This window comes from Melozone crissalis, unplaced genomic scaffold, assembly GCF_028551555.1.
Source record: "Melozone crissalis strain CALT ecotype California unplaced genomic scaffold, PUWL_Pcris_2 ptg000016l_1, whole genome shotgun sequence".
Classification (NCBI taxonomy): domain Eukaryota; kingdom Metazoa; phylum Chordata; class Aves; order Passeriformes; family Passerellidae; genus Melozone; species Melozone crissalis.
The window spans coordinates 5,842,088-6,130,445 of NW_026535794.1; the positions used below are offsets into that span (position 1 = coordinate 5,842,088).

Sequence of the window (288,358 nt, forward strand, 5' to 3'; positions counted from 1 at the left end):
CAGGGCTTGTTTCTAACTACAGGTTTCAGGTGTTTGAAACCAATCAATCAACCAGCTTACTCTGACCCTGTCAGAGATGCTTTTAGTTCTGGTGTTCTGTTAGGTGGAAGGGGTAAAAAGATTTTTGTGTCTTGAAGTCATGCTTTTTGGCACCAAAAAGAGGGAATAAATTTGGACTTTACACCTTGCAAAGGCTCAGAGTGTAACATCCCCTTTTAGGAGGCCTTATCTGATGTAGGAAAAGGGGGTGCTTGGATATCTTTGCTTCCTCCAAAAAGCACAGAAAGCTTTTCTGGAAACTGAAGCTAATCAGGAAACCCCATGTAAATGCTTTTCCCCTCTCAGTGAAGCTGTGTTCCTCTGCTCTCTGAACTGCCTAATAACCAAATAATTGTGCTGGCCACAGGTGGCAAAAGTATGGTAATGGGTCATAATTCAGCCCAGCCCAACATAACCTTCTTTCACCTATAAATTAAAATGTAGCTGTCTTCTGGTTAGACATGAAGTGACCTAATTTTGGAGGGATTGAGAGGTGAGCCATTTCAGGGAGAGGAAAATTAATTTTACTTTAATGATGTGAGCTGTTATGTCTATCAGAGCATCGAATGCTTTCTTTACACTTGGACACAGTCGTTGACAGAGGCGCTGCCAGCCTGTAAATTTTTTTTCTCCCCCATTAAATTAGATAAGCTCACTGTAGGGCTCTATCTTTGAGTCTGATTGAACAAATGTAGGAATTTATCCAGGCGTTACAGGATTTCCCCGTGGATGCTTGATGAGAGCTGCTCCACGAGGATGATACACTTAATTAAAAGGCAGAAGCTGAAGACTGATACAGATGTATCCTGACACAGCAGCTGGGTTTGTGTCAGGGTCTCTTTGCTTATTGCAAGTGAAGTGGGGGGGATGAGGAGGAATCAGGGCTCTCATTAGAGGGAGGAATAAACCCAGATCCCAGAGTGTGTTATACAATGAAGTTTTAACATCATTCCCTGCTGTGATTCAGTGTGAGATCCACACAGGGTGTTTGGCAGAGTGGGTTGACCTTGTTTATTCCTTAGAATGGTGTGGTGGGGTCCCAGCCCTGCTGGTTTGCTTATTCCCTCTCAGTGAGGCTGGAAAACAATCAGTGAAGGGAATTTGTGGGCATCCTCCTTGAGCGGAAATCAATATGGGGTGTCCAAACCTCTTTTGCTTGGGTAATAAAAGAGCGATGTATTGGTGATTGCCCTTTTTTCATCCCACATGCCCCCAAATCTCCCATCTTTGGGCAGGAAAACCCCTTCACACCCTCTCCCTTTATTTCGAAGGGAATTAAATGACAGTATTTTTCTTTCCCAGTAGAGGGAAGTGTTGGCTAAACAGAATTTTATGCACTACAGCCTCATGGCACCTCGTGCTAAAGGAGCTTCTCTCAGCACTTATCCCAGGTAGTAAAAGGGTTTATAAAAAGTCAAAGTCTGTGGAAAGCAAGGAAAGCAAAAGCACTTCACTGAGTGCTAGCAAGGTGGGAGGGCATGGAGAAACCTTTCAAATTGTAAAGGAAAACACTACTTTTTTTTTTTTCCAAATTGAATTTTGCAAGAAAAAAACACTTAACCTTTTTTTTTTTTTACTTGTTTCAATAAAAAAAATACACAATACATTTTAAACTAAAACTTTTTCCCAAGCTCAGGTTTTCATGGAACTGCATATTTGTCAGAGTCTTTATTTCCCTAAAAAAGGCAGTTACAAATGTCACTGGGATAAAAGAAAGTTTCTATGAGCATCTTTGTGAGAACAATGGATTTTTGCAACAAGCACTGCTGTCTATAACCCCTTTAAGAATGCAGTGCTCACTTTGTGGGGAAAAAGGCTATTTTTTAAGGGAGAAGTGAAGAGAAAGATGACACCAACTGATCTCCCATAGTATTTTTTTTGCTGCTGGTACTTACTCCCACCTGACATGCACATTTATTAGGTTTCTGCTAACTTGCCTGTACTTTTTCAGACATTCAGTAAGCCAGCATTACCTGACTGTTTCTTGCAGAGGGGAAGATTTTGGCAAGGCAGCACAGGTTTAATAATTTTTTTTCTCTCTGATTAGCCTATGGGGCTCCAATTAGCATGGCTATTTCATGGTTAGTGTTTGCACTTGGAGGTCTCCTGTGCCAAGGGTGTTCCCCCATTTGCTGTTGGATTTGGAGATGCTGATTTCATTGTGGGCTCCTGGCTTACATTTCTGGGTCTTCTGAAGGGAGGCAATTTAAAAAGAGGAAGCCAAAAAGCACATAAATTCTTGAAGAGTGGGGGAAAGGATTATTTTTTAGGGGGTAGAAAACGGGGGAACCACAGCAGTCCTGCTCCTGCAGGGAAGAAATTTCAAAGGTGGCTTTCCTTCTTTTGTACTTCTTCCTACCTTTTATTAATCTAATTTATTCCCTTTGTAAATATTGCTGTTTTTTTCTATAAGCTGAGTTCAGACTGAGCTGATTTCATTATCACAGGATTGAGGATTTTCTAGTATTATGAGTAATTTCTGTATTTGTAAAGACACATGAAACAGATGGGTCATCCTGGTGGTTCAATGAGGTTTTAATAGTGTTTCGTCCCTCTGTAAAAAAAGCAGTAGAGTTAAAAATTTACAGAAGAATTCTCTTATAGACTGCAAAAGAAAGTCAAGAAATTATTCAGGACCAGTGTATTGGACATTAGGTGGAATTTTGTGGCTTTTCCCTCCTTTCCTTGGCTGTGCTACTAAATCTGTGACAGTAAGATGTTGCCTGCTCTTCACCTTGAGATCACTGCTATTGCAGCTCTGAAAGAACAAGGGAGGACAGAGGGTTTACGTTCATAAATTCTGACTAGAGTAAGAATGGGATGGAAAAGAATACAAAAAATATTTTCATATATAGTAGTATAAAATGCATTTAATATAAAATATAAAAATGTTCTACATAAAATATAAATACATTTTAATATATAATATTAAGTATATAATACTAAATATACATATATTTAATATTATATATTTAATGTTATATGTGAAAACATATTTATATATTTTAATATCCATATATTTATTTTTTCATATAAAATAAAAATTCCCTCAAATTTTTTATTCAGCCCCAAAAACGCACCAACACGTGTTGTGTCATCAGCACAGAGCATTGTGCTGCAGTCTGTGAATCACAGAATCACTGAGGCTGGAAAAGACCTCCAAGATCATTGAGTCCAACCATTAAATTTACTCCTCCTTCACAGGAAGCAGCTGTAGGTTCATGTGTCTTCTCTCTGTATAAGCCTAACTACCTCACAATAATATTTTTTAGCTGTTTGGGGCAAGAAATTCCATTTTTTGATGTCATGGCTCTGTGACAGGAGTTTCTGAAGGTCTGAATACCCCTGGGAGTGTTTCTGGGTGCAGAGAGCACTGTTAGGGTGGGACCATACTGTGACCATCCCAGTGTGGAGGATTTCCAGCAGAGCTCTGCAGCTGGGATGAGCAGAGTGACCCCAGCAGCCATCCTTGCACAGCTTTCTCACTCTGGTGTGAATTCTGGTTTTGGTTGAATTTAAATAAGATATTGGAAATCCACTAAATATCACTGAAGAGATGTTGTTGCTCTTGTAATTTAGAGGTGTCCTGCAGAGATGTGTTGGCACAGTGGCTGAGATGCCAAGGACTCACCATTTGCCTTTATGGGGTTGAAGATGTGCCCACCCCATGATCTCTTTGGGTCCTCATGAGAACCTGCTTCCCTTTGAGCAGCCACTCTTCAGCCTCATGTTGAGAGGTTAACATTTGAGGATTTCTCTTCCTTTGTCTTCTGCCTCTTACATCTTCCAGTGGTGATCTAAGATTTCATAGGCTCTGTTCCCCAGATTCATCTTTTTCTGCCTTTTCTTGGTCTTCATTCCCCTCCATCTCCTGTTGATTGTTATCTTTTTCCAGTCTCTGACTTCCACTCTCTCTTCTCACTTCCTTCTCTCTTCTTCCTCACCCAGCTCTTCCCTATGATGCACTCCATCATTTCCTGCATTTCCAGAATCTTTGCACATTTTGAACCCCTCAGTCAATAATTCCCTTGAGCATGAGCGTGTCCTTGAGCAGACACCTGCTCTTCCTCAGCTGTCCACTCTTCTTGAGTGAACAACTGCCTTCCCAGAGCCACTGCAGCCCCTCAGGTTTTTCTCTCAATGGAAAAAATGCTCTTTTCCCAGCACCTTTCCCCAACCTGAGCTGCTGTCACCTGAGTAATGGTACAGCTCCACACTCTCTCCAGAGTGGCAGCAGACACTTCCCAATACATCACTGAGGCAATAAAGCAATCCCAGCCTCCTGTTTGTCCAGTTTTACCTCAGTAATTTGAAGGGTTTTTCAGAAGTTTCTTTCTTTTACTACCTTGAATACTTCACGTGGCTGGAAAATCCTACTACTCTCTTCACCTATGTCTATCCATCCATGATCTTCCCAGTCACTGCTGGGCTGCCTATTTTGGGTGAAAGCTGCTGTTCTCACTCACTGGAATCACTGTGCTGTAACCATGATCTAGGGAGCTGTGCCTTGAGGCGAGGAGCTCTGGGTCAGGCAGCTGCAGGTGCTCACTCCCACCTGATGTGCACATTTATTAGGTTTTGGGAGGATTGGGGTTTGGTTGCGGTTTATCAGAGTGTCCAGCTTTGGCACTGTTCACACCTCCCTGTGTGTGCTGAGGGATCCCTTGCTGTGTCCTGCTGCCAGAGCCTCTCCTCCATCCCCTTAGCCCTGATTAAACCCTCTCTGTCTCCAAGGTCCCCATGGCACCCCCCACTTCCACTGCAGCTTCCCCCATCCTTCCCCATCCCACCTTTCCTCTCCCCAGTCATGTTCATTGCGCCTCACTCCTTAGACCATGGCACCAGATGTGACACTTGGGGACAGGGCTTAGTGGCAGATTTGGCCATGCTGGTTTCAGAGTTGAACTTGATGCTCTTGGAGGTATTTTTGACTCTGACAATATCGCTCCCTCACACATTTCCCACTGCAAAACTAGACAAGCCTATGACTCTAGCAGTCTATCATCCCGTTTTACTGGGCCATTTTTCATCCCTTTCTTCTCAGCCCTTCTCATCCTTCTTTCCTCCCCACTTTTCTGTCAAAATTTCTCCTTCCCTGCCTGTCCCTCCGCCTCGCTCCGCTGCCGGCCTGCTGCTGCCGCCGCCTCCCCGCCATTTCCCCTCACGCCGTGCCCCACCGGCGGCAGGGGGCGCTGCGGGCCCGCCCCGGCCGCGCTCGGCGGGGCGGGCGGCGCCTCCCCTCCCTCCGTCCCTCCATCCCTCCCTCCTTCCTTCCCTCTATCCCTCCCTCCATCCCTCCCCACTCCCCCCCGCCGCCCGCCCGCCCGGCCGGGGCTGCGCTGGCTCCGCTCCGCTCCCGCGGCAGCCGCACAGACGGCGCGGCGGCTCCGAGCCATGCGCGCTCGGCGGCGGGCGGGCAGCGCGCTCCGCGCACGGCAGCCGGGCCCTTGCTCCCCGCGGGACGGGACCGCTCGCGGACTAAAACTCTGTGGATACAATGAAGTGGCTCTGGGACTCTTGGTGGTTTAGCAGGAAAAATTAAATAAACCAATGTAAGTTTCTCTCTTTTTTATTTTGTTCCGTTTGTTGGTTTGCTTGGTAATAAAATGATAATAAAAAAAAAAAAAGGAAAGAAACGGAAAGGATGCCCGGTTCAGAGCGTGTCGCGGAGGAGGAATGAGCAGTGCTGGGGTTTTCCCTTCCCAAAGTTTCCCTGGAGGCGGCACGGGCACCGCGACCGTCCCGTCCGAGCAGGGTGCGGAGAGGGACCGGGGGCTGGAACGGAGGGAAGTTGGGACAGCAAAGCTTGTGCTGGGCTGTAGAAGCAGAGGATATAGAATTTATATAGATAGAAATGCATATTGCTGTTTAAAGGTAATTCTGGCAGAGATTCGCTTTAGTTTCCATCTTGCTTCCGCACCCAGAAGTGCCGGGAAGAGCCAGCAAGGCAGAAAATACTCTGCAATTGTTCAGTTGATGTTATCCGGTGTCAGATATGTGTGAGTGGAAATGTAGTGGCAGGTGTTGAAGGGAAGAAATGAACTGGAATGGTCATTTCTGTGGCGGCAGGGGAAATGTATCGTTCTTCTGTATGGCAAGGGTGTTACTGGTATTACTTGTTATAAGAACTGGCATATTTTAAGTGTGTTTATTAATGGCACCAAGCAACTCAAAGCTGTTTGTAAAACACCTTGGCTTAAAAATTTTGGCGTCACAAATTAAAAACTTGACTTGGCTCATGTAAATAAAAGCAAATCGGGGAGAGCTGCGCTGCACTCCAGCAAGGTGATAATGATTTTATCAAGGCAGCCCTGAGGGGAACAGTGACATACTGGGAGCACCGTGAGACAGAACAAAAGCTAAATTAAAACAAAACTTATGCAACCGAAGCGTGGCTGCAATGGGAATAAATCAGACCTTTCAATTCTGTTTGTCTTGGAGATTTGGGTGAGGAGGTGGGGATGAGCTTCCAAAAAGTGAATAAGCACACGAGCCAGGCACATCTATGGCAACAGGTCCCGTTTGGCCATGCAAAGGGTGAGCTGAGCCTTGGGAGTGCTTGAGCCGAGCTTTTCCAGTCCCAGCCGGGGCAGAGGCTGCTCCTGCAGACGAGCCTTGGATCCGGAGTTGGTGGCCCCGATTTCTGCCCCTGCCGGGCTGGAGAGCAGCTCTCCCCAAAACACAGGGTGGATGGTGGAATAAACACGGTGATTCAAAGAGGATTTGTCAATACTAAAAATAAACAGGCCCGCAGATGTGTCCTAGAGGGTCACGTCCAGGCACGGCATTTTCGGGGCCAATGAGCCGATTTCGGCGATTTTCCTTCTGTGTGTCCTGTCCAAGGTGCTGAAGTTCATTTTGCTGCAATTTCCCAGGATTTCGGGGTTTGGCAGAAGTGGTCTTGGAGGCTTTCCGTTGTCTTAAACGGGAGAGGGGGTTCCCCCCCGGGTGGCATGAAGAAAAAGCAGGGATGTGTTTCCAGACACGTATATTTGATCCGTGCTTTTGGCGTGGGGAAGCAGACCAGGTGGAGACGCAGATGGATCCGGCAGATCCCATAAGCTTGTGGTGGCAGAGAATTGGAAAGGTCAGAGCTGTGAGGCAGTGAGGAGTTAAACCCTCTGATTCGAATGGACCAAGAAAGTGGTGGTTTTGGATGTGTTACTTCTGCTGGTTTGGGTGCATTGCCTTGATGAGACGCTGTTCCAAAAAAGTTCAGGGGAGCCCAGCGTCAGGATGGGATGGGAATGATACAGCTGGATTTGGAGTGATGTCCATTGGTTTTGTTAGTGTTTTTTTAATCTTGTGTAGCCTTTTCAGGTGGCAAATGTGGTTGACAAAAAGCTTCAGTGACAGAGGTCCTTAATAAAAAATATTGTGTCTTTTTGGGGCAAATGTCTCAACATGTAAGCAATGGAAGTTGTGGTATTTTTAGATTAATGTGCCAAGAGCTCTCAGCCTTGAATAGTGGAGTTTATGTAACTTTGGTAGGGGGGCAGATCACAATATTGCCAGGAATAATCACAGATTAATATTTTCCTGAACTTGCTCATGACTGGAGTTGGGTGTTGTAACGTGGTTTTTCTCAGCTCTTGCCGCTCGCTCTGAATCATCCACAGCTCAGCTTTGCTCTTCTGTCTGAGGCTCTGAGGGCTTTACAGGCAGGAAGGGTCAGCTTCTAAAGCTAGAGCTCTCACACAGAAGTGGTTTGTGCTGCAAGGAGCCCTGCAGATTTAAAGCATGCCAGGGCTCTGTACAGTGTGGCAGAACGGATCCTGTTTCATGCCCTCAATCATTCGTCAGAGGTCACAAAGGTATTCAGTTGCATCATTGGGTATGTAGCCCAAATGCCTTGACCATGAAGGGGGTATGTAGACCACGAGACTTTGTGACTCTGAATGACAGCTCATGGGTACGGACTTTAAAACTGCAACAGAGTTGAGAGCATTTTATTCCTGGCTTGAACCAGAAAGTGGCCTCGGTTCTCGCTGTGATGGACTAACACCTGTGGCACCAACTACTGCCCCCCAGGATCTTTACTTGTGACAGGAAAAGGTTGAGTAGTTACTGTGTTCTTGATCTAAACACGTTGTCAAAATTATGTTTAAAAATTTACTGATGGGAAATGTCATCCTGACTGGGGGATTAATGAAATATAGCTACTATAAATTTCTTGAAATATCCTATTTATGTTGGATAGGGCTTAATTTAACTTATTACCTTTTTCTGTTTAGTGTCTTGAAGGTGTATGGGAGTAAAGAACATTTTGGGTTGCATATTAAACCATGTTGGTGGTCATTTGGAAATCCTAGTCCTGCTTTGCAGAATAAACTTGTTGGCATCTGTTATCACCTTTAGTGCCTTAGTTTGTGAAAGCTCAACTTGAAAAGCATGGAAGGGATCTGTTGTTTTGAGAGGGTGGGTGCTCAGTTCGTCCTGAAATTTGCTACCTCAGGAGTTGTCTCTGATGATTTACTCTGGAAAATTATAGCCCTGATTGTTAAAAGATGACAACAACTAATTTCTCAGTTCTCTGAAATAGAACTTTGGTAACTCAGAAGCAGTATCACTCTTAAATATCCACTTGAATTTCTGTTTTGTGTTCACACATTGTCTCGAGGTAGGGCCTTAATCATGGTATAAAGCAATTTATAGTTGGAGTTCTGTCATCACTTTTCCCTCCTTTCACCATCCAACCTGGAGCAAAATACATGAACTCTGTTGGGTATATTTCTGTTTGCTTGTAGTGAATATCGCTTCCATGATGTCATGGATGACTGCAATCAGTTCAGATAAACATGTGTTTATTTATCCTTTAAAAAGGATCATCCTTATGAACACCTACCAAAAGGAAACCCTGGCAATGTTTCTATTGATCTTGGTTTATTATTTACTCTGCAGACCAAACTGAGGAGCCCACTTTGACCTGGCTCCGTCTCTTTGGGTTTCTCTTGCAAAGTGACAGTTTCTAAATCAGGAAGGAAATCAGGTCACATTTCTGGCTCTACAGGATTTATCTCATTGCTCTTCTTTCAAAGTAATTAGAGTTGCTAATAATGAGGAAAAGAAAACTTTTCCAGAACTGGAATGTCCCTAACTCCTCTCTCCTTCTGGCAGTTTTTGTGTCACTGAAGAGACCCAGGTAGTTCAGAAACTTTGTTGTGTAGGATCCTTCTGCTCTGTTGCATACACGGTGTCTTCCTTTCAATGCAGCTGCAGGTGATCTGCTCACCTTTATAAATGTATCTTCTTTCCCTTAGAATTGTGTTTCCTTATTTATTTCCCAATTATTCTGGAGCTGGTGGTACTAGCTCCAAGCTGTCCCTTTGTAGTGAGTGAGATCCCAGATTTCAGCTTTGGAGAAGAAAAATAACACATTTATTACAGTTATCCCCTGTCCCAGTCCCTCAGCTGGCTCAGGACAGAGTGATTTTGTTCAATTCATGCAGTACCAGCTGTCACAACCACTGTTTGTGCCCCTCTCTTTCTGGTTTCTAACCAGTCTGAGTTCACAGAGGCAAATTCCCATGAAAGATGGCAAAAGAACCACAAAAATTCCCTCTCTCCTCACACTCCCACCTTTGAGGAGGTGTAGCTTGGCCTCCCACCAGGAGGTCACCTTGTGAGTCATTAAAGTGCAAATTTTTGTCTAAAGATCCCTTATCTTTCATGGCAAAAACATGCCTCACTGCTCTTTGTATGGAACAAAGCCTTTGTTAATCACTGTTCTGCATAACAAGAATGGCCTGAGTTTTATTTTTATCATCATATTGCAAGAGCTTTTTGAATGTAGAGATTTGACACATCAAATAATACTGTTGTACCAAAACAGGCAGAAAAAATTAAAAATTCTGCTAAGCTCCAAGTTTTCCCTTTAACCTTTTTTATTTAATTGTAAAATTAGAAGTTTACTTTTATGTCGTGGAAAAAATAAGTCCATACTTCATTGAATTATTTGTTTCATCTCTCATCTTGAATTGAGTTTTCCCAGTTTGCTAAACTTTTGCTTTTACTGCAATGCTGAGAACCCTGCCAACAGGTTGTAGATTCTTTTTAAAGCTTTCTGGATCCCTTAGGCACTAAAACTGCTCTGCATTCAAGTTATTGTTTAAAAGATATCTGCAACTTGTACTTTATTAGTTTTTAATCCAACTCTAGTATTAAATATCTAAAACAGTTTTACTGATTTTATTTGCAAGTGTGTATAAAAGTTAGGTGGCTGAAAGCAGACCATGGGCGTAATTAAGGTGTGTTGGAAGAAATTAGTCATTTTCAATATTCGTGGCACTTGAAGGCTGACTGTGAACTCTAAGCCAGGTTTTAGGGTTTTCAAGGTGTCTTGGGAAGTGGGAGTTGTGCCTGAGGTTTTTTTTTCCTGCTGATGTTAAGTCTTTAGAGAAAACAAAAAAATCTGTGTCATACAAAGTCGTGGAAAAACTTGTTCATGGGCAAATTTTTAAGACCCATTAGCTAAAGATAGATTAGAGACTAACTTTTTAAGTCAAAATCCATTCTTAAAGACTGTATTAGTTCTAAAATGATTTTTCTATGTTTCTTTTCCTTATCATAATGAAATGGTAACTTTTACCCCCTAAAAGGTACAGTTTTGTTAGAGGCTGAATACTCCACTGGTGTTCCTGGCTGGCTTGCAGCAAGTTGGGTCTAACAAGCTTTGCTTCAGGTTTAACAGAACTTTGGGCTTGGGAAACCAAAACAGGACAGCACAGAGGGATAATTTCTGGTAATTTCCAGGGAAAAAAATCCCCCCCTGTAGGAGCCAGCTCAGATTTTGTGCCCCACTGCCAGCCCTATTCCAGCCCTCCAAGGAGCGTCCCTGCTGCAAGGTAAGACACTGCCCTGGGAAATGAACTTTAAAGAAAGAGATGATAAGGAAAAAAAATAAAAGCCCCCTCCCCATGGTGTAAAGCTCATAAAGAGGAGCAACGCATTCAAAAAGTTTTGGTTTTCACCTGTCGTGCAGCCACCAGAAGTGGGCAGAGGTTTAGGGAGAGCAATGTTAGAGGGAGGCTTTTGGGGAGAGGAGAAAGGAGCATCATTAAAGCGTTACAGCCTGACCTGTAGACAGGCACTTAGTGTTGTCTGAGGCCTGACACGCTGCTAGCACGTTACATAATGCACAATTATAAAATCACACTAAAGCCTCTTTAAAATACCTGCCTGATTATAACAGGGTAATTATGCCGCGTTTAATAGAGCTGAGTGCTGCGGGGAAGGGACCCCCCCTGCACCAAACTTGCTCCTGTGCCTTCCACCCCGGTGCCATCCCCTTTGGAAGCCCCAGACCCTCCCCAAGCCCCCCGGGTGTGTGCCCGTGCCCCGTTTCGCTCTCGTGTTACAGGGCTCGTCCTTTCCTTCCGGACGCGTTTCTGCCTGTCGCTGCTCCCCATATTAGTCCAGCCGGCGCGGCGTGACGCGGCCGCCCTCTCTCCCTCCCCGGGGCCGAGCACATCGCCTCCGGTGCATTGCCCAGCCCTGTCCCCAGCCTCGGGCACGGCACATCGCCTCGGCTGCGTGCCCAGCCCGGTCCCCAGCCCTGTGCCCCGGCTCCGGCACCGCGCATCGCCCCCGGCGCGTCCCCAGCTCCGGCGCCGCGCTGTGCCCCCGTGTGCTGCCCAGCCGTGTCTGCAGAGAGAGGGTCTGCAAAGCACTGCAAGTATCTCAACGACTTTTTAATTTATTGATTTCTTTCCCCCCCTCCATCTCTTCATCTCTTTTCAACAGCGTCTCACGTCGGGAGGGCCGGTCCGGCTCGATGCGCGCGTGTAGTTCCCATTCAGCCGCTCCGTGGTCCCTTGGGAGATCGCCCCAAGTTCCCCCGGTTTGCCGAGGTTTCCCGCAGCTCTTCCCTTCCCCTCGTCCGTCAGACGGAGGCATGAGTCCTCTCCTCGGCTCTGCCGGCGTAAATCCAGATCGATTTGTTCGACTTCAGCAGAGCTAATCCAGATTTACGCAGCCCTTTCCCCGAGGACTTCCCCCGTTTTGCGCTCTGGGTGACCGTCAGTGGGCCAATGTCAAAATGCATCTGATCCAGGCAGATTCCCTGTCTACAGATATTAATTATTCCCTGGCAAAAGTTTCTGAGGAAGAGCAGTTGGGTTTGAAAATAATATACAAATTGTGTGGCTAATTTTAGAAAGTAAGGGGGATTTTTCCCCCTCCTGTTGAAACTAAATATAATTTGAAAGATAATGTACAAAGACTTAAATATAGCCTGCAATTATACATGGCATATGAATAGTTTCTCTTGGTTTTAACATGTTTGGTTTATTTTTCCATCTTTCTCAGCAGACAGCTGTTAGATAAAGGGAGAAAAGTAAATAGTTCTTATGAAACCATACGTCATAGCTACAAGGAATAATTAAGAAAAAGGAATTATCATAATTATAAGGGAAGATAAAGACTAAACAAATCCTTTCTGTGCTCTATCCCATTGTCCCATCATTTTATAACACCTCTGTAGTAGTATTTTAGCTTAAGAAGTACTTAAGTGCTTCTAGAACAAATTTCCTGTAGGTCCATCATGTTCCTGTTCCTGCTGGATTCAGGCAGTTTTGAACTGAGTCTCTGGATCCTTCATGGGAAGATAAAATTGGGGTAGAAACTTTCCTAGGAAAATCCCTGGGTTCTTGACTTCCCTCGCCCTTGGTGGAAATTTTACTTGAGTTATACTGAGTTTGCTTTTCTAAGAATTTGCTCCACTTGACAACCTCCAAAAGTTTTGTTGCTTCCGCACGGTGCCTGAGCAAGCACCTGGAAGGTGTACAGATGTCCTGGCGTGAACAACTTGCTTTTTCTGGCAGTTGTGGAACACAGTTCTGCTCCTCAAGTGCTATTACACCTGGAAAAAATTGTTCTTTTTGGTTAAAAGTTTCTTGGGGTTTTCCCTGCGTTATGAAACCTGATCAGTGCTGGGCTGGCGAGTCTTGCTGTGAGTGTTGTGTGCTCAATAGTCAGCACCAAGTAAAGCATTTTAGCTGCTTCTAAGGACAGGCCAGAAAGAACCTGGGAACACTGCACTGGGTCACACATTGCCTTTTTTTACTCAGGTATGGATAATGGCATAAAAGACCCTCAAAAATAATAATAACAACAATACTAAAAAGAAACCCCAAAATGATGGCTGTAGACTCCTGGGAACAAGGCGAGTGGCTGCCTATGAGGCTGTGATCCAAAAACATTGAAACATTCTGGGCTGTGGTTTTCTTTTATTAATTAGTCTAAGTGATGTTCAGAACTGAAACCAAGGCTTTTAGACACATCTCTGGTGCCTAATTCTGCTCAGTGTCTCATAACAGGGTGAATCAGGAGACTGTTTATTGAAGTCAGTGATGCAGTGTCGATGTAAAAGCGACAGAAGGGAGATGGAGGATTTGTTTACGAGCAGAAAAGTCCCCTGGACAGTTTAACACTAACAGAGAAAATTACTGAATAGCTGTAAAGCACAGAGCTTAAATGTAGCTGAAATAAGTCTTCTGGAGCATTTCCAGAACTGTTTTAAGGGCCTGATCCAGAGCCTGATGAAGCCAAAGGTAAAGCTCTTTTTGACTTCTTCAGATCCAACATTATATTTCAAAACATCATTGCGTCTCTGGAATTCTCTAAGGCTGTGTCCTAGGTGGTTTTTAATTAACTGTTATGCCAGATGTAATGTCTTTTGTATCCCTTTAGTACTTAGATTTGTTAGGTATAAGAAATAATAGCATAATGCCTTTGTTGCACAGGAAATTCTGATTTTCTGTGTAGTCATTAGTTGCATAAACCATTGAAACTCATCTTTTGTTGCTTGGCTTGTCCATTGGTTTACCGGTGTGCATCTGTCTTATTCTGTAGCTTTTGAACCCACTGGACAACTTGATTCAGAGGTTCAGGACTAAGGGAGGTTTGGCATTTGCAAGTGCTGTTAAAGGATGTTGCTGGGTTGAGAGTAGAGAGGCTCAAAAGAGCATCATATGTAAGAAAGGGCCTGTGTGGTGACCCAGCCACATACATTACAGAATTTTTATTGTGTTATTCCATATTATTGTCTATTTTATGTTTAGTGTCCCATTGTTAGGCCAGTGACTGCTTCACCTCCATCACCCAGGTCCGTGAGATCAGGTAATACCAGGTGTTGGTTGTAATTGCATTGTTTTAAAGAGAGCTTGCAAACAAAGCCCTGGGGTCTGAGTGCATTTTGAAATGATCTGAAAAGGCTCCATCATGTGGATTCAGCACTGGATCCAAGCCTGCTGAGGACCCTCATTGTCTTCAGGAGGTTTGTGTCTGAGGAGGAGTGGGTGTCAGGGGTTGGGTACCCAGGGTGCCTTGAGCTGTGAGGGAGCCTGATCCTGTTGAAAGGCTGGAGGAGGTGACAGAGGGACAAAGACGATGTCCCCTCCTTCTTTAATCCTGCAGCTGAGTCTCCCTCTGTGCAGGGGGGATGTTTGACTGTACTGGCACTGCTGCCCACTTATGTGCATCAGATAGGGATTTATAACTATATGTAAAGGACAACTTCTATTTGTCTTTTATATTATAAAAAACATAATATAAAATTATGTATTTATTTAAAAAATCAGGAATAAAGCAAGGATATTGAAAATGCAATTTACAGGTCCATTTTGGTGGGAGCTGGCCTGTCTGTTGTGGTGTCAGACGGGACATGTGTGCCCAGCTATTGCAAGAAGCTGGTGCCAACCAGGCTGAGAGGCAGCAGGGACCATGCTGAGGATCCCCTGCCTGGTGTGCACCCTTGCAGCGAGGCTGTGGCTGCTTCTCCCCCAGCCCAGCCCTGCCCATGGCTGCGAGGAAGGGAAAATGGAGGGTGTCCCTGACCCCGGTAATCTCCAGCTGCCACCGAGCCTCCCGGGAGGCACCCGTGGCCAGCACAGATTAACACAGCCCACAGCAGGGACTGGCCCGCAGCCAGCATGGCCCTGGGATCAAAGGAGCATGGAGGTGGCTGGGAGCCACCTTGGGGCCCCTCCTCCTCGCCTCGCTCTGCTGCAGCCTTTGCCTTCCCTGCTGGATCAAACCCACCCTCTGCAGACCAAAGTGCTGCTTCCCCTGTGCCTTGAGCAGGATGTTGGTGTCCAAGGTGTGCTTCCAGAGCTGACAACTGGATAAAGTCTTCTTATGGAGTGAAGGTGACAGTTGGTTATTGTTTTTGATACTAGGAAATATAGAGGGAGGTTAATTGAAAGTGTATTGATGACAAATGATTTGGATAATGTAGGGATGTATGGTTTAATTCTTTGATAAAAAAAAAATAAATGTCAAGATAAAAAAAAATGAATGCGTAAAATTCAGCATCTTGCTTGGGGAGTGACATGGATGTGTGCTGGCTGCCTTTTTTCTTTCTTGATGGGCAGAAACAGGGTGTTGTGACCCCAAAGGATAGAGGATGGTGGTGCAAAGCTGGGAACATCATGACGATGTCACAGGCAGAGCCAGTGCAGAGGCTGGGAACCATCTCTCAGGGTCTCTGCTGCTCAGAGTGACTCTGAGACACGTACAAGCTTCTTTTTCCCAGCCTGGCAGTCGAAGAAGGAGTTAGGACTTTTCTTTTCTCACTCTCGAGGTTGTTTATTGTTTCTTATTTATAAAATTCTGTCTCTGACTTGCTGAGGTCTGTCTGGCAGGTCAGATTGAGGCACACTGGCTGCCCCCAGGGCAGTGTCATCTTTTTATACTAAAACCTATGTGTACACTAATTACAATAACTTCCCAATACCTATCACCTATGTTAGACAGTGAGCTTCTACTTTAAACTAATCTAAAAGCACCAACATCACAGAAGACGGAGGCTAAGAAGAAGGAGAAAGGCTGGACGTGCCTAGATTCTTCTAGCTTGCTTCTTGAACTCTCATTCTAAAAACCTCAAAAATCTTTTTTTTTTTTTTACTTTGTGACAAACTAATTATTATTCTACTTAAACTTTTGTGGCTTGCAAATTTTCATATAAGGTTGGTTATTGTTTTTTCTAAGGGCTAAATCAAAGGCACAGGGCTCTTGGGCTCTGTGCCAAGGTCTCTGAGCCCCCTGGACAAGGACTTGAGTCTTCCAGGGCAGCCAGAGGAATTTCTTGGGTTCTGACATCCATCATGAGGATGTCACAGGCAGACTCAGTGCAAGGCACACCATGAGCTGTGCCCAGTTCTCTACAGTGTCCCTGCCAGTCCAGCCACCTCTAGGAGGAAAGGAGCAGGAGGGAACTTTTGTAGCATTATTTTAGAGTTTCAAAGGTCACAAGGAATCAGAAAAAGCACAGAAATTGGCGTCACAGCACTGAAAATGGGGTATTTGAGTGGCAAGCTGGTGCCTTGATTTGGTTTGCAGTGGGTGGTCTAAGAAGCTTTATTTCTGTTAGAAAAGTTCTTTTTGAGGGCTGTTTGTTTGTCAGGATCAGGAGGAAGGTGGTTTAAAACTTATTTTGGGGAGATTATCAGTGTTGTCCCCATCAGTTCCAGCAGCCCTCATGCCTCAAATCACAGAGCCCTTTCAGGGAGGTCCCTCATCCCATGCACTCCCTTTGGACACCTTGATTTTCAGCTTCTCATCCCTGGGCTGATAGCAGCTCTGTGCTGAGCAGCACTGCACAGCCACACAGCTGCCAACAACCAGCCCTGGGCTTGAGAGGTTTGTTTTCCAAGGTGGGGCTGGTGCCAGCTGCTCTGTTTCTATGGTGTGATGGTCCCTGGGGGTGGCCAGGGATCAACCCTGCCTTAACTTCTGTGCACCTGTTGTGTTACCCCTTCCCAAAGTCCTGCTCAGGCAGGAAACAACATGAGCAGCAACCTGGAGGAATGGCTTTGCAAGGGAATTTTCTCATCTCACTTCTGTGGTCCAGAGTCCCACTGTGAATGCAGAGCATGATCACTTCATGCTCATTTTAAATTGTGCCAGCTGAACATGCATGCTAGTTTACAGGACTGTGTAGCAGGACTCAAAAAGCAGCATCTCACACATTTGTGTCTGTGGGATGTCAAATATGTTGAATATTTTTTCCCAATGCCAGTTTGAAAGTTGGTTTTATAGTCACAGCTAGCATTGCAAATGTCTGAGTGGTTCCCTGGTACATGATTTCTTCCAGGAGGCTCCTACAACTTTAATGAATGTGAAAGTTGTGATTTGCATGGGAGATCATTGCTTATAGCAATACACAATGTATTAGGCTACCCATCAGTCTTGCTGTTAGAGCACTCTGCAGAATTCAATAAGCAATGTTATTTACTCAGTTGTTTTTAGGAGCTTGAAAAACTTCCCAAAATGTCTTATAATCCAGGAAAAAGCTTTCCTGCAAAGCAAGTTTGCTTCATTGATTGCATTTCTTCACTTTGGTTACTGAATGGCAGGCTAAAAATAAATTTTAAAAAAACCAAACCAGTATTGAGATCAATCGCTAATTGATTTTGACTTGTCATATCCAGTTAAAAGCAGAACCAATGCTTTCTGAAATGTTACTGATGTTCTGGAGCTTTGTAAAGCTGCATATGAGGGAATGCATCAATAGCAGAGTGTAAGATCTCTTAATTTGGGCTTCATATGGAGTTTTAGGCACGTAAATGTCAGACTAAAGTTCAAGGGTTCATCAGAGTCCTGGGAGGATCTCCAATGCCAATGAAATTCCTATTAAAAACTGTCCTGTGAGGCTTTGCTGCCTGCAAATGCTGGTTTCTTGAAACAAATGTTGCATGGATGGTTGAAGAAAAGGCCTTCACAGGGTAAAGGGGTGGCTGAAGAGAGTTCCTGGGCAGGAAACAATGAAGGAGCTGCTGTGGGGTATGCCACAAGAGCCAAGCTCAGCTGCTTTGCTCGTGCAGTGCCATCATCCTGGAGGGCAGGGACAGTCTGTGTGGCTCTGTCCCCACACCTCCAGTGGCACCAGGGGCTTGGGTTGCATCCCCAGTGCTGGAGGCGCTGGGAATCACTCTTTCCCAGAAGCAGGAGGGCAGGCAGGCACCAACCCCTCTGTGCTGTGCTTGGCATCACCCCCACAGCTCCCCATCCTCACCTCGCTCTCCAAAAGCGCCTCTCGGCTGGCTCTGCTGGGGCTGATGCTCTTCCGGATGGTTTTCCCTGGACTGCCAGCCTTGTGCCTTGGAGGGGGGATGGAGGGAGGGGAGAGCCAAAACAGAGCACAGCCTATTTTTAGGCTGCCTATCTCCCACTCCCTGGAAGGCTGGGTGCCAATTAGGTGGTGTGGCGGGGTGACGCTCGCCTGTCTGTAACGCAGCATGCCAGCAGAAAGGGAGCAGGGCTTGGAGACATCTTCCTGCACCAAGGGCCCCCGAGCCTGTCTAGGTTTTTATTTTGTGCTGTTGCATCTGCTCATTTTTATCTGGGTGGCTTCCTCCTCCCTCCCATCGCAGTTTATAACAGGGCTCTGTGCACACTGTGTTGTGAAGCCCAAGTACGTGAATTTGGCTTGTGCTTTCTGTTCCTTTTGTAGTGGGATAAGAAAGAAAAGACTGGAAAATTTAGCCTCAACTCCATAATTTAGAGGTTATAAAGCCATGAAATAAAACTGTGATCATCTACTCTGTCTCCAGAATAGCAGAGGGTTCCTCATAATTAGTATTTTTTCAGCTACAGCATGTACTGTCAAGAAAAGAGGAATTGAGCAGGATGGATTTTTCATCCTTCAGTCTTTAGTAGGTTATTAGTCTCTGGTAAAGCATGGTTAAATGATTTTCTTTAAAGTGTGCACATTATGCCTAATTAATATTTCTTTTGTTCCAGTTCTTGACCACTGGATTTCTCCTATATTATTCTGGCAGAGTGCAAAGTACTCTGTAATAAGAAGTAGTATTGTTTTACTGTGTTTGTCCAAGGGTGCTGGTACTGTGATTAATTAATCCCTTTCCATTTCCTTTGGTGTGATCAAGCTCTTTGCAGCGTTTACTATGAGCCTGATTTCCAGCCCATAATTGTCTTTAATGATACTTCCCTAAACCTTTCTAATTTATCAGCACAACCCTTGTGCTTTGGACATCAGAACCAAAGTGGGGTAATGTTCCCATCAGTTTCTATCACTGTCCCCTGAGCCCTGATTAACCAAACCCTGCATCAGCTCTTCTGCTCTTTCCTCCAGAAAGCAGAAATGTTTTCAGTCCCTCACATCTTTCTGTTTATCCGCATAAAACACTGCCACAATTGTGGTTTTCTTCTGGCGCTTCACCACGGTGTCCCAGTACTCTGGAAAGCAGCACTGACATTCTGCGTACATGTTGGCCAAATCTGTAGCAACTCTTGGGTTCAATTATCATAACTTGTTGATATAGAAAGTCTAACTAAAGAAACCAGGATATTTTAGACTTCTTTTGTACATCTTTACAGCTCTTAAATGTGAAATGTCATTCTCAGCATATTCTTGCTCCATTGCATGGATTTTTCCCCAGTACAGAACAGAAATAGGTATTGAACATTCCTGCCCTTTCTGTGCTGTTGTGTCTGACGGTACTTAAAGGATACATTTTGTTCCTTATGGGTTTGAAAAGTTCCTTTTTGCCCTTAAAAAGGCCAGCAATTCCTCTGGCTGCAGTTTTGTCACTGATTCTTTCTATTCTAACACAAGCACCTGTGTTATGTGTAATCATGTTATTCTTGACTTCCTTTCTTTTTATTTATTTTAAGAAAGCATTTTGCACTCCAGAGTGTGTGCAGCATTTTGTTTGTCATAGAAGAGGAGGTAAAAACTTTTTTGATCTCTTTCAGGGGCCAAGAAAAGTGACTGCAGAGGCTCTGCACAACTTGGCCAACACTAGATTGGAAGGATAAGCTGATATTTGAAGAGAATTGGGGAAATAGGAAAGGGAAAATTCTCCCACATCTCATTAAGGGTGAAATTCTTTCTCTGCAGAAAACCTCAGCAAAACAGATCTGCTTCACATCACCAAAGCTCACAGCATTCTTTATATTGAGGGACAGGCTAAGGGGGTTATAAGCCTCCAAATATTGATACATGACACTCTGGTACAAGTTCCCACATCGTGTCATGTGATGGCAAAAACAAATTCCCTTTTTTCCCCCCACAAAATATGGTTATGATATCATGCCACCTTCTGTGTTTCTGCTGGCAGCCCACACATAACTGGGGCTTAGAAAAGTGACACCAGGGTTGAAATCAGAATCTTCATCCTACTGCCCCTGTCCTTCTGCAGCTGAGCAGTGAAGTGCTCCTCTTTGACTTCATCCTTGGCTGGAGACTGCAAAACACCCAGCACCATTGGTACACTCTGTCCTGAGCACACTCTTGCTGGGCTGAAACACTCAGGAATTTGGGAGAAGTTCTCTGCTCTGTGGGAAAACCCAGGCTGGGAGGTGAGCTGCAGCCCTGGATCCCTGAGCTGAGCACAAGGGTCTGTGAGGAGGAAGGATTCCCAAATCACAGCTGAATCCCTGTAGAACAGTGAGGTTTTCTTTAATTTGTTGGAAGTACCAGAATTCAGCCTTTCAGACCTCCTGATGCTGGGGTCCATTAGCAAGACACACAAGTCTTGGCTGTGACTGAACATGAACTCTGGGCTGATGCATATTTATTTATTAATATTTTCTATTTTATGCTGCTGATTGTCCCAGATGCAGAGGAGGGAAATGACTTTCAAATGAGAAGATTTTTCTTAAGCCTAGAGCATAGCTGTACTTGGAATGCAAACTTTAATCAGTTGCTTGATGGAGAAATATGTAATAAAAGTGCAATCTCTGCTGGGTTCCCTTTCATCCCAGTATCAGCTGTAGGGTTATGTCCCTTGAAAGAAATATGGGTTGTGTGCAAAATAATTTAGACTCTTTTTAACAATCTTGTTGCAGAGACCATCTACCTTTCTTGTGTGCTTATTTATCTTCTTTATCACAGCAGTGATAAATATTAATAATAGTCATAAATGTGGCTTGTTGGGGAAGATGTGCTTCACTGACTTTTTTTGGGGAAGCTGAGTATTTATAATTTGGAGATTTTCTAAGTCTTACTCTTGCATTCAAGTGTCTGCTTCTTCAGTTCAGCAGCAGTTCAGGGCTCTCAGACACAGGAGTGCCCTTAACCCCAGGGAGGCATCACTTCTTCCAGCAGCCCAAATCAAGGTACCCATGCACCTTGAAGGCAACACAACCCAAGCATGAGGAAACTCCACTCCAGAGCAGCAATATCTCTCTGTGGCTGATTTCATGAGCTGTTGAGGGCCCACATCTTCCTTCCCAAGGGGCAGCCCAAACCCTGAGAGCTTTTGCTGTGCACCTGAAAAAGAATCCTGGGTGCTGCTGTAAATGGTTGCAGCAAAGAGCTTCTGGAGGAGGCTAATTTTTTTTGTTCAGGGCAAAACCAGAGAGGCTACTTAGCATAGTTTTACATGCTGCTAATGTGGTTTTATTGCTTCTAGGACCTGACCTACTATCGTTATGTGCTGCTGTGGATGCTTTTACTCATTTGGAGCTGGTCCAGGGATCTCTAATGGGGCTGTGCACTGCATGACCTAGGTGTGCTCAGCATGACCCCATCCCCTGCACTGGGAGAGCTGGTTTATCACGCTGCTGAGGACTGGGAGGACTGGGAAATTGGGCCAGCAGCATGCTCTGCCTTGTGCTGGAGTCTGGATGCTGTGGAGTGCTGGGAGATGGAGGCAGGGACACCCCTGTTGTCCCCAACATGGGTTGGGTTTCTTAATGCCATGGGTTTCTTAATGCTCTGCTGTGGACTTGCTCTGTGCACACAGAGCACTTCAGTCCAAGCACTGGGATGTGGTGAGCTGTGAATCATCCCCCACTGCTCTTAATGAGAAATCCAACAGATTCCAAATTAGAAATGGACAAAGAATGGCTTTTGGGATTCACCTTTCCCTGCACTGCTGAGCCTGGGAGTCTTGCAGCCAAAATAATGAGTCTCAACATTATCCCCTTAGCCCTATAAGCATTTCCCTCAGTGGTATATTTAGCAACATAAATTATGTTTTGTGTGTGTTTGGTGCTCCTAGTTTTGGCCTTCCTTCCCACTCTACAACCTCAGATTGCTGAAGTGATTTTGTGCTGTTTGTTGTGCTTTACAAGGTTTCCTGACAGCTATCAGCATTTTACATTTGATACAGCATTCTACTTTTTTTTTCACCTCCATGTATATAATGCTGATCCAGGCAATAACATCTTGGCTGCAAGGCCACTTTCTTTCTGAAATGCTTAAATACAGACTGAGTAAACCTTATTTTGATGAGCAGTGACTTCTATGCCTGAATAACTCATAGGGACCTCGTCTGTATTTTGAAAATCTGAATGTCTCTCCTTTGTTGCCGAAGTAGCAATTTTTTATTGGAATTGGCAAAAAAAATTGTATCACAGAGCTGAAATCTTTGGTTGACAGTGTGATTCTACTGCTGGGTGCTGTGACCAACAGCACATGTCCTTAGATGTAAGCTAAAGGAGAGGATCACACCTTGTGTCACTTGCCATGATTTTTAAATGTTATTTTTTAGGGGCAGGGCGTTGATTGTCCAGACACTGCTCCTGGGTTTTATTGTCTGCGAGTCCTCACTTGTTTCTCCAGGAGAAAGGAATGGGTGAAGCCACAGCAGAGTGATCCCAGGGCTGGAGTGAGGGTCAGACAGAGCTCCCTGGAGACTGATCCACTTGGACTGATCACTCTGCAGTTGCTCCCAGTTCAGCCAGCCTTGAGGAAGCTTGGCTGGCCTGAGATAACCTCCAAAGGAAGAGCTGCAGCAGCCGAGGCAAAGGGAATTATAATTTTGGAGGAGAGGAATAGCAATACAGGGAGGAGAGCCTGTGTGTTTCTGAGAATGGGAGATGAGCCTGAGAGTTGTGTTTGCCTTGGGTTCTCTTGAGTTGTCTGAGTGAGGCACTTGGGCTTTTGATGACGCTGGGCTGGAAAAACGAGGCACTGGATTTCAAAGAGAAAATGAGAAAGCTGGAAAGAGAAAACCCAAACCAACCAAGCAAAACAAACAAACAAAAAAAGCTCACAAAAAGGTATTTAATTGGACAGAAATCATTTAAGCATCCTTTCACCACAAGGAGCACAGTTTTTCTTACTTTACAGAGATAAAACTGAGGGCAAATTGCTTGCCCAAAGTGTTGTAGGAATGACACAGCCTGATGGTAACCCCTACACCATATCCTAGTAAATAAATTTTTTTGTCCATTTCTTCAAACCTCCACAGAGAGCTCCTTCCAGTCCCAGAGACCCAGTGAAGGATCTTTCCACCGATATCTTTCCAGAACTTCTCTCTTCACCACCATTCATTTATTTTTCCCAAATCCTTCCCACTCCTGCCTGGATTCTGCTTAGGTGAACATTCCCCATTCCCATTGCCTTGCTTTTGCTTCCTTCCATGCAGAAGCACCTCCCACCCCAAGGGACAGCACTGGATTCAGTGTTTTCATGGTCAGGAGCAGTGTGAGCATTCCTTACATGGTTAATCAGGTGTAGAGAAAGAGCACAGTGTGTGTGGCCTTGTGTGACCCCAGACATTGCCAGGAGGTGCCTCTGCATTGGTGCTGTGTGAGCTTGGAGCATCTGTGCTCCCTCCATGTGCTTTGCCGAGGCAGGATGGCTAAAATGTGCTGCTTAGGTGATGAAATACAAAGAAACCTTTTGTCTTGCAAGGTCTGTGCTGCTCTCCAGCCCTCAGAAAGTGCCTCTCCTGGGGTCTGCCCAGTATTTTCTCTGCATGGAGTTTGCTGTGCACGTCAAGACTGTGTTGCAGGAACAGGAGAGCATTCAAAGCATGTTGGCATGAGTGGCTCTAACCGTGGTCCTACCCCCGTACAAGCTCTGAAAATGCACGCTCAGCAAAACTGCTGAAAATGTGCTGGAGAGCTTAGCCACCAGAGTGCATCTGTAAAATATTTAAAAAATAGTCAAAGAGGGGGAAAAGTGACGAGCAAATGGAGAAGAAAGTGTGCTGCTAGTTCAGCAGAAAAGACAATTGTACCTGCTGGTGGCAAGAACAAGTTCATCATCTGACGCATGGAACTCTTCCAGCTTGTCACAACCAATCCTGCACACCCAGGGCTGTTTGTTGCATTTGCAATGAACCAGGGAGTGCAGGGAGCTGCAGCCCCTCACCTGCCTGTGCAGGTGCTGCTGCTGCTTGCTGCTGCTGCTCTGCTTGGACAGGAGAGGAGAAGGTGAAGGTGTGAAATGCCATTGAGGTCATGCTGCGTTTCCCACCTCCTCTGAGCTGGGTGTTGATCAAGCACAAGTGCTAAGTCGAGCCTCAAGTGTTATCTGCTATTTTGTGAGATATCGGAATATTTACCAGTATAGCCAGACAGGACAGACCTGAGCTTGTTTGGCCCTTGCTGCTGAACCAAATAGCAGCAATTGTGGTGTTTTCACCCCAGAGACACCTTTTGGCTGGCTGGGTGCTCGGGGACAGCTCCAGGCATGCAGGGGCTCTGGTGCTCCTCAGGTTTACCTCTGATGGAGAAGCTTTAAGGTGATGGTGAAGGAAAGGAGTTGGTTCTGATGAAAGGTTTCAATCCAGAGCTTTATTCTGGCCCACAGGCCTCAGAATCCTGCAACAGCTCCAACAGAACCGCATGTTGCTGGCTCTTTTAACCCCGGGGAGAGGGGGAGGAAAGGGGTAGGAAGCCACCAACCAGGTATATCTTAAGGGACAAAGGACACCTGGATAGCCCAATGTCCCCCCAGAGGTAGAGGGCATCTTTTGAATTCTGCCAATCACTCAAAGCCCTTCTGGAATGCCAGGATTGACAGACAGTGCTCAGCAAGGGTCAGGGAGGGGAAAGGAGGGATGATTGGCACACCTGGCAGGGAATTATCAGGGAAGAACCCGAGGTATCTGAGGCAAACCATGACATCACACCATAACAGTGAGGAAAACTTAGAAGGCACCTATCACCCTACAGCTGAGGTTTGTTGTGCTGTGGCTAAGACAAGACCAGTTTTTGTTCTTTGGCAGGGGAGGACACAGGAGCAGCTGCCTCCAGATCCCAAATGGCAGCTGAAAAGTTGAGCTAAGGAGAAATCTGCATTCAGCTGTAAATGAATAGAAGGACATCAATTATCCTGCTCTGAATTCAGCCAAGATTGAGGGGAGATATTTTTCGCAGTATGTGTGAATTCCAGAGGCAGGGTCTGTCCTATGGACACAGCTCGCATCACAGAGAGCTGCATCAGTACTGGTAGAGCTGAGGCTAAAATCTTTCTTGGAGTTTGTTGCTAAGGGCTTTCCTGCTGAATGATGCACAGGAGTGAATCAGCAGTGAGATGTGTATTTCATGTGTAATGTGCTCAAGTGGTGTGATTTGTTCAGAAGGCAGATTGCCTCACTACATTCTTGACAAAAGAGTCTTGAAAGTTGGAGCTCTGTTGAGTGTGTTGCAAAAATGCAGCCTTGCAGTGCCAGAGATCTGAATGAACTTGGTGTGATCTCCATTTCATATCTTCTGTATACCTGAAAGAAAATCCTCTACAGGCAGAAATAATCCTCCAGGTCACAGCTGACCCTCAGGACATATGCCAGATTAGAAGCCCAAAACAAAGAAAAAAGCCCACAAAACTTTTTTTTTAAATCACATGGAGGTAGCTCTGTGCTGGATTTCAGTCTGCTTTATCTTATTGGAGGTAAAAGTCATCTGACTTTCCTCAAGGTTCCCATCAGTTCCAGGAGAGAAAAGCAAGCTGCACCTTCTGGAAAAGGATTGCAAAGTAGAGTCATTGACTTTCATGGTGGAACTGCATAAACAACCACATTGGACTTTGCCATCCAGATTTTTCTCAGCATCTTGACCTGAACAGATCTGTTCACAGGATGAAGGAATACAGAAGTGACAGTAATGAGGGAAGAGCAAATAGATGAACTCTCCTGTGGGGAAAAAAGTTTGTATTAACTTGCCTCCTGACAGCAGCCCTGGGGCTGCCTTCAAGACAAGACTTGCAGAAGATGCAGACAGTAAATCCTGAATCCTAGAGATGGGTGAGCATGTGTGGCATTGAAAATCACAAGCTGGTTAATAATTATGGAGGTTTTTTTTTATGGTGTATACAGGCTGCATGGGAAGTGCTCATGAGAGAGAAATAAAGCACAAGGTTCCTAGGGATCATGGAGACCTTTCACATCTGCACTGACCAACCCAGAAAAAGCAATCCCAAGTGTGATTTGGCCTTCCTGACACATGAAGCCTTGTCCTTCCAATTTTCAGAGCCAGCAGCTTGAGTTTGCCTGTCAGGTGCTGATTTTGAGGTGGGAGCTGCCTCCAGAGTCAGGGCTGACTGATGGGAAAGCAGCTTGGCTCTGGAGCAGGGAGATGATCTCCCATTGTGGGCATAATTGTTGCATTCCTTCACTGGGAGAGGCGTGGAGCAAGCCTGCCTCGGTAGGACTTAGATGGAAATGGCATTTTTAGGGGAATGTTTGAAATGCATCTTACAGGCACCCGGTTAAACACTCCTCTCACTCTGGCCACAGGCCAGTTTAGAGCCCTTTGAACTTCTTGCCCTCCAGGCAGAACCCAAAATTGAGTTTTCCTACCACTTCCAGGATGCCAGGTCATTGCTATCCCCAGTGGAGAGAGCCCAGCTGCCTCAAGTCTCACCCCCAGCTCTGTGTTTGTCTCCTTGGCCCTGATCGTGGTTTCTCAGGCTCATCCAAAGGCAGGCATTGTTTTCTCCTGTGGCACCGTGTCCACTGGCAGACCTCTGTTTTTAGCAGGGTTAGGAGTCAGACCACAGCTGGTAGCCAGGCAGTCTGCCAGTGTGCTGGGCACATCAGCCATTTCTCATGATATAGAGCAGCTGAGCTAGATTTTTTATTTTTTTTGGAGTGTGTGTGTAAGCTTTGAAACACGTTGGGCTTGCCATGTGGGAGAAAGTTCTGTTAGTCCCGTGCTTGCCTGCATCCAATTGTGACAAGGGCGCAAGAGTTTGGGAGCATATTTCTGCTCCTGGCTTAAAGCTTGCTCTCATCATATCGTGCCTGCATGCACGAAACCTCCTGGTGAGGCACCAAGGTCCTGTTTCTAGCTGCAGATCCTCAGTGTGTAGGCAGGGAAATAAAACTAAAAGTGTGTGTAAATTCAGAGGTTGCTTTTGCTTCTGCAGCTCTCGTGCACTGATTGTGGCAAGGGCACAAGAGTTTGGGAGCATACTTCTGATCCTGGCTTAAAACTTGCTCTCATCATATCGTGTCTGCATGCACAAAACCTGATGAGACACCCAGGTCTTGTTTCTAGCTGCAGATCCTCAGTGTGGTATGTGTAGGCAGGGAAGTAAAACTTCCCTTTACACACTTTTAGTGTGTGTAAATTCAGAGGCTGCTCCTGCAGCTCTCGTGCTCCAATTGTGGCAAGGGCACAAGAGTTTGGGAGCATAATTCTGATCCTGGCTTAAAACTTGCTCTCATATCGTGTCTGCATGCACAAAACCTCCTGGTGAGACAACCAGGTCTTGTTTCTAGCTGCAGATCCTCAGTGTGTAGGCAGGAAAATAAAGCTAAAAGTGTGTGTAAATTCAGAGGCTGCTTCTGCAGCTCTCGTGCACCATATGCTGCTCTCAGGAGAGCAGGGTTTCAGCCCGACCATCAGGCTCCTGTGGGAGTGTTTCAATGATGCTTTGCTGCCCTGGACAGAAGCTTTGCAGGAAGTTATTGCCCCTAAACCAAAAGCAGGGCTTTCATGGTCTTGTTATTCTGTATGACCCTGCTTTAAGGGATTGATTCATGTAATCAGTGTTGGTTTTCTCCTCTTCCTTCAGGAGCTAAGTTTTAGACTTTACTCTTTCAAGGCAGAAAAGGATGAAGGAGGAAGCCACAATATTAATACCTGCATAGACACACTGATTCTGCTTTTCTGAGGTTATTATCCTTAAACAGGAAAAATAAAGCTGCTGTTGCTTTGAGAGTGGCAAAACTAATTCAACATGATTTCCTATGGGTCTACTTAATTTACTTTTAACTCACTCTTCCAAGCCCATGGTTTCTTCCGGACCACTTGTGGGGCCAAATAGCAGTGTGTGCAATGGCTTTTGAAGATTCCTTTGCATCCCTAAACTATGGACATGCTGACTTCCAGCTCTCAGAATGGATAAGGGGTTGGAGGCACACTGCAGAGGAGGCACAAACTCCCACTAATTTATATTACTTAGCTCTCAATTTCTATATATGAATTTAGTATGTCTGAAATACCTACATCTGTCCCAAGTGTGGTTGAAATTGGCCAATGGATTCAAAAGTTATTAGAGGGGATTAAAAGACAGACAGCATGACCAGATAAGCCTTTTTTCCTCAGGAAACTAGGCTAAAAAGGGGGAAAAAAAACCAACTAGTGCAAGGACTCCTGTGATGTCCTCTCTTCATCCTGGCTTTTTTCACTGTCTGGGGTAGTTAATACTAAAAGCTCTGAGTATTTACAGAGGATTGGTGCAGCATAAAAAGAAATGGTGCTCTCCTTTCCTCTCACTGTTTATTTACATTACACCTGCAATACTGAATGTCATCAGCCCACTGATGTGAACCTTCCCAATGAGTCCCCTGTCTCAGCAGCTGAAATCTGGTGTGTGTGAGAAGTGGCTTGGAGTTAGCCACATCTGAACCCTCCCCTGCCCAAAACAGGATTGAACTACCAGGAGACACGCCCCATGGCTTTGTTCCTGTTTGTTGAGGGGCTCTGAGATTAACCAATTTTTATCCTTGAGCAGGTGATGAAGACTCTGCTGCTTCTTCTTGGTCAAGGTATGAACATGGAAATATTTTAGATGAGTGGGTAAAATAGGCTGTGCCTATCTCAGCCTCAAATACACCCTTGACTGGCACCTTTCACAAAGGACAATACTTTTCAGTCTAGAATCTGCCAGTGATTGCAGATCTTGGGAACTGGGGAAGCCCACAAGGTGTTTGGGCTCTGGGGAGGAGGATGCCACTCTGCATGCACAGCAAATCTGATCACCCTTTGATCCCTGTGCACATCTCAGAGCAAACTCAGCTGATTGTGATCCCATGATCCCAGAGAAGTGCTGGGGAAGGGTTGGATTTGATGGAGCCTTTCACCTGAGAGAAAAGGGCTGGGAAAATATTTAGCCTCAGTTGCAAGAAGAAAAAGAGTTAAAGCCCGAGCAGGTATTAAGACTTGGAATTTAATTTCAAGGTGAAGATAGGTATATTCCTGGAGATGGATCTTGAAATGTGAAGGAAAGGTATGAAGTTAGGATTTGGGATTCTGGTTATCTTGGCATTTCTAGCCCAATTGTCTGTGTTCCTGGTTATGTAGCACAGCTCTTCAAACAGACACAGAAATCCAGAAATAAAAGGAATAGCTGTCAGTGAACCTGCCACCCCCATACTCAAACCAGGAGGCAGCTGGGCTGCAATGTTCCTCCCTCCCTTCCTGCTCCTGTGACACCCCTGTTTTCCTGGGATGTCCTTCAAAGCATTGCTCGGGCCCACGAGGTGGCTTTGAAGAGCAGGATGGGGAATGACCTCCAGCTGGCAGCCTGGAGAGACTGTCCTGTCCCCTGCACCAGCAGGGCTGGGGTTCTGGTATTTTCTGAGCATTCTCAAGCTTTGATGGCTCAGAATCAGTGCTGTGAACTCTTATTCGGAGGAATCTGGATGAGGTGGTGGGTGAAGGGGTTGCTTGAGGTGATGGACACCAGATTAAGTTCACACCTGCCAAGGAGAAGGTTTCACCTGGTGCTGTTTGGGCTTTCAGACCTTCTGAAGCCCACCCCAGCTCAGCTGCACTTTATATATGGGGAGGCAGGAGATGATGGGTTGTAGGGAAAAGCTTTGGGAAGACGCGGTGCCTTCATCTTGCTGGTGGAAGAGGTAAATAACCTCACACTTTTCTGCCTTTTGTCAATCCACAGCGTGTTTTTCCAGTGCAAAATAATTTCATCTGGTGCTACTGTCAAAGAACAAAAAATAGCAACAGGAATTTTTGGGGCTGGGCTTCAATTTAGAGGCTCAAAATGTTTGTGCAGAGCTTTGGAAATCCTTCCTTGCCCTTCCCCCTCAGCTGGGCACTTAACATGGTGAAGGAATGCGTGATACCCTGCCTAGTCCTCGGGATTAGTAATTTACTTTGTTGTCTGTGTTAATCTAAAGCCTCTGACGATGCAGCCGAACTTCAGCCAAGTTCCTCCTTGGAGGAGTTTGGGAGGAGGGAATTTATGTGGTGTGTGAAACAAAGCTCTGTGTTAAACAGGGCCATTTTCTGTCACCAAGCTGCCCTTGCCCTGCTCCATCAGGCGTGCAGTGGAGGGGAGCTCCTGTCCCCCTGCAGCTCTGTGACAAAGAGCAGCTTCCCAGCTAAAACCTGGCATTCCCTCTGCTCATGGGGACTGCAGAGCTGCTGCCTTTTGGTGACTTGCTCTCCAGAGAGTGAGGAGAGAGACTTTCTGCCTGTGCTGGGCTGGTTTATGGTAGATGTGGGTGCATGCTCTGTGCTCCAGGCTCACTCCCCACGCCTGAAGATTCCAAGGTCCCTTACAAAGCATTACCTTTACCCAGGCCCTGATCCCTTGGCAATGTTTATTCAGTTCAAGGCTCCGCCAAGTTCTTCTCCCACCCCAACCCCCTGCTGGAACAAGCTCACACCCGTTGTTTTCCTGTGCTGCTCATTTGTGGTGGTTTATTCAAGAGGTACTGCCTGACATAACCTAACCCTGACAGACTCTTGATAGCAGCTCCCTCCCTCCCTCCTCATTCCCGTTCATCTTGTGGCTCATTTGGAAATTGCCATTATTTCATCCCTCTGGGGCACCAGCTAAGGCATCCCTGATGATGGATGCTGCCAGACCAGATGCATAAATATTAAGAAAGCGGAAAGAGCCAGACCTGCAATTTCTTTGTGCGGAGTGTAGTGATGAGGATGCTGTTCTTACAGCTGACCAGCACAACTGCTGAGCTCCACGTTAAGAAGGCTTTAGATGCTGGTTAAAACTTACAATTAAAAATTTTAAAAGATTTAACTGGGGATAACCAGCTTGTGGTCAGGCAGAGAAGCAAGTTATGCTGGAAAGTTTTACTGGACTGTTACTGGGTTTGTTCAGCACACTGGGGTGGTCTCTAAATATATATTGTACCTTGTCTGAATTCTGATGCTGGTAGTGCAAGACACTTTTGTGACTAGATGATTTTTTTCACAGTTTTCTGGATCTTGACGTGAAAATATCGGACCCTAGAAATGATTATTCTATCAGCCTGGTGTGTAATGCTTGTAGTGCAGTGTCACAACTCACTTGCCTGTGTGCCCCCCTTAATAAATCAGTATGGGTTTGCCTGGAATTGCCAAAGGCTTGGTGCTATCAGAAATATTCAGATACTGCAAGAAAAAAAATAAAAATCTTGATTAATGCTGAGTTAGCTGTCTCCCCTCTAATGCTGTTTCCAGTTCAATGGATGTCTTGATAATGGTGTTTGATCTGAAGGCCACAGACTTATTGATGGTCACAGATCAAAATACCATCCCTCCTAATAAATTATGCTTCTCTCTTTCTGCTAAGAAGCACAGCAAGGAACAGCATCTATAAAAGCAGGGGGGAAATCTGAGCAGTCCCAACAAAGGCTCATAGCAGCACTACTCAGGGTAAGAGCCAACACGATTGAGGTACATTTCCAGAGGGGAAATTTGGGAAATGCAAATTGGATGCTGGTGCTGCATCTTTATTTTAGACCCCACAGCACAGCAAGGTCCATGGTGTTTCTTTTCCTTCCTGTCCACATCCTTCTGCCCATCTGTCCCACCTTAGATCAGGTATAGCTTTGGGAATTTGAGGATATATAGCTCAGATATAATGTTGAAAAGACACAGGATATTATTTTTCTGGCTCAGGGCTGCAGCTAATAGTGCAGAGTTTTTGATTGACTAACATCAGCTTAATGCTCACAGTCTCTAAAACATCATCTCTTTGTTATTATCTATGAGCACTGACAGCAAGGGCTATTGGTGTGGTCACACAAAGATCTCAGCAATCCTGTACCAAATCCCGCCTGAGAAAACTGGCATTTTGCGAATGAGAAATAATCCTCATCTTGGTAGAGGTGATCTCTCAAGATTTGCATGGAGTATCCTGGTGATATTGCTGTGCTTATAAGGATCTCACTTTGCCACTTCTCAATATCATCAGGAAAAAAAAGAAGTTCATCAGTTTAACATTTTCCAGGATTATTAAATTTCACTTACAAAAAATGTGCAAATTACCTTCCTCTACTTAAAACTAGCAATCAGGACCCATTATATTCCCTGTAACAGGAAGATTGAAAGACATCACATTCCAGACCATACAGAAAAACCATCTGAAATTCCAAATTCCCTCACTTCAGTCTACACATACCACAAAATCCTAGCATCCAGCTGTTTGTAGAGCCCATGTGTTTCCTGAAGATGAAAACTTTTGCTTTGTGGCAACCTTTGAGCATCCATTAAAGCTCAGATGGTGGATGAGAGCAGATTGTGTGGTGCTGCCCATCTGCCCATCGGATGCCCGGGCTCACTTTTTAATAAGAGCAAGGAGCTGGTTGTAATGTCATGCAGTCATAATTCTTGGCAGTTGCTATAGTTCATATGTCTATTGGAAGCTGAAGCTTTGGAGCGTTTTTCAGATGTCTTTACACTTCCTGCTTCAGTGCTTGGGATTTTTTTTTTATCAGCTGAGCTCTCAGGGTCCCAAAGCTCTGTTTATTAGGGAAGGAACCATGTTCCAGTGGAGTTTTTCATGGAGGGAGTGACTATACTGAAAAAAGGGGAACAAGTCCAGGAGCACCTGCATGAGCAGTGAATGCTTGTAAACTTAGAGGGTTTTTAGATGTCTTGAAAAGGACGGGGAGATAGCTTTTCCTGTGAAAGAGCTGGGTATGGAGTTTTGGGGCTAATGTGAGAGATGATGGACTCTCAGTCAGTGGTGTCAGACTGACCCGGGAGAAGGCTGCATTTTCTGCTGTCTGAGGTGGACTGCAATTAAATAATCTCTCAGACATTTAGGGGTTGCACTGAGGCTTGGAAGCACAATTTGAAACAGAGCAAATTATAGGGCAGCTGCAGTCAGGGGAGATTTTCTAGCTGCTTCATCCACAACATTTCCTTGTACCACGTGCTGTCTCAGCCACATGGATACTTTAGGAGAAGGCTCCAGAAGTTCTGAAGAGAACAGTCCCTCTCCAGTCCTGTTCTCTACACCCTGTGCACCGAGTGTTCAGCACCCCTGCTCACCTAAGTCAGGCTGGCATGTGCTCCCAGCCATGGAATGAGGGCAGTGCTCCTTGCTGTGCAGTGATGAGGGAGAGGAGATGCTCTGGGGCTTCACAGCCCTTGGTGAGGGCTTTGGAACCTGCAGGGAGGATGATTTCCAGGCTTTTCTGGGGCAGCCCTGAAATGCAAGACACAATATACACAAGCTTCCCTCATTTCTTTTTTTTCCCCATTGCTTGCCTCTCAATTTAGGATGCAGGAGAGCAATCAGAGAGGATGCTTGGAATCCCCACTCTCAGAGCCCCTGAATAAGCAGAGTAACGCTGGAGTTTCCCCTCAGGAAGGTGACATGGTATAAAATTTCTTCTAGGACAAAATTCCTTCTCTTAATAAGACCCCCATTGAAATAACCAAAGTCCCAGAGCTGAGATGCAGCTGGCCCATGTGCCCAGGAGAGCATTTCAGAATACTTTTACCCAACAGTTGGTCTGAGATCAAACAGACTTGGCATCGTGCTGTTTCCTGGATAACACGCCGTCATTATTTATTCATCTGAATCAAAGTGCTTGATGTTTTCATGCCATCAGTTAGACAGAGCCATATCGTCTGCCTCCCCTCTTTTTTTTTATTAATTTGTTGTGTTTCAAGAAAGTTTTGAAGCTGTTGCAGTGGGAAATCCATAGCTTAAGTGGCAGCTTGCTCATCTTTTATTTATTTTTGTAATAATCCCGTTGTTACTCATTCAAAGCTCCAAGAGATCCTTGTCCTCAATCAAAAGTTTCATGTTTGGATGAGGCTGTAATGATGACTACTAGAAGAAAAGCATGTTTTCCTGGCTTTGAATAGGTACTGTCATTTTCTTTGCTTTGTGATTTAAAGAGATATCATGTGTTTGGTCAAAAGCAAATAATTTTAAAATTGGTTTTTACATTTGGATTAAGAAAACCATATAAACTTCCCAATTTTTTCATTTATTTTTAAAACACAAACACGGGAATGTCAAGTCAGTGGGAGAACCAGCAATGGGATGTGATTAGGGTGATTTTTGGCCTGTTTCCCATCATTCTTGGAGAGAAAGTGGTTTTTTCCCCCCTCTGAAAAATGGTGATTTTCTCTGATAAATCTGTTCCCTTTTCAGTTTGGAAGCTTCTTTGTTGCAGAAAGAAATTTGTAACTCAAAGTAGATGCTCTTTACTTAAATACTTCTCTATTGGAACAGCATTTTTCCATAGAAATAGAGTTTCAATAGGAAATTTGTAGTCAGCTGTTCCACACGACAGGCAATGCTGCTCCCCCTTCCCCTCCAAAGGGTGGTTTCATACAGAACCTGCACTTCTGCAGATCCATACCAGTGCTGTGGTTTTATAAGCACATTTCCCTATTTTGAAATGTTTTCCTGTCTCCTGTTTTTGTGTAAAACATCCTCACAAAGAGGGAGGATGATTAATTGGAAACTACAGAGGAAACTACAAAATCAATTGCACTCAAAGAACTGTCTAATGCAGAAACTAAACAAATAAAAACCCCCAGAGGATTATATGGCTTTTTTCTCTCTCCTTATTCAGGCTCTTATTTGTTACTTGGAAGATTCTTCTGACATTAAACTATAACCTTTTGTATTTCACCTTCTTGGTGCTCAGCTGCACATTATCTGTGAACACAACAAACAATATTACAAAAATAGCTGAAAGCTGTCTTGATGGACTGCAGAGTTACTGGGATTCTTTACACCAAAAGGAGTTCTGATCCCCAAACTCATTGTGCTTCTTTATAAAATTAATCCATAAGATTTTCTGCTCATAAATAACTGTGAAATGACTGAACTTTAAAACATAAGACATCTTATGTGCTAAACCTCATGGAAGAATAATCTCATGATAAATTTAGTTTTAAAGTAACGGAAGCATAGATGATTGCAATTCTATTTTCAGACATGCACGGTAAAACTTTTCTATTTTGTTTGTAGCAGTTTAAGCCAGGACCTCCAAATGAAGATGGAGGTGTGAGAACAGGCAGGGTTGGTGGGGTGAGCAGGCCTGGCCCTGGGTTTGGAGGGAGTTTTGTGAAGATGAACCCAGATTGTGTGAGATTAAATGTGAGATTTGCGCTGGTTGGTGCTGATGGCATCACCAGTCATGTCAGAAAGTCTGGAAGAGCAGGGCCTGTGTTTCTGCTCTCCATCTGAGCCACCAGAATCAGAGAACTCTGAAATCATCAGATCTGGGATCATTCTGTGTGCATTGAGGCAGTGATGTCTGTCCTATCCAGGCAATACCTAAATTACAGATACAAGTAGGCCAGGCACTGAGATGTGCTTTGGGTATGTAAGGAGAAAGGAGTTAAGATAAATCAGCAGAACTCTATTTTTTTAGCCACTGTGAGGCTAAATGTGAAGCATGTGGACTGGGATTTCCCTTTACTTTGTTAATGTGAGCATTCAATTTAATTTCGATTCATCTGGGAGAATCACAAATTGTAAGAATTGAGAGGATCAGTAATGCTTTTAATGGTCTGATCTTTCAGGCTTGATGTTCTTCTTGCTTGGGCCTCAGGGCTGGCTTGCAGGCTCTCCTGGGAGCTTTGTGATGGTGTTTTGCACAGCTCCCTTTGCCAGCAACGTCCCTTCAGGGGACAGAAAGGTGAGGCAGAAGTCAGAACTCAAGGACCTTAGGGGTCTTTTCTAGCCTAAATGATTCTGTGATTCTAAATCATGCTGAAGGCCAAGGCTGCAGTGCAAAGCTCCAATCTGCTCTGCTGTGACCGTGTCTTCCAGGACATCCTTCAGCTTCTTTGCAGCTCAGTGGCTTGGAGAAAAGGGAGAGGCACAGTTTCCATAAAGGATGGTGTGGATTAACCTTGTCTGGCAGCCAGGTGCCCACCAAGCTGCTCTCTAACTCATCCCCCTCAGACTGGATTAATACACCATAGATGGCTGTTAAGCAATCTAATACACAAAAGATGGTTAATTGGCCCTTGGAGAGTGTGAAGTTTATCCTGGAGACAGGGACAAGGGGAATCTGTGAAATGCCATCCAAATTTGCTTTTTTTCTTTCTTCCACTTCATTGCTCTCTCCTTTGTCTGACAGTAGAGATAGGCTGGAGAGAGCTGGGGTCTAAGACAGCTCTTCTGGAGCTAGAAATTTTGGGAATAATTTTGGAAAGAAAGTAGAGATAGGGAAGAGTATTTTGGAGCCAGGCTAAACATTTATGTGGGAGAGAGGAACAATGCCATCCCACTTGTTCTGCCTTTAAAATCATGATTTGCTTTGTTAAAATCTGCAAGACAAGTCCAGGACAGGAATAGGAAAGTGGCTGTGAGCTAGGACAGATGTGCACTTTCAGCTCTATTTTGGATTGTTTTGTCGTGATTCCTCAGGAGTCATGGGTGCCACTAGCTCACATTTCACTCTACTTTTTAAAATATTACCTCAAAACCACTTCTGCCCATGTAACTGTGCAATCCAGACCTCAAACACCCTGTTAATTTGTAGAAACACAATGTAAGGCATTAAATATTTTCTAGATTTGTGAGTCTGTGGTGAGTCTGAGATTATCAGGATAACCTGTGTGACCCCAATTCTGGGAACAACGTGGTTGTCATTGACTAATTAAATGTATCTCATTTGTTAAAATTGAAGATCTATATTGTGTTCTAAAGTAATTGTGTGCACTGGAAAGTTGTTGTAGAAGTGTTGGGGTTTGCCACACACTGGAATGGAACAGATCTTGGTCCATTTCTTTGCCATCATGGGGTTGGAGGTGGCTGGTCTCTATTTTTTAAAAGAGTCAAGGCAGAATTAAAACTACCACACCTCACACACTTTGCACCATATTCCACAGTGGTCTGAATTTTGGGGGGGGACATCTCTCAATCCAGATGTCCCTGCTGTGCCAGAGAGAAGCAAACAGGCAAATGTGGACACAGAGTTCCCAGGTACCTACAGGCACATATCAACACCAGAATTTTGGCGTCACAATAAATAAATTGAATCATCAGAAGCCTTGCAAGGGTCTAAAGCATAGTTTATCTCTCTGAAGTAGACATTGAAAACAAGAGAGATGACTCATGCCCTAGCAGTGCCTATTTCTCCCTGAATGTGTAACATCCAGCGCTTCTTTGGTTTGGCTAATCTATTCCAATCCATCAGAGAAGTTACATTTCAGTTGATTCATTCTATTCTGAGAATATGAGGCTATTTCACAAGAGTTGCATGTCCAATATATATATTTTTAGTCAATATTATCTAGAACACATTATTTACCCTGTCTAAGTTTAGGAACTACACTTTAGGATGGATAAAGATGGATGTGGAGAGGAGCAGGCAGTACTTGAATCATTAGACTCATACATGGCAGATTAAAAATTAACAAATCTGACCAAAATCTTCCATTGCCTTTTCAAATTTGTATTTTTAGTTGGAATTGTATTGAAAAAGCAAAAAGAAAATCTAAATGTTCAAGCAGTGCATTTTGCATCATTTTAGGACCCTGTTAGGATAGGTGATAACTCATAGACATAATGTCATCTGGGATCTCTTAACCCAAGTATTTATATGCATATAGGAAGAGGTTAGGTCAATATATTGGATGATCTCTCTCTGGAATTGCTGTTACAGCCTGTCTTCATAAGAGAAGTGCTTCGGTTCTCTGACCATCTTTGTGGCCTCCTTTGGACCTGCTCCAACAGGTCCAAGCTTTTCCTGTGTTGGGGTCCCAGATGTGGATGCAGCACTCCAGATGGGGTCTCACCAGAGCTGAACACCTTCTTCCACTTGCTGGTCATGCTTCTCATGATGCAGCCCAGGACATGGTTGGCTTTCTGGATCAATCAAGCAATGAAAAAAGTTATTTTTAGGAATAATGTTCTTTGGGTTGTTTTGGTTTTTTTTCTTACAGAAAGTGCAAGCAAGTTCCCAAAATATGGAGCTAGTGCATTTTCCATTTAGAAAACACCGAGCATTGATACCATCATTAGATATTTCCCTTTCACAGGCCACTTGGTGTATTATTTTCTGGTTTGCTCATTGACTATTTGGTCCCATAAGCTAAATTAAGCAAGGAGCCACGGCAGGGTTTGCAATGCTGGGCCTCTATTGTATCCTTCCAGTGCATTGTGCCTCAGGGCCAGCTGAGAATTACCAACCACTCGAGCATGCACCAGTGACACATAAATGCATGTTTGGATGTGGCCTGTTAGTAAATGCAATGTCCCCAGCAGTTTTGTTTGGGTGATTATATTATTGCTAATTAACAGAAAATGTCATGACTTTTGGAATAGAATTGTTTGTGCAATGAGTTATTTACTCTGAAAAATCCTCCCATGTGAAAAGATGAGGAAATTGTACAGGGGAGAATGGGAGGGATGCTTGGGATTGCCGTGGGGTTCTCGGAAGCGTGAGTCTCATTGGCATCAGTGGGACATAGCCAAAACCACTCCTGGTAATGTGACTCACTCGTCTACCTCTAAAATCATCCACATTTACCACTCTTTAAATGCTCCTCATCATTTGCTCAGATGCACTTCGGGTTTTAGTTAGTGTCAGGAGAAATAAAGTTTAATTCAGCTAACCTACCAGCAAAATGTAGTAGCTGGAAGGCGGCAATCTTGGTGATAAAATTAAAAGGCTACTAGATATTTAAAAAAAAAAACCCAATGAAAAATCCCTGGCTGCTCTCCCTCCATGTTTCTGTCAGACTAATTTACATAATGGTTTAGAACATTATGTAATTCAAATCAAATCACTGTCAGTCAGCACCAGCATCCGTTGCATCTTTTCCGTGGAGCTACGTTGAGTGGCTGAAGTAAACTTCTTTGAAAGGAACAGCAGAAGACCGATAACTCAATCTCTCCAACGCCAGGGGTCTGACCCACTGCCTGTTGCAGCCACACAAAATATTCCCCTTGACTGACACAAGCTGAGGATTGCACCCCCAGAACCCATGTAAGCTCTTAACTCTGATTCCCAAACTTGGCAAACAAACCCAGGCGGTTTTCAATCGCAAACAGGCAGAATATCCCTCCCCTCTGGACAGCAATAATCCCTCTCTGTCTCTCGGGGGGAGGAAGGGGGTCAAAATCTCTTCCATCAGAGTAGGAGAGCCACCAGCTTTAGCCAAATAGTATTGCCAAATTTACAGTGCACTTAATAATGAATCAAATCTTCAATATATTCCAGCAAGCATCAACTCCCTGATAGATTCCTCTATCCTTCCTGAGTCTCCATCACCATTACCTGAAAAGATAATTTTGCCAGTGCACTTCTAAATCTGTGCCTTTTTATTTTTTTCTCTTTTGTATTTTGTTGCCAAAGCAGTGAAAATATTTGCCAGTAGCTGGGGCTCCATTAAGAGCAAAAATTATCCAAAAACCACAGACAGAGACCCTGCATCCTTGTCCAGGGTCACCCACCATCATAGACAGAGATGCTTTGCATGGAACAAAGAGGAGAATAAAGTAGTAGTGACAAAATCTCACAGAACTGGTGTGAATGTCACTTGAGAGTTATTGCTGTGGGCAAGGACAGGTTTGTGAAAGGTTATGTTTGCCTGGAATAAAGCAGGTGGGAGGAGGAGAGAATTTTCTTGGCTGAGGCATAGGAAAAGGATGGAGGTAGAGAAGGATGAGAAGCTGGGTATGTTGGAGGTGTATGGTTAGGGTGGAGTTTAATGAAGGAAGTGATTTTGGAGCAAAGTGCTATTGCAGACTGGCAGGACCCGCTGTTTCACCTCATATCAGCCAGATGCAGGAGAGGGACCATCCTCCTATATATATATATATATATATATATAAATATATATTTGGGTCTGTCTCCCCCGCCTTTCACATCCAATTTTTTCTTGACTCTTCATCCTCAGCCTCTTTTTGTTGCTGTCCCTTGAAAGAAGGAAAGCCTAAATGGCTCTATTCGCTATTAAAAATGAAGTTTAGTTGTTATGTCATGTTTGTCTCTTAATTCAGTTCTACCATTGTGAAAGAGGCCCTGGCTTTGCTTACAGAGTTTCATCCATCTCTCTTAATGTAAACATGTCAGTTCTGATGATTGGCTTTTATGAGTCTGTTTGTTTTCTGCTGATGAAATGTGTCTCCATAACTTAGATGGGAGGGATCAGGAAAGCCTTACCTATAGCTGTGGTAATACATCAGACAGCTCTCCAGACGTGGCTCCTTCTTCCCTAGAAGCATGCAGCCAAGATTTTGCTGTCTAGCCTAAAGCTGCCTTCTCTCTCTGGCATAACCATCCCATAATGGCACCAGAATATATTTTAATAGCTGTTCTACAGCTTCCTTTATCCCTATTTATGTCTTTACAAAACACTCTGTGAATAAAATGGACCAGATTTGATATATTTTATTCATGTGAGCATTCAAAGCACCTAGTGGTGTGAGCACTGTGTATTATGTTTGGCACAACATGGAGTTTCCTTGCAGATTTCTAATTTCTTGTTCAAAAGCTAGTGACTGCATCCTGAGCTGAAAGCATCCCTCTTTCTTGGTAGCTCTTTCCAAGCTCTGTTGGTTCAGAGTAGCAAAGGAGAAGTCTTTCTGTGTAGTTTATAGTCAAATAACTCTGAGGCCAATTTCTAGTTAATTAAAATAGACATGAAAACCTATTGGGTGCAAAGGATTATAATTCTCAGCAAAATATAGAGATCTGCATTGGTAACTATAATGTGCTGTTTCCCTCTTGCTTATTTATGTCATTTGGTTGCAGAGTAATTTGAAATAAAGACACCTGCAAAGAAAGCAGAATATTTTTAGCTCACTAAAAATATTTATTTTATCATAAGAGAAGACTTAGTGCCAGCATTTAATTCTTGGCAAAAAAATTTATCATTCCCAAATACCTTTCCAATATCAGGATGAAATATTCTGAATTCATTTCCTTTAGCACATGTTGGCTTTCTGCAGACTTTATTTTTTCAGTAAGTCATTGGCAATGTCAGAATGCCATGATTCTGATGAGTGAGCAGCCAGCAAAACCCATTAAACTGGATTTGAAAGAAGACACTGCCTAGGCAGAGCTGGTCGTGACAAAACGCCTGTGGGTCTGTGACTCTGAAGTTTTGTTTTGGGAATTTTGTGCTGTTTTGGTTTGATTTTTCCCAACAATTTGAATGCAATGAGTTCTCTTACATATTTATTTCTGCCCCTGGTCAGCATCCACGGTGAGCAAGAGGGCTTGTTTTGGGAAATGTGTTATGCAATGTCACATCAACCTGCAGGTTGGCCTTTTGCATGGGCAGCAAGAGGAATCCTGGCTCACATCTCCTCCTGTGTCAGCTTGGACAGGTTTCAACACTGCTTTGCCTAGGAGAGCTCCAATGGCTGAACGTTTCAGCCATTTCCATCAGATTTTTGTGGAATTCCACAGTTTCCCCCTGCAGATCAGCCATGGGAGCCTGCCTGGTGCCCTTTTTGCACCTCCACCTTGGAGCTCACCCAACAAGATATTTCTGGTTGGACAAGCATTTGCAGATTGCCTTCACAGGGTGCAAAAAGCTCAGGGTTTTCCAGCTCCCTGCAAGCCTGGTTACCTTCTAGGCCATTAGTTTAATACCTCAATTACACACTATCTGGTGTTCATGCTCTGGTGTGAAGGTGCTCTTTTCAAAGGAAACATTTCTAGCCAAATATTCTGGGTCCTAAGAGATCGATTCCCCAGGTGTGACTTGCCTGGGCAGAGCTGTGCTGATTTATGTCAGCTGGAGATGTGGCTGATTATATGTGTTAAGAACTTGTGCTGCAAAAACAAGCATTGTTTGTGGTCTTGAAAAAAATTATGCCTGTTGGAGGAAAAAGAAACAAACCAAATATCAGCTTAAGCAGAAGTAACGAGTGTGCTGTGTAAATTTTTGAGGGCTGCCTTGATGTGAGCACACAGGCCCTCAAAGTGTGTGCTAACAGCAAGTGAAATTTTTCAGTTAAAAGAGAATTTCCCATGACACCTCCTCACTGTGGAATGTGAACTGTGGTGTAAATATAAGTGGATTAAGTCTCAAAAGGTTGTTTGTTTGTTCATTTGTTGTCAGTAAAATTATGAAGTGAGTCTCAGTCACCTAGACTCCTTTAGTTTCTGCATCTTTTTGCAAAACTTATTTGATTTGAATTAAAAACAGTTCTCCATGAAGTCATTACTTCATGGCTGGAATAAAACTTCCATGTCATCCCATATCAACTTGTAGTCTTTTTAAATCTGATTAGGTGTTTTTGTTTATGTGTAAATTTATGCCTATGAATTTATTAGTCTAGACCAGTGACATTAAATTAGATGTGTCATTGCTCTATTCTTTATTTCCATAGCCTACTATTCTCATGTTTTGCTGTGCTCTGCAGGTCAAAGAAAAATGCCAAAGAGATTATATGGAAAAGGAGTGTGTGGGGGGAAAAGATGACTGTGCTCCATGTAGTCTCTGACAGAAAGAAAACCCATCCACATGACTGTTCTTTTTACCACAGCAGTTAGCATGCAAAAATCATTATTTAATCACAAACATTTCTTCAACAAAAGGAGAATTTAGGGCTGGGATTAGTATTTTGTAAGAGTTTGGACTAGCAGAACTGCAGTGCAAACATCCCTCTCCCCAGCCCCTGGTCTGCAGTAGCCTCCTGAGTGGCATCTTGGAAATCAGAAATGAGGACAATCCTACTCAAAATGAGCATGTCTGTAAAAGACACTTTCACAACCTTGATCTTCCAGTTTGGTTTCTTTATTACCATTGCCAAGGGCCTGAAATATAAGCTCATGAGTCCTTGGTACAACAGAAGGAGTTGCAGGGCACACAGGTGATGTTCTGAGAACCTGAAAGATATCTTGAACTGGAGTGGCTGAATCCCATGACACTAAGGTTAAAACTGCAATGGAAAACGGCATTTATCTTTCTAAATAAATGCCTAATTTGTTTGCTCTCACTTCTGGCCACACCAAAGAAAGAATTCTTCTTGGGGCTTTGTTTTCATATGCACGTTTTGTTTACATAACCAGTGCATTTTATCAGCAACAGCCAATGCTAACTGACCAAGCAAGAGGGAAATTTTCATTCTGTGCCTGGTGATATCACAGAAACAATGTGTTTGAAGCCTTGTACTTCAAAAATATGCCTGTGAGGAATGGAAAAATCCAGGCTCATATTGTAAACACGTGAGTCACAACAGCTATTATCTCTTAAGAAATGGCACTCCAGCCCTTTGATTCAGTCATTGATGATTTCCCTTTTTAACTTGTGGTGCTTTCTTACCCTTTTAAGCAACATCTGGGCTAACCCTGGCTATTTGTAGAAATGTTTGCAATTCACAGATTAAAAGAAATTAGACATAGAAAAGACCCATGAAATTATCTTGTCCATTTCCTGAAAGCATATGAAATTGAAAAAGAATTGTGCTAAATATATATATATATAAAAATGTGGAACTTTAGCTTATGTATAATATGAAGACAAGACATGTCACCAATTTTCAATTGTAAGGGTGCTGAAACGTACTTTTTAAAAAAGAAAAATTAAATAGTAGACTAGAAAAAATGCTAATGAAGTTTGTGTAGGATTTTCCAGTTCTTTCTAAGCAGCTACCTTTCTGGAAATTGTCGATAAAAATGAAAAGATCTGGATTTGACCAGTTTGAATTTGATTCAGTTTTCTAATGAGAGAGAGCTTTAAGCAAAAATAATTCCCTTTAGAAAAAATAATTAAAACTTCTGATGCCGATTAGGTTTTTTGGGCTATTTTATCTCCCTCACCATCCCCTATCCGTTTGTTTCTCTTCTGAGGAAAAAATTAAGTAGTTCTGTTGCCAGAATGGCTTCTCCATTCTCATCTCCGGTTTAGAGACCTCCTCTCTGCCCTTCCAGCAGCCCTGATCAGCCACTGGCTTTTGTTGTCCCCCTTCAGCACTGAGACAGGTTTCATTCTGGAGAAACAAAAATGGAAAGGACAAAAAAAAAAAATCTCAGAGAATTCTCTGGCCACCTGTATTGATGTCATTTATAGAAAGTGAAATTCTATTTACTGAGTCACAAAGCGTTGGGCGTAGGAAACGCGATTTGTGGGAAAGCTTCTAATTTCCTGTTTTTCAGGAGGAAGGGGATAAAACAAATGGCATGGAGGGGAGAGGGGAAAGGAAGAAGGAAAATAAATCTAACAAAAGAAGAATCTCAGAATACCCCAAACTCCAGGAAGGATAATTCATTTTAGCCCTGCTTGCTCAAACCAGCTGTAATTCACAGCATAATGTACAAGCTTCAGTAAATCATTCCTGTGTGATAGACTGTGATCAATGACAATTTAATGAATTCATTTTAAAATGAAGTCAGAATACGAGAGACAGTAGTTATTTGAAAGCGTCCTTTACTCAGAGAAATTGAGTCAATAAATATGCTATTTGTCATGCAGAGTCCAGTTAGAGTCTTGTTTGCTAACAAAAATGCTGTCATCACAGAGCCTAATGGACGCAAACTATCTGGAACTATCCATTGTAAATAGACAAATTCCATCTGAAAGCAGAAAACAAACGTTGTGCCTGAACAAAGAGTGGGATCCTGCACACTTTGCTGAATGAAAGAGGGTAGCCCACCTCAAAATCTACTATTTTGTTTGTCACCAGGGTGTGTTCTGATGGAGTATGAATGGCCTGGTGGTGGCAAAAATACAAGGTCTGTGTTTCTTCTGTGAAATGAGTTTTAATTGTTGCGGAGTGAGGGCTTCTCTCGCTGGAAAAACATGCCTCTAAAGTGACTTTAAATTGCAAAATGCGGCTTCAGTGAACTTGGATGGATTTGTGCAGGCTGCTAGAACAGGGATAAGCTTCATCCTTTTTCAAACAGTAGTTTTACATTAATTTTCACAGCTATCCGTGTTGTTTAGTGCAGATACAAGAAGGCTTTTTGTTCGGCTGTGCTTTTCACGCTTGGTTTTATTCATGTAAGTTGAAGAGATGGGAAAATTCATATTTGTTTTCATTCAGGCAGAGACTGGAAGTGTTAACATTGAAGTACCATCAGGACAAGATGATTAAGCTTTACAGGTTTGGGTTAGAATCGTAGAATAAAAGAATATCCTGAGCTGGAAAGCACAAGGATCATCGAGTCCAACTCCAGGATATTCAAATTGGTCTTGGATTAAAGGAGCCTGGTGTTCAGATATGACAAGCTGGCAGCAGTGGCTGTTCAGCATCTTGGAAGCCTGGTGTGCTTTCATGAAGGTCCCAGAGCTTTTCCAGGCACATTTGAGCTTCCATCATCCTTCAGATTTCAGAGTGTGGAGGAAAAGAAAATGCTCAAAAGTCCTGAGGAGATATCTTGAAGATGCTATTTCCTATCCCAAAGGAAAATTAAAATTATGTTACAGAAGCCTAAGACAGAGATTATGAAGGGGTTTTTTATGGGATTTAAAAATCTAAACTTGACCCTTCACTCTTTAAATTTGGAATAGAACAGCTGGGGCATTTTTAGATTTTGCATCATGTGGCCAGACATCGGCTGATTTAGATCTGCCTTGCAGTCATCTTAGGAACATTGTTCATCCACTCCCAGAGCTGCATTTTCAAAAATGAGTTAGGAATCTGAATCTCTGTGGCTTTCAATGAAATTTAAGCTTGTGTGAATCTAAGTTACTTCTTAGTTTGGATTTAGGATCCCAAATGACTGAAGAACTGAAGAATATTCCACAGTCTATCTATAAAGTCTGTCTAGATTTGATAATGTGTGATTTCTTATTGAAATTACAATTTCAGTCATTTTTGTTTTCCTTGATGTTCTATTAACCACATAAAAACAGATGAAGATCTTCCTGATAATATATAACGAGTTACTTGGGAGTTGAGTTTGGTGGGTTTTTTTTTCATTCTGCTGGCTTTGCTCTTCTCGCTTTCCTTGCGCCGCTAACTTCTGATAACTTTTTTAATTCCAGCTGTTTCCACTACTAGGAGTAAAGACCAGTAAAGACAAAGCAGGATGAAAAGATGGCTGACTTCTTGTTACCACCGGGTACTAACAGCTTCCACCGGTTCACGCCCGAGTCCTTGGCTGCCATCGAGAAGCGAATTGCAGAGAAGCTGGCCAGGAATGCCAAGCAGGAATACAGAGAGCAGCTGGGCGAGGAAGAGAAGCCTCAGCCTCAGTTTGACTTGCAAGCTTGCAAGAAGCTGCCTGATATCTATGGGACTGTTTCTCCAGAGCTCATTGGGGAGCCCTTGGAGGACATCGACCCTTTCTACAGTGATCGCAAGGTGAGTGCCAACCTAAAGCTAAAGCATGACCTCTGCTTTGCATGCTCTGCTTGTTAGTTTTCTACAAAAAGTAAAAAAATACTTCTTTCCCAGATTAAGGATCAGAATGTTGGCATGAGCAGGGCTCCCAGAAAACATCTAAGCAGGAGGGCAGAGAGGGATAAAAAGCATAATTTAAACTTGTGTGTTTTCAGATAACCCTGGGAATGAATATACAATATCTGAAAGGAGCAGAGCAGGGGCTGAGTTAATTTAAGCCAGATATCTGCCCTATCTTGCCTTCTGCATGAGCTGTGGCTTCACAGGTCTGTTGTTTATCACTTAAGCCCCTTAATGTTAAGGGCTTCTGGGTGACTTGAGCCTTGTGCGAGCACTCTGCACAAGAGCAGGAGGCACCTCCACAACCGTTCCTGGAGAGCAGCAGCTCTGCTCCTGCTGAGGAAGAGCAAAACTCCATTTGAGATGACCAAAGCAGAGCAGGAGGGAGGTGTGAGCAGCATGTGCAGTGCTGGCACTTTGCAGAATGGTGAACTTTGTCCCAAAGCGAGCATCACCTGATGAGGGATCACGTGCAGGCTGGACCAGAGCCACAGCAGCGCAAACAGCTTCTGTCAAAAGGCTGTTGACAGCAGAGCTGGGCTGGTTGCTTACTACAGTTCATTCCCCTTTCCAAGCATTTCACAAAACAGAGGACAAAATAGAGCTTGGAAGCCCTTTGTTTTTTTAGGCACCTTCCAGTTTTTTTCAGGTACTGCTGTTCCTGAAAAGTGCTATTTCCTGTAAACAATGAATTAATGTGACCATAATGGTGCTTCTATTAAAACAGTGTAGAGATAGGTGTTAGAACTACAGAACAAAAGTTAAATGGATAAAGACAAACAGATTACTTCCCTGGAAGGGCCAGAATTAATTTACCTTCTAATTTGCCTACTATCCCTGGGCATAAGCAACAGGATATGGATTTGCAATTTTAGTGCCATGAAGTTTTTAGACTCAAGGTGTGTGAATTGCTTAGATTTTATATATTGGGTATCTCAGTTCTGTCTCTGAGAGAATATTAGTTTCCTCTATGCCTGGTGGGGCATCTTCAGAGCTCTGCAAATTGGGTCAGCATTCAATTCACTTTTGTTTTTGGTTTAAGATAACTCAGAGAATTATTTTTGTCTGGCCATATTCATCTGAGCACAATGAGAGTGCTTCAGTGCCAGATCCTAGTGTGGAACTGTGCCTCCTACGACTTTTTGCTTGGTGAGACAAAATTGAGAGCAATAAAGTGTTCAAAGTACAACATAGTGAGATCTGGAGCACCTGGGAAGAAGAGTATTACATAATTTCTTCCCCTACATTTCAGTCTCCAGGTAAGTTTTTATTTTTGAAGGTAATTCTGCTCTATTCCCAGCCCCATGGTAGAGGTGATGACACAGGACCCACTAAGGGTTGAAGAAAGAAAAAATACTTGGGATATTACAACAGGACAGTCAGTTCTGTAGGGAAGGCCTTGGACTAAACTTTTCACCAAGTGAGAAGGATTTGGGGGGTCTTGGGAGGGGGGAAAACTATGGGATGCTGGCAGGAATTTCCCAATGGGATGTGGGCTTGAAAAGCTGAGCATAAATGCAAATACTGAATGTTCTCATTTTCTGTTTTGTTTTCCAGACATTTATAGTACTGAACAAAGGGAAGACAATCTTTCGATTTAGTGCCACTCCTGCCTTGTACATACTTAGTCCTTTCCATCCAATCAGAAGAGCAGCAATTAAAATTTTGGTACATTCATATCCTTTCTGTTGATTTTCCTCCTCATGTATTTTATATGGGTTTTAAACACAGATGGATGGAAGTCAGAAACCATTTTATTTCATTAAGCTGTTTTAAATCTTCTGGCTGAATTTGCCTGCACAAGCAGAAATGCATTCGGATTTTCGGTTTGTTTCATTTTATATTGTTATGTGAGCTATAAAAATGACTGTATCACACTGCTGGCATCAGAGAATGTGAACTGCACTGGAGAGTCTGGTGAGTTTACTCAGGATTAAAAGATGGGAAGGGACTGATCATATTTACTGAAGAGAAAGTGGGTGTAGTACCTCAGAAAGGAAGGCAACCAGGGGAAATCTGCAGTGATGGAGAGCTTTGCTACCAAAGCCCTTCAGCAATCCCTCCCAGAGGTAAAACACTGTGACACTGTCTGGAGACAAAATTTAATTCTGAACTGCTTCAGATCTGATTTTTTTTTCTCCTGAAACAAAATATTTCAAAAATTGTTTTGTGGATTCTTTTCTAGTTTATTTATTTGGATATGTTATCCAAAAAAGAAAAAAGGCACAGGCTGTCCTGCTGGACCTTTCAATGGAAGGGCAATGCCTGATTTCCTGTAGCTCTGGTTCTGAAGTCATGCAAGACAGGCTGCAGTGGTTGGTTTTGGCCTGTTTTTTTCACACAACCCCAGAAGCATCATATTCTGACATAGTCACATCTCTCTGGAAGGCCAAACTGACCCAAATGTTCAGCTTTGTGTGAACATTACTAAAAACACACCTTTTTTCATGACTTGACTGCTTTCTCTGGGGTGCACATGGGAGACCAGGCAGTGATAATTCAAAGACTTCACATGCTGCTCTGATCATTCTCTGATGTTTTAGTGATGGAAGTCCCTCATCTGCAATGCTCATGTCCACCACAGAGAATAAATGAATACTAAATAGGTAGCATCTTAAAAAGATTGGTTAATTATCAAATTTCAGGGAAAACAAATAAGGAAATATATTAGATTCCCACTTCATACAGGGAGGAGGAAAAATAAAAAGGTGATACTATAGATATTCTATCAAAAGGAAAAACAGGTGAAGCTTCTGATTGCAATAATTCTATGCAAAAATGCATATGTGTTATCAGCCAAGATATTATTATGGTTACTAAGAATACACTGTAGAATTCTGCAGAGAGATGAGCTGGTGGATCAGATTATGTGTGCACACAATGCAGCACATGCTGCTGCATACCCAGAGCCCCACCAAGTTTTTTAGGCACAGTTCCCTCAGCACAGCCTTGCTGAAGTTAATCAAGGTCAATGCATTTACCCAGGTGTGGCTAAAGCAAGAATCTGAAAACGGAGCTGCTTAGAAACAAATTGAGAGTATTGCCTTCAGTTCTGGAGTTTGTTCTGTCTTCTCCTCCCTTTTTTTCTGCATTGTTTGGTGAAGCCAAGAACTCACAGGAATGTGTAGCACAGGAGCTACGTGCCATTGGTAGCAGTTGAACAGAGGATAAATAATTAAGAAATCCTTATCACATTACTTCCAAGGATAAAGACCACAGAGGAGAACATTTAAAATATCTGTCAGGAAAGGAATATGGTCATATAAGGAGTGTAAGATTTTGGGAGTGGCAGGTCTCAATGCAAACATGAGTTTAGCTCCATCCAGAAAGACAGAAATTATCACCTTGTGTTGATAATTTTGAGAGATCCAACAGCTCAGTCTTTGGCAGGCACAGGAAGGAGACAAAAACTCCAGTCCCAGTGAGACAAGCAAGATCCTGCATTAGGCACTGATTTGTTTTCTGTCAATAAAGACCTTTTGTATCAACCTGAAATACAAAGGCCAAGTGGCTGAGCAGGCAGTCGATATCCCAGGCAGAAAGGAGCCCGAACCCGCAGGTACTGAAGCAGATAATATCCCAGACATGGACCTGGGACCCAGAGCTATCCTCTTGCGTGACTGTAATCAAGCAATCTTCATTTTCCCCAGGGCAAAAGCCTAAAAGGAGCATTAGCAAATGCTGCCCTGTCACGTAAATATCTGCAGCAGCTTCTTTAGTGGATGCCATATTTCAATTCCCAGCCATTGAGTGCACCATGAAGGCCAACAGTGGAACAGAATAGAGAGGACAGAGTAAAATCACCCCATAAAGAAGCTGTGGGGGTCACAGTTCCTGGTTAAGTGGCTGTATGTGGAGTTCTTCCTCTGAGATGTCTGGCAGGATAGATGCTCTGTGTTCACTGCTCATCCAGCCAAAACTGAGCAATAAAGTCTTTCAAAAATACACCATTCCAAGGGGAAAAACTCCCACAGCCTCCCAGTAATGTTTATTACTATTAATAATGTGTGTTTAAACCCCTTCTAGGTATTTCTCCTCTTATTCAGGGTCTGTGAGGCCTCATGGATGGTCCAGGCCCACATGGCAGCCCAGAAGGTGGCCCTGCTCCATTCCTGTCCCAGAGGACATGGAGGATTTTATCCCCAATGGGATGAACATTTTCTGTCTTCTGCATCATTATTAGCTATTATTAACATCTTTATTAACTATCTCCACCTTCTAATGAGATTAAATTACTGGTAACATTTCCTTGATGCCCTGTGTTTTTAAGACTCCTTCCCTTCTTGCCTGCAAGCTAAGGCCCATTCTGTGGTGTCCTTGGTTTCTCCAAGCAGTTTGCTAGCCTGTAAAAAATCTGTAGCAATTATAATTGCTAGTTTTTCTAGGTTTTATAGCTAGTTTTTCTCACTTTACCACTGATCCAGGCTGGAGTTTTGGTAAAAATTACCTTCCTTGGTGTTAGAATTATGGATTCTGGTGCATCAGAAAAAGAAAAATAATCTTCTTACAGAATTTCCAATCTTTGTTCATATTTTCTGCTTGCATCTTTCCTCCCATCCTATTTTGCACACTTTCCATAAGGCAAAGTGAGATCGTGTGAAGCACCAATTATACATTCTATTCATTGGGACTAACCTTTGCTTGCACATATTATATGTAATTTGGCAATGATCACCTAAAGAGCCTCTAGTATTCAGTCTGCTAATTAACAATTATCCATCATAATGAAGTCTAGAATAGAAGCGTGCTGTGTTTGACTCGATATCTTTGTGCTAGGAGATAAAATTTATAACTTTTAGAATCGGTTTGTGCAAAGGCTATTCTGTAACCTCAAATTGGAAATAATAGGCTTAATTTATTGCAGAAAGGATCCTGATGAGTAGCTTAGTATATTTAGTTTGTAGGCTTTGGAAAATTTGATTTAATAGCAGTTCTAAGATAGGGAATGGACAATGCTGCTAATACAGCTTATCTCAGTTATATCTTCTTTGCTTTGTCCTTTCTGAGTAGATCATCATCATCATGGACTTTTTCTAATGCAAACAATTCCATTCGATTTCAGGTAGGAATGCTAATTTTCATTCTGTGGGGATTTCTGTTTTCTCTTTCTAATTTAACACAGACCACTAATTTTGGTGCATAACCAGCTGAAATGTTTCATTCTTTCGTGTTCTTCATAGTTTTCAGTTTGATGGTGAAACCCAGATTGAATTTGTAGTGTGTTTCTTGTCCCAGAGCTGACCCCTAGGTTTGCAACCTGTGTTCTCTGTTTTGTTCTCTTTGGTGCTTGAATAAGGAGATGATGACACCTGCCTGTAAGAAAGCATTTGGGAAACCTGTTAAATTCAGTTTGAATCACAAGGAAACAGGCATATAGAGATCAAACCAGTGACCCTAATTACCAATAGAGGAGTTTATTTTCTTGGAATTGATATATGCTATTTGTTTGACATGGTCTGAGGATAGCACTCTGCTTTCCTGTGCTTCATCCACAGCACTTCACCAGAGTTGAAAAAGTAATCTAGTGTTTTCTAGTCTAGCTGGAACTTGATAATTATGTTAACAAGAATGACAAAACTTACAGAAATATATCTGAAGCTGATGTGAGCAAATGTGAGCGGGTATCAGACATCCTTGGCAGCCCTTCAGTAGGAGGTGTTGGCCCAGAAGGGGAAGATGTTTGTGGGATGAGCAGTCCCTGTGAGTTCAATTACTGCCTTCTGCGGTGGCCCTGGGGAATCCTCAGGTTGGTTACTACCAATTTAACCTTGCAGTTGCTTATGTGGCCCATTGGAAAACGTTCCACTCTGTATTCATCAGAGATTTTTGGCTCTGCAAGAGGATAAATTTAATGCAAACATTTCAGGACGTAGGTTTGAAACGAAATCCTTCAATCACTATTCTCAAACAAAAAATAACACAAACAGGATCAACTACAGAGATGAAAAAAACCAAACCAAGCCTAACTTTTTTTTTTAATCTTTTCAAAAAAAGGCAAAAGAAATTTGGTTTTGGGTTTGACTTATATTCCCAGGGAAGGGTCCCTGCCTGTTGACTGGGTTGCAGGCTGTTTGCCTTATTTTCTGTGGTTAGATTTTCCTGGTTGCAGGAGACCAGTTGTTGATGCAGGAGAATCCCATCATATTTTGTAATTTTTTTACAGAAAGAGGCATGTGCTTTTAGGAGAGCCATCCAGTGAATTATGTTTTCAATTTCAGGAATTTGATTTAGGGTGCTTTTTATGTTTATGGTTTCAGCTTAGCAGCCAAGTGTGTGAACTGTGCGCTTGGGAGGCTTGTTTTAGCCTCCAAATAGGGAATCTGGTCCCTCAGCAGAGGCAGAGAGCCCTGCAGACCAAGGCTGCCTATTTGCCCAGCAGGTTTGCAGACCAAGCCTTAAAATCAGTGCTCTGAATCTCATACTTGCTTTTGGTGAAACTTATGCTGAAAGCGAGACCTCAAGCCCATTAAAGAGATTAGAAAGACCAGATTTGTAACTTTCCCCTACTGCCTGAGAAATGTTTCAGGATAAAAAATGAAGTGGGAATTTGCAGACACAGGTTTTTCTGTGGATACTTAAATGAGACTAATCCCTCTTTTCATACAAAGTTGTGCACCTATGCACATTGTCATCTGACCAGCACAGCTGTAAATTTGGGGTATTGTACTTTCAAAGGACTGCAGAGTCAGTACTTTTGTTTACTGTATAAAGTATGTTTAAAAGATATAGGAAAAGAAAAAAAAAAGCAGGGAAAGTTGTTTCATTTTTCTATGTTTATATAATTATTTGTCTCCCAATGCACTTGCAAACAAATCCTTATAGTTCTTGAAGCAACTTGCAAATTGTGATTGAGCTGTCACATCTTGTGTGAAAAGACAAAAATTTATGAAGCCTTGTATCAAATGCGTTGTTTTCCTTAATTTTACTCTTTACATTGTTCAGTATGTTTATTATGTGCACTATTTTAACTAATTGTGTGTTCATGGCACAATCAGAGACTCCGTCATGGAATAAATATGTTGAGTAAGTATTTCCTTTACAGCTGCCCCATCCTCACCTCAGCCTTCCTCTTCCTTTTGTTGTGTTCTTGTTTGCATCTTGTTTGCTATTGTCTAATTTCTTTCCAGCAGTATTGACTGTGGTGTCTGCCCTCACAAAATGTTTTTCCAGGTAGTTGTTTTAGCCTGTGAAAACTCCCTTAGTAAGCAAAGTAAATATTTTTGGTGTATGAATCTCATGCTTATTGCCAAAGGCGCCTTTCGTGCCACATCTGGATGAAATCACGTATTGAGGACAACCCTGTTTGAAACTTGTCAGCCTTCCACATGCAACAGATTTGATGGTTGGACGCATCAGAATAGGCTGATGGAGCTTAAGTTGAATTATTTCAGGGAATAGTTCCTGAGCTGACTTAGTTCTATCCTTGATCTGAAACTTAATGGAAGCAAAACTTCCTTTTGGACTGAGCACAGCATGAGAAGTGTTCCCCTGTAATCATTGGCAGGAATACTTTATGAGCATTAAATTATCTAGGAACACCTCTATGAGAATTCCTGTCTTTTTAGATTGACAAGCCTTCAGGAAAAATAGCAAAGGTGCTGCATGAAGGGGGTTATTTTTTGTTGTTGTGGGTTTTAAAATTAATTTTTAAAGAGGTTAAGGGACCTCAGTGAAATGAAAACCCATTTCATTTCTTTAAGTTGCTTAAAAATATTCCTTTTAGAAACAGATACCAGATGCACAAGCTAATCAACCTACAGTGCATTAAACAATTATTTTGGCTCATTGAACCAATCAGAACACACTTTTTATTTTTGACTGACATATGATAAATGCCATCTGCTGCTTCATAGCCTGGTGGTTGGTCTACCCAGGGCTGTAAGAAAAGACAGTAAAATGCCCTTATTTAGGTTCCACAAAATCATGCAGGGCACATCTTCTAGGCCATAAATTACTAATTATAGGCAGCACTGAACCAAATATTTCATCCCATCACAATAACATTTTAATCCCAGGGTGTGGTACCCTCAAGTGTGTCTGTGGCTGTCCTTCCCCCTTATGTTGTCCTTCTCCTATTGAAAAATTTCATAACCATTGCCACGATGTTTTCTGCTGAATCACAGACATCTCATCCACGTGATGATCTCATCAAAATTTGGCCAGTTGGTGTACAGCTGGGAATTCAAACATTCTGGAGGGAAATGCCATAAATGATAATATTGTGCCTTCTGCAAGCAGGAGAATTTGGATGATTTTATCAATGCATCAAGCAGAGCATGCAGAAAACATAGAGCAGAAATGCAGATGGACTCATACAGCATGGAGTGAATCCTTCCATGTTTCCTCTTCTCCTGTGTCCCCTCATATCTCTCAGCTTTTCCTCCTCAAGTACATGGAATAAAATCAAAGTCAAGTACTTTGGAGGAGCAAAATAACCCAATGAACTGTAATTCAAATTGATTAATATTGGATTTGGAGAAGATACATTTAATCCACTTTGTTCTGCTGTTTCAGAGACTCACAAGGGATAGAAGAATAACCTTGTGCAAATATTTGTCCTAGATCTTCCTTTAAAGCATTTTTCTTACCATTTTGAAAAAAAAAGGAATCAATTCAACTTTCCCCCATTAAAATTTTTTTAAGAACCCTGACTTTTGTTGTTAAAGAAGCTGTTCAGTTGCTGGAGGACTTTCCCCGATCCATTTAGAATTAGACGATGATTATACAATCAATTAAACCCATCTGACATGCTGAATAAATACAAGTGCTTTATCATTTTAATGAGCTTATGTACTGTTAAGTATTTTTTTTTTAGTTCTTTGCATGTGTTTTCTGTGTGTATTACTAAGTACACATGCTTGAAGAGACTGTCACATGGGTGACCTATATTCGAAATACCAGAGCAAAGCTAAATAGGAGCTGTGAAAAAATTGGGTACAAGATAATGCTCAGGTATATGGTCAAAGAGGAGCTGTGAGACACATTTAATGCCCACTGCTGTACCCAAACTGTCAGGCTAATCCCCATTTTAAGATGAAACACACTGAGATTTTATAACCTGTGAGTAGCTCTACAATGTGACATGATGGCAGGAGGGCATGATATCTGTGTATTTGACCAGTTGCAGTTCAGTGTAATAGAGCTAAATATATTTTATACATAATGCTCTTCCTTATATTGCCACTTTCAATTGCTCACACCTTTTTTCTACCAAACAGGAATCTGAACTGTTCCATTTTTTTTTTTTCATGTGTGATGGCACCAATTGATGTTTAGGCACTGAACAGAAAACACAAGCCAGTGCTTCCAGTGACAGCCCTTCACGTCATGACTTATGAGATTTGTGTTTTAGTGGACTTGAGGTGTTTGAGGTTTTTTAATAGGCTTTGGTATCATCTACATCTTCATTAGGAGAAAAGGGGTAGGGAATGCCCATGGTAGACACTAAACATTTATTTATTTTGTTAAGATATGACCTAGAATACCCAGTCCATTGGGCTAGGTGTCGTGGGCAGCAACATTAAAAAAGAGTTGTTGTATGCCCTGAACTCTATCTCTGATGGCAGGTAGAGCCCTGGGTGAGTGCAGATCTGAGGGCTATAAATCAGAGGCATTACTGTCCTCCACAGAGATTTGGCTAAATTTTATTACAAGTGTCATCTTTATTATGAAAGGTAAAATCTATGTTCTAGCCCAGATTGTCACAGTCAAGAGGCTGTTGGTAAAAACTTAATTTACTAGGGGGAAAAAAACTAGCCTTGCGTCTCCTTTACTGTCAGGCAGGTAAAAATTACTACATACAGTAGTCAGGTGGGAGTTTTTCAATTCTTTTTCAGTGAGGGCATTTTGTTGTTTAATTCTCAAGGCTGGTGGGATTTGGCAGGGATAGTGAAACACAAGGGAACTTGAAGGAGAATTACCCTTTCTAGCTGATAAAAACAAGTGGTGGCATTTTCTTAATCTCCAAAATGTCTTGGGCAGGAAGAGATGAGAAGTATGAATGGAACAACCACCCTCCTTACAATTGGAAAAACAAGGAGTGTGGCATAATGCTGCCCAGAGAGATTGTGGATTTCCCATCCCTGGCAGTGCTCAAGACCAGGTTGGATGGGTCTCTCATCAGCCTGGTCTAGTGGAAGGTTTCCTGCGCATGGCAAGGGGGTTGGAGGAGATGATTTTTAAGATCTCTTCCCATCCAAACCATTCCATGATTCCCTAATCCACTCTTGGTTCACTGGAGATGTCAGAGGTTCAGATGTCCCACAGCCCAGCTTTGCAGTGTCATGTCCATGCTTGACTTAATGAGTGAGGATTCATCAAGGGACACCCTGTGCTGGAAATTATCTTCATTCTGAGACTGTCCTGAGTATTTTGCTGTTCCTTACCTGTTCCTTGTTCCACACACAAGGCTGTTCATGCTCAGCCCAGTGCTGCAGCTGTGACTCACACGAGCAGCCCCAGAGTTGTGCCCTTGCAGTTTCAGCTGTCTGCTGCTTGCTAATTCTCTTTCTTCTTTGGCCACTCTGTTCCCCAGGTACACTTTCACTGGCATTTACACTTTTGAGTCATTGATAAAAATATTGGCAAGAGGATTTTGCATGACAGAATTCACCTTCCTTCGGGATCCATGGAACTGGCTGGATTTCAGTGTTATTGTTATGGCGTAAGTAGCTCTCCTTTATATTTTTCAAGAGAGTTATATGCAATAGAACTTTTTAAATTGTTGTCTGGCTGGGCTTTTTTTCTTCACTCAAATTTTACTGAAAATAAGAAAAGTCTGAAGTTTATTAGGAAGGAGGATTTTTATCCTGAGTGGTTTCAGAGGAAGAAGTCAGAGGAATTCTCAGTTCTGTTCTCTGAATTCACCACACAATTTTGGAGAAATTATTTACACTCTCTGTGCTCCACAGAGAGATCTGTTTGTAAAATATCTGTAATAATATCTGCCTATCTAATGTAGTTTTGGGAAGCTCCAGACCCCTGAATAGAAAGTGTTGTAAGTGTGACTGAATACCCACGTATTTAAATCCCTATTTATACTCTATCTATCCATCATATCATCAGGGCTGTTTTCACATCCCTGTTTTCACAAACCCTTTTCACCTGGAAAGTAATTACTATTTTACTACAGAGAATTAATTTGTAGTCCTCTGAAACTTGTTGTATATCTTGGAAATAGAAATTTGGCCTCCACCATTATATTCCCCTTCAGCTGTATGCTTCTGCCTAGATTGTTAGAGTTCATTGAGGACACGTGGTGTTCTGGTGCTGTGAAGAAGGTGATGGATTTGCAACATCCAGACAGCTAAAAATACACAGGGGTGGAGAAGCAGTCAGCCAGCACTCGCAGGGGACTCAGGGTCAGCCCAAGCTCTAGCCAAAGGCAGAGGTCTGACACTGTCAGTGCTCCAGCTACGAGAGAAATCCACATTTCTTCTTAGTCACAAAAGAGAAAATTGTGCAAAGAATGAGTGCCATCTTGAACTGAGAGCTGGTAGAGGTGCCTGAAAGGTTCCACTTCCTAAACACAGAAGGATCTGATCTGATCTCCCTGGCTTTTTTCTGCTTAATGATGCCTGTATTCAGTTCTGGGTTTAGGTTAGTTCTTGATGCTATCTTTAACCCCCATAATTCACAGCATTAAGTGAGATTCAAGTGTGTTAACACCAACATCTGAGCTGAACTCCAGGGGCTGTGAAATTTGAATGGAACCAAAATCAGGAGAGAATATTCAACCAAAATTAGCTAAAACACCAGTGAGGGCCACTGAAGTTGAAAGCACAACTCTATCAGGGCACAAGGATCAAGACCAGTATTCGAGGAGACACTGGATGATGCTCTTGGTCATCTGGTTTAGTTTTCGGTAGTCCAGTGAGGAGCAGGGAATTGCCCTCTTGATCCTTATAGGTCCCTTCCCATAGCTGGAGATATTTTATAATTCTGTGGTTCTTAGTAGCAGAACAGCTTGAAGGTGTGTAAATCCTAAGTGAGCTTCCTCAGGAGCACTCCCAGTTATTTCAGTAGGCTTTGGATCTAAGCCAGCCCTAGGCCAGGTCCTGGTATCTGTTGCTACATTCCTATGGATTTGGCTGAACTGACATCTGGCCACTATGATAAGCCTTTAAAAAAACAAATCAGTGCAGATGGGGAGAATCTTTTGGAGGTCAGCACACAGTTGGTATTTTTCGCAGCTAAACTTTTCCTCAAGCATTGCTAAGTGCAATTCTCCTGCAACTTTTAGTGGCAGGACAACACCACAGAGTCACCATCCTGCTCTCCTGTCCATCAGGCAGGTGGTAAAAGCAGGGCATAATCACCCATCTGTTTGTGAGTTAGGATGTGAGTTTATTTGTAGGTCTCAGAATTCAGCATTGTGTGGAGAATTTCTGTGCATGGGTTCTCACTTTCCTAGAAGGAAGGAGGTTTCTGACAGGAGGGTAGAAAGGAGCAGAGAAAAGGACAAGAGGAGCCACAGATTCCAGCTTTGATCATGCATCTGCTTCTCCTCATCTTGTCAGCTTGGGCAGAGGTTGAGGCATCTCCCCCAGCTCTGGGGGCATCTCAGACTGAAATTCAGGTCTGAACACTCAGTGGGGGACATGGTCTGAATACCCCTTAAATTGTCTCTACATCATCTCTGGGTGTTTGGGATATAGGGAGTAGGAAAAATGAGAATGTTTGCATAGACCTTGAGGTGGACAGTTACCTACAGGGGAATTGCTCACTCCCTCTTGGTAGGAACCAGGATTTGGTGCCCACAGGTTGTGGGTTTGCCCCTCTTTTTTTATTTTCTAATTCTACACTTGAATGGCCACTCAGTGCTCCAGCCCAAGGATCATAAAAAATCCTTGAATCCTTTTCTTATGAGAGGCTTGGGATTCTGTGCTTTCTCTCCTAACTTCTTTTGATTTTCTTTCCAAATGATATTTCACATCTTAGTTAGAACATCCCTATAACAAGGGGACCTACAGCTGTGAACAATCAGACTTCTTTAATTTCAAACTATTTTTCTTCAGAACCAGAATCCATTCCTATTGTTTCTTACTTTAAGACATATTATACCAAGCTTTTAAGAAGAGAAAAATAAATGGAATTCTGGCTTAAAAAAAGAAATGGAAAAGTGTTTCCTTGAGTCAATGGGCAGCAGTGAGAGAGTTAAAAGTGGCTGCAATATGATCTTCATATGTACAATGAAACCTCCTTCCCAAGAATGCAAGCAGCAGATAGTACAGAGACCTGGATAATGGAATCTATTCTGATACGATTTAGCCTTCATACAAATCCAATTTGCAAGTAATTTAAAGTAAGATGGATCACACAGGTAACTCTGGTGTTGTCTTTGCTTGTAGCCTGTGTGCTGCCAGAGGTATTTCTGTATCTGCAAACAAAGATGGGCTGGGAATTCAAAATGGAGGAGCCTGATAAGGGGGCCGTGAGATTCACATGGACCGAGGGTTTTGTGCTAACAGAAAATACAGTTATTTCACTGAAAAAATTGCTGCAGTGGGAAGGCCATCATTTGCTTTAGAGTTGTTGCAAAATAGCTTCTTGTCTTCTCTTTTGGGCAGAAACAGCACAGATTTGGCCACAGAGGGTTGTTTTAAACAGCACACTGGAGAATAAGATGATCTGCAGGTCTCCAGGGCTTTTCTCCTGTCCTGTGCCAGCAGACACAGCCATGGCTTGTGACCCTCTCTGGGGTCAGGGATGGGTTCAAAGGAAGTTATGAAACTGCCCTTGTTTAGATCCCTCTCTCCCAGACTAGTGCCTTCCTCTTTGCAGGACAGATGAGACAGAGGCAGCTCTGGGTTGGGAAGTGCCCTGTCAGAATCTTAAAGGCAGTAAATGATTCCCTGGCTAATGGGAAAATTCAGCATAGGAATTCCAGCTACTTCTCACTCCCTGGTACAGAAGAACTGGTCAGCAGCATTTTAAAGAAAATAAAAGTCCAAAATAAATCCTAATTGACTATGGGCAGCAGTATTATCTGCTTCATATGCTTGTTCACATATTAATAATGTGTCTTTACAAATCTCTGGTCAGCAAAACCATATTCCCATCCTAGTGCTTCTCCCCAAATTATTTTTTGCTCCACTTTTCATGCTGAAGAAGAATTTGGGAGAGAAGCACAGGGTAAAGCTGGGGAGGAAACAGGTAAATCATTGCCCAGACTCCCCTGTGAGATTATGAAGAGAAGCAATGTTGTTCTTCCGGGCTGTAATCTGGATTAGTAGATATGGAGAGGATGCTTTGTCCTCCCCAGGGGCCTTTGGACAAAGGCCACTTAAGCAGGCTTTTTAAAATAACCAGGTGAGGTTTTTTTGTAACATTTAGAAACAAAGGCCCCAGAGAAGTAGGGCAGTTGAATGAGATTTGGTAGAATTTTAGAAGAAAAATTCAAGGGTCCAAGATCTCTTTTTTTCTGAGGATACAGTGGTGACTATGGTTTCTCTGCATACAGACTGGGAGGAAATAATTTTGTACAACACTGATTAAATGAAGCTCATTCCATGACTGGAATGCTCCCTCCTGGGAGCATTTAGCTCGGATGTGATGAGTCCCCAGGATGACCAAGAGAGGCAAGGCAGGGAACAGCTGAGACTGGTATTTTAATAATAAAGAATTTTTAGTAGGATGGCAGTTATATGCATTTAGACTCCATCTTCCCACAGCCAAAGGGCATGAAATTGATATATAAAACAAAATACAATTTAAAGCATCTCTTGAAACCAAAATTTGCTTTACCACAGAACTACAGCATCTTAAACTAAATAACCCAGTAGAAATGTTTGAACTATTTTGCTATGTTGTCCTATATGTAGTTTTCAAAAGCTATTATGTGAAAATTGCTTGAGTATTTGAAGCAGCAAAATAACTCTTAATATTTCCAATAATGTAAAGAATTTTATTTTTTTGTTCAACTACATGATGGTAAAATCTTTAAAGTATTTGTGGCTGAACAGCACAATAACAGAGTTCACCCAGTAGTTTTAAAGGATGGATGCGTAATAAAAAAGTTTAATAGTTCAAGTGGCATTTGAAATGATGTGCACTAATAAAAACCTGGGGCAAATGGCATCAAAGAGCAGCCTGAAAAGTGGATGCACCTCTCACTTGGCTGCGTTCACTCCCACTGTGTATGAATGCTTTCTACATTCAGACAAGTCTCATACTCTATTGTATAATTCCAAATAACTGTGACTTAATTCTACAGGTATGTAGGAGAATTTGTGAATGTAGGCAGTGTTTCACCTCTTCGGACTTTCAGGGTATTGAGAGCTTTAAAAACTATTTCAGTAATCCCAGGTAAGACGCCCTGATCCTTACGTTTTGGCTCTCAGCTACAAGTGATTCTTTCTCTGTCTCTCTTTGTCCCTTTGATTGTTGTTTTTTTGGCTGGTGTTTTGTCATTGTCTGTGTGTGACTTTCCCTTGTTACAGATACATAACTGAATTTGTGGACCTGGGCAATGTCTCAGCCTTACGAACGTTCAGAGTGCTGCGGGCGCTGAAAACAATCTCAGTCATTTCAGGTGAAAATCAGGTTAAACACTCGGGCTGCAGTTAAAGCCTACATGCCATTTCCACTAATAAACACTGTAATTACCAAAGACTTAACCATAGATACTGATCAGGAAATGGAGGAATGTAGGGAATGTGACCTGTCAATAGAATACAGTATTTTTTACATGGTTTTCCAAAATGGTTTTTTCGGGCAGAAGGAATGAGAGTGCCTCCAAAATTGCAGAGCTCACAAGTGCTGCAGTAAGAACAGTGGCTCGTGAATCACACACATAAAGTGCTCATCTGTGAACCCCATGAAGATGGCAATGAAAATCTTTTAAAACCTTCGTATATTGATTTTTAGAAATGGAAGGTTAATGACCTCAGAATGCATATTCATGTTTAAGAGCACATCGATAGAGGAATCTAAATCCGTGCTATGAGCTGAGGTTTCAAGACTGCAGGCACAGATAGCCTAATTTGTCATGGTGTTTATCCATTTGCATGTGATATAAACACTGCTGAAATTTTGGGCCTTGAAGAGATTGGAAAGCATTTCAGTGTTTATTTAGGTAGGTTCGGCATTTCCTCAACTCATGTTTTCTCATATTGTCAAGGATATGATTTCTCCCTCTTCACAAAAAAAAAAAAAAAGAAGAAAAATCAGTTTTACTACATATATGGTACTGAAAGAAGACCTTTATATAATCTCTTACTATTAAAACAAAAATATTTTTATGTAATTTATGCAGAGTTGAGTCCACTGAGGACTAACCATGCAACAAAACTTTCTTGCTGAGCATTATCTATGGACAGGTCTCATTCAGCCTCAGTGTTTAACATCTCCAACCTGCATGACAAGGTAGAGAAGATAGCAAAAACCATGCATGGTAGATCCTATCTGTGATAATCCTGAACAGATGTTGGCAATTACATGTTAAAAATATTCAAAACATCGAGAGAACTGCTCAGATTCTCACTCACAGATCTTTAAGGTTAGAAAGGCTTTTCCACCCACTCTATTATACACTATAATATCAATCTAATAATAACAAATCTAAACAAATTATGTGGTAAACTTGCAGGGATATGTATTAAAACTCATCACCACATGGAGCTAGAAATGAGAATTCAGGAATGGAAGTGTTAAGAAAAAATATATATCTGGGTCTACAATTTGGTTCCTCGTTCCAATACCACAGTAATGGAAATCAGGGAAATTACTGGGAAAGAAAAGTACTTTTCATTGGAAGTGTGTGTCCAAATACAGAATTTAAAGAGATTCATTAGGTCCTTGAAACCAGTACCTGTCATAATTTTTGTCTTTACGTTTTAAAGAACAATCTATTAGCAGAGATTTGTGGGGATTTTTAAGTTTTCTCCAACAGGATTTCCATTGAGAAAGGATTTTTACTTTCCTGTGGAAACAGAGCTGAGCACAGCTTTACAGATGCTGTGAGATGACAGTGGCTGCTCAGAGAGAAAGGCGAGTTTGTTTCCTAGATTCCTCTGTAGCAATTTGAAGATTTAACTTGGAGGGACATCCATCTCCAGGGGCCACCTTTCACCTTTCATCTTGTCTCAGGCTTGAGCCTCTTCAGAGCAGAGCATGTCCATTTTTCTGAGTTATTAATATATATATATATATATAACAATTTTCTGCTGTCCTATATCAGAGGAGGAGCTGAAGCTTGTTTTACATCAAATGATGAGATATGACTTAGTGGGGGAAAAATTGAGTGCTGAGATTCAAAATATCCAGATTCAAATACACCAAAACCCTTCAGTGATATTAAACAGTGAGTTGTTCCATTTGTTAGTTAATAGGAAAAAAAGAAGTGTTATTTATTAAAGTAATGCATAATAATTCACATCCTCTTTTTTCATTCTGACTGAATATTTGATTAGTTTTTTTGATAACTGCATTTTTATGTACAAGTTCCTGAATTATTTGGTGACATAACTGCATGTAACATGCTAATAGAATATCTGGCCTTTGATTTTATCACCAAGATTACCTGTGCCCTGAGTATTAAATTACAAATGTGGAGAGCTACAAATTGCCATAGCTGCCAGTGAAAAACAGACAAGGTGGAGATTTTTTTTTAATATTAGCAGATAATTTCAGAGGAGTCAGTTCATCTTACAGTTAGGCATATATATTTTAAAAGATATATTGGACAAGATGCTGTGGTTTCTCTGGAGATCAGTCTGAGTTTTTAATGATAACATAGGCTTATGCTGAGGTGAAATATTTTCCCCCAGCAATCTTAAAAATGAAAAGATGATGATCATTAGCATCTTTCATGAGATTTTTGGGGTTAATTGCCATAGAGAGGAGAAGGTGGTTGTTATTTTTGCTTCCTCTTTCACGTCTCAGGTGAAAAAACACCAAGTTGTATTTTCCTTTGGAAACATCTGAGCTTTCCCTCAATAAAATTGATCACTTTTCCATCAGGCACTTCTATTTGCACAAACATGCTCGGACTCCGCGTGCTCAGTGAAATTGTTTACAGAAAGCCACGGGCCAAGTCCTGGTGGTGTGAGGCTTGTGTCCAGCAAAGCACTTAGAGGCTGCTTTTCAAAGGCATTCTGCTTCACTCGGAATCAATGAGTTTCTCTATTGACTCCAGGGGGAGTCAGTAAAGCTGACAATTAGTGCTTTTAAAAATCTCACCTGCCTTTAATGTCTGGCTCTAAGTGCTCAAGCAGGCACAGGGATCTTTAGAGGGACACGGGTTCTAAGGGCTGAAAAAGATCTCCTAAATTCAGAGTCCGTTCCCCTGGCCTAAGGCTGCCTTTAGCACAGCTCAAGCATGACTTGGTATTTATTGCCTGGCTTCTTTGAGAAGCCCTTCCAAGGTGGATGCCCCAGGGTCTCCCTGAGAAGGCCAGGAATTGTTCCAGTGACTCATTGTTTTTGTTATTAGAAGATTTGTCCCAGGTGGATGGTTCAGATCCAGACCCAACAACACAAACGTTGGCATCTACCAGCCAGCTTCCCTCCCACTGGAGAGCTGGGGCTCAGTTTGGGTGCCAGAATGCCAATATCTCCTGCTCCGAATGTGCATGGACCTGCAGGTCCTGTTGCTGGATGCAGCCTCCCTCTCTCTTGCTTCATCAGATCTCTCTTTTTTCCCCTGGAGCTGTGTAAGGCATCAGGTCAGTGCCTGATCTCCTGTGGCAGCCCTTAACATGCCAGAAGACCTCCATGGAACCCCTCAATTTTCCCTTTTCTGCACTGAGCACACCCATTTCTTCCTGTTTTCCAGTTGCCGGTGATATTGAGAGGAAAACAAGCTTTGTGCAGGTTCAGGTGCTTAGAAATAGGTAACATTTTCTCTATGGGAGCATTTTAAAACCCTTAACTCTCAGTGATTTGATTTACTAATTGGCGTCTTGCATGTTTCCCATGGCAACTGGATTCATTTGTTTTTCTAGCTAGATAGGAACCATGGTCAGCAGCAGAACAACCCACTGAAGCCATTCATTTGTCTCCCATTAGCATCCCATTACCAGAGCATCCAAATCCCAGTGGACTCAATAGGAACAACAACAGAGGGTCTTGAATCATATTTTACCCTCATGGAAATCACCGATGTTTTGATAAGTACTAATTGAGATAATATAAACCCTGAGGTACACTCTCTCCATCGAAAGGCCACAAAAAGCAGGCCATCATCATCATCATCATCATAATCCTCATGATCATCCCCAGGATTTTGAAAACTGCCTGAGTGCAGCTGTATCCAGAGAAGCTCCCCTGCTCTTTCTGGAGCAGGCGTGCACACCACGGACGCCTCACACGAAACGACAGGGTACCGGGGAAAGGTGACCTCATAGAAAATTGGGCCAAGGCACTTTGGGGCCTGATCCAGCTCCCATTTAAGTTAGTGTGAGACTAAAGGCTATAAATAGTGCTGTGAATGTTATCCAGTGCCTCTGTGATAGCCAGAACAGAGCTCGGAGAACAAGAATTAAGACTGTGTGGAGGAGACTGACCCCCGTTCACTGCACTGAAATCCTGCTGCAGGGAGATAAATGTCACCCTTTTGGTGGGTAAATCACTTAACTCAAGAAGTAGCTACCCCAGAGGTGAGAAACATATGGCATCTTTGTGTTTTCCTTGGAGACTGGCCTGTCAGTCACTTTTCCACGCTAAGCCAGCCTGCAGGAATGCTGACACCAATTCAAGTTTGCCAACAGGTCGTTAAACTCTCTGCTGCCCCAAGTCTCAGTAAGTAATGGCAAAATGCACTCCTCAAGGGTGAGCCCTTCTCTCCCTACATGCCTGTGACTCATGCAGACATTTACGGGACACAGGTGTATCCTCAGGGAAAGGAATGGGCTCGATGAGGACAACCCTGCTGCAAGTCACACTCTTTTTTTCCTTTTTTTTGGTGTTTTTTTATTTTTCTTCTTCTTCCCACTTGTTTCCAGATTGTGCATGAATGTGTCTGATGTTCTGTAGGTGATTGCCAACATCTGGTATGGATGTCATACTGAATTATGCTAATACTTCCTCACATCTCACATAAGGAATGGATGGTGTTTTGGGATCCTGCCATTTCTCATTGTTTGGTGTTGCTTGCATTTTCTATGGTTTCTGATTTGCATTTGAAAAATGATTATTTGATTAACCTCTGAATGTGATAATTTCTACCTGCCTTAACAGGAACATTTGGGCCAAATTCTTTTTGCTCTCTGCGGATGTCAGGCTGCCTACACAGCCCTCATTCCACTGATTTTGGATCTCATGGTTTTTTTCATGTCATGCAAGCAGGATTTGGCCCAGAGGTGTGGAAAGAAGTCAGTGATTCAGAAAAAGCCTGTTATTGATTTACTCCACAGGGAGTAATCTATAGACCCATTGTTATTAACAGCTGTAGATGTTACTCAGCTTTGGATCAGATCCTCGGGTTTTTTCCTGCATGCTGCCTGGTTTGATGTTTGACTTGCAAGAATTAAGTAAATGCCTTTAATGCCCCATAAATAATATCTTCTATTAAGCTATATTGCTGTGCTCTCATTGGCACTATTTCAAAGAAGGATTATTTCTCCAGAAGATTTAACCGTGCTCTAAATTTGAATACATCTAGCACTGCTTTTACAAAACATGGGATTGATTCAGAGAGATGCAGAGCACCTGCAAGAAGTCCTGAGTGTCCTTAATTCCCCTCAGCCCTTCTGTTTTAGAGGCACAGATAGTTTAAATTAGCAATTAATTAAATATTCTCCTTAGCCTTGGCACTTGGTTGTGTCAACCACCTTGATGGATGCTACTTAATTTTCTGAGAAAATTTTGGTTTTAAAGGGTGATAAAAAACAGTTCAGCTGTAAGTATAGCACTCTCCAAATGGTTTTCCTGGAAAGTTTTAACAAAGGTCCAGGAGGCAGAGTACAAGTTATTTTTAAATGGTCTTTAATTACAGAAATTGTATTACTAAAGAATCTTCTTAAATTGTTCAGAAGCTCATAAGCTATGAAAACAAAACAAAACAAAATTAAAAGGAAGTAAAGCAGAAAACCCTCTCATAAAGAAATTATTTGACACCTGCAAGGAATGAACTCATAAAACAGAGTATAGAATTGCTATTCTATTTAAAAGTCCAGTAAGTAATCTGGGAAAAACATGTTTCATTAAATGACCTTAAAATTGGCAATACTGAGGCCTGATTTTGAAAACAGAGTGTCTTTACTGGTTACTAGACTTTTGTAGGGTTTTTTCTCTAATATTATCCCTATTCATGTTAGGACTCAGATTGTCCTTGCCCATATGAGTAAGATTAATTAGTGCACTTAGATGGTACAAATACAGGCTCCAAGTTTGTGTTTGTATTACAAACAAATAAATGTTCTACAGGGATTTCACAGGGAGTATGGCAGTAAAATAATTCATAGTATTTTTTTCCTTAAGACTCACTTTGCATTTGGATTTCCCAAGTTTCACCAACTTCAGTGAAGCAACATCTGTGCATTCAAAGGACAACCAATGATAAGAATCACCAAAAATATTTCAAAATATTAGATTAAAAAAATTTAGAATTCTAGTTTATTTGCAAATTTTCCCTCCCCTCACTACTTGTGTAATACCTGACTGTCTCGAAGGTCTTATAATGCTGGGCAAGGGTGACATGCCAGAAGTCCTTTCAGAATTGGGTTACATCTAAAATTACTTTCCCTTCAGGTAAAAAATTTACTCAAGGCTAGATTAGCAGAAGAAGTTTTATTTTTATTTAGGCATGAAAACAGGCAGCCAAGCCTACAGATTGGTTCAAAAATTCAAATCAGCCTTTTTCTAAGTATCTGAGCGGAACTGACCTCATTTCTAAAACCTCTTTTTGGTGAGGAGGAGACGTAGCATGAAAATCCAGGTTTTGCCTGATGTTTGTCCTGCAAGAATTTATTCCTTATTTTTGAGCACAGCAGGGAGCTGTCTAACCTTACCCTCTTTACCATGCCACAAACTAATTTTGGAGAGGCAAACACAGAATTTAGGGGGAAGAGCAGGAACTGAGAGAACCAGAGGACGCAGTCTCAAGCTGCACCAAGGGAAGTTTAGGTTGGATATTAGGAAAAAGTTTTTCACAGAAAGAGTGATAAAGTTCTGGAATGGCTGCCTGGGGAGGTGGTGCAGTCCCCATCCCTGGGTGTGTTTAACAAAGCCTGGATGTGGCACTGGGTGCCAGGGTTTAGCTGAGCTGTTGGGGCTGGGTTGGACTCAATGATCTTGAAGCTCTCTTCCAACCTGGTCATTCTGGGAATTCTGTGAGCTCCCCACACATGGTGGATCAGTGCCTTTTGGTTAAATGGGCCATTTTACAGATGTTAATGTCATTCACAGATTAGCGATATCCCATGCAGGAGTGGAGTATTTTAGGCGGCTGGATGCAGGGGCTGCTGCACCTGTTGGCCATTCCAGCAGCTCATCCTCATCTGAGAAACCCTGGTTCCCCCTCACTCTAACCAGAGGTTTTTAATCAAAGCCAAAAGCTAATTTTGCTTTCCTATAAGTCCTGAAATGCTTTTTCACATTATTTCCAATTATGCAGCCCTAGCTCAGCCTTTGTGGCTGCCAAACTCTTGGGGTGGAATTCCAAGGAGCTGAGATTTAATGTGTGTTCATATTCAGTGAGCAAATCAATGTGCTTCTGAATATTGCCCAGGAGAATTCCTCCTGTTTCCTCTTTGCATTTTCCTTTTTTCTATTTAAATCAATTTTTCTTATTGCTGCCATACTGGTGACACAGATTATCAGAAGCACTTATTACTGCTTGCCAGTATTAATTAAATATAAATAGGAAAGAAATGACAAAATTGCCACCAATGTGCAGCTGATATTAATGTCCAGCTGCAGCACACCAGTTTAGAGGAGAAGGGTCTTTTTTTAAAAAGGAATGGGGTTTTCTGTTGTATTCAATCAGCTCAAACAGTGCTTATCTCCAGGAACACTTCAAAAGCAATAACTATCACTTGAGAAAACGGTATAATTATTTTTATCTGAATATTTATAAAAGAATAAAGTGAAGCTAGTGTTAAAGGGTGAAATAATAAAAGAGAAGCTAATTTGTGTGACCCAAGCCTTTGGTGTTATGCAATGGGATTATTTATCTACTTTGGCAGCATACTATAAAATGATTAACTTTGCCCAGGTAGTTTTGGAGCCTCAGGTTGTTTTACTCAAATAATTTCCACTGTATTTATTTGATTGCCTATATTTGGCTTTTTTTCTAATCCCAAATTCTTGTTGTCTTAAGCAAATGAATTGAAGGCAGAGGAATTATTCATATGAGGACAGCATGTTGGATTTGGCACTAAAATATGTAAAATAATCAGGGAATAAACAGCATTTCCATAACTCTTCATCTGTTTATGTGAGGGATAAAGTTATCAGAATCACCTGAGAGATTTAAAAGCAATTCACGTTCTCAAAATTCAATGGGATTTAGGCTTTACCACCTTTACTGCAGCTCCATGAAAATATAAAGCATTCCATATTTTCTTTATCCATGGATAGTTTCACGTCTCACTGTCCCTCCATCCAGTTCTTCCCCTCCATTTTTAAGCCAGTGTTTGTGCAATTACAGGACTTTTGTCCAAGACCAGGCCAAACCAGACATTCATAGTGATCACTTGTCTCTCGTTTCTGACGTCCAGTTGCAAACACACACTCACGGCCCTTCAGATTTCCCTTTCCATGGAGACTTTCATCATGAAAAGCAGCTGTCTGCAGACACACTTCAGTCTCTCAGTCTATAAACTCTCGGCTTTTATCTCCCTAGGGCTGAAGACCATTGTAGGGGCACTTATCCAGTCTGTTAAGAAACTTGCAGATGTGATGATCCTGACCGTTTTCTGCTTGAGTGTCTTTGCCCTCATAGGCCTCCAGCTCTTCATGGGCAACCTGAGACACAAATGTGTCAGGGATTACACCATGTTTAACTTCACCAATGGCTCCCTGTACTTGGATGGTAGGACATGGAACAACTCAGAGGAATTTCTTAGTGATCCAGGTAAGCTCCTCTTTGCCCTGTAACTGGTTTCTGATCATTTGAGGTTTTGGGATTTTTATTTGCTTGTTCTGGGCTCGTTTTTTTTGTTGTTGTGTTTTTTGGCGTTTTTGTTTGTTTGTTTGTTTGTTTGTTGGTTGTCATGTTTTTTTTTTTTTTAAATTAAATTATTTTGATGAAGATCTGTACCTGAATCAGCAAAATGTGACTCCTGACTCATCATGAAGTCAATGTGGTTTTGAAAGACCTAGGTACTTTTCTCTGAATCTCTATGGTGCCTTCACAGCTCATGCTGAAAATACTTCTGCTGCTTTCATGTGAAGTCCTAGTTGCCTCACTGATGATTTTCACAGTTTTAGGGGGTCTTATATATTTTTAAGGCTCTGTTTTCTGGAATTGAGCAATCACATGAAAATTTCAGCTCTGTGTGTGGGGTCTGGTTTGCATGTTCTTTCTCTGAAGACAATGTATAGCTCTTGCATTTTCTAGAAAAACTTCAACATTTGAGTTAATGGCCTTAAAAAATTCAAAAGGTAAAGCAAAGCAATTCAATCTTTATTAATCTGAAAAATCCCAAGAGAATTTTTTTAAGGAAAACTTTTGCTGTTTGGGCTTAACTCATTATTTGGGTTGGGCCATCCTGTACAAACTCATGAGCTTTTGTATTTTATTTATTTTAGGGAGAAAAATGAACCATATAATCAACCCATTAACTGGAGTTTTGGTTGAGAGGCAGTGTCATTCTGTCATGGGGTAGCTCTGCTCTGACTGTGGACCCTGCAGTTCTACATGTCCAGCCACCTGCACTATAAAACCCCCAAATCTGACTCGTGGGAGTTGCCTGGCTTGACCCAGGGCTCTGTTGAGCCAGGGATTTGTCCAAGGGCAGTCCCTCCATTCCCCACTGGTGACTTCTGGCATTTCTGATCAGTTCCTCTCCCTGTGGTCTGAGAACCCTGGGAGGAGTGGTGTTAAGAAGATTTCCTGTGGCACCAGGAATATTTCCGTGTCTGCTCTGGGGTGCCCTGGCCCCCAGGGAAGCACTGACTTTGACCCTCATTCATGGAGAAAGTTTCCTAAACTCCAAGATAGACTGGAATCCAGAAAAGTGTGAAATAGATTATAGAGAGCAGTGTAGGTGTGTCACTCGGTGGGAAATTGAGGTTTTGGGGTTTTCAGTGTGTTGTGGATGGAAGCAAGATGGAGGGCACAGGGTGTCATCCTGGGTTTCTTCTTCATGCTTCTTCTTCCTCCTTCTCCATGGGTTTGGGTGGCATTTTGTAATTGGGCAGAAAAGTCCCCATTGCAGCTCAGTGGGATCAGTTATTGGGTTAAAAGGGAAAATAATCTGCATGTCAGTTCTTAATTGGATAGTTTAGCTATAAAAGACCTTGGAACAAGAGATTGTTGGCCATTTTGTGGTGCTGTTCCAGTGCACTGAGCCTGGTGTGGACAGCGTGCAAAACTTTAGATAAGATAACAACAAACAAGAACCTGGAGACCAAAAAGATCCAGTGCATCTCTCTTTCCCGACACAAAACCACTCCAGGAGGGTCTCCCCTGACACGGGAGCCCCCTGGGAGGGCCCAGTCAGAGTCCCAGAAGTTGAGGAATCAACAACAGGAATCCCGACAGTTTCCTTCAAGGAATGGAAAGCTCACCATGGGTGTCTTTAGGGCATGATGTGTTGGATGCAGCATTAAGGAGGGACAGGTCACAAAGCTCTGGGGTTGTTTTAGGAACTGGCCCTGACCATCAGCTTATGTGTCCTCTCCATGTCCTGTATCAGAGCCTTATCAGCTGAAAGGGGAAAGAGCTCTTGGAATTCTGCTGGATGGTGTGGAACCTGCTGAAGTGTTATCCCATCCCTGCTTCCAGTGAGGAACTAGTAAAGATGTTTGTGCACCTGTGATGAATCAAGGCACTTCAGGGCTCCTCTACCCACAGATAACTGAGACCTGTATGAGGAGCAGCTTTCCCTCTCTCACAGAGGCATTGAGGGATAAAACAGTGATGGCTGGAAGCATAAAGCCCTGCAAGAAAGGTGAAAGGAAGAAATGAGGCTGTGAAGATAGTCTGGCTCTCTGGAAATGGAAATAGGGTAAATGTGATACAGGAAAGTCTGTTAAAATATACATAATGTCAGGGCCAGCTGCAGCATTGCTTTAAATGTGGGGAATGGTACAGCTGCTCCAACATACCATGAGCAAGTTTATTTATGTAGTCCTGATATGGGGAGGAGGGCAGACACTCCCAGAAATCCATCTAGGAAATACAGCAATGGTTAATAAGGTTATGAAAATATACTTGCTATCACTAGAGGAGATTTGCCTATTACAAAGATAACCAATTTGGTGAGATAATGGATTAAAGTGAATTAAATTTTCACCACGTTGTATTACTAGGAAGTAACAGTAATAATATTAATTAGTATTTTCATAGTGTCTGAAAATATAGTCATGATGCATTATGACAAACAGTTGTCACTTACTTTGGATAGACAGAAATTATTAAAATTATGAAAGTGTTGAGGCAATGAAGCAAGCCCCTGAAGACCTAGAAGAATAGCAGATTTATAAGAAAAAGTAGTAACCTCTGAATGAGAACAATGATGCCTTCCTCAAAACACTGAAGAAGGAGGCTTAGCTATTAGGCAAGAGAGAACAATATAAAGTAGGATTTTCATTTAACATCCCCTATTGCAGTAAAGTGATTCAAAAATGGAAGGACTGGCTCATTTTGTGACTAGATGGGATAGTGCTTTGTATTTCATTTTGCATAAGTATTATGGTGAAATGAAGTGACCATTTAAGGGAGAGGCACTGACGACAATTTAATAACAGTCCGAATTTCAAGTACTGCAGGGAATTAAGCAATACATACGGTTAGATTAAAGTGTAGGCAGACCAAATTAGATAAAAAGAGGAATATATTAAGAAACAGAATCATGTCAGTGTTTGTTCTGAAGAAGAACTAGAGAAGAAAATTGGCCAGCATGTTGAGATAGTAGAGTTCACTCAAAGGGAGCACAGAAAATTACAAGAGCTCTTTGGAGATTTCAAAACCAATGTGGCTGAGTCATTTAGTTTGGAACAAGGATACTAATCTAAAAAACCCAGAAAACAGAAACCTGAAGTGCTGTCAGAGATCCACATTAATACTTTATAGAAAAAGGGGGATGTAAAGATATAAAGGAGTTCAAACCACTGAAAATTAAATTGGAGAAATTCTTAGTTCTGTTCATCAGGACACCCAAATAGAGAATTAAAATGGGGTGATGTGACAGTTCTGCTCTTCTTGAAGAGCAAAAATTTGCTTTGGATTCTTTAAGAACATTTTAATATTTTAAAGGACAGCAGGGAGCCTCTGAAATGGCATCAGCCTCCTCCTGTGCCTTATAACCATTTTTTGCATGAATGAAAAAAACAGAAATCAGTAAAACCCCTTGAAAGGGTAATTGAGGGAAGAATTGTTTGGTGCTGCAGAGGAAATAGTTGAGAGATTTAGTCATGAGGTGTGAAGGAAGATAAGAACTTGGGTTTGAGTCTTTCAAAGCCCTTTCTAGTTTGAGATAATTGTGTGCTGTGGGCATTTGCTGCAGGGGACATTTTGGTTGTGTCTCTGGGATGGCCCAGGATAGCTCCAGGTCTGTTTTTTTATTCAAAACTTCATATCTAGACAAAGTTCTGTAATCTTTCCTTATCTGCTTTCAACCTCCAGGCAGGAAATTTTTTTCTCATCTGTTTTCTAGATCCTCTCATTTTGGTTTTATATACGGGGAAAAAAGTCAGTTTATAAACTTTGTGTCATCACTGGCTTAACCACAGTTATGTGGAAGATGTTGATTTTTGGTTTATCCCTGAGGAAATAACCACCACAACACCAGATTTCTGGAGCTCCTTCCCTTAACTCCATACTCAAGACCCATGGGTACTTTCCTGTTCCGCCAGTGTGTTCAAGAAAAGTCTTTTTTCTATAAATCTTGTAAATCCTGCATTGCAAGGTTTATAATGTTGTTGAGAATTGTTGGGTTTTCCCCTCCATCTGCCATGAGATGATCATACACTGAATCCCATAAAGAATTCCTTACACGCAACATTTTGCTTGTTCTTGCCATCATTTCAGTGGCTTCTGCAGTTGGAGGAAGTGCTAGGTAACTTGGGAAGAGACAGGCAAAATTGTAAGCATGGAGATCCAGTGGGAAAATTCAAACTAGCTCTTATTTAGGTTCACTAAACACTAGAATAAAAATTCCTAGAATATAAAAGCTTGAGCAAATATTCCTGATTAGACTATCAAGAAGAGAATTGTCCAGCCATTGTCATTAACAACTTAACTCTGTGGAAGAAACTTCTGCTAAGTTACTGTGGATGCTTCTGGTGTCTCAGCTTAATTACTGGGCACAGTAGTAATGGTAAGATGAGACAAATTTTTAGTCTTTCCTCCACTCACAGTGGAGATTCAAGTCTAAAATCTGCCTTTTGCTGGGCACCTCTCTTTGGGATGAGCAAGAGAACTTTTATATTCTTTCTACCCATTTAAATGGCTCAAAATTTAAACACAAACTTCTGTCATGGACATATTTTATAACAAACCCTTTTGTTAGGATCTTTTCTCCTGAGAAGCTGAGAGGCCTCAGAAACTAAATGTAAACAATAATTATCTGCTGCTGTGGAATGCAACAGGTGCATCTTCGATTGGTGTCAGGTGTTTGTTTTTAATTAATGGCCAATCACAGTCAGCTGGCTCAGACTCTCTGGTCAGTCACAAGATTTTATTATCGTTCCTTTCTTTTCTTAGCTAGCCTTCTGATGAAATCCTTTCTTCTATTCTTTTAGTATAGTTTTAATATATAATTTTCTTTTAATATAATATATAACATAAAATAATAAATCAGCCTTCTGAAACATGGAATCAAGATTCTCATCTCTTCCCTCATCCTGGGACCCCTGTGAACACCACCACAGAACTTCTAAGAGGAAGGCTTATCAGGAAAATTATTCCATTCTGGCTTTTTCTCCAATGAGTAATGCTTACCACTGCAAAGCTAGAGAGGGAGGAAAATGAAGATTAAGGGAGAAGTAGCTCATCAGGTCTCCCAGTTCCCTCTGTGCAACTACTCTTTGAATGAATGGATTGTGGGATGAGAGACAGCTGAGCATCAGATAAAATCAGGCTAAAAAATTCTTCATGTCAAGTGCCAGTGGTAAAATTACAATCATTCATCTGGGAAAATGGTGACTACTGATAGGTAATTATTTTCCTACCTGCAGTTCTAGATTTGGTAAGAGATAGCGATCAATAAGCCCAAGGAGGATTATTTTTAGACATTAATAATAACAAACCTGGAAGACTGGAGTTTTAGATGCAGCAGTGATTGTACATAAAAAAATGAAATAAAGGGAAAAAAAGGTTGAAAATAATGATAGCTTACATCCACAGCATTATGAAAATTATGAGATCAATAGATCAATGTCAAAGTCATTGTGCTGTTGGTTATCATTAGGAGAGTTAATAGTTTAGAAATACAAGCTGACTAAAAGAACTATAAAGCCTAATTTCAATACTTGTAAAGATTTCGAGGAAAGCAGCTCCAAATAACACCTGGAAAGCCTGTCTTGGGTTGTGGTGTTTAAATTAAAGACATTTTTGATGAAGTGAAGCTTCATGAACGTGCGAGTTAGGATGGATTAAAAGCTATGGCATGTCAGATGTGTCACTGGCTTAGAGAAGTACCAATGGACTGGGTGTAGTTGGTTCATGTAGCTGGTGATTTTAGAATCTTTAATGTCATTTATGTATTCCATTATGAAAATGGATTATTGACTAGTCAGTAAGTAGAAATCTGAGTCCTTTTGTTGAGCAGGGTTTAATGTAAGGGCTGAAAGCATAAGAAAAAAAGCTTTAGAGTAGAACCTTAAAACTATAATTAAATTATATAAAGTCACTTATGGAATGATAGTCTTAAACCCCAGCATTTTCTTTTTCTTTAGACTAAATACCCTGTTTAAGACACTCTGAAAGAGTCTTGTTTTCAAATTGTTCTATATACTTTTTCCTCTCAAAATCAGAATATTTTAAGGTGAAAAAGAGCAACCCTGTAATTTCCGTTAGTCTTGTCCAAGCAACTGACGTTAAAAAAAAATTAACAAGTAAAATAAATGAATGTTCAAGCTTTATAAGCCTTTAAATGGGAGGAATCAGCTACTATTTTTATAGCTTAAAACAGGCATTTCAGGATTGTTATTTTTTTCTTCTAGAGTAGTTTCTGGCATTCATTTCATGGCAGTGATTTTTCTCTTCTGGAGTCAGATTGTGTGGTTAACAGTGATTTGGGGGAAAAAAACCCCAACTTTTAAAAGGAAAAACTCAGATCAAGATTAATAACATATTGTTTGTCACCTCCAGTTAGACCTGGAAGATTTAGGGTTGCTTCAGGTTCTATATTTAGCAAGATGTATAGAGTATGTGAAGTTTTGGGGATACCCATCCAAATAATGGCATTGGGCATTTGAGAAGGGATCAAAGGCTTGTAAGGAATAGATGCTGAAGCATAAATGTGTGAATATATACAAATGTACATCTGCTTGTAGATGAGGCTGTGGGTATCCTCTCTAAGCTCTGTTCCTGATTGTTATCTCTGCCTGATGGAATAATTTCAGTTTCCAGAACCACTGAAATGGAGCTCTATGAACAGATACTCTGAATCTGTATCGGGACTGTAGAGAAAAGAATTTTGTCCAAGTCAGATAATAAATATGGCAAATTTTGGGAGAGCTGAAGTGTTTGAGGAGTTGTCTGAGGTGGTAATAGAAGACAGTGAGTGATGAATAATTATGGAGGTGGGAGGAAAGAGAGGAGCAATAAATCAAGTTGGGACTGGAATAGGTGTTTTTTTATGTATGATTGTGAATGAACCAGTGATTAAAACAAGGAACCTCTCTGGGCTTTCAGATGGTGCTTGTCAGCATGGAATCTATTGACATTACTCTAACTGTAAATATTGTGGCTTTGTTCAAGCACTGTGGGTCTTTTGATAAATAGCTTCATCAATGCTCAAAACTTAATGCTCTGGTGTGTCATTAACATGGTTATTGTACCTGTGCACTTTGATTTTTTTAGCTAAATAGAAAAAGAAACCCCCAACAGAAGTGCAAGGATCAGAAAAAAGTAGGAACTGATAATGCTGAATCCAATACAGTCTTTCCCTGACCATCCAGGAAGGTTTTTTTCAGCCTTGTGGTAAAAGATGATGTTCTTATATTGTAAATATTGGAAATATTTTGTGAAACAGGAGCATTTCTACCTCAGTTATACCTTTTGTTCTCATCACTGCTAATAGAGAGATCTACTTGAGTTAAGATCTGCCATGGAAAATTCAGACTAAACATTTTCAGTTTTCCTGCACCTTCAAATTGTTCATAAACTATGGAATTAAAGCACCACCTGGCTTGAACAGTGATGTCCATTTAAAAGGACTTCCTGTGTGCCCATTAAGGTCTGTCCATGCTCCAGGTTCAGCGATAAAGTGCATTGTAAAGGCAAGAGCATCTTCTGCTTTTACACTGAGCACACAGCCCAGGTGCACCCTGAGCACAGAATAACTTGCATTGCTGCTTGCTCTTATTGCACTGGTTTTAAGGAATAGGTAAAGATATATTTTCTCCTGATAATTTCCATCAGTGTTGAACACCCCCAAGCGTGGTAGAGATAAAATATGGGAATTCCCAGGCTCAACCTGGCCTTGGCATACCTAGAGCAGCATCTCTCAGTGCCACTGAACAGTCCCATTTGTTCCAGCAAATGATTAGTAGAGCTCAAAGTATAGATATTTTTCTCATTTTCTGTTAACAATAACTGTTGTAACTCAGGATATCCTTATCTACACAGGCAACAAATCTTGCTTTGAATGTTTTGTCCACAGGGGCAGCCTGCAGCAGCAACTTCTGCAGTTCAAATGGGAAATAGAGTGAAAAAATATTTCCTTTATCTTTAGTTTTGAAAATTCTTCTTTTCTTTTCCCCCTTCCATTTTCTTCGGGCAAAAAACATTGTTATCATGTTCTTGTCACTGGGAGCACACAAAGCTCCCTGTTCTCTTTTTCCAGAATACATGCTATTTTTTTTACTGTGATAGTCACCTTTTTTGCTAGGATAAAAGATGCCCATTTTTTCAATTGCTGCTCTTCCTAAATTTCCCCAGTCATCCTCATTACTTCTCAATAATTTCCAGTCTGGCAGGTACCCTATTGAAAGCATCGAAAGTGGTATTTCTTAAGATCATCAAGACCAACCATTCTTCCATCACTGCCAAGGTCACCAATAAACCCTGTCCCCAAGTGTCACATCCACACATCTTTTAAACACCTGCAGGGGTGGTGGCTCCACCACCTCCCTGGCATGATAACCTTTCCCATGAGGAAATATTTCATAATATCCAATCCAAACCTCCTCATGTGCAACCTGAGGAGGTTTGGATTGGATATTATGAAATATTTCTCGTTTCTCCCAATCCTGAGGTCATTTCTCCCAGTCCTCCTCCTCATCACTGCTTCCCTGGGAGAAGACCAAGCCTGACCTGGCTGCACCCTCCTGTCAGGGAGCTGTAGAGAGTGAGAAACCTTTCCTGTTTTCCAGATCAACATTCCCACCCAGCTTGGTGTCATCTGCAAATTGCCTGAGGCTGCATTCGATCCCCTTGTCCATATTGCTCCATCCTCGCCCTCCTGTGTATCAATATTACACTTTCCTCTGATCGCAGCTTTGCATTACATAAAAGTGTTGACTAAGAAACCCTACCAAAAAAAGAATCCATCTCTCTTATCTGAACTTTTACAGGAAATTTAAGGGCTGACAAGGTTATGAATAGGTGAGATTTTCTCCTTCTCTGCTTTAGTTCGCTTTCTGACAGCTTAATTTTCCATTTTGCATTTCTCTGCTGATTTGTTGTTTGTTTTTTTTTTTTTTTGTGGAGTAGGCGTCTATAGTGCTCCTTATTCAGTCCATGCCTCAGACTTTATTTACCTGGAAAATACTGTGTATAGGAGATGTTGTTACCTCTCTGCTCACCTTCTCTTTCCCTTGTTCTTGTAAATGTAACAAAGAAGTGCAGGTGCAGCCCTCTGCTAGCCCACAGAGCTCCTGCACACTGACTTTTCATCTTAACCCATGTTTTCTGTCTCCCAGCCATTTTTTGATCCAATTTATTTGTTTTCTTTATCACAGTAAGTGCAGAAGTTGGTGGTTTTTTTCTATTTTTCCATCATCTGCCTGTAATCACAAATGCATTTGACCTTTGTAGCAGCTTTTGATTTTAATTCTTTTGTGTGAAACATATGAAAAAAAATTCCACAAAACACAAAAACCTCTACAAAACTTCCAGAGAGCACACTTCAGCACTTTGCTGCCTATTCATGTGGAGCCTATGTCTAAACAAGTGGTACTAAATGTGCTTTTAGTTACTATGCACCCTACAGCCCTAAGAGTGGGGGTCTGAGTGACTGGTGAGGCACAGAGGCATAGAAGGAGATTATCTGAAGATGTTTAAAAGCCAGCATGTGCATTTATTGCTAGTCATTGTCTCCTGCCTTGTCTTCCTGGGGATGCTCCTGGGCTTGGCAAGCTCCCCAAGCCAATTTGAGAGCATCTGAATTCTCTGCTCTCCTCTAGTGCACACCTCCAAAAGCTCCTGATGTGCTTTTCCTCCCTTCCTGATGTGCTTTTTGTTCCCTCAGGCCATGTGAGCAGCACAAACCAGGTTCTGTGGATCTCTGAGGCTTTCAGAGCCTCTTCCCAGTGCACGGGAGCCATCTAGCTCAAGAGGGCTTGATTGATATTTTTAGTGGCTTTTCAACAAAAGGGGGAAAATCTGTGCTGTCAAAATTGGAGACATTTTCTGTGCTGTGGTGACTGCAGAGCCTGGCGGGGAAATTGTTTCTCTGACTTGTCTGGAGAGTGGAGAGAAGCACTAACAGAGAGACTCAAACTGAAGGAGACCACTTTCCTCTCACCACTTGGTTGTATGGGATTTTCTACAACCTCCTCCCAGCCCCTCCATATCTCCTGCAGGACAACTCATGCCCAAAATTCCAGGCTGTGTTTACCACAAAGTCATGCAGTTGCCAGTGCTGTACATAAAATTGTCCCCTTCATCTCTTCTCCTTCCACCCACCCAACCATCTTGGTTGTAACTCCTCCTATTCCTTTTTGAACTGAAGTTTCAAAAAGGAAACTCCCTTCAAAAAGGAGATGTCCTTTCATGTGGTTACAGGGTATGGAGGCATCAGAGAGATGGGCTAGAAGAGATTTCCCAGGGAAAGAGGGAGGATGGGAAGCAAGGAGAGGAGAGCACCCAAGAGCCTCTGAAACTCAGCAGAAGGGTCAGCAGCAGCAAATACCAGCAAAGAACACCCAGATCTCCTGTCAGGGGCTGAGCAACAGGAGAGCAACTGATTATTATAATTATTTACAACCCCTTTTAGCTGGGAAGACCTAACCAGCGGTTCCATTTTTCCCCGAGCATTCTCCCCTTAATAATACCCTTAATACAGCCTGTTCCATGGCTTTTGTGAGGCATGTTTTTCATCTTCAAACTCAATTTCATTTATTAGAGGCTTCTCCGTGTGCGACACAGTGTGCACACAGCAAGTGCAGCAAGGATTCGTTTTAATTACCGCGAATTACCGGGAGGCAGAGCACGTTTGCACCGGTGGGCGAAAGGGCAACGAGGGGCTGTTGTCTATTTCCTCTCCGTGCCACATATCACAGCTGTAAGGAGATGGAGCTTTTCTGAGCTGCATTTTAAATTTGGAATGGGCACGTTGGGTGGCTGGCAGTGCTCTGTGCCAGCCCCAGCGCTGGGGGAAAGTCTCCAACCAGCGAGTGCCCGTGTGGCTGCAATAAATAGTCTGAGATAACAAACACCTCTCTGAAGTTTTTGTTAGAAAGTCAGCCAGAGGACTCTTCTCTGGGCAGTGACTAATGATATTTGAATGTTGCTCTTTATGCAAGTGCGATAATATATAGGGTTGTTGTGGTGGTTTTATTTTTAATTGGAATTAATTTGTTGTAAGATGAGTCAAAATAACATTTCAGGAGGGCCTTCAAAGGAGGAGAAGAAACTAGAGGCAGAACATATATTTTCTAAGCTGACTCCAAACCTTTCTCAGTTTTCTGAATGAGAAGAATTTCCTTTCCTTCACACATTAATGAGGAAGATTTCTACCCTATATTCTATCCTGCAGTCTATGTACCCTACTGGCTTTCTTCTCAGTTGTGTGATAAAGGTGTGGAAAGCACAAGCTGGAGTATATTTTTAATTGGATTTTTTTTTTAAGGAAGTTTACTTTTTTATTTTTCTTTTTTTCCCCTGTTAATTTGACAAGTGGAGACACTGTGAATGTTTACTCTGTTAGAATCACCTAGTGTAGGAGGGAGCAATGCAGAAATCTGGAAGATATTGAGAAATCAGAAAAAGTGTTGAGAGAAACAGACAAAATTATGAGGAACTGACTTTGGAAGGAAGATAGACATGGAAAATTTGTGGTTTTACCCACTTGCATATAGTGACTTTAAAATTATGGCCATTGTTATTTGCTTTGAGAAGTGTAGGAGGCAGAACAAGGACTTGAAAGAGACCTTGTTATTCAAACCATTTTTACTTCTTTTAATGTGACCAGGTAGTTACCTTACTCTGGAAATTCCTGTAGAAAAATTCCTAAAAAGCAACATGTACCCTATGACTGTGCCACCAACGTTTTAGTAAAGCTGGTAAAAAAAAGAAATTAGCATTACTTTTGAAAAGAATGGCATGTTGCAGAAAGTTTATGTACACACACAGAGGTGCTACAAATATATATGGTTTTGGCTTAATTTCACTTCAAAAATTAAGAAAAAACCCATAAGGAAGCACCTAAAATAGAGGTTTTCAGTTTTATTTTCCGTACTTGTTTTCCTATTTTTCCCCCACTCACAAGCTGATATTTTTCAGTGAAAAACAAACCAAAAATTAATTGCAATCTTCCAAGGCAGTGGAAAGTCATTGTGTTTTCATGTGGCGTTGCTCAGTTTGAGCAGTTTTCAGAGAGAAAATCCTGCTCTGCATGAAAAAGGAGTTCCTAGTTCTCTGCCCAGGTTAGATGGGAAGCTGAGGCCATGGGTTAATGTGGTACCAAGGGTGTTCATTCTTTAAAGCAAGAGTGATGCCTGTTTGCCTCTTGCAGCTCTCTGATTGCCCAGCAGGCTTGATTGAAACCCAAACCAACGGGCTTTGAAGCAAAGATTGATTGTTGTGCACATTTTTGATAATACAGCAATTTGTCTCCTTGGGTGTAGAGCTCTAATCCCCCTTTCATTTATCAGTGGGGGATCAGGAGCTCGCCTCTTCCTCAGCCCCAGGTTTGTCACCGTGGCTGTGGCACTCCCTGCACAGACCCCATGGTGATGATGTGCCCTCTCAGCAGCACCTACTCACCAGTTCCTCAGCCTGCATCCCGTGGGGCTCTTTGGCACCTGCCTTGCTGCTTGGTTTAGAAATGTAAATGCTTAAGTCAAGAGCAGACAACAGAATTTTGCGTTTTTGAGATTTCAGATTTCTTGTTTGCACACAGAGAATTCTTGTCCTCCCTAATTCTGTGCCCACATTCTTTTCTTATCTTCTGATTTGGCTGACCAGGAGGTGTTGTTTTGGTTTTCAACCAACGCTGTGCTCCAGGATTTCAATCAAACCTGGAATCATAGAATGGTTTGTGTTGGATAGGACCTTAAAGACTCTTGGGTTGCTGTTGATAATTGCAGTCCCGAGATGTGCAGGGTGTCTCTGCTTCAGCCCATGCAGCTGAAGAACGAGTCTGGACTCTTCACTTTTCGGTCTTGAGGTTGTTTATTAATTCTTATCTATAAAATTTTCTTTCTGCCCAGCAGAGGTCTGCTCAGCAGGGCAGCCACAGGCACTCTGACCGCCCCCGGGACGGTGCTGTCCTTTTGTACTACAAACTACATATAACATATTTATACTTAATTCCCAATACCCATCACCTATGTTAGACAGTGCACTTCTACTCTAAACCAATCCCAAAGTGCCAGCATCACTGCAGAAAATGGAGAACAAGAAGAAGAAAGAAGAAGGACTAGACACGCCCTGATTCTTCCATCTTTTCCCTATAACCCCCATAACAAAAACCTTAAAATCTACATTTTCACCCTGTGAATGTTTTTATTATTACACTATTCAAACCTGTGTGACTTTCATGTCCTCACACAAAGCTGGTGACTTGCTCCAAGGGTCATAATCAAATCCCCAGGTGTTTGGGCAGCATGCCAGGGTCTCTGAGCCCTCCAGTGGGGTCCTGGCAACTCTGGACACCCGGAGGGATGTGCTGAGTTCCGACAAAAGACCATCTAGCTCAGAGAGAAAGTGGTCTGGTGTGTTTGTGTCACTGACTCTGTGCATCCCAAATAAGATGCCACCTGTCCTGAAAAAAGCACAAGTCCTTGCCCAGCAGAGCTGGAGGGTGAAAGGTGATGCAGATGTGGCATCTTTCCCTGTTTAGTGGTGATTGATCACCCATCCTCAACCATACCCAGTCCCACGTGCTGCTGTCACACCAGGTGTTTCTGTAGAAATCCCGTGTGACCAAAGTGGAAAAGCACCCAGTGTGAGCAGGATGTGTGCTCTGATAACTTGTGAACACCATCACGTGCCCCTGTAACCACAAGCTCCTGGGCAGTAATTCCCTCTTGGCATGCAGCAGAGCAGGGCTTTTCCACTGCTCGCAGCTTACTGAGAAAGCCACAGCACATCTGTTCAGTGCTTGAGCCACTGAGCATTCCCGGCATAGCCCGCCTGGATAAGCTGTCACTCTTGATTTTTAAAACAATTCACAGCAGAGGGTTGGCCTGGAATGGGGAAACTCTTGTGAGCAGCATCTGCAGAGGCCCCTCTGCTCACAGAGCCTCACCAGGCAAGGCTGCCACCATCATCCCTTGGCCAAGAGGGATCACGTCCTCTCTGCTGCAGCAAAGCACACCAGATTAGTTACCCCTCCTCAGTGAGCTGCACACCTCTGTTTTGCATTTCTTATGTTTCTAGAGCAATGCTTCTATCTGTTCTTCCCTGCCACCAGCCAGGTTTTAGAAATGCTCCTTATAACATCTTTTCTTCATGTTTCCTCCGGAACACTGACTTTGCTTATCCTTCTGAGAAGAAATTGGCCTCCTGTTCTCTTACTCTGCATGTTAGACTAGGTTGGCTGGGGAGAGAAGAAGAAGTGTGTATGCAAAGTCTCTCATTAGCCTGGAGATGCTAATTTCCTTACGCCTTATTGAGAGTCAACCTGGGAATGATGCACAGCGCTTAAATTTAGCTTGCTCTTCTGAGGCTGCCTTGAGAAGTTTCTGTCTCTCTCCATTGCCATGACAGATGACTACAGTGATAAATATCTGTCTTTGTAAATACTTCCTTGTTTGTTTGGTCTTTAACAGAGTGTATTTTTGTTTCTTTTGCTTTATACTGTGCATTTCCTATGCTGAGCAGAATCCACCAGGCTAAGGGAGTGGGCTGCTTTGTTAATATTGTTACATTCTGAGTTATAGCTGGTTACGTTTTTAACCTATGAGTCAGTAATTTCTGCCACAAACTTCAATTAACACGTGTCTCATCAGTGTAGAGACTAAAAGTTACAGGCTAGCATATGGTTTGGTTTCATTACATTTGCAGAATTTTGTAACAATGTTCTTGGTTTGAAGAGAGAGGCATGGCTGAATAGAATTTCCTAAAAACATTGCCCACAGCCCGTCATCATCTTATTCAACAGGTCTGATTTGGAACACAAACAGCAAATGCTTGCAGAGATTTGAAAACATATATTTATTTTTTCAATTCATAGAAGTTTTAAAGTAGCAAAACAAAGCAAAAGCATGCCATTCATCTCTCAGTTGCTGTCCCAATTGAATACGCTGGTTGGTGGATGATATTTTTGAATGTTATCATTCCCAGAATGTGTTTATTAAAAAGCCATTTCTCTATTTCTGTTGCAGTGAACTATTTCATAAAAAATGGTACAGAAGATGTGTTACTGTGTGGCAACAGCTCTGATGCTGGGTAAGTACTTAAAAAATATCTTCAATTCTGGTCTGGTTTTGTTGCCTTCATTATTATTATTATTATTATTACTACATTTTCCTCTAGTTCTGTCCACTTTTCACCAGCATGAAGTAGCTCTTTCAACTTCCTTAGGTCTAGGCATAATAGTAGAGAGTATAATGACAATATTGTGCATAGTAATACAATTTTCTCAACTGCAGGGAGGAGAAGTTTCTATGTGTCACTTACTCAGGTTTAAAATCTTTAGGGGCCTTATTACAGTTCTTTTTCAATACATTTGAATTTCTCAGTAAAAAATTGTGAAAACTAAGTAAAATTTTGGCTGAGTGGAGAGTATTTTAATGGAACTGAAACAGGACACCTGGAGGGATTGAAACTGATGATGAATTCCTGGCTTTTGGCAAAGCAAGATAAACAAATCAACAAATGCCCCAAAAATAGCCTGTTTTGGAAGTGGAAAGGTACTCAGGGTTGAATTGTGATCTATATTTGCACTTGATTTGATTATGGACTACATGTATTTTATTCTCGTTGTATAGACAGTGAAAAGATTCAGGGGTATACTAACATCCTCTGCATAAAGGACTTTATTCATATCCCTGCCATCTGTAGATGCCCTTGGTTCCTCCTGCATCCCATCCCCAGGGTCCAAGTGCACTGTCAGAGCTCGTGATTTTATCTGACAGCTTCTCATGATCTTGATGGAAGTGGAAGAGTTCAGACAGGATGGAAGGAGATGGGATCTTCTGTGGTCAGAGGAAATTATGAGCCATGCAAAGATTGCAGGCTGTTGGGAGTTGTATAAAGAGGAGGAAAATACCTTGGAGTAGTGGGACAGAGGAGCTTTTGAGCCAAATATGTGAGAGCATTTGAACCAGGGAGGTGGGTGTCTTAGGCCAAGGAAGGGGAGGAGGTGAGATGATCTGCTTCTGGAGGAAGATGTTCTGAGCTGGTAGAACCAAATGTGGAAGAATGCAAAAAAAAAATGAAAGGTTTCATTTAGGAGCAATTTAATGAGGAAAAAAAAAAAAGGCATGTGTGTGCAGGGAGATGAAGGGAAGATGAAATCTGAACTTGCTTGTGGACAAAAAGGCAAGAAAAGCCCTCAGGTGCTGGGGAGAGATGTTTTGCTTTCTGCTGCCACTGCCTGTATCTGTATTGACATGAGACAAAGGGAAAGCTCAAAGCTCAGTGTCAGCCTTCCCTCTGCAGGCCTGGTGTGTCTGATGTGTATTGCCAGCCTGAGTTGGACTCCAAGATGCTTGGGCAGAGCGCCATGCTTTCCCCTTTGTTTGTTCCTCGGGAGGTACAATGTCAGCATCCATTAATTAGGGCCTTTGTTGATTGTAATACATTGTGTTTATCCAGGCTCAGGCAGAACTCCAAGGCTATTGGGATGTTTCCCGGGAATCCCAGGATCTGGCAACCTCCATTGTGCTGGTGAACCTCAGCCTTTGCAAACCAATATTGGGAAACAACAAGTGCTCTGCACAGCAACAATATTTTGTGTGTGATGGAATAGTCATTGTTCTCACTGGTGACCTGAGCTGTGGTGGTGGGAAGCTGCTGCTCCTGGGCAGTGCTGAAAGGGTTGATTGCTACTGCTTTGGAATTGTTCAACTGGTGGGAAGTTAAATACCAATCCAATATCCATGGAGTATTTATATATTGGCAGCCTGTGTGGATTTAAGGGTTAGTTTGTAGCAAGGCAAATGAGCAAACCCACCCTCTTTCCTTCCTGTTAAAGTTAATAAATTTGGGTGTCAGCAAAATCCATGGTTGGAGAAAACCTCTGGTGGAGGCACTGTGCCCTCAAGAGAATTACAGCCTGAAACAGCCAGGGGAGAACTTGCAGTTCTTGGATATAAGAGAACAAAAATGACACCTTTAAACTGAGTGTTCTTGTACTTGTTTTGATAAATACATCAAAACTGTCAATGTTTGTGACATCAAGGGAAACCAACTCTCCCTTTACGCCTCATTTCTTTCTTCTTCAGCCTTTTGCTGTTTTAGTTAAGTATTTAATACCACTGGAAAAGGTTTAAATGCCTAAAAATGGGTAATAAATATTCCTACTTACACTGGGTTTTTTTAGCTCAGAATTACCAAGTGTTGTCTCATCTGCTACACATTGCACAGAGTTGCTGCCGGTCATCAGTGCTGTTGTTTAAAGGCAGGAAGATAATTAGAAAGATGATCCTCAGGCCCCAGGGGATGTGCAAAGTCATGTATTCCCACCTGTTGGGACAGGCAGAGCATCATTTACAGGCTGACGTACCTCAGGGGATTTGTTTTCTCTCACCCTTCAATGATTGAAGCCAAGAGCAAGAGTGGTCAACAGTAAACCAAAATCTGCATGCTTGGGACCTTCTGCACCACAGGAGCAAGGGAGGGGACTTCAGAGGAAGTTAGATGCATGAGGTTGTGGTTCCCTCATTTATTAGTAATGAAATTCATGACTCTTGGATTGGGAACCCACCAGGGCATCAGGAAGGTGTGGTAAGGAGAGAGAGCTGGCAATGCCATGTCCGAGTGTTCTCAGCATTTGTGGAGTGTGCTTTTGCTCACAGTTTGAATTCATCAGCCTCTGGGACACACTGAGGACCCAAAGGAAGTTCAGGGAAGGATTGTGTCATGTGTTCTCTCCTGGAAAGGTTTGTTGTTGGAGTGAGGGATATCTGTGTTGTGGCCAGGATATTAAATCTTGAGGTAATTGAAGAAGCCATTTCAGTGCATTTTTAAAAGCATGTTAATGACACTCTGAGGTTTGTCTGATTGCTGTTATTATGGAAGAGTTAAAAAAAAAATCCAAATAAATCTGCTCTGGCAATTGTTAGGTGATGAGGCTCAAGTGGTCTAATGTAGGAGTGTGTAGTGATGGAGACTGCAACCTGAGCTGGAGTAGCAAGCCAAAATCAGCAGGGAAATGATCATCAGTGGATTCTATATCACAGGCAATCTAATTATCTCCAAGGTGGGGGCTTTATTACATTACTGGGAGGGACTGTTTTCTGAACAAGCACCCAAGCTGCCAATAAAGCAGGAGGTAATGGATCTAGGTAATATTGATTCCAGTTCAGAAGGGATTTGAATAGATGTATGTCACTCAGCTGCAGCAAACATGTCTCTAGTACCTGACCTGGCAGAGAGGCAGGAAAAAAACCCCATTTATTTGCATTTCTAGATATGCTGAAGCAACCTCAAGAATCTACTTTAGAAACCATGCTGCAGAGACATGGTAGGAATGTCAGGGAGATAGCAAATTTCTTAGGTGCACGAGGGCTAGTCTGTCCGTGGGTTTTTTTCCCATGTGATGGCTCAGAAACCTTCTTGAAAACCGAAATCTGACTTTTCTTCCTTTAATCAAACAGAACTTTTTTGCTGCTTTTCATTTTGTTTATCCAACAGCTTTTCCCCCATTGATGTATTGCAAGAATTTGTTTTGTGCTTGCAAGGAACCAAGTACAATAGAAACAAGAAGTAACTTTTGGAGAAGAGAGAAAATCAAATGATTGTGATCAAAGATATTCTCTGGCTCAAAATGACACCTGCTTGGTGTTTCACAACAAGCACATTCAGAAAACTACACTGATAGAAAAATTATTTGCTCTGTGTGACAGATTGGTCAGACTGGGAGCAGCGCTAACAGTAAGGCTCTCTTAAAAAAACAAAACAAAACAAAAAAAAAAAAAAGTGGTCCATTTGCAGTTGTTGATGTTTTTAGGTGTGTTTGGAGGCTAAAATTGGTAGTTCATTTGGATGTTGCTGCACTGGGATATACACAAATTGTTTCTCTTTGCAATTTCAGCAACTTCTATTTTATTTGTTTAAAATAAATGCAGAAAGCTCAGATAGTCTGATTTTTAAAAAGGATTACAAATTCTATAAATTTGCTTTTCAATTTAATACCCAGTACATATCTTATCCAAGTTGAGCACCTTGTTTCAGCCTCAAGGAAGGTGCATTAAAGATCCGGTGCAATGGTCAAATAACTGGGAGATCTTAAGTGGGAGCAGAAGGTGAAAAATCCTGCTTTCCTTAGTGAAATCAAGTCCTGGCATCAAGTGGAGCATAACTTTTGAGGGCTGCAGAGCAGCAGGTAACAGTAGGTACCCCCACATGCTTCCTATTAAAAAAAAAAAAAAAAAAAAAAAAAAAATATATATATATATATATATATATATATATACACATCCTATATGTCTGCCCTCCTGGTCCCACCTCCAGATCCCAGGATGCATCCTGCTGGAGCACACCACCACCAGAGCAGGTTCTCAGTGTGGAGCACATCCCTGTCAGGCCACACCAACCCTCCCATGCAATTCCAGCTTTTATGGGAGCTGCAGCAGTGCAGAATTATCTGTCTGTGAGAAAGGAAGATGCATTTCAGCTCTAAAGCATTTTTTCACTTTCATCCTGCTGGAGTTTCACAGGGATGTTTGTCTGCTGTGCTTTGGCTGCTGTTTTTATTTCCCCTCCTGCCTGAAGGTTTGGTTGAGCAATAGAAGCAGCAAGGAAATTTGTCCATTAGGAGAGAGAAACAAGATGTTGTCAATGTACAAAGTAAACAAACAGACACAAAAGAGAAACTTAAATTCTTTCTTTTCACTTTTTCATTTGCAATTACAACAAGGAGCTAGTTTTACAAAAAAATGTGCATGTTTTAAGTCAGTTGTACCCTCTTTGGATCAGGCTGCTTAATTTTTTTCCCTTACACATGATATGTCCTGTGTATTCAGCTTATGGGCAGGAATAGTCTACAAAATCATCCTGACAATGAAAGCACATTTGCATCATGTCTGTACTGATATTACCAAAAAAACTAGTGAACAGGAAGGAAAAAGCAGCCAGTAAATCTACTTCAGGAACAACAAGAAAGCACCTTTGGCAACTGCATCCTAGTAATTGTTGCTATAGAAACTTTAGCTACCTTTATTCTTGTTATGACCTTGATTTTTCTTAACAGGATACATTAAAATAGTGTACACTGTGGGGCAAGATTCTCTGTGGTTTGGTGAATTCTGTCACTGAGCTCATTGCATATCAGGGATGAAGGAATGACCACGTGTTGTAGTGCTCCTGAAAGTGTTTGTGTCAGTCCTGACCCTTTCTAAGGCATTATCAGAAAAAAAAAATAACAACAAAACAAACATTTGTTTTCTACTGTGTTGTGGCATTTTACTAATGTAATTAATACCCCCATGTAAAATTGCAGCAGATGCCTGTTTTCATGGTCTCCATGAGCACAAAAAGCAGAGTTTTTGTGGCAGTTTCTCCCCATCACCCTCCTGTCAGCGTGCTCACTACACGTACAGTGATGCAGCACTTTGATCTCTCTGAGCTGTAGTAACATTCCTTTGCCTTTATGCATCCTCCAGGCAGTGATTTAAAGCCCCTTGTAAAGGCTTATCACACCCCTGAAGGGTAGAGAAGAAACATGCTCCGTGCTTGTTTCTTCTGCTATCGGCTGCTTCCACCAGTTCTGCTGCAGCTCTCACCCAGAACTTGGCAGGGGAGAGCCTGGAAAAATGTCAAAGAGCCAGAACATGTCAAACAGCATCCAGCAACACAGCCCCAGCTGCACCAGAAACTGGGGAGCTGCACCAGGGCAAGGTGCACACAGCTGCCTCTGTTATTCTGCTGCTGGCAATTGGGACCATTGCAGCTCTAAGATGACTTAACTCATATCTGTGTTGTTGTTATTATTATTATTGCTGTTGTTGTTATTATTTTCTACAAGAAAGTCCTAGATTCAGGCCACTTTGTGCTGGATTCTGGAAATATAGGGTGAGAAGAGCTCTCTTGGCTTGGAGGTTTGGCATTTCAGAGGTGCAGTCCATGGATGAGTGGGGCAGAGATGTTGCACATAGACACTCCTGGGGAGCAACAGCAATATCTGAAATTTGAATTTTCTTCATTTAATCAGACTGAATTTTTTTGTTGCTTTTCATTTTGTTTATTTGACTGCATTTTCCCCCTTGATATATGGCAAGAATTTGTTTTGTGCTTACAAGGAACAGAGTACAAAAGAAACAAGAAGCAACTTTTGGGGACGAGAGAAAATCTTCAGTCCAGGAGAAAGTCCTGTCTGGAAGTTATGTAGGACTACCCAACTTTGTCAGGCAGGTCATGGTCTCTCAGTGTTTTACTTGCTGCAGAATGGGTCCATTCTAGGAAATGGGATAGTGGGAGTTTTAGCGTGTGCCTGATGGGATTGGTGTGTGCATTACCCTCACCAAATGCAGCCTGATGTGGTACAGCTGGACTCACAGGTGGGAAAGGCTGTAAAGGCTGCTTGAGTGAACAAGGGAACACAATTTCCAAATATGTCCTCTTCCAAATGTCACCAAAGCAAGGGTATTTTGGCAATAACTGTGTTGCTTAAACTACTGGAGCTAGAAAGGTAATTACATCCCAGATTATCAAGCAATACTAGTGAATCTGTTTCAAACCTTGAGGCTATGCAGCACGCCTTAAATGTATTTACCTAGATCCTGATGTAAATCACATAAGCTTTTCCATTTACTCTGAGCTGGTTACAGTGACAGGAGAGTGAGGATGGTCTGCTCATGGTGAGAAAACCTCAACAAACAAAAAGCAAGTGTGACACCTCAAAAGTGCTACCATGGGCATGACTTGAGGAGAAATACAGGTTCAGGAACAATAACAACAGTCCCCATTCCTAGGGATCAGTGGTGTGTTTGGAAGATCATGTCTCTGGTCAAACAGCAGCAGTAGGGATTAAATCCAAATCCACTCAATTCTTAAGGAGGGGTAATATTACCTCTTAGTCAAAGCTGTAATAAGCTCATCAGCCACATGAGAGGAGCAGACTTACTAGAGGCTACAGCCTTCATTAGGCACTAATCCACTATTATGTTTATGATCATAAATTATTGCCCTACATTTTGTTTGGAGGGTTAGACAGAAGCTCCGCTGTCTGGCCACTGGATTGAGTCAGAAGAAATAGGATCTTGCTTGCCTGGCAGCAGTGTGGAGCCTGAGGAAGGCAGGAAGGCAGGAGAGAGAGTCGTGCCCCTCTGTGCTCGTGTGTCATGGGCTGAACCCAGGGCTTCTCCACCTGCCTGAGCCAGCAGCCAGTGGGACAGGCTGAAACTTTCCCTGGATTCCAGCCAGCAGCATGCGCAAGTCAGCTCTGAGCCAGTGAGCAAGCCTGATCATGGACACCTCCTTCTCTTTTCTGCTCCAGTTCCAACTCTTGGTTGATGTCGATCCTTACTCTGAGCATTTCTCTTCTTTGTCATCATCGCTTTTTTTCCTTTTTCTCTGCAGCATATAGTTCAATTTGCTTGCACTTCCATAATTTCAGACAGTTGGCACCCCTTCCCTTGCTTTTAAAAATGTCATTCAAATTCTCCCTGTCCATTTGGATGCTTGGAGTGAGGGCTGCTGAGAGCTCCTGGTTGGACCTATCCAAGACAAAGCATGGCACTTCAAGTCAGATTTTGGCTTTTAGATGGTAATTAGTGGGGAATTGTTAGTCAGACACTCTAATCATGATTTGTCTTTAATATTACAAAATAAGAAAGAGCAGGGGAAGGAGAAAAAACTGTGACTTTCAAGCACATCAAGCACCCACTGACATCAATGGCTTTGGCTGAAGTGCTGCTGGCTTTTGGCCCCTTTCTCCTACATGCCCAGTTACCCTTACAACATTCATTTTTTTTTAATATTTTCCTATTTTAGAATGGGTAGTTTCATTTTTTAGGGTAAGAGCAAATGTTATTTTAAAGATCTCTAATGATCTCTAAGCCACAGTATGATCTTCTATTTTGACTGCTGTCTCCTCCCTCAGGAAAAGGAGAAAATATGGAAAGTGCAGGGAAAAATACTCAGGTGTGTGGTCCAAAGGAAATCTAAGCCTCTCTTTTGTGATCTGTGGACTTTAGCAGGATGAGGCAGGTTGAGGAAGACTCTGCTGTGCACATCAACCAGCCATGGAGGCCATGGGCACTCTCTGTCCTTTAAAGGCTTTCAAACCCCACCTTGGGGTTTCCATTTTCAACCACCAGGGTGATTCCCATTCCCCAGGAATTATCTACATATGAAAGACATCAGCTGTAAACTTTTCAGCTTGATTTCTACATTCTTAGGCTTAAGGTATGACCTAAGAAGGGACACTAGAGGACTCTTATCAAAATAGGGGTTTGGTTTTTTAATTTTTGCTGTGTCTGTGGTATGTGCTTCACTGTTTCTGCAGTGAGCAAGCCAGAGTGTCCCTTTGCAACCTGAACCCAAGGAAAGTGCAGCCCCCACCTCAAAGATGTCACTGGTGCTGCCTCCTGGTAGCACATGGAAAACCCTCCCTGTATTTTCAGGCTCTGGATGTTACGATCCAGCGCACGGATGTTTTACAAATCTTCCTTTATTGCCCAGCCCTATTGGCCACTGTAGCCTGGATCAGCAGGTTGCTTGGCTTGCCTAGATTAAACTCTTGAGACAGAGCATTTTGTAATTATGCCCCTCAGCTACAGCTCTCTGGCATTCCCAGCCTGTGTTATTTAAACCAAAGCTGTTTCTTATGTCCTTTAATTTCCTGTACCAATGCCAGCTTGCAGTGGTGATTACAGCCTGATGGATAGGTAGGTAGGCTGCTGCTTTTAACTTTTCTGAATCAATGACACTAATTTTATTGTGATCAATTGAACAGCATCCTGTGACACTCCTGTGGAGGATGGTATATTTATGTATCTTGTTTTTGTTGCCCATCAGAGGAGAGTACAAACCTCTCAAATGCTTCCCTGAGGTAAAAGAAGCGGAAGAGTTTGCTAAAAAATTCAGAGGGGGTAAGCTTAATGTCATACATGGAGGAAGGTTCAGTAAAATCTTGAGGCTCCTTAAAAAAATCCTCAGAGGAAATGGTGTCAGTTGCAGAATAATATTCTCATGAGAGAGCCTTACACCTAAATTTCTGCAGTGTTTTTCTGGGAAGCAGCATTTTTTTTTCCTCTCAGTGTTTTTAACACGTTCCCATACCCTGTGGGTTATCTCTCTGTTGGCCACGAAAGAGGGTGAGGAGGAATAAGGAGTTGACAAGTAGGAAATTCTGTCTCAAGGGTCTGGTTGCCATAATAAGGGTGCAACCTAACATTAACAGCATTTTTGGGCTGGGGTTCATGCTTTTCATGCTGCTGTGCCTCATTTGAATGCTCTTAAAGCTGAAAAAAAATATTAGAGAAGTGTGTTTTCTAGGTTTCAGCTGGGATGGAGTTAATTTTCTTCCTCATGGCTGCTACAGCGCTGTGTTTTGGGTTTAGGATCAGAATGATGTTGGTAACGCGCTGGTGTTTTCAGTAGTTGCTAAGAAGTGCTTCTGCTAAGTGAAAGCCTTCTCAGCTCCTCATGCTCTGCCAGTGGGGAGGCTGGGGGGGCACAAGGAGCTGGGGGGGACACAGCCAGGACAGCAGAACCCAGCTGGGCAGAGGGACGTTCCAGACCCTACACTCAGTGTATAAACAGTGGGGGAAACCTGGCTGGGGGACACTGCTTGGGAACTGACAAGGGGTGAGCAGTTGCACTGAGCATCGCTTGTGTAGTTCAATGCTTTTATTATTGTAATTATTCATATTGCTGTTATTTTCTTCCTTTTCTGTTCTATTAAGCTGTCTTTATCTCAGCACATGAGATTTCTCACTGTTACTCATCCAATTTTGTCCCCCTTCCCAGTGGGGCTGGGGTGAGTGAGCAGCTCTGTGGGGTTTGGCTGCCAGCTGGGATTAAACCATTCACTATGGGGTCAGACAGTAGAAAATGACCCATAACGACAGAATAAAAAATGAAAAAATTGTATTATATGTGTGTGACCATGGTCACAGGTGTTTTCAGGATGAGAGAGACGAAAATGCTGACTCCATGATCAGAAGGCTTGATTTATTATTTTATTATATATATATTACATTATAACTATATTAAAAAGAATAGAAAGAAATGTTCTCATAAGGCTAGCTAAACTAAAAGTAGAATGAAAGAATAATAAAAAAGATCTGTGTCTTGGCAGAGAGCGAGAGCAGCCCTGCTGTGAGTGGTCAGTAAATCTAAACATCTACAAGAGACCAATCACAGATCCACCTGTTGCATTCCACAGCAGCAGATAACCATTGTTTACACTTTGTTGCTGAAACTTCTCAGCTTCAGCAGGAAAAATCCTAAGAAAGGATTTTAATGAAAAGATGATTGCGACATATGTGCATAATACTAATTGTATTATAAACATAAAATATTCCTCTGAGGTACCACTGCTCACTTTCACAGTCAGAGGTGTTACATCTCCATGTCCTACAGATTCCAAGGCAAAATGCTTTGAGAACTTGCTTGAAAGTTCTTCCTCAACAAAAGTTTCCCTAGAAAGCAGCATTGGCAGTGAACCTGAGTGACTTTTTATCCTCTAACACGTGCTCAGAAATTCCTATGAAAATTCATCCCAAGGTTCCTAATGTCCCCTTTCTCCCAGGCTCTTGTTCTAAAAGGTGAAGAGATTAAGAGGAAATTCTCCCTACTAATTGAGATTCAGAGGAAAATCTCACCCGTCTCAATAATTTATATTAATGGCAAAATTTCCATTTTGCCCAAGATTTTAGGCAACTTATTCTAGAAGAAGCCTGATTTCCTAATGACTGCCCTGCCTAGGCTAAACTCCACCTTTAAAGTAACCACCAGCAAAGTTTCTCTCAGCTGCATTGGGTTGTTTTGGCCATTAGTAATAATGTTAAAATAAGAACAATGAGACCAGATCAATGGAGCCACTCAGGATTTCTCTTTAGGGAGAAATTAAGGAAAGGATTCTGCACCTCTGGACATGATCCCAAAGTTTCCAACCACACCCAGTGTGTGAGAGAAGTCATTTTCCCATGGCAGAAATAATCAGCCTTACAGAAATGTTCATGTCTTGTGTAGACAGGATGTCTTGGAGCCAGCAAAGGGAATTTCCTCCTCAGGAGCCTGGAGAATCCATTTCTCAGAGCTCCTGAGCAGCTGAGTGGCACATCACGGGCAGCAAAGGCTCTTTGCTGCAGCAGATCAGAGGGAGAAATCTCACATCTCTGCAGCAGAGTGACAGCATAGGCTGCCTTTGGGAGAGAGGAGATTTAGTGAAAATTCTGCCTCAAAAAAGGACATGGGTATACAAGAGACATTCATTGTGCATCTGCATATTTTAGGGGGAAAAATACAAGATTTCTACATTTTATTATCTTCTAACTCAGTGATGTTACTGTATTTTTTATTGAAATGTGGCTCTTATTAGAAAAAAAATAGCTAGTTAAAGTAGGAAAGATCTAGAAGGAGGCATTTCTAGACTGGCAGGGAAAAAACTAGGAGTGACTATTTTTCTTTCTTTGTGAGATATAATTGTTATTATCTGAATTCTCAACTGGTATAAGCTAATTTGGCTCTACCCAAGGTGACAGAATCACTTATTATACCCCCACTTGTGTGTAACATTTAATTCACTAAACATCAGCTGTTCATTTTTTATTGCTTTTTCTGAAAACTACTGTAAACAAGGATCTGCACACATTTTGCAATGCTTCAGCACTCCTTTTATCAGTGTTCAAAGCAGACTTACTTTAAAATTTGTGATTCACTACTGATATTAAATTAAGATTCTCAAAGCGCTGTTGAATGCCTAATGGTGGTGGCAGACAACATAGATTTGTATTAAAACATATTCTCATTTTGACATGCAATAGAGGTTGTAATCCTGTGCTGTAAAATTTATTTTATATCTGTATAAAAATTGTAGTTTTTAAAGGAAAAGAAAACTGCTTTTCACACTGACACACACTCTGCTTTCTCAGATGTCAATTTTTTTCCTGGAATCCAAAAATTAGTTTGCTTTATTTGTGTTTCTGCTTTGCATTTCAATTTCTGTCAATATTCTGCTTTGGTTGAAAAGTAGCAGTGATTGAGCAACTCTAAGATATTTTTCTGGGAGAAAATGAAGCTTAAAGCTACACAATCTGCATGACTGGTGACATGTCCAAAATCTCTCATGTTCCAACCATCCCTAGCTGTGGCAGCTAGAATTTGCAGGGAATTGTACCAGGTTCATCTCTATCTGAAGTATTAGGAGAACAGGGAGAGCTGGTGTAACTGCACATTCTGCTGAGATCTCCTTTTCCAAATATTAGATGGTTCTCACCTAAAAATTCCCAAATGCCATAAGACTCCAGGGCACTTGATCTCATATTCTCTTCCTAGGATACATGCAGGAGAAAGCCTTTGCATATTTCTATGTCTTCAGTTTCTAATGGGTTATCCCTTATTTTTTGGAGAGTGGCTTCTGATGTGCAAGAGTTTTGGAGGTTTTTGATTAATGTCTTCTGAGAGAGAGGCTGGAACAACCCAGGATCTCTTCCACCTTGTGTTTCACTTGATGATGCAGTTCAGTGCTTACACGGTACCACTGAGAGCACTTTTTATCTCTTCTGGCATATGGGGCTAGAAAATTGCTTGTAAGGAGCCTCAAAGGTTAATGAGAGCCAGAGAAATTCATGCTATCTGCATGCCATTTAATACAGTAATCCGCAAGACACACAAGGAAAGCAGTTCCTGGCAGAAATAGAAAAGATGTCATGACCCCGGACTGTGGCGGTGAGTGGAACAAAGGGCTGGGTTTCTTAGATTAAACATTTAATCCTTTTGGGGTGACTGAGGTCAGGCAGAGGAAGCAATCAGGAAGGTGCTCTCATAGCACAGCCAGTGTCAGACTGTGTTACCAAAAGAGCAGGTTCACCATCACAGTGTTACCTGCTGCTGTAACAGGAGGCACCAGGCTTTTGATTCTTAATTAGGAATAAGTGCCAGGAGAAATCATATCTGAGCACCTAATTCCAGTGTATTCGAAATTTTTGAAATGCTAGGTGATTATTTGCCATTGCAGCTTGTGCTGTGGTTTTTATTTTGCTGTTTATCCTTTCGAAGAAAAAATAAAGTTGCCGAGACCTCGGATATTGTGAAGTAGCATCACCTGTTTAGTGAAAGAGTTTACCATGGATGACCTGTGCTCTTAACCAAGGGCACTGGATGTGTTTCCCTGGAAATCAGTTTCTCCATGTTAGAGCCATCTAAGATGCATCTCACAGATTCTATTTGATGTTTTGCAGCACGTGCCCTGAGGGATATATATGTCTGAAGGCTGGGGAAAATCCTGACCATGGTTACACAAGCTTTGATACTTTTGGCTGGGCCTTTCTCTCCTTGTTCCGTCTTATGACTCAAGATTACTGGGAACGTCTTTACCAACAGGTATGAGGTATTTTATTACTGTTAAAAATAAAAATAAAGACATCATCTTGTTACAGTGGCATATACAGCAGTTAAAGACAAGAAAGAATTGCTGGTTATTAGGTAAACTGTGCTTTGTGTATGTTCTAGAGAAGGATTATCAGATATTCTGGAGAAGGACAATCAGTTTTAATAATTAATAATTTTCTTAAGAAGAATAATGTCCAAAGACATTAGGCTGGGTGTTTGGGGAAATTGAGAAAAAGTGGTACTGAGTGAAAGACCCTAATTCACCTGAGTCTAAATGAAGTTCACCACTTAAGGAAGATCACCACATCACCACTTGGTGATTTTTTGTTGGATGGTGTAACACAAGTTAATATTCTGAGTCCAGCCCGAGAAAAGGCTAGAGAAGAACCTGTGTTCTTGTGATATCTGGTTTTGCAAGGTGTGTTGATGAACACAAATTCAGAAAATTGCAAAACTAGGTGATGCATTTTGGTTCTCTCTGCTGCAAGCTCTTCATCATGGACACTCAACTCACAGTCACATGCAAGGTGGTCTCTGAGTAAATGCTCATTTCAGCATGCATTTCCTGAAATGTGTACAAACCCCAAAGAACTACACATGCCACTGTGGTACTGAATTACATTCTCTGTCCGTGGAGCCACTGACAATTTGCTGCTGCATCTCAAACCTGACAAAACTGGAAGGTGATCATATGGAAATAGGGGATAACATTGACAGAACCACTCTGAAGGTACTGAGGTAAATATCACTGAAGATTTGGGGGATTTCAGCTTCACATACAGCCAGTTATGCAATTTCACTTCAGGAAAACGTAAAACAACAAAACTGAAGATTCTTTAAACAGCTGCATTCACTTACTTGGTAAAGACCTACGCGTACAACTCTGGAAGACAGAAACTGTCACGGCAAATAAGGATGAACATCACTCCATTTTATTATTTGACCTTATACTATCACACAGTGTTTTCTGTCAGCAGTATCATCTCTCTGAGCATGGGACATATCTGTTACACATAAGCTGTCCCCTGAATTCCAGTTATGCCAATAAATCTGGTGAAGAACCAGGGGATACATTCAACAGAGCCCAAGGTTTGGTTCTTCTCATCCTGACACAGATGTCTCAATGATATTTGGTTGAGTTGCACCCTAAGCATGTATTTTTCTCCCTGAAAAAGGACCTGGATTGTAGACATCTGAAGGGATCCAACATGAATCCCACTTGGATGGTTTCTACACACAAGATAAAACCAGATTGAACTGTGGGGGAATTTTTCACTGTAGCTGGCTCTAATATCTATTCTGAAAAAAAAAACCAGCAGAGATATCTGATACAGGAGGAAAGCATTGAAAGCATTTTTCTTTTAGAAATTAATTCACTGCAAAGCACACAATTTTTGATTAAGGTATAAAAATTTATTGGTGAGGAGATTATTTCCTTGTAGGTGGTTGTCATTTCTCATCAAAGGCTTTCTGTTTGAACTATTAACAAAGGCTGAACTCAATTATATTTTAAGTCTAATTTTAAAAGAAACCCCTTCTTTTCTTTATTTGTTTTTTCTTTTAAAAAACATGGTAAAGCAGTGTTAATTTTACTTTTGCACGTACAGACTCTCAGATCTGCTGGGAAGATCTACATGCTTTTTTTCATGCTGGTCATCTTCCTGGGCTCGTTCTACCTGATCAACCTGATTCTGGCTGTTGTGGCCATGGCATATGAGGAGCAGAACCAAGCCACTATTGCTGAAACAGAGGAGAAGGAGAGAAAGTTTCGGGAAGCCATGGAGATGTTGAAGAAAGAACAGGAGGTCAGTGAACTATGTGACATGATTAACCTTGGGTGACTTGAACAAATGTTACCTTGGGATTCACATCCTCTTTATTTCACATTTGTGTGATAACCAAAGTAAGAGTTTGCTTGAAAGCAGTTTAGTGTTTGTTGTACTGGACAAAGTTATTGCATTTTTTTTTTTTTTTTTTGGTGAATGAGAAATTATAGTTCTTCCTTTAGGAGTGGGGCCATTTGGGGTTTACACATCCAGAAGTGTACTGGTTTAACCATGCCACGTATGCCAGCAGAGAAAATTAATCTAGTTTGGTATGTGAGATGTTTTAATGATGGCAAAACCACATCTGCATTTGAGCACAACCCAGCTGTGCTGGTAGCTCAGCCAGAGCCCCAGCTGAGCCTCCTTCCGCCACCCCTTTAGCACACATTGTTTGCCTCACTGTCTTGCTCCACCTGCTGTAAATATCCAATTGTTTGAAAACGAAGGTAAAGGTGTAGATAAACCTCTTAAACCTCTTTGAAGCACACACAGCTTCATTCCTGGAAAAGTAAACAGGCAGACCTTGAGGTTAAGATCTGCAAATTATGCAAAGGGTATGGATTTAATGCTATGTCATAAATTTAAACAAACCAGGGAGGCCAAATGGTGGATGTAGCCTTATAGCCTTAATAACAGTATTTAATTTGCATGTGGTTTATGTGGGGTAGAAAGCTTTTATTAAACAGCAGAAGAGAACATTTTAGGTGCTGTGAACAAGAAGACAATAAGAAAATTAGTCTGAAATAACACGTAGCACTGTAGTTCAGAGAAATAAATCCTTGAAACACAATATAAACTAATATACATAATTTTCTTTAGGGTACATATGGCTTCAGGGCCTAATCCAAAGCCCATTTAAATCCTTGGAAAGAAAATAGAAAATGCAATTCACTCTTGACAAAGTGCTAGTAGTGGCTTATGAATCATTTAAGTCCTTTTAAAGATCCTCTTTGATAGTTTAAGTAATAGGTAAATGCAATTTAGTCCATATACAGCCACTTTGAACAGAGTAACTCTGCCATAACCTAAGGGAACAAGCTGAGCTCCAGCTCGTACCTATTTTGTACAAATTTTCATGTGTATTGACTCCAGCTGAGCTCCTCCTAATAACAGTCAACTTTAGTAGCCCCAGCTATAATTAAAGATATTTAAGAATTTCATTTTGAAGGCTTTGATTTCAATTAAGCCTGTGTGTACACAAAGAAAAGGAACATTAAGCCCAGAAAGCATAACGTGTCAAAAAACAGTCGCTCCCGAAAATGTGAATTTTTCCCATTTGTTTACATGCTTTGTAATAGAGTCTTTTCTTCAGCCAACAATTTCTCATCTTCCCTGCGCCCTGTTCAGTGCAAAGGGAGGACAGTACATGACTCGAGAGCAGCTCTTTGCTTTCTCATCATTTGTTGTGTTGCCTTAGGGCAGCTCGAGCAGACTTCCCAGCTCAGGCAGTCAAAGCCTGCTTGGAAGAGGAAGTGACTAATATCCTCCAAGGTTTTTCAGGGCCTCTTGCCGCTGCTCAGACTCCACGTGCTTCAAAAATGCTCCTTTGTATTTGCAATATTCCTGGAGTGTTATGTATTATCCTAGTTTTATGGGAAGGAAGTTCAGGAGCGGAGTGATTTTGGTCTGTGATGTTCACTAATGGAGTCCAATAATTCTGCAAATCAACTCCTGGCATCTCAAAGTAGACATTTGGAAGGAGAAACTCGGGAATGGGAACTGGGTGGCTGCTGGCTGCACCATGGAGCTTTCAAGTGTCCTGCTGAGATATCTCACCCCAGTCAGAGCTACGTGATTTTAATCTGGTTCTCCAAACCTCAATCAAGATTTTAGTTTTGACTTTCTCACTGTACCACTAAGTTCTTGCCCTCAAGAGCCTTCTTTTGCATAATTCTCATATCAGACCTCATGAACTAAGCTTTCCTTCAGCCATCACATCACATCTCCTTGCCAGGTATGCCTGGTCCCACACACCCTTCCTGCCCCTGGAGTTGTTGCAGTGAATTATTCCCTGCAGTGCCTGAGGAACAGGACAAGGTCCACCCACAGGAACCCAAACAGAACAGGTAGATAGGCAGGACATGGGGACATCCTCGTGCCCAGGCTGGACTGAGGAAACTGGCGAAGTGTCCCTGCCCATGGCAGGGGGGTTCGATGGACTCTAAGCTCCCTTCCAACACAAGCTGTACTGTGATTCTATGGTCCTCCAAGCCAGGAGGAACAATTCACTCTAAATCCTTTTTCAGTACCTGAGAAAGGTATTGAGCACAGAAACTATTCAAGTAATAGGTAAGAAAATTGTAAGAAACTAAAAATTAGCTTATTTTGCAGTATGAGTGCAGCATGCTTAGTAGCACAACCTGCAATATTTTCTAGATCAACAAAATATGACAGCAATCAAAAAGGAAGATCAGAACTGTTCAGGCCAGCTTTTATAATGTGCAGTATAAAGAGAAGAGAAATATAATTGATAGACCTGCTTGGGGACTATCAGTCAGTTTATACAATTGGTCTAACACATTCCTAAATCTGAGCTTTACACCAAAAGACTTGCCAAATCTTTATGAAGAGAAAGCACTTCAGCATAGCAATTAAATCAATTGACTCAAAAAAACCCCAAACAACAAACCAACCAAAACAACCTGGACCAGTGTCTGAGCCCTCCTCCTCTCTGCTCTAAGCAGCTTGCTTATGAAAGATATGTCCCACAGGAATTAAGTTTTGTTGTGCTCTCAGCTTGATAGAGCCACCGCTACTCCTTGAAATACATGATTGATTCTTTACACGGCTGTTAAGTGCCTTCACTTTCCTTGGACTGATGCCTGTGGGAGGAAGGGAGTATTTTGCAGTGGAGAGATGATTGCCTGTTTGATTCTAGTGGCTTACAGACAATAGCACTGAGGATTCATCTGTTTCTCCTGTTCTGGGGAAGCGGGAGAGGCGTTTTTTAGCAATTCGCTCTCTTCAGGTGTTTCAGCTGAGGGCTCTGCATTGGGCTGGTCTCCAGGCCACTGATGTGGTTCTCCAGCACCTCCAAACCTGATCTTTGTGCCCAGAGTCCCCTCATTCCTCCTGCCTGTGCTGGTGACAGAGCCCCAGCTCCCCCAGCTCCTATCGATCCTTCCTCCTGGCTGCTCATTTTCTCCCAGGGCTGTGGTTTTGATGCTCAGGCTTTGGAACTGGGCTTCTGCAGGGCTCCCAGCAGCTGGTGTGTTATCAGCCTGCTCCTGCAGAGATCCCAGCAGATAGCCAGCACAGCATGGAAGCACGTGCCGCAGCAAAGGCCACCTTATCTCGAGTCAAGCCCATGGCTCTTTCTTTGCATCTCTGGTCGCAGCTGCGATGGGGATAAGTGTTTACAGGAACGCGCCAGCTGAGCTGCCTGCTGCTCCTGGCATCCCTCTGTGCAGGCAGGGAGAATCCCAGCAGCCAGCTGGGCTGCCCTCCTGTCCAGCCCTTCGAGGGGCTGAGGGCCAGGGGAGCTTTGATCTGAGGTTCCCCAGCTTGAGATTTTTCTTTGCCTGGCACCAGAAGTGTTAGTCCAGAGATGTGTGCACACAGGCTGTTCCTTCATGATATGTCAAACAGTCTTAGCGTGGGAGCTCCACATAAAAACCATCCTTTTATGCAGCCACTCTTAAGTTTTATGATTCCTTATCTCCCAAAATTTTTAATATCTCTCCTATACAACCTTAAAATTTGAAGCGAAAAATAATTTCTGAGCTGTAGTAGTTTTCACTGAAATCCTGAAATAACAATATTTATAACTTCTGCAATCTTCTGATTTAGGCACTAGCAGCTAAAGGAATTGATTCAATGTCACTCAGCTCATTGGAACTGTCACCTAAAAGTGCAAAAGAAAGAAGAAATAAGAGGAAGAAAAAGAAATCTTTGGGGGGAGACGAGTATGGGGAGGACCAAAGGAATCCCAAGTGTGACTATGATGATGGTCAAAGGAGGATGGTAAGCCATGGTCTGAAACATCACTTGTTCCACACTGTACTTTCCTGGACAGGTCAGGCTCTGAGCAAGGCAATTTAAACTGAAACTTTTAGAAGAAACAGATATTTAATATCTTAACTGATATTAACAGAGCAGCCACAGTATACAGTCTGTGGTAGAACAGTGGAAGGAAACATATTACCACTTTATTTTTTAAATGAATTTAAAATGCCCATTAAACATTTTTATAAACCTGTTTTTTTCAATTTGTTTCTTTTTTTTTTTTTTTTGCCTCAAGATTACCCTCGATCTGGTTTATTTTCTTTCATTCATCTGATTATATCTATCCTATCCCTGCTAGCGATAAAAAAATATCTTAGTGGAAACCTACAAGGCTTAAAAATAAAAGAGAGGAGGAGAAAAGGAGGAAACTTGTCTCTGAGGGCTTTTTAAATATTATACAAAGACATTATTAACATTTTTATATTCTTTTGCTAGTTGCCTCCAAGTCAAAACTTTGTGGCACTTGTTCCTACTTTCTGTTGCAGGGAAGAAAAACAGAGTGACAGTGTTATTAAATAAGGTTTTATGTAAATGTTCCTGACATGCATGAATATGAATCTGCCCATGCTGTATGTATCAAGGGATCATAAATAGCTCCAGATAATTTGTCTTTGTTTAACTGAGGGCAAAGTTTAAATCAGTTTGTTTTGTTGTTTTGAATAGCCATGTAATGGGCTAAATCCTTTTCTATTTTGTTGTCAGTGAATTTAGGGATACTTGGCAGCCATAAAAAGCTCATAAAAAACATGTAAGTGGTGTAAGTAAATGTGACCAATTAATGACTCCCCAGCTCACAAAATTCACCCAGAGCTGGATTTCTGTAGATGACATGGATTTTTAAATCCGATTGTTTGTGTTGCTGTCTCATTGGTCAAGAGGGTTGTGTAACAAATTGCACCTTTTCTAAACTCAGAATTGCTCTTTAGCTTCATTCTGGATGGGTTTCAGGACACCACGTGCCAGAAGCACCGTGGATTGGAGCTGTGCATTTTCAGTTTATTCCTCAGATTAATATTCCTTGTTTTCACTTTTCGCCCCTGGATGTCATATATGCATGAGGAGCATGGGAGACACATTTCAAAGCTTATAGTAAATCTTCTCTGCAAGGCTGTGTCTGGCATGGTTGGAGGGAATAAGGCTGAGTCATCATTCAGATGCTATCTTAGCAGCTGGAAGTGTGTTGCCATCAGAAATCAGTCTCAATGACTGTGCCATGGAAACCCAGGCATGGATTTCTGACCAGCTGAAATTTGGTAGCAATCCAAAAGGGCTGTTTTTAGTTAGAAAGAGCCTGGCTTTTGTACTCCTCCATGTACCAGTGTCACTAAATAGCATCATTACATAACTCAGTGGTGTTAGCTACAGCACAGAATGAAATCAGGCTTCATTTGATTTGTCTGGTTTGTGGGTGCTGTGGCAATCTGACCTCTCTTCATAGATACTTGGCTCATGGAAAAGTTCTGAAGAAGCTGGAAATTCTGTGCAGGCATAAATTCAAAAATATGTTCTGCCTAAATGCTCTTACTCCAGTAATTTCCTCTTTAGAGAGAAGAGAAAGGGATAGACTTGAATTCCTCACACATTTTCTGAAGATCCTTTTGGCTCTGCCGGATTTTAGGTGTGTTTAGTCCTTGGCTACATCTTGCTGATGCTCTGGCAGAGTTGCAGTCTCACTGACTGACGTCAGAGTGGATCGTCAAGGCTGATATTTAAGTGAGGGAGATTGCTGTGTACTGAGGTTACCCAGCCCTTAAGCAGCCATGTGCATTGAGATAATCATTTTACAAACTAATAAACCATATCCCTCTTCTTGCTCTTGGTTTGTTTTTTGATTTGGTTTTTTTTTTCTGTTTCTTTTATCACCTTCTTCCGTCGTATTCTGCTTCTTCTTCTTCCCTCTTCTTCTCATTTTCCCTGCAGTTCATTTCCTGCCCTATTTCTTTATCTTCTCCCACTGCACTGTTCCTTCCCTAGCTGTTATGAAGATGTGTGATAATGCAGTAGATTGGAGCTGGATCCCCCTTCCCTGCTCCTGTCTTCCACTCCTTGTGCTGCCTTCCCAGCTCCTCTGGCACTTGTCCCATGGGGGGGAGTAGAAGCGAAGGAAGTATCACGCTGTGAGCTGAATGCCACCTTGACCCTTCCTGTTTCAGTACATCTTTAATTGCCAAGTGTTAGACAAATGCCTAAAGGCTAGGAATGACTGTCCAGCCTCTTAGCTTTGAGGAGCCTGAATACCTGTAATTAAATCTCTCTTCCTCCGAAGCGCTTGGTTTAAAACGGAACTCACTGCTCTCCCCCAGAACTTCCTCGCTCCTGAAAAACATGTTGCAAAATGTTGTTTCTCTTTCCCCTTTTTCCTTTCTGGGGGTTTCCAGACTCTCCTTGGCATTAGTTATGGTCCCAGTGCAAACTTGGTGAAGCGCAGAACGAGCCACGGAAGCGTTTTCAGTTTCCGACTCCGTGGCAGAGACACTTGCTCCGAGACAGATTTTGCCGATGATGAGATCAGCATCGCTGGGGAAAATGAAAGCCACCGGGGCTCCCTCTTAATTCCAAGATCTGGGAGGCGTCCAAGCGTGCAGAGTCAAGTGAGCCATAGTTCTCACCCTACTACTCCCAACTACACCCAGACGGGCAAAAGGAACAGCTCAGTGGATTGCAATGGTGTGGTTTCCCTGATAGGAGGAGGAGGAGGCACCGGGGCACTCCACCCAGACCCTACTTCTCCTGCAGGGTTACTGCTCCCCCCAGTTATTATGGAAAAGCCTGGGACAGGTGACCTGGTGAGTACTTTATAACTTTTGTATGTGATTCGCGCTCTCGTTTCCTTCTAAATGTCGTTGGAGATTGCTGTAATTTATTTACACCAAATGAAGTCTGCAGCCAGAAACCCAGACCCACCATTCCAGGCAGGGTGGGAAGACAAAGAGTTAATTCACTGAGAAATGTGTGCCTAGTGCCTCATCAGGGAGGTTTGTGCCTTCTGGTGAGATTTTCTCTTCAGAGCTGTCAGGAGGCAAATACCTAAATCTTGAGTTTGACAGAGACTTTCTTTTCTTGAAGGGACAGTTTTAAACTTGATTTCTTTTGACTGTTGAATACCTGACATTGTCTGATGGATAGAAAATTATGGTTTTTAAATGATTCTATGAATCTTGCCATCTTGAAACTGTTTTCTCTTGCTGGTTGGTCTCTGTTTCCATCTGACCTCTGGTCTTCTCTTGGGCCACTTGAGGAAGGCTGTTCCTTCAGTCCAAAGGGAATTCCCAGAACGGTTTAGCATCCAGTTCAAATAACACCCAGGAAATATGAGCAGATGATCAACAGATTTCAGCCCTTTTGCAGATTGCCAGCATCTTTGTTGCAGAGCAACACCATGAGATGGTGTTTTTGGAAATAGCTGCTACACAGGCGCAGCAATCTGGACAGGTTGTTAGTTTGAGATAGTGGGAATTTATCTTTTCTTATGTAGATCATCTCCATTGTACCTCATCACTCTCAACAGTCTTTGAAATTATAGAGGTCACTACTACAGTCAGTTTGGGCAGGTTTAATTTAATTTTAGGGATCAAAATCAGACCAAAATAATCTCTCTCCTTGGAAGTGCCTTTTTCAGTTCACTTTAACCACAAGTCTTACATTAGGTGAGATAAGGCCCACTCAAGAGTAACAAGGTGCCAAAACCAGGTTATGTTGGTGGGATGAAAAAAAGCAAATGTGATTATAACATGTATTAGCCAAGGTATCTCCTAAAGAGAAAGGTGAGTGTGATGGATGCCAGCTGTGGTGTCAGATTATCAGTAAATTGAGAAGCAGTTTTTTCCTCTGGAGCCAAGCAGCTTTATTCCTTTCAGGGGTTTGGACTGAATTTTTTTCCTCACCTATCAGGGCATTCCCTGTAGTTCTGCAAATAGACTCTCACACCACCCATGAGAGAAGGGGCCAGGCTACATGTGGGAAACTGGTTGGTGTGAGAATTATCTGTTTTGTTGACAGTTTTGAGACTGTTGCTGCTTTTTCCGATGTTCACATCTTCCTCCGTTTAGGACTTTGGTAATCCCACTCTTACTCTCTGTGGACGAGGATGACCAGTCCTGAGACAATTCTGTAAACAGCAGAAATGCTGTAGATAGGGAAGTTTTACTGGATTTAGCTTTGTGTGAAAAAAACAAAACAAACAAACAAACAAAAAAGTGTATTAAAGGATCTGGGGAAGAAAATTTGTGCATCTGTTTTAAAAGAAATTCTGAACAAAAGTTGTAAGACCTCAGTAGATGAGTAGAGGATGTCCCCTTTTTCTCTGTAAGGAAAGCAGCTCTGCAGGCTGCTGAGGCTGTCCCAGCTGTCAGAAAAAGCTTAGCAAAGCACAAGAGCACTCAACCCTTCACAGAGAATATCAGTATTTTACAGGACTGGGTCCTGAGGTGACAGGGAGGCTATGAGCTCTGCTGGCATTTATTTTCATTTGTCGGCTCCCTGCCTTTTGGATAAATGGATGTTGGAAATGCAATGGCCGGGGTGGGGGAGCTCACTTGGCACTTCCCTGCCCATCTAGGAAACAACACCCAGGCTCTACAGTAGCAGATGCTCATCCAGTGATGCAATGTGAAGGATGTTGTGTCTTTTGCAAAACAGGTTTGGTATCTAATCTATCCAGAAAATGTGAGCTGGAGTTAAGGGCTGATTGGCGAGGGGCCCGTTGCTGTACAGACGTATTCACTGCAGGAGTCACAAGCACTGGGCACAAACATGCAGCCTCAGCTGTGGCTCAGGCACAAGGAAATAGCAAATCTGACCCCTCAGCGTGCTTGGAGATAAATCAGCATGTTTCTTGGCCTTGCATTTGATGATTTTCACCTTTTTTCGTGGTAAAATTTGTAGGTGAATTTGTTCTTTGTAAGCAGCTCTGGTTTCTTTTTACAGTCTCTTGGTATGTTTGGGGAAGGTAGAAAGAAAGATGTTGCAATTACCTCATTAACCTCACTGACCCTTCTGCTGTTTTTTATTTTGAGCAAGTGTGAGCCTGTGGAAAAGGACCCACTTGGGCTATCTGTTGTATCTTTCATGAGCAAGAGATGAAGGGCCAGTCCATGAAAATGCATCACTGTAACATGGCTTGAGCTCTGACTTGCAGCTTCCTGAGGTGTAACTGTGGCTTTGCTCATTCAAATGAAACACCTGGGTAGATGGAGCTGGAAAAAAACCACAATTTACAGCATTAGATTTTTGGGGATGTGCTTTTTTAGGTCACTCCATGATGCTGAGTAGTATCAGATGAAAACAGCATACACCCAGACTGCTACTAAGGGGGGAGATCAACTGAATTCTGATTTGGGGAAAGCTTGGAGGAGCAATTCTGATTTAAGAGACAGAGAAAACATCAAACAAAATCTCTGGTTTTGCGTTTTCAACTCTAGGCCTTCAGTCACAAACAGTGACTTAGCCCATAGCTGTCACAAATTTTCCCAAAGTGGGTCCCCTTCAGGTTTCTCCAGGAAAGCACAGTCACTAACCACTTCTGAGCATTTTAGCCTGGTTAACTTCAGCAATATTCACCCTGAACAGTTTACCCCAGGCAAAATGGTTGGGTTGGGACCACAATGAGCAACTTCCATGCCTTTTTGTCATTGCAACTGCCACCCTCTGTCCCATCCAGGGACCATTTCCCCACAGGAATGGCTGCAGGTGGCAGCTGAGCTGACATGAAAACATCTGTGCAGTTCAGCTGCCCTCTCCCAGGAGAGAAGTGGCTGCAGCAGTTTATCCCACTGCTCAGGCTGGTGACTCAGAGGAGTGACATCCTGGCACTTGGCTGCAGAAAAGCATGTAAGATAAAAAAACCCAGTTTCAAATGCTCTTCAGATGGCCTTGGCTGCTTGGCACAGATGGATGAGTGGGTTTCCATGAGAAACCAAGTGTGTTTGCACAGTCCATCTCCTCTCCCTAATTCCTAAATCCAGCTGAGGAAAAAGGGAGGATTTTAGGTTATTTCAATGGGTGGTTTTAGACCCCATCAGTCTCATCAGCTGGGGCAGTTTTATGGCCATCAGGTGTGCTGATCATAGTCAGCGTGGTCCATGCTGAGCAGCCACCTGCCCAGGAGCTCATCTGCACCAAAGCAGTCCTGAAAGTCACCAGGGGCTTCAGGACCTGAGCAAGAGGAGGACATCCTACCCTCTACAGGAGCATCTCTGCACACTTTGGGTACCCCCATGACACAGGAGAGTTCCCACAAGGAGCTGGTTTTAGTTAGAAAGAGCCTGGGGAGCTGCACAGAGGGTTCAGTGCCATGAGGGTTCCAGCCAGAGACCCTGCAGAGGTGACAGGGAGAGCAAAGTAGTGCAGTGTGAAAGTGTGGTCTGCAAAAACCATTCACAAAACCAGCTCTGGGTCCGGCAGTCGTCACTTGGAGGGGAAGAGCAACGGGTGCTCTGGTCTGAGGGGTGCAGGGAGCTTGTCCCAGGAAACCCATGGAAAGTCCTGGTCACTCTTCTGGAAATGCAGGGGACTCAGCCAAGGCTGTCCTGGTCTCCCACCAGCTTTCTTCAAGTGGTGCAGATGCTGATTTTATCAAACTTACCCCAGTGCAAATAAGACATAAGCAGGACCTGGTGATTATGCTAGAAGTCCTAATTGTTTTTGTCTTGAGCTGAAACTGAGAGTTCTGAAAAATTATACATTCTTATCCTCCTGCTGATTGCTGGGTGGCATTTTGGCTTTTGCCTTATTTAGAGAAAAATCTATATATTATGTAAGTAACTTCAGGGCACCAATAACCTAAAGGTTCTGCACCTTCCTGCAGTACTTATTTGTGTCTTTGCGTTGTGTCTTGGTGTTTCTTAGTTAAGAAGTGAGAATAACACCTCCCTTCACAAGGTATTGATATGCTTGGGCAGAATTTGATTTAGTTAATGAACTCTTACCTGGAGGTCAATTTATCCATGGATTCTGATGAGGCTGAGTGAGATTTCACCTGTGGCTGTCAAGAACTTCTAGAGGGTTAAGGAACACACAAAACACCATCCCTTCTTGCCTCCTAAATCCAACTGGAGCCTTTCCTGTAACACTCCAGGGAAATCACAAGACTTTTAATTTAACCTGACTTTACAATTGTTCCAGAGGTGGGAGTGGAAGAGAAATGGATGCAGGACTGAAGGAGTGGTGGTTTCCAAGTTGGCACTGGCTGTTAGGTGGTGATCTGTGGCAACCCAGGAAATTCCTCTGGCTGCCCTGGAGGACTCCACACCCTGTCAGGGGGCTCAGAGACCCTGGCACAGAGCCCAAGACCCCTGTGCCTTTGATTTAGCCCTTGGAAAAACCAATTACCAACCTTATACGAAGAATTACAAGTCAGGAAAGTTTAAGTAGAATGATAGTGAATTTATCATGGGGTGAAAACCAGATTTTTTTTGAGTTTTTAGAATGGGGGTTTGTCACAGACATCTTTTCATTAAAATCCTTTAGTTAAAATTTTTCTTGCTGAAGCTGAGAAGTTTCAGCAACAAAATGTAAACAATGTTTATCTGCTGCTGTGGAATGCAACAGGTGGATCCGTGATTAGTCTCCTGTAGATGTTTAGATTTACTGACCACTCATGGCAGAGCTGGGTCTTGCTCTCTGCTGAGACACAGCCCTTTGTTATTCATTCTTTTCTATTCTTAGCTTAGCTAGCCTTCTGAGAATTTCCTTCTATTTCTTTTTAGTATAGTCATAATGTAATATATATCATAAAATAATAAATCAAGTCTTCTGAACATGAAGTCAACATTCTCGCCTCTCTCTCACCCTGAAGACCCTTGGGACAGTGGTCACAAGGGTTCAGGGGGCAAGACGGAGGAATCTTTCTCCTTCTTCTTCTTGGCCTCCATCTTCTGCTGTGATGGTGGCACTTTTAGATTGGTTCAGAGTAGAAGCTCACTGTCTAACATAGGTGATAGGTATTGGAAAGTGATTGTAAATGTTGTACACGTAGTTTTTATGTGGGGGCAGGCAGAGTGCCTCTGTCATGCTGAGCAGATCTTGGCAGGTCAGGAGAAAGAATTTTATAGATAAGAAACAATAAACAACCTTGGACCGAGAACTGAAGAGCTCTGACTCCTTCTTTGACCATTGGGCTGGGAAAAGAGACTTTCTGACACATCTTGGGGTCATTCTGAGCAGCTAGAGAATCCGAGAGTGATCCCCACTGCTTTGCTCTCCTGGGGCACCTCCTCACCAGAGCTTCCCATCAGTCCAGGAGCAGAGCAGGGCAGGGCAGGCTGTTTTTGGGATGATTTTGGGATGGACAATGAGGCTGGAGTAACCTGGGGACACCCTCTTGCACACACAGCCCTTCCTGAATTTCCTCTTGGTCACCCTTATGCTTTCTTTTCTAGGAAACTTGAAATGCTGAGCATTTCTAGATTGGCAGAAGGGAAAACACCTGGAGAGGGGCCAAGCTGTTTATCAAGGGACTAAAATAAAGATTTGGAATTTATCTTTAGATGATATTATTTTAAAAATAAAAACAAACAAACAAACAAACAAACATAAAGACCTGGCTTTTTGTTTCAGCTAAGCATAAAAGGCTTTTGCTGACCACATTGGTTTGAGGTTTTCATGTTGATCCTAAAATCACCCTGAGGTAAAATTTCTCTCTTTCACTTTCTGCTTTGGCACAGGACTGGTGAAAAGGGAAAGTGTTAGCAGTTTCCTTGTTCAGAAATAAAGGTCAACAGAATAAGTCATCCAAAACCCCTCCAATAAGTTACGAGGATAAAAGCTCCCTCTGATGCTGTCACACAGAGTTGTCACCACAGCTCTGGTTTCTGCTCATTTCAAACTTTGCTTTTGTACATTCTAAGTGTAAATCACTCTGATTTGGTACAAATATTTCAAACTGCTTTAGTTTAAGGTGCATTTCTTTAAATAGTCAGGCATCCCCAAAATTTGGTGGTTTGTTTTTAATGCTGTGCTCTATTATAGCCACATCCAATTTCATTAAATATTTGTGCGGATGCATTACTGGGTCCATTGCTCATGGTGTGGCTTGGCCACCTTTTTCTGCTTGAAAAATTTTGAAGTGTACAAGGAAAATTAAACCTGTTCTGGTTTCCAAAAATGGTCTTTAAAAACGCTGCTATGCTTAAGCCCATCTTCACATAATCATTTTGACATAGTTCAAAACTGTAGGCAGTGAGAAGAAAATATCTCTGTTATGCATCCTCATTTACATCTAAATTACTGCATAGTATATTTGTCTCTATAGAATTTAGCTAATCCAAAGGAGGAACTTTTCCAATTCATCAGGGGGCAACAGAAGTAATCTTTTCCTGCTGGAGGTGCCTATGTTTAACTCCATTGTGATTTCTCATCTGGATCCTAGGGACACTCCTTGCATAACTGCGGGGACTGCTGTTATTTTATGTTTAATTTCTATAGAAATATAAGTACAATGAGAAGCTGTACCTGTGTGTGTTCTCTCAGAGATGATAATAGCCTTTCTGCTGCCTGCTTGTCCAGTTCCTGGAATTGTTTCTGTCTCACAGTGCAAAAACTGCCAGTTCCTTGTGTGACTATCAGCCATCTCTGTTCTAAAATAAATAAAAATAGTATAAACCCAAACCCACGCATAACTATTCTTTACGTATGGTAAAAGCTTATGACCTTCCTTAAGGAGCTTTAGTAATTTTAAGCAATTCACCTGGATGGAAACTTTCTTTCCTGGAAAAATTCTTCCTAGTAAGTGACAGAGTGGCTACGTGCTGGATTTACTGCTCTGTTGGCAAATCTTTGCCCAGTGGCACTGCCTGCCACACACTGTGTCATCTGTGTCTCTGCTCTGTGCCTGATGCCAGGGGGCTGGCAGAAAACAGGGGCTTGGTTCAGTTAAATAAATTTAAAAAAAAAATAGGAAAAATGAACCTGTGAATGTTTTTCTTTTGCGTTTCTACCACTTTGCACTTGTGAATAAAAGGTGGCTCTCAGGTAAAGGACTCTTGGGAATGAGGTTGTCTGATGACATGTTACTGGTACATCCTATACTTTAGGTCAGATAGGATGGGGAGAGGTTAGAGCTTAAAAAGACTGAAATAAGCCACAGAGGTTTGAAATTTGAAGTTTTCTTATGGTTCATTTCACAGAGGCATACTTGTAGTTTGGGGGTTTTTTTCCTATTTTACTTTGCTTTTCCTTTCTTTTCTGTTTAAATTTATTCTACTTTAAAAAATTGCCTCCCTCCTGTTTTTCTGTCTAACTCTTTCTTTTTGGTACCATGTATTTGTTATGTATTCCAAACTGCTGTGAATGATTATGCAATTTTGTAGATGCTTTCTTCATTAATAAAACATTTGTTGTTTCATTGGTTTTTATTGGATGTTTTTGAGGTGAAGGAAATCAAGCAAACTAATGCATCTGAAACACCATTCCTGGTATTCGCTGGCTCCTAAGCCAAGGAGAAAGTGTTTTCTAGTTGTGCATGACTCTCTTTGAAGAGTTTCTGGTTATGACTTTCCCTTTGAGATGACTTAGTCAGTAACTCAATGGGCAATGAGCAGATTCTGTTGAGTTTTTCTTTAAAAGGACATTTTTGAGGGGAAGTAAAGGCCATTTTGAAGCATCACTGCTTTTCTGGCCCAGCTAATGTTTTAAGTTCTTGCTTTCAAAGTCTTTACTCTTCTCTGGCCTCACAGTGATTGGTTTTTTTAACTGCAGTGCTTGAAGTGACCTGGGACCAGCATCCTGGTTATCATTGTCATTGTCAATCATGGCCAAACATCTTTGTCCTTTGCTGGGGGTATCTCCTGCCCTAAAGAGGTCCCAGTCCAGAAATACGGCTCATAAAGCTTCAGTACCTTCGTTTCTTGCTTTTCTTGTGGAATTGGCTTTCTTGAAGAGCATTTTTGGTAGAGAAATGGTGAGAAGGAGAGAGCCTGGGTCCCTGGGCACAAACAGCAGAGCTGTGGAGCTGCAGCTTTTGGCACATCTCAGTTGGCATTCCAGGTGCTGATCAGGGTGATCAGGGCCATTTCAGACCCAAGTGATGAGAAGATCCAGAAGGCTGAATCTAATTCCTGTAGCTCACTTCTCATGGAGAAACCAAAGCAGCTACTCTGATATCTGAATAAACCAGAGTTTCTTATCTTTGTAGGGATTTCTTCTCATTTCCTGTTTCCTTGAGCTATAGCACAAGAGCCATCAGAATCCATCCTCTACACCAGTCTTGTTACACAATGTCTGGGTGCTTGAGGACCAGGGCAAGGGCTGTTAAACATTTATTTTGGGAAACTGAGGGTCTCAACCAGGAGGTCTGTGGTAGAGAATGATGTTAAACCTGGCTTTCCCAGGTTCTTGCACCTCAACCACTTTTCTTTCCACCTGTGTGAGATCTGGAGGAGTAAACCAAGTGGGATTTGTTCTCTATATGAATTGAGAGCTTGTAATAATAAAAGCCTTAACATCTTGCTCCTGTGAGCTGACAATATGAAGTGTTTCATGCAGTGTGTGTCTTCAGCTACACTGTATTTCTGTCTGACTTCAGAAACCCAAGCCTACAACAAGCATAAAACTAATTTAAAATGAGACATTAAACAAAGACAGTTTGGGACTTCTGTTTTTCTGGTATTTGATTTCTTTGGGATTTTTTTTTTTTATTCTTTTCCTTGAGAAACATGAGAACAAGGGTTAGGTTATTTATTTTTTCCTGAGAAAAAGAAAGCTAAGTCTCTCCCCTAATTATGGAGCTTCAGAATCCATAACACCAAAGATCACCACAATGACAATATGTTCCTGAGATTTGGCAGTGTTTCAGAACAAGGAAAAACATGTGTTGGGGAGTCATTTTGCTTGGTATGATATCAGAGGTCTGCAATGGAGCTGTTACCCACGCCCTTTTCTTTTTCTAGCTGTATAATTAAATACTTAACACATTTCAGAAATAATGGATTAATTAATGTAATTAAGTAGGCCTTCTTTCACAAGCAAAGAGCATGGGAAAGCAGCACTGCTATTCCTCTGGCATTGTAAGCCTTCCTTTATTTTCACCCACAGCTTACATGAAGGTGAAGGGCAGAACAAATTCTCCAAAATTGCTCAAAGTGCCATTTTCAAAACTATGTCCCACCAGCATGCCTTTAAACACAAAAGTCAGTGAGCTTTAAACTCCTCAGATGACAAAATTAATGCTTAGGCAGTTTTGAAATTTTTACCCAGTGTCTGCCTTGGATTTACTCTGCTGATCCAGTGTGTTCCTTTGAACAGACTTCCCCCTCGGATGAGGCAAGCAAGAAACAGCTTTTAATGCCCCACCGGCCCTCAGTGGACCACTCAGAGGAGCCCTTTCAGAGGCAGAGGGCAGTGAGTGCTGTCAGCATCATCACCAGTGCCCTGGAAGGTAAGAGACATCCTCAGTTTCCCAGCTCAAAATCATCTCTGTGTTAAAACGCAGGAAAAAAGTGACACAAAATGCCCTGATATCGTTTTGAAAGAAGGCACTAAGGGTTGTTATTGCAATGCCTATAACAGAAGCAGCACAATCGTTATCTTACCCATGGACTTGTAAAAATCCAGAGAAAATGCCATGTAATCAGAATTGGAGCTGTAAGATTTAAGATTTTGGGCTGTTGTGGTGTTAGATGGGCACATGGCTCGCTGGAGTGCAGGGTGTCAGAGCACCAGCCTGGTTTGGAGAGACTGACTGCACACGTGCTGGTGCCTCATCTCACTGGGGCTGATGGAAATCCTGGCATGTGCAGAACCTCCAAATTGTCAGGGAGGAAAGTCTCAGAGTCTCGAAGTCTCTCACAACAGGGGCACTGCAGTGTTGGAGTCCCACCACGAAATTTGAGGATGCTCAAAGGATGCTTTAGCCACACAACTATTTCTCAACAACTTTTTCCGCTGCTCTTCTCATGAGCTACAGGAGAATTCTCCTCCTCTGGGTTTCCACAGGCAGGAACTTTGCGTGTTCCTCTTACAAATTTATTGGCAGCAAGACAACTAGAGCAAGACCCCCACATTCCCAATCTTTTGACTTGTTGCATGAAAGGGCTTCCTACAATTTCTTGTATCTCCTACACAAACAGGAATGAGAGAGGAGGTAGCACCACCAAAGAGCACAGAAAATGTCAGTCAAAAACACAGTAGCAAGGGAAATTGTGGATTCTCCTGCAGCCTAATTCTCTGTGTGACTGATGGACAGGGACTCATAGATGGGACCTGGACATTGCCCAGTGTGAAACCACAAAGCCCTTCCTCATCCTCAACTTTTTACCCTCCCCGTGATTATATTCAGCAGTATTGTGGCTAGAGGAGATATTTCTGTTTGAATGAATAAAGAGCTGTGTTCTAAATAGGGAAATAATTGCTTTGGTGTACTCCAGTGTTTAATGTACTCTGCAAAGGTTTTATTTGTTTTCTGTGGGGTTTTTAGCAATTAGCTTTGTGACTGATTTGCTCTTTGTAATGTATTAAGAATGCCTAAAAGGTCTGGACTTCTGGAGTTCTTGTTTATTTAGTGGTATTTTTCTATTCCTTTATACCACAGAGATAGAGACCATCCAGTCTAGGATAACTCAGAGGACATGGCACTCAGGAATGTGCTTTAGTGGTGAACTTGGCAGCCAAGGGAGAACAGCTGGAATCAGTGATATCAAATGTCTCTTCCAACCTAAATGATTTTATGATTCTATGTAGAAGAATCCTTATCAAATATTTCCTAACTCCCAGACTTTGATTAGTCATTGAAATTGAATACTTATTAACAGGGAATGTCAGATCAGAATAAAATGTATGACAGGATTTAACCATATTCATGGCTGTAAGATTTGTGCCAAACCTTGAAACAGCCAGACCAGAAATCACTTCCCCTTTACTTATTTGGTTTCTGCTCTTAGCTCTTGGGCAGTCAACAACTGTCTGTTTTTTCCAGACATTACAAAGCCTTGCAGACAAGAAAGGACCTATTTCTGTTTAAATTTAAAAATAAGAGGAAAACCATCACAATGCTGGTTGTATTTTTCTGATCATTTTTAACAGTAGCAGAAGAAACAGAGGCTAATTTTACTTTTTCTTTTGCAGATATTAGAAAAAAAATTAAATATCCTGTGTTTTCCAAATATCGTATTTACTAGGAAAGGATGTGGATTATTAATTGATTTAAACCATTTTAATGCCACATCACTGCCAAAAGACAACAGTCATACCCTCCTCCTTCTCTGTGTTCCTGCACTTTGTGTGATTGGTTTTCAGAGAGACCAACAAGCAGAACCAGCTCACCCAGAAGGTCCAGGAGCACAAAAGCTGGCAAAAGGACAGAGAAATAACATGTGGATGAGGCTGAAGGGGGTGAAAAAAAAATCTTTTAGCAGCAATCTGGACTTAAAGGGGCTTACGTTGTGAAGAATATGGTCTAGATTTACCTGGAAAATTAGATCCCTAAGGAATTGACTGCCTTAAACCCTTTATTGCTTTCTGAAGCAAGTTAAAAAAAAAAAAAATTAGAATTCTGCATTGAAATCCATGGTTCTCAAATAATTTTAGGGTTTACCTGTAAACCCTCTCTTTGGAGGTTGGAAAGAGTAATTTCTTGGGATCAATTTGATTTCCCAAAGACCTCAGAGCAGTGTAGATGTGTGTGCAAAATCTGTGCAGGTAGGACACCATAGGGCGTTTTGAAAGCTTGATGGAAGACACCTAATATCACAGTTCTGTTGTCCTTTGAAGAAGAGTGGATAAAGAATCAGAGAATCTGAGGAAAAATTCTCCAAGACCAGCAGGTCTAACCTTTGATCGAATACCCCCATGCCACCAAACCATATTGCAAAATGCCGCGTCCTCTCGGTTTTTGAACACTTCCAGGGGGAATGACTCCATCTGTGCTTAACCACTCTTTCAGTAAAGAGGTTTTTTTCCCAATATCCAATCTGAATCTCCCCTGACACAGCTTGGGGCCATTTCCCCTTGTCCCAAATGCTTCCTGCCTTGGGAGAGGAGACTGTTTATGAACTGATTGAAATAACAGCCTTGGCTGAAGTTTTCCTGTTATCAGTGCAGCTTCTAATTATATAGACTAAAACCATAATACAGCATTCCATGCCCATAAAGGAATCAGAAAAGGAAGGCATTAAGCAATTCTGCTGATCATTGTCATTTAGCCATTAACTGTCTCTTTTTTGGACTTTTCTTTTTTTCAGCATTTAACACAACTTATGAAGATATTTCAGTTATTTTGTGCATAGGTAAAATGAGCATGTAAAAGTGGCATTACAGGCAATATTTTAAGAGCACCTTTAAAAAGCACATTTTTAGTAGCATTTTGAAACTGGCTTATGTGCTCCATGATTTTGTCAGTGGGCTTTTCAGAAAAATCAGATATTTAATGCTGTTTTCAATTGCACATCAAGGACAGAAACTCTGTTGACAACCAATGATACTCTGGTCCTCAAGTACTTAAATAAGCTTTAAATATTGGATTTAAGTTCTTTCATCTCTTATCTGCTTTAAAAGGTATTACTTTAGATACTTTGAAAATGTGAGCAGGGAATGAAAATTAGATATTCCAGTCTAAGCTAAATGAAGACTGTGTGTTCTTATCCATTTGAAATTGGCAAAATGGAAAACAGAGTAAGAATCTAAGCCTATATATAATACCAGACTTCACATATTTAGTGTGATTCTCACTTTTTGCCTGTGACACTTTTAAAAGGTTTTTGCTTTCAGAACAGGTCACTGTCTGCTAAGTGCAGGTCAACTGGCTAAAACCCCAAAGTGTGTAATTTGCCAGCCTGTTAGGACAGGAATATTTTTATCTTTGAAAAAAGTTTGGAGTAATTTGTGGGCCTTCCTCTGTGTAATGAGTAATTTTAAGTGTTCTCTTGTCATATAACTCAGTGTGAATTGACTGTGACTTTGCTGCTTGTGACTTAGAGCTTGAGGAATCGCACCAGAAATGTCCTCCCTGCTGGAACCACTTTGCTGTTAAATTCCTCATTTGGGATTGTTGCCCACTTTGGCTTTTAATCAAGAAATTTGTCAAGTTTGTGGTCATGGACCCGTTCACTGACCTCACCATCACCCTGTGCATTGTGCTGAACACGCTCTTCATGGCCCTGGAGCACTACAAGATGACCAAGGAGTTTGAGCACATGCTCTACATTGGCAATTTGGTAAGTCAGCCTGAGCTTGAAGTGCCACCTGAGGGGTGAAATTTCCTGCTTTTTAAAGTTTTGGCCATGGGAATGTCCCACTTTGATAACTGCCAGCATTGCTTTGCCTTTGTCAAGCAAGTCTCGCCTTCTGAAGAGAACTGAATGAGGAACAAGTGTCTATTTTTGTCAAGCTAACATATTCTGATGGTATTAGTAACCATTAAAGCCATGGTTTTGGGCTGTTCCTGATAGATATCTGTTTAAGGATATGAGATAAGAGAAAGGTTAATGAGCTTTATTCAGGTTTTCTGGTAAAGCACCCATAAGGCAGAAGTTCTTGGTGACTAATAGTGACTTTTATGTTAAAACAGAAACCTACAGAAAAAAAGCAAGGCAAGATCTTGGAGGGAAGTGGAGTTGTGTTTGATCATGGGTTGATATCTGTGCTGGAAGGTGTTGTTGTGCATCTTCTACATGAGCTGGTTCCTGTGAAAACCCCAGGGCAGAGGGGACAGGGAGCAAAGCACAGCCAGTGCTTTGAGGGGAAATTTAATGTGCAACCCAGAGCAGGTGGGCGTAGAGATACAAAGCAAGCAGAGACCACACTTGTCCCAAGAAAAGCAGAGGGACAGTCCACAGTCAAGCTGCAGGGACAGCAGAAAAGCCTTTCCAAAGGCAATGAGATACAATTTGTGACCCAGGTAGCCACTAAAACTCTGCAGTTACAACACAATGGAGTCTTTTTATTTATTCATCTTTCTCTGAGTTATGTTTAAAAGTTGCCACATGTTACTGCTTTCAAACAATGTTTACAATCCTTCTAATTGTAGAAGAGTCTGAATTAGAAAATTCAGCCACCTAGCTATGGCATGGTGGGATTGCCCCTAAAATGTAGTGGCAGCAGCAGAGATATCCTACAGGAACAAAAGTGCTCTGGGGAATCTGGAAGGTGGATGCTGCTAAGTTTGCATTTGAGGAGCTCACAGCAGAGGTTAAAAAGCTCTTTATTTCTGTAAAAACAGAGGTTGCAGTATCTCAAAGCTGGATTAATGTCACCTAATTTTAGGTATTTACAGTGTAGGAGTCTGTGCCAGTTGTGTTTGTCTCTTTTTAAAGTCAGTGGAAAGTGATGGATAGTTTCAATCCCCATTAATGTGATGTTGTAGTGACATTTACTTTTGGATAAGGTGAGCAGTGGCCTGTAGGGCTGTGACTGCAGTGGCCATTGACCACAGTGGGAGCACACAGAGACACTGCAGGTGTGGGACCTGCCTTTAGTGAGAAGTTTCTCATTCTGGTACATTTGGGTAGGTAGCAGCAATAACCAAGCATTTTGTATCAGTCCTAGAATATGGGATATAACATATAGATTTTTTTTTCCTTACTCTGGTCCTTGTTATTTCCAGCTCTGGGCTTCCATGAGCAGGTTGAGGTTACTCCCCTAGGCTGTGGGACCTGTCTCCAGCTTTTCAGCTGATGTGTCTTGGCAAATCTCCCTCTGTTGTTGTGCTCACCAGAAATCTGTTTGGGTCTCTCTTGCTCCAAAGCCATGCTCCTGCCCTCTGCAGAAAGCAGCAGATAAGGACAGCTTGGAAATCATCTTACAGGACAGTACACAGCTTCACTTTGCAGCCAACATTCCTTCTTGCTGCTCAACAATTTGTGGCCTTCTAAGATGACTTGAAAAAATTCCTCTGCGTCCATCGAAGCAGGTGGCAATGCCTCCACTTCCCTCTCTGGCACGTGGGATAGTCAAGGTGTCTGCTCCTCACTCTGCTTTTGGCAGATCAGCCTCCCCCTTTGCAGACCACAGGCAGTGAAATTTTAGCCCTTGGCTCCCCTCCTGCCAGCACAGCTCCTGTAGACCTGCCAGGGCTGAGCAGGGCTGTGCCAGGTGCCATCAGGAAATTAGACACTCAGGAGAGACAGGGATTTTTGCAAACAGGGGAATTTTGCAGAGAGACCTTTTTTTATTTTTTTTGGGTTTTTTTTCCTTTTCCAGAGAGGGAAATTTTGCAAAATTTTGACAGAAAAACAGAGGAGAAAAATCTCACTGTGTGTTTCTTAGCACTGCCTAGAGCTATTTCTCTTCCTTGTGCTGAAGTGTAAAGTAAGCAAAACAGCCTGCCTGCATTTTTTGTAGCAGGCTGATGGCTCGGGGCTCCCCTTCTCCTGAGATCCCAGCCTGGGTCTGTGAGAGCCCAGCCTGCCTCAGCTCACCCTCACCAGCTTTACAAAACCCCTGCATAACTGGATTAATTGTGAGCAGAGCAGGTCAGGGAAAGGTAACTCCATTTCGTGGAAGATTTTGCAAAGTCATTTGTAATGAAAATTGACATTTTTTGCAATTCCCTGTGAAAGGGAAGGGAGTCCCAGCTCCAGGGCAGGCTGCCAGGTGGCTGCATCCCCTGAGCTGCAGACTGGCAGCCCCCCCTCTGCCCCCACACTGGCTGGCTGGCTGTCTTCCCGTTACATCTAACCCTCTTTGAGTGATTATGCTAGCATTAAACAGGGGAAATATTAAACAGGGCAGGTCTTTGGCTCTTTTTTCTTTTTTGTTTTTTTTTTTTTTTGTTTTTTTTTTTTTTTTACTCTGAGCAAATGTTTCTGAGAGAAATGAAAGAATAAAAAATGGAATATGGATTTTCTTCCTCTGGATCTGCCAGTCACTGGGGCTCTCCTGCTGGGATTGTCCATCTCCTTCATTCAGCATCTTCCAGGCCCCTTTAGCTCTTCCCTTAGAGGAATGAACATTTTCAAACGTGATCACAAGGCCAGCCGAGCACGTGTACAGAGTTCATCCACCCACACAGTACCACCACTTAAAAAATGAGTGGAGAGAGCAAGAACTCCCTCAATTTCTGTTTTCCTTTAGAAGCTGAGGCACCATTATGCAACATTAAAGCCTAAATGGCTGAGACGACAGATAAAAGGGTTTTCTGTTTGGTTTTTTTTTGTTTTTTTTTTTTTTTAAAGACAAAGTGCTCCACATCAGCAGTGTCATATTTAGCACCAGTGGGATGTTAAGCTGCTTGTTTTCTCTCCAGCCTTTATCACAAGAAGCACCCAGCCCCTTGTGCAGGTGCTGCGTGGAATTTGTGGCTGGTACATAACACACAATTCCTGATGCCTCCAGGAAGGCTCAGACATTTTGCTGCCTTGCTGTGACATTTCCTTCTCAGAAGGCTATTGATTAAAATGATTCAGGCAAAGAAAGTGATCCTCCTGAGTAATTTTCTCAGCAAGAGGGTTGCATAATGTGTGCGGCGTGGTCTCGTAGTTTTTTAAGGCAGTCCCCTGGATAGAATTTCACAGACATCCAGTTTTGTCTTGCTCTCTGTCCCAGGAAAAAATTGAGCATCATGGTGGGAATCTTTGGTATCTCTAACCCCTGTGACTCACAAGTTCTTTGCTAATTAGAAATGTGAGACAGGTTGTTTGTTGTGTTCTTGGTATGAGGTGGTGATGGGAAGTTGTTCTATTGCTGCAATCCAATATATCATTTTCCTGAGGGGAAACAGAAGGTATCTTCCATAAGGAATTGTGTAAAATGGCCACTTGGAGCAATTAATTCCTGAAGAATTACACAGCAAAGCCAAGCGCTCCTCAAATTCAGGCTATGATAATTTATTTTTATTTTTTAATATCATAATGGTATGATTTTACTCCTTCCCTTTCACGTCTCAGTGGGTGTCTCATCTCTGTTGCTCAGAGTTGATCAGTTTTGCTGCGTTAATGTTGCAAATATTCAATTTCTGGGAAGAAAAACATTTCTCCTTGACTGTATATTAGCGATACATGACCTCTGGATTTCCCCCTCTATTTTGACCAACAAAATGCATTGATGTTGATTGTTTTACAGAAAACCATGCATTTGAATTTTAAAGATATCAATTTCTGCAAATGTATCTATTTCTATTTCAGAAATTCCAGAATTTTCCAGAAACACAAAGCTCTGGGCATCTTGTTCTAGGATATGACATTAAAATAAAACATTATACAACAAATTTGGTGCCCACATTTTGTCATTTTAAGTTGATTGTAGCATTGCGCTGTGCATTTAAAACATTACTTAAGCAGGACATGCAGAAGTACAAAATCTGATTCTCTGGGATGCTTCACAGGAATATATTAAAAGTGAATTTGCTGTCAGCAGCCTTCCTTTCCCTGCTCCCTCTGCCTCATAGGTATATTTATATGTTGTTTTAAAGAAAAATGTTCCAATTAGAAGCTCCAACATATGACATTTGAACTGGGTCATAAATAACCAATGTGTTCCCAGGATGCAACGAGAAGAAAATTGCTGTGACTATTTGTAAAAAAAACCAACAAAAACCAAACCCACCAAGACTCAAATTAGAGTTTCTAATCATCTCTGCTGCCAGCAATAACCTCAGAATAACTGGAGGCGTGCATTGCCCTTCTATTGATAATAAGAACAAAATAAAAAGGGATTATACACCATATACACTGCAACACAAGTAGCGCCCTCAACACTCTCCATTCACTTAGCTTTCTCCACTGAATATATAGATTTAATCTTTATAAAAGACACCTTTACACCTTTTTTTTCCCTTTTCTCTTTTTACCACTGTGATTATTCAGATGATGGAAGGAGATAGAAATGTATGTTCCAATACAGATCCTCAAGACAGATGTCATTACAAGTTTACAGAAGTATCAGCTATTATTGTGAAAAGACTAGACAAAATTATAATAGGGATAAAGAGTCAGCCACAAAAAAAGCAAATATTTGTTTGAATGTGTGTGAGTTTCTGCTGGGTTTACTTGTGAGAGTGGAAACTCCACAAGCAAGGAGTTGTGCTTAAAAGGTTATTTTGACTTCGTATTTTCTTTCTGCAGGTCTTCACTGGGATTTTTACAGCAGAAATGATCTTCAAAGTAATTGCCCTTGACCCCTACTACTATTTCCAACAGGGCTGGAATATTTTTGACAGCATAATTGTTATTCTAAGCTTGATGGAACTGGGTTTGTCCAGCATGGGAAACCTGTCTGTTTTACGCTCCTTTCGACTGGTAATGGTCTTATTTTGTTCTTAACCATCTTTTTTTAATTACACATAAACTCTGACATGAATGCAACGTATTTTCTTAAAATGCATCTGCCTATAATTGCTGCAAGCTGGTGAACAGTATGTGACACTAATTACTGTGGGATAAATGGAATTGTTCCAGATTTACATCAGGGTAAATGAGAACATAATTTGATTCCTTCTAGCTGTGCCAGGTACTTGTAGCACACTTAAAATATTTGAATTCCAATTTGTAATAAAGATCTGCCATTTTATACCTGTGCACCTGTTAGCACAGACAGTAGAAAATTGATAGCCCAAGAAATGCAAGGGCTGATAACTTGTTGTTTTAGGAGCTGTTATTCCTAAATTATGTTATAAACATGCCACTGTTCTTTTAGATGTTGTCAAAAGAAAATGTCTTTGAATTATTCAGAGAGGGATGATTTTTTTTTCTAGAACTGATCAGCATAACATAGCATCTGTCTTTCACGGGAACTCCTGAGCTGTCAGCTCCTTTGTTAAGCAGGGGACAGTGGTGTTCTATTAATGAGAGACTGGCAACATTCTGGAACAGAAAAGTACTTTCCTTGCCAGCCTGACATTTGTGTTGCACTTCATGTACCAGGATGTCCATGCTAATTATTCTGGCCATGATATGGCTTCAAAATTTTTAAGATCAGGAAAACAAGCCCTAGTGGTTACATTTACCAGAAGAAAATGATTTTTTTTCCACCCAAAATTCTCTGCATTGCTCAAAAATGTAAATTTTCCATCACTGTCCTAAGTGTCTCCCTCCGGTTTTTTGGAGCAATCCTGCTTCAATAGGGCTTAATTTAGACCTTCAGCTGAAAACACAGCACAAGGGCTAGGCACCATTTACATCCTTAAAATAGGTCTTAAGTGGGCCGTGGGCTGTGCACAGACCGCGGGATCCTCGGCACAGAGGTGATTTTCACCCTGGGAGCTAACAGCTAATAACATCTGACTGAGACTTGCTCTGAAGCACAGAGGAATTCCTTCTCTCATTATGGGACCAAACCTGAAATCCCTCCCTCCAGATGCCTGCCAGGATGTTTATTTTGAGGGGGAAAAGCAGCACAAAAGAAAATACTAAGAAATAGATGTCATTCTTCCAGCCTTTCCCCACCAGTGGGGGAATGTGCCATTAAAACCATGTCTATCTAACCAGGCAGGGCATAGCTCAGGAAAACTTAATTCTCATCTGAGAAGCCCAAGTGATGTTTTATTAATAGAAGTAATGAGGTTAACAGGAAGTATGGCTAAAATCACCTCGTACCACACGCACTGCGGCATTTAACATCTTTCACGGTTTACTCACCTGAATAATTCATTGGCTGAAATGGCTGATGCTCCTGTGAGCTGACACTGTTGTTTATGTTCTGTTCACAGCTGAGAGTCTTCAAGCTGGCAAAGTCCTGGCCGACCTTAAACACGCTCATTAAAATCATTGGAAACTCAGTGGGTGCCCTGGGTAACCTCACCCTCGTGCTGGCCATCATCGTCTTCATCTTTGCCGTGGTAGGGATGCAGCTTTTTGGGAAGAGCTACCTGGACAATGTGAAGAAGATAAGCACCACTGGCAACCTGCCACGGTGGCACATGAACGACTTCTTCCACTCGTTCCTCATCATCTTCCGGATTTTGTGTGGAGAGTGGATCGAGACCATGTGGGACTGCATGGAAGTAGCTGGGCAGCCACTGTGCCTTCTTGTCTTCTTGTTGGTCATGGTGATAGGAAACCTGGTGGTGAGTTCTCAAGACGTTTTGGTTATTTTTGCTTCCTTTCCTGGTGGGCATGTGCAAATGTACTGTTTTTTAATCCAGAAACGGCAAATCTCACATTGCTCTACAATTTTAATTCAATGAACCGAGTTGTCACCAAGACAGATTTGCTCCTATCCCAAAGCTGCATTACTAGTTGGCTAGTTGGAAATGAGGACTTGCTGGGTTTTCCAGAAGAGCAGATGTTTTACTAGAAGAAAGGCACATGGGTTGATCACAGTGATTTTATATTTTATGCTCTTCATGGGGATGAAGGCTTTCCCCATCTCTTTTCTGTACAGGTGTGAGTATCACCTCACCTATTCCTGTTTTGGAATATTTATTTTTCCTTTCACTTTTATATATTCATATTTATATTTCCCTTCACTTCTGGCCCAGAACACACAAACCTTACCACAGCAGTGTCTTTGAGAGGAATTTTGAATGTCTTTAGCCTGCATGTTTTAGAAAGCTCCAGGTTTTGTTTACAGTAATGTCACTGGCTCACTTGCTGGTTTTTTAATAGACTCTCCCATAAGCATGGCTTACACAAGCTCTGAACCTATTAAGACTGAATTATATTTCCCTGTTGACATCTTAAGGAGCGCTTTGCTGGCTTTCAGTCATGGTGGAAATGTTTTGCCTGTTCAGCTTGCAGAGCATCTTTGACATTGTGGCTCTAATGGCCTTACTGTTTATGTAGTGAGTTATTTAATAGTAGATGCTGCTGTAAAAAAAAAAAAAAAAAGTTGTTTTTTATGCTACCAATTGCTTTTAGTGGTTGTTTTGCTTTTAAGTACCCAATGTTGTGGTACTCAGCTGCTGGGGTAGAAAAGTTCTTGAAAGAGCTTGTAGAAAAGCAAAGCGTGTTGCTTTGCTCACATTAACTTAAATTTTAACAGTTACTTCCACATGAAAATGTTGGTTGCAAGAGCAAAGTATATTTTTGAGGGTTTTTTAAAATAAAAGTCAAAAGACTAAACTGTAATTACTCATAAAGTGAGAAATTATTTGCAATTTTTTCTATGACTTACCGTTTTTATATTTTTTTAATTAAATTTGATTAGAAGAGCAGGGGCAGAATATTACTTACTTTATTTAGGAAAAAACATTATTTATTATATCTTTTAAGAGAGTTTAGCCTGAGATCTAGAAAGTTAATTTCCCCCTGCCATTAAGCAATGTGTTCGGTGTATGATGATGAAAGCTGGAAATAATATGTGTTAAATTCTGGGGAAAATGTTAACATTTGAAATATTCATGGATTATTAAAAGATGTGAATTAGCAACATCTGATACCCTTAGATATTAACACTCATTAATGTGCACAAGTTCTGCTAAGTATGAAATCTGTCTCAGAAGAGACTGCATTAACATTATCTACGTATATTTAACCTTCAGTGCTCAAAAAAAAAGAAAGACTGTCCCAGATGTAAAACCAGATATTGAAAAACTCTGTCTGCATGGAGAAGCTGAAGTTATTGGTCAGCTGAAAGAGAAAATTGCTAGGTTTACTCTTTTCAGCCAACAGTTCTGTAAGGATGTGGCCAAGACTGATAAAGAGGAAGAATTCTTGTGTTTGGGTTTCTCATAGAAAAAAAAAGAAGGAAATTATTTATAAGCAAAATAACAGCAGTTTATGAATCATGAGACTCATTCAGTGCCAACATGGAGATTTCATGATGTTGATTAGCAGGTAGAGAGGAGGTCATCTTACACCTCTGGCATCAGAAAAATTGTTGCTTTCTTCAGTGTGAGTGGATTGAAGTCACCAACTCACTCTCATAACATCATCAGGCACAAAACTTCTGGTAGCTTAAAAGCACCATGAGCCCTTTCAAATAAAAATACTCATGTGCAAAAACTTTAACCTGTAACTCCATTGCCATCTGTGCCAGCAAAGAAAAACTTGCTGAGATACTTTTTCCTCCTCTGAGTTTAAGGAGTCAGTTCTGATAAAGAATATTTTCCTCAGGCTTTATCTCATTTGCACTCAAAATTCTTCCATTGTATCTGGAGGCATGGAGAAAATATTGGTGTAGCATATCTGTACATGCACCTAAATTAAATACTTTTATCTGTCACATCTGCCTTTTGGTGATGTCTGTGGTCGCTTTCCCCACTGCAAGGCTGAGGATTGTGGAGCAAACTTGCACCTGAACTCCTGTAAAGTCTGCAAACTGGTGCTGAAATTGTTACAGCGACTGCAATTCTGTGGTATATTCAGTGATTGGATTGCAGCCTCACTAACATGAAAATTCAAAAGAATGGCGAAAGGAAAGCCAGGAAACTTAGTAAGTGCCCTGGGCAACACTGTGTTATAGAGCAGTCCAGTTGTTGAAAGGAATTTTAGTATATCCTTAGACTTTGAATAGTATTCATACATCCTGAAAATGTCTGGGACAATTTGTGTGCAATGCCACATGGAACTATATTTAAGGCTGGTCATCTGGTGAGTGAATCATCTTCAAGAAGCTAAACTTTACAATATAGTTGGAAAACTATGTGCAGTGTAACTGCCTTTTGCACAACAAAGCTGTGCTGCTACTGCCAGGTGGCATTTTAGAGTCACTGAGGCTGCTTTAGAAAGTAAAGCCAAACCAGACAGATCATAAGAATTTTTTCCTCATTTGTAAGAGAGAGCTTTTGAAACAGCTAAGTGAATAATTACACTTTTTGTTATGTTTTCAAAAGGGCTTAATGTGTTTTTATGTATATTTATGTTACTGAGGTGAACAATGAAAATCACCAAGACAGCAATTATTGAGATGATGCAGGAGAATTAGGGACAGGAGGCAGGTCCCGGTGCCCCCTGCTCTGGCCAGAGTCAATGTGACACCAGCCACTTCTTGGGGCACAGCTGTGTGTGCTGCGTGCTGTGGTGGTGTTTGAGGGTCCCTAGGATGAGGGAAGAGATGAGAATCTTGACTCCATGTTTCAGATGGCTGGTTTATTATTTTATGATATATATTATATTAAAAGAGAATGATGTATTTGAACTAGACTAAAGAAAAGAGAAAGGAGACACCAGAAGGCTAGCAAAGAATGAATAATAAATTCTTGTGACTGACCAGAATCCTGACACAGCTGGACTGTGATTGGTCATTAAGTAGAAACAATCCACATGGAACCAATCAATGATGCACCTGTTGGCAAGCAACCTCCAGACCGCATTCCAAGCAATCAGATAATCATTGTTTACATTTCGCTTCTGAGGCCTCCCAGATTCTCAGGAGAAAAATCCTAGTGAAAGGATTTTTCAGAAAATGTGTCTGTGGCAGGGTGCTAAAAATGTGCATGAATAAAAGTGACACTTCCATCATGAGCAGAGCAACCTCCCAGGCTCACTGGGTGTGTGTGACACACGCTGGCCAAGCCACACTTTTACCCTCTGGTGGCCACCAGGATGGAGGATGGATCCTGCCAGCCCCTCCTGAGGTGCCACCAAGGGAAGGACAGCCTGAAACGCACTCGCTGTCTCTGCTCCTGCTCCAGCTGGGCTGCATGAGCCGAAAACCATCCCTTGGTGTTCAATCCACAGAGCTGCAGTGCATTAACCGGCCCTCAGGGCTGAGTTCTGGGCTGCTGCTCCCTCACCTCCGTCCCATTCACACATCCCAGCCCATCCATGGCACATCCAGCCCTGTTCCCCAACCCACCACAAGCTGGCAAATCACTGCTGCATTTCCCTGGTGGATCTTGCATTGCTGGAGTCATAAACATGTAAACATACATGGACTGTAACCACAAAACTGTTATCTTAAGAATTTTCCTTAAAAGCAGAATATAAGAATGGAATTCCTCCTTTAGGATCAGTCCCAGCCTTTTTTTTTTTTTTCCCTGCTGTCCATTCACTCAGGAAAATATTGATGACATTTTTTGAGGACACTAAGGTAGAAAGCACCACCAGTTTCTAGGGTATCACACTATCCTGTAGGCAGGATTGCATAACCATTATTGAATTAATGCATGATGCATGGAATTATGAAATACAAAGTGTAAGGTCATGCACTCAGCCCTGTTCAAATATTTATGTTATGATCCAGTAGCTTGCCAGCAGAAAATGCTTGAGAGTATATGGATCAGTCATTGTGAACATCTACATCTGAAATAATTTCATGGAAGCGCCTTTATAGTCAGATCTGGTTAATGGAGTCTGTGAAGTCATGAAATATCTTACCACCCAAAAATTTTAAATATAATGGGCTAAAGAGCCCCTAAAACTACCTATTTTTGCCCCTGCCATCCTAGGAGGCAAACAGCTGTAGAAATCCCCATCTGGCTTGATATGTTGACCCAAGAGGACCTTCTGGTCCTGTTTTTTCCTATGGTAATCTCAGTGCCTGGCAGCAGAGCTGCTCAGCAGGGTTTGGATGAGATTTGAAGTGACCACTTTGGTTAAACTCAGTGGAAACTTTTCCCTGTCAAATGTGCCTGAAACATGTCTTTCTATTCTGCTTCCACATCTCAGGAAGCATTTATGGATGTTTCTTCTTTCATAATTTGGCCCATGAGACAGACAGAAATGTGGAAATGTCACATTCTTGGGTGGAAGAGGTTTGTGCCTGCCTATGTGCCTTTTCTACAGCTCCATGTAGGAGAGGATCCTTGAAGAGGTGTTCTGGGAAAGTCCCACTAAACCTCCATCAGGTTAAAATCAGGATTTTCAAACTGGTCAGACACCAACAGAGCCTCATTAGGAGTCATTCACCACCATTTCCCTCTTGAACAGACAAAATCTCTTGATAAAATGCGTTACCAGAGCTGTTCTGACAGACACACAGTTCTGCAGCCGGGCAAGAAAGAAAAATCAAGTCACAGGGTTTTGAGCAGCCTGGTCTAGTGGAAGGTTCTGTGCCCATGGCAGAGGGGTTGAAAACAGGTGATTTTTAAGGACCCTTCCAACCCAAAGGAGGAGATGATTCTATCAATGCAGAACTCCTTGGTGCTTCATCCTGTTCTTTTACAAGAGCCTCCCTCCTGACCATGAGAACATTGTCCACCACCAATGCAACCTGGATGGGAATAATGGCCTAGAAGGAGGAGAAAGGCAAGAAAGATGAAGGGTCAATTAGCACAGATCCTGGCCTGGCAGATGTGCAAGGGAGAGATTTGGGGTTGGGAGGATTGTTTGGGTGGGAAGGAGAAATTACTACAGAAAAATACTACAGCTGTATGTGAAGCTTAATCTATGAGAAGAAATTCACAGCAATTCCCTGTCCTGAATAACTTTCCTAAATAACAGAGCCTAAGCAATATAAGGTGTCACTGGGTCCCATGTGTTTATCTAATACTTTTTTTTTGTTTTGTTTGCTAAAGTTGCCTTTATTTCAATGTTTAGAGTGAAGAAAACAGATAAAAAAACCACAAAAGATGCAGCTGTAATGTGTAGTGCTTAAATGTGTGAGACAGGGCTGATATTTGGAGTGCATGGTCTTCAACACAGGGGCTTTGCTTATGTATAAACCCTTTTCTATAATTAATTACTGAGTGTTACTCATTGAGCATCACAATCTCTAATTGTGGAAGAGTGAGTCTATGTGGCCACCTGTGAAGGAGAACTGATGATTCCCTGTGGGAATCCATCAGCTGTATGGGAGCTGCACAGGTCTATCCCAGCTGGAATATTGTGATCAGTGCAGAGTATGAAGAAGTTTAATAACACAGATTGAGGTGTTCTTTTGCATTTGCCCTCAGTGCCAGAAAATATCCCTGAACACATTTAATTTATTATTGTAGGAGTATCCATAAAGTCCTGTCTCACTCAATGCTGATGCTTCTCCATCACTGCAAATTTCTCAGCAGATCACATCTGGGCTTGAAAGAGGCTTATGGTAATGTCAGATTTTCTCTTTGTTTAAATGAAATGGGTACAGAGAACTATCATTATCCCTTGTGGTAAAACCAGAAGTAATAGCAAAATAGCATCTTACAGGCCTGGGTAAAAGTGGATTACAATTTTACATTTCAGGAGCTCAGACAACCAAAGCATATTAGGATGGTCAAAGGTGGTCTTCAGATGGAGATTTGTATTTCTGCCTGACATGATAGGGCTGTCACTGAGGGAAGATACATCAAAACCCCAACGCTTTTAAAAGACAGGGAGCATTAAACCAGGGAATTTCAAGATTATAAAACATTTTAAAGGGTGATGAAGAGTTGTTTTACCCCAAAAAGTACAAGGCCTCTTTAATTCAGACAACTTTTGTAAATAAATGAATGCAAATGGAAATCTGATGACATAGGGTAGCACTTTTCCAGCTATCTCCTTATTTTCTTTTCAAATTATATACAAATATAGAATACCAAAGCCCCATTTTTGTGGGTTTTACTGTCTATCCCTAGAGAAATGTTTAACTCAAGGGTTCCAGCAAGACTTGCTGCCCTGAATCAAGTAATTATTTTTGCATTTAATGACAAACATGACTTACTCATGGGGGCCACTGAAGACATCCACTGTGTGAATAAAGGTTAATCTCCTTGGAGGAAAATGTAGTATTTGTATTGCATCTAATTATTAATATAAATGGAGTGGAATTTTAAAATATTGTGTGCCTTCTAATTGCAAACCTAACTAGGTGAGATCTGCTTGCTGGAAATTAAAGCAGGTTTGGCAAGAAGGTGTGACAGCCAAAATTACAACATTTAGGGTTTAGATTTTTAATTTTTGAATCACAGTAGAGGTCTGCAGTGTCCTCAAGCTTTACATGTTGTGCTTCTGCCTCTAAACACATACACTCCTTGGGGTCTATTGGTTTTACTTCTTGCACAATGGAAGGAAGACAGCATAAGGTGGAACTATGTGAAACCTGTGGAAAAACAGCTTTTTGCAAGGAGCAGGGAAGCCACAGGAGATTTGGAGAGAGTTCAGGTTGTCCCAAGTCTCACACTGACAGTCCCTTCCCTCCCCTCTCTCTGCACCCCATTGCTCACGTCCTGGATGCTGCTGTTCACCTCAGCTGCTCTTTCAGCAGCTCCCAACATTCTGGAAATGTGCATTTGTGTTTTGGTTGCATCAGCTGAGAGGGCCAGCAGATAAACAGGCAGGAATAGGCACGTCAGGAGCAGTCATCATCAGGACAGACAAAATCCACAAAGCAGCGAGCAAGGGGCACGTGGGGCGCCAGGGAGGAGGAGGATTGATCAGAAAGCTGCAGGAGCCATAATGAGAGCTGGGAAATACTGGCAACAAGGAGAGTTTGAGGGTCCAGAAGAAGCCAGGGAGCCCAAGGGATCATTAGTGAGGAGTGGAAGTGTCATTTGAATTTGTCTCGTCAGCCCGGGCGCTTATGTAAGGGAGGCGAGTTCCCTTTGCCGAGTCACATGTGGCTCTGCAGGAGAACAGCCCAGAATCCATCAATAAGCTCAGCTGGGGATACAGAGAAAGTGGTGTCAGAACAACTGTCAGCATGTCACTGCTGTCCTCCTTGCTCCTACTCATCTGGCAGCGGGAATATTTGGTGTGATGCTGCAGAGCTCAAACCTCCGAGGGAGACAGATAAACCCCAGCACATTCCCAGCTTCTCCCTCCATCATTTCCCTGCCGGCTACCTGAACACTCTGTGTGTCCCAAAGCAATTTCAGCTATTTGTATTCCCCATTATCCAGCCTTTCTTGAGAAGTGCCTGGGAAGCAGAGCACTCAGGTAGTCGATGCTTTTGGGCAAGCATCTGGCTATGTCTGCTTAAGTATTAAACACCCTCAGGGTTAAAGAAATGTCCACCAGAAGCAGATGGCATCATCTGATGCTTCAAAAAAAAAAAATCCTGACACCAACCATCAATCATTCCAGTTGCCTGTGATGGTTCCTAGAAGAGATGGAAAGCCTCCATCGTCTTGTGCGTTACTTGAAATACAAAGCTTTTGCCTGACAAAATAACTGCTACCATTCCACATCTCTTCATCTTTCTGAAACTCCACTCATCTGTGTCTTACTGTGTTAAACTTCTTTAAATTCAATAAACTGGCTTTAAAACCTGTATGATTTATCAGTACCCTCATAAATAGCTATAATTTATTTTATTGGGTGGATGTATCCCACCCCCATGTGTAACACCAGATGCTGGTGCTAAAAAGTCTGGGGAAGTTAATCTCACTGTATTTATGATGAGCCATCAAAGACTGCTGGATTTCCAAAATGCCTTTCTAGGGTAGACTGAGTAGAGTCTATTCAAATCTGGGGGGTTTAGGGCTGCTTCCCCCCAGATATGTGAGGGAAATGCACCTGAAAATCAATAGGAGGAGTGACTACTTTCAAAACCTTCTTCTAAAAAGTAATCTGCTTCTTTCTGTCACTTCAGATTTATGAGAGTCTTTATCTGCTACAGGCTCAGTTGTTTCTTCTGAAGACTTGAGTCTTGGCACTTGGTGACTAAATCTGAGCTTGCATCTTAGGGGGACAAGTGTGTTTTCAAGGTATTACATGGTGTTTGTGTTGAATATATACTAAAATCTGCCACTTTTTCCCTGCAATATTCATCCGCAGAAAGGTAGATATTTGAAAACACAGCTAGCTCAAATCCCAGTAGGAGTTGGCATAGAGAAGAGGAGTGAGCTTTTGCTTCTGATGAAGCTCAAATGAGGCTGAAAACAAAAAAGTGGACTAAAGCTTTTTTTTTTTTTTAATTTATTGGTGACATAAGGAATTCCCAAAGCAATAATCCAAAGCAGATTCATTAGTGGACTGTGACAGATTTTGGCATTTGGTGCAGATTTTCATCCGTAGAATTATAAATATTGCTTCTTGATCTATAAATGAGTCACTGGGATATATCAGAGAGAAATAAAATCTGTTAACAATGCTAGTGCTCTTCCATAGGCATGTATATAAGAGAACACAAAACTCTCTTCCATTTCTTCCATTAACATTTATGGGTGTGAGGTGTCTTGGAAATATGAAGGAAGAAGAATAGTAATACATTAATTCAATTGACCAAACCCCTTGGAAACCATCCTCATGCCTTTTATTCTGACTGTGTTTCCAAATCAAAGATATTTCCCTAAAAATATTGTTTAAGCATTGACTCCATTATATGAACTACTGACAAGATGGAATATTTTAAATAAGACACACCATATATATGTTTTATGTTCTCATAGATCTTTTACTTGTGAAGATTCTCGTGGATTCCTCACTGAGATTTGGTTTTATTCCAGGGGGTCAAAAGGGAGCCAGTTATTATTTGGGAATGTGCAGCCCTGTTGGTGTAGTTGGCATCAGTAAAGGTAAACCTGCCCACTTTTGGTACTACATGTCCTTGATTAGTAGTGTAAGTAGGGGTTTGTCAGTGGTTAAGTTCTTGCTAATAACTGGGTAGTTATTAAAATCTGGAAGGCACTGAGTCAAATTTAATAGGGCAGGAGTGTGCAAAGGTAGGTACAACTAAATGTGTCTCTTTTTATTAATGTCACAGTGCGACTTGTCTGGATGTCACTGAAAGGGTAATGACAACAGGATTATTCCTAATATGTGCTCAGGGAAAGGCAAGGTTTTAATGCTAAAATAGACCAGGTGGTACAAAATTAATACATTATTCACTACTCCTAAACATCTTACACTTTTAAAAAAAAAAAAACCCTGTTACAAATTTTTTTTTTCCGTCACCAAAAATAAGCAGTGAGCTGTTCATTCTTACAGTTGCCTCTAGAAATATCTTGTTAAAAAGAATATGTGAAACAAGCAGTGAGTCATGACAGACTTAACCTTCTTAGCAGGTGTGTGATATTTAAGAGACACTGGAATTTATCTTTTCATGTACAGTGCACATTCATATCTGGATTTCTCCACCCAGCACATGTGTGGCAACACAGTCTGTGGCTTCTCAAGGAAAAATGCTGAATAATGCATTTGGAAAATAAATGTAGTACACAGGATCAGATACCAATTTCCTTTTTGGAGTCTTATTGAACAGAAAGAAATTCCTGCAAAGGGATCCTGCCTTTGGTTTCCTGCCTTTGGTTTCCTGCTACCATTCCACATTTCTCCATCTTTCTGAAATTCCGCTCATCTGTGTCTTACTGTGTTAAACTTCTCTACATTCAATAAACTGACTGACCCACACTTACTGAGGAGAATCTCCAATAGATATAGATCTATTCCATCAATTTTGTATTATTGCAAACAATACAAGGGAAAGGAGAACCAAGCCTATTGATTTTTCATCTCTCTTACTATTTTTGTTTCTTTGATACTATTTAAGTCCCTTTTGTTCTATTTTATTGACTCCAGATTCACATGTTAATTTTTTTCCCATTGTTTGGGTCATTCTTAGCCAGAATCATGTTTGAATTAGTTCTGATTGAATATGAGCCAAATTTTCCATTCCTTTAACTATCTTCTACCTAAAATGTATTTTCTTCCATTTTGGTCAGTTCTGGCCTTCATTGTCCTAGAATCAAAGAGTGGTTTATGTTGGAAGGGACCTTAAAGCTCATCTCATTCCAACCCCCCTACCATGGCAGGGATGCCTTCACTATCCCAGGCTGCTCCAAGCCCCTTCCAACCTGGCCTTGGGCACTTCCAAGGATGGAACAGTCACAACTTCTCTGGGAAACCTCTTCCAGTGCCTCACCACCCTCACAGTGTAAAATTTCTTTCTTGTATCTAATTTAAATGTCTCCTTTTTCAGTTTAAAGCCATTATCCCTTGTCCTATCACTCCATGCCCTTGTCCCAAGTCCCTCTCCAGATCTCTCGTAACTGCAGTGACTGTAAAATGACATGTCCATGGGAATTTTGGAAGCATTAAGTAATGTGCAGAATTAGCTACAACTCAGCCAGGGACCCGAGGGGATGGGCTGCCCATTGAGGACACTCTGGAACCCAGGCAGATGAAATGGGTCATTTTTTAGGACAGCAGTGAGGTGTGTGTGTGTCAGCACCTCCCACCTTGCAGGACATGGCTTTCATATTGGAGATGTAACTGGCCCCACTGCTGCTAAATCCTGTTTCTTTAATGAAATGTGGGGGTTTGTTCCACTTCTGAGTCATGGGGCTTCTCCAAGAGAAATCTGTGAAAGCCACAAGCCCAGCCATGTGCTGTGAAGGCAGGAGATTTCATACTGAGCAAAATTACTGGTAGAAATCTATTTTGGAGCTCTTCTGAAAGAAAACCCCCTGGCTGGCAGGCAGCTCTGTCACTTTGTTCTGCCCTTCCAGGAATCTGCACTTGGAAAATGCACAAAATCAGAACCTCCTTACACCTCCCAAATTCACTGTAGAGGTATCCTTTTCACATTTCCTATTTTTTAATAGGAAAGTGTGATTTTGTGAGGGAACCCAAATTAAAATATTAAACCTGGGAAATTGATTAGAAAGTAAGATTTTTAAAGGAAACTGTGTTCTCCCTGAAATAAAAAAGGGGGGTGGGGGGAAGATGATATTAATTATTTCTTGACTCTCTGATTTAATTTTTGAGTCTTTGGGCCTACTCTCATGCTGATTTTTCTTTGTTGCAATATATCGGCCACAGGGAGCCATTACTGTGCCCATTATCACTGGTTTTCTTTCAATTTTACTCTGTTTCCATGTGGGATTTTTTATCCTTTTGGTTCTCTGTGGCTCTTACCTTTCCCAGCTATTTTCTGCCATGTGTGAGTGAGAATTTCCTTTTTCTCTTGATCTCCAGTCCTGACTGCCCAAGGGACACGATGGCCCTGAGATGACTGAGGGCAAAACTTAGCACAGTTCCTTGGTCACAACTGAGTGTCCCCCTCTCTGTGGAGGTGTAGGATCTGAATTGTAAGAGGATGAGGCTCTGTGGAGGTGTAGGATCTGAGTTGTAGAAGGATGATTCCATGGATCCCACTCTGCCTGGACTGGGCAGTGTCCTCCACATGAGCCCCCTAGGGTTAGGTTTGGTTTTCAGGTAGAAACTGCATATGTTAAGCATCCAAAATTAGAGGGTTTTTTCATTGTATAATTGGTAGAGCAGCTGTTGTTTGCATGCAGCCAGTGAAAATATTCCAGGGTAATGCAGGTGTTTCTCATTGATCATCACTCCTTGCAGGGAGCAGCAACAGCAAAGCCCCCTCAGACTGTGCGGTCTGTCTTGCTCTCTGATTGTCCTGACATCCCCCTCAGCAGGACAGCCAAACACTTTTGTTGACTTAGCAGAAGGGTAATTGTCTCTTGGTTTGCAAACAATAAACTTTCCATGGTTTCCCTGATGTTTTTGGGGTACCTTGAGCCTTTAATGTCACAAACACAGCTGGTTTTGCTGGAGAAGTTTTCAACTGGACTTGTCTCACAGCACGTTTTGTCTGTCTAGACAGTGCTTTGAGAAGTCCACAGCAGCTCTGGTGGAGCCCTTGCTACTCTGGTGAATTAATGTTGTTTTGATATCTGATGAAAAACCTGCAGGAACACGTTTGTTTTTATGCCGTGCCTCCAATAGTGGGAAGAATTTATCTGACTCTACTCACCCTCTCTTCCTCTGCACATTTAACATTTGGAGACTTGGAATTTCAGAAATTTCAAGAAAACACTTGGTTTCCAAAGACTCATCTTCAAATACTTCTAAGGAACATACTTAGGAAAAAAAAATAACACTGAAAGTCATCAGCTATAAAAGAAATCTAAATTCAATAGTTCTTGACCAGATTTGGAGTGGTACAATTTGTCTGCACAGTTTTATGCACTTAGGTGAATAAGAAATTAAAAAGTCTTGGAAACATGAGGCAGCCACCAGGTTGTGGTAAGAAGTGCCACAGGTTGCCTCAGATTGATGTTTCCAGGACTGTGTTTCAAGTGACAAGGACACAGGCCCCTCGCTCTTCCAGCCTGTGGGGTGCTGCAGGACCTGGGGATGAGGAGAGGCAGAGGTTGGCCCCTCCTGTGCAAAGTGACGAGAACAGGACTGAGGAATCTGCCCCATTAATTACAGATACCCCTTTAAACCCTGAAGTGAGAAATTGGGTGATCATTCCCCACCCATCAAACACAGGGGGGCACAGCTGCCACCCAGCATCACTTCTCTGCCCTGCACTGCTCAAACAGCTGCACCAGACACATGAAAACTGCAGGGAAACATAAAGTTGAGTCCCTGAAGAGAAGAATTGTTAGTAAAACCCCCAGCTTTATTGTAAATATCACAGAAACATTCAGGGTAGGGGGAACACCCTCAACTCACCCCATTCCTGAAGATAGCTGAAGTTGCATCAGCCTCCCTGCTTATTCTTCATAGGCCAGTGGTAAAATTAGGCATTGTTCTCTCCTTTTTCTGAGTAAATAGAAATCATTCACATGAAATCTCTGAAATTACAGCCACTTTTTGCATATGAAATAATTATTCTTACCATATTACTTACATTTTTTCTTTCCTAAGGAGAACATCCACTCTCATTGCCATCATGAAGTAGTTCCGAGATTTTACTTAGTAAGTAGGCTGTATTTGCTGAGCAGTTATTAAAATTCATTTTCTTCTATTTAAACAGATAAACCACTTATTTCACCTAAGAGGCTAATACAGAGTTGATGAGAAAAAATTCCTGTTGGAAGAATTGGTATTGCAGTGGTACTACAGTGCCCCACAACCCTCCCACCTGCAGCTGCTTGTGGGTTCAAACGCTTTCCACATGGAAAGTTGTGGGGCTGCAAGGCAAGAAATTCATATCCCCATTTCCATGTGCTTTCCTGGCTGAAGGTAAAAGACAAATGGGCAAGAAAAATGAAGGAGGTTGATGATGTCCAACCTGTGCTCTCCCTCACTTGCCCCAGGCCACAGGGACCTCTTGCCAATCTTGTGTGATCATGATCATTTTGACAGCGAGAAACTAAGATATCAGAAGAATGGGATTATGAGATTGACTGCAGGATAAAGGGAAACTGGGCTGGGAGGATATAAGCTTCTTATCCAAGCACAAATAGCTGGAAGAATAGGAAGGGAATATAGAAAATAAGTGATCATGTAAATTGCTTTTTGCAGGAATACTCTCTCTTAGTAGACTTTGCCCTGGGATGAAAAGGCACAAAGGATTGGAAAATACACTTCCAAGGAAGGAAATAATCCTCCAGAGAGACTGACTACATTACTGACCTATTACTGCAGATCTCTAACTTAGATCTAACACTTAGTGCAGTGAAATCTCCTTCCTGAGCAGTTTTTCTTTGCAGCTTAGTGGATTCTGCTGCAGTAAACAAAATATAATAATTGGCACCTATTTTGTTAGGCTTGCTAGAAGGTCTGCAAAGAACAAACAGCATCTCTCCCATCTGTGCCAGCCAAAGAGCAGTGCAGATGTCCACTGCCATCCATGAACAGGAAGGAAGAAAACCAGATATTTTCACTGGTCAGAGAGTGCCTGAAGAGCTTCTTGCTGGTCTGTATCTGCCAGGCACTGCAGGTGGATGGGCTCTGTCTTATCCACAATAAAAAAAGTATTAAATGAGAAGCTGAAAAAAAGTGTTAAATGAGTAGCTGATAAAAGTATTCAATGAGTATTCATTAGGTCCTGGCAGGTACTTCACATGCACGGTCTGGCCTTTCCTGTGCAGCTCCGTGACAGAAGTGACAGTGAGCTGCCACAGGGTTACAATCTGGATTAATGGCTTCCTTTTTGCATGGTAGATTTCACTGATAGGGGTATTTTCCTGTTGTTACAGCAAAACCTGCTTGGCTGGCTCCTAGGAGATTTCTCTTCCCCAAGGAAGAAAGGTGTAAAATCCCTTTCCCTCCTCCTGGGTGACACCAGCGAGGGTCCAGGGCAGTGAACACAGAGCTGAGTTAATTCACTGGAGCTCAGGAGGCTGCACACTGTCTGACTGAATGACAGATGGAAGGTTAAATACATAAAGATTTATATTGCTCCACTTTTGCCAAATCAAGGCAAACAAAAAGGTGGAAGGGAAAGGAAGAAGCAGTCTCGTGCTTTTGTTCCAAGAGTGTTCTAACTTCAGCAGCAGAGCTTGCAGATATATCTTCAAACTGGATTTGATGAGAAGGTGTCATCTGAATAGAAATTGTCTGATTTTGCCCTGTGTTGACACCAAAGGAGAGGATGGAGCTGAGATATTCAGACTGCAGCCTACCACAGCAGCATATGTGTCTCCCTGCCTGGAGCTTTTTGGGGGAGGATGGATGCTCCTCATGGATGGGGAGCTTGGAATCAGCCTCACTGCTCCAGGCCCCTGTGCTTTTCCCTTTCAGCCAGCACAGAACTGGTGCAGCACCTGGCACAGTGCCTGGTCTGTTACCCTGTGCTGATGCTCAGAGTGGGGCTGGAACACCCTGAGCTCCCCTGTGCCCTGGGGAACGCTGTAAAGGCTGGTTTAAAGGCTGGTCACCACTGTCCTGCAGTGTGATTGTCACCAGGATGGGCTGCTGGGTGGGACAATGGACAGCATTGTTGCTCATATGATTTCATTTTAGATAGGCCTGCAGGGAGCTGGACTTGATGATTCTATGGGTCCTTCCAACTTGAGATACTCTGATTTTGTGTGGCTTATTTGACCTGCATCTGCCTTTAATCCAGCTCTGAGATACAAAATCCAAGCTTGCTTAGTCTTTGGTGGGCACTGCTGAGCTCCTCAACATCCCCTGGGATGCTAGACTGTCTCCATTGTCTGCAGACATCCTGGGAAAACTGCAGCTTAAGCACCTCAGGGAGGCACCTGCCATGAGGCTGGATTAATCTGATCATTTGTGCCTCATACTGGCACAACCAGAGTCACGAGCTTTGGAAAAGGCATTGGGAGGGAGAAGGTCAATGAAAGCACGCTGGATTGTCATTAGGCTAAAAGCTTAATATAATTATACTAAAAGAATTTGGGGTTCTTTGAGTGCATCTGTCATTTGATTCCCAACCTCAAAGGCCAAAAAGTGACCTGCTTCACAGTCTGGGTGCTCAGTGTCACTGGAAAGCAGATTTCTTTCTAAGGGGATCTATTTGGGCATAGAAATCTGCCATTGCTTTTGGAAACTGAGGTAATCTTTAGTTTGCTTTTACTTAAACTGAAAGCACTGTGTTAGCAGCCAGGAGGACTGGGTATTATTAGTAACCTTTTACAGGAAATGTGGTGTGTCATGGGTTAGGCATATATTTTTTTTCTGGAAAATGCAGTGTGCAGTGAAATGTGGGAACAAGTAAATATAAAGTGCTTATTCAGCAGTTCATTCTGTTTGAATGCCCAGCAATGCAACTCTGAGGTTACCTGCTGATGAAGGAAGCAGGGAATGATATTTGAGATTTATTTTTGGCTAAAAGCATGAAGTGCAAATGGTTCTTTGTGCAAAATGTCAGCTGCATTTCTGGGAAGAAAATAAGATTGCTTTAACAATCCAGGTAAATAACAATACTGAGGATGCTACATATACCTGCAGGTGTATTTATAGAAACATAACTAATTTGTATATGCAGCTTGATATCTGAAATTAATACAGAAAAGTGAATCAAGGTGTTTCAAACCTTTGGTGAACAGCAGAGTTAACGAAGTACAGGATGAAATTCAGCTTCAGATAAGGAAATTCTGTGCATACAAGGAGATTTTCATGTATGGAGATGTCTGGACTACCACTACTCTGCAGAGGTCTAGGGTTTGACTCAGTTTGGCCTGAGGACCTCTGGGGATACTTCAGGGTATCCATCCTGGCCTACAGCTGGACACAGATCTCCCAGAACAGCTTTTTGATATTTTTTGTCCTTCTGGGCAATTGCCTGAAGATGACTTGGGCATGGAAGGGTCAATTGGCACAAGGCATATTGGCAGATGCACGTAGCCCTGGCAGGGTCACCTGTGCTTGGTCAGTCTCTGTTGCCCACAAGATGAATTTCTGACTGAAATGAGGCTTAGGTGCACCATTAGACCCTCAGGTTTGGTGTTTGAGGCTGGAGGCAGCTGCCATCCTTGATGAGCAATTCAGTCCCCTAAATTTGGCCAGTCTGTCTCCCCCTGCAACACATGGGGTGCCCTGGTTGGATGGCAAATGGAGCTTTGGGAGGTCACAGACCTCCTGTGAGGTATCTGATACCCTCCAGCATCAGCAGACACCTCTGTTAAGGTAATTGAATTGTACCTTCAGAGTCCAGAAGATTTTTTATTCTGGATCCCTTTATCCCTCCCTTCCTCCAGCTGCTCACTCTCACATACACACATGATTATTTCCAGGACACTTTCAGCAGTGTGGTTATCTCTGAGCCCTCATCCTGCTCTCAAACTGGGCTGAAAGTGGCTGAAGGGGATCTGCCAGTGCCTCCTCCCCTGGTGGGCTCCCACCTGCTTGGCTGCACATCCCCTGCTCTGCTTTCACACAGCATCACTTGTGAGTGGGGTGGGAAAGGAAAAATTGACTCCCACCAGGCCACCACAGCGATGAGGAGACCCACACAAGCTCTCAGTGTGATGGGCCAGCTAAGAAACAATTAGCTTTAATCTCACCTTGCTTCAGAGCAGGGCAGTGCTGGGGCAGCGATGGTTTATTCAGTGGTTCATGATGGATGGGGGCATCTGCTGTGCCACCAACTGCTTTTGTTTTCAGTCACAGTGATTGCAAAGGGTCCTTTACAAAACAGCACTGACAGGGCACTTCAAACACTGTGCCATCAGAGTGATTAGGACCAGGTTTTCAGAATTCTATCCCATGTATTCTGAATACTTGAAATAAGAGGGTAAAGGGATGATAGCAAAAAGATTGTGGCTCTGTGGTAAGACCCAGTTAAATAGAAGTACTTTTTATGCTGTTTATGTTGGTCTAGCAGGTGTTATCAACTTAAAGCACTATCAGAAAGAGAGAAGTTAGGAGGCTTACAGGTATATCTGGTAGCATTAAGAGATCACAGAGAAAATACCTGCACAAAGTCCATTTTATTGCTGTAAATGGCAGGAGTGCTGCAGCACTGACCCCTCCTTGCCAGTACCCGGAGCTGTCACCCACCCACTTGGTACAGGCAGCAGTTGAGTTGATACCAGGCAATTTGGGATTGCTTTGTTTTGGGGTGAATATATTTTAGCAGATATTGGTTTGAGTCACCTTTGCCCTGTTCCTGTCATCCCAAGCATCCACCTCCAGTGTGAACTTTTTGACCTGATAAATCCAGCACAAAAGCTGTAATTTATTTCTTCTCAGACCATAAGAGATGTAATGTTCAATATACAGCAACTGGTGACCAGCCTGTGAGATATATTACTGGGGATGGCCTTTGAGAAGAAGCTGGTTTTATTTATTGGCTATAATGGTATTTATTCGGGGCAGGGGTGTAAAAAGAGGTTTAAATCATCAAAAATATCCCTTAAATGCCTAATTGTGTCTAATCTTGCCACACACTGCCAGCAAAAGTAGAGTTCTGAAGTGGCAAGAACAAGAGGAAGGTAACACACAATCTCAGGTTCAGTTTGGAACTTTTCATAGACCTGTGAATATCTTCAAATAGTTTTGTTTTTTCCTGACTAGTAACAGCCTTTTCAGGACCAAGCCTGCTTTGGGAGTGAGTCTTGCTCAGATTTGGCCACAGTAATCTGGTTGTGATGACTTGTTTTAGCCTTCAGGGAGAAGTTTTTGAAGCTATATGACCTCAGAGGTGTTTATTCACAGTCACAATAGATTTCCTTCATGGCCCAGAGGATATTTAAAACAAGACTGTCTGTGAAAATGCATACAAATGTTTAGAAATGTTTCCAAATGTACAGCGTGGTTGAAGTGCCTTGCCTATGTACATTATTGTCATAGAATCATAGAAGAATTTGGGTTGCAAGGGACCTTTAAAGGGCACCTAGTGCAGTGAGCAGGGACATTTTAAACTAGATCAGATTGTTCAGAGCCCCATCCAACCTGACTTTGAATGCTTCCAGTGATGGGAACCTGTACCTTGCTATCCTCATCTTTAAAACTTTCTTCCCTAAATCTAATCTGAGACTCCCCTCTTTTAGTTTAAAGCCATTTCCCTTTGTCCTATTACAACAATCCTACAAAAAGTTTTGTCCCCATTTTGCTATAGACTCCATTTAGGTACTGAAAGGCCACAGTGAGGTCTTCACAGAGCTTTTTGGGGGCTTTTTTTGTATTCTATTTCTGAGCTTTATGTTTTATTTTCCATATTTTGGGGGTTTCGGGTTCGGGAGGGGGTGAGGGAATGTCAGTGTGTGTTATTGTCCATTCTGAACTTTTGCACCTGAGGTCAATGTGTTTGAAAATGCCTGCAGACTCCTTTTCCTGCTGAAACCACCTTAGAAATTAGAAATCCTTATTAATTAGAGGGATTTCCTTGATGGGGTTACAGTGCAACAGATGAGCTGAAATGTAGACCCTCCTGTTTCCAGGACCAAACATGTCAGAGTTGAGATGGTCACAACACAAAGCAACACACTCCATTTTCTGAAGGTTTCAAACCTGTTTTTATTATAGCGTGCATGCTTTTTATACATTCTTACAAAACTCACAAGTTTACACTTTACTTATTGGTCATGAAAGACAAAGTGCTCATTGGAATAGGCAGTTGCAGGTTTCCCTTATTTATCCTCCTTTCTTTCTTGGTTTCTATGTCAACAACCTTGGTAGAAAATTCTTTTAGGGCTGAACATGGATCCTCTTATCAAACTTCTCTCTGGCTCACAGAAGTCACTGTATCTCAGGTTCTCTAGCTGGTCACTGTGACCCCAAGATGCATTAGAAAGTCTCTTTTCCCAGCCTGGTGGTGGTGGAAGGAGTCAGAACTCTTCAGTTCTTGGGCTCAAGGTTGTTTATTGTATCTTATCTATAAAATTCTTTCTCCTGACCTGCCAAGGTCCACTCAGAAGGACAGTTCCAGGCACTCTGCCTGCCCCCAGGGCAGTGTTATCTCTTTATACCAAAAACTACATGTACATTATTTACAATTACTTTCCAATGCCTGTTAGACAGTGAGCTTCTACTCTAAACCAATCTAAAAGTGCCAACATCACAGCAGAAGATGGAGGCCAAGAAGAAGAAGGAGAAAGGCTGAACATGCCCAGATTCCTCCCTCTTGCCCCCTAAACCTCCATTCTAAAAACCCCAAAATATTTCTTTTTCACCCCGATAAATTCACTGTCATTCTACTTATACTTTCTTGGCTTGTAATTCTTCATCTAAGGTTGGTAATTGTTTTTTTCCAAGGGCTAAATCAAAGGCACAGGGGTCTTGGGCTCTGTGCCAAGGTCTCTGAGCCCCCTGACAGGGTCTCACGTCCTCCAGGGCAGCCAGAGGAATTTCCTGGGTTCCGACAACTGTAAAACCTCTTCCACCAATTTAAAATTCACCAATTTCCTTTTAACTTCCCTCCTTCCAGGTGCTCAACCTGTTCCTTGCCTTGCTGCTGAGCTCCTTCAGCGCCGACAACCTCTCTGCGCCGGACGAGGACGGCGAGATGAACAACCTGCAGCTCGCGTTCGCCCGCATCAACAGGGGCCTGCAGTACGCCAAAAAAGCCGCCTGGAACTTCTGCTGCCACGTCCTCAGGCACCCCAAGACCACGGCTGAGAAGAAGGCCATGATGAAACTCGCTGCCCAGAACCCAGGAGCCCTCAACAACTGCGTGAACAGCCACGCCACGGCCGAGCTCGGCAAAGACATGGAGAACCACAAGGAGAGCCGCGCCGAGGATGGGGTCAACAAAAACGGAGAGAAACACCCAGCAATCACAGATGATGATTTTATGACCAATCCTGAGCTGTCCATTTGTGTTCCCATTGCTGTGGGTGAGTCGGATATCGAGGAGGAGGATGAGGAGCAGAGCACCTTTACGGAAATGGAGCAGGTAGGCAATTAAAATATTTGTTAATTTTGGCTTAATAAATGCCCTTTGTTTCCACCCTTGGTCTGGATCCTTGGCTAGAGATGCGAATGTCCTATGGCCTAATCCTGCCTTTGATATGCTGCTAACTTCAGAAGAAGTTACAGATGCATATCCAAGAGCAAAATTCAGTTTCCAACAAGAGAAATTTCCTTTCTTCGTATTCTTTGAGCTTGTCTAGATTAATTCTTCTAACCAGTGCAATTAAATCCTTTCTCACAGAGCAGACTGGTTCTTTTGCCTTTCAGCTGAATCATGGGAATGCTGCAGAACAAATCTTAGGTTAGTGGAGGATTTTTCTCAAAATGGGCTCTGAGTTGGTTTGATTTGTGCAACAAGAATTGAGGGCCAGGTAGTTCTCTTTAAAATGCAATAAGACAGAGGATGATATGACATGGCACCAGAGAAAGAGAGAAGATGTGTTATCATTTGTATTCTGACAAGAGAAAGTTACTCGCTTCCTCTTTGGTGTGACATGGCAGATTTCCATTTTTTTTCCCAGAGCACTCAGTAGTAAAGACTGAAGAATCCTGTGCGGTTTGAAGTGTTGTATGAAATGAGGAACCATCTTCAGGGAAATGCTTTTCTTTGTCTCCTTCTCCCCCTCTCCCTTTTCTACCAGCTTTATCTCTTGGCTCCACACACCATATGTAGTTAATGTTTTCCAGAACTTCCAGCCTTGATCCAACACCTTCTGATATTGTCTGAAACCAATGGAGCTCAGCAGGCACTGGATCAAAGCTCCTGCTTCAGATCCAGCAGTCAGGAGAGATCCTCACCTCATGGATGGGGGGAAGAAAGTTTGAAAGCAAAAGAGTAATTAGAGAAGGAGGGACGGTCATAAAAAGGATTCTGTGTCAGGAGCTGGGCACAAATCAGCTGCTTAAGGTTAATTTCTGCTGCTGTGTTGTGGAAATCTCTTCAGTGTCAGTGCATCACCAAAGTCTTTCACAGTGATCATCTCACTGGGGAGTGGAACAGCAAGAGGTCAGAAAACTTAATCACAAGCTCCACTGTCCAAATAGAAACCTAGGTAACAAAAAGACAAGTCTGCAAGTTTTGGTAAACACTTTTAGGGTGGGTTTTTTGTGTCTGTTTGGGGACTATTTTATTGAAATGATCTGTGGATCAGTGTGGTAGTATGAATAATATTTAGTTTTTCTCTTTGAAGTCCTTCTCTATTCCCTGGCTGTATTTGAACCAACAAGCAGAGAACATTTGCAAAGTGAAATAGGAATGCAGTAGATGAGGAAGAGAATTGGAAAAAAAGAATTAAACTTCATGAATTGAGATAAAGAGAGTTTAATAGGAAAGAAAATAAAGATATAATAATAATAGTGGAACTAGAATATGCAAAACAAGTGATGCTCAAGGCTTTTGCTCACCACTTGTTGATCAATGCCCAGGCAGCTCCCAAGCAGTGGCCCCTGGTCAGCTTTCTCCCCATTTTATATACTGAGCATTTATTCTCATTCTCAATCCAAAACACAGTCCTGTACCAGCTACTGGGAAAAAAGGCAACCTTATCCCAGCTTAAACCAGGGCTGTTCCTTAGTATCAGGTGATCTGTAAATATTTCCTAGTGTGTAGGTGGATAATAGTGTATAAATATGTTTAATTATGGAATTCTGGTTTGGGTGATTTTTTTTTCCTTTTAGTCTTCAAAGATGCCCACATCTTTCTGCTATGCCTGAAAGTGCCTCAAACACTCTCAGACTTTTTTTCCTTTACACTGAAAGGAAAAGCTTGTTGAAATTTTGAACTCTGGAATTGTGTGCCTGTGCATGCTCAGGGGTGTGTGTTGCACCTCTGTATCATTCCTCTCTCAAGATAAATAGTAACATTCACAATTGCAAGATAAATCCCAGCATAGGGCATGGAGGGCTTGGGATTTTTATGTCTTAATGTGCTTTAAAAGTGTAGAAATGCAGATTTCTCTTTAGCTTCACTATGTGGGTAAATTAGTGGAAGAAACAGGTTATCATTATTTTATACCATAAATGTGGAATTAGAGCTTTAGTAAGATCTATTAGAGTCATGAGAGAAATAGCTGATGTAGAAAAAGAGGCATTTCACTGAAATAATATTATGAATAAGAGGTTGATTTGGAAATATTAAGAAAACTCCTTATAGTTTCAATAATATTGAAATGTCATCACATTAATAGAAACATTGGGGATTCAGAGTGAAACAAAATAGGGGGAAACAAAACCCAGCAGGAGAAGCAAACCAAGATTCTGCTTTCCCACTGTATATTTTAATGAAATTCTCCACAAACATTAGAGGAACATTGTCACATTACCACGAGATATTTGGATTGCAGTGGAATAATGTGGTTCACTGCTGGCATGTGCATTAAGCAGAAGGCATGGAGTTGAGAAATGAATTAATTAGCTTTGTCACTGGTGCTTTCCAGGCTTGGACAAGCAGCTGCTGCAGGTCACTTCTGTTCCCCTGTGCAGAGCCCTGATCAATGTTTGCAGTTTTTATCTGCAGGTCTGAGGGGTCTACTGCAGAAAAGGTCCAAATAAGCAGAGAGTTCATATATCCAGAAAGCAATTTTAACAAATTCCTGGAGGGGAAAATGTGTGTGTACAAGGCTGTTCCAACTCAAAAACTCAAAATACATTGGCATAATAAATAAACAAAAATAGGAAGAAGCTTAACAGCAGAAATTATAATTGTGTGATGAGCTTTGCATTTGCTTTTCTGCAAAACCCTAATAAATTTGCACAGCTGTAAATATCTCCAAAAGGAGCAGAGCCATGAGAAAGCAGATGCCAACAAATTGAAAGATCTGTCATTTTTACTGATGCCCATTCCAAAGATGTATGATCTCTGGACTCAGAGGAAAATTCTCTTGATCAACATGTGGGTTACTGCAGGAGAAATTATTGTATCTGAAGGCTGATATGAAATCCCAATTCCCTGGATATTGAGTTGTGGGACCTTACAGTGGGCTGACCCTTTTACCAAGGACATCCCTGTGGGACTGTGGGAAATAAATTTCCTCACTCACAGCCAGAAACTTTAATCCAACTCCATGGGTGTCCTTACCTCCTCCCCTCCAGGATGTCCAGGATAACCAGATTAGATCTCCCAAAGGAAGAACAACATGAACAAGAGCAAAATTTACATGATTGCACGGAGAGGGCACAATTAGGGTGAAGTATCATTTTGTGCAGAGGGCATCAGGCAGAAACCAAACAAGAAATACCAAGGGTATGCTAAACATTCAAATCTATTCCAACTTTCCCCTAATTACAATCCATATTTTTACATATTTCAATATTTTAGTATGTACAAAGGGAATGTGTATGTACATTTACTTCTGAGGAGAAGACAAAGTACCCTGCTTCCCTTTAAAGTTGTTGGCTGACCTGGAATTGAGCAGCCCTTTGGCAGCACTGCCAGAATGTGTTTTCCTCCTCCTGCAAGTGGATTTTGGTGCAAGAGCAAGGAAAAGGAGGTGACAGGAGATGCATAAAAAGGGATAATGTGGATGAATGCCTTTGCAGTGCACAGCTGGAAAACCTACACAACTCTTACACACCCTTTACACATCTCTGTCAGTTGAAGATCCCAGCCCAGATATCCTGTGCTTCCATCAGTCTGTATTGTCCAGTCTAAAAGGCTTGTCCAGTCTAAAAGAGAGAGGCTAAAGGGATGCTGGTTTTGGACAGAACCACAAAGTTATTGATCTCAATAACTTTGAGACTGGTGATGCCCTCTAACTTTGGGTATTTCAGGGTGAGGATCATCTCAGCTTACAGCTCCTGTACCAAAAAGGATACTTCCCAGGTTCTTCCAGAAAGTCACAAAACTCCTCTGAAATAAGCCATTGTGGCTATGAGAAATGGGCCCCAGAGCACTGCACACAGCAGCTTGAAATTTCAGATGATGAGAAAACCTTCTTTGACTGCACATTTTCCTCTGAGTAATGGAAATGTCTAAGTTTAAATTTCAGCTGCCATTTCTATTATCAAAGCTTGCCCTGGCAGCAGCCATGCTCCTGAAAGCTGCCAATTTGTGGCACTGTCATTAAGAGGGTTTTGAAGGAGTGAGCCCATCTGATGGCTCCCAAATCTCCTTTGATTACTGAGATGCAAGTGAGATGCTCTGCCAGCTCAGAGAGCCAGGGGACATGTACCTGTAGCCCACACATCCCACAGTGAAAGGGTCCAAAAGGAAAACAGAACAATGAAAGTCAGCACAGGCACAAGAAATGGGGAGTGAGGCTGAGAAAGAGCTGCCTTGAGCTAAATTAATTTGTCACTGCTGTGTGATATGTGTGCTGCTGGTCACTGCAGCATTTTAGTTTGTTTCTTTATCTAACCCCTTCTCCTTGACCTGTTCATAGTGCTGGGAAAGTCTCTCCCTCTCAGTCCACAAGATTCCTTAAGGATTTAATGATTTAACTTCATAATGAGAAAAAAGAATAACTCTCTTTCAAATTTTTCCCAGTCTTTGACATGTAAAATATGGGTTTTGCCAGCAGGAAAACAGCTCCCAAAAGCTCAGCAGCAACCACAGTAATTTACTGGCTGCCTCTTCTTGAGGTTCTTTTGAGTTCTCATTTTGGCCTTCTAGATGATTAAACTGTGGAAGTTACCATCTTGAGCCTCCACAGAGTGTCTTGTAATTACTTTATGACCATTTTTCATATGTGGCACCACCTTTCAGTGCCCTGAAGAAGAAAGAAATAGATTATGGGGACAGCAAGGTGATGAGATAATTAAGTGGATACAGCCCAGTCCAAATAATGCAATAGATTCTACAACAAATTACCTGCAATTTAGCTACATTGAAGGTTTCAGACATCAGAGGGGTTTGTACCATGTACATTAGCTATCTAAGTGCAAAGCTTTTATCTTCAAAAACTTCTGCTTTAGTCGTGCTTCCCTTTCAAGTGGCCCAGAGTTGAAGTCCAGAACAGTGTGTGCCTTTTTCACAGTGACATCACTTTTTGGTTCTGATGAATCCTGTGATAAATGGGCCTAAAGGAGGTTCCAGATGAGTAATGCTGGGTGTCCTAAATCAGCCCCCCAAATACAACATCTTGCACTCACAGTTAACTCTATCTTGTACCTATTACCACAGTCTCGGTGAGGTTCAGGTTTTTAGGCTCACTGTCTGGATCCTTCTGTTCATCCATGAGTTCCTACAGCCAGGAAATTTTAGTAGTACCACCTAAATAAATTACTCTACTCTTTCCTTCTCATTTGAGTTAGTCCAGCAGGGTTGTTACATCTTTCTGCCCTGCCTTAAATTGAGTTACTACACGTGTTGCCTTACTCAAACCTCTTGTGGTATCCTCATGGCTGCACAGCATGCCACTGAGGAGAAAACTTATTGTATTTGCTGGGACCCCAGATGAAGGAAGGAACAATGAATCTGACTCCATGTTCTCAGAAGGCTAATTTATTATTTTATTATACTATATTATATTAAATAATATTAAGCTAAACTAAAGAATACAGAAAATATACTTACAGAAGGCTAAAAAGATAATAATGAAAACTATCTCCAGAGTCCCAACACAGCTTGGCCCTGATTGGCCAATGAGTCAAAACAACTCACACCAGAACTTAATGAAACAATCACCTGTGGGTAAACAGTCTCCAAACACATTCCACATGAGCAAAACACAGGAGAAGCAAATGAGATAAGAATTGTTTTCCTTTTTCTCTGAGGCTTCTCAGCTTCCCAGGAGAAATGTCAGAATCCAGGACACCCCTCTGGTTGTCCTGAATGGCTCCAGCCCCTGCCAGGGGGCTCAGAGACCCTGGCACAGAGCCCAAGACCCCTGTGCTTTTGATTTTAACCCATGGAAAAAATTGCCAACCTTATATGAGGATTTGCAAGCCACAAAAGTTTAGGTAGAATGATTGTTAGTTTGTTACAAGATAGAAAAGTAGAAGCTTGAGTTTTTAGAGGGGGTCCCAAGATGGAGGAATTTGGGCATGCCTTGTCCTTCTTTCTCCTTCTTCCTAGCCTCCATCTTCTGGGTGATGTTGGCACTTTTGGATTGGTTTAGAATAGAGACAGACTAACATAGGTGATAGGTATTGGGAAATTATTGTAAATAGTGTACACATAGTTTTTAGTGAAAAAAGATAACACCACCTCTGAAGTGGGCAGTGTGCCACAACCCAACCTGCTGGACAGACCTTGGCAGGTCAGAGAAAGAATGTTATTGATAACAGCAAATAAACAACCTTGAGAACTAAAACAAAAGAATCCTGACTCCTTCTTCGGTTGCCAGTCTCCTTCTTCAGTCTCTGGGAAAAGAGACTCTCTATCACATCTCGGGGTCATCCTGACCACAGAGACCCCTGAGAGAGAAAAATCTTGGGTGAAGGGATTTTCCAGAAAATGTGAATGCCACAAAACCCCACGCTGCAGTGGCTCTATGGCTCGTGGCCACATCTCACACTGAGCCCCTCTGCAGGGACAGAACCCTCCTGGACACCAATTTTCCACAGAGATCACACCTTTGTGCCTTCCCTGCCGAGCCAGCAGCACTGGCCTGCTTGTCTCCAGAAGATGCCATTATTGATTTGTTCCGAGGCAGTGGCTAATTGGGTCACACACAAAGTGCTGCCTGCCTGCTGCCGGGACCCAGCGCTGCCCAGCCCAGCCTGGGCTCCAGCACGCACACCCTCCGAGCCCTGGCTGGTCTTGCTGGGCTCCCAGAGTGCCCCCAGAGCCACTTTGTGCCATCCCGAGGAGGAATGACCCATTCTCCTGCCTCAGGCTCACCCCTTCTCGGGTTGCTGTTGGTAATTGCTGCCCTGAGATGTGCAGGGTGTCTCTGCTTCAGCCTGCGCAAACGAAGAACGAATCTGGACTCTTCATTTTTTGGTCTTGAGGTTGTTTATTAATTCTTATCTATAAAATTTTCTTTCTGCCCAGCAGAGGTCTGCTCAGCAGGGCAGCCACAGGCACTCTGACCACCCCCAAGGCGGTGTTGTCCTTTTATACTGCAAACTACGTATAACATGTTTACAATTGCCTTTATCACCTATGTTAGACAGTGAACTTCTACTCTGAACCAATCCCAAAGTGCCAACATCACTGCAGAAAATGGAGAAGAAGAAGAAGAAGAAGAAAGGCTAAACACGCCCATGTTCCTCCATCTTGTCCCCATAACCCCCGTACCAAAAACCCTAAACATTTTCACCCTGTGATAATTTCATTATTATACTATTCAAACTTCTGTGACTTTCAGGTCCTCATACAAAGCTGGTAACTTGTTTCAGGGGTCATTATCAAATCCCCAGGCACTCTGGGCTGTGTGCCAGGGTCTCCAAGCCCCCTGGCGGGGTCCTTGGCAGCTCTGGACACCCGGAGGGATGCACTGAGTTCTGACAACCCCTGGCTCCAGGAATTCTGAAACTGCAGAGAGTTGCTGCTGTGTCTCCTGGGGCTCGCCTTTCCCTGACCTGGCAAGGAATATTGCCTGCAGGACTGTGTTTTTCACTGCCTCTCAGGCTTTCCAGCTCCAATTCTCAGTGGGGTTTTCCTAGACAATTCTGGGCACAGCAGCAGCTCTACTGTCATTTTCAGGATGTTTGGATCATGGTCAGCACAGAGGACCCAGAGGTGGGTAAGTACCTGGATTTTGCACACTGGATGCATATTCTTTGCTCCAGAGCACACTTTGCTCTCTCAGTCATATGGGGTTTTTTTCTCAATGGACAGTTCTCCCTCCTTGTATAGCCTTGTCTGGACTTCACCAAACACATTTCCCAGGGAGAACAAGTTTCCAGCTTGTCTCGGTTTGGGAAGACAGGAGTCAGCTAAGGAAGGCGGGACCCTCCCCTGAAATGGAGAATGTAAATCTTCCCCACTCCTTTGAATTGCTATAAATTTTAAATTAAGGGGCTCTCAGGCAAAAAATTTGGGAGCAGGAAATAACAGTTCTTTAATAGGAAAGAAAATAAAATGATAAAATAAACAATGCAGTACACTAGAACAACACTGACAGAGTCAGAACCCAACCTGACACCCTGTGGGTCAGGGTGTTGGCAGCAGTTCCATTGGAATTGTGGCTGCAGCCCTCCTGCAGTGTCAGGGGTGGTTCTGTTGGAGCAAGGGGGATCTCTAGAGAAGGATGCATTCTTCCTCTGAAGATCCAGTGGAAGAAGAGGCCGCTGCTTTTCCTCTGGGAAATCCAGTGGAGAAGCCATTCTGGTGTTCCAGAATCTCCAGATTATATCCAGGTAGGAATGCTTGGCTCCTCCCTCTGGACTCCCATCTCCCAATGGGATGCTGTAGTTCTTATCAGCCATGCAGTGACACTCAATAGCTGTTATCAGCAGATGTCCCCTCCTGAGGGAGATGTGATTGTGATCACTCAGAGGTAAGGAAAACTGCCCACTTGACAAAAGACAACTGCCATACAGATGGTAAACAGAAAACATCTTGCGTTGCAGTCTGGGACACAGCTGTAGATGAGTAACTGCCTCTGTACACATCAAAGATAGAGCTGGCTGCCCTCAGTCTCTGTTCCACTGGTTCAGTCTCTATACTGCCCTGAAATGGATCAGAACAGCAAGCTTTTATTCTCTCCTTCCCTTTGTATATTTCAAAATTACTAACTCATTTCATTTGACAAGGTGAAACTGTTTCTGAACGGCTTTTCTTACAAGTTTCCGCCAGTAAGAGATTCATAATTTTGAGGTCAGAAAGGACCATTAAAGTATGATGGTTTTGCTTTCTCATAGCACTGAGTCAAGGACTACAGCTAATTTCTGCAGGGAGACTGTAAGTTTTTTTTAACTATGATGCATCATTTGTAAGATGGAAAAAAAATAGAAACTTTTCAGGTAACAGAAAGTTCACCATCTGCATGTGGACCCACATCTGTTTCCTTTGTACACAGTGGAAATTTTATTGTACAATTCCTGTTCATTACAAACCTGCTTCTAAACCTGAAGGGATTCTGCAAAAGTCAATGGAATTATTCCAGGTTGATGCAAGTGCAGCTGAAATTATTGAAAATTGCTATAAAAATGCCAGTGCACAAAGATTTTGTTATAGAATTGTTTGTGACAATATCTTATGCTCCTAATAATTCTAACACCTATAAATCAGAGATACCATGAAGCCATGTGTTTATTTGACAGGGTACATTAATTTCAGCCTTTTACTGCAGGAAATATACTTTGCTGTCAGAAACCCTAATGCCCTTTTCAAATAGTATTTATTTTCTGTCTGTTTGCAGTTCCAGTCTGTGGGACACGTTCTCCCTGAGTATAACTAGATAAAATACCATTAAATCCTGCTGATGGCTCCCCAGTTCTCACTGGGAGGAGAGTGAGCCCACGTGTGTACATGCATGCTGCACACAATAAATCTTACAGCATCCTTCTTGTCACCTTTATTTGGGCCAATATTTTTCTGATCATTAAGTAAGATAACTGGGGGATTTCATTATTATTCTGGACATAGTTTGCCTGAATTTATCACTTTTTAAGCCATATCTTTTGCTCCGTGTTTCTTGAAAACCGTGTAGAACTCAATTATTGGCTAATTATTTTTGGCTATAAAAGAGAACATTTCTGGATTTATTGTCTTCAGAAGAATAGCAGCAAGGGCATTAAAAAAAAGAAAACAAGACTGTAAATCCCAGCAGCAGATTTAAAGCACCTATGTCCTCATCTGGGCTTCTACATGTAGAAAGGTGTTTATGTTTATTTTGTGGTAGTAGAGTGGGGCAGAAACTCCTGTCAGACCTCTGCTGATGTGAGTGGAGCACTCACACCACAAACAGAAGTTTTAGGGCGCTCATTCATTTCTCAGTGCCAGGCAAACATATTTTTGCACAGCACAACGCCTAAGGTTCAGGAAACACAGGGAGCTGATGGAGGAGAGAAGGAAAGGAGGGGGGAAAAGCCAGGCTGGCATTGAAAGAGCTGATATCAGGAGCAGCAGAGTTGACAACATGCGTTTGGACAAGTGCCCGGCCCCGGGACTGCGCGTCAGTCAGTCACAGCTTGCTGGATGCCATTTCCCAGGATCCATGTCCCTCCCCGGAGCAAAAGGCTGACCAGAAATGAGCATTTCTCACTGTTCCTCCCTTGGATAAAGAAAATGCTGACATTTAGCATTTTGCACAAAAAGAGCAGCAGCCAGTTCCCCAACAGCTCCCGTGCCGTGTGAGGCAGTGTGTGTTGGAGGGGTAAAACTGCTCCCATTAATTTCACTCCAAAATAACACTTCAGTTAATGATTATTTTGTTGCTGTTGCCTGTAACAATATAAAACTTTCTTAATGATCAAAATATTAACATCTTAATTGGGTGAAAGGTTCTGGGTTATTTCAGGCACTCGCACTCACTGCGCTCCAAGGCAAATTTCCAAAATTTAAACTTCCATCAGAGAAGCCCATTAGTTTGAGTTTTTCATATTATACTGTGGAGAAATCCCAATTACCGAAAGAAACATAAAGTAGATTGTGATTAAACTTCAAAATGCAATTTAGCAGAAGGTATTAGCTTGAACTCTGAACAATGAACACTTATGAAACTCTTTCACTGCCTATTTAAGCGTATTGAATTGATAACAGTATAAATTAACTTTGGCAGTCCATCTTTTTGCCAAGCTCTTCCTCTCAGACAAGTTTTAAGAGTCAACCCTTGGAATAATGAATTTCTGTTTTATTATGGGCAATGTGTTGCTCAGTGTGGTAAAAGATCTAGGGCCAGGAAGGCAGAAGCCATTAGAAAAAACCTGCCTTGCTCATCTGCAGCCAGAGTTCAAAGGCTTAAAATATTCTGGATTAATCCAAGAAGGAACATTGCTGAACTGCTGCTTCTGAGGGATGACATTTTGCAAAACATCCAACACTCATGCAGAGATCAGCACTTAGTGGCTGTGATGAGGTTTGTCCGGCAAAGTTTTAGTTCACCTTTATTCAAAATAGAAGAAAATACCAGGTCAGGCTGGTTCCAGGGGAGGTTTTGCTGTTAACATGCTCTGCTGAGCAGCTGTAGTTTCGGGCCAGCCCTAGCCTTGCACATCCTGAATTGTAATGGCCAGACAATTTTATCCAGTTAAGTACTCACAGGTGCATTGTTTTTCTAGGCAGGTGTTGGAGTTTTCTTACAAATACCTTGTGACTTTTTTGGGAAAAAATGTGTTTCAAACAGGAGGATAAGATCTGTGTTTTACTTACATAGGTGTATCTTCAGACTTCCATGCCCTTAACTCTGAGAGGTGACAGCACACACAAAAATCACCTGGCACCTACAGACATCCAGGTTGGGGGTATCATCTGCCCAGGGGCTGGGCAACAAACTCTGCTCTTTCAGGGCTCAGAGACTATTGTGTTTAACCTGTTTTGCCCATGTGGCTCTTATGCATGTGTAAGTGATTTGGATTTTTATAAGAGTGGTTCCTATAAAGGCTGAGTCATCAAGAAAGTGAAAAAAAAAAGCATATGGATTCACAGAGCAAATGTGAGCAGCACCTTTAATTCTGATGTTTTACTACTCCTTTTGCACCATTTTGTTTCTGGCTTTTGCATAGATGAATGACAGGAGAAATGACAGGGAGGGATGGAGAAATGCTTTAAAATTGGAACCAAAATCAGTGCAATAAGCTATGGTGCCTGGCTGTTCCTGCTGAAGTGGAATGATGGACCAAGTGGCATAGGATGGAGAGGGGGCATCACCAGTCTCTAATAATCAGGTTTAGACTTTCTTGGCTTTGTTCCCTCTATGAGAAATTTGCAGGTCTTAAATGATACATGTGTGTGTCAGCCTTAAGGTAGGACTTGACACACTCTACACTGGTATTGCAAATGTTGTAGTCTGGCAATAAAATGCTCTTAGAAATGAGCACAGTGTAGCACAAGTCCTTTTTGTGTCTCAGCTATAATCCTTGTGCTGTGCTGTGGTATTGCTCCAGGTTTTCCTGTGATAGCCCATTAAACTGAGTAGTGGCAACTCTGCATTACAGAAGCAAATCTTCAAAGCAAGTTAGAGAGACTCTTAAATGTGCACATTTAAAAGTGACAGCTGCTCTCCAGCCTTCTTTTTATTCCTAGCAAAATAAGTGATACAAATCTTCCCCTTCTCATATTATGGAAGTAAGAGAATTTTCCTGATCTGTTTGGTGATCTTTCTTCATGCAGAAAGATAAATGCACTGATTTTATTGGTGCTACAGGGATTTACATTTATTTGTGAAAGAGAAGGATCAGGATCATAAATGATCTGTTCCGGTAATAAGCACCAACGATTCGTTTCTCTGGTTTGTGATTATTTATTTCTCTCCCATTTCAGCTCAGATTTTTCAAGGCTTTTCAGAAAGACTGAATTCAGCATATCTGAGAGTTGTCAGCTCTGCAGACTGCAGTCTCCTGTTTACTTTACACACAGAATAAGTGCCACCAAGGCAGCAATGCAAGCTCACCGTCTTTCAGCAGCTCTGCAATCTGCTTGCTTCTCCACTTATGTGGAGGTAGTACACAAACAGTTCAGTTTTCACCATCATTTACTTGTTGGCTCCTTTGCAGAGGAAGGGTGCCAGTTACTAGATGCAAACTGTTGCCGAGAAAGGGTGCCAATTGCTACCAGGCACAGCAATTTTGTGAAATCCATAGTTGTCTGCAAGGAGAAACACAAACATCAACAACCACTTTGCAGAGTAAACAGCCCTCTTGTAAAATCCCTGTTACACTGCTGAACAGGGTTTACTACACATTAAAAACTCTGCAGACTCCCCTTATGGTGTCCAAAATTTGGGTATGGGAAACTTTGCAGGTTACAATGTGTTGTCATCTGTTAAAGGAGCTGGATTTCTTGAGGAGACTCAATGTCATAGTGTCACTCATTAATGAATGGCTAAAGAAGAGATTGTTCTGTTGACAGAATCCTGCTGCTCCTCTCATGGGCAACATCCCAAGGTAAAGGAGGATCCCCTGGCATGGCCCAGTGTGTGCAGGCATGTGTATGGGGGACCAGGTCAAGCCTCCACTCCTGAGTCTGTACCTGGAAATGTGCTGGAAATGAACCAGCCCATTCCTGGAATGGGACTGCAGAACTCAGACACCCCTGAATTCCTATTAGTGTGTCAAAATTGGGCTTCCAAGAGGCAGATGGATGCATGAGTATGGTGGAGAGTGGATACAGGGCATCAAAACTTCCCATTGCATTGTGACTGAGTAAAAGGCAGTTTGCATTTGCACTGTCTCACCAGAGAAAGGGAAAACCTTTTCATAAAATAGTAAAATAATTAACTTCATCCATCCACATAGTTTTTGCTCACTGGCTCTGCAGTAACAATGGCAAGGGAGGAGGGGCCCAGAGCCAATTCCCATTTCTTTCCTCCCCACCTGCTTGGGACAGGAAGCTTCCTGCTATCAAATGATTTGCACATCTTTCTCGCAACAGCCACAGCCAGAGAATCAGGGAACAAATGTCACAAGACAGGGTCATGATCTAGAGAGTGAGAGAAGCATCAGGAGAACCCATTTGAACTGATCACCACACGAAAGGCAAGTCCTGGGATCCTCTTTCTAAATCTGTTTGCAGAGAATGGAAAAAATGATATTTCCATGGGGAAGGAATAAAGTGAATCCACGCTGATGACAGGTATTTGCCTTGTTTTGCCAGCAGCAAGTCCTCTTTCCAGAGGAGTGGCATTTGCACTAATCCCCCTTTGAGCCTGGAACAATTAGCCGATCTGTGCTTTTCAGAGACACGACACAGTGTGGAGCCTTTGCATTTATTTGTGTCAGCAAACAGCTATGTGGGTCCGTGCACCAGCACTCTTGAGATGTCACCCAGATTATGCTCTGTTTCCAATCTGGTAGTTGTTTTCCTTGGCTGCAGTGTGAGAGGGGACAGCACTGTCCACCCCTCTCCATGTGCTAATCACTGGCATGGTGTTGGCACATCACCTCTTTTAAGGGCCCATGTCAAAGCAGAGGTGAGCAAACTTTTGGTTCATGCTGAGGTCAGTCCTGAGCTCCCCAGCCCTCCCTTTGCATGCACAAAGTTTTAGTACCATTCAATGTTTTTACTTTACAAACGAAGAAAGCGACTGAATTGATAAATATTAACATAATGTGTATTGCCTTGGCAACGTGGCACTTGATACAAAAATTAAACATAAATTATGTAAACCACCCACGGTGGGAAGCTGTACAGGAGATAGACCTGCTGCCGTTGCCACCAGAAGAACAAATCATCTGGAATAAGGACAAAAGCAAACAGCCTGAAGTTAAAAAACATAAACCAAAGGCACCTTTCCCCAGACAGGTCTCTGCTGATTTTCAGGTGCTGTGTGCTGGAAGTGAGACTGTCACATCTCAAGAGAATTGTTCACCAGGGCTGTCATTGGTTGCTTGCAAAAACTCAGTGGATTCCCTAACACTCCTTTTGGGATCAGCCTGCACAACCAGATTCTTTGGAACAGTCTATTTCTCTTACTCATTTCCTCCCAGCTTATAAATTGAGATGACAAGCCTGAAAACCCACGTTGATGAACCAAATCGTTGTCTGAGCACATGTGCCTGATGCTCCCATTGAATATTTTGCCAGGATATATTAATCAGTTTTAATTAACATTAACTCATTGGATACTTGGTACAAGTGTGATTTCTGGGAAGAAGCCAGGACCACATTTCCTAGAGTTGGGTCTCTATGAAAGTGTTGCTAAGTCCTGGTACCACACAGAGGGATTAGTAAATAGAGAATTGGTGTAAGTTTGGCGTTTGCGTTATTTAACAATAATTTGCTCAACAATTAGAATATTCATCAGACCAGCTGAGAAACAGGGTCTGTTCTCTTACAGTGCACAGTTCTAGTGAATCTGAGTGCACAACCTTTCTGCATAAATGAACTTGAGATGTCACCTCAGATTGTGTTGCACTTTCAGCATGAAACAATTGTTTCTGTTGTTCCAGTGCTATAACCAATATCATGCCATTAAGATTACTTGGTACTAAGTTGTATGCACATTGCATTAAAAAAAAAAAAGACATTTTGTGGCTGAGTGCCTTAGTTGTGTGTACTGTGCCTTCCACATTGGCTTCTCTCCTGAATATTAAACAATTTCCAAAGATAAAAACTGCTGAAAAGCCTTAAAAAGTGTTACCTTTTGTCAGAGACATACCTGTAACTCTGTGGTTATTGGCCTATGAAGATCAGAGCTAATGTGTGACTAGAAATTGTGTGTAGTACCTTCCTATGCAGAGGGTATAGGTTTGGACATACATAATTTGATTTATTAAAGTTAGAATATATTTTAGATCACATGCCCTCCAAAGCAGGAAACTAGTAATTTGATTTTAAATTAATTTCCCAGAAACACACAACGACATTTGAAAAGACTGCTACAAACCTGACAGTCCAAAAGTATTTATACAGAGTGCAATTTGCTTAACCAACTGCTTCCTTTGTGTCATTTGGTCTTTCAGATAGTTACATTTGGAATAAAGTGTTTTTCTGCTCTGGGTACCTCTTGAGGGACTTCCTGCAGTGATGTGGCTTTAAAACTGAGGCAGGTAGTCTGGGGCTCCCTGGGGAAGGGAAATTTGCTTAATACCTGAATAACACTGAATGTCAGTCAAGCCGAGGGAAAGGAAAAAATAAAAAACGCTGGACAAGTGAAAGATAAATAGGTTTAAATAATTACTATTGAAATCTGGTTATGCTTGTAATTTCTTTCTCAGCATGGGAGTCCCTCTGTAAGCAATTCAGCAGAGCCCTTTGAATCCTGCTGGAGTTTTATTAATATTTCAGTAGCTGCGTTAGTAATGGCACGAACCGTGGTAGTGCTGCGATGATCTGTGGAGTTTTCAGTGAAATCCCTGCCTTAGGTGGATCAATAAAGGCACACAAACAGAGCACCTGGGCCTCCAGAGGGAGGGACCAACCCTGCAAACATCCTTTCCTGTGCCATTAGTCCTGGGAGAAGTTCTGGAGAGCTCAGCAGCAATAATCACCGCCCCAGGAAGAAGCGGCTGGATTTAATGGCACTACGCATACCAGCGAGCACAAGGTCTAGTCAAATGTGTTTACTGAGAGAAAAAATTACTGCTGTGCTTCCAGAGTCCATCCCCTTTCAGGGAAGTGCTTCAGAGTGTGCTTTCCTTTCAGCCTGTGGTTGAGCCCCCTGTGCTGCAGTGGGTGCAAAGTGGCTTTAAGTGTTTTGCTGAATAGGAGCCTCGTACATTTGCGTGTTTACCTGCAGCTTTTCCATATCTATTTTCAGATATCTTTTATCATTTCCAGTGAACTTTGCATTTTCTTCCCCTTGCAATGTGTGTCTTTTTTTCTCTGGGTGTGGGGATTTTTCACCATGTTTCAAGCTGGTTTGTAGAACAATACTGGGTTTTGCCCTTGTGCCTTTCTCCAGCTTTTACTCAAATCATTGAGTGTCACCACCTGATTGTGAATTTTCAGAGTACACCCCTTGGTTATTTGGCAGCCATCTCTCTCGGCACCTCAGGTCACTGGAGGAAGTTTGTGTCTCAAAACCAGGCTCAATATGGAGATGGCAAGGGAATTTCATCCCACCTCAGCAACAAAACTCAGAAAAAAAGATGGTATATTTGCATATCCATTTTCTACAGCCAGATACCTTGGCATATCCAAGTCGCCAAAGCTCAAAATTTGCACCACAGGCTTGTGTTATCTCATATCTTGCCATTTGCTTTAAGATGTCACACCCTGATGAGAATACTCCAGGCTGTTTTCTCTTCTAGCTGGAGAGTTCTCCTTAAGAAATAAGCATGCTATCAAAGAGAAAGAAAATAAACCCATCTAGGATTATTTCCAGCAGGAAAAGCAGCTGCAGCTGAGGGGGCAGCGATGCCAAAGCCCAGGAGTCCGGAGTCAGAACTCTGAGATTTATGAAGAGTTAAGTGAGTTGCACGTGGATAAGCAGTTGAAGGCTGAGCCACCACCTCCAGTAGGGCAAAAAGAGGTAACACAAACGACTTTCCTACCTGAATACTGCATGAAATTCATTGCACCAGCTCTGTAGTGCATGCCACTGGTTTATGTGGGGCTTATGGCTTGTAAAAATACATGTTTGTCAAGGGGTAGGAAAGCAATAGTGTGTAATAGGTATTACAGTCCTAGTAAAAAAGAGAGAGGATTTTGTCATTATAAAAATAATTGGAAAGCTTGGAAAACATGCATTGTTAATTATTATGGAATTTTAAGAGGCTTTTGGGGAAAAAAAAAAAAAAACCAAACCACAAAATCATCTATAAAGTCACTGTCTTATTTTAGGAGAAAATATGTGTGTGATTTCCCACTGAAAAGCAGCTCTAGGAATGGCATCTGCTGACTTGGCAGACCTGAATGTTGAGTTCACTGGAGGGCATCTGCTCTCTGTCACAGAATAACATTTCTTTTCCTGTTAACACACACCCAAGAAAGGTGCAGCAATTTAAGTAGCTGATGGGAAGGTACTAACTAAAGAGCAAGCCTTGGTATTATTTAGTTGATTTGGCCAAAGTGCAGCTCATTAATTGTTTCTCGATGTGTACATATTGACATTTATTTTCAAGTTGTAGGATGATGTTGTCCTCATAACCATAAATATCAAAAATAATGTGTTTGTACTGTACACTGATTGACTCCAGGCTGTGTAATTGCATGTATTCTCCTTGCTGACTTGTTGGGGGTTCTTCCCCTTCAGATTTAGTATTTTATGGACATAACATTGCCTTTATTATTAGAGAGTGAAGGATTCCTCTCTTTGAAATCAGGAAATAGAGGTTTGGAATGTCCTGGGAGTTTGGAGAACTCCACAGCTGCTTGAGGCTGGAACCAGGGATTGTTGTGTGGGATGAAAATTGATGAAAGGGAAAGGATGGCACAGCACTCACACACATCACACCTTTCCCAGCTCTGCTGTAAAATTGCTGCAAGTTTGTGCCCAGCAGGAGCAATCCCATGAAGAAATCTTGACAGGACAACAGGAAACAGACCCATCCCAGAGCCAGGGCTCCCCTTCTCCAAGCCTGCTGATTCTTGTTGTCATATGGGTGGAATTTACTGAACTAAATGTAGACAATCTGCATCTGGACTTGTCATCTGAGGCCTCTGTTTAGACAATGTAGGCAGGTAAATATGTCTCGACCTGAAATCAGCATTTACATTAGGTCAGATCTCATAAAAGTGCCCATTTCTCTCCATTAACTATAAAGGGAGCACTTAGGTTGCACATTTAGGTGAGATAAATTCCACTCACAGGAACCAGAAATCCTCCAGCCGTGAAGCCTTTCTTTAAAGGGCAATCCTTGCCAGAGTACATCTTGGCATATTCATGTTCAGAAAGAAAACATCTTGCATTTAGAGGAAGGAGACTCAAATATTTGATATCCTGGTATCAGGGGAAAAAAATGTATATTTAACAAAGAAATACAAACAATGTAAAGAAGCATTATAACTAGGAGGAATTAGAAGACCACGTCAGGCATTTTTCTCTCAGGGGATTAGGTATCCTTCATGTTTAAATATCTTTTCAAGACAAATAGACCCTGTGATCCCAACCAGGGAGGCCAGAAAACTATGTCCTTTTTTAGTGCCACAACAAAATGTCATGATAAGTCAGGAACATCCTAGCCTCGATATATTCAGCAACATCGTGATAAAGAAATAATCCCCATTTCCTCCCTCCGCTTTCAAAGGGTCCTGCGACACAAATGCCACCTCTCTATAGCAGAGTATAATTGACTCTATTTGCAGCTGCTTAGAGAGAGGTGGAGGAACATGGCAGTAATCCAGGGATGAGTTGAAATCGAGCGGAAGTTCACGCGAGGCTACGAATGCCAACACAAAAGAGCAGAGCCCAAAGGACGCTATTTTGGAAGGTCTCGTGTGGACATCACATACCCACTGTCCCCCTGAGCAGAAGCAATCTTGCTGCCAGCACGCCAGGACACGCTCGTCACGTTTTTTGATGAATGTCCCAAGAATTTGCAAGCGGCCAAATAAAGCCAACAACTGCAAGGGAGTGACAGATTTGGTATGGCCAAGAGGCTTCCAGTGATTGTCAGTAACAGGAAACGCTGGATGTGTTCCGAGTAAAGCTCTGGTGGTGTCAGTAAAGGGTCCATTAAATGATTAAAAATTCATTCTGTATCAATCATCAGAAAGGCACCGTAGAAGTAAAATGATTGGTGTCATCGGGTGGAGAAGACTTGGGAGTACAGACTGGTTGCTTTCTCTGCCAAAATGCTGACCCATAAAATATTCACACAACTTTGTGGAATCTGGCTTTAAATGGATTTCTGGCTTTAAGCTTGGATTTCTTCATTTACCAAAAGGAATAATTCACTTGCTAAAAAGAAATATTTCATGCCTGGGTATATTTCCTTAAATACCAGCCTTTTCTCACCATTTTTTTCCCTTTCAAAGTGCCATTTCATTAGAGTCTTTTACCAGTTTTATCCATTAGTCTCTTTGTATGAATTAATATCACTTACTTTAATAGACTGTTGTTGGCTTCCTATTGTCTGGGGTTTACCCCCTGAAGTCATGCACCATTGTTCTTTAATTTCTTTTTTTTTTTTTGTAAATTAATATCTCTGAGCCACGTATCTGACTTTTTTTACCTCTTTCTTTGCAACTCCCTCAACTGTTCCTTTTCTGAGTTCTTTTGCCAAGGAAGAAGTGCAATGTTGAAATACAATTTCTACAGAACTCTAAAAGAAAAATAATATCTCATTATCTAGATATGATGCTTTCATATGGTTTTCCACATCATTACATCCCACTGCAAAATCACATCTATTTTTTTTAATATTACTTCAGGTTTCCAAAATGTTCATTGAAATTTTCCTGCAACTTTCCCATTTGTACTTTATTAAATCATGTCCTATTTTGCTATATTCTCTCCACGTTTTCCTTCTCTTTTCCCCTCTGCTTCCTCGATTTCAATACTGTCTCCAATTTAATATTATCAGCTAACATGAGGATTATATCGGTCAGGACCTCTTCTGTATCTTTACTGAAGATAATGCTGACCCTAATCCCTGCAGATTTCCTCCTCTGAAGAGAAAGTTTGTGCTATATTTGGGTCTTTAGAATGGCTTTTCTCCACACAGCAATAGGTGAACCTGAGCCAATTACAATTTATTTTAAAAGTAGGCTTTTCTGTAACAGACATCCAACTGTTTTCTTGAGGTTTATACATCATATGTCAATTTGATAGATTAAGGCTCTGATTTTCAGAGGTGAGGCAGAGAAGAAGGGAGGTAAGAGGGCTAAGCCTTGAGCAAACATCAACTTTCGATGAGATTTCAGCCTCTCACTGCAAAAGACTTTTGGAAAAACACTTTCAGATCAATTTTCTGCCATTACAGGCACAAGCAGTGGGTGTGGAAGCCCAGTCCAGGGACTTAAAACGGTCACTCCATCAGCAAACACTTGAAAAACTGACTTCTGCAGCATGAATTTATGCACCAGGGGAACATCTTCCAAAGGGGTCTCTGACAGATCCCTTGCCTCTGCCTGGGGCACTTCTTCCACTCACCTATTCCAAGGAAGAAGGAGGAGGTTCTGTATTTGTCCTTTTTGCCTTCTTTTAAGCTCTTTTCACCCTGTTTGTGCAGAGTTCTCTTAGCACACAGAACCACCTCACTGCCTTATGACTTTTCACTCTGAGTAAACTCCCTCCTTTTCTCTGTCTTTATTTAATTTACTTTAATCACAGGCTAAAGCAAGTGTTTAGTGATCTGTGATTCCCATGATTATTCCCTTTTCCTCCTCCCTCAGCTCAGTGTTGTGTTTACTTATTGCTGCTCTCCTGGGCCGTTTCCAGTTTTCCATGAGCATTCACTATTGATTGCTAATGATGTGTTAACTGGGTGTATTGGATCCCTTTATTCTCTGCAGCGTGCCTTGCCTGGGTCTGCTGGTTTGTATTTGTGTATATATAGGCTCTCTGGCTATTTCTCTACTTACATTTATATTAATTCTAATTGGCTCTCCTCCTTTTTGTTATTGATCCCCTTGTTGGATGATTTTAAGAAGTGTTTATTTTCTTAGACAACTGAATTTTGATTATCTACATTTCCCTCATCAATTGCTCTTGTGTCCCTGACTCTTCCCTGAGTTCATGAAAACCCTCTCAATCCCTTTAACCTTTCTGGCAAAGAGAAAACTTTGCTTCCTTCCCAGAATCATCCCTAATCTTTTCCTTCTCTCTCATATGTCTGGTTCCATTTTCTGGTCCCTGTTCAGACCCTCAAACCTTAATCTACAGTTTTCTGAACCCATATTCATTGCCTCTTCTTTTTGAAGTCTTTTCAGAAAAAACCTGTCTGTTTACCTTGCATGTTCCCACCTCCCTTTGACACTGATGGATTCTAAATTTCCTGGAAACTCCTCCTGATAAATAACTAAATAGTCTATGATAATTTAATTGTATTTTTCCTGTGAATTTCCTAACCTGTCTCTGCTAAATCCTGCTTTCTAGTTGAAAATGTTATCGAGCTGACATTGCTCTCACAATTTTCTTTGATTTCTGGCTATTGGTAAGAATTATACCAAACAAAGCTTGTCTTCTCATTGGAACCCCTATTTTCTACATCCTACAGCTGCATATGATTTAGGACTATTTCAGTGATCTCTGTTTTGACATCCTCATAACAGAACACATAATGACTAAATGCATTCCCTGATGAACAGCATCATGAAGTTCTGACTGTGCTAGAACTTGCTATGACATTTTTTCCCACCATCTTCCACTGTTGTGAGTCCGTAGGAAATGGGCTCTATACGACAGCTGCATTCTGAATATGGCTTTTCAGAAGCTTTATCTGTATCTTGGACCTGTTCTGTTCTTCCTGTTCCCTCTTTTTAAAAGGTCTCTTCTCAATTGTTTGCAGTTCTTTTGCGTGCAGCATTAAAAACCCTAGCCAAGACTATGACCTTCTGGATGCTGCAGCTAATTGCAAACAAGTAGCTTCCACCCCCGCTTGCAAGCGCTGCTGGAATGTTCAGTCTTGCCCATTTTACCCCAGGTTCAGCATTTCTCTGAATTCAGCCATAAATTTTGCATTGACTGTGTATGCTGGAAAACAGAGGACCCATTTTCATATTAATAATAAATGTATAAAGCTGTGCCTAGTCTCTTACTCCATCACCATCACACTTATGAAAATAATACTTTATCTGTACGTGCCATCTCTCATATCTCAACTATCTCACAGGCTGTTTAAAAGCGTGGGTAAGTATTATTGCCCTCATTTTTTTTAAAATGAAGGCAATAGTATTGCAAGATAAAGCACAAAAACTTTTAAGTGGGAACTCAGAGAACAGAGCAAACCAGTTCACACATGACACACCTCTCCTGCTAGAGCTATTTTCCATTGCCATGACCCATAGAAGATACCAGCTTTGGTATTGCCCACTTACACCAGATAATGATCTAATATATCCAGAAACAAACTGTGAGCAGGATTGGGCAAATATCAGGTCTTTCACTTTAGTGGCCAAGCTATTCAGCTTGGAAAATTTAAAGGTAAATCAAGTTAAATTTAATTTTGGATTAACACAAAATAGAAATCCTTTATTTTAGCTAGCAAAATAAAATAAGGGGAAGACATTTCCTCTTTTCTTCTAAAAAAAGTGTCTTGGTTCTGTTTAAGGAAAGCTTAACCTGAAATGAAATTTCTATTTCATATTTGGGTGACTTACTGAATCTTGTATCATATGTCTTTTAATCATGAGTTCAGCCTTCAAAACAGATTTTGAAAATAATATATTCCCCTGAATTTTTTTTACCCACATCTGCTTGAGAGTTCCTGCTCTAGATAGATGAGACAACCAATGCTTCAGGGAGTGGGAATATTCCTGCCCCATTTTGCAGAGGAGGACCTGAGAAACGCTGAATTTAAACAATGCACCTAAGATGATGGTGTCAAATATTTCAGGCAAGTGGTAGAGCCCTTGAGACACTTCCAAAAGCCATGTGCCCCTCCTCCTGCATCACCTGGAGATCAGAATGGTGACAGAAAGGCAAGGGGCCGTGTCATGTGCTGAGAACAAGTCAGGATGAGACAGGGGGAAGAGCCCTCTCAACATATTTGTACTTTAGCTTCGTGTGGCTGGATGCTGGGGGAGAGGCTGACAGCAGGAGCAGAGCATGGTCCTGAGTGAGCAGGTGCAGGTTTCACTCACCAGCTGTGGGTAATGAATCTCAGGAATGAGGCCCAAAAGACAGGAACCGGAGGCAAGTCATCCAGTTCATCCTTCAGCATTTCAGGAGATAGGTCCCACTTGTGGTACCCCCCACCCAAAGGTACGAGCCTTTAAAATCTCAAACAGATGAAGTCCATCATTCCTGTCCCACTTCAGGTACCCCCCATCCAAAGGTAGGAGCCTTCAGGATGTCAAGCAGACAGAGTTCATCATTCCAAGGTTCCACCTACCATAAACCAGAGCAACCTGCTCTAGTGGAAGGTGTCCCTGCCCATGGCTGGGGGGCTGGAACTGGATGATCTTGAAGGTCCCTTCCAACCCAAACCATTCTAAGATTCTGTGATTAATATTCAATAGCTGTCCACTCTCTTTGTGTGGTTTGCTTCTCTGTTGTTTCAAAAAGTAAGTTCTGTGTGTTAAGTTCTTGCTGTTGATGGGTCAGTCCCTGGTCTCAGGGTAGGCAGAGCTGTCACCAAGGGGTGGCACCTGGGGGAGTGCATGGCAATGTCTCTGTTGTGGTGGCTTCAGCTGGGGTGCTGGTTAGTGGAATGACAACCCAGCTACTTCCTTCAGGGCAACTGATCAATCTGTTTTCCACATCTTTGCTCTTGTTGACAACAAGCTTGATGAAATCAGTCTTTCTGAAGGCAGCACAGTGGATTTGACAAATCCTGCAGAACTGCTGGAGCAGATCCCCGAGTTTGCTGAGGAGCTGATGGAGCCTGAGGATTGCTTCCCTGAAGGTAAGAGCCTGCATGTTTCACTGCAACGCTGGGGCAAGAAACTTTCTTTCCCCTTACTGAACATCTCCCAGCCTTCTCACCATGTTGCTGTGGTTGCTTGCAGTAGCATTTCACTGGCTGCACTTAGTTTCTTAGGCACTATAATGCTCCAAACACACACTCAAAATCCTTTGTTACCATTAGTCTTTGGATTTCCAAGCTGAGATAAGCCAAGAGCATGCTCTAAAATGCTCTGCAGCTTCTAAAGTCTTAGGCTTTTAAAATTATAATTTGTGACATAAAGAGTTGTTTGTTTCCTTGCTTGTTTTTTAAATGCTGATTTTTGTCATTTGGCCAGTGAAGATTTTTGCCTTCCAATATGTGTGCATGATCAAATTTGGTAAAGAACTGGCCAGATCAGAATGTTTCCCTTGCTTAAATGTATCCAGGCAGTTCATAGATCCTGTCTGGAGGGTTCATGAGTCTCAAGGACTCTCTTCCATTTATTTTAAAGGGTGTCAAGATTAGCACATCCAGTAACTTCCATCTAGTCAGAGAACTGCTATGTAAAGGGCATTTAACATAATTATCTTAGATAACAACAGACCACATTTACATATCTCTTTTAATACCATATTCACCATAATTTTATTAATATTTTTGACACCAGCCTGCTCCAAAACACAGATGTAAAACCCAGCTACATCAGAAGATCTATGTTAAAATAAATATATAAAGTAAATAGCATTCCAAGTTATTTCTTCTCAGAGTGAGTTCAATTCCAAATATTATCTTAGTAAAATTTTTTGTTTTCCTATAAATCTGGGTTGGGAAAAACAGGGTTAGCTGAATGTACGAATAGTCCCTTGAAAATTCAAGCATTATTATAAACAAAAACAGAGCAGCTCAGATGGGAACAGACAGAGATGATTTGCTGGGTACATGAATGCCCCTAAAGTCAGCAAAAATGTGCATCTCTATATCTGTGAGAAAGATGATTGAATGAGGTAAGGGAGCCCTGCAGGGCTTACAAATGTCCCTTGGATCTAAACATTTTTTTGGCAGCTCTGCTTAAAAGCAATAGCCAAAAATTAATGCAGCTGACGGAAGAGAGCATGGTGTAATTATTCAGGCCCATGCAATAACATTTTGAAATTAGATCTGGTGTTTTCATTCTTTCACAATATATTTCTTAATGGGGCTAGTGAGCAGCTATCTCTGTTGTGCCCTGCAAAGTGATTATGTTATAGATGCTTAAACAAGCCAGTGCTGTGAGATCAGTGCTGTTCAGATGCCAGTTTACAAATTCTGAAACTGTTTGGCCACGACCACCATCCAGTTTTTTAAAAGAAACGAGGCAGATACCACACAACACTCTGTAATTTGATCTCTCTTAAAATAACCAGACCTTCCTGAACACCATGGTGCAGTGGAACCAGTTTGTCATATCTCCCCCAGTGCTATCTGTGGGATGCAGGGTAGCAAGCAGGGCTCTTCCAGATGGATCACTGGAAGTATTTAACCAGATTTGAAGCCTGCTGATCAACCTGGCAGCAGAGAAATGCTAAAATGAAGGCATTGCTGGGTTACTTCCACCCAGGTTCTGGCACCCTTCCTCCTGAGCACCCCTGGTCCTGCATTTTGTTTTTGCTCCTAATCTCTCTTAGTTCCTCACCAGTGCCTGTGCAAGTCAAGGTGTTTTTCTCTTGTCCCAGGATGCAGCCAGCTGAGCCTTGAGCTCTAAATGGGAATTGAAGGAGAGCCTGCTCTCCTGTCCAGGGACAGCTGCAGGTGCAGGGGACATCCTTCTCAAGACATCTACTCTCCTGTGCAGCACATTTTTCAGACTTTACTCTTTTGGCTAAACATGATCACATTGCTCATGGATTTGGCAAAAATACACGAACACAGTGTGATTATTTGCTCATAAAATTTCCAGTGAAATTGCATAAACTGAAAGTCCAAATGATTCTTACAGCAATGACATTAACATTAGGCTTAATTTATGCAGAGAAACAAAGTGTTTTCCTGTAATCAACTGCTATTAAATATTTCCAATATTTTTGCCCAAACTTACTATTGCAATTAAACTTCATGCAGCTGTCACTTCACTCTAGTTAAAAACCAAGTAAGCCAACTAACAGCAGTTTAATTAGTTGAGATGACAAGACTTTAAACTACAAAAATTAAAATATTGAAGGGAACGCACTGGGCAGGTTTATCTAGTGCTGCCTTTACTCATTTTTTATAAAGAGATACAGCAATATTTGGTACATTTGGGAGTATGAAAGTTAATATTTGTGAAAGAAGGAGATTATGTGAAAAAGGAGAGGGAGAGGGGAAGGGTTAATTTCTCAACTTCTTTAGCTATCTAAATTCAAACTATGACATTTCTCAACGCATCCAGCATAGGTTACGTCCTGAACAAATATGTTCCAGATTCAGGCCCCTTTTTTTCAGATAACAAAGGCAACAAAGATAATGCATGTTCTTGAAATAGTTGCTGAAAGTTTGCTGAGGTCACAGTTTTCCGGGAGTTGGGTGACCCAGATAAGCCATAGGTCGTTTTTCTTGGGGAGACTTGTTAATGTGTTATCATCTCAAAATAGCTTTGATTAGGGTCAACAGGGAACATTCTTGGGTCAGGAAATGTGAAGGCAAGGTAGGGTCACAGCCCTGGCAGCGAGCAAGTATTGCTGGGAAGAACCTGACAGAAATGGAGAGACCATTTCTGGTTGATGGGAAAGGAACATTTATCCAATGCCAGCTATTTGGGTACTTTTTCCTCCAGATGCCTTGCAGCACTCCAGTCTCGTTACCTCCATCGGTATGTGTTCTCTGCAGCAAAATTTACTCCCTCTTTGGACATTATCTTCTGTGTCTCACAGAAGGTCATCCAAAGAGAGCCCTCGGCCCACGGCGCTCTCCTCTCTCCCAGACCCTAATAGGGGAAAGATTCCACCAAGTCCTTTAGGCGTAATTCCCCGCTGGCAGAGGTTTCAGGGGAATATCTCCAGAGGGTCATGAGGGAATGAGCAGCCTCGCTCAACGCGGGGTTGGTCGCAGCTCGTGACACCAAGGACACCCAGAACCTTTCCATGGTCACTTTTTTTCCATGTGACCACAGGGTAGGAGCCACTATCGCTCCAAAAACGCCCAAATGTCAGCTGGAAAATGCCGCGTGCCCGAGTGAAGTTGCCCTGATTAGTGGTGGGATCTGTGTCCTGCCCTTCCCAACCGCGGATAGCGGCTGTTTAGAAGCAAAAAAAGGAAGAGAAGAAAAATATAGACCATTAAACGGAATAGTTCTGAACAGAGTTACAGGGGCTGCCACTGGATGAGTTTTAAAGGCTGAGTAAAACCAAGCCAAACTCAACAAAATGTACTCATTGGCACCCTAAGAAAAAAATCATAGAACAAACCCAAGTTTTAAAGTATCGCTTTCCTCTGGCTGTCATACCTGAGATGCTCTGTGTTTTTCCACGAGGAACAGCGTGCTAGCATTATGTTGTGTACAATTTTCAGGCATCATGACACTCTTACAGCACTATTATGCATTCAGAGTTAAATTAATACAGGTTGGACAGGACCTCTAGATTTAAAATTCACCCACTCCCTCACTCAGAGCACGGATGACATCAGTGGTAGGCCAGGCTGCCCACTGCCTTTGCTCCAAGGCATCACACTCCTTGATGATGTGTTTTGAGGAGAGTAGCAGAAGATAAACAAGAAATGTACCTTTGTTAAGCCCTTGGAAGGGTAATAACACCGAGCCGTGGTTTTGTCAGATGCCCTTTTGGCAGCCCCCAGTTGTAGCACAAAAGTAAAATCTCAGCTCTCCTGATGTGTCTCAGGTACCCAAACGCTGGAGACAGTGATTGTTAATCTCTCTTTCCCACTATAAAACCCAGCTGTGCATGGGTTTTATAGTGGGAAAGAGAGATTTATGGAATGGTTCAGGTTGCAAGGGATCTTAAACGGCATCCCATTCCAATTCCCCTGAGTGAGTTACTAGTGGGGCCAGAAGGAAGTCTCATTCATAATTGTGTGTTAAAAAGAATACAATAGATGTTGCATCACATAAATTGGCAATGATTGCTCTTTTTACAACGGATTATGAGAAAAATTAATCTTAATATTCTGTATTTTCATTTTTCTCTATTTATCATGGTTCAGAGATAGCAGACATTATTTTATCAAGGCATAATATTCTAAATTACCTACAAATTAATAACTACTTTTATTCTAGTAAATCTGCTGGGTTTATGGTTTTGGGGCATATTTGACCCTACCTGTCCAACCCCCCTTTGGATGATGAGTTGCTCGCCTGTCAGTTTTGCTGAAGACAGGGCATGCTCAACCTGCTATTATACAGCTTTATAGGAAAGGGATTAAATAAGAAGAGGAAAGGGTTAAATAAGAAGAGTCTGCTGAGATCATGTTCCCTCCAGCATGAGGAGACAGTTGGGGGTACAGTTGGGTTTGCTCTCTTATTTGTGCATACCCAGGTAGCCAGACTGGTCGTTAGAAACCCAGCTTGGCATATATATATATATATAAAACATAAAACCTATGTTATGAATATCTGCCTGCTTGAGTTCATGCCTAGGAAGCTGTGTTTTGTGTCAAACCAAGCAATGCTGTAACCAGCGTTCAAAGCTAAGAAAAATACTGTTTTGTTCTAAAAATGAATGTCCCAATAATTGAGAACCCTTGTGTAAAGGCACTCGCAAAATTGCTGTGGTTTGAACACAAGGTACCACATTTGCTGGACAACAGAATGGGAAAAATGAATTGGTGTTCCTGGTTTATTGAGAGAACCAGCAGCTCAATCCATCCAAGGCAAAAATAATAATTTTATGAAAATTTAAGTATATATATTGGTGAGAACAAGCAGTGGATTTGTAAATTCTTTGCCCAAAAGCCTAAAATCGATCAATAGGCTTGGCTGTCAGGCATTGAGAAGGAAGGTTTTGTAGTATAACTCTCACATTTACAAAGAGATTTTTTTTTCCCCAGTGCAGCAAGGTAATGCAATCAAATCTAAGAGCTCCATGATTAGAGTGCACCAGACTAGACAACGTGAATATGGAACAAAAGGAATATTTACACAGAATGCATTGTATATTAAATTCCTTCTCCTTTTTTTTTTTTAAGATATATTTTAATCTTCAGTTTGTGCTATAGGACGCCCTAATGACTGAAGGGACTATTTCCCTTGTTATGAAATGTGACTGAAAAGTAAATAATGTCATGGTGTATTAATGCATTTGGAAAGGCTTCTTGGTAAATAGGCCTCTGTTTTATGAAAAATGGTATGAAATATCAGAATGTCAATTAAAAACAGACATTGTTCTTGGACAACTTGGCCACAGATGCAGCTCTGAACAGCTTCACAGATTTACCAGTAAATAATTCAACCTTTTGAGGGGACTTTTTCCACTGTTCTGTGTTCTGGTGAGCAGTAATCTACCAACCAAAAGACCATGGTGGAAATGAGTCAGTTTGCTCTCAAAAACGATGCAGCCCAACATGAATTACAGTGGCAAACCAAGCCCTGGCAACATCACAAGGTGGTCAGAGTCTTCTGCACAGCCAATTCCCTCCCAGCACTGATTTCAGGGGTATAGCACAAATCTGTTGGGCCAGGCAAGATGAGTGACTGTCATAAGAAATGCCAGGGGTTTTATTCCTGCCCTGACACTTGCTGTGATAAAAGGCGTTAATGAATGTTCTCCTTCGTGTGGATAAAATGCACCAAAGCTGGGTTTTACTGACCACCTGCTTTATTATAGGAACAGCTGGAGTTAGGATGGCTCAGCCCCTCTCCAGGTCATGCCTTAGATGCATCAAAATTATTTTGATATTTTGATTTCACAGAAATGGGGAAAAAAATAAACCAACAAAGTGTTTGACTACAGACCAAGGTCAAGTAAACTTTTTCTGTTTGGTTAAGTGAAGTTTCCAGCTCAACAGCAAGCTTAGGTCAAAATGACCAGAGCAGTAGGTTACCAGCATTAGAAAGAGTCCAGAAGGCGTGAAAGAACAGCCAGAAAGGAAAATCACAAAATTTAAATAGAAACAGGTTTCTACTAATTCATTAAAAGACCTGTTTGGGGTCAGGGATTTTTTTTCTTCTTTCCCTTTTCTCTTTGTGAGTAGTTAAAAGCAGCATTTCATCTGAATTGCAGACAGCACAATTATTCACGGAAATACTGCTTGACATTAGCAATTGTAGCAGAATCTGGTCTAAACATTTCTGAAATGGGCCCAATCAAAAGCATGGGATTTAATAGCACTGTGATTTTAGGCTGACTCATCTGATAAGCTATTTTGGATTTTTCAAGGTATTACTGTCAGTAACTAGGACTCTTTTTTCAGATTGAAATTGCATGAAAGCAATCAAAGAGCATTAAAAAAAAATAAAATTAGTGGTGCTACCTGGCTTTCTGTCTTTAAAAATACCTCTTTGTACTTGTAGACTATCAGATGGAAGCCAACTGAATCAGTAATAACCTGGCTTAACTGTGTTGTAAGTATTTCCCATCACAAATGAAGGGACTTTGGAAGCCACAGTGCCCTGCTCATTAGTGTCTAATATGAAGGTGATCCCTAATTTTAGCTGTGCTTGGGCTCAGGTAATCATGTGGGCTCCCTGTGTAGTGGAACTCCTCCAGGGAATGATTCATCCAATTTTCTTACAGTGGGGAAAACCATTTCCTGGGAGATTCTAACCTTTTCCAACAGTATTTACAGAGCATTTATACTCTGTAGGAGCATGGCAGAGCATGTCATGCCTGTTATTGGCTGGGCCTAAGAGATAAAAAAGCCAAGTAACCATCTAGGTAGAAACTTATGAGAAAAGAGTGAAGTGTTTCTGTATAAATGTTTTAAGTAAGAAAAAAAGCTGATTTTTTTTTCCAAATTGAAATTAGTTTTGGGAAGGAGATAGATGCAAGGACAGATGCAAGCAGTGGCTACTTCCATTACAAGGGGGGATTTCTGCTTGACACAAAAAATCCACACTTGAGTCAACAACCTGCTCGTTAAGCTGTTCATTTGATAAGTGAGGGATTTCTGCCCAAGCCTTTGATCTTCCTTATTCAAAGCTGGTGTGACAATGAGGTGGGCAATCTCCCTGAATTATAAACCCATAGAGTGAGCCAGACACCTGAAAGTGGTGATGACCATGTGGGCTGTGGGGTGAGAAGCAGTGCAAGGGTTTTCTGGTGCAGCTGATGGTGCCCTCGGTCGTGTTGTGCTGGTGGGATTCTCCTGGTGGGCCTCTCTCAGCAGAGAATCTGCTTTGTGAAGTCTGTTCTGTGTACCTACTTCCTAAAATACACCCAAACCCACATGCAATGCCAGCTGTGAGCATTGTACTGGTTTTAACAAAAAAGTAGTGACTAATATGATGTCCTTTTATCGCTTGCCTTGATTCTTTAGTGTTTGGGATTGAAGTGCTTAGAAGGATAATTCTTGCCTTTGCTGAAGTGGTACCTGACCTACAAAGGGACAGAGAGCTGCTTCTTACATTTCCATCTTTTCCAAGTATTATGCCTTTCTAAAAAGTTTGGAAATTTTAGTGTATTCCAACTGAGCCCAGAATTTCTTTGAGTTCCAGAATGTGGTGGTAAACTGGGAGATGCTGTGGGTCTGTGTGATGCAGGCACTTAGAGAACAAGTACTTATGTGCTATGATTACCTTTACATAAATAATGTAATTATTTAATAATAATTAATGGTTTATTGTCCTTATAATAAGGTTAACCATTAAAACCTTATAACGATTTACTGTCCTTTTAGTCCCACACCAAAAGCTAGCACAGCCAAGAACCCGCACTTAACCAAAATCTCAGAAATGTGAGGGGAAAAGTTCTGGGGGTAGATCCTCTGTGAGGGATCCTACAGTTCTGCTGCTGCATAGGAGGGGTCTGGGACAATAAAAACTTACAGAAAATGTCAGGAGCACCAGAGCAGACTCAGCAACTCTCTTCCTCCTGGCAGAGCCCAGTGCCAGCACAGCCCCATTTCCAGCTGCCTGGGAATCCCAAAATCCCAGGAGCTGCACTTGATCTCCTCCCGTATCACAGCAGCTCAGGTGCCTCAGCTGGGCCACCCTGAATTAGCAGCATCTGCTCTCGCTGTAACCTTGGCACTCGCCCTCTTTCCTCCCCAAGCTGCCTCCCCTAAATATTCTACTCACAAAAACTGCATTGCATCACTGTGGTAGGACATCCACCCTCCCTTGTCACTTCTCACCACTGGCTGTGAGTTTCAAGACATCTTGGTGACTTTGGCCACCTTCCAGCTATAGAAGCAGTTGGCCTGTGGCTTTTTTTCTCATGATCAGGCTGATAAACATACATAGTTAAGTCTCTTCTATACAACATATGGAATAAATGTAAGGTAAGAAGCTTGCTTTTTGAAAATAAAATAGCTTTTGAGGGTCATTCTCATCAGCAAATGTGACATTTGAGCCAGATTATCTGACGTAAAACTGACTGGCCAGGACAATTCCTGGCTCCCAGGGTCCTCTCACACCATTTTAAGTTCTTGCCCAGCACAAGGAAATGCACATTGGTGTTTTTGAAGTGGGAGAGATGGATCTGTCTGTTACCAATGACAATATCTTTTTGCTACAACAAATGAGTGTTGCTAAGGAAACTAAAAATGGCCATGGTCTTGCCTATCAGGAATCCTTATGTGGGCCCCATTACCAGCACAGCACTTAACTATCACACACTATTTGTCACTGAGGTCAGAAAGTGCATCACTGGGGATCCTGCTATGGAGCAGATATCTAAATTTCTGTGACATCAAAGGGGATTTAACTGCCTCAGTATAATTCCAAGATTGTTCTAATGCCTTATTTAAGCTAATGAGAGTCCAAGAGATCAAAATCTGCTCCTGCTTTTGCTGCCTGATTCTCTTCAGCACATTGGTCCCATCTGCACTGTAGCACCTCCTCTCATCATCTCTCTTTCATCAGATTGCCACTTTTAATCAGTAATTCCAGTGGTATTGTACTAGCAAGAAAATAACCTTCCTCCATTCAAAAGGATATGGAAGCTATCACTAATAACCTCCCAGAGTTATTAGTCCTGATCAGAAGTGCTGCCTGAGCTCAGTTAACACTTTTTGAATGACCTAGGGCACTGGTGACTCATGGCCAATATATTCTGTATCACAAAAATCACTGGGAGAACTCCCTGGGACACATTTTAAGTGATTTTGAATGTTTTTTAATAGAGGAGTGAGAGAGGGAAATGGAAGGCAGAGCAGAGAAGTTTTGTGAGAGGCAAGAGGAAGGAAAGACAACTGTGCAGCAGTCTATTGCTAAAAGAAATTTTCCTTAGCAGCTTCTTCTTGCAGCTTTAAGAATTAAATAGTTTTTTTTAACAATTCCTTTGTTTTTGTTTTATTTCTTACAGTCTGTGTGCGATTCTTCCCATGCTGTTCAGTGGACATCACAAAATTTCCAGGCAAAATTTGGTGGAGGCTGCGAAAGACCTGCTACAGAATCGTGGAGCACAACTGGTTTGAAACATTCATCATCTTCATGATCCTGCTGAGCAGTGGAGCCCTGGTAAATGTGACAGCATTTTCTAATTGGTTATAAGTGGACATGGGTCTCCAGTGTTGTCCAGTTTAGCTGTCTCTAAGATTTTATGAACCCTTAGTGGTCATTTCTCAAAGCAAAACATTTAATCTGGGGCTAAAACAGATTGTCAGCTTTTCTGATTTCACCTGCCATCACCATATGGTGGGGAATTTTCTTCTGCTGTGACATAAAATTCTGACTTGCACATGTTTTGAAAAGAAAATCCTTGAGGAAGTCTGTGTGAGGAAGTTTGCCAGCGCTGCTGCTTCAACATCCCATAGCTGCTTCTCCATGAGAGTTCCCATCTGGAGGCTTGCATTTTGCTTCAGGGGTGGCTTTGTTTGTTTTCCTTTTCTTCTCTCTTTTTTTGTTTTTCTTTTTTCTTCTTTAGCACATTCTGTAACCAGCAAATTAAAATTATAAAAGACACAGAGGGCAGGGAATCAGTGCTACCAATGGAGTTAGTGGGTGCCTGTATTCCTGTTTTGAATGCACATTAGGTTAACACCCAGTACCTTCCCTGCATAGGTCCTGTTTTTCCCAGGTGGATGTGTTTATGGACACTGGTTTGTAATTGCCCAGGACTCTGATAGGGAATCCTCTGCTCCTGAGATCCCACTGCATTCTGGAATTATCCTCTGTGCATTTTCAGCCCTGGGTTCTTCACAGGGATGTGTTTATATTTCTCTTTTGCATGTCAGGAATGCCCCTGGAATTGGTGGGGTTTCTCCCAGGTTTTTATCCTGACCTAGAACAGAGACATGTATCAAGATTTCTCCAGGTTTTAATCTGGTTATCTCCTTTGTGATGGAGTAAGACACACACTTATTAAATTTGCAGGCAGTGCCACGTTTGAACAGGTTATCCATGCATTTCCAGAGGTCAGGATTGACTCCAGCCAAGTGGGTGAATCTGCCTTAAGCAGTAAAACAAACATCATCTTAAAAAGCTGCCTGCTTCCCCTCACCAGGAATAATCACAATAGGAAGGTGTAAAGAAGCAGATTTAATAAAAAGAACTGGAGAGGGAGCAGGAAAAAAAAGAATAAACTCCATCACAGCCCTGCACAAAAGCCCACCACCCCACTGGGCGGTATAAATGATGCTGTTCTTCCACTCCAGTTGGCATCAAGGAGGCCTCAGCTGGAGCAGTGGCTTCAGCTCTGGGCGCTGCACTTTGGGAAAGACATGGGCTAATTGAAGAAACTCCAGAGAAGAGCAACACGAATTATCAGTGGCCTAAAAAAAGAGGAAAAAACACAGAAGTGCTGAGTTTATGTAGCTCAAAGAAAGTCTCTGAAGGGAGAGAGAAAGGTGGAAATACATAAATGTTGATGCAAAAAAGGAAAGAGATGGATTTACTGTTCTCCTGGTCCACCAGAGATGGGCTGAAATGTCACCCGGGGGTTTTATTTTATTATGAAAAATAAGAGGCTGAAAAACTTGGGTAAATAGTAGGCTTCTGAAAATTGTCACAGCTTTGCTGAAATGAATGGACTCTGACAGTTTTTGCACCAGCTTGAGCATCAGCATGTTAATTTCTGAATACATTTTAGAGGGGGAATGTCGCTTGCTGTAATATGCTTTAGATGAATACACTTCCTTACATATGTAATTAAAAGTGCCTTGGATAACTGAAGACTGCAATATAAAGCTCATTTAATTTAAATTGCATGCATTCATTTAGTTTTTGCAGCTTTCAATTTAGCCAATGCAGTTCTGTATAAGGGCAAATTATCCTGCATTTTCTCACATATCAGCACCGTGCTTCAGTATTTGGACTGGAGATGTTGGAGGCAACACACAAAATTTTTTTTCCTCGTGTTCTGGGTTGCTCTCTTCCAAAAACTGAGCTCATCTGGCTGCATCTCTGGGACACCCTAATTTCTTAAGGGAGAACAGCTATATATACCTTTAAACCAATAAATATATGTATGTGGTTAAATCATCAAAATATATCTTCAGCTTACTGCAGAAGATCCAAAAACCTTTCTTAAGATTTTAAGCCATAAGCACCCAAATTGGAAGCCTACTTTTTAATAGTAATTTTGGATAACACTGCAGGTATCCTGCTTAAATCTTTTTTAACACACAAAGCAAAGCAGAAAAAAAAAACAAAAAACCCTTCTTGATATTTTATAGGGCAGAGGTTTCATTCGTTGTCACCATGAAAAAATGCAAAGCACCAGAATTTTGTCATTTGGGTAATATCCATAGCTTGTCCAGAAGTACAGAAGTGTCCAGGTAGCACATTTTTCATCCCTTAATAAGCTGCTTCCTGACTGACAGTGTGCTTCCAGTAGACAAAACACAATGTACTTTTGGACAAGTTAGTAGAAAGTAGGGAGAGCAAAGGAGGGAGAGGAGGTAATCACTTTAAATGGTTTGTTGTTATTTTTGCAGTAATTGCAAAGTACAGCAAGTCATCTGACAAAGTGAGCGAGCCCCTATGAGAAGTGATAAACTCCAATCTGTGCATTGTTTTCAGGCTTTCTCCAACAGCTCTTTCACACCCTTGAAATATCATTTTTGAAGGCAAGATAGGAGACAGGGTTGCAGCGAAAACGTCACCCCAAAGTGTGGGGACAAATGGACAAGCTTTGGCACGGGCTGCCAAAGCTTTCTTGTCACTTTAATTACTGTTCCCTGGCAGGCAAAAGAGCAGTGTGACTGCCTGAGTGACAAGTACCACACTTCTTGTATCTCCAGGCACTGGGTGTTTGCTAACTTTTTGAAGCTTCTCAGAAAGTAGCTACAGATCTGGAAATATGTAAATGCAGATAATTCAGACGATTAGCACAGACCCTCTCAAATTATGTTTCTTGCTGCCAAGTGCTCTGAGTCACACGATGGGATGAGAGTAATATGTCACAGCTTGGGTTATCCAGGTTACAGGGGCTTGGGAGCAGCTTGTGTAACAGCAAAAGTAGCTGGGGAAGCAGAGCATAATTTGACTTAGAAGCCCCAAAACTGGCTGCATATTGGCAAACCTGACACCAGGATCCTGCCTTTTATTTGATGTATGTTGTAAAGTGCAGGCTAAATTATGAGGCATCTTTATTTTCTTTCTTTTGGGGGGCATATTGGTTTAGATCTTAAATATTTTAAAGGGGTTATTCAGTTGCTCGCATTTGATACAGACACTGAAACTCTTTTCATAATGCTCTGCATGAGATTAGTTGGAGAGACAGATGAGATGGGGAGATAGATACCTTGACCTTTAAAACATTATTGTTCTGCTAAGTGAATAATAATGAGCATTTCTTGAGGCAGAGAGCTGTGGCCACCTGAAATGTGATGGCTGAACAGAAGCCAGGGAACTCCAGTACTCCATAACACAGGCAGGTTAATAACCCAATTTGTCATCATTAGCAATAAGATCTATTTGGCTAAATGCAAGGGTCATATTCTGCCTCCTAAATATAGACATCCTGTGCCCTGGGACATCTGAGGTGACTGGGCAGCATTGGCACAGCCAACAGGAGATGAGGCAGGATAAATCTGGGCGTTTTGGGGTGGCACTCTGCTCATGGGTTCACATTCCAAATTCAGGGTGCAGAAGCTTTTCCTACACTTAAAGAGTGTCCAGCCAGTACAGCCAGGAGAGCCTGGAGAGAGACAGCCAAGCCTGTGTCCATTGTAGGGGAAAGCTGAACAGAACTCTCAGGTCAGGGCCAGTTCTGTTTGTGCCTGAACACTCTTTTTAATTGTGATGTTAAAATACATCCGAAATCACAGACTGTACGTGATAATTTATCAAATACAGACCTGCAGTGCAACACCCATGCTTTCCTACAGGGCTCAGGAGCAGTTATTAACCAATCCTTTGTACTTCCAGGCCTTTGAAGATATTTACCTTGAAGATCGAAAAAACATAAAAACCATGCTGGAATATGCTGACAAAGTATTCACTTACATCTTTGTCCTGGAGATGCTCCTGAAGTGGGTGGCTTATGGCTTCAAGAAGTATTTCACCAATGCCTGGTGCTGGCTGGATTTCCTCATTGTAGATGTGAGTATCATTTTGGAACTACATTTCTCATGTTGGATTTTGCAGTGGGTGGGAAAGCGCTGTAAAGTTTGGCAGCTTTGCATCTGTGAGATGACAGCTGTCACTCTGATTCTGGGCATCAACCCTAGGCAGAGCTCAAAGGAGGTTTGGATGTGTAACTGAGCATCCCCAGGACCCAAAGCAAACAGGAACACTGTCAGTGGTGACGTGGATGTGTCACCCTGCTAATCTGTGGCACATTCATCCCCTTCCCATCCCCAGGAATTCTCCATTTCCTTCAGCATTTAACATCTCATTCTATTGCTGGCCATGGGTTTATGCACAAATCCACAAATGAGATGGGACTGCTGAGGAGCTGCTGTTTATTTTCCAGCATCAGCCTCATTACATGGTTATGACAATGGGAAGTTGCCACCAGCTCACATCTCTGCTGCAGACAAAGAACTTAATGTTACAACTTACTTTGTAAGTTTTTTCACTAATCACACAAAGCAAAAGCACATTGACAGTAGATTTATCCAACCACTATAAGCACACAAACCTTTGGTTAAAAGAATTCTTGCTTATTTCAAATAAAATACCCGCTTGTCAGTCTTAAAACACAATGCACAGAGCTCCATTATTAAGCTTAGAACTTCCTAATATCTTGCTAGATATATTTTTCTGTAATTTAGGGAGTTATTCTAGACAAGTGTTAATACACAAATCATTGTTCTATTTGTCCTTACTTTCTACATCTCATATAACTTTTATAGCTGTAATTGCAGTTATGATGTTTCTGAGGCCTGCCTTTTGCAGCTTTCCCAAAACCCTCTGATTTTAAGGATTTCCCCGCTTCATACAACTAAAAAGAACTTTCATAACCATGTAGTTTATTAACTACCTTGAGTTTCATAGCTTTAATATAGTCTGTTTATTACTCACTTAAAGGTTCTTTTTTTGCTGTAGAGAGATGAGCTTACTTTTAAGGATTAATTGCACCATTTTTTGCCACATTAAATGGCATTTAAGGATTCCCACATTCCACACTCCCAGCCAGCACAGGGTCCAGCTACCTCAGCCTGCTGTGCACATGACCTGGGCACAATCTGCAGTTTTGAGCAGATTAGAGGAGCTGTCCCTGGCCGAGCTCCTGGCCAGCAGTGTGTAACAGCATGTTCAGTTCTGGCTCCCAAATATTTACCAGTGCAGGAGTCCAGGAGAAGGTGTGAAAAGTCCTCTTGGCAAAGCGTCTTCACTACTACAAAACGTCACTAAATACTCCAAATCCGTGAAATATCGCCACGCTTATTTCTACTGATTTAAGGATAATCCTCAGTGGTCTGAACAAAAGGAAGCTCATGCCCCAGGAGTGTTGCTAGTACCAGATTTGGCTCCTCCAAAGATTCACTTTGAATTGATGTGGGACTTGCCAAATCTGGGAAAAGTCAGCAGCATCACGTCCTCCAGATGAAGTCTAACATTTCATCTCAGCGTATCAATGAGGAGGCAACAATCTCCCTGAGGCCACTTCTTGTTAGCTTCAGGTATTAATGTGGGAGGCTGGCAGAGCTTTGCCACGGTTATGTAATTTATTAAACTTCAGAGAAATTATTTTTCCCCATTTTACATCTGAACCTTGACTCCAGGGAAGAGCTGCACTTTCTTTGGCCCCAGCCCAGGAGAGCACTTCAATGGGACAATTTGCTTGTTTGAAGTTATGGTCATGTTTAAGTGCACTGCTGGATCAGAGCCTTTGGAAGCTTCTCCAGAGCTTTAATAAATTGATTTATGAAAAGGAAATTCTTTACATAAATTGTAGGCCATAAATTCCTCTTTGCATATATGCTTAGAAACCTTTTAAAGGGAATGCACTCATTTTTCTCAGATTAGCTCCAGCAGGAGAGGAAGGCCTGGTTTAATTATTTAACCACAAAATTGGAATCTACCTGTTCCTAAGTTATAGCCCAGCTCTGAAAACTGTTCTTACTGTGATTTAGGTGACATAGCTTTTCTTTTCTTGTTCCTCCAACTCCAAAATGGGACTAATAGGACTCACCTAAAGTACTGGATGGGCTTCCAGGAATTTTTTGTTCAGTGGGCTTCTGAAGACTGGAAAGAATGGATGAGGAATGAATATTGGCACAACCATAAGCAGAGATCTTCCTGATGGGAGCAACCCTGTGCAGGATCAATTCACTGAGGCAGTTTGGAACTCTGTTGGAGTTTGAAATTAGTTACACAGCTGTAGAATAACATCTCATTAACACCAAAGAGAGTAAACCACAAACTAAGCTAAATTCTGTCCTCCATGTGCAAACCCCCTTGGAACAGGAGCCACACAAGAACACAAAGTTCAAATGTAAATTAGGTGCATGTTTGCCCTTTAATGGTGGAGTTTATAAAGACAGATTGGCAAAGCAGCCACAGATGGCCTGGGAAAGGGGCTTCACCATCCCCTCTCACACATCCTATGGCATAAAACAGGGGGGACACCAGCCCTGGGACTCCCCTTGTCCCCAGAAAATAAACCCCAGAGCCTTCTTAGTGACCCAGAATGTTTTATTATCTCAACCCACATTTAAATGTTCCACCTACATTTAAATGTCCATTTTGCAAGCTCCCAGTCAAACCAAAAAGTTGTTCTACCTTTGAGTTGTTTTGGTTGTTGATTGACTCGAGGCCATCACTTCTTCTTTAGGGTTCTCAGTGAATAAATCGTTTCCCCCTGCACTATTCTTTTCTTAAAAAATATTTTCCCAGTGCAGATTATGAGAACCTGGTGTTATATTTTTAGCAGGTTTAACAGATGCTTTTCTCCTACCCTATTGCTAACCCTGCCACTCTGAATTGGCACAGTAATATCCTATAATTTTTCCAGCACACTTTTTATTTCAATTTACATTTTCTTTTTGGTGCTTTGAGAACCAAATCACTGCAACTGAGCTGCAGAAGGCAGTGAATGGGTGAATTAGCTGCTCCAAAAGAAGCAGATGAACCACTTGTCTGATTTTCTCAAATTTATTTGTTTAAAATTATTCACTTAAAAATTCCTGATCTGCAAATTATTCATTAGTGGTTTGGTATCAGTATTCAAAATTCAAGCTGCAGTGGTCGATTTTTGATTGGACATGTGAAACCATCTCTCATCTGCGTTTTCTCATTGTACAAATGCAACTCTGAATCTATTTTCTGCTTTGAATAATTCATAAAACTGGCTCAAAATTTGCATGTATTCACTATTTCTAAATGGGATTTGAACCCAGAGGGGTTATAAGCATATTGCTGCTGATTTTTTTTTTTTTTTCTATATCATGCCTTGTGAAGGACCTTTGACACTGATTTGGGCCAGTGGAACAGCAGAGTCTCCATGTGACTGTTGTGGATTATTAAAGAAAACTCTGTTTTGCAATGCCTAAACATCAAAATACAGAGTAATCCACAAACTGAGCTATTTTTGCTGGATGTAGAATCCCTAAAGGATGATCTCTGGTAATGGGCTTCTCAGCATCTCAAAGAAGAGTGCTAGGGTATCAGAGAGGGCTTTCACATACATTGCAATACAATAATGCCCTGTCAACAGCCCTGCTACAGATTTCTCTGGGAGGAAAGAGAAAGGGTTAATCAAACCACAAAATATAGGCTCATTTTAGCTCAGGACACCTGGGGAAGATGCTTCAGATGTCTGCTGCAAGTTGGGCATACTGAACAAACAATATCAGTGTACATCCATACAAGTTACCCTGTGAAAAAGAAATGTCATGCTAAAAGTAATACCCTTCTACACTGCAAATATCAGCTCTCTGTGCTCATGAACTGCAGTGGTGAGCCCTCAATCCACAGCTCTTTCCACACGAGGAAAAGGCAGATTGTGAACTATCTGTGCAGACAGATAGAAGTGCAGACAGACATCAACATCACCATCAGGAATGGCATTTATGCACAACCCTCTTTCCTAGGATGCATGGGCAAGTATTTCCACAAAGAACAGATATTTTCCAAGCATCCATGCAATCAAAACCTCTTTGAAAAATGCAGATTAAGTGAGGAGCCTGAACTTGGCCAGGGCTGGAGACAAGTGGCACCCAAAGTGTTTGTGGGAACTGCTCTCCACCAAGCCAAGCAGACAGAACTGGGCTTTGAAACAAGGAGCAGAGAGATTCCACCAGCTGTGCAGGCTGGTGTCATGCCTGATGTTCCTTTCAATTGTTTCCTCTGACCTATAAATATTATCTTGAGCTTATCTAGCTTGAGCTCCAGCCAATTAATTCCGAGCTCTGTCCCAGTCTCTGCTGACAGCGGGTGGATTATTCCATTGCATGGTCAGTTTGGGAAAGACATCAGTGTGGGCTTAGCATAATTTAGAGTCAGGAGGTGTTGCAGTCAACAGCTTCTTCACTCGCTGCTCGTGCACTGGAGGCAGAGGTGAGAGGCTGGAACCCCACAGAAGCTGTCACAGAAAGCTCATGGGACAGAGGTGTGAACTCCCAACTCATTAGTGAGAACGCTCAGGAAAAAATGTCACAGCCAAGTTTCATTGCCTGTGGCATTCACAGAGAAATCCTCTTAAACCTGGACTAATGTCATCGCCCCACAAAAGTCCATTGTCACAAATCCATCATCTCCATTGCAGCTTTTGTGTTCAGTTTAATTGACCAAATTGGTCTCAATCCAGGTTTACAAAAACCCAGCCAGATTGTCCTGCTCTGATTTCAGAGATGAAGGTTTCTCCACCAATTCTTTCTAGGATTATCCTGTCTTTCAAGTCTTCTCATGCAGAGAAAATTTTTTTCTTAAACAATTTCTTTGTTAGGGATGCTGGCAGCCTCCCTCCCCTCCAACCATCTTCAGCAATGGGTGATCCTTGCACTGTGTTCTGCAGCAGGGAGGGGAGAGCATCTCTAATTCTCAGTTTGTGCCCTGATGCCCCACTGGTTTCTCTTGACCAGGGATGAAAATTGCTCTTTCCACCCCTTTTCCATCTCCTCTGCCTTGGAGGGAGGGGCTCACAAGAGTTTTGAGGAGTAGATCTGTCTGCAAAATAGCTCAAGTATGGCTCAGCAATGGATTTGAAGGCCAGGCATCTCAAAAAATCCACTAGGCAGGATTTTGTAGATGCTTTTATGGAAATGAAAGTATATGTATTTTTCACTCTCCTCAGTAACTTTTGTGAGTGGTTCTAACACAGCATGTTTCTGGTGTTTGTCTGGAGCTGCTCAGTTGGTAACTGGAGATTTGTAATCCCCACTGAGCAGCTTTCCAAATTTCCTTTTTGCTGCCAAATTTCCTGTTTGCTTGTTTGAGATCTGCTCATGGGTGTTCAGGCATTAAATGCACCATCACTTTCCCTGAACACTTGAACAAAAATAAAGATATTATGTTTTCCAAGATAGTTCCTGGAAAGCACTTGCTCTAAGAAATACTTCACTGTCAGACAAGTTATAAAGCAGCTAACAATCCTTGAATCTGAGATGAACATTTTGAAACAGTCTTTCCTCTCCCTAGTTAAAATTGAATTGAATTAAATTATGCCCTTGTGCCGGATTGTCTTTAAGTGACAATTAAAAACTTGCTGTGTGAAGTAAATATTGATGGCTTATGATTACTTTAATTGTTTTTTTCCATCTGTATTCCCTGTTGATTAACAAGGTGATTTCTGTTTGCTGTACCAGTAATTACACAATCTGCTGTAATGAGTCGTTCCCAAACAGCACTGAAATCCAATTTGTATTCTTGGGACATTACCCTGAGAGCATGTGAATTTTGTCTAGTTTCTGTTCAGAAAAGCACAGAGGAGCAGAATGACAAAAGTACAGCCAAGGCAAATTAAAGATAATATGTCTTGTCACTTGGAGCAGCATCTTAAGAGAGAACTTATTAGTGTTCTCTGTGAGCTATCAGAAGTCCATGGGTACAGCAGGGTATTGTAACTTCAGAGTTCAGTTTTTGACTCATTTTTTCCCAGTTCCTCACAGCAAATGCTCATGTGGGATTTTTGAAGTTGTCTCAGCACACATTCTTCCAAGCCTCTCTGATGGCATAAACCTCCCAGATAACCAATAGGAATGAGCATCCCTCTCCAGAAGCCAGGGAGCTGGTTTTGAAGAGAAAAATAAAAAAGAAAAAGAAAGACAGAATGAAAGAGAAAAAAAAATGCTCTTTTAGTACATATTGGCCAATTGAGGATAAGTGAAAAGAAAAAAATCTGCATGAAGAAAGGTGGTTTTAATGTGTGTTAGCAGGTCAGTCGAGGCTGTAAATCTCCCTGCTGCCACCCCACACTTTATCTCAACACAGCACATGCTAAAACATCCAAATGTCTGGTCTTATCTTGGTTTGCACCTCATGTTTGTTACCACATGGATGCTGAAAGGGGAGAACCCAAGCTTTGCCAAGGGGAAGCACAAGCTGATTTTCAGACAAGGCACAGCAGGACAAAATTTGCTGCAACTGCAGGAAAACAGAGGTGAGGAGAAAAGTCCACTTTAAGCCTAGTTCACCATCTTGCAAAGTGGTTGGGAGATGAATAATTACTGCAAATGCTGAAGAATTTCAATTACTGAAGCAGATTTTCAACTTTCAAAAGTGCTGTAAAAAACCCATCCCCACTCAGATCTTGCTGAGCTAGATTTACCACACATTTTTGTTTCTCAAAGTTATTTAAAGATGGAGCACTTTTCAATGTCCTTTTTTAGAAGACTATGCTTAAAACAACAATAACTAATAAAATCCTGGAGCTCTTGCATGCAGCTTGCTTGGCCCTTTCCATCACTGGGAGTGGAGCTGCCAAATTCCATACACAGGGATGTTCACCCTTGCATGGAAGAGCTGAGCTGGGAGAGACACATTGGCTATATTTAACAGTCCAGAGTCTCACAAACTCTCCAGGGACAGAGGAGGATGGGGAATTGTCCCACAGTTCCTCTCCCTGATGACCAGCACCTTTGAACCCCCAACTTGCAGACCAAAAAAGCATCTTCCCACCATGCAGGGTGGTCAGGAGCTCAAGAGACTGCTCCTGAGGAGGAAGGAAAAGGAAGAAATGAAGGGATAGAAGCAGTCTGCAGAGGGACAGGGATTCTTTATTAGTGAGGGAGAGATGAGAGGAATTGGGATGAAACTTGAAAGCTGTGCCTTGGTGATGTGGAGATTTTGTGCATCCTGGTATGGATGACTTTGGGGTGTTTGTGCAAAGGCAAATGAAAATTAACATTGCTACTTTTGGTATGTACTCCTACTTCTACCATTATCCTTCCTGGCAGAAGTCAGAGATCCTATAATTCTTCAGAGTCCCTCTCCATTCTGGCTGATTTGATACAATGTGGACATATTCCATACAATTCAGGATCAGTCAGGTTCAAGAACCCAACTAAACTGAGCTGATTTTCAAGCTAAGACTTCTCTGTTTCCCACAACAATTTGGTACTTTTTCATATTGATTTGCAACATCTGATTAAATAAATGCTTTAGGGAAACAAGCAAATCCAGAACAGCACCTTGAGGAGGCAACACAAACAGATTTTTCTCTTTTGGTTTTGCTTGCTGGTTTGGTTTGGTTTGATTTGGTTTCGTTTCGTCTGGTTTGGTTTGTTTGTTTTGGGGTTTTGGTTTTCTTTAGGTTTGGGGCTTTTTTGGGGTTTTTTTGTTTGCTTTTGTTGTTGTTGTCATTGTGTCATATCTAAGTAGGGTTGATCCTAATCCTGTCCAGAAAGAAATTTGCCCTCACCTCAGCACCTCAGCTTCCACCAGCTGGGATGGGAATGCAGCAGAGTCTATGGGGCTGAGCCCCAGGGAAATGTTCTGCCAGGAATCACTGTGTCCACCCCTGGCATGGTATCACTGCCTTCACAAAATAAATAATAACCAAGTCCACTCCTGACTGCAGCTTTCAGCATCAGGAAGGCTCCCTAGGCTGAAACAGGAGGTGGAGACGTTTTTTAGTGAGAAAGTCTTTTCTCTCCAGCTGCCCCAAATCCAGGCTGTCTCCACACAGCACCTGGATGAGAAGCAGAGCACAGTTGCTGATGAAGAAATTGTTTTGCTCTAAATCATAGCAGAAACACCAGACTTTTCAAAGCATCTGTACCTGCACAGCCACTGCAGAGCAAGCCCTTGGGGCTTGGCCAAGCTTTGTCTGATCAAGTTACACCATGTGATCCCCAAAATTCACAGGAATCCCTAGCAGCCTGCCTAGGGAAGTGGCACCAAGCCTGACAGAGTTTAGACAATGCTCTGAGGCACAAGGTGTGACTTTTGGGGTGATCTGTGCAGGGCCAGGAGTTGTACTCCATGATCTTTGTGCGTCCCTTCCAGCTCAGCAGATCCTGTCATTCTCTGATCCCTACCCAGTGCTAACAAACTGGATGTCAAGGTGTGGCAAAGGTGCCTGTTTGCAGTAAAAAAGGTGAATTGAGACGAGCAGAAAATCCATTTGTACGTGGTGATGGGGGAGAAAAGCGCAGATCAATAAGTCAGGTTTGCTGCCTCGCTGGATGAAAGCTCGCAGCCGACTCGCCCTCGGAAATTAGCTGAGGTTTAATTCTTGATTCTCAGCCATCTGCCCTGGGAATTGACTGGAGCTGTTAGAAAAGCCTGAGCAGGTGTAGGGGAGGTGACAGATTAAGAGAACAGCAAGACATAAAGAGGTTCTTCAGGAAACCGCCAGGAAGCAATTAGGATGCAGGAATGATTTATTTAAAAGCATTTAACCCAACAAGAGTGGCACATGCTGTTTGCAACAAGGCTGCCCTCTGAAAAGGAAACATTGCCTTGAAAAGCTTGGACATGGAGACAAGCTGAGAACATGGAATATTAACAGAATTTTATAGCCTTAGTATGAGTAGTAGATGGAGAGGGGAAAAAATTTAAAAGGTAGAAAAGCCCTGAAGAAACAAAAAAAAAATAAAAAACCCTGAAAAAAACAAAACAAAACAAAACAAAAAAGTGGATGAAGCAAATTAATTTTAAACCTGAGTAATAGGAAGTAGCACTGGGCTTTCCAGGAGATAATTTTTGTTTATAATTAATCTAGGCACTCGTGTAGCCCATCATGTTATAATACATGAGAGCACTCCAGGAGCAGTAATGAACTGCTGCAGTGAGGGAAGCCCTTTGATAGCTCATTTCCAGACACATTTTTCACCTCCAGGCCATGGAGCAACCCCAGAGCAGCCTTAAGGAGTTTCTAGTCTTTACCTGAACATGAGGGCTGTGATTCAAGGAAACAGGGAGCAGAGATGGGAATTTAGGTCACCTCAGTGTCTCTCTAGTGTCCTATTTTTAAAGACTTTAACTTAATGCCTTTCTTTCATAATGTGCAATTTCTGGATTGGCAGGTGCAATCATAGAATTTGGCATCTCTGTGGCAGAAAATGCAGGGTCAGAATGAAAGGACAAAGGGATATTTTAAAAAAATAAAATGACAATAAAAGTTTGCTCACAAAGGGTGGATGCTGAAAGCAAAACTAACCTCATTGCAAGCTCCCTTTTCCCAACCATATTTCAGGGAGCCAAAAAAAGTATTTCCATGTATTTCAGTTTATTTGCAAAGTCCTGTTTCCCTGTCGGTTTTCCAGCTTGTATCTGGGGTAAAGACTGAATTTTGTTCCTTTTCAAATCAAGGAGGGGGGAGAAACTTGTAACTTCAGTCCTGGCTCTGAAAGATGCTGGACAGTGAAGAGGTCTTTAAGTGATCCTATCCTTGCCAGAAAAAGGCAGGAGAGGCCAGGCTGGATTGAAAAGAGGCACCCACAGCAATCCAAGCACTATTTCTTCTATTTTTATTTTTTATAAAAGGCACAATTAGAGAGGGAGAGACAGGTGTTTCTGGGGCACACAAAAAGCTATTTGAAAGCACCAGGGGCCTGCATTAGCTGGAACTGCTTATTTAAATAAGTGGCCAGAGCTTTCAGCTCAGCTGCTGTGCTTCCATTCAGATGTCTTCTTTTATTATTTTTTTTTCCTGCTGTTCCCTCCCCTCTAATTTGAACAAGCAGGTTAATTTGATGAAATCCCTGGCTGCATAAGGCATATGCTGTTGCCCATACCAGGAAGGAGGTCTCCCCTTCTCTCTGAGACAGACTCACAGGGTCTCAGACATGTGCAGCAGAAATTTAGTGGAGATTGTGGTTGGTTTTAGGATTTATGTGATTATCCAAGGATGATTTTTGCTGTTGTTTAGGCAGAATTCCTTGTTTTCAGGGCTCTGCTATTAATTCACCTCAGTGGTGATCGGGGGTTGATTAAAACATGCCTGCCTTGGGATGGTGCTGCCCAGGTCTGTCTGCTTCCAGCCCAGGTTATCTAAAATCATGTGCTTTTAGGAATTAAAAACAAAAAAAAAAAAAATAAAAGAGAGGAGCAGCCTTTACTGCAGCTCAAACAGTTTATTCCAGTTTTTCCTTGCTGTAGGAACATCACCAGCCCTGGGTGAAGCACTGCTCCCAGACTCTATGCCCTTGACTCCCTGTCAAGCCCCATGGATGTGGAGGCTGCTAATATGATATTAAAATGTGTTCATGTAGGGAGGAACCCTCTGCTGTTCTAAATGCAATCAATTCTTGGGGAAAAAAAAAAAAAACTCTATGATCTTCTAATTAAAGGATTTTTTCCCTCCTTGTGCTGCATTATCACACTCTCTACTTTGTAGTTGTTTTTCTGCCACCTTAAAATTCTGTTCTGGTGGCTTTACTGGGTTTACATTGGTTTACAACTCTGATTGCTCAGGTCACTGTCAGATAATGAAGGCACATAAAATTATTGTAGAATTTTATCTCTGTGTGTTCATGGTGAATAATATAAATAGTCAGACAATGCTGCACATCTGTAACTGGTGAATGACTCTGAGACCAGCATGACCACACTGGGAATTTAACACTCCTCCAGGTGCCACCTGGACACATACATAAGTCATATTTCTTACCATAAGAATGACAGAAATTCTGCAAAATAGTGAAATTGTGACAAGAAATTGGAAATTACTGAAAAAAATGTTCTGTTTCCTAGACAAGACTTTGAAGTGGATTGTCAAAATTATTAAGGCATTAGGCATTCAGAAATTACTCTCATTAGAGTTACATTATGTATGTATTTATATAATTTATACAGCTATCAGTGAAGCTAACCTTTCATCAGAGATCCTTCCCTGAGTTCTAGCCCTCTAAATTCATTGATTCTTCTTGATTTTGCCTGGAAACAGATATGAATGTCATACAGTGGGACACTATAGACCCCAGCTAATGCCACCAAGGCACATAGATACCAGGAGATTGGCTTTCAAAACACCAGCCACAGGTTTATTCACCCCCAGGGCTGGTATTTCCAGTGCCCAGTGCACCAGAATCAAAAGCTCTCATTTTTCCCTTGATTATGAGACTGAAAATGGCAACCATAAAAGCTGTGGGGACTCATTTATCTCTCCCTTCACCAGCTCCAGGCATCTGTCATGCAAATTATTGTAAAATTTATACAGATAAACTTGTGTGTAGATATATATGTGGGGATATAGAAATATGTGGGAATCTAGAATTAATGTGGGAATGTAGAACTATATGAGAATATAGAGATACAGGTCTATATTTATTTGTGACCGTGTTCACAGGGGTCTCAGGATGAGGGAGAGATGAGGATCTGACTCCATGTTTCAGAAGGCTTGATTTATTATATTATTATATATATTACATTAAAACTATACTAAAAGAATAGAAGAAAAGATTTCCTCAGAAGGCTGGCTAAGAATAGAATAGCAAAGAATGACAACAAAGGTTTGTGGCTCGGCTGTCTGTCTGAGCCAGCTGGGCTGTGATTGGCCATTAATTAGAAACATCCAACATGGGCCAATCCCAGATGCACCTGTTGCATTCCACAGCAGCAGATAATCAATGTTTACATTTTGTTCCTGAGGCCTTTCAGCTTCTCAGGAGGAAAAATCCTAAGGAAAGGATTTTTCATAATAGATGTCTGCGACATTTATTGACACAATATTCTTATAGATACAAAGATAAAACTATCTCTGGGCAAAGAAAGTTGGGAACAGGGGCAAAAGTCTTTCCTGAATTCCAGGATCAGAGACAGCTCCACCCTCTCTGGCTGTCTGTGATAGCAAGAATATGAATTGTTTAGGTAGGATCCACAAGGCTTTGCCAGGAGCCTGAGCTTTGCTGGGAAACTCTGCCATTGAGCTGGGCAGTAAATGCTGACTCTTGCAGGGTTTCCACTCTTTTGGGCTGGAATAAACTTTGGGAAGTGTCTGACAGCACTGAGGCTGGGCTCTTGGCTGTGCTGAGATGATCCAGGGAATGCAGAAGGGAAAAGCTAATGTAGGAAATGAATCGAATGGCATCCTAGTCCATGGGGTTAGTGAGAGCTGTGTGCCACAGGCTGAGGTCTGGGGAGGCAGGATTGCACACTCTGATTTATGAGCACCTCTCTCCCCCTCAGGGACCCTCAGTGCTGGCCTGGCCATGCACTGGACTTCAGGTTAGGCAGAAAATTCCAGTGACAGCTCAAATATTCTGCTGGAGACTTCAGGGACACCAAATGAGCAGCAAGTCAAGGGGATCAGGAACAGTCTAGACCCAACACAGGGAAACCATTCCCTGATTAAGTTAAATGGAAAGCTATGAAAGCTTTAGTAAGATATAGCAAGCTCTGCAAACACCTCCAGGGGAAATGCTGGAGGGAAATGGGAGCTGTGATAAATCTGCTTGGCTCAGAAGAAGTGCACAGGAGGAGGATGAGGGATGCCACAGCTTGCCTATAACCTGCTGTGGAAAAGGTGAAGCTGAGGTGAAAGCTCAAGGTCAACAGCAAATTGGGTGTTTTATGGGAAATGGTTCCAAGCAATAGTGAATCCTTAGGATTCACTTTGTCTCCACCACATTACAGTGCTGCTTCAGGGGTAGGATTTCACAAAAAACCTACAAAACCCTTTGCAAACAGATACTGAAAAGCTTAGAAATGTGTGTGTGACTTATTCTGTATGTGGAGGTTACACTGACCCTAGAGGTGTTTTCTGGGTGCCAGCACATTTTTGATTCTGAGCATAGCACAAAGCAGAACTTTAGAGCAGCTGTGGGCTGCGTAGCCTTGCAACAGTAAAAAAAAAAAAAAAATAACAGAAATAGCTGACTTCACCTTTTGTTGTGATTATGTGGGGCAGTCAGCACCAATTTTGAAAACTGCTTGATTTTTTTCCTAAAAATAACCTTCTGGGTCACTTTTAATCAAGCCCAAATGGCCAAGTCCCTGCGTTGGTAATTCTCCTATAAATAAAGTTTGACAGGGATACCTTCAAAACCAACATCCAAGCATTTAAACAAGTTGTCTCCAACTCTGTTCTGACTCCAGCCTTGTAAATCATTGCCAAATATCACACAGCTTCATGACCTAATCCTCTGCAGGGATATCTAATGCTGTGTAAATCTGTGTCAGGAGGGCAGCACCACCTGTGATGTGTTTCAGGGTGACATTGGTGGCTCTCAAAAGAAAATGGGAACCCTCTCAGAGTCACTCCAAAGGAAATGAGAACCCACTCAGATCCAAAGGATTTGATGAAGGATTTGAACCAAAAAACTTCTGCCTTGGCAGAAAGGGCATCTATGGGACACAAATCCGGGATGAAGGAGGAATTGTGCAGATGCTCCAACCAAAGCAGTTTGAAAACCCTGATAAGATTTGATTTTCAGTCATCATGGGTGAAACTAGCAAAGAAGGGTGTTGGGTACCCTGTATTTGATTAATTTTCATTTAAATATCTACATCCATTTTATGGATCAATTTTATATATTAGTGAACTTCACTTGGTGTGTGAGTGTATGGATATTGGTTTCTGTCTCTGCGCATACAATCATTGAGCTGTTCTCATACCTTCAGCCTTTCTGGACAGAAAAATCCAAGCCTTTGTGAGGTTAAGGCTGTTTTCTGCACTAAACTTTCCACCAAAGACAGAAATATGTGCCACAGTGCTTCTCCTGTCATGTATTCTCCTTCATGCCTGTTATTTTGTAGATTTTAAGATGACTTAATTGAATGGCTTTAGTATATAGCTATGGTGCACATTTGCTTAGTGCTGTTAGACAAATCCTCAGCCCTTTACCATTATTTAGGCAACATTAAATTAGTGGGAAGAGTGAATAAAAGGTGGATTTGAACTCTGTGTTTATGCAGCTTCAGAGTACAGGATATAAACCAGGCTGGTGAGAAACAGGGAAGGCAGAGAATGGATGTATTGGTGAGCTGAAGGTGGTTTTTAAATTAAACCCAGATTTTCTTCTTCAGCTGTGAGCTTTGGGTGAGCAGCATTGGAATCCCATCACTCCTCCAGGTGGAAGGATCATGTCAAACCTGTGCCATTGCTTAGACTAAAATGATTGAGGCATCATGCTCAAGTCACAGGTTCAGATTTGCTGTCCCAGGGATGGAACCAAAGGACTGCTGGTGATTTTTACCTCCTCAGTGTCTGTGAGGCCCAGGACATCAGACCCTGAGCCCAGCCTGCCTGTCTAGCGTGATGTTCTCACAGGGCGCTCAGCACCAAAAGGCAGAAGGGTTTATTGAGCCCTTTGTTCTGCCCCAGCTGCACTCAGGAGGTGAGTCTGTGTCACACCTTGCTAAGGAGTGACAAGTGACAGGGTGGCAGCCAGCCTCTGTGCCACTCAGCCGTCTGCAGGAGGGGGGGCTGACATACCCTGGCACAAACCCAGCCCAGGTTTGGTTTCTCTGAGGCCTCCTGCCCTTAGTCCCCCACATGACACAACAAAGCCATCAGCAGGTAAATAATTTAACAAATGGAGCGAGTTTTTACAAAGTGCTTAGCTGTGCAGACAGCACTGGTATGTAAATAAATGCACATTCAGGAGAAAAGCTGCTCCATAGGGGACACTGTCATGGGATTTAGGGACCAGGCTGGTCTTGCCCTGATTTATCCCAGACCTCCTGGGTGATGCTGGGCTGGTCAGCCAGCTGTAGAGTTCAGAGTAAAAATCACCCCATCCTAAAATGAAAAGGGAGGTTTCCTTCCAGAGCTGTCAGTGTTTAAGGAGGTGCTGGAATTTCCTAGCAGCAATTTTTTTATAATGTGGAGGAATCCCTGCTTTAGGCTTAGCTGCTGTCTTGACAATGGCAACAGCACCCACTCCTCACAGATGAGCTTTGCACACTCCCATTGGTATGAGATATCCAATACTGTGATAACTGGGGCTGTGAGGATGGTAAGTAAGAAAAAAATAAATCAATTAAAAGGAAGATAAGTAATATACACAGGTTTATCCTTCTAAAAAGATAATGTTTTATAATGTGGTGATTGATTCTGGTTTTGTTTGTTATTTTGAGGTTTTTAATACATTCAAATTGGCATGATACCTACAGTGTTGGAGAGCTTTGTTTGTTTTCACTCTTTGCTCAGTAAGATTTCAGGCTGTGAACACTGATTTGAGCATGCAGAACCCTACTGCTCCATATGTTCACAATCTCCACTGCCACTCAGTTCATTCAGAATCCAATCCTGTGCCTGATGCCACCCACATTTTGGACCAACCAGAGCATTACAAAAGCTCTGAGAATGTGAAGAGCATGGGAACCCGTCCATGCTGCTCCCAGATTCAGGAAGTTCATTTCAAATAAATAGTCTTTGAAAAGTGTGAACCTCAACGCTGAGCACCTGTCAAATTTCCATCTCCTTCAGGGACTGTGCAGAAACCAGAAAAAGTGAGTATGAGCAGAATGGAAGAGCCATGCACATCATTCTTTTAAGGTCTGTGGTATAGTCATGTCTACCAGCAAAGTAGAAGACTTGTTTCTAATCACTTAGTTAGAAGGAAAGACTAGTGATTAAATGTAAATACCAAAATCCTTTCTCTCTGCTGGAAAGGGTCAGATGTGCTTTCTTCCAAAAACCTCTCAATTGTAACGCTTACATGACTCATTTTTGGGTAGTGGAACTTACACACACCTCAGGGAGTGCACAGAAAACAGCACAGAGTAGTGGGTCTGTTGTGGTGATCTTCTTCTCATCCACTTTGTGAAGGATCATCCTTTCCTCTGTGTGGATCCAATGTAATGGCTCCCATTTAAGATTTTTTTTCCCCACTGTCCCACTAACCAGCTGTTTCTTTCCAGGGAGGAAAGCCAGAAGAGAAGGAAAATATAGTGGATATTTTCACCCCCAACGTGGGGGAGAGAATGATGCATCTGACTCCATCTTATCAGAAGGCTAATTGATTACTTTATTACACTATATTATTCTATACTATATTACACTATGTTACATTACATCTAAACTGAATCTGCCAAGCACTCCACTCTGCACACACTGCCCAGAATCTCGTGACTGTCACCCTCAGTCCTGACACACTCACACACACACACCTGGCCCTGATAGGCAAGGAACAAAGCACCATCACTGTGGGTAAACAATCTCCACATTGCATTCAACTTTTGCACAAACACGGGCACAGCAAATGAGATAAGAATTGTGTTTTTCTTTTCTCTGAGGTTCAGAAAATGCGAAACACAGAAATATTCTTGGGAAGAATTGTGCCTTGATTTTCTCTGTGACGAGAAATGTGGCGACAGGAAAATGTCAGGAGCGTTCTAACAGGTTGAATTTTCACTTTTTTGTCTCCACCCAGGTCTCTTTAATCAGCCTGGTTGCCAGCACTCTTGGATACTCCGAGATGGGTCCCATCAAATCCCTGCGGACCCTGCGTGCCCTGCGGCCCCTGAGGGCCCTGTCACGCTTTGAGGGGATGAGGGTAAGAGGACACAGAGCATCCCTCAGAGCTCACCTTGGTGTGGAACACAGCATAACAGGGGATTGCTGTACTTGGTTCTGTCAGCCAAAGCAAATGAATGACAGTGCTTTGTCATAGCAACAAAGAAATCCCTCCTGGGTCTTGGTTGTATCATTGCATTTTTATCCTTGGGTGGATTTAGTGATTAACTAATCCTGCTGCCTAACTTGTGATACTACACCTTAAAAAAACATATTTTTGGGTGAGGAAGCATTTTGTTATCAACTACCTCTCCATTATAAGGTGTATCAGGGGAGCAGGCAAGCCAAAGTTTGCTCCCTGTTTTGACATGTGTTAAAATGAGTGATTAGAAAGTTCTTAAAGATGTTTTCATTAATAATTAAAGCAGAAATTAGAAATGCTCACCTTTATGTGGATCAAAGTGTAACAGGGGATTGCTGCACGTGGCTTTGTCAGCCAAAGCCAATGAGTGACAGTGCTTTGTCACGGCAACAAAGAAATCCTTCCTGGGTCTTGGTTGCATCATTACATTTTTATCCTTGGGTAGATTTAGTGATTTAGTGATAAACTAATCCTAGTGCCTAACTTGTGACAGTATACCTTAAAAAAACCAGCTTTTTGGGTGAAGAAGCACCTGGCTATCAACTACCTCTCCATTGTAAGGTGTATCAAGGAAGCAGCCAAGCTAAAGTTTGCTCCTTGTTTTGACACGTGTTAAAATGAGAATGATTAGAAAGTTCTTAAGGATATTTTCACTAATAATTAAAGCAAAACTTGGAAATGCTCACCTTGGTGTGGATCAAAGTGTAACAGGGGATTGCTGCACGTGTCTTTGTCAGCCAAAGCAAATGAATGACAGTGCTTTAACAGCAACAAAGAAATCCCTCCTGGGTCTTGGTTGTATCATTGCATCTTTATCCTTGGGAGGATTTAGTGATAAACTAATCCTGCTGCCTAACTTGTCACACTACACTTTAAAAAATACACCTTAAAAAGCAGTTTTTTGGATGAGGAAGCATTTGGTTAGCAACTACCTCTCCATTATAAGGTGTATCAGGGGAGCAGGCAAGCTAAAGTTTGCTCCTTGTTTTGACATGTGTTAAAATGAGTGATTAGAAAGTTCTTAAGGATGTTTTCACTAATAATTAAAGCAAAAATTAGAAATGCTCACCTTGGTGTGGATCAAAGTGTAACAGGGGATTGCTGTACTTGGCTCTGTCAGCCAAAGCAAATGAATGACAGTGCTTTGTCACGGCAACAAAGAAATCCCTCCTGGGTCTTGGTTGCATCATGACATTTTTAACCTTGGGTAGATTTAGTGATTTAGTGATAAACTAATCCTAGTGCCTAACCTGTGACACTACACCTTAAAAAACCTAGCTTTTTGGGTGAAGAAGCATCTGGTTATCAGCTATCTCTCCATTATTAGGTGTATCAGGGGAGCAGCCAAGCCAAAGTTTGCTCCCTATTTTGACATGTGTTAAAATGAGAGTAATTAGAAAGTTCTTAAGGATGTTTTCACTAATAATTAAAGCAGAAATTAGAAATGCTAAAGATAGGGAAAGCAAATGAATGAATGATTTTTTTCCCTTTGAACAGATTGCAGTTTTAATGAGGAATGTTGGGATTAACATTAAAATCATGCAGCTTGTGCTTGTTGCTCCATCTTGTGCATGCATCTCTTTCTTTTCTACATTCCTTTGCCACCGTGGCTATATTCCCACAGCATACCTGTTTATTTGTTAAGCCTACCTGCTAACAAGAATCAATTATTGTTTAGATAAGCACTTTATTTAATTCCTCACACCATGCATGACATGCAGGTGGTGACAGCTGTGTTCTTACTGCTAACCTTGCTGATTGCATAGCAAGGTAAAGAAAATCTGTGACAAAATTCTGTGTCAAATTATATCAGTGATCCCAAATCTCTCTGCTAGGCCAAGGAAAATGCTACATATTTCACAGTGATCTATATTCAGGGTAAAGCTTTCCTGCAGACGAAATTTTGGTCTGAATCATCAGTGACTAAAAGTGTATTTCATGCACCGATCTCCCAGCAATGAATTATTCTCATTGCAATGCTCTCACAGCAAGAGACTGAAGGCTGGAAAACCCAACAACTGAGATGAGCCAGGAAATATCACCATACAGCAGTGCAGGAAAACCCCACATCCATTCTTTTCCCCTTCTGTGGATGACCAGATTTGGCAATATAACACTTTGCTCCAAAGATTTTGTGATTAGCTAAATAGAATTATTTTTGTGGAGGAAGATGAGGCAAGTATTGTTGCAGGCCACCTCTGTGTTGGTACTAAGGCAAAAAGATTCAAAAGGCTCTGTTTATCCAGGCACCCAAACCTGAATCGCTTTGGTCACCACAATCTTCCCAGCAGTCAGGCAATATTTTGCAGGTAATTGACCAAATAACACAAAACCAAAGTGCAAAGGCTCAAAGTGAGGTTGCACTACTGACAATAATTAAAGCTCTCACTCCTGTCATTTGATGACCTCACTCTGAGTCTCTGTTAAACATTCACAGATGGGACTATTTCAGCATTCAGTATTAGCAAAAGCAGGAGTTTAACTACCAGAGTGATTTGGGCACAGATTCTCTCAAATCAGTTTAGACTTGGCTTATGAAGGCTTAGCTTTTACTGGTGGATTTACAAGCCCAAGCAAAACTCTAGTTTTACTGGTGGATTTACAAGCCCAAGTGTGTTCTAAGCTGACAGACAATTGTTTGATCATTATTTCACATCAGTTTAACTAAATTGGATTCAAACCTGAATAGCAGTGGGGAAATGAGCCAAAAACATCAGAAAAGCATTAGTAGAATAGAGAAAAATTAACATGAAATACTCCTCATTTTTCTCTGATAATAGCAAGAAGCTGGCTTGGTGAAGATCTTAACGTAGATCAGCCCAGCAAATTTCCTTCCCTGACTCAATATCCCCTTTTCTTTCCTATACCATGGCTGCAGTCAAAATATATTCAGTCATTCTGAGCTATCAGAGGTGGTGAATTAGCTTGTAAACCATGATAAAGTATAATTGAGAATACGTGCTATTGGAAAAGCAAATCATTTTAGTTTTAGTTTGTCTAACCACGCTTAACAAGACTAGGGACAGTTAGACCTTTCATTATTAGGAGTTCATATGCTCCAAAATGCACAGGAAAATTGCCAGCACAGGGATGGATTAAATAATGATAATGTTGAGAAGCAAACACTGACAGTGAGAAAATAATAATAGTTTGTTCTATTATAATGCCTCTTTCTTGAATAGCTGAAACATCTCTGCAGGGCTAGAACAGGGGCAAGAAAGTTCTCATTTACTGCAGTAAGAGACTTATTTCATCCATGTTGTGCCTAAATTTTGGAAGCAACTTTCCCTGAGACAAAGGCATAGAGGAGCACTTGGGTGGCCAAGAGGACCTGTGGCCATCAGACCTCAATTCTCTCCCTGTCTTAAAACAGTCTGGGAGCTCTGAAAGTTTGACACAAGCCTCAGCAGCTCCTGTGCCATGAGAGGTCTGAAAATAAGGATGAACTGGTGCCATCCTGCCCCTCAATCCTCAGAAAAAGACCCCAGAAAGACCAGGATCCCACCTGGCAGAGGCTTTACACTCATGAGTCCAAAATAAAGTACCTTAGATCTGCTGCCTGTCCCAAATAATGACATCTCTCATTCTCCCCATTTGCTGTCCATCAGGGAATTGTTTCAGAGGTGGCACTTCCCTGCAAGAGAGGTTATTTTAGAAGGATGTATTTACAGTATTGCAGGCAGTATTTTAGAAGGATGAGGGGGATGATGAGAGACCATTTAATGTGAAAATGATCCTGGGCGAAGTCATGGTGAGACTGCTACAAGATGTATGCAGGAAAGAAACAGCATAATTAATGCTAGTTAGCATGATTTCATGGGAATAGTTCTTGTAAAACTGATATGGGCCTTTGATTTGATTACAAATTATGCTGATGACAGTAACTGTGCTGATACAGAGCCCTTGGATTTCAGAGAGGAATCTGATACCATGAGATACTGTGATGCAAACATGAGCTTTTACCAAGACAAGTAAACACATCTTAAAATGGGTGATGGATCTCAAAAAGTAATTGCAAGCAGTGACCACACTGTAAATTTGGTGATGAGCGTCTCAGGGTGAGGGATTGTTCAGAATGAGAACTCTTTACAGCATGTGGAAGAAAATAGAAAATATTTGCTGACAGCACTCAGAATCAATGTAAGGGAAATTGCAGATAAGGGAATTATGCTGGCTGATCTGGATCACAGTGAAAAATGGATCTGTTGTACAACACACATTTTAATAAACCCACATACATTGGCTACCTCGGGAGGAGGAATGTAGGTCACTCTGGGGGATGTTTCTTGGAAAACAGCAGCTGAGAAGGACACAGGGACCAGGATGACTGTTCAGCAGGACACAGGCTTTGGGGCCAGTCTGACCAATGAGGTGATGTTAGAATCCCTGAATATGCAGGGGAATAACCTAGGAAACAGAGGGACAGTGCAGTGCTTCAACACTGGAATTCCATGAAAGTGCTGGAAAGGGGGAATTAAAAATGGGAAAGTCTCTGCAGGGAAATACGAGTGTGATTAAAAATCTGAAAGGAACATGATAGCTACAAGGAAGTTCTGATTCTTTTAATTACCCGGAGCAATGTGCAATGGTAACACCCCCCAGTGAAGATGGGAATGATAGGAGAAGACATCTAAGAGCAGGTGCCTCAAGTTCAACAATTCCACCCAAAAATGCAGCAACCGTTTCTAAAACTGAGGACAAAAGGCACCAGGAACAGATTATCTAATAATACATTTTTTTCCTCCATTATTTAACATCATGACATGGAAAATTAGATGTCTTTGCAAAAGCTGTGACTGAGCTTCACTGGGAGTTATAGTCTGGGCCTGAAATCACTGGGGGGAGTCTATCAGAGCAAAGGGAGGATTAACTCATCATGCAAGTCTATTTCTGGATTAAAAATCTGAATCAGCTTTGGTTGAGGAGGTGCCCTGTGAAACCAGGGGAGCTGGGGGCCAGACTCAGGTTGTAGATTGCATCACTGTGAGCTAGGGCAGAGGGTGGCTCAGTTTCTAGGTGTCCCTAAAGAAGTCACCTGGAAGGTGTAAAAGGTACTGATAGAAACCAACAAGTATGAAGCCTTTTCTTACACATGGATATATGTGCTGCTGTTCCAGAGTGCAGCAGAAATTCCTCCTTTTCCATGGCAAGATGTGCAACTTTTAATATGAGTTTATGATAGTGACCTGCCTTTATGTATCCAGGTCTCCCTCTTACTTGTCTCAGTGCAAAACAAGAATGCTTCCACCAGAACAAATGGCATCACCCTGGTGCAAGAGCAGAAGCAGTGAGGGAAGAATGAACCCTCCCTGTTAATAATTCATTCAGAGAGGTGCTGCAGGATTTGCTCCAGCCTCGTGCCTTGTTTTGTTATCTACAGGCCATTGAACATAACTCAGCAGAAGGGAAAAAGCAGGATGTGGGCATGGCCATCACTTGGACTGCTGAAACCTGGCTTTACAAATGCATGTGGTTTTTGCTGGCATGGGTTAAAACTGAAGAAAAATATTGCTGTGCAGAGAAGCAAATGAAAACTTCTTTGACAAGAGCCAAGGCTATATTCAAACAAGCCCTTGATTTGGAAATTATTTGGCATTTTGGTTAACACGGTAAATTTGGTCTAAAAATGATGAGGTTAGAAATTGACTGACATCCAAAACTGAAAGATAAAATTAGCAAACAAACAAAAAAAATCCCAAGAAAAGTCATCAGGAATGGGCCTATACAGAAAAACAAAACAAAACAATTGGTCAAACAGCTTTTCCTGTGTGAAAATCAGCTTCATTCATAAATGCACAAAATATAAATCTGAGTTTTAGAAGATCTACATAATTTTGTATTGTGTGCTGGAGAGGAAGCTGCTGCTATACATGCATGAAAACCATTTCACTCCTCTGGGTATTTTTCTTCCACAGCAATGCAAAAATGATGGAGAAGGGAATGTTATGTTATTAGCTTGTCAGAAAATTGGACACTAACACAAGAGAAAAGAAGAGCTGACATTTCCCATAATCACATTCACCAGTTGAATAAAGTTTATTTTTTATGGATCAATATCACCTTGTCTCAGTTTCAGAAATGTGGATGGAGAAGAGGAAGAGCTGAGTGCCCTCCTATCAGATTTTAATCTCCGAAGCATGAGACAGGGATGGAGAGAAATTCTTGTTGTGGGGCTGGTCTGCAGCCATCTGGGAGGCAGCATTGCCTGGACCACGCAAAGGCAGCATCTCCAAAGGCTGTGAGCATGGAGAAACATGTTCTCCATGGAAATAGGAAAGGGAAAAACTGCATTTTGTGATAGAGTCCTTCCCTCAGAAAATGTCATGCATGGTGTGACTGTTGGAATGTCCTGTGCAGGATTGGGAACTGAGACCTTTTCAGCTCAGGATATTCTGTGATGGATTCTTCTTTAGTGATCTTCTCTGATTCTCCAGTGTAAGGTTTGATGTGCACAGATGCCTAAACCCCCTTAAACCCCAGCAGTGCTCAGAACAGCACATGATGTGCACCTTGCCTGGGTGATGTGCACAGCACTGCATTCAAACCTGGCAGCTGTGGAAGGTTTCTAGATGGTCTGAACTTTGGGGTTTTTTTTTGCTTGACTTCACTATGGTGTCCATTTTCAGTGCCATCATTCACACACATTAAAAGCTCCTTCTGCTTTTTGTTTTCATGTATGATTTTATGCAGGGGTTTACAGCCCTGCCTGGGTTAATGTGCAGGAATTTTACAGCATGACACAGGAAAAAAAAAAAATTTGTTAAATTAGAATGATTTTGCTCATTTAATCATGCATACTGATCAGATAGGGGAAGCTGGCTTAGTACAGCATGTCTCAATCTGTTATTTAATTAAGCAAAATTTATCACAGCCATAGTTCACAACCCACTGGCTACAGAGGCCTGAGTGGATTCAAAGATTTCAGAAATCGGTTTTTTTTCTCTATTTTGAGTCACTGTAGAGCACCCCAGCCGTTTCCAATTAATCACATTATTATTTTAGTTTGACTGAAGTGCACTATCCAGAAAGATCTGAGAGGTCAAGATGACTTCTGAATTCAGAGATTCCTCTTGAAAAAGCATCAACCCTTGGGTGGGATGCCAACAGATTCTTTCTTTGATTACCAAAAGGAGAAAAGTAGTGATTTTTGAATCCTTTAGAGGTGGTCTGGCTCCTTAGGCAGTGTCAGTGCTTATCCACCTGTCACCATATGAGGGTTCAGACTCATTAATCAAGGGTGCACAGCAGATTGTTAATAATGTGTCCATACAAATGCTGACATTAATTCTGTTTTCCCTTTCCTGTTTCACCCTAGGTGGTGGTCAACGCCCTTGTGGGGGCCATCCCCTCCATCATGAATGTTCTGCTCGTCTGCCTCATCTTCTGGCTCATCTTCAGCATCATGGGAGTGAACCTCTTTGCTGGGAAGTTTGGGAAGTGCATTAATAAGACAGAAGGAGATATGCCTTTGGACTCTAAAATTATTAACAACATGAGTGACTGCATCCTTTACAACGTGTCGGGCACGTTTTACTGGACAAAAGTTAAAGTTAACTTTGATAATGTTGGTGCTGGGTACCTGGCTCTGCTGCAAGTGGTAAGTGTGACCCCCAGAAACTCATGGGTGGATATTGCTGGTTCTCACTGAAAACATCACCTCAAAAGCTCAGGTTAACCTCTGGGCTTTTCTGGGTTTCTCAGGACAATAACTTTTATCAAGTTTAAACAAATAATATTTTGATATTAACTTGGCCTAGAGATATTATGGCAGTTTATGGTTTTAATTGGAGTTTCTGCTGCTGTGTCACTATTACAGTTCTCTGGGAGGTGATTGGACTGTTGAGGTGAATTAAAGATCATTTTGTCAATATTGTAATCCAGAGAAAAGTTCACTTCCAGAAAAGAAATCTATGATAGAGGAAGAACTGTCCATGCATACAGAGTGCACTGGCCCTCCTGAACAGCCTGGGATTTCACTACATCCTGCTGGGGAAAAAATGAATTTCTAGTGCCTTCAGTTTCCCAGCTGAAGTTACTGCATGAAGCTGTAGTCTTAATTTATGTCCCTCTGCTCACTTTCCATTTTTGAGAAAGACACTGGTGCCTCTCATTTCTGGTTCCTCACCTTGTGTCCACCTGCTAAAATAATGACTCAGATTGAATTTAACTGTGGGTCATGGTGGGGATCAGGTTGCTGACACCACCCCCAGCCCAGCCTCTCAGGGAAGGTGGCAGGAGCATAGCAGAAAAGAGACTGCTGAGGTTCAGAGATGATGCCAATGTTTGAGCTGTAAAGGCAGAAGGAAGCCACTTCTACAACCTTTCCCACCATCAAATGTAAAATATAGATAAATGCACTGAGATTCACAGTGTTTTGACACAGCACAACCTAACAGAAAAAATCACAGAAGACTTCACCTTGTCCAGGCCCTGCTGCTGGACTGCTGGGTGATTTCAGACAAATTGTTTTATGTTTCAATTCCACAGGGCCCTCACATAAAGTAGTGGTTATGATGCTTATTTCCATTGTTCCTAATCTGGAGCCAAATGATGGCAGGGGCTGGATGTGCACTTGGAGTGTTTGCTCATCGCAATTTTTGCATGCAGAGTTAAATAAGCTCCTTGCTACCTCTTTAGGCAGGGAGGTTTATGTCTTGAAACATCTGTGACGGCATCCCTCAATTCAGGGATAAAAAATTGTGTTCTGGGAGCTCAATTCATTTGTCACCTATGGAATTCACCCTTTACAATGCAGCAGGGTGCTGCCTTCAGCCCCCTCCTGCCCTTCCAAAGGGGCATGAGCCTCCCACAGGTCCCCATCAGACCTGCCAGCCCTTCTCCTTCCCAGGAATTGAGTTTGTTTTTCCCAGATCTGGTTTTCTCTGTCACAGATGCATGGAACAGCTCCATGAAGCAATTTTCCTTTCTGGTAGAAATCCTTGTTCTTACGTGTGCCGTTCCTGGTGCACAAACACTTGAGTTTGAGATCTTCTGATCAGTGTCCATTGAGTTTCTCTTTCACATCCTCTGGAAAGCAGAAACTTTGAAATGGGCACAACCACTTTTGATTCTTTCCATGACACAAACTTGCTGAGAGTGAGAGCTTTTATCTGTTGCGCGTAATTATGATATTCTGCTCAGCCATGCAGGGTAGATTATTTGACTTTGAAGGCCTTTAATTAGATTTTCTGTTCCAAATAGTGTTTTCTTTGTCTTTCATTTAAACATCCAATGTAGATGAGCAAGAATTTCCAGGTTTAAAATATTGTGCCTTACCTGAAGTTTCTTAGTTCCTCTGATTACATAACAATTGCCTACTTTTTTGGGGGGGGGGGAAACCTCCATCAGAGAGATAGCTATTCCTTCACAATGTCTTTTATAAGAATCAAGCTCCAGTTTTCTGAAAATCTTTAGGTGTTCATAAGTTGGCATTTCCTAAGGAATATCCTGAAGTAGTTACATCTGTTGGAATCAGTGGTGGCAGAAGAAACATAACTGGTTGTAAGGTGGATCTCAGCACACATTTGAAGGGAATGGGCTAATACTGCTCTTTTGCAGTTGAAAATGGGAAAATGGCTTCTTTCAAACCTGTGTTTCTGTATTTGGCAGGAGAGAAATAGATCTTTTAGTTGCAAAATAAGTCTTATAAACCTAGGCCTGGTCAGGCTGAACAAACTGGTTTTAGCAGGAAATCAGGTAGGATTTCTATGACAAGTGGCAGCTCCTTCTTCACAGAGGAAGAGTAGGAGCCAGTTTCCATTAGGGGATTGATTTTGGCTTTAATCCTGCACCTGGAGCTCTTATGTCTGCTGCTGACCGCAGGCAGTAAAGTGAAAAGGGGACACACACAGAGAAGAGGCCCAAACATCTGGATCTCCTTTGCCAGGAGTGTCTGTGACAGGTGCCCCTTGCCAAATATTCCCCATAAAGGGTCACATTTCATGGGGAATGTACACATTTCAGGGGCTCAGTTGACAGCCCAGCTCTCCTGGAGAGTCAGACACCTCTGTGATGCTGTTCACAGGGGTCTGAGGATGAGGGAAGAGACGAGGATCTGACTCCATGTTTCAGAAGGCTGATTTATTGTTTTATGATATATATTACATTAAAACTATACTAAAAGAATAGAAGAAAGGATTTCATCAGAAGGCTGGCTAAGAATAGAAAAAGAAGGAATGATAACAAAGGTTTGTGGCTTGGCTCTCTGTCTGAGCCAGCTGACTGTGATTGGCCATTAATTAGAAACAACTCTATGAGACCAATCACAGATGCACCTGTTGCATTCCACAGCAGCAGATAATCATTGTTTACATTTTGTTCCTGAGGTTTCTCAGCTTCTAGGAGGAAAAATCCTCAGGAAAGGATTTTTCATAAAAGATATCTGTGACACACCTCTGTGCATCCCTGTGCACGGCAGAGCAAGGAGGAGATCAGCATTTTTGGGTTACAACCTGCCAGGGTCCCAAACGTGAGTGTTCAAGTGCGATTTGTCTTTTGGCTGCTGACATTTTCAACTGCCACAGCACGGATCTGAGTGGCTCTGAAGTTCCTTTGTAATGCCTGCAAATCTAAATGGAAATGGGTAAAACACATCTGCTTGATGTTCTGTCTTCTTCAGTAGAGTATTTGAAAGAAATTAAAGTTGATACTGTGGAAATTTTAGGACATGAGTCTACCCAGAGGAAAGTTTTCTGCATGAAATTTGCCCCAAGTATCTTCTGCTCTTTCCCTGCCTTGATTGGGATCTATTGTGTGTCGCAGATATCTTTTATGAAAAATCCTTTCCTTAGGATTTTTCCTCCTGAGAAGATGAGAGGCCTCAGGAACAAAATGTAAACATTGATTATCTGCTGCTGTGGAATGCAACAGGTGCATCTGTGATTGGTCTCATGTGGTTGTTTCTAATTAATGGCCAGTCACAGTCAGCTGTGATTGGCCATTAATTAGAAACAAGCCTTTGTTATCATTCCTTCTTATTATTTTCTTAGCTAGCCTTCTGATGAAATTCTTTCTTCTGTTCTTTTAGTATAGTTTTAATGTAATATATATCATAAAATAATAAATCAGCCTTCTGAAACATGGAGTCAGATCCTTGTCTCTTCCCTCATCTTCAGACCCCTGTGAACACCGTCACAATTGTGCTCTCCTGAAGGTCCCACTTTGAGTTAATGAGTCAGAAATGCAAAGTGTCAAGCTCTTCCAACTAAAAGCAGGCAGTCCCAAACCAGGTTAATAAAATAACAGAGGTAACTGCTCTGCTCAGTCTGCAAGCAAGAGGAATGCTTCATTCATGGGGAGGGAAAGATCTTTGTCATCACAGCTTTTTGACTTGAAAGAAGGATGATTCACTTTCCTGGTAATTTAACACTCCCAAAACTCTAACAGGAAAAAAGGTCTTGCTACAACCCAGTGCTTCAGGAACAGTTTCTCTGTATCCCAAATTTCCTTAAAGTATCACAGCACCTGTGTTCTATAAATCTGTATTTGAACTGATCAAAGAAATGTCTTAAATTTCCAGTAGCATTTTTGCATTTTCCTTGCATAATCCCACACTTCCACCCTGTGATCACCTCTGCATATTTTTTTTTGCAATGTATTTTGAAATTTCAGCCATCTATTGAAGAATACCCAGGAAATAAGTGGTCTTTCATGCAGCATCTGGCTTGTTTGGAAAAGTTCTTCTTAGACAGAATGGACTTAGATTAACTATAACCTACTCAAATTTGAATTTGTCCCATAAACTCTGTCACTTTGGGACTCCAGATGAGGAGTGGGGAGATTAAAGCACTTCCAGACCAGCACAGCAAGCAGGAGCAGCAGAGTGAAAGCAATCCCTCATGCCAGGTTTGAAGTCCTGAGTGAGCCCATAAATCAGACACAAAATGGTCATGAGGCAGAGTTGTGTGTCTAAAGTTACTGCATTACACCATCTCTTGCACTTCTGTGGACTGCAATGCCTGATTTTACTGTCACTGTGGGTGCAGAATGTGCAAAAGAATCTCTGGCTTAGCTTTCAGAAATTTCTCTCATCTACAGTAATGCCCAAAGAAACATTTCAGCAATGTGAAGGCCAGTGTTTCTGCCATGAAAAGCAGACATTTTTATTGAACAATTTCCTTTCCTGGGGGGAAAAAAAATAAGAAAGAGAAAAAGAAAGAGAAAGAAAAAAATGAAAAAGAAAAATAAAGAAAGAGAAAGAAAAATAGAAAGAAGAAAGAAAAAGAAGAAGAAGAAAAAGAAGAAGCAGAAAGAAAAGAAAAAGAAAAAGGAAAAGAGAAAGAAAAAGAAAAAGAAAAAGAAAAAGAAAAAGAGACAAAGAAAAAGAGACAAAGTAAAAGAGACAAAGAAATAGAAAAAGAGACAAAGAAAAAGGAAAAGAAAAAGAGAGAAAAAGAAAAAGAAAAAGAAAAAGAAAAAGAAAAAGAAAAAGAAAAAGAAAGAAAAAAGAAAAAGAAAAAAGAAAAAGAAAAAGGAGGAGTAAATTCCAAAAGCTTACAGATTTCAAGACTTGCTTTACTGCAAGGCACCATTTGGTTTGGGGCAGCCAGAGCCATCCCACCTTTCCCCTCCCCACTAATTTGCTGCATTGCAGCTCTAACCAGCAGTGAAATAACGAAATGTAATCCCATCCCAGGATGAGTTTATCAGCAGATAATCTCATCACATGACAGTTTCAGTAGAAAATGGTGCTTCTCTGGACAGCTTCCAGGCAGGATAATATCACAAACACTCAAACGCAGATTTTGTCACTTCCTTATCCAGAGTGTAAGTGGTTACTAATTCCAGATAAATAATTTCTTTTCCCAGTGTTATATTTCTTTCATTCTCGGTATCTTTTAGCCTCTGCAGGTGAAGTGTCCAGGGAAGCTTTCCAGATGTCCCACAGATTTTTAATTCTCTTGCTTCTCGACAACTGTGGGAAAACAGAAAATCACAGCACTTCATTCTCTTAATATTTATTTTTGTCAGATCACTTCATCATCCTTTTTTACTACAAACCCCTGTGCTTTGCAGGAGAGTTGCTGGAGTCTGTGGTACACACTGAGGGGTAAAATAGCTGCTCAAGAGAAAAGATTTCCTCCCAAGTGGGAGGAAAGCACAGGCTAAGATCCAATCACTTTGTGCCACAGGGAAAGGATTTCATGTTTCATCCCAGCCACCCTTCCTGAGCAGCACTTGGAGCTGAAAGCTCTGATGGCAGCAGAAAGTCTTTCATCAGATTAGAAAGAGAATGGCAAAAAAGGAAAATATTAGGGTATTCAGGGAGTATCAGCATGACAGGTTCAAATAATTTTTTGTTTTGATAAAAATGCTGATTGTTCCTGTAGATACTTCACCTAAACTGATTTTTAACACTCAGCACCATGGAAGAGATTTTCCAAAGGGTTCTGATTTGGGTGAGTGGGTTAATCTCTTTCAGGCAGTAGGTAAGAGTAGGTGCAACCTTTCAAACACTATTTTATGTATACTTTTGTGAGAAATATCATTGATCTCTTGTACTTTTTCCTTTGGCTCAGTAGCATTCAGAAGGAATTGGGAAAGCAGCATTACCACCAGGATTTAATATAATAATAGAGTTTATTTAATATAATAATAGAGAGTTTATTTAATATAATAATAGAGAATTCTAAAGCCACTGAATGTGCTCACCTCAGCCCATCTGCCTGAGTTTCTCTTGGTAACCTCTGGCCAAATTCCTGCTGGAACTTTCTGGAATTCTATGCCTACCCAATAGGGCAAAATTCAATTTAAGTGTCAGTAGGATGTAAAGAAATATTGGGTGTGGGTCTTGCATGCATGACAAGGTAAATCTGATGAAATTAATAAATCTAAAAATGCCTCATTATCTGCTCAATCTGACTCAGGTCAGGGTAGGTCTAAATAGAAGTCAAATGAAAACAACTCTGGAGAGCCCAAATAAAGGCAGTGGGGCTTAGGCCAGAGCCAGAACTAATGCCTGTGCCTAATAAGAGGCAAATATTGGGATCAAAGAGTCGTGGGTTTGCTACAGAATAGTAAAAAGTCATTTCCCTGTGTTCCTCCTAGGAGTGCTGTCACTGCATTGAACATTCCAATAAGAGACACTGACTTCTGTGGAATCTTTTCTTCTTTAAACAATTATTAAAAAGAAAAAATATTAAAACTACTGACTTCATGAAGCTTAATAAAAAGAAAATCTGAACAGTAAAGCAGATTGATTTTCCAGGGCCAGGCTCACAGCAGGTGTTGATTGCCTTTGCCTCTTTCAAGTCAGCTGTGATTTATGCAACTCCCTGGGGTTTAATATTGTTGTGATTTGCCCTGGTTTAGGAGAGGGCAGAATCCAAGCAGGATGTGGATGGGATCCATCTCACCTGTGCAAGGCTTGTGCAAGGCAACATTCTTTAACGTTATGTGTAGCCATATCTCTTCATTGCTTGAAAGTTTTCAGGTCAGAATTTCCAAAGATTTAATTGTTATGTTTTCTTTCCTTCTTAAAATCTCTTCTAAAAACCTCTCTTTTATCCCTGCAAGTGCAGAAAGTCAAGAAACAGAAATGGGAAAATCCAGGAGAAAACCGTGCTGGAATTAATTTAAATATCTAAATGAGCATAAAGTCAAGGACACACGTTAGATTGCAAGGCAGGCAATGTATTAATTGTGAAGTACATGCTCAACATTGCACTTTGAAGGTTCATCATGGAGATTATATCATTTCAGGGTGTACTTGTTTCATATGCTTATGTCTTATGTGGGGATTTTTTTTTTTCAGGCCACATTTAAAGGCTGGATGGATATTATGTATGCAGCAGTGGATTCAAGAGAGGTAAGTCTCTGCAAGGAAATTAATAATTTCCTGTTCCATTGCCTTTTGCAGCACTGATGGTGCTTAACAACAAACACAACAAAATTAAATACATGCAGGGTGCCCGTCCCTGTCTTACTCTGGCTGGGACACTGCAGACCCTCATTGTTTGTACTGGAGCATGATGACCCTGAAATTAAAGTAAATGTGGCCCTTACTCCTACAAAACTGATTTATCTATTCCTGCTGCACAACTCCCAGCACACAGAGGCACCTCAAGAATTAGTCTGAGTCCATCAAAGACCTAAATTGCTCTCCCCTCTCCCTGTTTATTGCCTTATTTTCCAACTTCTGTTGATAACATGGCTTTAAAAGTGCTGGGTTTAGGTTGAATTGCCTGTGAGACAAATGTTTAACCCTTCCTACACCTTCACTTTGAGCAAGAGTCTTTTCTGCAGCCAGCAGCTCCTCTGGAGGAGTGTGGAGGAGCTCCTGGCAGACAGAGAGGGTGGTGTGAGCTTCCAGCTCTGATGGGATGTGCTGGGGACTGGTGACAGCTCAGTTCCCACCCGCATCCTGGTCAGCTTTCAGGTTTCCATAAAAGCAAACAAACATAAAAAGCATTTGCCTTGCTACACCATGTGTGGTTTGTTTATCTTTTTATTGAAAGAGCTACAGTTTTCTTTCCTTCTTTTAATTGTTTTAGAGGAACAAGTTTGCACCAACTGTTAAGTTTTGAGGCAGCTGTCTGGTACTAGGAATTTGACAGGCTGAATTTAGGGCAAAAGTTGAGGCCTAAGGGGAGGAATAAGGGGTGGAAAAACTTCATGGCACCACAGGAGCAGAGAACTATCTTTGAATAACATAGCTCATGGTGTGATTTATTCTGGTACATGTACACAGGTATCCTCCCTGCTGCTGAATGAAACTCATGGATTACCCACAAGAAAATATGGCATTTAGGGAATGCACCTTGTTTAGATACCAGGAGCTGATGGGGCAAATCTGAGCACTGAAGGGGCAAATCATCAAACATGGCAGAGGTGATTTGAGGTAACCAGACTCAAGTCACCTCTTTCTCACTTCTTCAGCAACAGACCTTATTCTATTCCACCCCTCACTAAAAAAAAAAAAAAAAAAAAAAAAGAAAAAAAAAAAAGAAAAAGCACTTAAAAATGCGGTGTTTTTCATTAGGATTCAATTATACTGCAATTATACTTCTGTTTTATTGTAAGTACCATTAGTTCATGCAGGCATTAGGATAATCAGAAAATGGATTCTTTTCCTCTCCTGTGTTCAGATTGAGAACATTTGGTAGGATTTATTCTGGAGTTGCACTTTCTGGATCAGTGTGATTGTTGTGACAGTGTTGTGAAGTGTTGCTGAAATGATTGTGGCATTGCAGATACCAGTGATAAACTTCAGAGGAGAGCTGACTGCTCACAGGAGTTACAGTATTTTTCTAATTTTTCATAAATTTTATTTCCAATGGACAGCTTTGTTCTGACTGCATCAACATTTTGATGTGTGCAGAGGTTGGTGTCATTTTCACACTCTCCCTTTTCCCTTTGCAGTGCGAGGAGCAGCCTGAGTGGGAATGCAATTTGTACATGTACCTTTACTTTGTGATTTTCATCATCTTCGGCTCTTTCTTCACACTGAACCTCTTCATTGGTGTCATCATTGACAATTTTAACCAACAAAAGAAAAAGATAAGTAGTGCATATGCTACACATCATCCTGTGACTGCAGATTTGTCAGCAATGGCTTTGCCACAGCAGCCTTGAGATCGGCGGAGCATCTGCAGAAATCACCTTCAGGACTTCTACAGAGGCACAGATATAGCAGTCCCTGGTGTCCCTAGAGCATGAGCATCCTGAAAATATGGGGTGGGGGATTCTATTCCCCACAAATTGCAGCAAAGCAGCTCAGGGGGAGGGGATCTCTGGCACAAAATCTGACACAGGAGCATAGACTGGCCTGGTGTCCTCTGTGCACCAACACCACTGTCCCTCTGAGCAGCCCAATCTGATGAAAGCTACATTAAAAGGAAATTAAATAGGAGAGGATTCATCTTTGGAAGGGGACAGAGGCAAGCTCTCTTCATCAAAAGTAATGGTGTTGTTCTCACCCTATACTTAGGTGGCCAGGACATCTTCATGACAGAAGAACAGAAAAAATATTATAATGCAATGAAAAAGCTGGGATCTAAGAAACCTCAAAAGCCAATCCCAAGGCCGCTGGTAAGAACAGCATAATTCAGTTGAACTTTGTGTAATAGTTGAATGTTTATTTACTAGAATTAGCACCACTCTCCAGCATAGGAAGATTTATTGCTCCTAGATGAAAGGCACTTAATAATTATATGTTTTGATTTTGGATGATATTTACAAGTCCAGTGACCTGTGGTACAAAATTCCCTCTTCTGCAGCATTGACTAACATTGCAATTTACATGTGCCATTTACATATGCCAGTGGCCACCTGCCTGCACTGAATAAATTCGTGGCCACAGTCCAGTGTCTTGTTTACAGCAGCTTCAAAAAGCATTAGGAGCAAATGGGTTTGAAAACTCCATCAAAAAAATATTCATCATCACTTTTAAGTTTATGAAGTTCCAATCAGATGCAATATAATCTCTGTTTTCCTCTACTTTCTGATCAATCAGGAGACAATTACATCATTTTCACATGGCTCAAATTTCCCAACTAAACCTTTTCCTTTCCCCCAGAACAAATACCAAGGTTTTATTTTCGATGTCGTCTCAAAACAAGCCTTCGATGTCTCCATCATGATTCTCATCTGCCTTAACATGGTTACCATGATGGTGGAAACAGATGACCAAAGTCAAGAAAAAGTGAACATCCTCCACAAAATCAACATGCTTTTTGTTGCCATCTTCACTGGGGAGTGCATCTTCAAAATGCTGGCTCTGCGGCACTACTACTTCACCAACGGCTGGAACATCTTTGACTTTGTGGTTGTGATTCTGTCCATCGTAGGTAGGTGACCCTGGATTTTCACCCAGACTCCAAGGTTAGAAAGGCAGACGTAAAATTAATTGGCAAAATTAATTTTGTGCAATAATATATGCTTTCAACTCAGAGAATTGAGTCCTAAACACAGTTTTAATATGTAATTATATCTAGCATACCACTGCCTAATAGAGACTAGTTTGAGCAACAAAATTAGGAGGTTTATCAAACTCTACACTTGATGATTCATGGTGATAAAACATGAACTGGTCACCACATACACTTAACGACAGTTCTGCATAAGAGCTAATGACAGAGAAATAAAAAAGCCACATGAAATTGGCACATGTGGATTGCTACTGCTTTGCTATATTTTTTTATTACAAAAGTTTGAAATAGTCCTTCAGGGCAGGTTTCGGCATCTGACTTTTCTCAGCCTTGTTGCTAAAGCTCTGCACCATGATACATCCAAGGGATGAAACAGAAGGAAGCAGTTTTATTGTTAACTTGTGCCATTTGCTGTTCTGGAGATGTATTTAGTTGCTAAAGAAGTGCAGGTCAAATGAATCCAAAATCCTACCAAAAGAGTTTTCACTAAAGTTGGAAGTAGCAGCAACTGGAAGGCAATCAACTGATCCAGTGAGCAAAAGGAGCTCAGAAATTCAATTCTTCTGGAAAATAAGTTTCCATTTTGAGGGAGGGAATAGGTGAATGAAAAAGTGTTGTGTTAGGAAAACATCCGCTGATGCTCCTGCTGCTCTGAACACCCTTAGTGGGGACTGGGGAAGCTGCAAGATCCCAGGGCAGATCTCTGGTGCTGAGACACCCACCTGTGCTTTGGAGGCATTGAACAGCCTGGATATCACAGGTTTGGGTCACCCAGGGAACGTCACTGCCACACAGCTGTCACCAGAACCTTGATGTCAGAAGCTCTGGATATGCCCATAGCACACAGTGAACCAGAGCTGTCATGCTGCTCACAGTGCTGTCCCATGACCAGCCAGCCTATTTCAGTGTCAGAGGCCTTGGGCCATGCCAGTGAGCCCTTTTCCTGTGGGAGACAGGAGCTCAGCAGGGCTCAGTGCAGCCAGGGACTTCAGACATTCTGGACCAAGAGCTCTGCTCCTGCAGGAAGAGTTTAATACAGGGGTGCAAGCTCGTTTCCTTGCTAGCACAGCCTTAGCCCTTAGTTCCCTCCCAGCCCATCAGGGAAACTGGAAAAATTTATAAGCAAACAACCAACCAAGTGGATACACAGTAAAAACCTGCACTGTTCTGGTGGTAGCCCAAATAAAACAGACCAAGCACACCAGCATTTCTGACTCATTATTTTACGGACAAAAATGTTGCCATATCAGAAAAATTCTGACATCTGCACTCAAGACAAATTTCTTAGGTGGGTCACGGTCAAAAAGCTGCAGTTATCTGTGTCTTGACTTGATCTTGGTTTCTCATTACCAACAGAAAAGCTTTCCCTGAATAAAACTGCCACTACCATTCTTTGCTTACAGCCTCACAAGTTCTTATGGATTAAATGGGCATGAAAAAGCAGCAATGCCTTTCCCTTCATTGTGAGCCTTCCACTCTGGGCAACTTTCCATTTATTTTCTCAATAATCCTGACTGATTGCTTTAAAAGGAAAGCCTGGGATTATTTCCCATGTACTAACTTGCTGTCTGTCTCTCTTCTTTTCAAGGCACCGTACTTTCTGACATCATCCAGAAATATTTCTTCTCTCCCACACTCTTCAGAGTCATTCGTTTGGCTCGGATTGGCCGGATCCTGCGACTCATCCGGGGAGCCAAAGGAATTCGAACTCTCCTGTTTGCCTTAATGATGTCCCTTCCTGCTCTGTTCAACATTGGCCTCTTGCTGTTCCTGGTCATGTTCATTTATGCCATTTTTGGCATGGCTAACTTTGCCTATGTGAAGAAGGAGTATGGGATTGATGACATGTTCAACTTCCAAACCTTTGCTAACAGCATGCTCTGTCTCTTCCAAATCACCACGTCAGCTGGCTGGGATGGTCTTCTCAACCCCATCTTAAACACTGGACCACCGTATTGTGACCCAAACCTTCCCAATGCAAATGGCTCAAAGGGAGACTGCGGGAGCCCCGCTGTAGGGATTTTATTCTTTGTCACATATATCATTATATCATTTCTCATTGTTGTAAACATGTATATAGCCATTATTTTAGAGAACTTCAGTGTAGCCACTGAGGAAAGTACAGAGCCTCTAAGCGAGGATGATTTTGATATGTTCTATGAAATCTGGGAGAAGTTTGACCCCGAAGCCACTCAGTTTATTGAGTATTCTGCACTTTCAGACTTTGCAGACGCGCTGTCAGAACCTTTGCGCATAGCGAAACCCAACAAAATCAAACTCATAGCGATGGACCTGCCCATGGTCAGCGGAGACAGGATCCATTGCTTGGATATTTTGTTTGCTTTTACAAAAAGGGTGCTAGGAGAATCCGGGGAGATGGATGCCCTTAAAATACAGATGGAAGAGAAGTTCATGGCAGCCAACCCCTCCAAGATCTCCTACGAGCCGATAACAACGACGCTCAGGCGGAAACAAGAAGAGGTCTCCGCCATCGTCATCCAGAGGGCCTACAGGAGACACTTGTTCCGGCGCTCCATGAAGCAGGCATCCTACCTGTACCGGCACAGAACTTTGGAGAGCAGCAGCATCCTGGAGGACGATGCGCCCGAGAAGGAGGGTCTCATTGCGTTCATGATGAACGAAAACTACGGCAGGCCCATAGACAAATCAGAAACTCTGTCCTCCACCTCCTTCCCTCCGTCCTACGACAGCGTCACCCGAGGCACGAGTGAAAACCTCCAGCTGAAGATCACGGACGTGAGCAAAAGCGATGAGGCTATAGATTGTCTTCTCTCACCCGACAAGGATAAGGAATCAATTGTTTAAGTGTTTGTTTAGAATGCTTTAAAACATTGTTTACAGAATGTAATGCTGTAACTACACAACGATTGAAGCAGCCTTCTTATTAAAAATTAGTTGCAAAAGAAAAAAAGTGGAGTTTTTACCCTTAACTACAAGAGTCTAATAAGTCATATAACATTTGACCCTGCTCTTTTTGACTTGGCTCAATATTTATATTTATATATGCACAGGAAGATTCTCTGCAGGGTCACAGCTGTTATATCAATGGTGTGAATAAGAATAGGCTAGACTGTAAAACAGTAAACACAGTGTATATCTATCCACAGATAAAGCCTGGCTGTATACATTCATTTAAGGTCTTACTCATATTAGTGTGTTTACTTATGGCGATGTATGACCTTGCATTCTAAAAAGAAAAAAAAAATCACAGCTGCTGTAGCAAAATGTAACACTTACTGTATATGTTGTGAATGGTCTTTCATAAATTTATTATATTTGATATTTTTTTACTTAAAAAACAAATGAAGTCTCTTTTTCCATGGAGATTAATGATCCTTACACTCTTCATGATGAACTCTGAGTCAAGGTAATAGAAACTTGTGGGATCCCCATCACTTGAAGAGGAAAGATGTTGATAATTGAAGTATCAAATTAGCAACATTTAAACTGTTGATTACACTAAGCCCTCCCTCTTGGGACTTGCAACTGCACATCAGCAGAAACACACACACACAAAAAGAAAACAACAAAAAACAGAGAAGAAAATGATGTCAAAGTAATGAGAAAAATGGCTTGTTCTATCCTTCAGGAAACTAGACAATAATGGATTCTGTTTGTAAAACTGTTAATAAAAGCACTAATTTTTTAGTATGTTTCAAGAATCTGCTTTGAAATCCGCAATCAAACTCGCCATAGAAGTAGCGCATCATGTTTGTGTGTAGTGATCCAAAGCACCATCTAGGCTGGCAAAGTTTCTGTTAAGGTAGTGGGATAGGTTACATTTTCCCCAGGAACACTGAGCAAAGCAGCCTTATTTGGAACTCTGTGCATCAATATTACTCTAAAAAAAAAAAATAAATTGCAAATACTACTAGCAGTAATAAGTCAATGCCAACTGGGCCGTGCGGAACGGCTGTGACAGTGTGATTAAGAGTGTGGGAGGGGAATTACCTCTGGATCTGTACACAAATTTTGAGGGTTTGAATCCTTTTTACTCAAGGTCCATCTTTCATTTTCTCAGATAGTACGGTTAGATTTCTGGGGAAGGACAAGAAATACAGGAACTGATAAAAAAAGCTACTAGATAATATCTATATCCTCATTCCTGTAGGCAAAGTAATATTTACAGTTGATGTGTCCTTCAGCTTCAGGCCAAAGAAATGACAATGTGGTGAAAGGTGGATGTGTGGCTGTAGAAAAGCATTAGAGGTTTTACGTGCTAACATAGGTTATTATTTATTATCTTTCAGCCTCGATAGAATGTGAGAAATTATTTATGGAATATAGAGACATGTCCATCATTACACACAAGTTCTTTCTTTTTCACCTTCAGACTGATTGTACTTGGGTTTGGTTGGACTTCATGGAAAATCTTGAGATTTCTGTAATGAGCCATTGCACTTTAAAGGAAGAGTAATTGTGCTTTTTCGCCTTGGAGAAGCAAAGATATCAAGAATGTATTTAAGGTGTATTGTCATTAACATTTAGTTACATCCCAGGTTGTGAAGGAGTCAAAAAACCACATGGGGTTGGCAACAAGAATTAAAGCAACACGTTACAGTCAAGTTTATCTATGGCCATTGTTATCTGTCCTCTAAACAAGTCAGAATATGTGCGACAACATGTCAAAAGGATGACAATGTATCTGTGTAAATATGGGCTAATATATTCTCTCCATTCATTGAGAGGTGTCTCAGGCATTCACTTGAGAGTGGTCTATCGGTTAATTCAGAGGATTTGCCATCAGGATTCCTGGGGTCTATTCCTGATTCTTACTACATGATTTTTAGGCAAATAATTTAACCTATCTGTGCCTCAGTTTACCCATCTGTAAAATGGGAATAATAATACTTACCTACCTCACAGGGGTGTTGTAAGACTTTCTGATTGCAAAGTGCTATAAGGGAATGAACCATACTATATAAGTATTATTATAATCATGCTCTCTTGCCCTTTTAACCCCATGTCTATGGTGTATAACATAGGGCTGTTCCTCTGGGCATTTTGTTGCCTTTAAATCTTGTATGTAATTAGATTCTAACTTAAGGGGACTACTCGTCGTTCCTTGAAGTAAAAACATTCTTTATTCCTTCCCCCTCCCCACTCCTCACCTCCCCCAAAAACTCAGAATTGCTCAAGGCTTCTCAAATTAGAGAAACTTTATATTCCCTGTGTATTTATGCTGTAATGTTATTCTGACTGTACATATCACCCAGAAAGAGTATGCGATTTTTATATTTATATGCATATATATATATACACACACACACACATACGTATATCTATACATATATATGTATCTTGTGAGTTTATAGAGTGGCTGACACTCGGAGGACACAACTTACTGATTAAAATGTTTTCTCCTCAATGGGATTTATCGATCATTAGCAACAAGCTGCTGCCTATAATGAAACTGTTTAATTAGAAAATAGTACATTCATTACTTGCTGAACAAGCATTTATTGGCTGACAAGTAGCAAAATTATTTTCCTTTCAAAGCTTTAGAATTAAAAAAAAAAAAAAAGAGGGAAAAATGCTAAGGAAAAAGGAGCATTTCTCATGTGATTTTTTTTCATGTATGATGTAAACTGTCTGAAACCCAAGGAAAACGCCAGCCTGCACTCAGAAGTGAGTTGTTGGTTCTGCTGCTTTAAAAATATTTTAGTTATTTGCAACTTATATTAGAAAATGTTCAACAGCTGTTTTTATTAAGAGTCAGGCCCAGTAATGAACGGAATGTAAAGAGACAATTAGCTGGTCACTGATTCTATTAGAGAAGAGCCCTTCCTTTGGTCATTTCACCCTTGAGTTGAACATTTGAGTGTCATTGCTGTGAGACCCTGTAGTACTGATGCAATTACAAATGGTTCTTTTACCCAAAACCTCTATTTAAAACAAAAAAAGTAATGCAAAAAAATCTGAAAGAGGGTCTTAACTCTAGATGTTTACAGTGCAACTTTCTAAAACTGAATTGTAAATTGCTTTCAAAAACCTTTGTAACTGGAAGGTCGGTTTTCTATTGGGTTTTCTATTGTTCTGTGGTGTGTTTCTTTAGGGATGAAGAGGGAATGGTATCTTTGTATGGTATGAAGAACTCCCCTCAAAAATGTCAAATAACCTCACTTGTAGATCTTTGTTACTGGAGATGCTGATCCAAATCGAGCCATGATACAACCTCCCAGTGCAGTGATTTAGTTTAAGACACAAACTCAATAGCTGGCCCACACTGTCTATAAGCATGGTGAGTGCTACCATTTTTTTTTTCTGTTGATTTGTTCAATAAAGGCTACCACATGAACCACTCAAGCTAAAAAAAAGAGCAAGGAAAATATCAGCCAATATCATAGGACACATTAAGCTGTTTGTACCTGGAAAAATTCAAGTTTATTATGTTTCTTTATTAAATAAATAAGGATAACAAATATTTCCTCTGCTTTTTTTTTTGTTATGTTGTCAACATTTATGTTATAATTTCTCTGACTCTTTTTCTACATATTTATTTGGGGAATGCATAGTGACTTTTGCTAGGAGGCTTGTTGATGAAAACCCCTCCATTTCACCTTACATTGGAAGGCAACCTACAGAGAATTAAAATCTTCTTGAATTCAGTGGAGAATTTCTGGCTACATCAGATTAATTCAAAGCAGATTCAAAAGTCTCTCTTCGAACAGAATCATTCGGAGGATGAACCCAACATTGATATTTCCACCCATCCTGCCCAGTAGAATTAGCTGGAGGAGGAAATCTAGTTTGAGCTGCCATGAAAAAATTCAGTCAGACCTTTGAAATAGTTTAATAAAAATCAGTTTATAATTATGTTTTAAATTAACCTGGGGCAGTCTGACTTGTGGAGAAGTGGTTTCTTTAATAAGCATTTGCTAAAATATGTCATACAATAATTTGACTTCTGAGTCAACGTGTATGGAATGAATCTGTCTGAAATTCAGGAAGATATTTTTGGTTTGGAAGGACCAGTTTGCTGAAATTAGAATTCTCCATGGAGACGTGTCAGGTTAGTTAAGGAAATTCCTGGTTAGTATTTGTGGTCAAAATTCCCATGTAGAGGAAATTCAGTGTCATGATCCCCACTAGGAAGATTTTCACATCTAGATTTTTACTATAATTGCCTAACTTCTATTCCTATCACTGTGCTAGGGGCTGTTTTGGGTTAGAGAACTCTCCTTATTTTCATGCAGGTCTTGGGAAAGTTTCTGAAGGATTTCAGATTTTTTTTCATTTTCAGGATGAAATTTAAAAAAACCCAAAATTTGCCAATTGGATTTCTTCTTTTCTAGCCCTAGCAAGGAACTTGGAGGAATGTCTGCTTTGAAAATGTGGATTTTTATACTTTTTTTTTTAAACATAGAATTATTTGGGTTGGAATGAACCTAAAACATCACCTAGTTCCAAATCCCCCCACCATGGGCAGGGACACCTTCCACTGGACCAGGTTGTTCCAAGCCCAATGCAACCTGGTCTTGAACTCTTCCAGGACAGGGCAGCAGTAACTTCTCTGGAAAACCTGTTCTAATGTCTCACTACCCTCACAATGAATAATTTCTTCTTAATATCCAATTTAAGTCTCTTGTAGCTACTCTCTTGTAGCTTAACTACACTAATAAGTAAAATAAAGTTGATTTTACAAAGCAGCAGATCTATTAAGTCTGGGTGCAATCCATGATGTTGGAGTCAAGGCCTGCAATTTCTAGATTCATTTTGAGATTTTTTTTCTTTAGCGGTTTCTGTTCCTTTTTACTTTTGATGCAAATTGTTTTACTGTACATCAAGATCCCTTTGGAAAAAAGTCAGCATTAAGAGAGAGAGCTAACAGCAGCACAGGCAACCAGTAAGTTTTCTGAGGAAAAGTCACATATTAGTAATTTGCTAGAGATTGAAAGAGGCTTTTTAAAGTCAGAAAACATTGCTGTGGGAAGGGAAGAAACACAGAATAAATGCTCTGCAGTGCAAAGCTGTAAAGGACGCCCATGTAGGATGTGAATGTTGTGTTTCTGGCACCAGGAATGCATTTTCCTGCTGTGTGCCAGGGGTGTGGAGACTGGAGCAGAGCTGGGTTTGTAACTGGAGAAAACAGGAGCAGGGCACAGGGAGAGGAAGCGCCGGACGCCAGCGGAGCGGCTGCTCCTCCGCGTCAATTCACCCTTCGAGCCGCGAAACACCGTCCGGGCTGGGTGAAGAACAAACATGGAAATCCTCCTGAGTGTTTACATATCGCAAAGAAATAGCAGCCGTGTCAAAGGGAAAGCATGTGAAAGCAAATAGTCCTGGGGGAATAGCCATTGGCAGCCAGCAGAAAAATGCTTCGCGGTCAAACGTCACCGATAACCCCGCGAGGGCTGGAGGTGTTGGGCTGCAGCACAGGCATGGGTTTGTCAGCACCTCCGCCTGAGCTATTTTAGCCAGCTGACAAACAGGGCTTTGGGCAGCTCCTGGCCCACGTGCCTTTGCCATGGCAAAGTTTCTGAGACTGCTGCTGCGGTTGTTTTTGGGTTTTTTTCCTGGAATTTCATTGCTTCGTGTTGGGTTGGGAGTCGCAGCTGGCTGGGTCAGAGCACTAGACGTATTTTTTCCCTAGAAAATAACTGCAGTCCTGGAAACCTCTAAGCAGTGTTCAAATTTCAGCAGAGTGGCTTAAATAATGAGATTTTGATTTAAAAGTATTGTCTAATTTTCTTCTACTTCTCATTATTATTATTACTGCTACTACCACTACTTTATTTTTAATACCTCCAAATTTCAAGTTTACATGATCTGGTCATATTTTCAAGCTTTTTGTTTTTTATGTTAGTCCAAAAAATGGGGCTTCAAGAGAAAAAACACCAAGGACACAGACAATTATGATAAAACCATGCATGGTTCTAAAAGAAGTTTAAAGGTGACTTGAACTATGTAGCTCCACTTTAGAACCTCTGTGGCTTCTGTGGAATCTTAGTTTCTCTAAAGCTAAAGAGAATTTAGCAATTCCCATAGGGAAACCAGGTTTTTAACACTTTTTTTTTTTCCATCTACATAGACAGTTCCAGTTGCACAAGTTTGTCTTAATTCTCTTGCAAAACTTGCAGACCAAGCAAAAATGAAATAATTTTTTGCTCACGGACAAGCTGTGTTCTTAATAAGAATTGCCACAGAGGATACAAACCTGGAGTGACAGGGCTCAATGCAATATGGGACAGTTCAGCTCTTGGTGGCAGTCTTGGTGACACAGACTCATTGAATCTTGGAGGAGTTTGGGTTTGAAAGGACCTTTAAAAGCCACCCAATCCCACTGCCCTGCAGTGAGCAGGGACACCTTCCACTAGACCAGGCTGCTCAGAGCCCCTTTCAATCTGCCCTTGAACACTTCCAAGGATAGGGCAGACCCAGCTCCTCTTGTTCCAGTGCCTCACCACCCTCATTGTAAAAAAATTATTCCCTATACTTGTCTGAATCTCCTATCTTTTAGTTTAGAACCATTTCTCCTTGTCCAACCACAACAGAACTCCCCTAAAACATTTATCCCCATCTTCCTTATAGGCTTCCTTTAAGTCATCAAAAAAGCCATCACTTGCAGCCACAGCCTTGCTAAACCTTAAATAGGAGAGTACATCACCTTCCCCTGTCCTTGCCTTACCCCACAGGCCACACAAGGCACAGAAAGAGCCAGAGGGATCTTCAATCAAATTCCTTTCTCTTACTACAGGAGTGGGGACTGAAGGGTTGCTCTGGGGCTTGGCTGGGCCTGTTGGAGTCTGGATTTTCTGGCAGGTTTTCTGAAAAGCCTTAGAGGGAGGCAGAAGGGAAGGTCCTCCTTGTGAGGAGGTGGGATGCTGTGGTTTGAGGTGGGTTGCTCTGGATGCTGCAGGAGGGGCTTTGTAGCTGTGCCAAGAACTTTAGCAGAGCTGTGCTGCACATGTGCAGGGTCTTCTCTAAAACCTGTGGTTGCAATGGGGTGAAGATAATTGAAATGGGGTAAAGATAGTTGAAATGGGGTAAAGATAATTGAAATGTGGTAAAAATAGCTGTTTCTTCTGTACAGGAGGAGAGGGAGGGTATCTTCCCTTCTTACCCAGGCAGGGAAGATCCCAGCCCTCAAGGGAGGGCAGGTGCCTCTCAGGACCTACCTGGCTACTGCTGTCACAATAATGGTCACAGGGTCCATGCACCTCTGCCTGTGTCTCTCCCTTGGCCTATTTCAGTCTGGTTTGGTTGAGGGATGGAAGCCTCAGAGATAAATGAATTCCTATGAGTTTTTCAAAAATAATCAACTGAGGAGGAGGTGAAAATCTGGCAAGCAGGAAAGGTTGTAAAAAGAGGTCAAGTCCTAAGGAAAGATAAAACATTTTCACACAGAGGCACAGGTAGGCCATATATGTGCCTCACAGAGGCAGGTCATACAAATGACTCGTGTTGTAGGGGGAACTATTAATTTGCATTTGCTTTGCCACCAAGAATCAGCAATTCCATGGCACAAAACACAGAAAAACAGATGGTTTTAGCTCTGGTGCCATGAGCTTTGTTTGGATTATCTCCAGTATCCAATGGGAAGGTACTTGAGATGGAAGGTTGTCACCATGATATTTTCTGAAAAAACCTCTTTGCCCAGGATTTTCTCCTGGGAAGCTGAGAAGCCTCAGAGAGGAATGAAAACAAGAATTATCTGATTGCTGCTCCTGTGTTTGCTGCTTTGGAATGTGGCTTGGACATTGTTGACCAACAGGTGCATTTTTGATTGCTTCCATGCGAATTGTTTTAATTTAATGACCAATCACAGTCCAGCTGTGTCGAGGCTCTGAGGAGTCAGGGGTTTTTATTATAATTCTGGTTAAACCTTCTGATGTATCCTTTCCCTTTCTTTAGTATAGTTTTAGTATACCATTCTTTAATATAATTTACTATAATAACATAAAATAGTAAATAAACCTTCTGAGAACTCAGAGTCAGATTCTCATCTCTCACCTCATTCTGGGGACCTCACAAACACCACAGAAGGTATTTTACTTTGTGTTTTCCAGGAGGAGCTGGGAGGACAGCTATGCACCTTAGAGGTAAGATCCTCCCTGTACCTCTCTCCACAGCTGTACAGATGTGAAGTCCTCCTCAGAAAAAGTTGGAGAAAAAAATGGGAAAAGCGAGGTGCTCTCGTGCGGGGTTCCCAGACAAATGAAGGAAATGATGAATCTGACTCCATGTTCTTAGAAGGCTAATTTATTATTTTATGATCTATATTATATTAAAGAATGCTATACTAAACTATACTAAAGAATACAGAAAAGATACAGAAAGAAGGCTACACTAATGAAAAACTCATGACTTTCTCCAGAGCCTTGACACAGCTTGGCGGTAATTGGCCAATAAGTAAAAACAATTCACATAAAACCCATGAAACAATCACCTGTTTGCAAACAATGTCCAAACACATTCCAAAGCAGCAAAATACAGGAGAAGCAAATGAGACAAGAATTTGTGTTTCTTTTTTCTCTCGGCCTTCTCAGCTCCCCAGCCAAAAATCCTGGCGAAGGAATTTTTCAGAAAATATGCGAGTGACAAGGTGGGGATCAGAAGTTTTCAAGTACTTGATTTGCTTTGGTAGGAGCAGCTGCTGAATAGTGTGGTGGGCAGGTGAGGGGGGGAAGCTCAGTGCTGATGACACTGGCATAAATCTCTCACAGCAGGTGACAGTCACCTGGGGAGCATCAGCAGTGATGCAGCTTGTGCGCAGTGCCATGGCAGACACCTCTGTGTGTGCACAGCACTGATAACTGCTTATCTGCAGCCCTGCTGCTCCAGGGATCTTTTATCTCCACAGAAATGCTGCAGGGCTGAGCTGGGCAAGCTCTGCAGCCCCAGGGTTTCACTGCACACTCTTCTCTCCAGGCAGTGAGAAAGAGCAGAGGGCAGCAATCTCCATGTGCTCCTGCCAGTGGGGCTCCAGGGGTGGGATTCACCTCCCAGAAAGTTCATCACAAAGCACTGTGATATAAGTCAAAACAAAAGATGTGGTGGGCTAGAGAATACGTCCACTGGAAATAAGATTTTGTTATTTGCTTTTTAAAACTCATGGCTGTGTTGGGAACTTGGACTCAAATCCTCTTTCTCCTCTCTGCCAGAGGAAAGCCCCTCAGGAACCCTGTAATATTCAACCCCAATGATGCTACTCTTATGAGCAATTATTAGCCAAGCTGTTTCTCTCCTTTCCTTACAGAGCTGGATGTTAGTATAGGATACAAAAAAAAAAAAACCAAAAAACAAACCCAAACCAAAACTAAAATGCCCTGGTCTACGGTTAAAGATTTTTGCCATTCAAGTCAGGCTGTGGTTTTTTTTGTTTTTTTTTGGTTGTTTTTTTTTTTTTTTTTTTTTTTGCCAGGAGTGGCTGTTTGGGAATAAAGCATCTCCTTGCAATGGCATTTGCAGTACAGCTGGGCTGAGTGAACTGTCCCACTGTCCACTGAGAAAGCAGCAGAGGCCAGAAAACACCTGACTTCTCACTCACAGAGGCTTTCTAGGCTTCAGGGAGGGCATCTTCCCTTCCAGAAAGGGAAATGCTGAGCTAAAATCATGATTCTGACCCTATTGTGAGCCTGACATTGGACTGCCTTAGTGCAGCCCAAGATACATTGTCCCCCATGAGGCCAGGGGTGCACAGGTCAGGTGTGACCACCGAGGATAAATCCCCAATTTTTCATCCCACTCTTGTCCTATCCTATTTCACTACAAGAAAATCTTGCCTTTCACATATGGCGTGCATATACCAGGAGCCCTAAACCCACAAAGGCTGCAAAGCTCACTTTTGGGCAGGGTCTTGAGGACTTAACAGCTCCAGGTGGCAGAGTGTGGGCCTGCCACCCAGCAGCTGTGATGCCTCTCACCTCAGCCTCCCTGGGAAGGATGGGGAGATCAGCCTGAAGATTAGCCAGCCTCCACATTCTCGGAGTGCTTGGCATAGAAACACTCCTGCACACTGACAGGGGGAAGGTGGAGAAATACCCAGGCCCCAGAAGGTGGCAAACATGGCCCCAGTCCAAACCTAACAGGGCTGGTGAGGCTGTTGCTTTATAAAGACACAGGGAGGGATGGCTTGCTGCTTTATATTGGAACCCAGGACATTCCTCTGACTGCCCTGGATGGCTCCAGACCCTGTCAAGGGGCTGAGAGACCTTGGCACGGAGTCAAAAACACCTGTGCCTTCCATTTTAACCCATGGAAACAATTACCAACTTTGTGTGAGGAGTTACAAGCCACAAGAGTTTGAGGAGAATGATAGTTAATTTATCACAGGGTGAAAAAGTAGAATTTTGGGGATTTAGAATGGGGGTTCAAGAGGCAAGATGGAGGGATCTGGGCATGTCCTGTCTTCTTCTTCTTCTTCTTCTCGCCCTCCATCTTCTGCTGTGATGGTGACACTTTTGAATTGGTTTAGAGTAAAGACAGACTGTCTAACATAGGTGATAGGTATTGGAAAATTATTGTAAATAAAGTGCAGGTAGTTCTTAGTATAAAAAGATAACACCGCCCTGAAGGTGGTCAGTGTGCCACAACCCAACCTGCTGGACAGATCTCAGCAGGTCAGAGAAAGAATGTATTAGATAAGAGAAAATAAACAACCTTGAAAAGCAGAGCTGAGGAATCTCGACTTCTTCTTCAGTCATGGGGCTGGGAAAAAAGACTCTTTAATACCTCAGGAGCCATTTCAACCACAGAAACTTGAGAGCTTTACCTCTCTCAAGTCAGCTCAGTATTGCAACCTGTATTGAGAAGGGTGGACAAAGCACACTCCTTTGTGCTCACACTGGACTTCCCTCCTTAGTTCCCTCTGAAAGAAATTTAGCTCAGTCAGTGGGGAGGTGGGGGATTTTCAGTAAAATTATATTGTCACCTCCATGCAAGCAAGCAGGACATGTCATCCTCAGCATTCTGTCCTGAAGTAAACTCCAAATGAAGTTAAAAGAACCTTCCCAGGGTAAAGAATGAGACGAAACATGATCCTGCAGCAATCTTTTTATCTGATGATGTTTGCAATTATCAATCTGAGCTTTTTTAATCCTCTCCATTCTTGGTGTAGGCAGTTGATGCTTGCAAGTATCATAGTCCTTGTCTCAGAGCTGTGTCCAAATCCCTGAAGCCTGAAGCTTAAGGTCCTTACCCAGCTCTAATTTGAGAGCTTTGACTCTCACACCAGCTGACTGTGTGGATTAAATGCATGTAAATACCTTCATAGTGACTGGCAAAACATACTTGTGATGCTATCCTAAATTGGGATGCTCTCCCTCCAGGGTGTCAGCTTGATGTTATCACCTACTCAGCAAATAAATCCCTTTATTGAAGGAGGGAGAATTCCTGCTCTCCATCAGGCCCACAAACAGCTTCTTTACCCTGTAAGTCGGTTTTCCTCCCTGCCTGGGGATCACTAAAGCTGGTTTTCCTAGCACTGTGAAGATGCTGTTATTAATACTTAGATTTCATTTCAGCTTGTAGTGACTCACTCCCATGTTTGCACCTTGGTGCTCTGTCTCATTGGTCTATGAAAGTTCCAGGATGAGAGTTTTCCACTCCAAACACTCATCTCCCTCCCAAGCTAATGGGGCCAGACAGGTCTGTCTGCAAGGCTCAGATTTCCTTAAGGGCACCATGTCGCTGACAAAAGCAAAGAGAAGGTGGTGGCTTCAATGTGAATAAAATATTCCCTGGCTTACAGCTCTGTCTATAAACCTGGGCACAAGGCACACCTCACATCCAGCAAGAGACATGCTGCATTCCCTCCCACCTCCAAAATGCTTGAGATGCCCTATGCTGCTTCCAAACACTAGTTTTCTGCTAATTTTCCTCTTTCAAAGGATATAACTTAACTTCCAGCTATTGAGTTTGGGGTTTTTTTACTCTGTCTTTAGCTTTTAGGTGAGCCAAATAAAAGCCTGCCCTCTGTTAACTCAGTCATCAGTAGTTTTGGACAGTGAGACAGGCTGGTTAATCTGCATGGACCGCATCTTGGGCTGTGTTTCCAGCTCATATAGGTTACATTCCTGCTGGATACCAAAATCAGGTTGATTATTGTATTTGGGTTACCCTCAGATGTAGGAAGGAGGGAATGATGAATCTGACTCCATCTTAGAAGGCCAATTTATTATTTTATGATACTATATTATATTAAAGAACACTATAATAAACTATACTAAATAATACAGAAAGGATACTTACAGAAGGGTAAAAAGATAATAATGAAAACTCGTGACTCTTTTCCAGAGTCCTGACACAGCTTGGCCCTGATTGGCCAAAGAGTGAAAACAACTCACAGCAGAATTTAATTAAACAATCACCTGTGGGTAAACAATCTCCAAACACATTCCACATGAGCACAACTCAGGAGAAGCAAATGAGATAAGAATTGTTTTCCTTTTTTTTCAGAGGCTTTTCAGCTTCCCAGGACAAAAATCCTTGGCAAAGGGATTTTTCAGAGATTGTGAATGCCACAGTTGATTTTCTTGCCCAGAGGCTTAATAGGATGGCAGGACTAAACTCTGATCCTTCTGAGTGGGGTCTCACCTTCCAACCTGCTCAGCTGAAGCAGTCCTTAGTCAGTGTGAACCCTGAAAATCATGTCTGGGGACTGATCTAAATCAGAGCTGTGCCAGGGCTCTTTCCCTGTTCACCTGTCAGTGCATGCTGCCAGACCAGCGCCTCCCAAATCCTCCAAACCTTCCTGGAGGGGAAATGGCTGCTGGAAACAGCAATAATGAGAGAACTGGCAGCTGGAGATGGGAAACAATCAGAAACTGGGAAGGGTGCAGAGGGATGAAATATGGGTGGCATGGGATGACCTGGGAACAGCAGCAAGCACAGAGAGACAAAGTTCTGCAGTGCTCAGAGCAGCTTTGGTGTGGCAGCACTGAATTCTGTGTCTGGTCTTGCTCAGTGGCATAGGAATAATCATTTTGACAAAGGGCTCTTCCAGCCAGGGAGAAGCCTGGGAAGTTCCCTAGGACAGGCTGCTCCTCCATCTGTTCAGTCCCAGTGAGAAACCTGGCTGGCTTGTCACGTCTCCAAAAAGTGTGAGAGATGCTGGTTTGAGAGCTCTCCTTGGTAGGCTCCTAGAAACTGGGGGCTTTGGGGAAAGGAGGTCTGCTGATTTTTTATTTTTTTTCCCTTTAAGTCTAACCAATCTCATAATATTTTAAAAAATAAAACCAGAAAAGCAGAGCTCTGCATTCATGTGTGTGTATACATGGAAAATATACCGTATACATGAAATACATTATTTCAGGAGGAATTTCTGAAAGCAAGTCACTGGAGAGGACTCCTCATCTCCATCCTGGGCTTTTGAGGACATTTTGCTGGGCCAAAGCCTGTTCTGCATTTTCTGAGGATGTAAAAGGTAGGCTATTTCATACTCTAAAAATGAGCACAACATTAATGAAGCCAAAGCCACAGAAGGGCTCAATTACACTTGCATTACAAAGTAACCACAAAATCTAATGGTGGTGGGGTTCAAATATCTGCTGGCTTGCAAGAAGATGACCACAGGGAATGCAAAGCATGAGCTGGATAGTGCTGTCACCACTCCTGGGGAGAAAACCTGCTGGGCCAGAATGCCATCCCAAGCAGACAATGACATCAGGTGTGAGTGTAGCTTGGTGTTGCTGTTAATTCCTCCTTGTTAAATCTCTTTACTTTATGTTTATCGGTGATATTCCTTGCACTGGAGACAGCTCACTTTGCTGTGTAACAGCAACATCACCCCAAGGCCAGAGTGGGACAAATGCACCTGACTCAGCAGTAAATCCACTTTCCTCCTCTCTCCATGTGCAGTATGAATGCTGCTGAGCCACAAAGGGTGCTCTGGGCAGCTCTCCCAACAACAGCTGTCCCTCTGTGCCCAGCAAAAAGGCATCTAAGAAATCTTGGTCTGTCTCCTGCCACGCTCAGCAGGAAGGCTCAAACTGCACTGCAGGCTAAAAGTGATCTTGCAGCAGAGCCAAGAGGTTCAACATCCAGCCGTCCTTGTCATGGCACATTAAAAGCTGGTGATCACTCAGCTGTGAGCAAGCAGAGGCTTTTATGCAGAGCAAATGTAGTTTCTGCCACAGAGAAGCAGTGGGCAAGTTCCAGGAGTGAGCTTTCTGCTGACACTTGGAATCTTTATAAGGATTTCATGCTCAGAGCTCTGAGAGGAGAAAACAAGGCTTCCCTTTTTGCTCTCAAGATGCTTTCTGAAGAGCAGAGGCAGAGGATGTCCTCCAGCCTTGGGGCAGACTCAGTCTGTCCTGCTGCCCATGGCTGTGTTTGAAGCTCAGAGGGCATGGGATGCCTCATGGGAGCATCAGCCATGGCAAGGAGCTCTCCAGAAACACCACAGCTCCTCTCCCCTTCCCCTCCCCCAGGCATGGAGGTCTGCAGCTGATGAGGTCTCTGGTGTCAAGATGACCCCAAGGTGTTGTAAAGTCTCTTTTTCCCAGCCCTGAGACCAAAGAAGAAGACAGAATTCTTTGGCTCTGGTTCTCAAGGTTGTTTATTTTCTGTTATCTATGACATTCTTTCTCTGACCTGCTGAGATCTGTCCAGCAGGTCGGGTTGTGGCACACTAATTGCCCTTGGGGCAGTGTTATCCTTTTATACCAAAAACTACGTGTACATTATTTACAATAATTTTCCAATACCTATCACCTATGTTAGACAGTCTGTCTTTAAACCAATCCAAAAGTGTCACCACCACAGCAGAAGATGGAGGAAAATAAGAAGAAGAAGAAGAAGGACAGGACACACCCAGATTCCTCATCTTGCCTCTTGAACCCCCATTCTAAATCCCCAAAATTCTACTTTTTCACCCTGTGATAAATTAACTATCATTCTACTCAAACCCTTGTGGCTTGTAACTCCTCACACAAAGTTTGTAATTGTTTCCATGGGCTAAAATCAAAGGCACAGGTGTTTTTGACTCGGTGCCAAGGTCTCTGAGCCCCCTGCCAGGGTCTCGAGTCCTCCAGGGCAGTCAGAGGGATGTCCTGGGCTCCAAATGCAGCTCCTCCCTGGTTAATTCTTGGCCAGGATTTTTCCTAACTTTCAGTGAGAGTAGTGCAGCCAACAGATGGTTTACTTTCAATAGCTGAACAAAGTCCCAAATTCAGATCATTTGGGCAACTTTATGTTAAACATTTTGACTGAACCAAAATTATGTTTATGTTCATTAAGGGCAGTTTTGCCTGAAGACACTACATTGAAATATTGTGCTCAAGCATTTGGGCTCCTCAGTTTTCTCTCTGAATGTGCTGCTCCTTTCTCTGCCTTTTGTTCCATTAAGATTCAGGCTACAACTTCAAGCTTTGGTCAAGCTTGGGCATCCAGCTCACACCAGTCTCTGGCACTGCTGGTAGAATTTAATTCCTCTCTAGTAGCTGTACCGTGTCCTGGAGGTGGGAGTCCCCATTTCCCACTGGGGCTTTTGCAGCACCTGGAAGAGCCTCTCCATGGTTAATGCAGAGTGAGCAGAGCTGGGAGCTGCTGCAGCACAGCACTGTGATTGCAGGGGCAGGAAAGCTGTCCCACGTCCAGCCTGCTTCCCTGAAAATCCATGTCAAGCCCAGCCCTGGCCTTCAGCAAAACCAGCCTTTGTCCCAGGTAGCTGATGCTGCAAAGAACCAAGGTCACCTAAGATCTCTTCAAGGTATATATTCTTAATATGCTATTGACAACTGAACGATGTCCAGCCTCATGCATATTTGAAAAAGGGGTTGAGAAGTATCCTGCTGTGCATCAGCAACTAAAAGCTGTTACCTGAAGCCTCCTTGATCTGCTGTAACTTTTTTTGGCTCCTCTGCCATGTTGGCTTTCCCTGGAACAGCCCAAGGAAATGACCACTGTCCTAGAGGATTTTGATGGCAATGGTGATGTCAATAATCACTATAATGACTTGCACAGGTGCCTTCCAGCCACACAATGAAATATGGCCTCTCTGGGTACTGCTGGGTCCGTGGGACTCAGCTGTGGAGTAATGATGACTTGCAATCTCATCTCTTGTTGCTTTCCCACAGGAGCAGGGCTGAAGACACATGGCATGGACTGCCCAGTGCCAGCAATGGCACCATGGAGCTGCCACTCCTCTGCCACAATCAGGCTCATTAAAAGGTCACTGTTCTTCCTCCTGAGGTGGTTCAGCACCTCTAACATCCTTGATTAGGTGACTACTTGTTGGAACCCAGGACATCCCTCTGGCTGTCCTGGATGGTTCCAGCCCCTGCCAGGGGGCTCAGAGACCTTGGCACAGAGCCCAAGACCCCTGTGCCTTTGATTTTGACCCATGGAAAAAATTACCAGCCTTATATGAGGATTTACAAGCCATGAAAGTTTAAGTAGAATGATAGTTTGTCATAGATTGAAAAGTAGAATTTTGGGGTTTTTAGAATGGGGGTGTGGGGTCCCAAGATGGAGGCATTTGTGTGTGTGCCTTGTCCTTCTTTCTCCTTCTTCTTGGCCTCCATCTTCTGGGTGATGGTGGCACTTTTGGATTGGTTTAAGATACGAACACACTGTCTAACATAGGTGATAGGTATTGGAAAATTATTGTAAATAATGTACACGTAGTTTTTAGTATAAAAGATAACATCACCTCTGGGGAGGGCAGTGTGCCACTGTCTGACCTGCTGGACAGACCTCGGCAGGCCAGGGAAAGAATGTTATAGAAAACATCAAATAAACAGCTTTGAAAACCAGAACAGAAGAATCCTGACTCCTTCTTCATGTGCCAGGCTGGGAAAAAGAGCCTCTCTGACACATCTCAGGGTCATCCTGACCACAGAGACCCCCCCAAGAACTTCTGAACCATTTGTGGTGGGATTCAGCTGGCAGCTGCTCTTAAACAGCAAATCCATGATCACCTGCTCTTGCACTCTGTATGAAGGAACAAATCCTGTGTGACCACCCAGCTCCACACTTGCCTCTCTCACTTTAAGCACACAAACCCCTAAGGACAGCCTGCCTACGTGTCTCTGGTGGGTTAGAAAATATTACATTGCAACAGCCATTGCTGAAGTTGGCCACTTCTGGGAAGCAAAGCAGCAGCTGTTTACCAGGAGAAGGGAGGCTTTGTGGTTTGGACAGTGGCTGGAGCCCAAGATTTTATTCTGGTGACACCCCTGCTAGGAGCACTGTGCAGACATGCCTTGGGAAATGGGTATTGCACAGCTCAGGTACTGATGGCAGTGTCACCACAGGCATGAGGCAGAGCCCTGTGTGCACTGATTCATCTGCTGGCTTGGGGACATGTTTCAGCCCATGCTGACCCCCATGCTGCTCTAACAGGTTTAAAATGAACTCAGGTTGTACCCAGCCCTAAATGCAACCAAGGGTGACAATGCAGAATAGACCCTTGAAAGATCTGTCAGCATCCTCTGCCCTTTGTGTTGTGGGTGAATGGATGGAGTGTGTGTATACAGACGAGGTGGAAGGGCCAAAGAAGGAAATAATCACAGTGTTAATTAGAAAATAACATATATTTTTTCAGCCCAGCAAGGTCCAATCCTCCCTTGGTTGAGGCTCCATCTGACCTGTCACTGTTCAGGACTGTGAGCAGAGAATTGTCACTCAGATGGGACTGGAAAGTAGGAAGAATCTCCTGGGTAGACCTTCCCAAGGGACATTATGAGGCAATTTTTTCCCAGAGAAATGGTGAATACCCTACACCTGGAAATGTTCAAGCTGGGTTAGGTGGGGCTTTGATCAGCCTGGTAGAGAGGAGAATTCTCTGCCCGTGGCAGGGGAATAGGAACAAGATGATCTTTAAGGTCTCTTCCAACTGAAGGACTCTATGTATCTTTGATTCTATGAAGTCTAAGGCATTTGAACATCTTTCAGATCTCCTTTCGGTTCCTTTCTCAGAAATGCCCCTTCTCAGTGTGGATATAGGAAATGAATGAGCTAAATTGGGAATTCTCACACATCTCCACACTGAGAGGTGGGATGTCCCATGGTGTAAGCCATGAGAATGCAACACTCCCTCTCATCTCCCTGCCTGTCCCAAGGGCAGGTAGAAATAGCAAAAGGCTGGTTTTGCCAGATATCAGAAAAAAACAGAAGGTGTGAAGCTGGAAATGAGTAGGAGGTGCCCCAAAAGGGCATGAGTAGGAGGTGGCATGATGATTATTTTACTTAATGAGGAAAGGGATCCAGCTGGATCCTATCCCTAGTAGGGCTTAGCCTTTTCTATAATGGTAACATAAGGTCACCACTAGTGGCACATAAACCAGTGGTGACCAGACAAAAACCAGACAATACCAGCGTTACTAGAAATGTTTGTTCATTTAGTCTCACACCTGGATGAGCTTTATTTAGCAACCAGACTGGATAGGTTTTTTTAATGGGATCCAGATGTGAAGCAACCTTTAAGCACTAACAAGGAGAGGTTTGAATCTGCGGGGTACAGCTCTTCCTCATCCATCACTTTAACACGATGTAGCAGCCCAGGATTTTGGAGGGATGTGCTGGGAGTCAGCAGACAGCAATGGCTGTGTCTGTCAAACTGCAGGACACTTGGGAGGATGTGTTTGCAGCCCCCTGGGGATGGCAGGGACTGGCATTGATCAGTCAGACATAGAAAGGCTCTCGAGGGTTGGGACGGGGAGCCGCGCTGTTGTGGGCAGCAGATGGAGATTCTCCTTCTGCTTCGCTCCTGTTTACCTGCCTGGAAAAACTTTTCCTGGATGGGAATCAGAGCAGATTGGGGTTGTTTAGGTAGCCTTTTGATAGTGGGAGGTGTGAGAGCCTCTCTCAGTGCTGTTCCCAGCACGCTGATAAGGGCCTGCTGTCCCACCCCCGTGGTGGCATCCTGCTGCACATGCCACAGCACCGAGTCACAGCCCTGGAAAAGGTGATGGGACACTGGACAGGCCAAACATGTGGTGAATTGTTGGGAAGGATGAAAGTTTGACCAGGAAGTCTCACAGATATGTCTGCTTAGCAGAAAGATTTTTGAATGTACAACCTGAAGCAGGAATAGAGATGGAAGCAAGTTTTGATATAGAAGAAAAGAATTGCTGAGCCAGTTTTACTGGATAACCAAGGAGGCAAAGGATGTGTTAGTTAGAAGGGTTTTTATGGCTTAGAGCAAAGGATAAACCCACCTGAAACAAGATGTTTTTACCAAGCAGAAAGATAGCACAGGCAAATAAGGCAGCAAATGCTGCAAGTAGAAAAAAGGTCTCAGAATTTTCCACTGCAAGAAAGCTGAAAAACGTCTTCTACCTTAAACTGTAATGTACTACCTTTTAGTGATTGGAGAACAGTAACATGAATATGGTAATTATAGTAGTTATGATAGGCTATACCTTATACTTTATATATATATATATATATGTATGTATAAGGTGTGTGTATATATATATATGGTGTATATATACATATAAGGTATATGTATATATACCTTACACTTAAAAGTTAAGGTATAGATTGGTTCTACTATATTAAGATGCTCAGCAAAGGAAAGTATATAAAGTATTTGTAAACTTAACTAAAGGGTCTCCAGGCCTGCCTGCAGCTGGAGCTGACAGCTGTGGGCACAGCTCTTTCACCCACAACCCTGCACTGCTGTAACCTCTTGGATGGAATAAACTGCATTTGGAAGAGCTGCCTGGAGTCCCACATCTCTCATTCAGGCTCTTACAGTGAATCACAGCAGAGCATGAAGAAATGCTCAATCAGCCACAGCCACAGGAGCACCTCAACCATGCTGGGTGCAGTAGAACATCCCCCTTAAACAAGACACCCGTGTCTGACAGCCCTCAGTCACAGCCCGCAGTGCTCCTCCAGCCACACGTGGGTTTAGCAAGATTTGCCGAATTTACTGTGGTGTTTTTTTGTTGTTTTTGTTTTTAAGGCTGTTTGCTACTGCTACAGTCCCTGTGTCCATCCCAGCTGCTCGGGATTGCAGGGAAGGGACACCCGGAGCTGCCTCCCTGCACTCCCTGCCCGGCAGAGGCGGCTGCATTTGTCAGAAAGCTCCCATTAGTGCTGCATGCCAGCTGTAATCTCCCAGCCTGAACACAGCAGCATCTGCTCCAGAGCCAGGATTATATAACCACAATTGGCCTGTCCAGGGCATGTTAAAGCCACGGGCAAGGGAGAGCCACTGGCTCCACCGCAGAGCTTGTCTTTGGTAAGAGCATTTCTGTGACTCTGCAAACTCACACTGGTGGTTTTTTTATCCTGGTGGAATTTGGGGGCTGTGTCTCTTGCAAGTGTTATAAATCTTAAATTCCCAGTCCCGGGCTACAAGAAATTAGGAGTTTTTAAAAAACACTTAGACACAGTGACAGTGAGAACACACACAAGGGAAACTCCACTGCATCAGATTTGTTGAGAGGCTAAAAATGTGTCCCTTTTTAGAGAGTGGGAAAGTGACTGACAAATAGAATTAATCTGAGACACTCTGAGGCAGATAGAGGGATTATACATCAGCTCATTTAGCAGTGCAACATTCATTTTCAGGCACTCCTTTGCAAAATGTTCAGTGACTCCTGTGCACCCAAAAGGTCCCTGAAAGCAGTGTGAAGAGCCCAGGGAGGGACTCCAGCCCCATTATGCACAAATCTCTGAGTAGAACATCATTAACTGTACCCAAGTGACAGCCAAGATTAACTTGGCTGAAAGCAAACATAGCACAGAAACATGCAAGACTGAATTCAAGGGTGCCTCAGAAACTGTGGGGATAATCCACCACAACAACAGCTTTAGGCACGAGAAGCCAAAAGGTCCAGATGGAATTTTCTGCTGTCCTGTGGAACTGATGCACTGGTTTTAAGTGGTTCTCTGTGTGCCTGTGCACAGCACACGTGCACAGATATGCACACAACCTCTCCTTTCCTCCTTGGGGTGGTGGAAAACCCTCTCAATGTGCAACCATAATCAACCACTCAGCCTTACCCACCTCCTGCTCCTGCACCCAGCACTTTGTGAAGGAGAGTGAACAAAACCTCAGGATTTCACACACCATCACTCTCCAGGATTCCTCAAGCCTGAGACTCCAGAGAAAGATGGTTTTACCCAGCCTACCATCACAGGAAGGGGGAGTGCACAGGAGAAAAGGCCAATCTGCCTGAGAACACACAGGTCACTGCTCAGGAAAAAGGAGCCAGGGGAGAAGAGCACCTCTGGCTTCCAGCTGCCACGTTGGCTCTTGGAGGGCACCAGCAGCACCCTCTGGTGACCTGAGCTGTCCCAGACAGCAGCAGCTACTGAGGAGAAGAGGCTGGACCCTGCAGGGCTTTTGCCATTACTGAAATAAAGCATTTGAAACTCTTGACAGTCTGCTGGGGGAGTTTGAGGTCGTGGAAAAGTGATAGGGTAGGAGAAGAAAGAGCTGCATGCTGAGGCTCATAGGAGATGGGCGAAGGTTACCTTTGTGCAGTCATCCTGTACCAAGGCTGCCCCAGAATGCAGAGGCAGCTGCTGAAGCAGGTCACAGTGATGTGGGCAGGAGAGCTGTTAGTAGCTACTAACAGCTGCCCCAATTTCTGCAAGCAAAGAGCTGGTGAGAGGTTTTCAATGCTGCAGCCTCTTGGAGGGACAAATCTGTTGGTGCCTTAGAGGCTCCTCAGGCATGAGGCAGTGTCCTCCCACGAGTAACACCTGCAAAAGGCATGAGCATCACCCGGAAATTCAGTCTTTCTATTCTCTCCTGCCTAAATATCCTTTTCTACTGAGCACAGAAGCTGTTAATGCTTCTTGCTACTTTTCAGGTAGCACAGTGCAACAAGCCTGGCATGGGAAACCCCAGACAGCAGCGAGCTGAGGGTGTCCCTGGTGCTGTCAGCTCCTGCTCAGGCATTGGGACTCCTGTGCTGTGACCGTGTTCACAGGGGTTCTTGGATGAGGGAAGAGACGAGGATCTGACTCCATGTTTCAGAAGGCTTGATGTATTATTTTATGATATATATTACATTAAAACTATACTAAAAGAATAGAAGAAGAAGTTTCATCAGAAGGCTGGCTAAGAATAGAAAGGCAAGAATGATGACAAAAAAGCTTGTGGCTGAGACAGACAGTCTGAGCCAGCTGACTGTGATTGGCCATTAATTAGAAACAGCCACATGAGACCAATCACAGTTGCACCTGTTGCATTCCACAGCAGCAGATAATCAATGTTTGCATTTTGTTCCTGAGGCCTCTTATCTTCTCAGGAGGAAAAATCCTAAGGAAAGGATTTTTCATGAAAAGATGTCTGTGACACTGTTCTTCCTGTGCTGCCCAGGGACTGTCAGATCAAATTCACAGTCCTTGGTCCCAACCTTGCAAAGCATATAAAGCATGAACCAAAATTATCTGGAAAATTGCCTGTGGCAAAAGTAAAATTTGTGGTTTATAACTTTGATCACTGCTGGGTAAGTCAGTGATGTGCCATGAAATCATAAAACCATTCAGGACCTTGGGAGGTCCAATGTCCAGCTCAAGCAGGGCTCACTCCAAGCATTTGATGTTAAGTCAGGTGGGTCAGAGTCCTGTCTCCTCAGTTTCACATTTCAGCAAGGACAGGGCTGGCACAGGCTCCCTGGGACCCTGCTCCAGGCTGCATCACTCTTCTGGGGATTTTTTTCTCTTTTTATATGTAATTTTTCCACAAATTGTGCCATTGCCTCTTAATGTTCTGCTGTGATCCTTGGGAAAAATTAGAGCTCTATATTCTCATTAATCCCACATCAGGCAGGTGAAAACAGCAGTGTGGTGTTATCAGGTGCTCAGTCGGGACTTGGTTTTGACTGACAGACCTGAGGTGGGTTTAGCTGTCACCATGGGCAATGGCACAGTGCAGTTTGCTGAAAAGGTCTTAGCAAGATTATGCTTGAGAAGATGGTGATGTTGGTTCTGTACTCTGAAAATTTCCCTTTCTTTAGCCTTGCTCAGCTTGTTTACTTTGGAAAAGGGAGCAACGGGAGTGAATTTTACTCTTCCTTGCTTGCATTCAAAGCAGGATGTCTACCCTTTGGGCTCTTACATATTTTGAATTTGTGAATCTTAGCCATGAAAGCACTGTCTGTTATCTTCTCTAATTAATTCATTTTACTGTGCCTTAGTCTCTTCTTAAAAGGACGACAAAGCCCCATTTGTTTTATACCATCTTGTAGGGCTGGGGTAAGCAGAAAATACTGAAAATAGCTTGTACATATATGTTTGCATGCACAGGTAGGAAATAACTCACCTTCCTTGCTCATCTCCAAAAGCAAACCCAGACTGTGATGCAGGAAAGCTTGAATGGCTCAGCTGGGTTGGCCAACATTTGGTAGAACTCATTCTTTTCCTAATGTCCATTAGAACTCCTCTATCCAAGGCATGTGGAGTCAGTCTGAGGACCAGGCCACTCTAGAAAATGCCCCAGCTGGTCACCCTGAGATGGGAAAAGTGATTTTGCAGTTCAAATAATGCTCCATCCATTTTTATATCATCATTACCCAACCATAGAATCACTTATGCTGGATCTCTAAGAACACAGACTCCAATCATTAACCCAACACTGCCAAGCCCATCACTGATACACATCCCTCAGGACGACATCTCCAGAGCTCTGAAATTCCTCCAGAGATGGTGACTCCACCACTCCACTGGGAAGCCTTTTCCAGGGCTTGACAACCTTTTCAATGAAGAAATTTTTCCTATATCCAATCCAAATCTCCCCTGGTACAACATTATACTTTTTCTTATTGTCCTCTCTCATTTTACCTGGAAAAAGACACCAACCCTCAACTGGCTAGCACCTCCTTTCAGGGATTTGTAGGGAGTGAGAAATAATCACATCACATCCCATAATCACATCAGCTCTTGACACACTTGTGAGTGAGGCTGAGCTCTGGGTATGCTCTTCCTTGTCGCACACATCTCTTCATTAAAAATCTTTCCTTAAGATTTTTCCTTCTGAAAAGCTGAGAAGCCTCAGGAACAAAATGTAAACAATGATTATCTGCTGCTGTGGAATGCAACAGGCGCATCTGTGATTGGTCTCATGTGGTTGTTTCTAATTAATGGCCAATCACAGCAGAGCTGATTCGGACAGAGTGTCTGAGACACAAGCCTTTGTTATAATTCTTTCTTTTCTCTTCTTAGCTGGCCTTCTGAGATGAAACTTTTTTCTTGTATTCTTTTTAGTATAGTTTTAATGTAATATATATATCATAAAATAATAAATCAAGCCTTCTGAACATGGAGTCAACATTCTCATCTCTTCCCTCACCTGAAAACCCCTGTGAACACCCTCACACTTCCTAAGGAAGATTTACAGGAGGGACCATCCAGGGGTTGTGGCCAGGGTGGTGAGAATTTCAGGGAGGCTGGGACTGACACAATGTGCATGCTTTTCTCTCTAGGTTTGGTTGTCTGTGGAAGAGAGGCTTTCACTCAGCTGAAGAAAGGTCTTTTGTTCCAATTATTAAGGAGCTGAAAAACTCAAATCATCCTTTCAAGTGTGAATTACCTTCCATCTGCAGAGGGGTGTGTTCTGCTGCCAGGTCACCTCCCTCTGGTGGGTGAAACTGTGGGGGAGGTCTGCATGAGTCACTGCTGGACCAGCATCCCACTGATTGAAGTACTTCAGCAGGAAGGCTTCCCAGGAAAATGCAGGCTCTCTGGATGGGTATTCTGCTCTCTCCATGTGGGGAATCTTTTAAAAAGTGTTTTGAAAAGAGAAATTTTAAAAACAAAATGGGGAAATTTTGGGAAAAGACCAACATTGTGATGTGGGCATTGCTTTCACATTGTTCTCCTCATTCACAAAGGGTGAAGCTAAAACCTATTCTAAAGTTCTAATATTGGAAATATGACTAATTGGAACTGAAAAGTTTATTTAATTTTAACCCTAACCCTTTAATTCAGAAGCTGAAAAATCCTGTTGGGAGTCCCTAAAATAGCAAATCTCCTCTTCCAAATTCTCCATTTGGGGTTTCATGTGAGTTAAGAAGACTTTTGTTTCCATGCAGGTGGAATACTCCAAGTATAGATGAGAGTCACAGAGCCACAGAATCTCTGCCCCAGGATAAATGCAGAAACCTGAACTCACAGTGCTTAGGTCAGCAGCCTACTTCTGCAGCTGGGGATGCAGGATATTATTATTTTGAGTGCGCCATTATTATTTTTAGCTCACATTGCCTTGCCACCTTCCTCACCTGCTTAATCTGATTTCCAACTGCTTTTGCAGATGGGGTGATGCACACAGTCCCAGAGGTGAGCAAGAGCCAGCTCTACACTGCTTTATTTACCAGCCTCTCCTGGCTGCTGAGCTGCCTCTTTGGGTGTCTGCTCTGCTTGCCCTGCAAGATGGAGCTCCCCACATCCCTGCTGGTACAAAGCTGCTCCCTCCCCCATGGAATATCTCATTCCTGACCTGTCAGGGAGCACAAGGCTCTCAGAAGGAGCCAGAACTCCTGGTCAGCTCCATCAGGATGCTGCAGAGCCTGCCAGGTGTTCCCTGCTGGCAGTGCAAGGCAGGGTGATCTCTTAACACTTTGTGACCCAATGAAAGCAGCTTTCTTCTGGGTATGAAGCAAGAAGAAAAGAAAGGAAAATATTTCCCAGCAGGTTTGAAGGAAGAGGGCAAAATAAAGCCCTGCTAGAGTGCAGGGCCTGAGGTTGGCTTCCTGTCCAGAGCCAGTGATTTCCTATTTAAAAGCTGATTAATCCAAATGCTTTTCAATTTAGAAGGCAGAGATCAATCAATAATTATCCCATTTAATCCCAACATAAATCCTTTAATTTTTTTTTAATTAAAAGCAGCCAAGCACCACTGGCTGGGATACACCAAATTGCATTAAAACCCTGGAGTGCCAGGGGAGAGGCACAGGCAGCAAATTGTGCATGTGATTTTCTTCTTTCACTGCTGGGTTTAATGGCTGTTCTCTCTGCCTCCTGGTAGAAGATGATGAGCTTGGGATGTGTCTGGCAATGAGGAGGCAAATTAGACATTTCTTCCAAGCATTCAATGACTCACAAATCAGAGAAGTGTCCCCTTTCTGGAAGGAAAGCCAGGAAGGGGAGAAATTTATCAACACTTCCTTTCCTGCAACAGCGTCCTCCAACAGAGATTAAGGACTTCAGCCATCCAGGATCCATGAGATTCAAATTTCCCAGCTCCATTTGAGCAAGATTCAGGCATCTCCTAAACCTGCCTCTTGGTCTGAGAATTTCAAGGGAACCTAATACTAAAGTGCATCCTGTTTATTACCTGCCTGCCTACAGCAGAGGCCTCTTTTCTTAGCAATTATCACAGTGTAATTGTAGGTCTGATCAATTGTTCCACCTAAACAAGGGCTGTACCTCAGCTGCCATGAAAATTCACAGGCACCATGCCAGTAAAGGCTGCAGGATAAGCAACAAATGCCTTTGTTTGCAGCCTTCATTTGGTGCCAATTCTCAGGCACAACCAAGTTCTACCTCTGCTGGCCTAAGTAATTAAGCTGGAGTCACACCTTTCTTCTTTGATGCCAAGGAAATCTTCATTATATTTTTATCTAAGCATGCTCCTGCTACAGCTTCAATGATAAAATTTAATTAAAAGCCTATCTAATTAAATCAAGCTGGGCTGTGTGGCTGTTGCACATGCATTCCCTGCTCCTCACCTGCTGCAATGAGTCATGTGGGGGACACAACTATTGAAAGGGTCAGAGGTTGGGGGATCCTTTCTACAAAAAAAATCCTTTGTATAATCCTCCTCCTGTTCCTCCAGCTTGATGTGAACACAAGCAGGGTTTTTAAAAATGTAGGAATAGGCTAAAAATGGTGATGCTGCCTTTTACACAGAAGGATGGCAAGGTATCCCCAAGGCACTGTGCTGGAGGGGAAGATCTTCCCATTTGTTTCTTTGTAGAAGAAGCCTGGAAGGAGCAGCAAACCCTCTGTGACTGACTGCAAGGCAGAAATGAAGAGTGAGGATCATAAAAGCAAACAGACTCAAACCCATGAAACATTCCCCCTGGCTTGTAGAGCAACTTTCAATGTAATCTGGCAACAATTTTTCTCCAGCCCTAATCTGATGGCCTTTTAAAGACTTCTTTGGATTGTAAAAGGCTGTTTATATTGAGTTTAAAAAGGGCTTTGCAGCACTGTCCAGTAAAGCAACTACAGAACAAAGGACCTTATTTAAATACCTCCTTTGTGCTCTGCTTTTGAAGTGTGGGTAATTTAGATTACTCTGTAAAAGCAACCCTTCCTTCTTTTCTTGGAGTTTGAGGGTTTATTTTCTGCCAGCTGTTCTTTGAAAGCCTTTCAATAGAGCAAAGTTTAATTATCCATAGAAAAGAAAAAGAGAAATAAAAAGCCTGGTTATTTCGAAATGATTGAGGCTTTTCAGAAAATAAATTGTCAAATAGATGTCACACCTGGGGAAAGTGAAAGCTGCGGTAGAGCCACACCATGCAGGCATCCCCTAAAGTGCTAGGCTTTACCTAAGGAGTGCCCTGGGCATATTTTGTATTGCAGCAAAGGCTGCAGCATCACAGAGCTTTGCACCATGGGCTATTAGGGGTATCTTGAAGATCAAATCCATTAATTTGGGTATTATGTACTGGCCTGGCCCTCATCTGTCTCAGTTCTGGAACATGACACTACTCAACAGGGCACCTGCTGGAGTGGTCAGGTTGAGGCTGTTTCAGCAATGCTTCAGTGGAATGACCTGTGGGAACACATCTCCACATGTGTCAGCTCCCTAAAAGGAAAGTGTTGAAGAGGAATTCAAAACTTGCAGGTGGTGTCTAGTGCAATCACCAACATGTAGAAACAGAGCTGTGGGCGCTAGAGGAGAGGTTGGGCATTTTGATGTTGGCATTTCAGCTGCTTTTGGAACTGCAGGCAGTGGCTGGGAGCAGCAGAAGGTAACAAGGCCTGTGGTCAAGATGCCAAGCATGATCAAGATCCAAACCTGCCTTCCCTAACCTTTGGGTCTGGGCACTCCCTGGACATCCTGATGCTTGTGAAGGCTGACCTAGATCAGAGACTAGATGGAGCTAAAGAATAAAGTAGGGATTTATTAAGAGGCCTCAATGGACCCACCTTGGGCAGCACAACCAAAATGGCCACAGAAAATGGACAACCAGTCATGGGATCTCACACTTTTATAAGTTCTGGTCCATTTGCATCTTGGAGTTAATTGTCCAATTACAGCTCCAGCCTTTGAAGTCCCATCCTTGTTTTCTCTCTTTGGTCCACAGTTGTTTGTGCTCTTGGGCTGAGATTTGGATCATCTGTCCTTGGTGCCCAGCTGGAGCAGGAATTGTTTTGTCTCCCTACTCTGTGCAGAGAGCTCACCATCCCCTGATATGAAGCCCAGACCCACACACTAAAGCAGCACAGAATCTGAAAAATATCAAAGCTAAAACCTGAGGCATCAATCCCACCTCCCTGGACCAGTCCTTTGCTTCATGAAACCTTCTCTTAGATCTGCCTGAGCAGCAAATACAGTGTTTGTAGTCACTCCACCCAAGTTTGCTGCATGCAGAGCCTCCATGGCTCCTGTTTTTGAGTTTTATGTTGAGGGTGGGAATGAGAGACTCCCCTCACAATTCTGTCCAAGCATCAACCTTTGTCTCCTCCAGTTTCCTTCTCAGATCACTCATGGCTCAGGTTTAACAATTCTGCCAACTCTGGTGGCTGGGGAATGTCCCTGGCATGGGCTGCATGTGCTGCTGTCACACTGAGGGTGCTCTGCAAACCCCTGATCCCTTATCAGCACAGCAGCACCACAACACCAGCACTGGGTTTTCTCAGCTGTGTTTTGAGGACACCAAATGTGGGTTTGTGTGGTGGTGTTCGCAGGGGTCCCAGGACAAGGGAAGAGATGAGAATCTTGACTCCATGTTTCAGAAGGCGGATTTATTATTTTATGATATATATTATATTAAAAGAAATTTATATATTAAAACTGTACTAAAAGAATAGAAGAAAAGATTTCATCAGAAGGCTTGAAAGGAATAGAAAGAAATGGAGTGACAATAAAATCTTGTGACTGACCAGAGAGTCTGAGACAGCTGGACTGTGATTGGCTATTAATTAAAAACAACCACATGAGACCAATCCCAGATGCACCTGTTACATTCCCAGCAGCAGATAATCATTGTTTATATTTCATTTCTGAGGCCTCTCAGCTTCTCAGGAGAAAAGATCCTAAAGAAAGGATTTTTCATAAAATATGACTGTGACAGGTTCGGGCACCTGCTGCTGTGGGTGAGCAAGGAGAAGGAAGCATGCCCTGCTCTGAGCAGAGGGCATTGAAATTTGAGGTTTGATCAGCTCCTGGGTAACATCCCTGCTGAACTTGGGCTTGGCCTCTGCTGCAGCTCTTCGTCGTGCTCTTGTGAGCATCACCCTTATCACAGACAGCTCTGCAATGCCTCCAGAGCACAGCTGTCAACATCCAGCCTGTGGCATTCATGTTTTCTGAACCATCCCTTTGCCCAGGATTTTTCTCCTGGGAAGCTGAGAAACCTCAGAGAAAAGGAAAACAATTCTTATCTCATTTGCTTCTCCTGTGTTTTGCTGCTTTGGAATGTGGTTGGAGATTGTTTACCCACAGGTGATTGTTTCATTGGATTCTGGTTTGAGTTGTTTTCATTTATTGGCCAATCAGGGCCAAGCTGTGTTGGGACTCTGGAAAGAGTCAGGAGTTTTCATTGTTATCTTTTTAGCCTTCTGTAAGTATCCTTTCTGTATTCTTTAGTATAGTTTAGTATAATATTCTTTAATTTAATATAATATAATATCATAAAATAATAAATTAGCCTTCTGAAAACATAAAGTCAGATTCATCATTCCTTCCTGCCACAGGTGACCCCAAAAATACAATATCAGCCCTTGGACTTCTGAGGAGAGGAGAGACCCACTGGTGTCTTGGAAATAAGGACTGAGAGCTTGGTGTGATTTGGTGCTCCCTAGGGATGCTGGGCAAGAGGGATTTTGCCCTGTGCAGGAGCAATGTGCTATAACCTAGTACCTGCTAAATTTTCCAGATGAAATTCACCAAAAAGACAAATTTGAGTGCTTTTGCACAATGTCTCTGAGCTGCAGCAGGAACAGGGTTTGGCATACAGGGAGTTCATGCAGTAAATCCACACTTCCAGGGAAACTCATCTGTGCTCTGGCTGGATCCACACCTTCAAACAAGGGCCATGTGAGTGGATGCTGGGGGAGAGGAGAACTTCCCTGCACTCTGCGACACACCTGGGGTTTTGTCCTCTGGAGTGAGGTGGCCCCAGGGTGTTGCAAGAGAGGTTGGCAGCACCTGTGTGCAGTGGATGTGGTGCAAACTCCAGGGCCACAAATGCTCTGGGAAGGTTCTCTGGGGTCTGTCAGAGGAACACCCTGAGTGGATGTCCATTATCCACCCTGGCTGGCAGCCAGGGATCTGGGTTATGCTGCTGCACACCACCACTGACAGCCTCTCCCCACCCTTCCAGCCCAGCACAATAGGAATGGCTGGGAAGAGCTGCCACACAGCACAGGCCATAATTAAATGTCAGAGAAGCCACAAAGAAAGACAATCCCAAACCCATTATTAATCCTTTAGCCTGAAGCCTATGGTTTAGGTTAGATATGAGGAAGAATATTTCCCTTTTTTTTAACTCTGAGAGAAGTGAGACACTGACACAGGTGCCCAGAGAAGCTGTGGCTGCCCCTGGATCCCTGGGAGTGCCCAAGGCCAGGCTGGATGGGGTGCTGAGCATCCTGACCTAGGGAAAGCTGTCCCAGCCCATGGCAGAGGAGTTGAAACAAGATAATCTTTGAAGTCCCTTCCCAAACCATTTGGTGATTCTGTGTTTCTATGTCTTCTAAATTAGTCCTTTCTCCATATATATTATTATTAATGCTTTTTCCTGCCACTGTAAGACATACACAAGCTCTTACAAGGACAGAAAGGAACCCCCTGTTTCACAATCACGAGTATCCCTGGGGTGTATCACAGCATGAGGCAGCCTCAACTTACCTTTGCCCTGGCTGTTCCAGCATAATTTCACTTTTTAGCACGTTTCATTAATCAAAGAAATCCTTCTACTGTGTGTGTGACCTACTCTGCAAGGATATCAGATAAGCTGTTAGTGAAAAATGATGTTAATGAGTTACAGTTCCACTGCTTCTGGCTTTGGATCCCTTTATTGCACCCCCTCATTATTTAACTTGTGTTGAGCTGAAGGAATATCCCTGGATCTGAATAGCAAATTCACATTTTAATTTGCCTCTTGCCAGAGAAAAAATATTATATTATATTATATTATATTATATTATATTATATTATATTATATTATGCTATATTATGCTATACTAAAACTATATTATGCTATACTAAAACTATACTAAAGAAAGAGAAGGATACAGACAGAGGGCTCAAAAAGAATGAATAATAAAAACTTGTGACTCCTCAGAGTCTCAACACAGCTGATGGTGATTGGTCATTAAGTAAAAATAATTCAATTAAACTAATCAAAAAATGACCAGTTGGTAAACAATGTTCAAAACACATTCCAAAGCAGCAAAACACAGGAGAAACAATCAGATAATTATTGTTTTCATTTTTCTCTGAGGCTTTTCAACTTTCCAGGAGAAGAACTCCTGGCCAAGGAATTTTTCAGAAAATATGACAGTGACACAGATTTTCTTTTTTCTTTCCAGTCTTTTCCCTAGGACAGGCTTGACAGGATGGGGCTGGAAGACTCAGCCTTGATGTTGCTCTTCAGGTTGACCCAAACACAGAGAAGGAAATTCTGGATTCCCCATCCCTGGAAGTGTTCAAGCATAGTTTGGATGAGGCTTGGAGCAACCTGGTCTAGTGGAAGGTGGGGGTTGAAAATAGATGATTTTTAAGGTTCCTTACAAACCCAAACCATGCTGATGATTCTATGAAATATTAATAAACTGGGTAAATGTCTTTCCACAAAAAGCTGTTGATCTATGTGCAGCCAAAGCTGCAGAGCACTGCAGGCAGGTGAAGGAAGGCTCAGAGACCTGAGCCTGGCAAGGACTGGTTATGGGGCCTGATGGAGACCCTACAGCACTGGAAGCACTGGCAGCCTTAAGCAGGAGCATGAATTTTGCCATAGATTTATTCAAAGGACTAAAATCAGCTTGTACCCAAGCCCAGTGTCCACTCCAAGGCTGGTTTGCCTTGGGATGGAGCTCTCACAGCTGAAACACTCCTGACCATGTAACCCTCGTGCCAGTGCCCCTGTACAAAAGGGAGAGTTTGGGGAAAAGGAAACACTTTCCTTTTAAGCACTGTCTGTCCATCAAAATCCCCTTTCACTGGGAAATTGACTCTGCAGTGAAGCCATCTGTTCTGAGAAGTGCTTGCTTGTGATTAACAAGTTTCAGTCTTGTGAGGAAACCAAATCATTTTATTAAAACAAAACCAAGCTGAACAACCAAACACCAGAAATCAAACCAACTTTTTGAAAAGAAAAAAAAAAAAAAAAGCCAGTAAATATATTTTTTTTAGGGAATATCAAAATTATTCTTAATTTGTGTGTAATCCATATGCTTAGGAATATCCTGCCCAGCCATGAGTGACTCCAGCCCAGGAGAGCATCCATCTCCATGGGATCCCACTCACTTTGGCTGCTGGAATTACAAATACAAATGCTCCTAAATCATGACTGGTTCCCACTTTTTTCTCCTTTCCTGACCCAACAGCAGGGTGGGAGAAGGAAACAGTATTAAATGGAAAAAAAAAAAAAAAAGTTCAAATTCTCTGTTTCTTTTTTTCTATTGTTTCTGACATTTCAGCATCTGCAGGTCACATTTTCAGGCTACATCATGAATGGCATTTTCTCCCTGGTAAGACAAAATATTTTCTTTTTCAGAATCCTTCCAGAGGAAATTGTTTTAAACAGCTCATCACTACATTCTCAAAGCCAGGACTTTAAGAACACAGGCTACAGCAAACTAAGTAAATTTAGGAGCAAGCACTAATAGGGTGTCCTCCTTCATCTGTGCCTCTCACACAGACCTAAAGGTTTTTATCACCTCTCCCCAAACTAGGACAGACCTCTTTTTGCTCAGTGAAATGGTTTTATCCCTTTATTTGGTGTCTGAAATGATTACTTTGAGCATGCAGTGCCAGTGCAGCATGACCACACCCGCAGGCACTCTCTGCCCTTGGGCTGCCAGCATTTTCACAGGATGCAGAGGGAATTTTTCCCATTTTAACACTCGATACCCTGCTCCCGGTTTTGCAAACATGTGCCAGGGCCGACACAAATATGATTTGCATCCAGTAACCTTTGTGCCTGAGCCTCTTGAGAACACATTTCTCATCTCTGTATCACCCTGTAAAATACTTACAGTGAATGGGCAGTAACACAGAGATATTACTCCATGGAGCAACCATCTGATATGTAAAGTCAGGAGTTCAAAGAGGATTAAGGATTGCTGGCAATGAGCAAGCTGCATTGCTTGTGGATGTGGAAGCAGGCACAGCTGCTCTCACTTTTCAAGCGCTGGAATTATTTCAGCGTCAGGAGAGGATTGCTCTGGAGTTTTCCCCTCTCCAAAAGCCATTGACCCATATTTGTTGTGTTTGGCAGGATGGAAGGTCCTGGGGTGAGGGAAGGTGTCCTGCCCAGCAGACATGAGGAAGCTGATGGCCACTCAGTGGGACAAACCTCAGTGCAGGGCTGCAAGGTGCAAGGCAGGCTTTCTCCATCTGGAAACATTCCTTGTACTCCAATCAAAAAGGTGAAGGATTTCCCATCCCCATCATGTCATTCATGTAGCACAAGAAAAAGGTACTTCAGAGTAATATTACTTGGACAGTTATGTGTACTCAAAAGAGCTTCTATTTGGGACTATTATCACAATATATATATTTTGCTATATATATTTTTTTATATATTTTTTTAATATTTTCAATCAAAAGAGGTGAAAGATTTCCCATCCCATTCATGTCAACCCTCTCATGACCACTGGCTGCTTGTTCTAATATTTGGACTATCACACAGACAGGGTGTTCTGGCTGGCTCCCTTCAAATGCATGTCCATTTTTATAGAATAGAAATAATTCTATTCTAATAATTCTAAGAATAATTAAGAGAACAGAAGTTGTAGCACACGAAAAAGGTACTAGAGAGTAATATTACTTGGACAGTTATGTGTACTCAATAGAGCTGCTATTTGGGACTATTATACCTATATATATTGCTATATATATATTTTGCTATATATATATTTTTAGTTTTTTTTTTTTATCTTTTCAGCCAAAAGAGGTGAAAGATTTCCCATCCCATTCATGTCATCCCTCTCATGACCACTAGCTGCTTGTTCTAGCATTTGGGCTGTCACAAATACAGGGTGTTCTGGCTGGCTCATTTCAAATGCATGTCTATTTTTACAGAATAGAAATCATTCTATTCTAATAATTCTAATAATTCTAAGAATAAATAAGAGAACAGAGGTGATAGCACAAGAAAAAGGTACTAGAGAGTAATATTACTTGGACAGTTATGTGTACTCAAAAGAGCTGCTATTTAGGATTATTACAGCAATATATATATTGCTATATATATTTTTTGCTATATATATATATTATATATATATATATATTAATCTTTTCAATCAAAAGAGGTGAGAGATTCCTCATCCCATTTATGTCATCCCTCTCATGACCACTAGCTGCTTGTTCTAGTATTTGGGCTGCTACACAGACAGGGTATTCTGGCTCATTTCAAATGCATGTCTATTTTTAAAGAATAGAAATAATTCTATTCTAATAATTCTAATAATTCTAAGAATAATTAAGAGAACAGAAGTGATAGCACAAGAAAAAGGTACTACAGAGTATTATTACTTGGACAGCTACGTGTACTCAAAAGAGCTGCTATTTAGGATGATTACAGCAATATATATATTGCTATATATATTTTTTGCTATATATATATATTTTAGATATATATATTTTAATCTTTTCAATCAAAAGAGGTGAGAGATTCCTCATCCCATTTATGTCATCCCTCTCATGACCACTAGCTGCTTGTTCTAGTATTTGGGCTGCTACACAGACAGGGTATTCTGGCTCATTTCAAATGCATGTCTATTTTTAAAGAATAGAAATAATTCTATTCTAATAATTCTAATAATTCTAAGAATAATTAAGAGAACAGAAGTGATAGCACAAGAAAAAGGTACTACAGAGTATTATTACTTGGACAGCTATGTGTACTCAAAAGAGCTTCTATTTGGGACTATTATAACTATATATATAGTTATATATATTGCTATACAAAATAACAATATATATATTGTTATATATATTGCTATATAACAATATAAATATATATAGTTATATATATTGCTATATATATATCTTTTCTATGTTGTTAATAGAAAAGTAGACACAGGCAAAACCCCCTTGGATGCCCTCTCCATATCCTGTCTTCAGAGCACCATTTAAATTCATGTGGATAAAATACGGTGTTCAGAATTCAGACCACCTCACACGACATGAGAATTGCCTCTTGCAGAGCCCATAATTATGGGACCAGTGATATAGATCTTAATTAGCATGAGCAAGTATTACAAACACCCACTGGCTGCTGAGGAGAAGGGCCATGGTATCTCAGAGTGCCATTTGTTCTGGAGGAGCCTAGCCAGGTGACAGCTGCCAAGGCAGGGCTCATTCCTGCGTGGGCTGCCAGCACTTCCCATCCTCCCTACCCCATCCCCAGGGATGTGCCCCAGCTCCCAGGGGCACTGCTGGTCTCACCCCTGAGCCTTTCCAGAGATGCTCTTGGTGCCAGGACAGGCTGCTCTCTGCAGGGAGTGGTGGCACAGGCTGGCCCAGCAGCTCACCTGTGACATCCCTCTTGCAGATGCAGCCAGGCAAGAGCTGGTGCTCCATGCAGCAGCTGCACACAGCTGTCCTTTCTCCGGCTGGGGCTTCCTGAGGGAAGGGTCAACTATGCGAGTGAAGCCACAGTGAGTGAGGCCAGCTCTTGCTTTGGTTGTGTTTGTGATGTACAGGGCTGCTGAACAGGTAGTGTTGGGGAAGATGAAACAGGAAAGCCTTATAAATGTGATTGTCTGGCAAAAGATTTTGAGAACATAGAAACTATAAGTGAGATTGAAATGAAAGCAAGCTTTGAGATACCTCAGTTACTGAACAACTGGAAAACAACGGTGTGGCCGGCTGAAGGCAATCCCCTTTTGATGGAACAACACCCTCTGCTTGCAGACATGCCCAAGGGTCAGAGCAGACCCTGCCAGCTTGGCAGAAGGGGCCTAAAGAGGAGTTTTCAGGGTTTAAAATGTAGCACAGTATGGTAATGTAGTGATTCTTATAGGCTGTATGTAAATGATATAGGATTTGTATCTTGTATTAGATTGGTTAGTGAGAATTAGAATATTCAACACAGAAGATTATTTATTGTATTGTAACGGGAACTGTGGTCTCTTAGCTCTCACCTCTTACCCTGTTTATTCTCTTACCCCTTTTACTCTCTTACCCTCTTACTCTCTTACCCTCTCATCCTCTCTCCCCCTCTCTTCTCTCGGGCCTGCTCTGAGCTGCAGCTGGCAGCTCCCAGCAGGGCCCTGCACCCAGGCCCTTGGCAATAAACCAAAAGTTCCAAGACCAGAAGATTTATTGTATTGTAATGGGAACCTGACTCTCTCATCCTCTTTACCACTCTCTTTATCTCTCTTTCCCTCTCTCGGGCCTGCTCTGAGCTGTGGCTGGCAGCTCCCAGCAGGGCCCTGCACCCAGGCCCTTTGCAATAAACCCCAAGTTCCAGACCTGGCTGCAGAGATCTCTCATCTCTGTCCGTCCCGATGGTGCTACCCCATGATGCTCCTAAAGTACAGGGTGAAATAAGTTCTGCCAATGTAATAATGCTGGTTCCTGGATGCAGAACAGGGAGTGCAGCTGTGCTTATGAATTATGGGACATTTTTTCATTTAATCCTACTATTAAACTTTGTGCCAGTATTTGTAATCTGGAATTTTTTGCCCTCTTGTTACAACGCCTGCTGGAAAACCCTTAACTGCCTTCATGGAATTAAGTTGTGGAAAATCTTAAAGGAATTAGAGAATTCACACATGGATCTTGTTTCTCTTTACTGCTCTTTTTAAGTCTGAATGGCTGAGTGTTTGCCTTCAGGGATGCTCATGGCTCATGGGTTATGTCACTGCAATGTGGCCTCTTCTCCTTTGGTGGTTTATTTGTGATTGAGATTCATGTGAATGTAAACCCAGAATATTTGATATGGGACAGTTTTGCCTCTAACTCTGACAGTTTGCTTGGCAACAAGGAGGAAACCCTCTGGAAGGCAGGTAAACCTTTTGTAGATCTGCTCAGTGTCTCCCTTGTGGAACATAATTTGGTTTAGCCATAGAGGTGCTTTGTAGAATACTCAGTTTTTACCAGCTGCTGTGAGGTATGAGGTGATTTGCCCTGGGTGGTGGAAAACCATGGGAAAGGTTGATCCAGGATGTGGTTGTCACTGACAGGATCCAGGTCAGATCCTCTCTCTGACTTTCCCACTTAAAATGAGGTTTCACTCAGAGACAGAATCCCTCAGCTCCTCTGGAAGTCAATAGAAACAGGCAATTTCAGGGAGCAATTCCCCATGGACAGCTGGACCAGCAGAAGATGGATCACTCTCCTGGGACACCTATTTCTCTCCATTAACTTAAAGACAGCCTGGAGCAACAGTTCAGATGAGGTCCCTTGGCAGCAGAGCCTCACCCTGGCTCTGTCCACCCTGTTGTGCTCTTAAAGAGGCCACAGGCACAGACTCGATGTCTGCTCCTTGCCCTTGAAGTGACAATTCACCATGGCCACCACAAGATCAGCCTGTCCACGTGGTCATGTCCAAACACAGGAGGGTCTACACCTGTGTGCTTCAAGCCCAGAGTTTATCTGCCCATTAAATTGCCCATTAAATTGCTTCATTGGGGCCTCAGAATTTCAGATTTGTTCTTCCAGGTCTCAGCTCCCAGCAGGTAAAGTAGGAATGATTTCAACTCTGCTCCCTTCAGGGTATTTGCGAGGAAAAGTAGAGTCATGCCTTGAGAAAAGCAGCTCCTATAGGAGTTGTGGGGAGAGATGGCAGAAAAACACCTACCTGGCATTTTCAGGAGGGCCTGTGACAGAAGCCACTGGCATTCTGTTATTTGGGAAAAGGTCGCCTCATACCCCAGGAAGAAATTTTTTAAGCAACTTCATTGGATGTTGAATTAAGTTTGTCATTCTGCTTTTTCGGATTATGTAAAGTTTAAACAAATTTTGAACAGAAGGAAAAGTTTTAAATCCCCTGTATTCTTCTTTTGCTGTCTGTGAACATAATTTGAGCCCAGATAAGCCTCAGACAGATGTTTATCTTAAGTGCATTCTCATACAAGATAATACCAGAGGCTTGCAATGAAGATGTCAAGTGACCTTATAAAAAAAGCCTCAGTGTGGGTGTTCAGCTCTCCCATCCTGGTGCAAGATCTTTGGTGAGATTAAAATCAAAAATAAGTAATACAAAATGATGTGAAAAACCCACTGCAAGAGCATATCCGTCTCTCTGGTGAGGAAAGGAAATTGTGACCTCTTAGAACCATAGAATATTAGAATTGTTAACGTTGGAAATTACCTTCAAGGCCATCAAGTTCACCATTAAACCATGTCCTCAAGTGTGGTATCTACACATTTTTGAACACTTCCAGGGATGGTGACTCCAGCACTCCCCTGGAGAATCTGTGCCAATACTTTAGAATTCTTTCTGTGAAATAAAAATTCCTAATGTCTAATCTAAACCTTCCCTGGTGCAACTTGAGGTTGTTTCCTCTCGTCCTGTCACTCATTAACTGGGTGAGGGAAGAGACACACAAACTATAACTCCTTTCAGGGAGGTTTAGGGCATGATTAGGTCTCCCTTGAGCCTCCTTTTCTCTGTGCCAAATAACCCCATCTCCCTCAGAAGCTGCTTGTTTAAACAAATTTTTAACAGAAGGAAAATATTTAATTCCTTTTATTCTTCTTTTTCTGTCTGTGAACATAATCTGAGCCCAGATGAGCCTCAGGTTGCCCTTCCATCCCCAATCAGAGGAGGCTGTGGACCACAAGAGCCCCAGAAGTGTCCTTGGCCATAAGAAAAGAGAGCCCTGGAGATTTCCTGGCACATATGGATTTCTGCAAACATTCAATAGCCAGGAGAGAGGGTAGATGATGGACAGAGAAGTATGAAAAAGTAGGAGACAGAAGGGCTAAAAATACACCAGTATTAAACTGATTTTTATAAGATAACAATATAGGTTTATACAGGTGTGCTGTGAAGAGACAAGTGCAAGGAAAAGTGAGTTATGTTATGTTATGTTATGTTATGTTCTTTTGTACCCATATCTAACCTCATGTTGGGTACTGAGGACCAGGTTTTGGCAGAATCTGATTCTTAGCTTGTAGTGGCTGATAGGAATGGAGATTGCTTCAGTTAGGATAAAAGGACCTGGAATTTTTAAAATATTATAAGTGATGAAGGAAAAAGAGAAAATCATATCCAAACTAAACTGATGGCAAAATTAATGGTGTTTTATGCTTGGTTTTCTGGTTACAGAGACACATCTCCAGCAACACCTTTGATACCCAGGAACATCACAGCACTGCTGGAAGGACTGTGCCATCATGCCCAACTCCAAATCAAGCAGAATAACACAAAAATCAGCCCAAAGTGCAATATTTTAGCTCTGATGACTCTTCAGACCATTCATTTTTCAGCTTTCATCCAGCCACTGAGTCCTTCACCATATCACACAGGTGCCCCAAGAGGAGCTTGGCTGCAAGCAGCAGCAGTGCAGGCTCAGAGAAAGTGTTTGCAGCACCAAAATTACAAACATTCACCAAAAATTACATCTGCCTTTAGGGGAAACAATGCTGGGAAGAAGGTTTGAGAAGCAACAGGCAGATTGACCCCTTACCCCTTACAATCTTCTCCCTTCTTCTTGCAAACAAGCATTCCTAGTCTCCATTTTCAAGGTTGGTTGCTGTCAAAAGCCAACAATGCTTCTTGCTCAGTGTGATCTTGACCACAGCTCTGCCTTGAACCAGCAGAGCAGGTGGGGGCATAATTGAACAGACCTGACGTGTCCAAGCTGCAGAAGAGAGTGTAGAACACAGGAATGTGATGTCAGGTCTCAGGTTTTGTGTTGTTGGAATGGCTCCCAAGGTATTAAAGAGTCTTTTTTCCCAGCCCCGTGACCAAAGAAGAAGTAGAGATTCGTTGGTTCTGGTTCTCAAGGCTGTTTGTTTTCTCTTATCTAATACATTCTTTCTCTGATCCACTGAGATCTGTCCAGCGGGTCGGGTTGTGGCACACCGACCGCCCTTGGGGTGGTGTTAGCTTTTTATACTTAAACCTATGTGCACTTTATTTTCAATAATTTTCCAATACCTATCCCCTGTGTTAGACAGTCTGTCTCTACCCTAAACCAATCCAGAAGTGTCACCATTGTTATGAGTAGAAAAGCTGCCCATTTTTTTAAAAGGTTGCAGTGTTCACAGGTTGGGCCAGTTGCTGCCAGGGTGGAGTTCTAACTGTTTGTTATTGTAATCACCGTTTTCGTTAACTACCTGTTGCTAATAGTTAAGAATCCCCCTTTTGTCAGTGACACCCTGCTGCTCCCTGGAGGATGGCACCAGGACGGTGAAGGGGAGGGGACATCGAGTTGACATGCAAATGACATCAGAACCAGCATGCAACATGAGGGACCCCTCACCAAACCTAGCCAAAAACCCCTAAAACAATGAGCCAACACAGAGTTGATGAATCAAAGTGATGTCTAGATGTGAGGAACAGAACCTAGTATCCACTAAGACCCTTTTTACTCCTCACCTGAACAGCAAAGACGTTGGCTATACAGAGGACCTCAAATGTTGGCCTGAGAAGCAGGGAATTTCCTGATGCTCTTGTGATGATGGAGCCCCCAGCTCTGCCCACACACCAGTGCACAAAGCTGCACTTCTCCTTCTCCTCCAAGTCCCTCCTGGGAGCAGCAGCAGTGTGAGTGCAGACCCATTGGTTCTCCCCACCCAAGCTGATCACTTTTAATAAAGGCATTAAAAAGGAGAAATGTCTTCTGCCTGTGTTAATTTCAGCATCACAGCAGAAGATGGAGAGCAAGAAGAAGGAGGACAGGACACGCCCAGATTCCTCCATCTTGCCCCTTGAACCCCCATTCTAAATCCCCAAAATTCTACTTTTTCACCCTGTGATTAATTAGTTATCATTCTACTCAAACCCTTGTGGCTTGTAAATCCTCACACAAAGTTGGTAATTGTTTCCATGGACTAAAATCAAAGGCACAGGTGTTTTTGACTCAGTGCCAAGGTCTCTGAGCCCCCTGCCAGGGTGTGGAACCATCCAGGGCAGCCAGAGGAATGTCCTGGCCTCTGGCAGTCAGGCAGAATCTCTCACCATATGTGGGAGTTCACCTGGAGTTCACATCTGACTTCACCGTGGAGCTGGAGCTGATGCGTGGGCTCACATCCATCACATCCCCTGGCTGGGGGGATTTCAGTGGGGGAGCTTGTTTCGGTGGAGGAAGATCACAGGGATCTGCCAGCAGGAACTGAGCAGCAGCAAAGACTCCAGGCAGAGACAGGAAGGAGGAGGAGGAGGAGTTTTAGGTAACACCATGCACGTAGGTGTGAAACATATTGATTCTCCCAAGCCCAAATTGCAACGCCTGTGTTTCAGTTTGAGCTCCCTGACTGCACTCAAACATAAGCTATAAGTGACTTGTTGAAATAGAAGAGCTTATTTCTGTCTCTGGTGTTTCTGAGCTCTCCAAGTCACAGCAGTGGGATGATTTTTTACAAACTGCACAAGCACTCATGAATGTACAGACTGAGGCTAAGTTTATAATATTCAGTGCAGGCAGGTTTGAGCTTGCTGTGACAAAGCTGGGTCATAAGAGAAGCCCTAAGCCCACGCTTGCACTGCCAGCCTGGTTTAGCCTCTTGTGGGCAATGCAAAGTGAATGGGGGCTGCACAACAAACTTAAACTTCCCCAAATGCCATGCCAGACACCCTTTAAGTTGTGTGCAGGAAGCACAGGACTCAAAACTGTCTCACATTCCCCCCTCACTCACAATTTGAGTGGATGACCTGAGTTGCTTTTCTCTGCCACCACCCCCGTGAGACAACTGGCTGAGCTTTTTTGCTGTAAAAGCACTCAGCCATACGAGGCTTGGCATCAATCTCTGCAAAGCTTTATTCAGCACTCTTCTGACAGCCCTGCAGAGCATTCCCTGTTAGAGCAGGATGGCAAGACAAAGAAAGAGGCAGCAAGAGAATCCTGCAGCCTCCAACGTGCTCCTCACGGCTGTTTGCGAACTCTGCCTGTCTGGCCTGAAACGTGTGTACAGGCTGCGTCCTAAGTGCCCTGATAAGATTGGGGCTCCAGAATGTGTTGTCCTGAGAACATTTGCTGCTGTTTATCTGGGAGCTGAAAAACTTTCCAAAGTCCCCCAGCCATCAGCCCTGACACCCTGGCTCAGAGCAGATGACAGGCGGAGGCGATACCCAACAGCTTTCGTGCCACGGGGTGATACACAAGTGGCTGAGAACCCAAAAGCTCAGCCTGAGCTGTTGAGTGGGGTCTGCTGACACCCTGGTGGCTGCTGATACCCAGCACTGCTGCTCTTGTGGCATCCTGTGGGAAAGTGTGGGATCTGTCCCCTCCTCATCCTCCCGGAGCTGGGAGTCAGGAGGTGACAGCCCCATCCTCCCTTCTGCTGCCATCCAGGCTGTCAGACCCAAGCTAGGGGTGAATTTATGCATCACCATCAGCTTATGAGCACATATAAATATATAAATATATATATAAATATGTAAATATATATATATATTTCTCCAGCACAGATGTGTTTAATGTGATGGATGTGGGAAAGGTGCCAGAGGCCCTGTGTGTAGGCACCTGTGTTTTTCTCCTTTGCAGTGCCGGTGGGCAGGGGCTGTTTTCAAGTTGAGGGGATTGACATCAAGCTGTGCCTACTTTCCTTCCATGTGCAGGGTAGGGAAAATGTGGGGAAAACTCCCCAGTGTGGTGCTCACTGAGATGTGGTCCCAAGACTACCCACCCACAACCTGCCTGTCCCTGATTTGCTGATGTTATCCCAATATATTAGATGTTTATGTCATTTCTATAGAAAAATAGTTTCTGGATTTATTTTTCCATTTTTCAGCCAAAACCCCTCCCAAATTATTAGAAGTAAAACTTAATCTTCTTACTGTACACATCCCTATAAATCCTTCCAGACTCAGTAGGGTGTTGTATGGTTTAATGGCTTAATTAGGGAATGTTTATGAAGCACTTCTGATATCTTTGCATGAAAGATGCTGTAGAAGCACAAACTTACAATATTTTCATCACCCAATTAAGTTCAAGCAACATATAGGGAAGAGATTTATTCACATAACTTAAGAATTTTATAAATCTTACGGAGCTTGCAAAAAGCTCAGAGAAGACTACAGCTACCAACTGCTGACAGTCCTGGAGGTTTCTGGTAACCTGTGTCCTGTAGGAAGGGAAAGCATTTTCTCTGAGAAGTTGGGTTTTATCCAATCCTGCACAATCTACAGGTTGGTGAAACATGTTTGGCACTGGGGCTTCCCTCTACAATTTGAATTCCAGGCTGTAGTTGCACTAGAAAAACCCTGTGAAAACTTGGAGTTAGGCATTATTTCTGGGAGTCCTCCTCATCAAACAAGCTAAAAACAACAATAAATGCCCCAAGTTTTTTGGCATGGGGGCAGCAACCAGGGCCCATCATGCCCAGGTCCCACCTACACAGCTCTGGAGTAAAGGCCTCAATGGAGTTATTTGCTTTCTTCTCATCCACACCCCTGATGTCTGCCAGCAGAATGGTTTTAATCAGTGATTTATGTGCTTTTTGTATCCAGAGCAAACACAGAGACATTGATTTCCCCCCACATGCACTGCTTTGTTCGTGTGGCTCAAGTTTTGAAGTCTCTAATCTTCTTCTGAGCTGTGAATCTGGCTTGTGCCACCACCACACAGCCAATTCCACGCAGAGGTGGGCAAAACCCCTCTATTTTGGAGAAATAGCTGCATTGTAGGAAAGAAACCTGGGAGGTGAAACAGGTATTCTAAGAAAATGTCAGCTGAATGGATGGTCTTGAGCAGCAAAACAACTTTTAGTGAGAGATACCAGCATGCTGGTCCATAATTGTGGGGTGAGTTTACACCAGGTTTCCATCTCCTCCTTGCCCAAAAGATGCTGCTGAGTTGGTGCAGAGAAGGGTGACAGGCAGGATCAAAGGTATGGAACAGCTCTTGTGTGGAGATGGATTTAATAGAGGGCAGATAAAGTGAAGGAGGATGTGATAGAGGGGTATAAAATCATGACTGGCCTGGAAAAACATGGATAGGGAAGGAGACTCTGGCTCCTCTGATCCAAGGACTGGGGAGGTGTTAAATAAACCAGCAAATGGCATGTAGGATAGAAATAAAATGAGATATTCTGCACTGTCTGTGCACTGCAGCTTTGGAACTTGGACCAGGGGATGCTCTGGATATCCTGGGGTTTTTTGGTGGTTTCTAAGTGTGCAAAGCAATGAATGAAAGATCCCCCAGGGATTGCCAAGCACAGAGAGTTTTCTGGGATGTCACCGGGTGCCTGTGTGCTCAGTCTGCCCCTGCTCACAGTGACAGTGGGACACTGGGCAAGACTGAGCTCTGGCTTGGCACAGCACAGGTATTGTTGTGTTTCTCTTATGTGACATTAATTTTCAAAAATGAGCAGTTTCCTGTTAGCATCTGCAGACAACAGCTCTGTTTTGACACACCAGGGCTGAGCCCAAGACACAGCATTCGGGGTGAGGTCTGCCTGTTCTCTGTGATGGTTCTCACCCAGACATGTCAGGGGCCTCCAGCACATGACCAGCCAATGTAATTTCCATATTTTCTCCTCAAGGGTTTCTGAAAAGAGGTTTAGCTACAAAACCTGAGCAAATGCAGGAGTTCAACACTGATTTTTTTTCCTTCCTATTTCCTCCTAAACACAAAATCTTCTTGCTCCTTTTGACTCTGTGATTAAATCCAAGCTCATCCTTCATCATTATGAGGACATTACAAAGTCCTTATTGATGTGCTTCCTGACTCTGCACCTTCTAAAATAACCCCCAAAACCAGAGTGTGGGATTTGCAGGCCACCCCAGCAAGGGAAGAGATGAGAATCTTGACTCCATGTTTCAGAAGGCTGATTTATTATTTTATGATATATTTTATATTAAAAGAAAATAATATACAAGAACTATACTAAAAGAATAGAGAGAAAGGAGACATCAGAAGGCTAGAAAAGAATGATAATAAACTCATGACTGGGAAGGATCGTGACACAGCTGGACCTGTGTTTGGTCATCAAGTAAAAACAATCCACATGAGACCAATCAAAGATGCACCTGTCGGTGAGCAACCTCCAGACCACATTCCAAGCAATCAGATAATCATTGTTTACATTTTGCTTCTGAGGCCTCTCAGCTTCTCAGGAGAAAAATCCTGGCGAAAGGATTTTTCAGAAAATGTGTCTGTGACACCAGAGGACACCAATCCCCTTCGTGGTGATCACTACCTTCTGTCTTTGTTTAGCTACAGTTCCCATTTTGATGGACTTCTAAAATGTAGAATTGTGGAACACTTCGAGTTGGAAGGGATCCATAAGGATCACTAATCCCAACTCTCTTCTCCTTGCAGGACCACCTAAAATTACCCCCATGACTAAAAGCACCATTCTGTGAGTTCTGGCAGGTTTGGTGCTATGACCACTGCCCTGACCATGCTCTCAGTGAGGAACCTTGTCCTGATGTCCAAGCTGAACTCATCCTGGCACAGCTTCATTCCATTCCCTCACATCCTATCACTGGCCATGTCACGAGCCCGCTCTGATCCTCCTCCCACCTAAGCCCATGTAAATTTGAAACATTCCCTCTGCCTTTGATCCAGGTTGCCAGCGTGAAGAATCTGGCTCTGAGGTCTGGACAGAGGATGTGGCCAGAAGAGCTGATAGAATTCCAACCCCAAAGTTTTCCACAGGACTGTCTTTGTCTTCTGGCTCGCTGGAGACCTGGTCATGTGCAGCTCCACGTGTTTCTTCAGTGTTAGTGAAATTTGGAGAGACACAATGCACTGCTTTTAGCCTAGGAAAAATGCAACAACAAATAATTTCAGTCTTATTTACAATATTTTATTGCTGTATGCCATTGATCCTCTCTCCTTCACTGGCTGTATTTTCACTTTTCACTGGCTGTATTTTCACTTCTCCATAGAACAGGCCTTTCAAACATTGCAGTATCAGCATTGCTTCTAATTCAGGATTGTTTCAGTCCCTTACATCTCTGTGTACACAGGGAGAGCACAGGGCTCAGATAGCAAAATAAATCTTAAAGCTATTTTTTTAGTTTATCATTTTATTTGGAGATAACCTAGGGTTTCCCCTCAGCTGTAGAATTACAGCCTGTACATTACATTAGTAGTTATTTTGTCCCTCAAAACACCTTGTCACTGAATTATTTCATGCAGGAGCCTTCTTATAACTTATCTCCTCCTCTGACTTTTTCACACTTAAAGGTCACAGTCCTCTGCCTCTGATATCACCAGCCCTCGCTGCAGAAAGGGTAAGAGTCCCAACATGTGGCAGGAATTTGAGGAGGAGACAAAGCACTGCAGGAAAAAAAGCCTTTTTTTCTTTTTTTTTTTTTAACAGATAATTTATGGGCTGTTAGAGAGGACAGAAAAAGAGGTAAAGGGAAGGGAAAAAAAAAAAAAAGGAAAGGAGAGCCAAGCAAGACAGACATTGCCAACTAGAACTCATGTCTGCACACAGACGTGGTCCCCACCTCTCCCTTGCTCCCTGTGTGGATTTTGCTGCCTGTCTCACCATTTCTGAGTTATATTATTTTAAAAAACATCACCTGAGTGGCACCCACTCTCCTGCCTACCCAACAGCAGGGTGCCCTTGTACCAGGCCTTATAAATAAATACGACCTGCAGAATGCTCAGTGGAGGATCTGGTCCTACAGCAGGAGCCCAGGGCAGGGCTGAAGTCACCTTGAACTGAATTCCCCCCAAAACAGCCCTGATGGGGTCCCAAACCTCCGATTTGGATTTTATTGGGAAAGAAACCAGAACAGAAAGATCTCCCAGCCAAAAGGAGCAGGAACTTGCTGGGTGAGACAAATGGAGTAAATCAGGCTGGGGTGGCTGTGGTTAACCCTTCTGCTCCTGGAGGCCTTTCAGCTGCTCAGACCCAGGTGTGCTCAGGGACACCCACGTGTCCTGCTTCAAGGTCAGCACCAACTGCAAAACTCCCCGTGTCCAGATTTAGACTGGAATCCAAAACACATGAGGGACAAGTTAATTTTGCCTCTGATAAAAGGGAGGGGGGGGCTGGCCAGCAGATTTTGCTGTTCGTTTCAGGAGCAAGTGGAAAGGAAAGGGGAGACCTGCTCAGGCTGCACAATTCAGGTTTCCATTTGGCAGGAGATATGTTAAAGATAAATGGATTTCCTTTGGAAAAGCAGAAGCTTAACTGAGGTAACACACTGTTTTAACACACTTTTAAAGTAATAAAAACTGCTGTAGAAGCTCTGCAAAAAGGCAGAGCAGCAGGTTCTCCCAAACCAAACCATATTCCAACACAACATGTTCTGAAAGGAGCAGAAAACCAGGCAATGGCAGAACAATGGATAAAGAGATGGAAGGGCATTTATAGATAAATAGGGATTTGTAAATATTGAGTCTTAATGGACTTGCATTCTCTGCCAACATATTTACAAGGAAAACGGATTAACCAGGAGTTTGGCACAAAAACCTCCATCTACAGAGCAGTTTTTCAGGAGGATCTGCTCTTTGAGAAAAATATTTATGTGAGTAGTCTAAAACTACTGTGGAAAAATCCATCTCTCACACAGATGCTGACCTGTAAAATGTTTGCTTTTTTACTTTCCATGATGAGTAGAGTCTGAGATCTGCACTGCTGCTCTAAGGTAAATTCTGCCTCTGTAGGAACTGTTTAAATGCCTTATTATTAAATGATACAGATGTGCTTGACTTTACTGTTGATTTCCAACAGGTCTATGTGACTAATTGGTTTTGCTCTGTGTTGACAAAGGAGTAAACTTAGAGGAGGAAGCACAATATTAAATAAAAACTATTTTTCATGCTTCTTCTAACTCAAAGCCATGATGTGCTTTTAGTTCTATTATCTCATCAGTGTTAGTCCACTGCAAACTCATTGGAAAAGTGAACAGCTCTGTTAATAATTCTGGATTTCTTAGGGAGGAGTCACTTGGATGCTCTACATCTGTAACCAAACAGTGGATGAAGGATGAATTGTGTGGGGCTGAGCTGAGACACTGGGAACTGCCATTTCTCCCACAGCACTCCTGGTGCTCCACACCTCTGAAATAACTTGCCCATTACAATCCACCTGAGCACAGCCTCCATCTCAGGTTGCTGTGGCAACTTCATTAATTTCAAGCTGAATTGAGCTGATTAGGTCCCAGGATAGCATCCACCTTAGCCTGCATTCCCACTGCCTGGCACAGCCATGGCCTTTAAGCAAATTGTTGCTCTTCTCAGTGTGAGCAGCAGCAGCCACCCACGAGCCTCACAAGATGAGAGTTCCCTATCTCCATCACAATATATTACAGAAAAGTTCGGTCTTGATTCCTTCTCTGCACTGTCTGAGCCATCAGCATTACTGCACTATTCAGGAGTGTGAAATGCTCCTGCACCACAGTGGATTTGGTCTTTCTGTTCCATTTTCATTCATTCCTGTCCCTCATCTCTACCTGAAGCACTCTGTCCATCCCAGGTAGGACTCTGCAGCACAAACACCTCCCCTGCAGGAACAATGTTGGGTATCTTCTTTATTTTTTATTCCCCAAAGTCTGTTTTTATTCTAATAGCAATTTAAAATTAACAATCCCAAATCAAATTTTAACAAGTTAAAGCCAAATACTTTGCAGCAAGAATTGCTGGTTTAAGTGTAGAAACCTGGGGAACAAGGAGTGAATTCACAGCCATGTCCCAAACTCTGGGAGCTGGAGAAGGGGCCTGTGAGGAGATGAGGAGATAGGACAGCATTTCCCTTGGGACCAACTTCCATTTGCTGATCCATAGAGAGCAAGCAGCAGAGAACTGCACAAGCACAGGAATGGGATTGAGGAGTGGGAAAGACAAGTAGAGGGGCATTAAGGCCATCAAAGACCCTCAGAGCCCTCTGACCCATTTCCAGAAGGATCCAGGGGAATGGACTGCATTTGAATTTTCATTTTCATTTACATATTCATTTTCATTTTCATTTGTATGAGAAGTGAGCAACCTCATCCCAGAGCAGGGAAACCTTACCTGTGGAAAGGTACCCCCATGAAACCTGGGCAGTGCTCACAAGACCCTGAACACCCTGTTGGCTGGATCAGTGCTGGAACCAGGACTTGTGATCTCCTTTCCTCTCCTACCTGATCTCCCTTTCACCTTTCCTTCTCTCTTTTTTTTTTTTTTTTATACTTTTATTCCTCTCATTATTAGAGAGTAGGGGCAAAATTTACCCCTTTCCATGCTGAGTTTGCAATTTGCTAATAAAACTCTGTGGGTTTTGTTTTGGGACCGTTTTGGCTTTTGCCATTCTTTTTCAACCACAAACATCTGCCATTCTTGGGCTTTCCCTTCCACACAGTAATTGGACACAGCATTAAGGGGAAACAAACTTCAGACCTGCCAAACTTAAACGTTTACATTTATTTGGGTAGTTCATGAAGCCCAAGATGAACACACCTGGATTGTGGGCAGTGAACAGATCAATACTTTACCCATCCACATTTACCAATGCAAGGCTCATAAAATAATTTTCTCATTTTTGTGGATACTTGCTTTTTAAGAAACCACTCAAACAGGAGTTTCAAAAAACACCAAGTATCAGTTTGTTCCATTACATTAGGACATCATCATCATTACTCCGGTGCTGTGTTTGGCTGCTGTTGTTATTAAGTCCTCTGATGTTTGTGCAAGGAGAGAAATCACTGCACTTCGGATTATTTAACACCTAAATGAAAGGGAGCTGGTTCATCCCACGGAGTTGCTAGGCAGCCATGGCAGAGCAGCGAGCAAGGACAAATAAACAGCTCCAGGAACACGAGCTGCAGCAGGGTAGACCCTACCCCTGCAAGCGTGTGCAAACCACACATTTTGTGAGCAGAACATTATGCAGTTAGGAGAGGAGTAAGGCAAACTGCTTGTGAAGCTGTTCTGGAACTTTTCAGGATTTTTTTCCCTTTCAGAAATTTCAGGCAGGAACAAGTCAGTACCCAGGTTCCCTCCTACTCTCCCCTGTGGAGCAGAGACACAAGGGATTGGCTCCTTTTCTATTATAGGATACTCTCCAGGAGAAAAAATCAGCCTGGGGATTTCAGAAACTTCAGAGCAGCTCAGGTTTTTTATTTTACAAGGAGCACCATACTTGTAATTATCAATTAAACGGGGGAAAAAATGTAAAATATTTCACACTGGCATAATCTTTCCAGAGGCTCAAGAGGACACTGTCAGAAAAAACTTTGGTTTATCAATATCCCAGCCTGATATTCTGACACCTGATTTTTTTGCAAAACCGACCATACGAATCCTGATTCCACTCCAAAAATTACCAGTGGCTAAGATATCTTTCTACAGCCCCCTCTGACATATTTCATGCTGGTGCATGAGCAACAAGGTAGAGGTTATAGTCATGAAGGAAACAGGGATGATGGAGAAATCCCAGGTGCATTCTTCTCCTGGGAAAAGGAGAATTTCCCCACTGGGAAATTCACACTGAGCCCTCTGAGTCTGGCTTATGAACAATATCCTTTGGTGGAGCACCATGGGCTTTATGAAGCTGGATACATCCAGAGCTGTTCTTCAGCTGCACAGTGACTACAATAAAGTTCAAAAGGAGATGTATGTCAGAAAATGTAGCAACCAGTCACTTTGTATTTTTTTTTTTTTTTTTTTTGCTTTCAAATGCAAAATAGCTGTTTTGAGTTGAGTCTGACAAGGCTGGAATTTTGTCACAAATTTACAAGTTCTTGACTTGGAAAGAATAGTTCATATTTATTTAAAAAATCTTCCAGGAAGCTTAGTTTTCTGGATGCAAACAACAATCATGAACTGCCTTAACAACATGTCATTTTGTTCTGGAGTACTTACATGAAGTGCTTTTCATCTATCTGAAGATGAAAGAACGCATTTATTAAAACAAACAAAAAAATAAGTAATTATAGCTGAGTAATTATTTTTGAGGTGGGGATGGGAAAAAGGTGGAAAAATCTAAAGATGAGCCAGGTTTCACATGCAGCTGATGGGTTTGTTTGTCTAAGTGAGAATGTCTGGTGTTGTCTGTGTCTGGTGGGGGCACCAATTGGTACAGCCAGGGAGGAGTAAAACACTTCATGATCTCCATGGTGTGGCTCCAACCAAGGCAGAAAAACAGGGCTAGAAGTGCTCCTGTCTCTATAGTGACCTCAGTGGGAGTTTGCAGCACTTCTGCAGGTGTCTGCATGGCAGACACCTTAACTGAAATGAGATTTATCCCCTCCCAAGGTGGTTACAGCAGGCAGAGAGGCTGCACTGCTCTGGGATCAGCTTTTAAAGGGAATGGTTGGAAGAGGAGCTCTGTCTCTGCCCTGGGGCTCTCTGCCTGCTCTCTGAGCCCTTACAGAGCTGCCTTATGCACCAGATATTTGGGAGATCTGAGCCCATCCAGCTCTGCCATATAAGGGATTTCCCAGAGCGTGTCTCCATCATGCCTGTTGGGTATTATCTGTACAACCCCTTCGGGCTGGATTATCTCCTTTACTGAAATCTGCTCCATATAAGGGGCTGGGAAAGGGCTGTGCTCCTCCATCTGCTCGTGCCTTGGAGTGGTGAAAGGACTGTGTGCCTGCAAGGGCTTGGCTACAGCCCCAGACCCCCCCATGCTGACAGGGCTGGAGCAGTTGGCATTTGATGGGAGCTTGCTCTCCCTGTGGTTTGCCACCCTCCAGACCTTCCCTGTGAAAGCTCTTCAGAAATTGGGTGGTTTGGTTAGATAATGGTCTTTAGTGCTGGGTAGGTGATGCCCAAATGCTGGTGCAAGGTATGAAATCAGCTCTGGAACGTGTCATCCCTGGGAGAAGTCAACATCCAGGAAAGTGTGGTCAGTTTTGTCATCATGAAAATGCTAAGATTAATTTTATTTGTTACAAATGCACTGTTTAATCTCCTTTGTAAGTACCAAGATGCACTAGCTTTAGGTAAGATTGATATAGAACAGCAAATGAGAAGCAGAAAGGTTTTCCACCCATTCCTGAGATGCATAATAATAAGTTAATAGTGGCACAAAACAACCCATGGTCAAAGCAACTTTTGCATCCCCCCATGAGTATGTGGTGTGTTTTGTATATGAGTGATTCTTTATAGAATTTTACTCCCATAAAAGCTTTTCTTTCCTCATTTTGTACACGTGCCAAGTGGCAAGGAAAGCCAGAGGCAATTAAAACAAATATGGCTTGAATTACAGGCCTGCTCCCACAGGACCATGCGATAAGTAAACGGGTTAAGATGTGCAACAAGGAAAAGTAGATGTTGTAGAGAATCTTCTTTCCCAGAACTGGCATTGGCCTGGTTTTCTTGTGCTCACCCCTCTCCCTGTGAGCCAGATTCTCTCCATCACCCCTCCATGCAAAGGGGATGAAAAGGGCTGCACCTCCATCCAGTGCCTGGTTCCCATCATCCTGCAGAGAGGGGCCACATCTGCTAAAAGGCTAAATTTTACTTTCCCAGCCCAAATTCCGGCACCTAATTCCAATGTGGTTTTTTCTGTGGGTGAAAGTGATAGTGGAACCCTGGAAAAAGTTAAAGATAGAATCTAAAATGTTAGGCTTTGTGCTTTCCCAGATCAACTGCACCTGCATAAGCAGGATGATAAATTATATAATTGTTAGATGTGATGATTGTTTAGTAATTAAATGTAATTATTATATAACCATAAGAAGAATAGTGAGAAACTATGTTGGAAATTCAGAGAGGGGCTAAATTTATGTATACAATAGAATAATATAAGTTTAATAATTAACATGAAAGTTATGTAACGATAGAGTATAAAACATGATCATTTCGGATGTATGGTCGGAGTCAGATTTGGGTTGAATATACCCCGATTCCCAGAGCTCTTAATAAAAAGCACCACATATAATCGCTCCGTGATTATGTGTTTTTGAACGCTAACAAAAGCAAGTAAAGAGCTTCATGTTCCCAAAGAAAAAGAGTAAGAATATCAAAATACTGAAAGATGGGGGTAAAAGGTTGTCCATCTTAGATGTCTGCTGTCATATCAGATCAGGGAAGGCAGAAAAGGTCAGAATGTTTATTATTTCAACAGAGCATTTCCTCTCGTGAACTCTTGGTAGTGCCACCCTCTCCACTGTGATAGTGATAAGATAAAGGATTGGGATTTGGGGCAATGCTGAGTCCTGCACTAGCACTGAGGAAGGCCAAGTGCAAGCTCAGCCACGTTCAAAGGGACACCTTCAAGGGGTACCAAATATTTTGACACAGATTTGGGAAGGAAATTGAAGAAATGCTTTATGCAGAATGACCCCAATGCAAGTGTTGACCAGGAAAGTATCAATATGTTGATAAAGAAAGTATCAATATGTGTGCTCTGGTCTCTAGAGAAGGGCACAAGGCTCCCTCAGAAGGTCAAGGAGGAGAAATCATCTGGACATCACTGTGGTGCCCCTCTCTTAAGACAAATTTCTGTTCCACACAACCTCAATCATTTACACTGCTGTGATTAATACATTAAACTTTGTACTCAGCCCTTTTCCATTAAATTCTGGGCTTAACCCTCCTTTTGCATTACATTTCTGGTAACTGGGGTGGACATGGGCAGGTCTTGGCATCACCAAGGGTTTGAGTCACAGGAACACCATTAATCACCAGGGAAAATGGTGCCCCAGTAGAAAGCTATAAACAAAGTCACACTTCAACATCTTTAAATTGTTTAATGTCTTCAAAAGCCAGTGCTTGATCTACATCTCTTATGCTGATTGGTATGGCACAGAACCATTTGAATGGATAACTGGTAATTTCCCTCTGGCTTTTGGCCAAAACTCCCCATAAGAAATTTTTATTCATTTGACTTTTTTTCTTTTTTCTTTTTTCTTTTTTCTTTTCCTTTTTTCTTTTTTCTTTTTTCTTTTTTCTTTTGTCTTTTTTTTCTTTTTTTCTTTCTTTTTCCTTTTTCCATGTTGGCAACATAATTTTGAAAACAAGGAAAAAATGGTGCCTTTGGAATGGTGCCTGTGCTTCCCTGAGCTGGAGGAGATTAGGAAAAAGAGAAATCTTTCTTGTTTCGCTATCAAGGAAAGTTAACCAGACAGCTTAATTTGAAAATTCCATCTAAAATGATGCTATTTTAACAACTTTTGCCATTTTTTCCTTGACAAGATGTTTATTAGAATTTTTCTTTCATTGTCCTATCACTCATAAGGGAAGGAGTTTCTGGCCAGAGCATGTTGAGAAACTTGTTGCAAGGTAGAGAGGAGAGGTAGCAGGAGGAACAAGGTGACTTTATTTTTTTGCTCTGTATTTTACATTGCAGAAAAGAACATCCCAGACTTTAATTGGGTCAAAGTGAAAAGGAGACCTTATAAACAGTGCAGCTTGAGATTGCAAAGCCTCAGTTCAGGGCTTTTTACCTTTTATATTTCCGTTGCATTCCCACTTAACACTCCTCCTTCTGCAGGTGAACCTTCCCTGCACACTTTTGACCCAGCACTTGCTGATGTCAAACACATACCAATATTATCCAAAGCTGGTGTAGGTGACACACTGCAAAGATCCAGATGAATTCCTCAGTCTTGTGACCAGTGACAGGACTCGAGGAAATGGCACAAAGTAGAGTTGGGAGGTTTAGGTTAAATATCAGGACAATGTTTTTCATGATAATGATTGGGAGCTGGAACCCAGGGCAGTGCTCACAGCACCGAGCCTGGCAGAGTTCAAGAAACATTTGGGGAAGGTTCTCAGGGACATGGTGGGATTTTTGGGGTGTCCTGTGCAGGGCCAGGAGTTGGATTCCATGATGCTGATGGATCCCTTCCCAACTCAGCATATTCTGTGAACAAAGAAGGAAGGAGGGAACGTGTGAGTATCTGAGTTAGAGCTTAAGTCTTAACACAGACCACAAATTTAGACAGCTGGGAAGACATGAATAGGGTCAAAAAACAGTTTAGTTTATAGTTTAAATAGATAAATAAATATAACATACATATAAACATGTAGTTTAAATAGATAAATAAATATAACAACACTGCTCACCTATTTTCCTTGCCAGATCTCATTGCTCACTGAAAACAGTCACTAATGTTGGGTACTTACAATACATACATCAATTTATGAGCCTTCCTTCACCCAGGATGCTGGGCCAGAGATGTTTTAAAATCTTTTTCTTACAGGGGAAACCTGTCCTAAAAGGGAACTTGTGAGCTGTTCAACAGATGCTCTAGGCAGTATTATTGATGGTGTAAACAGCAATAATGCAATTTCTCTGAACCCAGTGCAAATAATTGTGCAATATTTTGCTGGCCTAAGAGGTCAGACTGTCCTCACCTGGTTCCCTGCTTTGGCAAAATGGTTTGGCTTAGCCCTGTACCGAACCTGGGTGATGGCTCAGGTTGTTACATCTGCTCTTTAGGGACCCACATCATCTCAACACTGTCCCTACACACTCTTCTTCCAGTCCAGCTAGAGGAAAGGAAAAATCCTCCGGAGGCGCAGGTCTGTAGCACAGGTCTGTCCAGTGTGAACTTCTTGTCAATACAGCCCTGTATGATCTGGGGGAAAAAAAAAAACCAAAACTTTTTCACGTGTCAAATCCTCTTCTGGTGATGAATACTCTTATTTTACCATATTTGTATCTTATGATCATGTTATACTGTGCCCCACAACACTGCTTTAATCAGTCTGTAGGTAGTTGTGGGTCATGTGTGGGTGAACACAAATTGTCCTGAGCCTCAGCCAGGCCTCTTGCAACAGAGGTAAAACTGGGGAGGATGAGCAACAACTAGAATTATCATTATCATGACTGAATGAGCAGGCACAGCCCTCCTAAGAGGGTGGAAAACATTGATTTTTACCTGATTTATTGCTATTTATGCACATGCTTATCCTGTCTCCCGGGAATGGATACAAAGGCTTCAAGTGATCTGCTCATGTGAGTTAAGTAGTTCAGAGTTTGCAGGCTTTGGGCCTAAATCCATGACAGCAAAGCATCTTGCTGCATGCCTTAAATTTATCTAGACCAGAAACCTTTATTTCAGCTTGAAACTCCCCAGACCCTCTGCCTGTGCTTTCATAAGAGGATGACCTTAAGCCCCTGACATATTCCGTTGAAATGTGATTTAAAGTTCTGGCAGAAAGGCAAAACTACTTCTTTTTTTTTTTTTTTTCTTTTTTTTTTTTTCCCTGAAAAACCACAATAAACAAACATAAGCTGCTGCCTTTCTCTGGCTCTTTACTTATTCTAGTAGATGGATTCCTCGGTGAGACAGGTAAGACACAATTGAATTTGTGAGCCTAATGCATATCAGTTCATGCACCCTAGACTGGCTCCCAAAACTGCACATCACACCATCTGTCGTGAATAGGTGGAGGGCAAATGGCAAAAGAAAATCTGCCTTGCAACACAGAAGAAAATCATTAGCACTGGAAAGGGGAAAGGGTGATGTTACCTGAAAAAAAGGCAACACAAGCCTCAGGGAATGAGAGCTCATTAGAGTGCTTGTCTCCGTTTCCTTTATTGTTAACCTTCGTGGGTAAACACAAGCCCAAATGTTCATTTGAAGGATTGTAATGCTCAGCCACACGTAATTTTCAAGCACTTCCTAGATGTCTGTTCTTTGCCACGAGCTGTTTTTTTCTCTCCTTCACAGCATTTGGGCTTTCCCTCCATATTGCTCCACATCTCAGCCTGTGGAACTCCCTAACAGCCTCTCTGTGAAAATATTTCATTTTCTCAGCCCACCCCCTCACTAAACAGCACCAGAAGCCATCAGCTTCCTCCCAGAGCTGCTCTCCATCGTGTGCAGTGCAAGGAACAGGCTGAAACAAGATGGTTTTGAGAGGAATAGCAAATTTTGTCTTTACAAACAAACTGTAGTAGATAAAACTAGCACTGGGAGATAAAAGAAACAATGGGAAGGACTCCACTGATTGATGAATGGAAAAAGATATTTGCTTTTACAAATAAACTTTAGGTTTGCTGATAAATGAAATTAGACATTGAGAGATGAAAGAAACAATGGGGAAGAAAAACCCCTAAATTCCATAAGCATTAAAAATTAAAAGGGAGGGTTATACCTTAGAGGAAATCTTTGGTATCAGGCGTTCTGGGGAGTCTGTACCTCCCAAGTATCTCAGCCAATAGGGAAAGAGAGAAGGGAAAATTGGCTGGAAATTGGGATAAAAAGGAGTCTGCATCCTCCAAAAATTTGAGAGATCCCAGGGGAATGCCCCATGGCGTCTCCCTTTATTCCAATAAGGTAAAAGGACTCCTCTGTGTCCTTTTTGGATACAAACCTCTGGTGTTTGTGGATTAATTTTCCTAACAGTTTCAAGACAGTCTGTAAAATCAAGGGTCCAAATTACATCAGTTAAACATCATCACCACATTCCCCAGTGTTTCCCCTAATTCCAGGTGGACTTCATCAGTTTTGTGAATGTGTTCTGCCTTCAAGGAGGTTTGGGCTATGGTCCTCCCATGTAATACAGGGGTGCTGCCATGCCAAAATCCCCTTTTTATTTTCACTCATCAGCCTAGAGGATGACAGCATCCCCTTTTCATTTAAATGATTCAATTATGAACTTCCCCAGTGCTCGTTCTGTAATGAATTCCTTGATCAGAAACACTCGAGACGTCGCTAGTCCTGGGTATAATTGAATCTTTGTTCTGTGACTTGAACCTGCTATCAATACTTATTGAAGAACTGAACACACACTTGTCCACTGAGTGCTTAAAAGTGACTCAGGTTATTATGTTGCGGTTGATTTACAACAAAACCATCTGAATTATGAACTGCGTGAGGAAGAGCTAATTGAATTTGAAATGTTAAGGCTGATGGTGCTTCAGACTGTGATTAATACCAAGTCAAAAGCCTTCCCCAGGGAAGGGGGCATCAAGAGATGTTCAACAGCTCCACAGACATGTTTTATAGTGGGACAAGCCTTTCATTGGCAAAATGAGATTTATCTTTTTAGAGGTGGTTAATCCACAAGTTAAACCAGTATGAACTGCAAAAGGTTACAATGGGAAAGTTGTTGAATTGTGAGAGAATTTAGAAAAACAATAAAATCCTGCATCAGGCTGATTTTCTTTCTTTACATTTTAGCTGTCAAATTTATGGAGGCAGTTTTAATCAGGTGCTTACATGCAACTTAACTTGAAGATTTAAACGGCAAGAGCAAGTTTGCTGCTATTGCTACTGCTCAGCAAATGCCAAACTCTACATTATTAATTGAACATAATAAATAGTTGGTGGAGAGGGATAAATTCCTCCAGAGTCTGATTCATCCTACTTACCTGAGATTTAAAAGGGGCATAATTGTCCTTTGTGAGGCACCTGTGTCTCACCAGAGACTTCAAATGGACCTTTTTGTACCAAACCTTGGGAGAAATTATATTAAAGGAAGTTGAACTTGGAATGGAAGAGGGGATAACCTCTTGTTCAGTTTGTGTGACCAGCCTTTGCTCCTGTTTTCCCTGCTGCACATGTGTGTATTTTCCTCACAGTGATAAGACCTGGGTGCACATTGTCTGGTCCATCAATGCAGAGAACAGAAAAGCTACAGAGGCACAAAACATGCAAGATTAATTCCTTTCAGCTTCAGGCCCTTCCCACCTAGTCTCCTGCATGTCATCAGGCTTAGCTCTTGTTGTAGTCAGTGCGGAGGAACATTCACTTTGTGGACATGATTCACCTGACCAGCTTTAGAGGACAAGGTGGATTGTGCTTTCAAACCCATGCACTCTTCTAACTCTCTATCTCAGTTTTCTATAAGAAAAGCAAATAAATAATTCATAAATGGGTGTTTCCAGCTGTGTCAGATGTTTAATCACATGTGACCCACTTTCATTAACACTGATGACTGGGATGGATCCAAATCACAGACCAGAGTAGGGAAGGTTTGGGTGGATGCTCCTTGAGCAAGAGAGCTGTTGAAATGTCCAGGATAAGTGTTTGAATTAGATTAATGCACTTGATGTCATGTATTTATGTTTAAGGTCCACCACATCCCTTCTGAAAGCATCCTCATGGGGTTCCTTCCCTCAGTACACTTTAGTCCCTCCTCAAACAGGTGATGGATGAGATATTTTCTTTCACTCATTTATTCTGTTTCTCTAAAAACAAGACAGCTTTTAGGGGAAGGAAGGCTCTTGCTCTGATTCTGGCTCCCAGAAGTCTTATGCTCAGGAAAGATAAATTTTCAAGGTTTCTCTCAGCTCTGGGGTTTTTTTGTTTGTTTGTTTTTGGGGTTTTTTTATTAATAGCTGACTTCTACTTTCTATGAAAAGGCACATTTGTCACAGACTTATCACACACAGTTGTCAAGATTACAAGGTCTGTTCCTCCTGCTTTTGGTGTTGGCAAAAATAATTCCTAACTCCAGAAGAGCCAGTTATTTGTGGGCAGCTTTAAAGGATGCGTTTGTATTTCTTGCTGAATTAATAGCTGCAGATGTGGAAGCACAGAAAAATTTGAGTCCTTAACCAATCCTACTTCTGCAAATACATAAACCAGATGTTCTTGTGATTTCTAAGCTGACATATATTCACTTCAGTGGAGTTAAAGGGATTTCCTGGCTGGATAAGGATTTAAGCCATTAACCCTGGTCATTCCCTCCTCCCAGCTTCCCAAAGTATCAGTTGTCCTCAGTGCCTGTCCCTTGAACCCCTCTGTGTTGTTTTCCCCCTCTTCACCTCTGAGCAGTTTTTCCAGCTACATATTTTGATGGCTCTTACTGCAATACTTGTGCAGATGGGAAAATATAGAATAAATATTTTATTCTCCAAGAACCCCATCATAAGAGCATTATCATGTGCCTGGGGAGGGCTTTGTCATGCAGAGTTTCTGCCTTGCCTGGCTGTTAAAAAAAAATGCTGATCTTGCTGAGCATGGGATGACAGATGCCTTTTCTTCTGAAATACCAATATTACATTTCTGACTCAGGCTCCCCCTGGACTGTGAACTGATGCAGAGGAATGTGCCCATGTCTGCAACCCCCATCAAAAATAGGATTCCCCTCTTAGTAACCAAATTGTGACATTGGCATTAAGCTTTGGTGATGGCACAGCATTAACCAGCTCATGTGTGGCCCCAACACTGAATAGAAAAAGGTTCAGACTGAGAAATGTTTCAGAAATTTTGTGTCTGCTGCAAGAAGGCAAATATAGAAGAAAGAGCAGATCCAGGTAAGAGGGAAAGTGAGAATAAAGAGAAAGGAGAATAAAGAAGGCAAGAAAATGTAGTATCCTCAAAATGGATTGACACTAAAATGTAGAGCTCATGCCTCACCATACATTTTCTGAGGACACATTTTCCCATTGCTAATAGTGGTGATCACTCTCTCTTCAATATGAGATGGAGAAACTTTCCTTTAGCCTTGGCCTACAGGACATTAAATATAAAATCTGATCTTTTTCCACAGGCAAATGTGATGCGTCTTGACCAGACAATGATAGAAATACTTTTCATTAATTTCCTAGACTAAACCACATCTATACTCTTTGGAAATTCCTGCAAATTCAACCTCCCCCCTCTCCCTCCAGGCTTCAAGTTCCTGTCTAAATCAACTGCAGAAATGGAGTTTTCTCCCTGCCCATGAGCAGCTGAGACAGGCTTTGCAATAAGGCTGAGAGGAGAGTAGACCTCTATTAAGAGAGGTGGCACCAAAGAACAACAGAGTGATTAAATGCAAAATTGAAATCATAATGGAAATTGGGGCACTGAAAAGAAATTTTAATTAAGTAAGCAACTGCAAATCAAACAAATGTATTCATTATTTAATCAACTAGTGAGTGCAGAAATCTCAACTAATCAAGAAAGTCTCAGGGAACAGATAAAGAAACAAATCAAGAAACCAATTTAAAAGCCATAAGAAAATAGCACACATCCTCACTACAAAAGACTGTTTGTCTGAGAAACAGAAGGGAACCTTCTCTTTTTCCCCCAAACATCATATTTCTTATCTTTTTAAGGCTCTATTTTTTATTTTCTGCTGGGATTTGGGACGCTATTTTCTTGCATAGTTGCTTTTAATCTGTTCCATCACAGAAAGATTGGCTGTAAAGTGATTTATTTCTTTGCCTACTTCCCCCCATTTTTCACCTGCTGCACGGGCCCCTTGAGTTGTGATGATAAATGAATTTTTAGTGCAGCAGATAAAACACTGGGTGCCCCAAGCTACTGCCCAGCTCCATGGCTGAAGTGATGCATTGGCAGGGCAGAGCACAAAGGGGTGGCTGGGCTGTCTCACAGATGTGAGCAGGGCCAGCAGAGAAATGTGATTTATTATTAACCAGAGCTTTGCCAGAAATCTGCCACCTTGCTCCTGGTTAAACAAAGGTGATGCTGAGAACCTCATCTGTGTGTCCAGAGGAGGGAAGTGAGGGAGATCAGAGGACTGGGGCTCTCTCGTATGAGGAAAGGCTGGAGAGAGAAAGAGTTGGTCATCCTGGAGAAGAAAAAGATCCAGGGAGATCTTGGAGCCCTTTCCAATGCCTAAAGGGGCTCCAAGAGAGCTGGAGAGGGACTTTGGACAGGGGCATGGAGTGATGACACAAGGGGGAATGGCTTTAAATGGAAAGAGGGGACATTTAGATGATAAATTAGGAGGAAATTCTTTACAATGAGGGTGATGAGGCACTGGCACAGGTTATCAGGGAAGCTGTGGCTGCCCCATCCCTTGAAGTGTCCAAAGCCAGGTTGGAAGGCGCTTGAAGCAAGCTGGGATAGTGGAAGGTGTCCCTGCCCATGGCATGGAATGAAATAATCTTTAAAGCCCTTTCCAACCCAACCCAACTCATTCTGTGATTCTGTGATTCAGACCTGCACAAGACCGTGCCCCTGGACACGTTTCCACCCTGATTTTTTTCTGACTGACCCGTGTGAGTGCCAGAGCAGGAATTCCCTTCAATGCACTCCTTGCAGAGTCAGCAAACAGCTCAGCATGAGCACAGGGAGCCCTTTCAGGCCTCAGAGCTGCTTCAGGGTAACCAAATGAGTCACAAGCAGCCATGTAATTACTTTTCCAGGCTTCCTTACTTAAGGATGTGGATCTGTGTACAAAAGCATGAATCCAGAGAGAATTTGCCATCATACCTTGTGAGAGTAGACATGTTTGCACTCAAAGCAGTTGGGTAGGGGCAGGAGATAATTTAGAGAATAGTACAAACAAATCATTTACCTCACCATCTTGTAAGTATAGCCTGTCTACAGCCTAATAAAAATCACATCTTTAATTAGTGGATTCATTCAGCATTGTGTGAACAGTGATTCACTACTGTGCCAAGCCAGAGGAAATGGGTAAAAAATAGACCTTGCATGAGATAACTGAGAAAAGAAAAAAAAAAAGAAAAGAAAAAAAAAGGAAAAGAAAAGCTATTAAAAAAAAGAGTAAAAATCAGCTGTGCAACAAAGATACATGAGAAAATATGGTGGGGCTTTTAAAACACAAGTGTAGCAAACTCTTATATAGGACAAGTGAAAATTGAGTCCACTTTTGCAGCAAAGGAAAAGGAGCCTGATTTTACACCCAGACTAAAGACTGGGACAGCAGATATTTGGTTTCTTATTATTACTCTGTGACTGGAGCACAGCACAAACGCTTTTTGTATTTCTGCTTGTCTGCATTATTTGGTTGCTCCTACTGTCAAAAGAGCCAAGCCCTTCACACACATAGAGTTTTTCACCTTTTGTGATAAAAGTGCTCATCCTCTGCACTGAGGTTCCCATGGTCTTCACAGCTGCTTGGGGCTGCAAGGTGCAAACCCCTTGTTCTGCAGGAGGCTCTCAAGCTCAGAGCTGCTGATGTCCTTTTAAATTAGCATTTCCAGCTACTGCAGGGTCTGACAATAACACTTCCCAATGCACCCATCTTGGGAGAACCGAATATCCCAGCTCACTTTGAAGATTTAAAAAGGTTTATTAAACCTTGCTCATTCCTTGAGCTGATCATACAGCAGAATTAGGAGCTGCCAGGTGCAGTTTGGGCTGCAGATGTGCTTCAAAGATGTTTGCAAGACTGTGCTTTGCCTTCTCCAAAATTCAATAGCTCCTCATGCTCCTCCTGAAGGTCCACAGCCATGGAAGCTGATTACTTTATGGAAGACTAAATCATGTTCTGCCTCCAACAATAGGAGGGGAACCTCCCATGGTGAAAGGGGTCAGAAATTAATGATCTTTAAGGTCCCTTCTAACCCAAACCATGACATAAGAATCAATTTTCTGGGCTCCATGGCCACAGAATTGTAGGATTCTTAGGATGCTGAGGGGCTGATGTGTGCTTCATTCCCTGGTGTGGATGCAATGTTGGTCCTTGAAATAATTCCATTATAATTGGGCTGGGCTGGCAGGAAAGGAGAAGTGGGATCCTATAGCTTCATGATTAATGTGCTTCCCTAGGAAGAAGGGTAGCAGACTTCCAGTCCACCTAATATTTAGGGCTTAATAAAGAAAAAGCTTTGTTTTGTCCAGCTTTGTTGTGAGTTTGGTGCCCCATGGGAGAGATGAAGCGTTACAAGACCAATGGATGCAAAGGGTCTGTGGGAGCATCTGCCCATCAGGAGTTCAGGGACAGTCCTAGGGAAGCCCAGCTCAAGCTTCACACAGGTTTATTTTTTGCTGAATCAGAGTTGATTTGTCTTAAACAGCAGAAATCACAAGAGAAAAGTAATTTTACACGGGTGTCACGCTGCTGCCTAACATGCTCAGAGCAATCTGATCACAGGACGTGCTTCAGTGTCCCAGCTCCAATTTTATGGTGAGGATCCCTGAATTTATGGCCAGCATCCCTGTGCCCTGGAAGCTGCAGCTGCCCCCAGAGCCCAGGGATTGCACACGTGCTCTGGTGCTGCTTCACCACCTCCAGGCAGCATCCCAGAGCATCTCCTGCTCCCTCCTAACCACATTAGCAGGAGATAATGACGTTGTTGGGATGGAGAGGAAGCAGCAAATTGGATTGTGACCCCCTGGCAGGATGGGTGTGATGGGTGTGCTGTCAGCCAGCACACGAACACAGAGTGACCTGTCCTCACACACACTCCAGGGCTGGGCTCTGCAAACACACTCCCTGCTCATTAGGCAGAGATCAGAAACAAGAGACTCCTAGTCTGCTATAGGAGGGTAATGCCATTCAGGGCTAAAAATAAATCTATCAGCTGGAAACTGGATGAATAGGACTGGTTTTAAGGAGGGTGAGGTAATTTTTGGGTTACATCATGCAGCTGCGTTGCATCCCATTTGATGTACTATGAGAGCATATAGCAATTTCTGCTCTGCTCTGAGACCATATTTGAGTGAGCAATCTCAGGAAAGAGGACAGAAATCTTTCTATGCTCAAAAAGCTGCTTTATGAACTTCTCCAACCTACAGCAAAGAAAGCATTATTATCCCCAGAAAATCCATTTCCCCAAAATC

At 42.3% G+C, this 288,358-nt stretch overlaps 1 protein-coding gene across 1 annotated transcript; it reads left to right on the forward strand.

The window, feature by feature from the left end:
- Positions 1 to 5,518: 5,518 nt before the first annotated feature.
- LOC128935769 (sodium channel protein type 5 subunit alpha-like) lies at positions 5,519 to 223,595 on the forward strand. The gene is made up of 28 exons (XM_054274301.1): positions 5,519 to 5,591; positions 46,093 to 46,411; positions 48,068 to 48,186; positions 53,444 to 53,533; positions 57,045 to 57,173; positions 61,951 to 62,042; positions 70,296 to 70,526; positions 85,559 to 85,622; positions 98,750 to 98,891; positions 100,508 to 100,705; positions 104,516 to 104,689; positions 107,110 to 107,517; positions 116,972 to 117,104; positions 120,638 to 120,876; positions 125,722 to 125,895; positions 127,305 to 127,661; positions 147,914 to 148,381; positions 165,213 to 165,359; positions 172,218 to 172,338; positions 181,752 to 181,906; positions 185,759 to 185,932; positions 202,540 to 202,662; positions 210,080 to 210,361; positions 217,517 to 217,570; positions 219,124 to 219,265; positions 219,692 to 219,792; positions 220,280 to 220,550; positions 222,220 to 223,595. Exons 2-28 carry the CDS (start codon positions 46,145 to 46,147, stop codon positions 223,455 to 223,457), a joined length of 6,093 nt encoding a protein of 2,030 aa, XP_054130276.1. The 5' UTR covers positions 5,519 to 5,591; positions 46,093 to 46,144; the 3' UTR covers positions 223,458 to 223,595.
- Positions 223,596 to 288,358: the final 64,763 nt, after the last annotated feature.

What these genes read in the sequence shown, in the direction of transcription:
- LOC128935769 (XM_054274301.1), top strand. Translation starts at nt 46,145, where the DNA reads ATGGCTGACTTCTTGTTACCACCGGGTACTAACAGCTTCCACCGGTTC. An exon ending in TCATGGAATAAATATGTTGA is followed by an intron (nt 53,534 to 57,044) that starts GTAAGTATTTCC and finishes TCTGTTCCCCAG; the next exon opens with GTACACTTTCACTGGCATTT. An exon ending in AGCCAATCCCAAGGCCGCTG is followed by an intron (nt 219,793 to 220,279) that starts GTAAGAACAGCA and finishes CCTTTCCCCCAG; the next exon opens with AACAAATACCAAGGTTTTAT.